This window comes from Triturus cristatus, chromosome 6, assembly GCF_964204655.1.
Source record: "Triturus cristatus chromosome 6, aTriCri1.1, whole genome shotgun sequence".
Lineage (NCBI taxonomy): Eukaryota > Metazoa > Chordata > Amphibia > Caudata > Salamandridae > Triturus > Triturus cristatus.
Window position 1 is genome coordinate 1,521,486,742 of NC_140589.1, and position 288,358 is coordinate 1,521,775,099.

Below are 288,358 nucleotides of genomic sequence, written 5' to 3' on the forward strand. Positions count from 1 at the left end.
AAATTTATTCATAATTTTTAGAAGTTATTCATTTTCTTTCAATTAAATTTTGTGTTTTAGTTCTGCAGCGTGTTGTGGGTTTATAGGGAAATAGGGTGGGAAGTAATTTAATTATAATTAGTTAATATGTTTTAATAATTATTATTTATGTATTTAATATTTTTCATTGTTAATTGTAATAATTCATTTATTATTAATCATTTATTAATTGGTTGTTAATTATTATTGATTAATTGGTAATTATGTTAACTGTGTAATATTTTTAGGAGCGGGTTGTGGGTTGATAGGGGAGTAGGGTGGGAAGTAGTTTAATTTTAATATATTTTTTAATATTTTTAATATAATATTTATGTAATGTTATTTCATAGTGTTAATTGTGTGAATTAATTTATTATTAATTGTTTTTATTTTGCTTGTTAATTGTTATCAATGAATTAATTAATTATTAATTAATTTTGTTAATTTTGTCATGTTTTACAACATTGGTGGTGTCATTTATTGGGGAATATGGTGGGAGGTAAATTATTTAAAATTAATTAATTCTTTGTTAATTAATAATAATTTATTAATTAAATATTACATATGCTAATTTTGGAATAATTTAATTTTAATGTGTGAGTTGTGGGGTTTATAGTTGTAAATGTTAGGAAGATTTTTTTTTACAATTATTTAATGATTTGCTGTTATTTGTTATTAATTTATTAATGTAGAATTAGTTATGGGAATTGTGTACGCATTTTTAGGTGTGTGTTTTGGTGTTTATTTGGGTAGTGGGTGGAAAGTAATTTAATTTAAATAAATTAATCACTAGTTGATCATTATTATTCATTTATTAATTGAAAAATATTTTTGGTAATTGTTTTGTTTTTATTTAGTTTGGGGATTTAGGTTCTATAGTGGTAATCTTTAGTTTTATAACCTTATAATTTTATAAGCCTTAAACAGCAGTATACTTGCACAACCTTGATACTAAAATGTATATATTTTCTTACAAGTTCATATTTTCCACCTCAGTGTGTATATATCAGTAAAACCTATCAGGCGTGCAGGCGCGAGTGCACATTAACTGGTTAAATAAATGCAGAAATATACACATTTCAGCTTCATTTTTTCACAAAACTTAAAAATAAATATGGATAAATAGAGGTAAAGTTTGCAAAAAATAAATATGGATGAATACAGACGGAAATAACAAAAAATATAAATACCATAAAACCGGGAGCCCTAATTATAATCAATCTTGTTAAAAAGTACATTAGTTAAAACAATAGGTAAAACAAGATTAGAACCTCATATTTGAGGACTCCATAAAGCTCCATATGAGCCTAAACTTATGAGAGGAAAATGGGTAAATGGACCAGCTGTGTTGGTCATTTGATAGCCTTACATCTGATACCGTACAGGCAACTGCCTGGAGAGACTCTGTGCAGAGGAGCTGTATGGCAACCTCAATCTTTCAATAGCCCAGTTGCCTGCATGTAGGTATGATACAATTTTTCCTAGGACGGATATAATCTGGACAGAAAAAGGTAAAGTGCACTAGTAAGTCATAAGCTTGTTGACAAACTGGGCATACACTATTTGTTACATTTGGATGATTCCATTTTCCAGTAAGGGCATTAGAGGTAAAGTGCCAAAGTGAAATTTAAGAAAGAGGGTCTATTCAGGTAATGGGGTAATAAAGTCCAAAAGAGGCTGTTGGGTTTAAAATCTAAGAAAAGTGAAGAAAGTGAACCCTCAGTTATTTTCCGTTACTTGTGCTTCCCACCCTGAAGTGCTTCTGCTTGAAGTGCTTTGTACTCCTTCCTTTTCAGTCTGATTAAAGATGGTTCCCCTGGCATAAGGGCCAAATGAAGTTCATTCTTGGTATAACAAGTTGTTACACAACTTGTTATACCAAGAGTGCTTAGGATTGTTATGGGCCCTTAAAGTCTGATTGGCACATGTAGAGCACATGCCCAAGTTTCAAATGAGCCCTCATTTATTCTCGTTATAGTTGAGGTTCAAAGATTGTCCCATGGATAAAGGAAACAACCTACCTATTTCTTACAATGCTTCCCTAAGGGTCCCATTCATGCAGTCTCTAGTGAGTCGGTTATGAGTTAGTTGGCCCCATTTAATCCTGCACCTATCATCAGATGGCAATAGATTGGAAGCAAGAGATAGAGGGGCATTTAGGAGAGGATAGAAAAGATCATACAAAGTACAATGGAGGGCTTTATGATCACTATGGTCCCTGGTAAGAATCTTAAAACCTGTCACATATTGCCAAAGCTGGACTGGAATTAAAATATAGTTGATTCTAGTAGAACGTCCTGAAAGATTAAACGTATGCCTAGCATTTGGGTCGGAAGGGATGCGGCCATTACATGCCCTCAAACCTCACGTCAAAGTAAATGAGAGGAGTTGATGTGCAGCACCAGTTCATCGCTTTACTGGGGCAACGTTGAGAGCTAGTATCTCCCCTCCATCATCTTCTTTACTTACGGGTGAAAGAGCACCCATATCACAGGGTTCATAGGTAGTATTGAAATCACCTGCAAAAATCACGTTATCATGGGAATCAAAGGAGGCCCTGTGGGGGGCGAGGTCCCGAATTGTCTCAGTCCCCCCCCACCCCTGTCATCCTGTTGTAAAAATTGTACAAATAATAAGTACCGGAGTAATTACCGGAAATAGATATCCCCATGATATCATCTTAAATAGCAGTGAGGAACTGTATTTTAGCATTAATATTTGTTTTGGCCCAGATAAGGAGCCCACCTGATGATCGAGCATTTCCAATGCTACGAGCATGCTACAGAATAGGTTATGTATCCTGATCTGTAAACAGGTTCCATGGCCCAAGTTTCTTGAAAAAAACAAAGATCAAATTGATCAATGAAGGTCCCCCAAGACAAATCCTCCAGCTTATCCCTGATTCCTGCTACATTCCATGAAAGCATATTAAAAATGAATATGTGATGTTACAACGTGTGGTGTTACCACGCAGTAGGTAACAACACGGTCGTTATATCGTCCGCGTTGTTACCACGCATGGCTTACATCGCAAGTCGTTTCAACGACTTGATCTAGATGGCGCTCTGGACGTAGGAATAGTATAAATTACTATTCCTACTCCAGTTAGCACAACAGCAGGGAAGGTGTTGCATTTAAAATTCAACACATTCCCTGGTGTTGCACGCCACCTAGCGCAAGTCGTTGAAATGACTTGCGATGTAATGCCATGCGTGGTAACAACGTGTACGATGTAACGTCCGCATTGTTTTCAACCCACGTGGTATTACCAGCGTTGTGAACGCTGTCTCCCATTAAAAATAGTACAAGTACCAAGGGGGAGGCTAGAGAAAATAGTAGTTGTACAGATAGACGTATTAGAGATAGAATTAGAGGAAACAAAAGCTTTGCGAGTAAATCTATCCTGATAGAAAACATCACAATGTAGGCAAAATGGGTCTGGGGCACGTACCTCCTTTAGTCAGCCTGCCATTGAGATGCCCAAAGACTCAGCTTGATCATGGTGATTACATTTTGATGGAGGTAATAGATCATAGTGAACAGGAGGATTACATTTAAACGTAATCATTGGTGCCTCAACCAAACGATGTCGTAACTCCATGTTCACTAGGCCCTCAACTAAAAATCTTGACTTCAACTCAAGCCTGATGTAATCATAAGAACTTGACGGGACTGAAAAATCATGGAGTCAATATTCTTCCGTGAAAGCACATAACTTCCTGCAAATAAAAATCAGTACTCAAGTGAATACATTCTGGCCCCTATCTCAGTGTTGGTTCTTAAAGTTCCTTTTCAGTGGCTCACATTAGGTCATTGAGGAGACAGAAACTGTGAGGAAGGAATAAGGGTAGAACCAAAAAGCAAAAAAAGCAATGAAAGGAAAAGAGAAAGGGTGAAAGGAAAAAAGAAAGAGTGAAAAGTGGAGGGAATGATGGATAAAAAAGAAATGGAGGGTGAATGAATGGATAGGTGAAGGCTAGATAGCTCCAAGAGTCGATGGGTAAATTGACGATACAAGGGTGAAAGAAACACTTCTAGGAAGGTCGAGGCTCTATCACACCTCGCCGCCATTAGTGATGGGTTATAAGTAAAGGGGTGTTTTAATTTTCTGGCTATTCACTCGCAACTGCAGAGTATCAAATTCAAATTATTATTATTATGACATGGGTGTGGCCATCTGAAAAGATATGATGGGTTAAACTTGGTATATTAATAAGCACTGACAAGAGATTATGTAGCACACTTTACAACGTCAAGCCAATGACTCATCTGTCAAGCTACAACCACCAACTACAAGAAAACAAAAATAACGTACATCTATGGCAGACAATTAAAACACTATAACCATGTACTGCAAACTGCCCTCGTCAAACAGTATAAAAACATGGCAAGAAAAAAACAAGCCACTTCCCTTTTAGCAGTGGAGAAATGTCTTAAATCTTTACACTGTTCAGTTTCAAACCCGTACTATATCGCCGAATTATTAAGTTCTGTTAACAAAATTCCAAGGTCTCTCTTAAGAATATCTTACTTGAGATTGTTAATGCTGGAAACATGGAATATTGAGTGGCAAAAGTGTCAGACTAAGTAAACAGATTGGATTGTCCTGGAGATCTATGACTTTGACAGATGTTGGGCGTGTGATACAAAGCGTGTTATTGGCATTGTAAATTACCAGAGACACAGCTTCAGCACTGCCTACAGGACTTAGAATGGGGGAGTTACTGTGAAACAAAAACAGACATCACAACAAAACATTCCCAGGGGACGGGCAGCAACCCCTCCAGGATGCGCCAAAGCTACAGAGGATTAGTGGTTAGTTTGTGGCTTCCAAACAGCTCTCCCCACAGCCCCATGAACCCATAATCCAAGCACCCACCTTGCCACTGCCCTGCTGGAATACACCTACATTTTGGGCCAGAGATCCTCCAGCCCAGCAATTGCCATTCAATTCATGGCTGGCTAGGCATTGCTGCTGCTAATCCCTGCTACCGACTCCTCCAGACACTGAAGCAGCAGCCACGCAGCACCAATAAGCAACCACCGCTGGAGTGGGCTGGGAGAGCCACCTCCTTCAGCCTGGGCCCCGCAGCTGTCTCTGGCCACTGAAAAAGGCTGCGGTGCTGCTACCTGTAGAGCCTTATCCTTGATACAGGAGAAAAGAAAAATACAAAAAGACAACAGTGGACACCATACTAAAACCTATAGCGCTGAGCCAGTGCCTATTAAAGTTATGCGCATAGCGGTCCATGAAGGACGCCATGCAGATAAAACAAAACATTAACAGAGGAAAAGCTTTAGCCTCAATATGGGTGGATAAAAAATAAACAACAAAGACAAAAGCAGTCGTCATGCTAAAACATATAGCGTGGCGCCCATGCCTATTAAAATTATGTGCATGGTGGCCCATGAAGGGCTCCATGCTGATAAAAAAGAAAAAACATTAACGTAGGAAACGAAATAGACAAGAAAGACAAAAGCGAGCACCATGCTAAAACATATAGCGCGGCACCTGCGCTTGTTAAACTTATGGCATGGGGCCCATGAAGGTCGCCATGGTGGCAGTATGCCAGAAACAGCAAAAAAGAGTACTCCAGAAACACAGAATAACAATGCAAGCTAAAGGTAACTGTAGGTGGTCGGTGCTGCTCTTGGAAAAACAGAAGTGAGGTAGCGCAGCGTGAACCATTTAGAAAGCTGCAAAGAAGAGCGACGATGTAGTCAAGCAATGGGAAAGCATCAGGCGGGACATAAGTCCTTTCTAGGTCAAGACTAGCGGCAGCGTGCATGCGCTACTCGCTCTGTGAGACTGTTGTAATAGAGTATGGGAGAGAAGCCGAGCCCACTCTCCGCCCATATTTTTCATTGGCTTGTGTCAATGTCTTTCGCAAATGTTGCCTTTGGATTCGTTAATAGGGTGTTAGTCCCTTTTTAGTACGGCCTTGTCTTCATTTGTAACCTCCCATGGCTACTGGCCCCTTTGCTTCGGTTGTTACATGGTACCTGTTATTTAGTCTGTAAGCACTATTTACTTTATTGAGTTTCTGCTACTACAGGCCAGACATGCACTGCTTCAGCTGAAACGCTTGTGTGTTTTTTAAGCAACACGGCCGCCCCGGTAACACGGGTGCCCGCTTTCAATCACTTTAACCCAGCATTATCTCGTGTCTGTTTCAACCCCCCAAGTAAAATGGATTTAGAAATGATTAGCAAATTAAGTCATGTGAATTGCAGGTAGCGCATTATCGTGTGCTAATGGGCTGAAGTTGACAACAGCACATCTGTGTTACATGTCATCCGCACTAAAGCCACCTGAGGGGTTGTTTTCAAAAGCCTGATTTATTAACAACAACAACACCACCACCAATACCACCACCACCAATATCACCACCACCACCAATATCACCACCACCACCAATATCACCACCACTACCAATACCACCACCACCAACACCTCCACCACTAACACCACCAATACCATCATCTCCACCACCACCAATACCACCGCCACCAATACCACCACCAATACCACCACCACCAATGCCACCACCACCAATACCACCACCAATACCCCCACCACCAATACCACCAATACCACCACCACCAATACTACCAATACCACCACCAATACCACTACCACCACCAATACCACCACCACTAATACCACCACCAATACCATCACCACCAATACAACCACCAATACCACCACTAATGCCACAACCACCAATACCACCACCTCCACCACCAATACCATCACCACCAATACCGCCACCACCAATACCGCCACCACCAATATCACCACCACAATTACCACCTCCACTACCTATACCACCACCACCAATACACCACCAATAACACCACCAATACCACTACCAATTCCACTAATACCACCACCAATACCACCACCAATACCATGAGCACCAATACCACCACCAATACCATGACCACCAATACCACCACCATCAATGCCACCAATACCAATACTCCTACCACCACCAATACCACCACCACCAATACCAATAAGACCACCACTAATACCACCACCACAACCAATACCACCACTAACACCACCCCCACCACCACCACCAATACCACCACCACCAATGCCACCAATACCACTAGCACCAATGCCACCAATACCAATACCACCAATGCCACCAATACCATTACCACCACCAATACCACTACCACCACCACCAATGCCACCAATACCAATACCACCAATGCCACCAATACCAATACCACCACCAATACCACTGCCACCACCACTTATACCACCACCACCACCAATACCACCACTAACATCACCACCAACAACAATACCACCACCACCAATATCACCACTAATACCACCACCGCCACCAATACCACCGCTAACATCACCACCACCAACAATACCACCACCACCAATATCACCACCACCAACACCACCACCACCAATACCACCACCAATACCACCACTACCAATACCAATACCACCACCAATACTAATACCACAACCAATTCCACCACCAATACCACCACAACCACCAATACCACCACCACCAATACCACCACCATCACCAATACCACCACTAATACCACCAATACTATCACCAATTCCTCCACCACTAATACCACCACCACCAATACCACCAATACCACCATCACCAATACCACCACTGCAATTACCACCACAACCACCAATACCACCACCAATACCACCACCAATACCACCACCACCAATACCACCACCACCAGTACCACCACCGCCACCACCAATACAATACCACCACCAATACCAATGCCACCACCAATATCAATACCACCACCAATACCACCACCAATACCAATACCACCACCAATACCAACACCAATACACCAATACCACCACCAATACCACCACCAAAACCATGGAAATGTGTAATATATTACATAGCATAAGCGACAGTCATTTTGGCTGTGGTATCCATTTCATTTTCTTCATAATTCTCCCATCCTCTGTTGCTCGTCTTTTCACTCTGCTTGTGTTATCTATTTTAGTTGACGTCCTGACTCAGCTAAAAGCAATGTACGTGCTGAGGGTTTGTAGCTGCAAGTGCACCTTGTCTCAATGTTAACTATTGACCATTTACTGCTGCCATATGCATTCCTGCTCCCCCTCCCACTTTGCCGACCATTTAGTTATTCATCTGCCCTTGTTTGCTGATAACTATTTCTAAAACTTGTTCTTCCTATTTCTGTTCACATGCTTACATTGTAGAAAACCGGTATAAAAGGGACACGGTTTATGAATTCAGTGTACTACCTCCTGCAGCACTTGAGAGTGTTGTGTGGATGTGGTCTCACTCATGAGTGATTAATAAACTTGTTATTTATTCCAACTCCAGTGCTGATCTCCAATTTGTTGGTTTCTGGACCCGTGGACAAGAGGGTGACCCTGCACCAGTGTGCCCACTTTTAGTCACATTTCCACAGTTGGTGCCCGACATGTCCACCACCAATACCACCATCACCAATACCGCCACCACCAATATCACCACCACCATTACCACCACCACTACCAATATCACCACCAATACGACCACCACCAATATCACCACCAATACCACCACCACCAATACCACCACCACCAATACCACCAATACCACCAATACCACCACCAATACCACTACCACCACCAATACTACCACTACCGATACCAATACCACCACCACTAATACCACCACCAGAACCAATACCACCACTAACACCACCACCACCACTACCACCACCACCAATACCACCATGACCAATACCACCACTAATACCACCACCACCAATACCACCAATACCAACACCACCAATGCCACCAATAACAATGCCACCAATACCACTACCACCACCAATACCACTACAACCACCAATACCACCAATACCAGCACCACCACCAATGCCACCAATACCACCAATGCCACCAATACCAATAACGCCACCAATACCAATACCACCACCAATACAACTACCACCACCACTACCACCACCACTAATACCACCACCACCAATACCACCACTAACATCACCATCACCAACAATACCACCACCACCACCACCAATACCACCACTAACACCACCACCACCAATACCACCACCACCAATACCACCAATACCACCACCACCAATATCACGACCACCAATACCACCACCACCAATACCAATACCACCACCACCAATGCCACCACTACCAATACCAATACCACCACCAATACCAATACCACCACCAATACCACCACAACCACCAATATCACCACTACCAATACCACCACCACCAATGCCACCACCACCAATTGCACCACTAAAAACCACCACCACCAATACCACCACCACCAATACCAATACCACCACCACCAATATCACCACCACCACCAATACCACCACTAAAACCACCACCACCAATACCACCACCATCAATACCACCACCACCAATACCACCAATACCACCACCACCAATACCACCACCAATACCACCACCACCAATATCACCACCACCAATACCACCACCACCAATACCACAACCAATACCAATCCCACCACCATCAATACCACCACTACCAATACCAACACCACCACCAATACCACCACCAATATCACCACAACCACCAATACCACCACCAACACCAAATACCACCACCAATACTATCACCAATACCTCCACCACCAATACCACCACCACCAATACCACCACCAATACCACCATCCCCAATACCACCACTAGAATTACCACCACCACCACCAATACCACCACCAATACCACCACCAATACCATCACCACCAATACCACCACCACCACCACCACCACCAATACCAATACCACCACCAATACCAATGCCACCACCAATACCACCACCAATACCATCACCAATACCACCAATACCACCACAACCACCAATACCACCACCAAAACCATGGAAATGTGTAATATTTTACATAGCATATGTGACAGTCTTTTTGGCTGTGGTGTCCATTTCATTTTCTTCATAATTCTCCCATCCTCTGTTGCTCGTCTTTTCACTCTGCTTGTGCTATCTATTTTAGTTGACTTCCTGACTCAGCTAAAAGCAATATACGTGTTGAGAGTTTGTAGCTGCAAGTGCACCTGGTCTCAGATGTTAACTATCGACCATTTACTGCTGCCGTAAACATTCCTGCTCCCCCTCCCACTTTGCTGACCATGTAGTTATTCACCTGCCCTTGTTTGCTGATAACTATTTCTAAAAGGTGTTCCTCCTATTTCTGTTCACATGCGTACATTGTAGAAAACCGGTATAAAAGGGACACGGTTTATGAATTCAGTGTACTACCTCCTGCATCACTTGAGAGTGTTGTGTGGATGTGGTCTCACTCATGAGTGATTAATAAACTTGTTATTTATTCCAACTCTAGTGCTGATCTCCAATTTGTTGGTTTCTGGACCCGTGGACAAGAGGGTGACCCTGCACCAGTGTGCCCACTTTTAGTCACATTTCCACAGTTGGTGCCCGACATGTCCACCACCAATACCACCACCACCAATACCACCACGACCAATATCACCACCACCATTACCACCACCACTACCAATATAACCACCAATACGACCACCACCAATATCACCACCAATACCACCACCAATACCACCACCACCAATACTACCACCACCAATGCCCCAATACCACCAATGCCACCAATACCACCAATACCACCACCAATACCACTACCACCACCAATACCACCACTACCAATACCACCACCACTAATACCACCACCAGAACCAATACCACCACTAACACCACCACCACCACTACCACTACCACCACCACCAATACCACCATGACCAATACCACCACTAATACCACCACCACCAATACCACCACCACCAATGCCACCAATAACAATGCCACCAATACCACTACCACCACCAATACCACTACCACCACCAATACCACCAATACCAGCACCACCACCAATGTCACCAATGCCACCAAAACCACCACCACCAATACCACCCCCACCAATATCACCACCACCAATACCGCCACCACCAATACCACCACTAGAACCACCACCACCAATACCAATACCACCACCACCAATACCACCAATACCACCACCTCCAATACCACCACCACCAATATCACCACCACCAATAACACCACCACCAATACCATCACCAATACAATACCACCACCACCAATACCACCACTACCAATACCAACACCACCACCAATATCACCATCAATACCACCACCAATACCACCACCAATATCACCACAACCACCAATACCACCACCAACACCAAATACCACCACTAATACCACAAATACTATCACCAATACCTCCACCACCAATACCACCACCACCAATACCACCACCAATGCCACCATCACCAATACCACCACTACAATTCCACCACCACCAGTACCACCACCACCACCACCACCAATACCCATACCACCACCAATACCAATGCCACCACCAAAACCAATACCACCACCAATACCATCACCGATACCACCAATACCACCACCACCACCAATACCAACACCAATACCACCACCAAAACCGTGGAAATGTGTAATATTTTACATAGCATATGCGACAGCCATTTTGGCTGTGGTGTCCATTTCATTTTCTTCATAATTCTCCCATCCTCTGTTGCTCGTCTTTTCACTCTGCTTGTGTTATCTATTTTAGTTGACTGCCTGACTCAGCTAAAAGCAATATACGTGTTGAGAGTTTGTAGCTGCAAATGCACCTGGTCTCAGATGTTAACTATCGACCATTTACTGCTGCCATAAGCATTCCTGCTCCCCCTCCCACTTTGCTGACCATGTAGTTATTCATCTGCCCTTGTTTGCTGATAACTATTTCTAAAACGTGTTCCTCCTATTTCCGTTCACATGCGTACATTGTAGAAAACCGGTATAAAAGGGACACGGTTTATGAATTCAGTGTACTACCTCCTGCAGCACTTGAGAGTGTTGTGTGGATGTGGTCTCACTCATGAGTGATTAATAAACTTGTTATTTATTCCAACTCCAGTGCTGATCTCCAATTTGTTGGTTTCTGGACCCGTGGACAAGAGGGTGACCCTGCACCAGTGTGCCCACTTTAAGTCACATTTCCACAGTTGGTGCCCGACATGTCCACCACCAATACCACCACCACCAATACCGCCACCACCAATAGCACCACCACCATTACCACCACCACTACCAATATCATCACCAATACGACCACCGCCAATATCACCACCAATAACACCACCAATAACACCACCACCAATACCACCACCACCAATACCACCAATACCACCAATACCACCACCAATACCACTACCACCACCAATACCACCACTACCAATACCAAGACCACCACCACTAATACCACCACCAGAACCAATACCACCACTAACACCACCACCACCACCACTACCTCCACCACCAATACCACCATGACCAATACAACCACTAATACCACCACCACCAATACCACCACCACCAATGCCACCAATAACAATGCCACCAATACCACTACCACCACCAATACCACTACCACCACAAATACCACCAATACCAGCACCACCACCAATGCCACCAATGCCACCAATACCACCAATGCCATGAATACCAATAACGCCACGAATACCAATACCTTCACCAATACAACTACCACCACCACTACCACCACCACTAATACCACCACCACCAATACCACCACTAACATCACCACCACCAACAATACCACCACCACCACTACCAATACCACCACCACCAATACCACCTCCACCAATACCACCACCACCCATATCACCACCACCAATACAACCACCACCAATACCAATACCACCACCACCAATACCACCACTACCAATACCACCGCCAATACCACCACCAATACCACCACAACCACCAATACCACCACCACCACCAATAGCACCACTAAAAACCACCACCACCAATACCACCACCACCAATACCACCACTATAACCACCACCGCCAATACCACCACCACCAATACCACCACCACCAATACCACCACCACCAATATCACCACCACCAATACCACCACCACCAATACCACCACTACCAATACCAACACCACCACCAATACCACCACCAATACCACCACCAATATCACCACAACCACCAATACCAACACCAACACCAAATACCACCAATACTATCACCAATACCTCCATCACCAATACCACCACCACCAATATCACCACCACCAATACCACCACCACCAATACCACCACTAAAACCACCACCGCCAATACCACCACCACCAATACCACCACCACCAATATCACCACCACCAATACCACCACCACCAATACCACCACTACCAATACCAACACCACCACCAATACCACCACCAATACCACCACCAATATCACCACAACCACCGATACCAACACCAACATCAAATACCACCAATACTATCACCAATACCTCCATCACCAATACCACCACCACCAATACCACCACCACCAATACCACCATCACCAATACCACCACTACAATTACCACCACCACCACCAATACCACCACCAATACCACCACCACCAAAACCACCACCACCAATACCAATACCACCACCAATACCAATGCCACCACCAATACCACCACCAATACCACCACCAATACCATCACCGATACCACCAATACCACCACCACCACCAATACCACCACCAATACCACCACCACCAATACCACCACCAAAACCGTGGAAATGTGTAATATTTTACATAGCATATGCGACAGCCATTTTGGCTGTGGTGTCCATTTCATTTTCTTCATAATTCTCCCATCCTCTGTTGCTCGTCTTTTCGCTCTGCTTGTGTTATCTATTTTAGTTGACTTCCTGACTCAGCTAAAAGCAATATACCTGTTGAGAGTTTGTAGCTGCAAGTGCACCTGGTCTCAGATGTTAACTATCGACCATTTACTGCTGCCATAAGCATTCCTGCTCCCCCTCCCACTTTGCTGACCATGTAGTTATTCATCTGCCCTTGTTTGCTGATAACTATTTCTAAAACGTGTTCCTCCTATTTCTGTTCACATGCATACATTGTAGAAAACCGGTGTAAAAGGTACACAGTTTATGAATTCAGTGTACTACCTCCTGCAGCACTTGAGAGTGTTGTGTGGATATGGTCTCACCCATGAGTGATTAATAAACTTGTTATTTATTCCAACTCCAGTGCTGATCTCTAATTTGCTGGTTTCTATACCTGAGGACAAGAGGGTGACCCTGCACCAGGGTGCCCACTTTTAGCCACATTTCCACAGTTGGCGCCTGACATGTGGGGCCCCATCGGAGATGCGCCCGTCCAAAGGAGTGGTCTTGACGGAGGATCGAAATATTACTGAGGAAGCGCACTGCACGAGGAGATCTTTGTCTTTGCAGGCCAACATGACTTTTCCAGTTTTCACGATTTGACCCTCCAGGTGGTAGACGGTCTTGACTGGGGTTTTCTTTGGCGCAATTTTGAATTGTCCATTAGGTCGACCAAGAGTTTGGCAGGTGGGAGTTGGAGACTTCTGTTTGGTAAGGTCGCTGAACGGCACTCTTGATTTGTTTGGCCTGGGCTTTTTGTTTAGATTTGTTATTCTTCCTTTGTAAAGTTTGAAGCCAGGTAATGTGGAGATGTTTCTCCTTTTGAAATATTTGTTTGGAGTAGTAATATTTTACATATATTTATGAAACATGCCTGCTCTCAGCACACTCCGTAAGTAGTGTTGCTGCTCTTGTGGTACCAAAGTTAACTTGGAACAAAGTCAGACGGCTCCCCCAGAGGGGACAGCTAATAGAGACATGTATGTCAAATATGGTATTTCTCCAATAATGTACGGTACACTGTGGAACAAATACACAAAGAAAGATTGTGATCTGCAATGGCCAGTGAATGGGTCATTCGATTTTTAAAAGGTTCAATATGTAGAGCAGTGTTTATTTAAAAGAAAAAGTAGACAGAATATTTTTGATTGTGTGTGTATGTGGGAGAAAGAAGTACGAGAGAGAGCGAAGAGAGCAGAAGCAAAAGCAGAAAAAGAACAACAAAAAACGATATATCAAAAAGCGCTAGAATTAAAAAATGAATAAAAGAAGGAACAAATAGAAAAAGAATATAGGGAACGTCGATTAGAGGTAAATGGCCAGTACCCTATTAGGCGCCCTATTTAGCCCATACTTAATGAACCTCAGGATGACTGCATCCTATTAGAACGCCCCCCACCCCTGTATAAATTTCCCACTCCAAGTGCCCCTGACGAGGTTTCTGACGACGAGCATTTGTCTTCAGACAACAAAGAACAAGATAAGCAAGATGGGCGACAGACTCGCTTTACTTTGACTAAAGCAGAAAAAGATAAATTAAAAACCGCTGCTAGAGAGGAGGCTCGTCGGCCTCAAACTGCATCTGTCATTGTAGCTATGGTTTAACAATGGCAAAATATGGAGCAATTTTATTTTGTAGAAAAATTTGCTTTGGAGGTAATATTTGATTATAGACAAATTTCTCAGGAACTAGAGCCAGCTGATATAAATACTGATTATAAACGATTAACAGAGGGGACTTTCCCTTTTTCGGCCTTATCTGATATGATTTGACGAGTGGTTAAAATACGAGATGCAACATTACGTTTACGAAAGGAGCAAGAATTTGGTAGAAAACTGAGAGGTATAGAAGCAGTTCAAACTCAAGCACAGGACGCAGATGCTCCGGTGGAAGAGGTTGCACCCAGTAGTACTACAGTTGCTATAAAACCTATGCGAGAAGCTGCACCCCTGTATGTTTCTCCAAAGGCTGCGGGAAAAAATGATGATAAAACTTCGGATGATGCAAAGGGATAGTTTATATATAATTGGGTTTACACTCCTTGGTGTAGAGCTGACGTGATGGCTCTTGAAGCTGCTTTGCCCAACCCCCGGAAAAATCCTGCCGCCTTCTATGAGGATGTGGAAGGAGCCATTAGCTCCTGCACTATGAACTTGCCAGATATTGATATGTTCTTCTGGCTTATTTTTCCTCCTGATATATGGAGAACGATACGTAAAATAGATGAAAATGTAGCATATGGTGATACCGGGGAACATTTAGAACAAATAGATGCGAAAAGAGAGCCTGCACAGAAACCTCAGAAGGAGATATTAGATCTTCCTAAAGCTATTGGGGCAGATTTACAAGCCCCTTGCGACACATTTATGCCGCTGTTGCGTCACTTCTGTGACGCAGCGGCGGCGTAAATCATGCGCCATGTTGCGCCGTATTTACAGCGTGACGCATCTAGGGATGCGTCACGTTGTAAACCCCTGCGCCACATGAAACCTGCGTCAGGTTTCATGTGGGCGTTCCAGCGCAGGGTGGGCGCTCCCTCGCAGGTACGCCTACTAAAAGTGACGCAGTGAAATATACAAGATTTCACTGAGTCACTTTTATGGCCATGCTGCGTCAAAACCCTGCGCCTGCTTGAAGCAGGCGTAAGGATTGATGCAGCATGTTAGACATAGGGCACCCCCGAGCCTTGCTGGAGCCGCGTCACGCTTGCGATGCAACTCCAGCAATGCGCCGCATTTCCACCGGGGGATGCGACACGCATCTGCCCATCCATGCGCCACAGCGCACCGCATTGTAAATGCGGCGCATCAGTTGTGGCGCACGGGTGGTTTTGCGGGTCGCAAGTGTTCTGACGCATCCCTGCTGATTTGCAGAGATGCGCCAGACCTTGTAAATCTGCCCCATTGTGACTAAGTTAAAGACTCACATACCCCTTATGAAAATAGATTGGACTACGTTAGTGTCCTGTAAACAGAAAACAAATACGTCAGTGTCTGATTTCTTTTCAAGGTTTGAGGAAACATTCCATGATTTTAGTGGTCAGTCATTGGCCAATGATACGGGTAAGCATTTGTTTGTCAATACATTTACATTTATCGCTAATATGTTACCAGAAATAGCTAGTCGCTTAAAGGCCAGCGAGAGTTCTTGGACCACGTCTTCTCCAGTTTCCCTTTTGACTATGACCTAATATTGTGAGTGGCAGGAACAGGAAGCGAAAGGCAGGGAGGATAAGAAGGTTAAAGAATTAAAGACAAAAGTTATGTTGCCTCAAGTATATGGTCCACCATTTGGGGGGGTGGAAGATGCGGACGTGCTTCTGGTTCTGGTTCATACAGGCGCAACCCATAGTGCTCTGTCTAAAAAATTGGTTCCTAGGGCTCCCATGTCCGGCACAATGATAACATCGCTAGGATTCGATGGGACATCTACACCTATCCCACTTTCACAGCCACTTGAATTCAGACTTGATAAATTAACTGCAGGATGTCCATTTTTGCTTTCCCTACCACACTGGACAACATTTTGGGTATCGATATGCCTAAATATTTTCGTGCCACAATATGTTGTTCTCCGGAATGTGTGCGTGTTATTTTGAATGACAATTATCTAATGGTTGAGAGATCTTGTCTTATCAATGAGGATGTCGCTCTGGCATCCTTACCCAGTACTTTGTGGGCTAAAGCAGATACTGATGTGGGTCAAATGGTTATTACACCTGTAGATATTCAAGTAAAGGAGGGTGTTTAGTTGCCTCGACTGCCCCAATACAAAATATCCCAAGAAGCTGAAGAAGCATTAGCACATATTGTTCAGGATTTTATTAAAATAGGGGTAGTGGAGGAAGTCCCCTATACCACTTGCAATATCCCTATCCTTCCTATTTTGAAAAAAGATACTGACACTAAAATCTACAGATTCATTATTGATTTGCGAGAAGTTAATAAAATTGTAGTGCCCCGATATCTGGTAGTTTCTGATATCACTATTCTTCTCACTATGGTCCCTCCTACTGCCACTGCATTTTCGGTGATCAATTTGAAGAATGCTTTCTTCTCGATACCCATTCACCCTGAAAGTCAATATTTTTCGGATTTACGTTGAAAAATAGATCTTTCTGGTTCTGTAGAGCTCCACAGGGCTATACAGAAAGTCCTAGTATTTACAGTCAGGCATTAAAAAGACAGCTAGATTCCTTTCATGTACCATCAGGGGTGGCTCTTATCCAGTACATCGACGGCATCTTGTTGGCTGCAGATACCCCTGAGCAGTGTGAAGAAGGAACACTGTTATTGTTATCATTTCTTGCCTCTCATAATCACAAAGTCTCGCGAAAGAAATTGTAATTTTGTAGACAGCAGGTTACCTATTTAGGTCACCTCCTGTATAAGAAGGGATTTGCACTTACACCAGACCGCATTCAGACTATTTTAGATACTTCGTGCCCCGTACTCAGAAGGATGTCCGTGCACTGATTGGCCTCACTTCTTTTTGTAGGCAGTGGAACCCTAGTTTTTCACACATTATTAAACCTTTGTTGGCCCTTTTGACTAAAGACACTCCGATGTCCCTCCCATGGACTACTGAATGTCAGAATGCCTTCCAACAGTTACGCCAAGCTCTTTGCTCTGCACCAGTATTAGGAACTCCAGATTACACTAAGACTTTCACCCTCTTTGTCCACTAGAGGTAAGGTTGTGCCCTCTCAGTTTTAACACAGACAAACGGTGATAAGCAACGTCCTTGTGCATATTTCTCAGCTGTCCTACCTTGACCCAGTCGCCCGTGCGCTGCCTGGATGTTTCCGAGCAGTGGCAGCAACGGCTGTATCAATACGTTAGACTGAAGGAATAGTTTTGTCACATAAACTGCTTGTGTTAGTAGCCCATTCTGTTGATGCTTTGCTAAATCAAACGGAAACACAGCATTTGAATAGTGCTCGCTTGACAGGATATGAATTGACACTTTTGGCCCCTCATATTACACTAAAAAGATGTCTGACCCTAAACATTGCTACACTATTGCAATTTCCAGCTACTCAGTCTCAGTCGCAAGAGTTACATGACTGTATATTCCTTACTGAAGAGCAAACAAAAGGCCGTGTTGACCTACAAGATACACCTCTCCCTAGTGTTGATGGGGAGCTATGGGTTGACGGCTTGTGTCTAAAATTGCCTGATGGCACTACATCTGCTGCCTATGCGATTACAACATTTCAGACAGTAGTTGAAACAGCTCGCATCCCACAGAAGTTGGCCTAAGCGGCCGAGCTGATTGCACTGCCAAGAGCATGTGGGCTTAGTACAGACTTACTTTTTAACATTTTTACCGACTGCCAGTATGCTTCCGGGGTGGCACTCAATTTTGGTCGTTTGTGGAATGAAAAGGGCTTTCTCACCTCACATGGGACACAGATAGTGCATGGAGAATTAGTACATAATCTTCTTACTGCCCTAACCTATCATAAGAAAGTGGCAATTGTTAAGTGTAGTGCACGCAAGAAAGAGACTGATAAAATAGGAGCAGGTAATGCCTTTGCAGATCACACAGCACGTGAAACCGCAATGCAGTGAAGTACCACATCTATGTATGTAGTGAAGTCACAAGCTGAAAGTTGGCATGATGCCAGGCAAGAGGTGCTGGACATGCAAAAATCTGCCTCCACTGACGAACTAGACCAATGGTCTAAGGAGGGAACACTAGATGATGAGGGCTGCTGGAGGAATAAAGACATGCCTAAATGGAAGTTACCCACAGCCTACTATTTGTCCCAGTTAACTGACAGCTTGTCTTCTATTTATCAGCAGATACGGGAAGCCCTTCCAGACAGGGCGCAGGGTGATGGCCATGAATTTGTCTTGACAAAGTCGTTTCAATAGACCAGTTCCCTGGCACCTCGTTGGTGCGGACCAGAACAAGTCCTCCTGGCTACCAGAACTGCAGTGCGAGTGACCAACCGGAAGAATTGGGTGCATGCCACCCATTGTTGAAAAGTCCTGCATTCCCTTGTGAGCCCAGCTGCTTTGACAGACCATCGCGACATCCTGGTCACCCAGAAAGGACGAGCTGTGTCACCTGAAAGACCTGAGGAAGTCTTCCCAGGCCACATGATCCCTGGTACATCTAGATATCTGCTTTGATCCAGGAAGAAAGATATTTCATTGCAGAAAGAGACTGTTTGAGCCGCTGTCCTGGGTGGTTAAAGACTGACTACAAAGTGGGGTAGCCTATTAGTGACTTCTCGTCCCAACGTTAGTGAAGAAACCAACACCTGCCCACGACCTTAGGGCACCATCTGTTTTGTTGTTTACTGACAAAATTAACATGCCGAAGAAGAAGAATTCGAATGCTGCAAAAGTCTGTAGTAAAAATATGATGTTCGCTATTGGACTAACTTTGACTGTTGTCATCATTGCTCTAATAATGTGGGTTGTAGAGGAAGTAGCTCTGGCTCGAAGCTTTTTGACTGTTACTACTCCTATCCCCACCAAACATTATTATTTTACTCTTCCCTATCATGAAAAGAAGCACCGAATGTTGTATCTCAATAACACTTTCATACAAATGTTGCATCATACTCATAATGCTATGAACATTACCAACTGCTGGGTATGTGGAATGATGCCAGCTCATCAGAAGAAGGTAGGAGCGCCTTTCATTCCCTTGCCATTCTCACATAATGGCTCCTGTAGAGCCTGGTTCACACTGTTGTGGGCCTCTGAAATTGCTAATATTACTCTAGCTGATGTAGGAGGACTTAAGGCAAAACTTAATAAAGTTTGACAGATGAGGAAGGGGACCCACAAGCCAAAGGAACTGTATGGGAAATGGAGGAGTATCGCAAAGGAAATTCCTCCACACGTTATGTTTTCCCCAACACTCGAACGGCCAAGGGTAACGGGCCTTTTGTTATTGCTGTTACTAGAGCCCGAGTAAATCTTTGTGTGAGCAGTTTTGGTAGTAACCCAGTGGGAAAAAGTGACTGTTCCACAGTATTGAACATTACTGGAACGAACAATAGCAGTTTTCTTTCCTCACACAACACTTATTTCATTTGTGGGAGTAAAGGCTACTATTATCTACCAATTGGATGGTCTGGAACATGGTATGTGTCCTTCTTGCTTCCTTCTGTGTTCCTAGCACCTGCATCTTATCATAAAGATCAAAAACTGTTTAATAACATTTCCTTGAACCGATTCAAAAGAACTATCAATAATGATGAAGTGGATCAAACTGACACTGCATTACAGCAATATGTTGACTTTAATTTGGGACTCCTTTTCTTTGTTGGTGCAGCTTTGAATAGCAGGAAAATCAGAAGCTTAATCTGTGTAGTAGAGGCTGTGACTAATCAGACAGCAATGGCGCTTGGAAATATTACAGAAGAACTCCAAATTACGAGAATTGTGACTTTACAAAACCGGATGGTGCTAGACGTAATTCTAGCTGATCGTGGCGGAGCATGTCGCATTATCGGTAGTAGTTGTGTATTTTATCCCTGACCACGCCCCTTCTGTTTATGATGCCATTTCCAAAATGCATAAAATAGCCACTGAGATACATCAAGATTCAGGAACATGGACTTGGGCTGGATGATTCTGGAGCGTATTTTCTGTATTGGGTTTAAAAATATTATCGGCCTTTTTCATAATTTTTGCAATTCTCTTCTCTTGTTGTTTATGTATCCAATGTGGGTCAATGCTTTGTTCCCTCTGTATTTCCACTTGCACTACTTGTCTACCATCTAAGACGAATGTCCAAAATGTAAATGCCCGTTTAGCAATAGCCCAAGAAGTCATCGATATTATGCTAACTGATATACATGATGTTTATCGTACCCCTTTCAAAGCATAAGAAAATGTCTTTGCTTATGCTAAAAGGGTCATCTGTGGAAATGTGCAATATTTTACATTAGCATAAGTGACAGCCATTTGGCTGTGGTGTCCATTTCACTTCCTTCCTAATTCTCCTGTCCTCTGCTGCTCATCTTTTCACTCTGCTTGTGTTATCTATTTTAGTTGACTTCCTGACTGAGCTAAAAGCAATGTACTTGCTGAGAGTTTGTAGCTGCCAGTGCACCTGGTCTCAGATGTTAACTGTCAACCATTTACTGCTGCTATAAGCATTCCTGCTCCCCCTCCCACTTTGCAGACCATGTAGTTATTCATCTGCCCTTGTTTGCTGACAACTATTTCTAAAACGTGTTCTTCCTATTTCTGTTCACATGCTTACATTGCAGAAAACCGGTATAAAAGGGACACGGTTTGTGAATTTAGTGTACTACTTCCTGCAGCACTTGAGAGTGTTGTGTGGATGTGGTTCCACTCATGAGTGATTAATAAACTTGTTATTTATTCCAACTCTAGTGCTGATCTCTATTTTGTTGGTTTCTGGACCCATGGACAAGAGGGTGTCCCTGCACCAGTGTGCACACTTTTAGGCACATTTCCACAAAACCACCACCAATACCACCACCAGTTCCACCAATACCACCACCAGTTCCACCAATACCACCACCACCAAAAGTGCCACCAATACCACCACCACCAATGCCACCACCACCACCAATACCACCAATACCACCAGCACCACCACCAATGCCATCATCACCAATACCTATACCACCACCACCACCAATACCAATACCACCACCTCAGTGCCTTTCGCTCACTAGTAAAAGCAGAGGCACTGTATGAGGCCATCCCTCCATCCATGCCTGCCATAAAGCACAGACTGCCCTGTACCAGGAGGTGAAGTGAGGGCCCTACTACATCTAGAGTGTTTTTTATTAGGCCAAAAATATCAATGACAAACTGCACACTCAAATCACGGAGAGGGCAGGAAATAGCTCCCCCTCCCGATCTTCCTCCTGAGCCGTAAAAGTGTTGGAAAGCTTTGTTAGTGTTTATAGCTCAGATCATATGTAACTCTCACGTCACACTTTGTGCCTGTGTAATTTACAACACTTACACATCTTCTTCAGAGCACTATTTATCACTGCTTTGAAGACGTCGCCGGCCGGTCTCTTTTTCTGATATTTATAATCTAACAAGCGGTCGAAAAGGCCCTTTATTGCAATGCAATAGGTCTCACATTTGCAAGAGTTTAAGCTATTAGTATTGTAAATGACAATTCCTTTTTATTTATGTTTTGAAACCCAAAACATAAATAAAAGGCATTGTCATTTACAATGAAATAGCTCAAACTCGCGTGAATGCGAGACCTATTGCATTGCAAATGGATGTTGATTACAGCAGGTCTTCCAGACAGCGCATGCGCTGTCAATGCTCAACATAACACAGCATCAGGCTGATGGGAGGTTATACAATCAAGTAAGTCCAAGTAGTTTTTGGGGTAAAGAAAGACATTTATAAGAAAACAGTTAGGAGACTACTGAGTAGAATGAGTGATAGACTTTAAAGACACAGGCAGAGCCTTAATAAATAGGCATGGGCGGTAAATTCCGTTCCGCTCGCGGAATTTGGGTAGTTTTGAGCTCCACGGAGAACGCAGAATTGCCAAAAATTCCACGATCCTCGGCTTCGCGGAATTTTTTGCTTGTTCGCGCTTTCAAAATGCGTGTTTGCAAGATATTTCCCCCGAGCACGCAAACAGCGTTCGCGAACAGGAAAAAAGCATTGCGAACGGGCGGAACAAGCAATTCCGCATGTTCGCTGACATTTTTTACCGTTTCGCTGAGCTTTGCATAGTGCGACTACGCAAATTCCGCCCACCCCTATTGATAAACCACTAAACAGTCACACGAAAACGTAGGGGTGCGTAAGTAAGCCCTGAGCAAAATACTCAAGGGACTGTTAGGAGGTGGTGAAGAAATGCCCTCTCATAAGAAGCAATTTATATAACCCCCAAAGAGTATGTGACCGCCAAGGGAAAATTTGGTGCATAAAAGAGGAACGAGTAAAGAAGGAGCAGGTCGGACAATGCTGAAGTCTAGAAATATGGTGAACAGACGCAACTGTGCTCGCCATTGATGCACTGCTAGGTACTCATTAGCACTCACTAAAGAGGACTCGGTGAAGGTAGGAGGCATGGCCTGGGAGAACAGAACGCTCACCTCGAGTGTGACGATCACAAAATAGAGGTAAGAACTGCAATCCTGACTGAAGCCAGCCGGTCCTGGCCCGGCCACTAGGCTCCCCTAGTGACAATGCAATGCCGGGAAAATAAAATGAATTAAGATGATGAGAAAAGCAAAAAACATAAATAAAGGCGGCCTCTGACTGCTAGCCACTGTAAGACAGCTGAGCGAAATGCAGGGTGGAGCAAGTCACTACCACAAGACGGTACAAGCAAAGAAAAGTGAGTGGAGACTGCAAGGCCTACAATTCCGTCATGGTAAGGAGAAGGACCGAAAGCAGATGCTAGATGCAGTACAGACGCGCATCATCGCCTGCTAAATAGGCCGCCATTTAGGCAGAGCATGGCCTGTAAGACTAGAACGCTCACCTTAAAACAGAGGTCACAAAATGGAGGGGAGAACGAACATCCTGACTGTAGCCCAGCGACTCCGGACACGGCGGCTAGGCTCCCCTAGCAGCGGTGACGGACTGGAAAATGAAAAATAATGCCAATGATAAAACTAAAAACACATCAAATTAAATGAGTGGGACCGGTGCACTATTTGCATGTGTGAATAGGGCAGTGGCTTTCCTATTCCTCGTTCACCCTTCAAAAATTCAGGTGAAAGGGGGCAAATTTAAGGCCATAATAATTGGCTAATCCTTATGCATATAGTAATTGGTATGTAAAGCATGGATCACAACATGCTAAATCATTAGATTAGTTAATTTCACATTTCCCAATTGTTTTTGAATCCGTAAATGGTCGGAAATATAGTATCTGTGAATCATGATATGTAAATTACAGACACTATATTAAGGAGTGATTCTGTAAGTTAATGCCTCCACGAAGTGTTGTGGAATAAGCATCGTTAATTCATAAGGTAACACATGGCCCGCGCGGTTTTGTAAATGCTGTTTTGTAGTTTTACGAGACCATTATTTACCGATACCTGTTATGTTTTGCACCCGTAAAATACCTTTATATCTAAGTAAATATGTAGTACATACATTAGAAGAGAGAGATATACGGCCCGTAAAAGGCAAACACTCTCTCTCCCAGAATACAAGATGCTGACTTGCCCCTCGCCTCTAAAGCATTCCGTTGCCTGCCATCTACCTAAGCGCTATATAAAGTCCAAAACGCTTTGTGGGGTATTGTGATTGCCTTCATTTGTGACCTTCATGTGCGACCATCTGGTATATCAAAAGCATACATGACACACATTGCCATTCTTGGGGCACAATGTTTATCTGTATTTTGTTAAGAGCATTGCTCCTCGTTTGGGGCGTCTTGGCACTGAAGATTAGAAGTCTATGGTTACCAAAGTCAACGGTGGTCAGTTGATAGAACTTAGAAAGATGAAACTCAAGGTTGGCCCACGGAGATTCCAAATTGGAACCATTTGGTCAAACGAAGATTCCTGGCTTGAACGCCTCCGTGCACTGAACCACCTGACCCGGCTACGTTCATTGTCGCATTCATCGTAAATGCTTTAATTAATGCTATAAGATCAGAATATGTGTTGAAGGGTTCGAACATTGTTCTCGTTTACAGTGATCGTGCTTTAATGCGACGGGGTAAGGTGAAATAAGCGCTTTTTATTGGCTGCACGACTTTCCCATGCAGCTTTCGTGTGGGATGATTGTGGGGGAGGGAGGCGTAACTACAACTTCGCATGGTTCAGCTCACTGAAGGCATCATCAGTACCGGAGTGGAGCGCTCGCCCAGCAAACATCCGCAGAGATTTCCCAGATGCCTTTGGCTAAACTGCTGTGGAATCTGTAGTCGTGCATTCGCAACGCTGCTTCTGGGACCCGGCGTCTAATGGGGAGGACGCTCTTTCCAGAATTGCAGTGCTGAGCCCCGCAAAAATACTTTTAGGATCCGGTATTATTTTTACGTTTGATTGAGAATATGCAGATCATGTTGAAGTAACCGCGCGGATCTATCATACTGCACACGAATACCTCCGCACAGTATATGTTGCAGAGCCGGCTTTGCGCACACGCCTTTAGGTTTTCCTTACAATGGATGCAGTAGCCCCTCGGGCAGCTGACGGTGTCGCCCCCTCTCTTAAGTAGGCGAGGGCACGGTACTGCCGAGGCGTCGCGCGCGCCTTCCTTACTAGAGGCGCAGCCTGCACGTTGGACAGCTCCTAGCGCACGCTCCGTCTTGTCTGCGCCCGAGAGGTTTCAGCACTTCGGACAGCGCTCGGCGCCGGTAGAGGAGCCGAGTTCACCACCCACATAAGAGTGATCTCTCTGGGCATTCCCGCGCTTCCTGCTTTCCTGACTCGGAGGACGGTGGAGCAGAGATTTAAGCGGATGTTTGCAAGAGAAGACGGTCCTCATTGTCACCTCACAGACGAGCCTGGTCCTAGCTCCTTTGGAATTACCTGCTGGCGCTGCTGCTTCCTGAAAAGGGTTCAGTATTTCATTGTTAACTTATTCAGCCAGAATTAAAGTATGGGAGAAAGCGCGGAATGCAGAAAGAGAGCGATGCTTGGCGTCCTGGGGCTCAGCGCATTGTTGTATCTTTTCAGTGAGTATCCGCTGCTCTTTTACACATGTTTTTTAAAGTCAAAAGGTCAAGATGCATATATATTGCAGATACTGCCGCTTGTATGCATGATTATACCTCAGTCTCAAAAACGCATTCACGAGAAGTAATGTTTTTTTTTTTTTTATATCTAATTAAACGTTTTCTTTCTTCTGTTAATGAGACCGCGGCAGCCCTCCCCACCCAAGTCCCTCCCAGAAAATAACTAATTGTCTGGAGATAATGTAGCTGAACGTCGTGAGTACAACTTTCGATGTGTAACAGTCCTGCTGTTTCTGTTGTGCAGATGCGACTCAGATCTTGGCAGAACAAGAGGTCGAAAATCTCTCCGGGCTCTCGCGGGATCCCGAAAAGGACATATTTGTCGTTCGTGAAAATGGGACAACCTGTCTCCTGGCAGAGTTTGCAGCAAAGTTTATTGTGCCCTATGACGTGTCGGCCAGCAATTACGTTGATGTAAGCAATCCTTTCAACATCAGTTACTACTTGATATACTTGTTGGTATTCCAATGTTAACTAATTTAGCTGTAGGGCCAGGTTTCAGATCTAAAGGGATGTAACAAAGGCAGTCAAGGCATCGAATGCCGCAGAGCGCTGGCGCCGCGGACCCTCAGATCAGACTGCAGTCATTAGATGTGTGCAGCGCCGTATGCATGAGAAGACATTGATGGTCACATATCCTTATTCTGACATCTAAAGAACACACTTTGTAATTTACCAACGATTTTGAAAAAAAAGTTGTAATTTAAGACACCATTGGAAAGCAATCTTCAAAACCTGTCAAGTAACAGTTGCATGTAGATCATTCTTTGCCTATGGGTGTACCCCGGTATAAAATGAGTGTACACATTCATATGTGTGCTGGTGTGTGTGTGAGGGAGAGAGTGAGTTTACAGATTAATATTTTATACTTTTATTTACCATATTGCTATACATTACCCAAGTAAAAGCTCTTACTTTAACATTACATTTAACTTGGACTACATACTCTACACAAAGAGTCCTTTCAACTTCCAATATGTAACATATCAGTGGAGTAAGGCGTGTGTGTACCACTAGTTGTTCTATGCTGCATGCATCAGAACAAACTCACTGCATAATATTATGCCTGGTATACACCTACCCTGATTGGCTATATTTTATAAATAATTAAAAGCATATGTATATAAATATACCAACACACTCTTGCTCTCCAGCATACATGAGCATACAGACATCTCCATCTATTTGTGACATGTATGAATAAATACGTATGCATTCATATATTATTACAGAGATAATCACGTCTATCAGTTTTTTTTTTTCAAGTACCTGTGAGTGTGTGTGTGGCGACAATGAAAATATATATATATATATATATTTTTATCAATCTTGTTATTTGAAACACTAATGCACCTGCAGCTACACATTTTCTGTGCAGACAAAAGGTCACATTGAATGTCATTACAGTAGGGCAGGCTAACTAAGGCCATCCTAGAAAACATTTGGTCCCATCCTCGGAATGCCTTTTTGATGAGGTTCTCTCTCACTGCATGGGTTTAGCTTCTTGTGCTTGGTTAAATGCCTAGCTTTATAACTTTTACACATCAAAAGACAGTGTGGGATAAACCATAGATGCAAATCAGTTGGAAGCAATGTGCTATTGACTGCCATTTTTGGAGGAAGGGCAACAGAGCCCACAGGAGGCTCTGCATCTTGACAGTAATAGTAGGCGCTTACAATTAGGGAAGTCTGCACAGTCTCTCCTACTTGGTCATCACTGATGATACATTGCACTAACATAGACCTGAAAATAAGGTATGGAAGGAAATAAATTCACAAAGCAAGATTGTTTAAAGAGATCTACGAGATTTCATCAAACTCTATTGTGTATATGTGTGTTGTAAACAATTGGTGTGACATACAAAATTAAAAAAAGGAAGCTAATTTTGGACAAGAAAGAAATACAAGAGTCGCATCATCATAATATGTGTAATGTATCATTCGATTGTAACCCATAGTTCTTCACCTCTGTGCAACCCAACCCAACACTTAAGCAGTTGGGTTTGTGAAACCTAGTTTGATATTTCTTTGTTGAACGATGATGTGTTTTCTTATCTTGTGTGAAACATAGGTTTTTATGCTATAGGTTGAATTTTTCTGTCATGCTTGTGTGGGCTTCATTGATGAAGATGGGCCTTATTCATCAAAAATTCATACAATACAATGGAGCAAGCCGCCGTGCTGCCTGAAAGGGCAGCAATGTGAAGTATTTACCATCATATAGCGCATTTCAGTCCTTTCTTAGCGCTGGTACACTTTTTGCTGCCTAGCCCCAAAGCAGGCAATCTTGCGTCATGTTGCAAGGGTGCCTGCATTGCAGGCAGGAAGGTTTTTGTGTGGGAAGGGCACTTTTCTCCTCAAAAACAATCCTCAGAGGCATTTTCCTCTTTCTAAATGTGTTGCAGAATGCAGCAGACTTAGTGGAAACAACAAGGAGAAATAAAGATATTTCTCCCCGTTGTGCCTCTGGTGGGGAGGCGTATAATTCTGATGCAGTCCAAGGTCTACCAATGTTGGTAGATCTGGGATGTGTCAGAATCCATGGGCGAATGCGTGGGAATACTCACACTCCACCCATGGCACGCCGCCCTGCAGTATAGTTACGCATCCCAGCAATTGGTGCTACCTTGCTTTACTCTACATTTATCAAGCCACACGAGATGGCCTTACATGTCTTGATAAATCTCATTTAGGTTTTGCGTCACCCTTACATCCCCTTGCGTAGCACCATGGCGATGGAAAACCTTGAAAAATATGTCCCTTAGAGGACATAAATCCGTCAAACTTTTTAAAATCCAAACAATGTACTGCGTGTTCATATGGAAACTCGCCCTGCCGGAGAAGCATTCTGTTATATTTTCACTGCATTATAGTCTAACTAGGTACAGAAGTTCAACTCGACAGTGGATAAGTGGTCCTTTAGTATAAAATGGTTCCTTTGAGAATTGTAGTGGTAATACTGAAAATTCCAATAAAAACCCCCCAGTGGTACCATCACTCAAAACAAATACTAATTTTAACATTCTGTGCGAGACGAAACCCAAAATGTAAGTTAAATTCTAATATGCCAGTATTCCCTTGAGTACCAGCTTTAGTGCATGCCCAGTGTTGCTCTCATTACAAAGTGGGCAATTCCACTTCCTTTTGCCTACAATAAATTAATAATATTGTCTCTGAAGCCATTATCGCTGTTCACATGGTGTACATCTCGTATGCAGTAAGTACCTTACACCAGATAAAGCATTCCTCCCTTCCGCTTTGCCCTACAGAAAGCAACACACATTCAATACCAAACCAGGAATTAACCTAAAGTATACGTGTGTGATTACACTGCGTTCATGTATTTATTATATTTTTATCTGGCTCTTTTATAATGTCCTAGTATTGGGCTTTCTTTTATAAATCGAATTAGTTTTTATCAGTATTGCATATTGTAAAGGTTTTAATTAACCATATACAGTAAAGATTTTCGACCTAAATTAAGGACATGTGTTGGCTGGACTTGTGAAAGGGCCCGTAAATACCATGTCATGCTTGGGGAACTGGGTTGCAAATCTACATGGTGTTCTTAGCCATGCGGCTCACCCGAGGCCATGTGTTTCTAAAGCAGTGTGCACCCTGCTCGCGGTCCCAGCCCCACAGACGCCGCTCCAGCCGCAGTTCATACTCCTCACCCTGCTACTTACCTCTCTCCTGGTCTTCTGTTCACATCTTGACGGCGCTTGTATGAGTCCCCATCGGACATAGCTTAGCCGCCATTGAGGCCAGGCGCAATAGGGCTCCTCCACACGCGTTGCGGCTGAAAGAGAATGGTTCTCAGATCTACCGCCACTGAATTCCTACAAATACTTCCTCCGTAATTGCTGCTCACTTCCTCCCAGAGTTCTGTCAGCAACCTTGCAAGGTTCACTATCTGGGGCCCAGTTCTATCCCTAGAGCCCTGGTGATGATGATGCGAGATCGGTTTGGGGATTCAGACGTGGACTTTAAATGCAGACCCCCTCTACATTGGTTGTAATAGACAGAGGGGCCCTGCTATTCTTGTTTTGAGATACGCACTTTGAAGAGCATTGTCACATTTGTGAATCACTTCTGAGAGCACCCAGCGCGGTTTTCACCCACACCCGCTACACCATCTTCTTGCTTATTGTATAAAAAATAGTTTTTTCATCTCTCTATAAATATATCTATTATTTGATTACATTATATATGTTTCGGGGCCACTGTTATACGATATACAATTTGTGTAACCAGGCACAGTTTTGTGGACCTACAACACAGCCTGATTAGTTAAGATCGCCCCAAGGTAATTTGTCTTTTGAATGTGTATGTGTGTGTGTGTGGGTGGGTGTGCGTGTATGCGAGTGTGTGGGTGTGTGTGTGTGTGTTTGTGTGTATGTGTGTGTGTTTGGGTGTGCGTGTATGCGAGTGTGTGGGTGTGTGTGTGTTTGTGTGTATGTGTGTGTGTGTGTGGGTGGGTGTGCGAGTATGCGAGTGTGTGCGTGTGTGTGTGTGTTTGGGTGTGCGTGTATGCGAGTGTGTGGGTGTGTGTGTGTTTGTGTGTATGTGTGTGTGTGTGGGTGGGTGTGCGAGTATGCGAGTGTGTGCGTGTGTGTGTGTGTTTGTGTGTGTGTGTGTGTGTCTTTAGTTATTTCATCATATAAACAAGTGTTTCTGACTCATTGACATTTTAGTCGCACGACGTTCTATAAATTTGGCCAGATATACACACAGTATAGGTACTGGATTGTGTAATGTACTTCTCATGTACCAACAGCACATGCGTTGCGGTCAGTCTCTCCAACAGCATCGTGCATACGAGCAATGTTCTGCCAGTGGAAATCCTAAAGTGTACCGCCATCCTCGTAGGTAAAAAAACGGAGGGGGTGTTGAAACATCGCATAACATGAGCGTTTCAAAACTATAACCTTGCTAAGTTAAGCTATATACATTTTCGCTACAAGTTCTTGATGCATATCAATTCTTGTGTTTTTAAAGTGGCAAACGACTCGGGCTGTGTCTGGCCCACCATCCTGCAGAATTGTACACGGTGCAGCGGTAGCACAAAGCGTTTCAGCATCTACCGTTGTGCGGTGAGACAATGAGAGTCCAATTGTTCTTTTAATACCTGGGCCTTGAAGTGGTGACAGGTCCAGTGGGCCGTATATGTCCATTCACACGATGCCCGTAGTCGATATGAAAGAAACCACTGCCCTTCAGTACCCCTTTTCTTTTACAGATGACTTTGGACCATAGTACATACTATACAGCTTTGTAAAAAAATCAAGATGTTTCAGAAAGATGTATTAAAGAATGTAACTAAGAAAGCACAATGCGAGTAGATTGATGAAGAGCACACAATGCCTCGCATAGCAGCTCGGAATGGATTGTTCCCATGAGAAGCAGAGTCAGTACTAATTTGCATAATTCAGGTCTCTGTCTCGAGTGGCACAGTGGATGAAAAACGATGGGGTTGGAATGCTATCTAGAGTGATTGTCAGTGGTTAAGACTATTTGCAGGAATTCCTCCTTCTTTGGTGTGTTTGATGCATTCAGTGTACCGGTATAGATAGATTATATACCCCTGAGGAAATTGGAGCCCGGTAATAGGAGTTTGACCTGAAATAAACATGAAGCCCATTGGATTTTTACTCTTGTAGGTGTCACATTGGGGTATATTTACAAAAAAGGGCGCAGCACCTCAAGCAAATCGGCTGCGCCAAGCTGCGTCAATTAAAAAATGCAGAGATGCACCAAATTAACAAGAATATGGTGCATCCATGTGCTCACCCTGCGTCGATGCTGAAAAAGCTGCCTGGCACTACTGCAAGCACCCTAGTGCCATGGGCAAGGGTACCTGCATTACAGGGATGATTGTTTATGTGCAGGAAAGCACACCTTAATGTACATAAACAATCATTAGTGGCAATTTGCTCCTTCATGTGTGCTACAGAATGCAGCATACATAGATAGAGCAAAAACACGAGGAGAAATACAAGTATTTCTCCTCGTTGAACCACTCAAACGCCTCATTTTGAATGGTGTTAGTTTTTGGCGCTGCCTCAGATTTACACATCCTTGTAAATTCGAGGCAGTGTCAAAAAGCCATGGGTGTTGCGGTAGAATGCCCACAGGAACACCCATTGCACGCTCCTTCAACGCAGAAAATGGTGTCAAAGGTTATGATATTTACAATGTGATGTTCAGCTACGCAAAGTGGCTTGGTGCTGCATGTATATATGGAGCAGGGCATTGCGCCATTGGGGCGTCATAAAGAGCAACGATCCAGTGGCTCAATGCCCATGTAAATATGCCCCACAATGTCTTAATATTGCAGACGGCTTACAGATGTTTTTAGATTCCATTCCATTTGGGAAGGCTTTGACTTATTTTTACTGTAGATTGTTCAATTTATTTCTGTCATTATGTTTGGGTTTTTCATTTGATCTATGGCAATACTAGAGATAACATGTGTTTCCTTGATCTTTTTTGTTGTAGTTTGTCATCTCTGTGGTTAAATATGTGAAAAAGAAAACCGAGTTGAGTTCACCAGGGGCACCTTCCCTGTTTGCACCCGACGCACCGTAAAACAGGTGCAATGAGCACAAACAGGGAAAGTACATCCTATTACATAGAATGCAGTGCTCACAGGTCAGTCTCGAACTCATGCTGCCCTGGGGGCAGTGCATTCAAGTGAAATACGGAGTCGATTTGAAGCAGATGCTCTGTGTTTCACTGTGCAGGCGGCAACCTGCCTGCACTTTTAAAGGAATATGACTCGTTATTTCGCATACCATTACTTCGCAGCTTTTTACTACAAAGTTTTTACTTAGCAAATACCATTACTACGCACGTTTTTAGTTCGCATACCTTTACATTACAAATGTTAATGTATGCGAACTAAAAACTTGCCTAGGAATAAAAACAGACATTTACCCCAACAGTACATTAAATACTAAATACACATACACTACCCTACACATAACAAACTCTAAAACACTACCCAAACCCCCAAACACTACACTACCCTACACTACTCAGACACCACTACACTACCCTAAACCCTAAATCACTACCCCCTGGACGACCCTCCCCTTCCCCCAGCCTGCTCCCTACACTCAAACACTACCCTGCACGACACCCCAACTCTACCCTAAACCCTAAAACACTACCCTACACTACACAACACCACAACACTACCCTAAACCCTAAAACACTACCCCCTGCAAACTCTTCCTGACCCCAGTCCTATCCCTACACCCAAACACTACCCGGCACGACACCCCGAAACTACCCTAAACCCTAAATCACTACCCCCTGGATGACCCTCACCCTTCCCCCAGCCTGCTCCCTACACTCAAACACTACACTACACAACACCACAACACAACCCTAAACCCTAAAACACTACCCCCTGCACAACCCTCTCTGACCCCCAGTCCTGTCCCTACACCCAAACACTAATCTGCACGACACCCGACACTACCCTAAACCCTAAAACACTACCTTACACTAAACTAACACCACAGCACTACCCTAAAACACTATCCCCAGCACAACCCTGCCCCTACCCCCAATCCGTTCCCTACACTGAAACACTACCCTGCACGACCCCCAACACTACCCTAAACCCTAAAACACTACCCTACACTACACAAACACCACATCACTACCATAAACCCTAAAACACTACCCTACACTACACTAACACCACAACACTACCCTAAACCCTAACACACTACCCTCAGCACGACCCTGCCCCTACCCCCAGTCCTGTCCCCACTCCCAAACACTACCCTTCACGACCCCTAAAGCCTAAAACACTACCCCCTGCACAACCCTCCCTGACCCCCAGTCTTGTCCCTACACCCAAACACTAATCTGCACGACACCCAACACTACCCTAATCCCTAAAACACTACCTTACACTAAACTAACACCACAACACTACCCTAAAACACTATCCCCAGCACAACCCTGCCCCTACCCCCAATCCGTTCCCTACACTGAAACAGTACCCTGCACGACCCCCAACACTACCCTAAACCCTAAAACACTACCCTACACTACACAAACACCACATCACTACCCTAAAACCTAAAACACTACCCCCAGCATGACCCTACCCCCAGTCCATTACCTACACTGAAACACTACCCTGCATGACCCCCAACACTACCCTAAACCCTAAAACACTACCCTACACTACACAAACACCTCATCACTACCATAAACCCTAAAACACTACCCTACACTACACTAACACCACAACACTACCCTAAACCCTAACACACTACCCCCAGCACGACCCTGCCCCTACCCCCAGTCCTGTCCCCACTCCCAAACACTACCCTTCACGACCCCCAACACTGCCCTAAACTCAAATACACTACTCTACACTACCTAAACACAAACACAACTACACTACCCTAAAACCTAAAAAAACTACCCCCTGCACGACCCTCCCCCTAGTGTAGAGGTGGGCCTTACCAAGGCCTACCGGTGCAGGGGTTCGCCCTTCTTTGCGCACTAGTCCTTGGACCAACAAATGGAGATTGGCACAGAAGCTGTAATATCAAAACAATAGTTTATTAAAACCTCATGAGTGGAACTACATCTATACAGACCCCTCAGGCAATGTATGAGGTAGTACAAGGAGTACAGAATCCATGGGCCTTTTATACCCACTTTGTAGCTGGGTAAGCATGAGAGCTCAAAAGGAGGCGGTACAAGTATACACAAGAATAGCTGTTCACATATATGGAGTAACAGAAAATACATAGTCAACAAAGTGGGAGAGGTGATGAAGTTGCTGACATCAGTTGAAACAGCCTGACAGTTACACACTAGGACAGGTGCATTCAGCTACAGGTCTTTCTGAGCATGTGCAAGGCTCTGACTCAGTGCTGAAGGAGTTAACTGGAACAGATGACACAAGCAGAATACAAGGGTAGGCAATAGTGAAGAGGGAGAAAGCACATGGCGAGCACATGGCTAACTAAAATGGCTGCCAAAAACAAAATGGCTTCAGCTCATGCTAACAGTGATCTCTGCCAACTTCCACACAAGGACAACGCCCCCGGCTTACCTCTCCTGAAGTCCTCCTCCATGATGACGGGGGCCGCTCTCCCTATCCCTGAGCTGCCGCCCCTGTCACCTCCCCCTGCCTGGGATGCTGCTCGCTCCGCTTCCTTCTCACCCTGCCAACGCCTCCATAATGAGGCAGTTGTCATCGCGCACATCAGGGTCAGCCTAGCAGTGTCGCTTCCTGGGAGGAGTTCTGCCTGAGGTCACGTTCTTCTTGCCTCGCTGAAAAAACCCTGGTGTATCCCTTACAGTACTAAATCGAAAATTACTTGCTGTCATTTCTACCCTATAATAGGACCACAGTGATGTTTTGTTTTTATTCAATTTTGAAGCCTTTTCATTGTTTTAAACATATAAAGAAACATTCAATGGGATTTTTTAATAGGACTTTACTTTTTTCAATTCAACGTGACATTTGAAGCATTACTGGTCATTGCTGAAAGTTCTTAAACAAACTTTTGATCCCAATGAATCATTATTTTTAATGCCCACATGCCAATTTGAGACTTTTATTTCTACTGTGCAGCACTCTACACTTCAAAATGGGTGAGTGACTAGCGCCATTGTTTACCCATTACAACACATGTGTTGTTACAATGCATGCAATGTAACAACTTGCTTAGTAAAGGCTACGCGTTGTTGCATCGCATGCGTTGTAACGCATGCGAAGTAATGGTATGCGGAGTAAAGCCTCCGTAGTAATGGGTAATTACCTTTTAAAGGGGTTTAGAGATCCTCTTGCAGGAGTGTGCAGTGAGTGACTGCACCTACCGGGAAGGGGATGTCAGGGGGGTCCATATGACCTAATTTCCTCTCTCCAGTGGGCTGCTATCAGGGGGCACACTGCCAGTGCGCCCCTTGACAGCTTCTTTACCTCTGCGCCTGTGTCTATAATACTGCGTGGGCGCAGAGACAAAGGGATTCCCTCATTTGCATAGGGCCAAGCCCTCATGCAAATCAGGCAACGCTCTCTTGAGAAAGCGATCTTGCTGTATGTGCACCAGTGCTTTCAGTATTACAGAAGGGGCTGCACAAGCATCTGCTGCACCTTCTGTAATACCAAAGTGCCCCGGGGCATGCAAAGCAGGCTCAAACACCTGTTCGCCCCCAGGGCACTTCCATAATCCGACCCCAGTTAGGCAATGGTTCGACCTATAGAGGAGTGTGGGTATATCTTCAAGAGAAGATTCTGTTATTGTTTGATAAGGCATGTCACCATTGTGAATTTTCCTGCAAATAAACCACATTCTATATGCTCTCTGTGCTCTATTTTAGCTTTCATGATATCTTAGTGTTGACTAGAAATGGAAATTATTTTTAAAAGCAACAGATCAAATCTTATATTTTAGCCCTTTGCTTCTTTTATTTAAAGCCTCGACGCAACATCACATAAAACACAAAATACGTGCTGACTGGATGCAGTTAGAGAGGGGTGTACATTTTACTTGATTGCTTTAAGTAATTCAATTCAGAGAATTTGGAATACAATAATCACTGGTTATGCCTTCTGAACCTTTCCAGATTCAGCTGTTTTGAACCCATGGTCTACGGGTCTGCACAACAGCTTAGAGGAATTTGCGTATTGGAACTGCTGTTTGAGTTAGAGAGCTAGTCATGCAACCTCCAGTTTTCTAGGTTTAGTATTTAGCAAATGTGAAATGTTGGTGCAATTAGGATTATCAAATATTGGAGTAAGTATGGATAGGAATGAAGATATCAGAATACGCTGTAGGTTGTATCCCTTTCTGTTAGTGTGTAGCAAATTATTGGATCCTGGAGTGCATCTTTGGGTCTGACATTTCTTTTCAAACAAATTAGAATGCCTGATTTTCCCAGTCATTGTCCTCTCAACTTCTTCACATTGTTTGAGGTATTCTCCAGAAGATGCAACCTGACCCTGTTATGACAGGTGTTTGATGGCAGCTGGTGGAGCAGAGTTACAGATATGGCCATCTAATTATAAATGGCAGATGGCAAGCAGAACCTTGATGGTTCAAGGCGATCACGTCCTTCCACAAAGGTGCAAATAGAGGACTTGAATCATTATGTTCAAGCCTTTGTGAATTCACTCACAGGTAGTACAAAAAGTCAAACCTAAACCATTTTTTACTTTAGTTTCAGTTGCTTTTTAGGTTAGTCTTTAAGTTGGTTTTAGCTTTAGCTAATAGTTGCAACTGCAATTAGGTTACATCATTATGCCAAGAGATCCAAGACAAAATCACTGGTGTTAGACCTGTCATCCTTAGAGTGGTCTTTTCCTCTCATTTCTGCTGACTCTTTTTGTTGGCCTTAGGACTATGAGCACTTTAACACTGCTAACCAATGTTAATGTGCATGTACTTCTCCTCTAAACATGTTGACATTGGTTTTTACCTGATTGGCATATTTGTTGCGCTGGGAAGTCCCTTGTAAAGTGGTATACCATAATACTCAGGGTCTGTACTTCAAAAGCTGCTAGTGGGCTGCAGCACTAAATGTGCCACCCACAGAAGTAGCCTTTCAAATCTGTCTCAGGCCTGCCAGTGCAGGATTTGTGTGTGCAGTTTACTGCCACTTTGACTTGGCATTTAAAACCGCTTGCCAAGCCTTAAACTCCCCTTTTATTACATATAAGTCACCCCTAACGTAGGCTGTATGTAACCCTAAGTGCAGGGTGTTATGTAAGTTAAAGGTAAGTCTTTAACTTTTATGTTTTGAATGTCCTGGTAGTGGAAAACAGCCTATTAAAAATTTTTCAACTACTGAGAGGCCTGCTCCTCTCATAGGCTAGCATTGGGAATTCCTTAATACACTTTTAAGCTGTAATTCCTGATCAGAGGGGAGTAGCTTTTTCATGTTTCACATCATTGGAATGGTAATGATAAATCCTGCGTACTGGTAACGCTGGATTTAACATTACTGTTTTAGAAACACCACTTTTAGAAAGTGGACATTTCTCTGCACTTATTGCTCTTTGTGCATTAGAGCTTGTCTCCAACACACGTCTGGGTTGGGTGACAGTTGCACTTTTTGCATTCCCTTTAGACATCCACAAACACAAGAAGGTGAGGGTGATCTGCAATCTGAGCACTCATCTGCATTCTGATGGGTCTTCTTGGGCAGGGAGGAATGGGAGGGGCTAACACTTACACTTCATTAGAGAGTGTCCTGTCCACACACAAAGCACTGATTTGTCTCCTGCAGATAGCCAGGCAGACAGAACTCGGTTGAAAGGGATCCTTGTGCACTTCATAGAGCTCCTTTGAAGTCACCTCCTACATCAAAGGAGCTTTTAGGTACAAGTACTGGGTCCCTGACCCTCTAAAATTAGACACTTCTGGATTTTCAATCAATCAATCAATCAATCAATCAGGGAATTGTGAAGTGAGCTACTCACCCGTGAGGGTCTCAAGGCACTGGGGGGGGGGGGAGGGCGGGAGTAGCACCGGTCAGTCAAAGAGCCAGGTCTTTAGGGTCTTCTTGAAAATGTGCAGAGTGGGGGCACGTCTGATGTTGATCGGGAGCTTGTTCCAGGTCTTAGCCGCGATGTAGGAGAAGGCTCTTCCACCCGTTCTTGCCCTGCAGATGCGCGGGGCCTCGGTGAGGGTGAGGGCGGGCGGATTGGAGCTTTCTCTTGGATACATGGAAGGAGATTCTTTCATTGCGATATTGGGGTCCTGTGTTGTGGAGGCATTTGTAGGCATGGGTGAGTAACTTGAAAGTCACTCTCTTCTCGACGGGGAACCGGTGGGTGTCTTGCAGGTGTTGGGTGATGTGTTTGTGTTAAGGGATGCCGAGGATGAGTCTGGCTGCGGTGTTCTGTATGGTCTGGAGTTTGTGGAGCAGAGATTTGTTGATCCTGGCGTAGAGGGCGTTTCCGTAGTCCAGTCTGCTGGTTATGAGTGCATGGGTAATGATTTGGGGGGGATCCATTTGAAGATCTTGCGAAGGATGCGGAGGATGTTGAAGCAGGTGGAGGTGACGGCATTGATCTGTCTGGTCATTGAGTGGGAGGAGTCGCGTATGATGCCGAGGTTCCAGGCGTGGTCCATGGGGTGGGGGTGCTGCCGAGGTTGGTGGGCCTCTAGGTGTTGTCCCATGCAGAGGGGGAGGGTCCAAGGACGAGGACTTCTGTCTTCTCCGAGTTGAGCTTCAGGCATCTGCTACTTATCCAGGATGCGATGTCCTTCATTCCTTCCTGGAAGCTGAGTCTGGTGGTGGTGGGGTCCTTGGTGAAGGAGAGTATGAGCTGGGTGTCTTCAGCATAGGATACTATGCTGAGTCTGTGCTGTCATACGAGGGGGCAAGGGGGGCCATGTAGATGTTGAAGAGCATTAGGGCTGAGCAATGATCCTTGGGGTACTCTGCAGTTGATCTCTGTGGGTTCGGAGAGGAATGGTGGAAGTCTGATTCTTTGGGTTCTGCCAGTGAGGATGAGCGGAGCCAGTCCAGGGCGGGTCCCTGTATGCCGACATTGTGGAGTCTGGCGGTGAGTTTGCAGTGGGAGACGGTGTTGAAAGCTGAACCTCTGTCAGAAGGACTGCTGTGCTGCTTAAAGTACTCACCTGGACTGTTTATCTAGAAGGACTGCTGTTCTGCTTGTTGCCCTGCGCCTGCTGCTCCCTCACTCGGCTAAAAAGACTCTGTCTTCCCTCCAAGTAATCTCCAACGGCTTGCTTGCTTGCCTCGTGTTTTCTGAAGTCCCAGGGACACAAAAAACTTCCTGCAAATCTGCTGGTGCTGCTGGACTCTGCCTTCTGTGAACCTACCTTTGCCTGAGGTGCCCTCTCCTAGTTCTGGGCAGCAGAAGTGCTTTCTGCTGCTGTTATGCTGCAAAGTTGATGCATCCTCACCTTTGCGCTGATCGGAACCAATGTATCGCCCTTTGACGCTGACGCAGAGGCTGTTCAATGACTTTGGTTGTACAGCCCTCGCAGTCCGACGACAAAGCTCTGTGTGGCTCAACGATGACACATTGCCTTCACCTCAAAGAAGCTGGACGATGATGCAGTGGCCTGACTGTGTGGAAAAGATCGATGCATCGTGCCCTCAGCATTGAAGTTTGCTCCATCCAAAGTACTTTCTCAGAATGTTCTGCTTGGGTCTTGTAGCCGACCTGCCTTCCATCATGGTTGACCTTAACCTTGGATTTGTACCAGTTCCTTGCACCCTCAAGGAACCTTTTGACTGCAGGTGACTTCTTAGCACTGTTTTTGCATCTAATCTTTAAATTTTATTATCGTGAATTCTACTGATTCGATTTTTGTCATTTTGATCTTGTTTTACTCAGATAAATATTTTCTATTTTGCTAAAACTGTGTTGAGTCTTTTTGTGGTGTAGTCATTGTGTTACTGTGTTTGTGTTTGTTTTGCACAAATACTTTACTCATTGCCTTGTTATATGAGCAGGGCCTTTCATGCCAAGCTACCATAGGGTGAGCACAGGTTATCTTTTAGTGTGTATCTAGTTTACCCTGACTGGAGTAGTGGTTTGTGCCTGGCCTGGGTGTACTCCTCAGCCAACCAGAAATACCTTTTCTAATGCCAGGCTCCACTCAAAATGACTTTTTTTCAAACAAAGATAGGATCCTTGCTTCAGATACTCAGTTAAAACTCCATTTCTAGTTGAAGGTTACTGCTGTGTATTATTGTGACCTTGCAGTTGACTAAAGTATGACCTTCCAGACTCTTTTGCTGATCCAACCCTGGAAACTGGAACTGAGTTATGAATTAAGGTCACGCTCTATGGGTTGAAAAAGACGCTTTAGACTTTTACTAGTCCAAAATATGGAACACACGCACACACAGTGATCCAGTTGTTCTATGGGCATAGTGGTCAAACAGCAATGGTTAAAATCCTACCTGGCCTTCACAATCTACCTGTGGGATGTCTAGTCAGACCAAGTAATGCCATTTTTAAATCAGTACCATTTGACTCTAAGGAGTTCACCAAATCTTCTGGGATATGATGGTTCTCCTGTTGCTGATTTCTGTCGAAGTAAACAACGTAGGCTTAGTTGATGGCAGACCTAGTGATGCCATTTTACATCAGTACCCTTTGTTTATAGGGAGTTTATCTAATCACTAAGCGTTCACCTGTTCATTCCTTCAGAAGCAAACCACCCAGGCTCAATTGCCTTCAGCAAAGAATATGAAATCTTATTAGAAGCATGAGGAGGGCTTCAGAGAGGATTTTAAATAAATGCTACCCGGGGATCTTTTTCACATGCGGGCCTCTTCAGAACAGCTGATAGGATTACTGGGGGCAATACCCCTGCTCCACCATTAGGTACATTTCAAATGCTTCCCAAAGAGCGTGGTAACTGTAAAATTACAAGCAGTTGTCCCTTAAGCCAATTTCACATCACAGTGCAGCTCCAAAGAGAAATGGCCACGCATTGCAGCACCCCCAAATGAAAAGCTCTCCCATTGAACAACCTAAAAAGAAATTATGTGAAAAATCAAAACCCAAACAAGGATAACTGAAAGCTACTTAAAGCAGCTTAGCACCCAAATTACGGAAACAAGTTCTAGTACAGAGACTATGTTAAAAAAGATTTCCAGGTTTATACATACAGGACTATAACACATACAGTGAGCACCTCAGGTGCTAATTATAGGTACGATGTCTGCCACTTTTTTTTGTCTGGCTGGTGCCTTAAATAGTTGAAGAGCAGGAGCTGGACTGGCACTGTTTTATAACCTTAGACAGTGGGAAATGCTTGCTTGTCACCGGAACTTTAACGCTGTGTACTGCTGTTGGCCGGAAATGTAGCAGCATTTGTTCACATATCTAAAGTATACACTAGAACATAACACCATAACATTTCACATATCTGCTGCCTGATGATAATAATGTAAAGTAAACACAGCCTTCCCTTAACTTTAACCCCTTCGGTGCTCATGACGGAATGGTTCCGTCATGACCCACGGTTGAGCTGTGCTCATGACGGAACCATTCCGTCATGACCCCGCCCGCGCAAGATTCCGCCAGCACAGCGGCGGAATCTGCGCAGCATCGAAGGGGTTAAAAGACAAATATGACCGTATGCTTATTTAAAAATGAACTCAAGACTGCAGCTACTCTAAAGGTTTCTGGGAGCTACTGGTAGCTCGTTATCGAATGGTTGGAGACATGTGATCTAAGGACTGCTGACTTATCAGTGGCAACCAGATATTGGGAGTGCACTCCAAGCATCAAGTGGTTGACCTCGTGTTGGAGCTATAGTGATACAAAAGGCAGAAGGACTCTTGACTCTCAGAAGACTCAGTTGACCATAGGTGAACAAGACAACCGCGTAGAAGCGCAGTCTGGAGAGAGCTGGTGCCTGTAGTCTAATACAATAAGGACCTGAGGACTGCATGAGTTTTCTCCAGAATGACGTGTCTAATGTAATGTGACCAGCACTGCCCTCTTCACAGGCTTGAGGAACCCCATCCTCAAACACATAGCTTTGGTTCCTCTCCAGCATTGCAGAGTGGAGACAGTAGTGAGTGCAAGCACGAGCATAATTTAATCCCCCAAAATCAGAGATCCTTTATGCACAAAGCATGTGGCACAACATTCTAGTATTGTCTTGATTTGCTTATCCATATGTACTTGACAGAACATGGTGCCATCAGGAGGAACCATTAGACAACATGTCTTAGAATACTGACACTTCTGACTTTCCGTGATAGGTTATTCAAGTAATCATTATGCTGCAATGCCATGATCCTCCCTCAGCTTTTTTGAGTTAGAACCATTGGTTTAGTAGGTGGATATTGTGCCATGCATGACGGAGCATGCTAATTTGGCAATAGATGTATGAGGCAAGTTAACATCCTTCTGGTTTTACAACTGGGAACAGACTTACCAGAATTGAGGTTGTTTTGTCACGTCAGAGGTTGCTGTTTTGTGCATAAGCTCTAGATTATGCTTGTGGCTTGATGTGTGTGGTGGACCACTCACCAAGTGTTTGAACCAAGATCCTGCATATTGTTAAGGAAAGCAATTGCTGCTCTTGAATCAGGTCTCTAGGTTCTCAGCTTGAAAGTTGTCCTTTGTCAGGTACTCCATCTCAGTTTTTTTGTATTTTGTATTATGAACATTTGATCAATCCCTGTAGCTGAGCTGAACAGCCACACGTTCTCCCTGCTGAAAAGGAAAAAGAAAATTGGTAAAAAAAAATTCTTGAAAACACTTTTCATTTTGAGTACTCAAGAGAGTTGGATCGTGATCTAAAGGAGCACAGGAAATATTTTTCCAGCTTGTACCTGTAAACAAAGCTGATTCCTAAAAAGCCCTAATTTTTAAATACAAGGCACCCTGCCCTAAAGAATGTTTGGGTCCTACAATAGGGGTAGCTTACATGTATTAAAAAATGGATGTTTAGGACTGGCAGAAGGTGTATTTGGCCAGGTGGAATTGGCAGTTTAAAACTGCACACAGGCTACAATGGCAGGCCTCAGACGTGGTTTTAAAGGGCTACTTAAGTGCATGGCACAAAAGTGCTGCAGGACCACCAGTAGCATTACATTTACAGGACCTGGGAACATGTAATGCCAATTTACTATGGACTTTTAAGTAAATTAAATGTACCAGTCGTGTGTAAGACAATTTTACCTTGTTTAAAAAAGAGCCCTTTAGCAATGTTTAGCAGTGGTAATATGCACAGACTCCTAATGTCAACAAAAATACGCATTTCCGCAAACAGAAGGGAGAAGGCAACATGTTTGGAGAAAGAGCTACACCGTGGCTGTCTGACAGGTCTAACAGAAATGTTTAGACAAAGTCTGGAAACCATCGGACAATGAGAAAAAAACGTACATAACTTTTTATAAAAGTTTAATCTCTGGCGTACTGGGCCACAGTGTCAAGTGTCCTGGGAAAAAAAGCAGCATTCTCAGCTACATTTTAGAGGTTTGTTCGGCTCAGAGTTATTAGCAATGAAATTTAGGTGACACTGATCCTGAAAAAAGGAGAATCCAGCCTGATGGAGCCCTTTCATGCTACCTCTTCCAGTCTTTGAGGAAAAGTAGGTCGCACACCGCTTGTCACACCAGCAAGTTGCCCCAAAGGACTGTGGGAAATGTAGTGGCGACGGCGGGTACGCCTATGCCACAAAATGTAAATAGAACAGTATGTGTATGCGTTAGCCATCCCTGGACACGTGTTTCGAGGTAGTTGCCTCTCGTCAGCAGGGAGCAGGTCAATGTAAAGGGGTGCCGCGTGGACTGCCAAATGTAATTAAAAGCAGGTCAAGTACCTCTCCTGGCGCGCAGGTGCAGACTCAAGGCTCGTCAGCCCGTTAGCTTAAGGAAGCCGTTTAAATTGAGGAAAAGTAGGTCGCACACCGCTTGTCACACCAGCAAGTTGCCCCAAAGGACTGTGGGAAATGTAGTGGCGACGGCGGGTACGCCTATGCCACAAAATGTAAATAGAACAGTATGTGTATGCGTTAGCCATCCCTGGACACGTGTTTCGAGGTAGTTGCCTCTCGTCAGCAGGGAGCAGGTCAATGTAAAGGGGTGCCGCGTGGACTGCCAAATGTAATTAAAAGCAGGTTAAGTACCTCTCCTGGCGCGCAGGTGCAGACTCAAGGCTCGTCAGCCCGTTAGCTTAAGGAAGCCGTTTAAATTGAGGAAAAGTAGGTCGCACACCGCTTGTCACACCAGCAAGTTGCCCCAAAGGACTGTGGGAAATGTAGTGGCGACGGCGGGTACGCCTATGCCACAAAATGTAAATAGAACAGTATGTGTATGCGTTAGCCATCCCTGGACACGTGTTTCGAGGTAGTTGCCTCTCGTCAGCAGGGAGCAGGTCAATGTAAAGGGGTGCCGCGTGGACTGCCAAATGTAATTAAAAGCAGGTCAAGTACCTCTCCTGGCGCGCTGGCGCGCAGGTGCAGACTCAAGGCTCGTCAGCCCGTTAGCTTAAGGAAGCCGTTTAAATTGAGGAAAAGTAGGTCGCACACCGCTTGTCACACCAGCAAGTTGTCATATTTTTTGGCAGTCTACGGCACCCCCCACACAGTCCTGCTCCCTGCTGACGAGAGGCAACTACCTCGAAACACGTGTCCAGGGATGGCATTTATTATTACACTTTGTAGCATAGGTGTACTCGCCGCTGCTACTCTATCATCCAGAATTCTATGGGGCTACTTGCTAAAGACCAGCGGAGTGCGACCCACGTGAAAAGAATGTTTGAAGCTCCCTGAGCGATTGGCTGACGAGCCTGGAGTCTGCACCCGCGCGCCGCCACGAAAGGTACTTAAACCTCATATTTTTTGGCAGTCTACGGCACCCCCCACACAGTCCTGCTCCCTGCTGACGAGAGGCAACTACCTCGAAACACGTGTCCAGGGATGGCATTTATTATTACACTTTGTAGCATAGGTGTACTCGCCGCTGCTACTCTATCATCCAGAATTCTATGGGGCTACTTGCTAAAGACCAGCGGAGTGCGACCCACGTGAAAAGAATGTTTGAAGCTCCCTGAGCGATTGGCTGATGAGCCTGGAGTCTGCACCCGCGCGCCGCCACGAAAGGTACTTAAACCTCATATTTTTTGGCAGTCTACGGCACCCCCCACACAGTCCTGCTCCCTGCTGACGAGAGGCAACTACCTCGAAACACGTGTCCAGGGATGGCATTTATTATTACACTTTGTAGCATAGGTGTACTCGCCGCTGCTACTCTATCATCCAGAATTCTATGGGGCTACTTGCTAAAGACCAGCGGAGTGCGACCCACGTGAAAAGACTCTTCCAGTCTTTGCCTTCTAAAATGTTGGACATCCAGAAATCTTCTAAGCCCAACAGTAAACTTTTTGAGCAGGACAAACCACCAACGTTTACCTCAGTGTGGTCCATGACGGGTCAGCTGTGGACGGTGTCTGGCTCTTGCCACGTCCCATAAACATAGTTTAAGCAAAACAGTGGTTTTGTCATTGTGAACTCTATAATGCACAGATGGATCTGGGCCTATTAACTGTAGTGCATAAGCTAGGTAATTAATGAGTGCTATGCTCAGTTGATTCCCATGACCTTAATCATCCATTACTGTACATGCACACTTTTATTCAACATCACCAACTTTTTAACTGTGTCATCATTTGGGACACTGTACACCTTTCCTGGATTATAATGCAAATGATCATAATCTTTTGCATGAAAAATAAGTATATTTGTAGAATGGACTCTAGTCCTTATAATATCACATTGATTCTGTCGAGCAATTTATTTGCTTAAAATGCTCTATGCATGTCTTTGAAAAAGGAGACCATAGTGCACCTCTGTTTTGCATGAATAATATTCATCATGTTCCTAGTTGCCCTTTTCCTTATCACTACATCCCATATGCAACACACTGATATTTGACTTTCTATTAATTCCAATGAATTTGTTTTTCAAACACCCCTGATCCCTTCATCTGATCTGCCTTTTTTGGGTCATTGGAAGCTTACTTCTGAGAGAAAGGAGGAGCCATAGGGCCTGGAGCAGTGTTGTGCTTCCCCCTGCTGTATGAAGGTGGACCCAGGGCTTGAACTGTGGAGCTCTGGCATCTGGCACTTCAGTGCAGCAATCACCAGGCTTGGTCATGAAGCATCTGGAGTGAAGATGTTGAGAAGATTCCCACTAAGTTTGCCTGCATCGAAGGATACTCAAGGAAGGGGAACTGAGTCATTTGGACCTGTGGGGCATTCCTCTCCCAGGCATAATGATGGAAACACTCAGAGAGCTGCAGGGCACCATACAACATCTAGAGGTGGAGATGTCATCAACTGAGGGGGCCTTTAGGAATTCAGGGGCAGGATGGATACATTTGAGAGAGACATGGTCTCTTGAAGAATATATTAACATCTACTGAAAGTCATTGTTGGCCTACGAAGAGAGGGACAAGAAAGAGCACAGGTTGGATAGTTGAGGCTATGCCACAGTAGCATCCCTAGTCACCAGATAGAGCACCCGGTTGATGGGAAGCCAATAGCTTCCAGTATGGACACTACTTACAAAGGAACAACATTTTATTGATCCTGGGATTTTGGAGGGTGCTTTCAAGCCAGGCGTGGATGTTTTACAACTGATGCGACTTTTTACAAAGAGCGATGAAAACTCCAGTGGTGGGTCCAGTATCCTTCTAGTCAAACAGGCCTCCTCTAAACAGCTGAGCTATGGGACTCTACGAAGCTGGGATAATTGACACGGCAGCAGGGCTTCGACAAATGGGATCTGATTGGACTCTTGAGGGTGGGCAGCCAGTGGGTGGAGGGAGAAGCGAAATCATCTGCAATCCTGCAAAAGGAATACCAGCTGACACAATCGAAGCCTTTTGTTATCTCCAGGTCAGCCATGCAGTGAGAGTAGTGCTACCGAAAGGAGAGGAACTTCCTGATTCTTCTCCGTTGGAATACATACTGCTAGACGAACGTGTGGAAAAGAAGGCAATCTCCATAGTATACCATAAGATCATGAATAATTCTCCAGATCCCCTAACAGGCCTCCAAGATCGCTGGGAAAGAGATATGGAAGATCTATATGACGACAAATGGCAGGAGGCCATGTCCACTCCCCGGGCAGTAGCCATTTGTTCGCGCTTTCGGTTGGTACAGCTAAAGATCCTACATAGAACATACTTTGCCTGCACTACATTATTAAATATGGAAAGATCTGGCTCTCCGATATGCTTGAGGGCATGTGGGCAGGAAGGCACCGTGTTCCACATGATATGGGAGTGCCCTGTGCTGCAGGAATACTGGGGGTATTGCTGTCCTGAATGCATGAGGTTTATAACATAGACACAACTAAGTCGCCAAAGTGGTGCCTTCTGAATATATGGGGTGAGAAGACTTTCACAAGCAAAGAATGTCTCTGGGTGACGCTGGTGTTCATGGTGGCCAAACACAATATTGCCAAGTTATGGAGAGCTGCAGCGGCTCCCAACGCTGAGTGAATGGAGGAGGGATATGGATTGTTGCATACTGGCAGAGAGGGCGGTATATGAGAGAAGGGGCTGTGTCAACAAATGGACTAAAATCTGGGGGGAAATGGAATGAATACAGGTGAATGATCTGCACGCCAGTGCCCCGATGGGGGCAAAGGGAACTGTTGGATGACACCTGATGGGCTGTATAGAAACTTGGGGTGATGGGGGAAGAACTGAGAGATATGTATTGGAAAACAATAGACATTACCTCCCCACTGTCAGACTGTATAGCAATATGTTGTGTAGTAAATGCCAATATCATTGTACTGCAATGTTTATTTTTTGTAATAAAAAGGTTTATAAAGGTCTGAATTTGACCAGTCTGTTGAGGACACAGACACTGAAGAATGTGAAGTACAAATAATCCCCTTGGACCTGGAAGGGTCCCTGTAGTACTCTTCAGTCCGAGAGCAGCGCATGACTTTTTGGACTCACTGAAGAATGACTGTGGACTTGGAAAAGGCAGTGGTCTGAACTGTAGTGTGCTTCTGAGGTGGGCTGCAGAAGAGTGGCTCTGGGTCTGAGCTGCATGTGAGGGCCCACCATATAGGGTGGAGCGGGATTATTGTGAGCAGTTTCTGTTGCCTCCAGGGCTTTAAGTGGAATGAAAAAACTGGGGGGTCTCTCAAAGGGGTGTTGCCAGTGTAATTAAGGGTGTGGCTTAACAACACATAAGCTAAAAATCTGTTCTTAGCATAGTGTACCGCCCGACTTGTATTTTGCTGTTGCTGTCATTGCATCCAGATATATGATACAAGTAACATCATACCTACAAGTCAGGACTATTGACTTTGTCATTGGTTGTTAGTTGCATAAGATAAATGAATGTATGACTTTATAACACATTCCGTTGTAACGCATGCCTTTACCACGCATGCGTTACAATGCAAATGCCATCACCACGAATATCCTTTACCATGAAAATGCCTTTAACACGCATACTTTTACAACGATTTTCGTTGTTAAATTATGCATGTTAATGGCATTTTCTTGTTAAAGGATATCGCACTTATTATCTACTCTTTAAATTTTTCCCTTGCGGGACCCCACCCCCTCATTCCCCCTTACCTCTCCTCTCCTCGATCTTCCTTGGTGACGTTCCACGTCGTTAAGAGGAAGCGGAAGTGTCCTTCGTTTCTTCTAACGACGTGGATTGCCTCCATATCTCTCTTTAATTGACGGAATCAGGTGCGGTTTTTTTTATATTCTATTTTTGGGGTGCCCCCCCCCAAGCCCTCTTTTTTAATTCCACGTTTTTTTTCTTTTAACTTTAGCACACATGCCTTTACTACGAATTTCATAGTAAAGGTCTGCGTGGTAAAGGCTTTTCGTTGTAACCACGCATGCGTTGCAATGCATGCGTGGCTATGGTTATGCGTGGAAACGGCAGCGTTTAGTGGCCGTTTCCCAAGGTAAATAAGCAGTAACTATGTCTTGTATATACTATTGAAAAGGCTTCCAACTTAAAACCCTGGTGACACCACGACAATGTTGCTGCTCCTGAGTTTCAAAAAGAAGGGCAATTCAGAGAGAAAATCACTCTATTTAAAGGATTTCCCTTCCCCTACAACGCTCATGCCGTAACTTCTCCTCTAGGGAGAAGTGAGCAGTGTGAGCATGCCACATCGATGTGCCTGCAGTCACTACAGTCCGGAAAAAAACGGACCGCCTGTGCCAGGGCACAAAACAGAGCCCGATAGAGACCCGTTTCGAGGCCCCATTGAAAAAACTGCCGGTGCTCAGCACCGGTGAGACCCGGCCCACTTAAAGTCCTGGTTGCCTCTGAAGTCAACCTTTGCTTCGTCGAATGCACGCTTTAATCAACCAACCTAGTGGCCGATCGTGTACATAAACATTCCTGTGGTTGTTTATCTGCACGAGCCATAGAGACCCCTGGCTCTCAGTAGCCAGCTTCGCGTTGGAGCACGTGTCCACCAGAGATGAGACCACTCCTATCACTGACGCAGTTTCAAAGTGTACTGAAAGCCTTTCGCTTTGCCTCATCTGTGTTCCCTTGGTGTGGTGATTCTGTGATTGATTCACTGTCTCTACATCTGAACTGGTGCTTGCCCATTGCACAGGAATGAATATATATTCACAGGATAATTACAAATTCAGATCCATTGTTAGACGCATGAAAATAGAAATACAATGTATAAATCCATGCATCTTCACAGCTAGAATTTTCAACCTTCCCGATTCATTATACAAGATGTGGCGCAATAGTAAAAATATCCTCCCCCCCTTTACTTTTTGAAAAAAGGTGAAAAATCAGTCGAAAACAGCATGCCAATACGTGCTCATGTATCACTTCTTCTCCTAGTGAGCTAAATGTGAGATCTTGAACTCCCGCATCATGGTAGAAACGTGTGTGTGATCACGTGACATAAGTAATTGGAAGTTCCTAACTCTGTACATTTTAACTACTTTATTGAAGTCAGAGGGAAGGGAGAACGTATTCATGGAGAGATTATCCGAACTACGGGGCATATTATCAAGCCAGGCGATACAATTATCGCCGCTTTGGCGGCAGAAAACTGCCGCCAAAGCGGCGATAATGGGCTTGATAATATGCTCTATGGAATTCCAATTGAAACCCATGTTAAATGTGAAGGACGTCTAACATGGGCTTCAATTTGAAATCCATAGAGCATATTATCAAGCCCATTATCGCCGCTTTGGCGATAATTTTATCGCCTGGCTTGTTAATATGCCCCTACATATCTTAAAATTAGCAGTAATATTGTTTATTAATGCTACAGAATAGTGATCCAATTCCTGGGGTGGCCCACTGAGAATGCCGGGAAAGTGAAAGACACGGAAAAAATATTCCTCATCATCAGTGAACAGAACTAGTGTCAGTGTTGACATGTTTGACTGATTAGGAGATGTCTTTGTGTGGGATTTTTATTTTTTCCACCATTTAAATAAAAATGTTGAAATCATGAGTTTCAAATGGCATGGTGATATCAGTCATGCATCTAATTTGTTTCAAGTGGTTCTGGTGCGTCTTAAATGCAGGTTTGGATGGGCCTAGTGCTGTCAAATTGTAATTAATGTATTTTATAGGCACTAAGTTGAGTTTGCTAACGTCTGTGCTGACACATTTCCATTGTCACTAATGCATAGTAAATACACAGGGGCAGATTTACAAGGTCTGGCGCATCTCTGCAAATCATCAGGGATGCGCCAGAACATTTGCGACCCTCAACACCACCCGTGCACCACCACTGATGCGCCGCATTTAAAATGCGGTGCGCCGTGGTGCATGGATGGGCAGATGCGTGTCGCATCCCCCTGTGGAAATGCGGCGCATTGCTGGAGTCGTGTCGCAAGCGTGACGCGGCTCCAGCAAGGCTCGGGGTGCCCTATGGCTTACATGCTGCGTCAATCCTTACGCCTGCTTCAAGCAGGCGCAGGGTTTTGACGCAGCATGGCCGTAAAAGTGACTCTGTGAAACCTTGTAGGTTTCACTGTGTCACTTTTACGAGCCGTACCTGTGAGGGAGCGCCCACCCTGCGCTGGAACGCCCACATGAAACCTGACGCAGGTTTCATGTGGCGCAGGGGTTGACAACGTGACGCATCCCTAGATGCGTCACACTGTAAATACGGCGCAACATGGCGCATGATTTACGCCGCCACTGCGTCACAGAAGTGACGCAACGGCGGCGTAAAAGTGTCGCAAGGGGCTTGTGTAAAGCTGCCAAGTGAAAAGACGGCGGATTACAAAGGCGCGAAAGCGTGCCTCACAGAGAAGTTCGACCCCCAACGCAACATCGATTTTGAAAGGTACACGTTCCACACAGCATGCCAGCAACCAGAAGAAAGCATGGATGACTTCGCGACAAGGTTGCGGAAGTTGGTGACATACTGCGAATTCGATAAATTCGACAACGAAGAAGCAATACGAACGCGCCTCATCGTAGGGTGTTTATCAGTAGAGTTCAGAGCACGCATCCTAAAAGAACCAACAACACTTGAGAAAATACTGACGATGGCCCGCACAGAAGCACGGGCCACGCAGCATGCCAAACAAATACAAATTGGAAAAGAAAAGGGAGAAGCGATGGCACATCGGATGACGGAACATTTCAAAAAGAACGACAACAGGGAGCAACAACATCACAGGAAACAAGCGGTCCCATGCTACAGATGCGGCTTTGACTTCCCACACGTTGGCACCTGCCCAGCAATGGGCCAGAAATGCAGAAAATGCAATAGGGACAATCACTTCGCAAGCACCTGCATGAGCAGGCAATTTAGGAACGAGAGGGGACGAACAGCAAGACAAGGGACAACAGGCACCAGACACGCCAGACATATGGAGACAGCAGAGAGAGGCTCGTCGGAAGAGTCGGATGAACAGACGACGGCTGGGAGAGAAGCACGGCTATACCTCATGTCCGACACACCCAAAGAAGGAAGACAGCAGGAACACATCCAGCTGGTGGAGAAACAGCAAATAAAAAAGACGGCAACAGTAGACATCGACGTCGGGCACCACAGAACAAAGTTTGTGCTAGACAGTGGTGCCACATGCAACATAATGTGCATGTCCGAGTACATGAAAATGAGAACAAGGCCAACGCTATCGCCATCAACAGTAGATGTGTTCACGTGGGGATCAAAGACACCAGTAGAAAACATGGGCAAGTTCACTGAGACGCTAACATATCAGGACGTGACGCGTCAGGAAGAAATACATGTGCTGAAAGGGGACATCCCAGCGCCCTGCCTGCTGAGTAACGTCACGGCACAAGTCATGGGGCTGTTGGCGATGACGTACCACATGACAGAAAAAGAAAACATACTGCAAGAATATCAAGAAATACTGCAGGGACTGGGGAAGCTAAAAGACAAACAGGTCACCCTACACATAAATGAAGCGGTGAGACCAGTGGCACAGCATCACAGGAGAGTGCCGATCCACCTACAACCGCAAGTGGAGGAAGAAATAAATAACCTACTGCAGCAAGACATAATTGAGCCTGCAGACGGGCCAACACCGTGGGTATCACCGATTGTGGCAGTCCCGAAGAAAAATACGTCCAAAATAAGGATCTGTGTGGACATGAGACTACCGAACACTGCAATATCGAGGGAACGTCATCCAGGACCTCATCAGATCGACATGATCAGCAGGCTGACAGGGGCATGCCGATTCTCAAAGCTAGATCTATACAAAGGGTATCACCAACTAGAGCTGGACCCACAGTCGAGGTACATAACAACATTTTCCACACACCTAGGACTATTCAGATACAAACGGCTCAGTTTTGGTATCTCGTCAGCGGCCGAAATATTTCAGGAGACAATAAGACAGGTGATACGACCAGTACACAACAGCTTCAATTACAGTGACGACATCCTAGTGTTTGGGAAATCAGACGGAGAACATGACAGCGCCTTAAGGCAAGTGTGCAAACATCTAAAGCAGGCTGGACTAACACTAAATGGAGAGAAGTGCGAGCTAGGGAGAACAGAACTGATTTTCTTCGGACACATATTCTCGGAAAAAGGGATGAGGCCTGATCCCAGCAAAGTGGAAACGCTAAAGAAGACAAAGCCACCGTCAGATGTGGCAGAAATAAGGTCATTCCTAGGCCTGGCAAGCTACTGTGCCCGATACATACAAGACTTTGCCACAGTGAGCACGCCGCTGAGAGAGCTAACAAAACAGGGCCAGAAATTTGTCTGGTCTCAAGAGTGCAATGAGTCGTTCGAAGAGATCAGGAAGGCTGTGATGACGGTGGAGCACCTCGCATACTTCGACCCTCGGCTCTGCACCGAGCTGACGGTTGACGCCAGCCCAGTGGGGTTGGGTGCAATATTAGCACAACACCTGCCGGGAAAGGAGTCACCAAGGAAGATTGTCTCATATGCCAGCAAAAGCTTGACAGACATTGAGAAGGCGTACTCCCAGCCGGAGAAAGAAAGCTCGGCGGTGGTATGGGCATGCGAGCATTACCACATGTTTGTGTACGGAAAGCCGTTCACCATCATCACGGACCACCAAGCACTAGTAACAATTTACGGCAACCCAGCAGCAAAGATGCCGCCCCGCATTGAGCGCTGGGGCATCAGACTAATGGACTACGACTTCAAAATTGTCCACAAACCTGGGAAAGAGCATAATCCAGCCGACTACATGTCACGGCATCCGCTGCCACATGCAAAAAAAAGGCCTCAATGGCCGAAGAATACTTAAACTTCGTGCTAAAGCAAAGCACGCCGGCACCAGTAACTCTAACAGAGATAGAGAGAGAAACGGAAAAAGATGACACACTGCGAGCGGCCAGAGAAACGACGAGACAGCAAAGATGGAGACATATAAACAACAACTGCACATGGAAGGGAGGAGTACAAAAGGAGGAGATGCTGACTCTACAAAAAATAAGTGGGGAACTCTCGGAGACAAACAGCGGAATCGTAATGAGGGGCACCAGGATAGTCATTCCACGTTCACTACGACGCCAAGTGGTCAGCATTGCACACGAGTCACACAGGGGCATTGTGGCGACAAAAAAACTGCTGAGAGAAAAGGTTTGGTTCTAGATCGTCTAGTCGAAGATACGATAGCGGCCTGTCACCTCTGTCAAACGACGGGTCCGCCTGCAAGACAAGAACCACTGCAAATGTCGGAACTACCAAGAGTTGGTTTTTAGTTGTGTGTGCAATAAATGAGATTGATTTATTGTGTTATTTTGTGTGTTGCTCAGCTCAGTGTTTACAGCCTTAAGCACCTCACTGAGGCAGGCTTGTACTGCTATACCACAATACCCCGAGAGTCATGTTTTACATTGTGATCTCTTTGACAAATGCACTATCAAAGCTTTTGCATTCTTGAATCTTGTGATCAATACAAGAAGAAAGGGTTTTATATTGAAAACTCTGTGAACGACATATATAAAGAATCAACTATTACAGTGGTAGCAGTGTGATGAAAGTTGCATATTCAAAGAACTTATGACTCAATTATTTTCATAAATAAGGAAATATTTGAAATGAATGGTCGGCCTAGTCTGTCAATCAAGAGCACACAACAATGGATAGAAGAGCTTTGGTATCATAATATGGAATAGTTCCTCAACGTCCATAAATCAATTTCTTTTTTTGTTTCTTTTATTTGTTATTAGTTTCAATAGGTCAGCACTAAACAGTCTTAATTATAAATGAAAAACAGCTATTTGAGAATATTAGTCATTTCAAAGAACAGTTGTTCATATCGAGTAGCATCTGACACATGGTTTATCTTAATGAGAAAATGTCTCCAGGCTATGGAATATTATTATTATTAAATACATTATATATCTGTTGGACTTGGCCCTTTTTGCAGGGTCATCCCTGAACTTTTTGCCTTCCTCCTGTATTGTTTCTGACCTGTTTTTGTTGGTTTTAGGACTCTGGGCACTTTACTACTGCTGATCAGTGCTAAAGTGCATATGCTCTCTGTGTAAAGTGTTATGGTAATGAGTTGTCCATAATTGGTATGCTTGCCTTACTAGTAAAGTGCACTATGTGTGCCAGGGCTGGTAATGTAAATACTTTCTCGTGGGCCTGCAGCACTAATTGTACCACACACACAAGTAGCCCTAAAGAGAGACCTCAGGCCTGCCACTGCAGTCCCTGCGCGCAGTTTGTTAAACTGCCTTGTTGTCCTGACAAGTGCACCCACTTGCCAGGCTTTACCCATCCCTTTTTATGCACATCAGACACCCCTATGGTAGGTACAGAGTACCCCCCTGGGCAGGGCGCAGTGTGTGTGAAAGGTAGGACTGTACTGAGGTGTGTACCATGTCCTCACAGTGAAATACTCTCCATTTCGTTTTTCACTGTTGCAAGGCCAGCTTGCCCATCGGGCAGAATGGGGAAGGCTGTGTAATATGTTTCCAGCCTATCTTCCCATAGGCTTAAGATGGAGAGGTGACGTTTAGTGGGCCTGAACTCACAATTTAATAACACATGTTTTTTGTGAAGGTGGTTTTTGCATTGTGTGTTTAGAAACCGCGCATTTAGACGTGGCATGTTTTTTTTGTTCTAACAATTCTGTCTCTGCCTGGTTGTGGATTGACTGTCTGGATTTGAATGGGATAGGATCTGGGAAATTTTTTGACCCAGGGGAGGAGGTGAGACAGCAACAGGCTGACCTGCATCTGTGGTGGAGAGGGGAGGAGTAGCCCCTGGAGGTGAAGGGGCCTGGGCTGCTGCCAAAAAACAATGGCTCCATCTCCTGCTGAGTAATTGAGGATCCAGACCCCCACTATCAAAGGAAGAAGGTGTCACTTGCAGGGAGACACCCAGAACTGGTTTGGATAGGGGTCAGTCCTCCCCGGGAACACAAAGACTTCAAAGACATTTAGGGGTATAACTATGAGAGATGAAACCCGTGGACTTTGGACTGATCAAGACTGAAAAGGATTGAAACTACTTTGTGGTCAAGTGGAACATCTGCCAGGGAAGAAACAGCTGAAGAGACTGAAGGAAAGGTCTGACCCATGCTGTGTGTTCTAGGGCTGGCCTGCAGTTTGCTGATTTAACCAAGGAGAGGCTAAGGGACTTTGCTGTGTGCTGTGTCCCACCCGCTTGAAAGGACATTGCTGTGTGCTGTGTCCTGAAGTAACTTATTCCCAAGGGCCCGAGGAGAGCTGGCTCCCTGTTGTGGAAACTCAGGAACATAAAAGTTTCCAAGTGTGTCTCAGCGACGCTGTGTGCGTGTGCTTTTTGCAGCCTGAGACCTTCATGAGGATTGTCCAGTGATCGTGTGCACCCTTAGTCCAAGTGAGTCTCACCGACGCTGTGTGCGTGTGCTTCGTGCAGCCTGAGACCTTCATGAGGATTGCCCTGTGATTGTGTGCACCCTGAGTCCAAGTGAGTCTCAACGGGGCTGTGTGCGTGTTCTTCATGCAGCCTGAGACCTTAGTGAGAAAATGCCCCGTGACTGTGTGTCCCGGAGCAGTCGTGTTCTCTGCTTCGATCAACAGCGTGACCAGAAGTGCTGCAATCATTATTGCCATCGGCCTAGACCGGCATCCCCAGAGGAGATATGGGAATTCACCACCACAGGCCCGTGCCTGCCTTGGCCAAGGAGAGACCTCGACCCATCACCGTCGGGGGCCCGTGTTCCACTGCCGAAGATCAACGAAGTCGTGTCGGCGGCCCAGCCGCGAGGAGAGGAGAGTGAGATTGTACCCCCCAGGTAACGCTCAGTGAGCGTGCGTGTGTCGCTGCCCGGGGTGGGGTGTGGCTATGGGAGAAATGCTCTCGGCCTTTCCCATCTTTGCGGCGCGAGCCCCCGCTCAAGTCCATATTGCGGCCCGTACTTACCGAGGAGTGGCAGTACCAGGGCCGGAGTGAGGAGCTTCACTTTATTTTACACCATACCCGTGTTGGGGGCATATTTTGGCAGAAGCTGACCGCGAGTCAGTAAGAGTGGCATAGAGACCGTCCAGAGCACCGCGATCGGTGCCGGAGTACATTATTTTTGCATAACAAACTGCCTGATTGTTGCATTACGAACTGCATTATTTTTACATTACGAAGTGCCTGATTCTTGCATAACGTACTGCATAGCATTGCATTAGGACTGCATTGGATCACTGAGAATTTCTCATTAATACTGCAAGAACCTACAAGGGTTTGCTGGCCTAATAACCGGCAAGGTGAAATATTACAAATACGCAAATGTTGGATCTTTATTGTGTGGTCTCATCGTATATCTTTTTTATAAACATAATTGTTTCTTTATGAAACTCGTGTGGAGTTCATTTGTGGTGTCATCATTGGGTTGCTGAGAGCGTTGTTGCAAATACTTTACACATTTTCCTTGAAGATAAGCCTGGCTGCTCGTGCCAAACTACCGAAGGGGTGAGCGGGGGCTATCTGAGAAGGTGTCCTTCCTTTCCCTGACTTACAAGGGTCCCTATTTGGACTAAGGTACCTACCTCAGCCAACTAGAGACCCCCAGTTCTAACAATATCAATATGTTACACCAGCAGTAAAACAGCTTAAACAAGCAACAGGTTTTATATGTATAGAAAAGCTAGGACATCAAGAGTGAAAAAGGCAATAAGTGGGGTAGTTGGAGCATCCACTGTAAATGCTATCGAACAGTGTATCTTGTCATAATGACCCCAGAATCAGCACTGTAAAAATATCCATATAGCAGATTTCGTGCAATAAGTCAAAAGAGAGGACAACCTACTCCTTTTATTCTACAGTGCCCGATTCCTGTTATACCTAAACTATTGGCTGAGATCCAAAGTTTTCTCCACATGGACTTCAGACTTCTCATATTTGCCCTGTAGCTTTTCCAATAACGCTACATTTTCTTGTTCACAATTTAATGTTAGTTCTAGTGCTTGATTTGATATCAGCCTTGTATTAAAGTAATCAGCTTTTATTCTGCCTAATTACCCTATCTGAATGTTAGACCTGGTCGTTTTTGAAGCTTTATCCCCAACCTTTTTGCCAGTTGCCTCCTATTTTTCTGACCTGTTTTTGTTGGCTTTAGGACTCTGGGCACTTTACCACTCCTGATCAGTGTTAAAGTGCATATGCTCTCTGTGTGAATTGTGATTATGATTGGTTATCCATGATTGGCATATTTGATTTACTAGTAAGTCCCTAGTAAAGTGCACTGAGTGTGCCAGGGCTGTAAATCAAATACTATTCGTGGGTCTGCAGCACTGATTGTGCCACCCACACATGTAGCCTTTCAAATGTGACTCAGACCTGTAACTGCAGTGTCTGCATACACAGTTTTTAACTGCCTGTCACCCAGACAAGTGCACCCACTTGCCAGGCCCAAACCTTCCCTTTTCCTAGATGTAATACACCCCTATGGTAGGCCAAAGCTAACCCCCATGGGCAGGGTGCAGTGTATGTGAAAGGTAGGCTATATACTGGTGTGTGTTAAATGTCCTAAAATACTGTGCATTTAGATTTTTACTATTGAAAGGCTATCTGTCCCATTGGTTACCATGGGAGGTGTCTTGTAAAATCTGGCAAAATGAAGTTTAGGCTCTGTGAACTCAGAATTTAATAACACGCCTTTTAATAAAGGTGGTTCTTAAACTGTGTGTTTGAAAATGCCACTTTTAGAAAGTGGGCATTTTCTTGCTTTACCATTCTTCGTGCCTCTGCCTGTTTGTGTATTCACTGTCTGGTTGTGGAGTGACAGGAGCTGGGGATGTGCATTCACTCTAGACCGCCACAAGGGGGGTTGAGGTGTGTCCTGGCTTTCTTTGGTGACTCATAGCCAGGCTGAATAATAGAGCTGTCTGCATCTAAAGTGGTGGGACGAGTTGTCACTTGCACCTGAATGGACTGTGGCTGACTTTCACACAACTGTTTCCACCTCCTGTAGTGAACCTGGCCTGAGCAAGGCAGAACTACTTATTGTGTGCTGCATAGACTTTTCTTTGTGCTGCCTTCAAAGAGAAACCTGGTATAAATATTGGGGCTCTGACCACAGAACTTTAAATCACCTCTTGAAACAAGAAGACCCTGCCAAGAAGAACAGCTGAAGAGCTGTGTGTGGAGTGCTGCTCTTTTATTTGTGAAGGGTGGGCTGTCCTGCAGTTGCTGCTTCTATCTGTGGGCAGAAGAAAAGGCCTGACACTTTTTGCCCCGCTGTGGTATCCTGCTTGGGGTGATCTGCAAGGGCTTGATGCCGAGCTTGCCTCCTGTTGGAAGTATCAGGGAAATCAAAAACTTCACAAGATCAGTGCTGGATCAAAAGGAACCTGCCCAGAAGAAGAGTTGAGAGACCTTTGTGAAGAGCACTGCCCCTTGATTTGTGTGAGGTGGGATGGCCTGCAGTGGCTGCTTCTGCCGGAAGCAGGAGAAGAACTGGACGATTCTTCATTTTGACAAGGAGCGGGTGGTGAACACTCTTCACTGCCCTTGTCTGAGTTCCGGGCACTGGTTTCCCCACATCCATCAGTCAAGCGCCTGGGGAGCACTGTATATCAGGCACAGGGGAAGCCCTTTTTCAGGTGCTGGAGAACGCGTGTGCCCGTGCTCCAGCCTACTGCCTGTACCAATGTGGAGAAGAGAGTTTCCTTTCCCCGCAGCTGGGGCATCGCGGTGAACATGGTCCCCCTTCTGACAAAGAAGACTGAGATGTATGCTGCTGAAGGGAGAAGGGCCATCCCGTGGCCCTACCTCCCTGTCTGGGACCCTGCTGCTGGCAGGCGAGAACCCCTCAGCGTGGCCCTCCCCTCTCTTCTGAGCCGGTCGCCTGGAAGCCACAGGAGAGACCGCCATTACACGCCTCCTTTGCGGGCGGCCATCCCGTTTCAGTGAGGCAGCCTTCCTTGTGGGATCAGCGCCACTGAGTTGCGGGCAGCCGCCTTGTACTGCTCGAGGTTGGGAGACCTAGAGGGGTCTCTCCATTGCATTGGGCATTCCTGGGTGAAGCAGCAGCCCCATGCAATCGAGGGCTGCTGCACTCTACACACGGGGGACCCAGCGAGATCTCCCCATTGATCTCTATCTTTGGGGGCACGAAACCTTCAGTTTCAATGATGGGGTGAGCCCAAGACGGGGCCCCGACTGGGAACTTGCTTCCTGGAAAGAACCATTCCTGGAACTATAGTAACTTCGGAGGTAGGTGGGAAGATATCCCTGCAACCTACACATTCTGCCAGTTACCGGATACTAGGTAATAGGAGCCCAGGAGTGCCGGGCCCTACATTTTATTGTAATTCCTATGTCTGTATTCTCTTCACTACTGCCTGCATTTTATGCCCTGATGTTCTGATGTATGTCATTTTTATGCCTTGCAGTGACAGGATAATGAGTATCCTGCAGGATCTGCAGATATTTACAGTGGTGATGTTCTAATGACGTGTGTAACATATGAGTATTTACTTTATTGCCCTAACTGGTGTTATGACCATTGCCTAGTGGTCAAAGTACTATTGTGATATATGTATGTTGGATTTTTGTTGCTTTGGTCTTGTTTGGTTTAGATAAAGATCCTTTATTTTTCTAAATTGTTGTGGTGTACATTTCTGGTGTTTTCACTGGGTTACTGTGTGTTTGGGTACACATGCTTTACACATTGCCTCTGAGATAAGCCTGTATGCTTGTGCCAAGCTGCCAAAGGGGTGAGAGGGGTTATCTAAAGTGTGTAATCTCCTTACCCTGACTAGAAGGAAGTGTCTGTTCTTGGACAAGGTGTATACCTCAGCCAACTAGAGACCCCCATTTCTAACATTGGTGGTCAGTGGTGAGGATTTGAACTTGTATTTGTACGTGACCCACAGTAATTGGTGTACATCACTAGTCTATTGCAGACCATTATGCAACTGTATACTGCTTTTTGAATTTCCTCTTGTGATAACCCCCAGTCATGTCTCAGGTGGGTTACGCAGCAATTGCTAGTGCAGAAACTGTGTTTGAGATTGGGAAGTTGTATTCTTACTCACTGGTTCAATTGAAGCAAATCAGCAAAGATCTTGGTAGCCCGGTGAAGAGCTCCTGGAGGAAGAGGGAGCTGCGAAAGGTGTTAATGGCCCTTTGGGCTACAAGAGAATTGGGATGAGATGAGAATGAGCTTGTGAAATATGAGGAAAGCTGTGTAGCTTATGAACTGAGCTTTGCTGAGCTGGAGGTGACAGCCATGAGGGTGGAGTCCAGCTCAGATGGTGGAATCAAAAACATGTGACGTCTAGTGCAATGAATATCTACCATTGCCCATAATAGCTAAAATGGATCTTATTTTGAGTCACAATTTCTCCAAGTTTGTCATTTTGCCATGTCTGCTGTACTTACTTGTAGGCCTCTATGGTTGAGCGTCTGGTGCAGTTTTTTCCATATATCAATATATTCAGAATGCCTATCTTCAAAATAATGCAGCATATCACTCAATTCACTATACAATTAATATTTTTCACTGACATATTGTTCTTTATATGTAGAGCTTTCCTTTGTTATGCGATGTCGTTCTTCTGGTTTAAATCGCAGCAGTAATTCACAAAAATTGTTTCTGACTCTTGTGTTTCATTATACTTTACATAAATTAGATTTTTATTATGATATGTAGAGAAGACAAAACCTGATAAAAGGCATCACCCCCCAAAAACGTATGCCTCTCAACAGTGGCACGATCACGCTAGCAGGTGATACAAACAGATTTGCATCAGGGAGAGCACATGGTCTGAAGAAACCCAGAAACCAATCTTCTTAACAGAAATCCTTAGAAGTCACATAGGGTTGGGCTTGGAAGAGGTATTCAGACACATTACTAGCAGCCAAACATTTTCCAAACATAGAATTCATATAGGCAAACATAATAGGAAGAAGAGGGCTTAAGGAAATGGCAAGACATTTTCAAGAAATCATATCTATACTTAAGGCCATAACAAGAGAGGGGTCGGGAGCAAACTACTAGGAAGTCACCTGACCAGTCTTATTTCCAGTAGTACTGGGGACTAGGAGGAACGAAGGTGCAAATAGAGTGGCCATCTTGTAATGGAGCGCTAATAGGAAAAGGTGCTAAGACCAGATTTAGGGAAGAAATAAGATAAAAGACAGAAAAATATTCACAAGAATTGAAAAAAAAACATTTGCAAAATAATCAGGCACTGGACCTGTTAAAATTGCGAAACATTGAGAGATTTTCAGGAGAGGAGTAAATTGGATGCACATATTTCCAAAGAAAGAAGAAAATATTTAAAGCTAATGAAGGATGTAAAAAAGGTGGAAGAAGGAGATGAAACGTACAACACTCTATGAGATCTCTATTGCCACAATGGAAATTTATGTCATCATGGCAAGAGTTGGGTACTACATAATTAATTATATAGACAGTGATCAAAAATAGCCAAAGATATTCTAAAACTCATAATGAATAACTACCTGTGACCCTTGTTGCAGACTTGAACAATGGCAAAAGAATAAGCATAAAAATTCTTCTGTTCTTCATAGCGGATCAATGAGTATGGGAAGAAGCTGAAAAATATGTCTTGGGCGAGCAAAACCCGTGATTGTGCAAAATAGACGCAACATGAAAAACCTTTGACCATATAACAAAATTAGAATAAATAATTACAACAGCAGTTTAGGTATGGTTTAAGCAAGTAGATTCAAGATTTTTTATTGATTCAGCTTTGCAATAAACCCTATATAATAATTATACATAAAATGTACACATTGCAATACACCTAGATGTATGAGCTGCATTAAAACAATACATATCCCATGTAATACATTTTTAAAAAACATTCCCATTTACATATTCCCTTATTACTATCATAACCTCCCTCCTTGGATATGAATTACAGCTTACATAGGATGTTCACCTCAGTGGGCTTACAGTTAATGCACATAGCTTCCCTTGATGACATAGGGCTGGCCCAAGAGATAAGTATATCTTTCATCATCCACTTCAGCACAAATAAAGTGTGGGATTGCTAGATAGGGGCACGCAATACCAAACAGTAGCTTAAATAAACTAGATTAAAGGTGCATCTCCAGTGCAGAGAGGAACAAGGATAAAAGAAGCACATCTAATAATATTAGGACAATAAAACTATTGTACAATGATTCATGAAGATAAAAGGACATGGCCAGGAAATGGTATTCCAACCGTGCAACGAGCAGGTAAAGTGCTTTGTATGGTTGTCATCTGAGATGGCTGGTGATTTAAAAATGATTATGTCGCCTCAAAAGCCTTATCTGTGCAAAAACAGCTAAAGTGCATTCGTGCAGGGCAAAGCCCTAAATAGGAGATATTAAACCAGAGATGGACCTATGCAACCATAGACTGCCCTGCGAGACCGCTATACATGCTACTGTACTGCTCACATATGAGGTGGCACCTATATACACTCAGATCGAATGAAAAGTGCAAGCGCATTATGGACCAATAACAGCCAATTTTTCCAAGCAAGCACAAGAGATAAGCTCTTATTGTGCACAAGTAAAAAATAATAAAAACGGATGGGCAATGGTGTTATAACAGTGCACAGAGCAGGCAGAGTGCTATTTGTAGTTATCATTTGAGGCAGCCATTGAAAAAGTATTTGTCTGTCTCTAAGGTTTTACCTTTTCAAAAGCAGGTAAAAAGAATTGATATGAGGCAGAACCTAGAATGAGATATTACAATGCCCTATCTTGCTTTGATTGCCTCTGTCATAGCCCTGCGTTCTGACCGGTCATATTTCCTTCTAAGCAGCGAATCTGTAGGATGCCACATCCTGATATATTTCCGTCTGGATCTGATCTATAGTAGAGTGTAAGGGCATCCTTGCAGCTCCTCGTACAGTATTTTAGAAACGGGGTGGAGATAGAACCTCCAGGGGCTAGTGTTGGAACACAGAGCAGCATAAAGTGCCTTAGAGATTCTTGGCCACCCAAAGCACAGTCACACATACCAGCGCTTGGATGGGTCTCTGGCCAGTGGGGAATCTATTGATGTGCGTGTGTATCTTACACAGTTTGTCACATGACAAGCTGAAGTAGATGGAGGGTGGATGCCGTAGTGATGGTTTAGTAAGCTGCAAGAACTGCGGGCCATTTGATAGAGTTCCCAGTTCATCGACCGCGTTTCCCCTCCAAAGCATCAGAAGAAGGAATCAGTATAGGATGCAGTACATTTGAAGGTGATTCAGGCGATCCATGGGCCTCGATGATCTCCCCACTAGCCTTTTCCCTGTTTTTTTACATTTGGTGAATTTGTGGCTTGGTCTCGTTGGAAGCAAGAATTCTTGATCCGCCCATCTTTGGATTTAAGTACCCTGGGAGCAGTACTTTTGTTAGGTCCCAACATATTCTTGCCATAGTTCTGTTTACATCCATCAATACCGGTGTTGTTCTGTGGGAAAAATGTGTCCACTGGCTCATTTATGGCACCTCCCTTGCCTTCCTTGAAAGCTGGATCTAACAGTCTTTGATGATTGAGGCTAAGGGGTGTGGATCCTCAAGAAACATTTTCCAAATGGGGGGACAGAGGTGCACATCCCCTGGTGCAACTGGCTGGACGAGCTTGCTCTTCACAGCATCTTAATTACCAGCCATTCTTTGGTCAATCCTGTTTACCGCGTTCACAACACTTAGGGTTTCTCTTAGTACTTGAATTTGCTCATCAATTTTTAAAGACTGCGAAATCAGTGCAGTAGCTATTGAGCCTAGTGTTCTGCACATAGCTTTCAAAAGACTTAGAATAGGTTGGGCAGGTGGTGTCTCGTTTTTCTTTGGTCTCCCTTCACTGGTAAGATCAAGGTCCACAAGGAGGTAATCTCCTACATGGCTATTTGTCTGTTGACTTCCTTTTAGCTCTGCATCTGCATCATCATTACATCTCATATTGATCAGACCCTTGTCACTTACAGGAAATTAGTTCAATGAGGATCTGGAATCCAATGTGTTCCTAGAATTATGCTTGCGCCCTCGTACTCTTCATGGGCCAGGCTACAAGAGACCTGGACTAATTCATCAACATTAGCTGACCAGTTCATTGGGCTGACAGGCATACATTGAATCTTTGTGGGAGCAAAGGAAAATCATTGGGGTCTGGTGCACTTCTGCCTTCACCATGTGGCTGTTAGAATTTGGGGGTTTGTAACTATTACACCCTGCATGTCAACAGGCATGTGCCTTCCAATGCATCTTGTAGCATCTCGTGCCACATCACCTACTTGAGGGAGCTTAGGAGCTACTGTTATTAGATCCTGCTCTGTGCCATTGGAAACCAGTAGTTTAGGATGCATACATACAGGAGACAAAGCAGACAGACCAGAAAAATGAGCAGGCTGCTGTTGCCCAGGTGGAGACTTAAAGGTAAAAGGAAAAGTGTCAGCCGGGGCTTTCTCTGTGGGGCACCCAAGGTAATTTATAATAGGCGTTAGCCACTGGTTGCTTATGCTTGATGTTTTTTGGGAATTCTAGACCCTCACAGCAGTTTCTTTCCTTCTCTGTTGCACTTGGCTCTACCTGGCGTAATGCATGTTGTAGTACTGGCACATAATTATTCTGTTGCGGCTTTGCCTGAATATACTATATAAAAGCTTGTTGGGGGGACCCCTCCCCGAGTGGATCATCCATTAATGTTTCTGCATCATATTTGCTTCCCAAATTCATCCTTGATTTGGCTCAGGCAGAATAAAGTCACTTGCTGTGCTCTGCTGTGGGGTGAATTTTCAGAAAGTCTCTTTTGTGAGCACTGCCTCACCTTCCCTGCACTGACAAATGATTCTAGGTAAGGGGCACAAGCACACTAGGAAGCCCAACACAAGACTTTTGAAGAGATTACAGCTCAAAATGTGGTGAGATGAACATTCTTTGGGTAGCTGCTGGTGGCCTTAGCAAGGCCTTTATAAGTGACTGATGTGAGATGTGGGATGGAACGTTGTAGGGCTGGCTAAGGGGTGTGGATCCTCAAGAAACATTTTCCAAATGGGGGGACAGAGGTGCACATCCCCTGGTGGAACTGGCTGGATGAGCTTGCTCTTCACAGCATCTTAATTACCAACCCTTCTTTGGTCAATCCTGTTTACCGCGTTCACACCACTTAGGGTTTCTCTTAGTACTTGAGTTTGCTCGTCAATTTTTAAAGACTGCGAAATCAGTGCAGTAGCTATTGAGCCTAGTGTTCTGCACATAGCTTTCAAAAGACTTAGAATAGGTTGGGCAGGTGGTGTCTCGTATTTCTTTGGTCTCCCTTCACTGGTAAGATCAAGGTCCACAAGGAGGTAATCTCCTACATGGCTATTTGTCTGTTGACTTCCTTTTAGCTCTGCATCTGCATCATCATTACATCTCATATTGATCAGACCCTTGTCACTTACAGGAAACTAGTTCAATGAGGATCTGGAATCCAATGTGTCCCTAGAATTATGCTTGCGCCCTCGTACTCTTCATGGGCCAGGCTACAAGAGACCTGGACTAATTCATCAACATTAGCTGACCAGTTCATTGGGCTGCCAGAGGCATACATTGAATCTTTGTGGGAGCAAAGGAAAATCATTGGGGTCTGGTGCACTTCTGCCTTCACCAAGTGGCTGTTAGAATTTGGGGGTTTGTAACTATTACACCCTGCATGTCAACAGGCATGTGCCTTCCAATGCACCTTGTAGCATCTCGTGCCACATCACCTACTTGAGGGAGCTAAGGAGCTACTGTTATTAGATCCTGCTCTGTGCCATTGGGAACCAGTAGTTTAGGCTGCATACATACAGGAGACAAAGCAGACATACCAGAAAAATGAGCAGGCTGCTGTTGCCCAGGTGGAGACTTAAAGGTAAAAGGAAAAGTGTCAGCCGGGGCTTTCTCTGTGGGGCACCCAAGGTAATTTATAATAGTGTTAGCCACTGGTTGCTTATGCTTGATGTTTTTGGGGAATTCTAGACCCTCACAGCAGTTTCTTTCCATCTCCGTTGCACTTGGCTCTACCTGGCGTAATGCATGTTGTAGTACTGGCACATACTTATTCTGTTGCGGCTTTGCCTGAATATACTATATAAAAGCTTGTTGGGGGACCCCTCCCCCGAGTGGATCATCCATTAATGTTTCTGCATCATATTTGCTTCCCAAATTCATCCTTGATTTGGCTCAGGCATAATAAAGTCACTTGCTGTGCTCTGCTGTGGGGTGAATTTTCAGGGAGTCTCTTTTGTGAGCACTGCCTCACCTTCCCTGCACTGACAAATGATTCTAGGTAAGGGGCACAAGCACACTAGGAAGCCCAACACAAGACTTTTGAAGAGATTACAGCTCAAAATGTGGTAAGATGAACACTCTTTGGGTAGCTGCTGGTGGCCTTAGCAAGGCCTTTATAAGTGACTGATGTGAGATGTGGGATGGAACGTTGTAGGGCTGGCGCTGGCTCAGATGTGACCGCCAGCACACACAAAAAGAGGCATAGAAGCCAACACCAGCACCAGATAGCACAAAGATAAGCCCACACGAGAGCTGGCAGAGGGCAGACTGGCAAGCAAGCAGGGGGGTGGGCGGGTGACCAAGCAGTAAGGAGCTTTAGGGGCAACGTAGAGGCAGTGTAGGCGGCCCCCGTGGACAAGCCGCACCGACCTAACCTCGGCCGCCTCCGCTCACCATGGCTGCCCCCTAGTGCTTACACACTTACCACCTCAGCTCATCGCTCCTATGACCATGTTAGCCTTATCCGCCTTGGACCCTGCAGCCCGACGCTCGCATCGAATGATTTCTCTCCTTACAGAAACAGGATGCAGGATGCAGGTCATGGCTGTGCCGGGCACCTGCGCCATTTGCTGGTTGCGGTGGCCCGGTCCTCCATGACAGCCCAATGCTTCATCCTCCCGTGCATAGGTTCAGCCACACCTTAGCTCCTCTACGTCCACTCAGTCTGGTACGTCAGCACATTTAGGCAGTAACGAAACTTAAATTCAGTTGAGGAACTCTACAAAAGACATAAATGTGGCCTACCTTTTTTAGTTATCCAGTTTGCTAAGGAGTGCCCGGGTTATTTTCATGTCTCTGCCCGACCCTGAGCAGTTACAACAGTTGATTCAAGGGTGTCAGAGGCCATCAACTGTATATACTGGCTGTGGTAAAGGACTGGGAGGGGCCTCAGCATGCACCCACAGCTTATGTTGGAGTGCAAGGCTGTGAAACAGAAGGTCTTGTGAGCTGGGTGAAAGGCTTCAGACTGTGCACCCTGTGTATGGTGTAGGACATTTGTAGGGCTCTGAGAGGCCATAGAATGCACAAAGAGTTGGGATACAAGGCTGTGATTGACCTTACAGACTGTAGAGATACCATCACAAAGTAACTTTCAGCATTTTATGCAGGTAAGTATTTCCAACCCAAATATCTCAGGATTTTGTGTCCTTAGGCTCATTGACTTCTCTTCATTAAATCATTATCATTATTATATGAATTCATTGGTGTTGGAAAAGGCCCTCTCCGAAGGAACACCCCAAACATTTTGCCTTCCTCCTGTTTTTCTGACCTTGTTTTTGTTTTCTTTAGGACTCTGAGCACTTTACCACTACTAACCAGTGCTAAATTCATGTGATCTCTCCTTCAAACATGGTAACATCGGCTCATACACAGTTGGTATATTTAATTTACTTATAAGTCTCTAGTAAAGTGTGTAAAGTGCACTACATGTGCCAAGGGAATATGCCACCTTATTTCGCATGCGTTTACAACGCATGGCGTTAAAACACAACACGGGTGTCAGTTCGCATACCGTTACAATGCATTTCGGAACAACGACTTGCGTTGTAAGGGGCGCTGGATGTTGGAATAGTATAATTTACTATTCCTACTCCCATCTGTGCGGACAGTAGGGAAGGTGTTGGATTTTAAATCCAAAAGTCCCTGCCCCTTACAACGCAAGTCGTTGTTCCGACTTGCGTTGTAACGGTATGCGAACTAACAATGCGGTCATTGTAACAACCGCGTTGTAACGCCATGCATTGTTTTGCATGCGTTGTTAACTCTGTTTACCGTGCCCAGGGCCTGTAAATGTAATGCTGATTGTGCCACCCTAAATAGCCCCTTAACCATGTCTCAGGTCTGCCACTGCAGAGCCTGTGTGTGCAGTTTTAAACTGCCATGTCGACCTGGCAAGTCAAACCTCTTGCTAGGTCTAAACCTTCATTTTAAATACATATTAGCCACCCCATAAGGTAGGCCGTGGGCAACCCATGGGCAAGGTGCAGTGTATTCAAAAAGTAGAACATGTACTCTTAAGGTTTACATGTCCTGGTAGTGAAAAACTCTTAAATGTGTTTTTCACTACTGCAAGGCCTATCTCCCCATAGCATAACCTTGGAATTACCTTATTGTATGTTATAATTGTAATTCCCAGTTGGGAAGAGATAAGACCTCCAAGTCTGATGTCTCTGGAATCACAATTTAAAATCACAACTTATGGTAAAATGGATTTTAAATTGCAATTCTGAAAATGCCACTTTTAAGAAAGTTGACATTTTCTTACTTTAGCCAGTTGGTGCCTGCTGCCTGTCTCTGCTCAGTCTAGGTTGGGTGACAGCTGAACTTTGTGTAGTCCCTCTAGACAGCCACACACAAAGGGAGTTTAGGTGTGACTTAATGGGCCATCCTGGGAGAAGAGAGGGAGGAGCTGGGACCAGCCTAACACTTACACATGTATAGGCTGTGTCCTGTCTACGCACAAAGGCTGCATATCCCCTTGTAGTGAGTCTGGATCCTGGCAAGGAAGGGAGGACCTCAGTGCACTTCAAAGTCCTTCATTGAAGTCTTGCCCAGTTCACAGGTATCACTGGGTATAAGGACTGGACGTCTGACACCATAAATTTAGTACTTCTGAACCTGTGACCATTCTGCCTGGAAGAAGAACTGCTGTGCTGCTGAAAGGACTGCCACTCTGCTGATTTTCTAGACTCCTGCCTTGCTGTGCTTCCCTGCTGCATGCTATTCCCCTGCCTGGGTAAGAAGGACTGGATCTGCATCCCAGAGTGACTCCAAGGGCTTGCTGGTTTGCCTCCTAATCTGAAGTCTCAGGGACATAAAAGACTTGCAACTCTTCAACTGCTGCACCTGGACTCTGCCATCTGTGAGTTAGCCTTGCCAAGTGGTACCAGTCCAGTTCTGGACCCTTGGAATTGAGGCCAAGATGCTTGCTTCCATGAAAGCCATACATTCTCTCCAGAACCAATGCATCAGCACCGTTGCATCAGCCGGAATCGACGCATCGTGCCTGTAGCGTGACCAGAACCGGCGCATCGCCTCTGCTGCGAGGACTGACGACGATGCATTGTCTTTGGAACCAGCACTGCACAATTGTACCCATTCTGAAGGTCTTCACGTCGACGAGAACTCTGCATTGCAGCCCCTGTGATCATCACCGTTGTTGTGTGGACCAGGACCAGCTCATCACTTCAGCTGCACCCTGCATCTTCCTTGACGTCAACACAGCCTGGATCAAGCTACTTTTGTCCAGTGGGACAAACTGGGTCCCAGTTTGGTCCTGTGCTCTGTTGCTTTTAGCTTGAACTTTTGATTTTGTCCTGGTCAGCGCAGCCAGATATCCCTAATAAGTGCTTATTGCTTCTAAGAGTGATTTTACAGTTTATTTTTTTTAATTCATATTCATTTTGATCTTACTTTGTACATAACAGTATTCTTTATTTTTCTAACCTGGTGTGGAATCTTTTTGTGGTGTTTTCGCTGTGTTACTGCTTGAAGTGTTGCACAAAATACTTTACGCACTGCCTCTTGAATCAATCCTAACTGCTCTGTGCCACACTACTGGAGGGTGAGCACAGGATAATTTAGGATTATGGTTCCTGCTTCGACAGTGTGAATACCTCTGCCAACCAGAAATTCGATTTCTAACAATTGGTTTCATCATTATTAATAATGATGTTGTTGACTTCTGTTTGCTTCCATCTATCAATCTGGGAGAACACAAATTCATAAGCCTAGCCCAGCAAATGTAAATTTTAGATTTGAAGCATTCTGCAATGAACTATTTCTGTTTATTGGTGATGCTGCCCACCTCTTGCTGCTTAGGGTGCTCTGAAAGACAGCTCAGTATGATATAAGATAACCTACAAGTCAAGGAAATACTGCCTCCAAAAACAGTCTGTGGGCTAGTCCAAGGAACATTCTGTGGGCTAGTTCAAGGAACATTCTGTGGGCTAGTCCAAGGAACATTCTGTGGGCTAGTTCAAGGAACATTCTGTGGGCTAGTCCAAGGAACATTCAGTGGGCTAGTTCAAGGAACATTCTGTGGGCTAGTCCAAGGAACATTCAGTGGGCTAGTTCAAGGAACATTCTGTGGGCTAGTCCAAGGAACATGCACAATACAGAGTGAAATGAAAGAGATCTTTTGGAGTTTGTTTCCTATGAAGAATGTGAATATTGAGTGCTTGGAAGGTAGCCGCACATTGGAATGATCCCTTCACATCACAGAGATGTCGGACAGGTCAGTGGGATCTCTAAATAGGGGAGAAGGTCCTCCGTCAGAGTGGCCGAGACCATGGCTCTGACCCCCCCGCCCCCAAGCAGACCATAGGAATATTCACTAGGATATATATATAACCCCCAATGTACTTTGGAAAAGTAATATTGCCATTCAATCTATAACAATGCTACTGGTCAGTGGTTTCGGATTACATGCTCAATGTTTGGGAACATCTGCATTAACCTTCGGTGCAGAAACGTCCCGCTATACACACCTTTGTCTCTATATATTCTATGTATATGTGGTATGTATTATATTGAGGTGGGCATTAGGCTGTCTGCCTAAACTGTCATGGTGCGCTCTACTTTATATGGTAAAGCGCCATTTTCATATCTGGTCCCATGGATTCAATAGTCAAGTTCAATATTATCAGTGGATATTTAGATTAAAGGCCAGCGGTGATGCTTTGCAGCCGTCTACATAAAACTCAGGCCTATCCTGATTGTTCATTGTTTGTAGAGTCATAAACTGTGTTTAGCATAGACATGGACTCCCGGGGCACTCATGAGCAAGTCGTAAGCAGGACAACTTGCATAGCCGCTGGCTTTGGACTCAAAAAGATGCCAGGACCTTGCCGTATAAATCTGCACAAAGCACACATAGCAGTGCAGATCCCAAAATGCACATATTTTGCATGCATATTGTAAGTAAAAAAATAACGGGTATTTTTAATAGATCTTTGCTATAAAGATGCTGTTTCTTTATGCAGAAATGAGTTGTTGCTTTTGAATCAACTCAGTTTCCATCCAGTTTTTTTTGTTAGGCATACTGAAACAGAGGGTGCGGTTCTTTGCTCACCTTCCATGGGTATAGCTACCTAGTCATGTCCTGCTGACAGTGTTATTAATAGAGGGCAGCTTACCTGTATCAGCTATCCTGCTAATCCATGGATTCCTGCCTTATGAGTTCCAGCACCTTGGTGATCATGGTCAGGTTTTGCCCCATCGTCAGAGATGTCCTCATCATCTGGGCTTGGAAGCTCGGTAATCAGCAGCACCGCACGTGCCACTGGTGCTCTTAAAGAAATTTACTTCAACAGTGTTATGACAGAACACAAACTGGTAGTGTCTGAACTGCAAAACCAGCCATGCCGGCGGCTGCTCAGTGCCCAGATGGCAATTGACCAGTATGGGAAACAGACTTTACCACGAAGGGCCTCATTTACAATGATTTGGAGTAGGACAGCTCCGCAGGTCTTTTTGCTCTACGCAAAATTGAAAGGGCAGGAATGCACCTTATTTACGAGATATGGTGCATTCCTGTCCTTTCAGTCAGCACGGGTGCACAATATGGTGCCTAGAGCAGGCACATGTGCACCATGGTGCAAGGGTGTCTGCGTTGATGGCAGGATTGTTTTTGTGCAGGAAGGGACACCTTCATGCACAAAAACAATTCATGGCGGTGTGTTCCACTTTCTATGTGCGCTGCAGAATGCTGTACACATAGAAAGAGGAAAGAATTAGGAGAAATAAACATATTTCTCCTCATTACGCATGCCCTGGGGAGGCGTACAGCTTTGATGAATTCACAGATTTACAGATCCCTGTAAATATGGGAATGTGTAGAAACCCATGGGTGTTGCATGGGAACACCCACCTCAACGTCCATGGAACGCTTCCCTGATGCAGTGGAAGGCAATGCAGTGACTTGAGCTGCGTTGCCTTATGTCTTATCTACGAGGCAATGAAAAGCCATGCAAATTGACTTTGCTTCGCCTCATAGATATGGGTTAGCAATCTATGTGGATACAGGGACCAGGTTAGGCCTGCTGAACAAAGTAGCTTAAATCCTGGTTTGTGGAGGGTTCTAAGATCCGTGCATCAAGGATGTGTTGAGCAGTGACAGTTCCGAGGAAGCTGCATGGTGTCAATGTGAGGTCTTGTGTCGTCGTTGAGGATGCCATCGATCAGGGGCTTATGATGTGAAATCCTGCTTCAAGAATGCATTAGGCAGTCTCGAGGAAGCTGCGGTGCTGAGATGTGATATTCTGCATCATTGTCAAGGATGCTGCCGACGAGGGGCTTGTGATGTGAAGTCCTACACTGAGGATGTGTTGCACAGTGTTTTTTCAGAGAAAGCTGTGGAGCTGATTTGCGAGGTCCTGTGTCAGGGGCACCATTTGAGGGTTAGGACTCATAGCAGACAGATTACAGGTGCTGGGTTGCGGTTGATGGATCCTTTTCTGTCCCTGAGGGTCTATTATTTAAATCTGTTGCCCACTTTGAAGTGGGAGATGTTTCTAGAGGCTTCCAATCCCAAAGATGCTTGGAATTTTCTGCCTTCCTGTCCTGGGTCCAGCTTGTCTGGGGTTACAAAAGACTAGTGTAAAACCCTTTGTGAGTGTGCTCAGGCAGGGCCTTTGTGATGTGCAAGTGTGGTAGGTGACAGCTCCACCCTCTCATCAAGTCAGAGATGGCCCATCCTTCCAACACCTACTTCCCCTTTGTTTAACTATCTGGGAGCAATACACAAAGACCAACTGCCAGCTACACCTCATCATGTGACCCATGATACAGGTTGCAGACAACAAATGGTTTGAATAAGAACATGCCAACTTTCTAAAAGTGGCATTTTCAGTTCTGTGTTAACATTAAATAGGGTTTAACTTACAATTCTTTAGACACCCAACTCATCATAGCCATCTGCTCCTAATTGAAAGTTAGCATGTATTAAATGTAATAATGTAACCCAATCTTATCATATAGGGGTGGGGGGGGGTAGGCCTTACAGTAGTGAAAAACAAATGTAGGAGTTTTTCATTACTAAGACATGTAAAAGTTAAAAGTACATTCCAGCTTTTTAAATGCACTGCACCTTACCCTGTGTGCTGTTATGGCCTAGCCTAGTTGTGATTTATATATATATATATTGAAAAATAAGCTTTAGGTCTGCCAATGTTTTATTTTGCCAGGTTGAGATGATATCACACACAGGCTGCAATGGCAGGCCTGAAACATGATTAAAAGGCTCCTTAAGTGGGTGGCACAATTAGTCGTGCGGACACACTAGTAGCATTTAATTTACATGCCCTGAGTACATATGGTACCACTTTACAAAGGACTTACAAGAAAATTAAATGTGCCAATTAGGGGTAAACCAATTTGACCATGTTTAGAGGAGAAAGAGCACATGCACTTTAGCATTGGGTAAGCGGTGGTAAAGTGCATAGAGTCCTAAGGCCAACAAAAACAAGATCAGCAAAATAGAAGAGTAAGGCAAAAAAGTTAGGGGGAGACCACCCTAAGACTGGCAGGGTTTAACATGTTGTAATCTCATACACTCTTCAGCAGGGCTATGTTAAATAAGCCTTTCATCTGATGCCCTTCTGCCTCATAATGATGGAGCATGCCACCTCAGCTGGCCTGTAGTGCTTGTGTTATACACATGGTGTGATACTCTGCATGGATTCTACCAGAGATCGCAAGATTCAGGAAAAAAAGCTGTACTACTACAGTCCATTGGTTGTGACCCTAGCATTTGGATACCCTCTTCCAGTAACTGTATGCCTTGTTAAAATGGGCCCACTTGAGTTGCAAAAGTTCAAAATATTGCGGAGGTTCCTGAATGCCTGAAGCCTGCATAGAATATTGTGTGTGCACAAATAAGTCATGAGAATGTTTTAGTCTTCCTCAATTCTGATGCCTATTTGCTCAATGACTATAACAAAATCATACTGCAATAGTATAATATACAGAAAAATTGAATCTTTGTCATCTATAGCACTTCATGCTACATTTTAAACCATCTAAGCATTGTAAGTAACAGATAATACGGTTTTCATTTATATAGTACTCAATGTATCTACCATATAAGGATTAAGGACTTAGGGCCTAGTTTAGAGTTTGGCGGACAAGTTTCTCCATCACAAATGGGGTGGATATCTCATCTGCCATATTACAAGTGCCATAAGACATAAACCACTTGTAATAAGGCAAACTGTATATCCCCCACATGTATGACAATCCCATATCACAAGTGGGCTTCAAAATTTGTATCCCTGTGCAAACTCTTGTTTAGACTGTGATCACAACTGTACAGGCAACAGAACTGCACAGGGATCAGAATTACAAGAGATGTGAAGTTTAAATACAAAGATAAACTCTGCATCGCCCATAATACTCCTAAGGTATATTTTTTTCAAAATACTCAAGGGGAAAAAGTTTAGAACATGCCAGTACATGTCATTCTTTATGCAGAAAGCACTAAAATCATCATGGAGGGCCTCTTGGACAAAACGTTTGCAATTGGAAAGTCAGTGAATTGCAAAAACATAGACTTTCAACCACAAAATAGTATTTTGTTATACCAAAACCCCATTTATAAGTTGTAAAAGTCTTCCTGAATTGTAAAATGGGCTATGCAAACCATTATCAATTAATAAATATGTGGTACAGTTTCTCCTTCGGGAAGAGTGTTAGGTAGCTTCGATGGGACCCCTGCATGCTCCTCCTGATATGTTTCCAAATAGGACACTTGTATTTTGAAAAGCAGCACCTGTCCCTTATTGGACACTAAGGGCCATTTGCACATAGAAATGTGTTTGCGATTACCTAATATTGAATTTGTTTACTTTGCTAATATGTAAACGCAAACAGCGTAAATATAACCACCTCATTAATATTCAGGAGGTAGGTCGCAATTTGTGAACCATTGAAAATCACTAACATCACAGGGATGGTGACCTGCTGGGGTCAGAAGGTCACCATATAAGTGCAGCTCGTTTTGCTAAAAGGAAAACTGGTTGTGTCTCAAAAACATAAATGAAAAGTTTTCTTTTCATTTTTAAGAGTAGGCATTGGTCCCTGGGATCACTGCCTGCTCTTAAAAAACATTTTTAAAAGCATTCACAAAGGTGAAGAGGTCCCTTGGGGACCCATTCCAGTTTGCGAATGGGTTACAACCAGTTGGCAGTTAAATGTGAATGCTTTGCAAGCGCATTTCGGTTGCAAACCATTAACACATACCACTGGGAGTCGATATTAGGAAAAGACGGTCTTAACATTCCCCTTCCTAATACTGAATCACAAACCCATTTTGCGATTCAGTAATAGGTTACTAAATTGCAAAATAGGGTTTGGCGGATAGAAAAAATATTTTTTCCAGTCGCAAATGGCCCGAGTCTGCAAATTGGGACACTTGCAACCTAAAAAAATCATCATACATCTGGCCATAGATGCTTTAAAAAAAAATTCCAGTTTGGAGAAGCATAAGCAAGGATGGTGTCTTTGGTCCGTTGTAGGTCTCCTTTGCATTCACAGCTATTCACATAGAATTGCACTGTGTAAGATTTCTAATCAATATTCATTATTAAGGTTATTTAGCGATTCCCTGTGAATGTACACTTTACTACACACCAAATTGAATTGTAGATGATTTCCTGCAATATCCCACCTCAAGCATTGCCTCTACAACAGAGGAGGATACTCAGGGGCATATTTACCGGAATTGTACTGTAGGGCAATGCAGCAAGTTATCATGCTTTGCTGCTATGATTCACAGGTAAGGGGCAGGAATGCACCGTATTTATCCAATGTGGTGCATTCCTGTCCTTTCACACTGCTCCGGTGCTTTTCGTCAGCCTTGCGCCAAGGCAGGTACCCTTACACCATGGTGCAAGGGTGCCTCTGTTGTAGGCAGGATTGTTTTTGTGCAGGAAGGGGCACCTTCGTGCACAAAAGCAATCCATAGAGGCATTTTCTTTTTTCTATGTGTGCTGTAGAATGCAGCACACAAAGAAAGAGGAAGAACGGGGAGAAAAAAGATATTTCTCCTTGTTCCGTGTCACCTGGGGACGCATATCTTTTTGACGCATTCCCAGGTTTACCACGTTTGGTAAATCTGGCAATGCATCAAAAACCATGAGATTTGCTTGGGTACACCCACCGCAATGCCCATGGAACACCTACCTTGCACAGAGTAATGCAACACAGCGATTTGTGCTGCATTGTATTACTCCATATTTCTGAAGCCATTCAACGCTATGCAAAGTGTCTTTGCTTGGCTTCATAAATATGACTTAGGGCTTTCCGCTGTGCATGTACCATGTTGCATGGTGCAAGGATGATGCAAGGCCCTCGTGAATACACCAGTCAGTATTTAAAATGTCAAGGAAAAGGCCACTGAGCGCAAATCATTAATTTTCGTGTCGTTTTGCAATAAATCCTAATAAATTAACACAAAACTCCTTGTTGGCTGCAAAAATATAATGCCCTTTTCTATGTATTTTATGTGAAAAATAATAAAGCAAACGAGAGTGATGTCAATCACTCACGAGTCACGACAACATTTCTCTGACCTCTGTTGGCTTTCTCAAGGTCAATTAAACTGTGATTATAGACAGTATACTCAGCATTTCTATAGAATTTAAACATTATATACAGAAGATGAATATCCTAGTGTGATGTATTACATCTACACTTCTTACTGCATTGCATATATAGAGTCCTAAATTGATAGCACTATGCATTGAATAGATTTTCCGACACAATATCAGCATAAATTGTGTCTACGAACAATATATATCTTACCTAATGTCAAAATATGCAAATTATCGATGATTATCTACAGCCCAGCTGTGAGAGAGTGGATTATTAACTGGGGTGGATGTTCGTACACCACAAACAATAGATTCACTGTATTGGCAAGTCCTGTTAAAGGTTTCAATCATTTAAACCTGAGCTCAATTTCTAGTAGCTACGGCTAAGTGTGTAAAGCATTTAAGATGACCAAAATAGTTAAAAAGTCAAAAAGACAACAAAATAAAAATCCAACATCAATTTAGAAAACTAGACAATAATTGAATGATCAAACTGGGACCAAAACGATAAGAGGAACAAAAGGTGAGAATTTTTAGTTTTAAATAAAAATGGTGGCAAAAAGCACAAAGTGACAATGGTAGTCATGGTCAAGGTAGACAGGGGCCTAGGCGCAATTTCCGGCTGACTGCGATGGAGCTAGGTTTGGGTGCAAAATCCAGATTTGACCCAGTTGGAGTTTTACCTTGAGACTTAGGCCCATATTTACAAAAACATTTCATTAGAGTTGCCTCCCTTTTTTGACGCAGCCCCAACACAAAATCCTTTTTGGTTCTTACAAAACATTTGCATGGCTTTGTAAGAAAAAGTAACGCAAGGCAGCAAATTACTCTGCCGTGCAGTACTTTGCATTGGGTAGGCATTCCATGGGTAGTGCATGGTCATTCCTGTGCATCCACCCAGGGATTTTGACGCAAACCTATAGTTGGACTTAGCCCTCTCTGAAGGCTCAACTCCATCCTTTTTGTCTTCACCCCTTCTGTTTATTGAATTCGTTTTTGTTGGCATTAGAACTCTGTGCACTTTACCACTGCTAATCAGTGCTAACGTTGTTGTGCTCTCCCCTGTAAACATGATAACATTGGCCTACACCCAATTGGCATATTAAATTTAATTGTAATACACAAGTAAAGGGGTACTGCACTTACTCAGGGCCTGTAAATTAAAAGCTGCCAGTTGACCTACAGCACTCATTGTGCCACCCACTAAAGTAGCACTTTAAAACTTGCCTCAGGTCTGCCACTGCAGTCTTTAGTGCGGTTTCAACTGGCAGTTCGAACAGTCAAAATAAATCTTTTACTCGGCCTAAACCTTCCATTTTATTACATATAAGTCAACCAGAAGTTAGTCCCTAAATAACTATACGCCAGAGCGCATAGTATTTCAAAGTGAAACTCGTGGGTTTAAGTTTGACATGTCCTGGGAGGGAAAAACTCCTACATTTGTTTTGCACTACTGTAAGGCCTATCTCTTGTAGTGTAGTTCCTATTTCCATAATAGGCTCTGCGCATTGGAATAATATACTCTATAGATTTGGCATAGGACTGAGGTCAGTATGCCCCTATCAAGTATATTAAACATAATTAATTTGTACCAGCTAACTCAGGGGCCACTAGAAACTCCTTGTAAACAAGAAGGGATTCGTTTCTGGCAACCTCATAAACATGACAACTTTGTTTCCCTTTAGAATCTGAACACTCTCTGAATCGTGGAAACAACAGATAACAGTTTCACTCAGCTAATCGTGCATGCTTAGTTTCTTCAGAGTTACATAGAAAGAATAGACGGGCGTTTCAATAAAAGGATTTATTGAACAGTCTTGTTTTTTATTAAAGATTTATGAGCTGTTACAATCACAAGACAGTATGCGAGATACATTATGTACAGCGTAAGCAGTAGGAAGAAATAATACTGCGCTAGCATTATCTTTTAGCTATGACACATATATTCATATACATAAATATCATAAGCTAAAAATGCGAGTACTCATGAGATGCTTCTCTAACTAGTTCTACCCCAGTGTACCTAACCTAAGTGTAGTACCAGATAAGAAGTAGGTGCAGTATGCTATAGTGTGGTATACCATAATATGATATGCTAAGTCTGATATGCCAAGTGTGGTATGCCAAGAGTCCCTCTAGGTTCTAGTCAGCTCCATACCTTGAGAATGAGAGAGGTGGGAATCTCTTTCCGGGTCTCGAACTCTAACACCCCGCAAAGCGAGTCAGAACACTGGAAGCTGGATTCTCTGCGAGCAGGGATGACATCGGCTCTTGTCAGGGCGTCAGGCCGAGACACGGGCTCCTCTAAAGTCGAGGTCTCCTCCTACTTGCTTGGGCAAGGAAAGGTATATTTATACCTGGTAGGTGCCTTGGAATGTTAGCATTGTCGTAAGGTCGGCAAGAGGAAGACGTCATGAATGAACCCTTAAGGAATAGCGGTTCATGCATAATAAATGAGTTCTTGGAGAAATCAATAATCCTGTGGTAGGGGAACTCCCAAGAGCTTAAGGGTCTGGTTTCTAAGAACTCGTTGTGACGTTGGGGTGGACGGATGTAGGTGACCATGCCTTTATTGGATAGCATGGCTAATGCCTAAATAAGGACTGGGATCTTATGCCTATATAAGGGCAATGCGAATTGTGCCTATATAAGGACATGTATCAGGAAAACCTGTATACGGACACCTAAAGCAGAATACAACACTCTCCCATTGGGTAACATTGGGCTACCTTATTACATTTAATAAGTGCTTACATTGATTGGGAGCAGGTAGCAATGTCATATTTGGACTCACATAATTTGTAATTTAAAATCCTCTTTAAAGTTAAAGTTGTATTTTAAGTCACAATTCTGAAAATGCCACTTTAAGAAACTTGGCAATTTCTTGCCCTAACCATTTGGTGCCTGCTGCCAGTATCTTGGGTCACATGACTGTGAATGGTTCTGCTGATGGGGTTTGTGTATTCCTGTCAAACAGTAAGACAAAGGGGCTCGGTTGTAGGCAGGATGGGACATCCATCCTGCCAGAATGGTTGGGTGTGGAGCTGTTCCTTGCCTCACTTACACTTCAAAGGTCTTGCCAGCAGCACACACAAAGGAACTTGACGCCAGACTTTTGGCATCCCAGAATTCTTGGAGCCTTGGCAAGGGAAGGGAAGAACTTTCCAGAACCAGATGTGGGGGTAGTATAGGGAGTTTCCTCAATTCAAACGATTTCACTAGGAATGAACATTGAATCTCCGACACCAGTCTTCAGTATACTCCTGGACCTGTGCTCATGTAAGAAAAAGGACTGCCTCATTCCCCAGAGGACTGCCCTGCTGCTATCAGAGGGCTGCTCTGCAGCTTGAGGACTGTCTTGTTCCCAAGAGAACTGCTCTGCTGCTTGGGGTCTGCCCTACTCTCTCAGAAGGGAGACTGGACCTGCTCCCTTCATCCCAGTCTAAACTGAGTGATTTCAAAGGTCAGTTAGCTGACCTCCTGTCTGAGCTAGACGGACACTACAAGCAATCTCCAGTGGCCTTCTTGTAACTGCTCAGCTGACCTGCAGTACTGGTCCTGCTTGGACCTGCACCTGGACCTGCCTGAGCTTTACTGGCCCCTACTGGAGTGAGTTCTGGATCCTGGTGTCTCCCCAGGTCAGGGACCCTTGGCTGGTATCAGTTGAGCTCCTCCTGTGAAGAAGGGTGAAATTCTGAAGCTTTAGGCTCTTTGTGACTGTGAATGGGCCCATTCGCGCTAAGACTCTGTCAATCATCACGACCACCAACGCGAAGCACCAGTAACCCGATTCTTCTCTCTATAGCAACCACCAGCAACGACTGGCCACTCGAGATTTGCACTTCACGCTGCAGTAACAACAGCCAGTGGTGACTGCCAATGCAAATCTGCAGCAATGACAGTCCACAACACCCGACCAGCTCTTCGCCCTACAGCGACAGCAGCCTGCGCGCCACCCAGCCTGCTCTTTTTTGCACTGTGATGTCCCTGCTCCTCATGGCCTCCTCCACCACGAATGGAACTCTTCACGCCAGACTTTGAGAACATAACTTCTCACGGGTTGGCCTGCACTTGTACCTTTCCCTTGGTATAGTACTGCTGGATGACCATGAGTGGTGCTTTATGATTTTAGGAGCTATTGCTATCTAAAATGTTGAAATTGCATATCTCTGGTTCAATTGATTGGATTATTGTTGTTAGGTATCATTTTTTTTTTTTCTTGTGTTGTATTTGTACTTTATTACTGTTTGTGTGCTGCATAAATATTTTACACTTTGCCTCTAACTTAAGCCTGGTTAGTTTGTGTCAAGCTGCCAAAGTGTTAAGCACAAGTTAATTTAGTGGCCTTTTTTGGTTCACCCTGATAAGGATTGTGGATTGTGGTTATTGCCTGAGTGAGGCTGCCACCTGTCCCAACAAATAACCTGATTTCTTACACTCATATTTTGAAACAGATATAAACATGGTCTTGTGCCAAAATAGTTTGGCTGCCTGAGGCTGGAGTAACGAGGAGAAATATCGTTATTTCTTCTTGTTATTTCCTCTTTGCATGTATGCTGCAATCTGCAGAACACATACAACTGCCAATCACATATGTAGTTCACATACAGTACTTTGTAACCCATACTATTCACAACATTTCCCCCAGATCTTTTTGTGTTTGTAAGGGCACCCTTGTGTGGCATAGACTGGTTCCTCCAGTTGTATGCACCAGTCCATAGCTGTGCACCACATCTCTACCACAAGTGAGGTTGCAGAGTCCCACAGTTGGGCTATGTCCCTCTTGGCAGCCAGAGTCCCTAGACACACAAGCAAAGCATGCTGTAACTCCTGCTGCCTCCCAGATCTTCCTTCAAGTCAAGGGGCCCGATTCACAGAACTAACTTAAGACAAGATCCTAAACTTACTACCATTTTGGTATTCACAGAAGGCACTTACTCATTTTGGTATTCACAGAAGTTAGGAGTCCTAACTTTAGGACTCCTAAATGCCTTCTGTGAATACCGAAAGTCTTAAAATTAGGATTTTTCTCAGTTTAGGAGTCCTAAAGTTAGTCCTCCTAACTTTACTACTACTAAACTGAGAAAAATCCAAATTTTAAGGCTTTTGGTATTCACAGAAGACATTTAGGAGTCGTAAAGTTAGGAGTCCTAACTTTACTACTGCTAAATTGAGAAAAATCCTAATTTTAAGACTTTCGGTATTCACAGAAGGCATTTAGGAGTCCTAAAGTTAGGAGTCCTAACTATACTACTACTAAACTGAGAAAAATCCTAATTTTCCTCATTTTAAGGCTTTCGGTATTCACAGAACGCATTTAGGAGTCCTAAAGTTAGGAGTCCTAACTTTACTACTACTAAATTGAGAAAAATCCTAATTTTAAGACTTTCGGTATTAACAGAAGACATTTATGAGTCCTAAAGTTAGGAGTCCTAACTATACTACTACTAAACTGAGAAAAATCCTAATTTTCCTCATTTTAAGGCTTTCGGTATTCACAGAAGGCATTTAGGAGTCCTAAAGTTAGGAGTCCTAACTTTACTACTACTAAATTGAGAAAAATCCTAATTTTAAGACTTTCGGTATTCACAGAAGACATTTATGAGTCCTAAAGTTAGGAGTCCTAACTATACTACTACTAAACTTAGAAAAATCCTAACTTTAAGACTTTCGGTATTCACAGAAGGCATTTAGGAGTCCTAAAGTTAGGACTCCTAACTTCTGTGAATACCGAAATGAGTAAGTGCCTTCTGTGAATACCAAAATGGTAGGAAGTTTAGGATTTTGTCTTAAGTTAGTTCTGTGAATCGGGCCCATGGAGAACAATGCGGGGAGATAAGTCAATAGGCTAACTCAGCACTCAGGCCATTGCTTGAAAAATGGCAGTCCAGTATCTCATGGAAGTCGGCTGCCTCTGCAGCACACTGAGAGAATGAGGACCACAGGCCGCCTTCCAAAGCTTCAGCAGTGTCAGGTATTTGGTATGGAGGAAACTCAACTCAATCAGGCAGAACCTAGGTAATATCCCCAACTTGGTAGGCGCCATAAGAGCTTCCCTCCTTCACTATCCTCAAAGGGTCCAACTTATGACTTCCAACTGGCCCTCAAAGGGGTGAATAAGTCTGGTGAGTTAATGACGAGAGAATGGTAAACACAGGAAATTCCATCCTGCCCCAGGGACCCATGAGAAACTTGCCCTCCAGGGGGCTGACCTCGGTGGCATCGCCAATAGACTTTCGGTGGGAAGCAAGGGCATGAAGGAGTTGCAAGAACCTAGAAATTGGTGCTGGGGTAGGTTGAAGTCTGCCTGTAGGTCCTCAAAGGTCCATATATGTGCCCCCTGCCAAATGTCTCCTAATTTGGAGATTTAACCAAATTAGCTACTTGTTCCAGCCTGTTACCCCTCCAAAGGCGGGTCTGCAGCATAATCCTGCCTGCCCATCAGGTCAGGCGCAAAGCCGATCTCCACACCAGAGACTCAATTCCAGTGAATGCAGGAAGAAAATGAGGCACAGGAGTTCCTTTAAAACCTCTCCACTGTGGTATCCCTGCCCAAAGACAATAATTCAGCCTTGTAGGCTGGGTCATCCTCACCTCCATGAAGTCAGTCATGAGGACCACCATTTGAGAGGCCCATTAATGGAAATCTGCTGCTGCTAGGCCCCCATCAATGTTAGACTGTATGTATTTCCCAAAGGCAATGCGAGGCACCCAGTCGGTCCACACATAAGAGCATACTCTGGACTGTATCCCCATAAAAAGGCTTTATTTTGACAGGTTGAGATGCAGGGCAGGCTTGGGGTGATGTTTGCCTGGTCACACTAGTGGCTGGCAGAATAGTCAGTGGCGACTGGTGATATTTTAAAGCGGTGGGTGTAAAAGTTCGGGGTGAGTGCCCGGTGGCGAGCAATCATAGGGAGCGAGCTCAATCACCATAAGGGAGGGCTCACTCCCCAAGAAAATATTGAAAAAAGTGTAAAGAACGGCCCTCTCACCTACTCCATCTTACTTTCTCAAGTCCCTGCCTTCCCTCTTATGTTTGTTGCTGTGCTTTGAAGCAGATTGGGAGCTATAGAATCGGTCAGCATGACATAAAACGAACAGATGTGCAGCACAATTTAACAGAAGACAGTGTTGCTTTTTAACTCCAAGTTTTGTGTTGTGCTCGAGTGCCTCTTTTGGTTTGCTTGTTCATCGGCCCACAAAATACATCACCCACAACATTACTAATACACCTACTCACACTCCCATAGAACCTTCCATACACCCAGTCCCACACAACCATTCACAAAGCCATCCCCCGGAGCACGACCCTTTTATTGTATTTAAACATTTCTTTTAAAAGGGGAGGAGGTTCCACGTGGCCCCCATCCTGGTCCATTTTTGGACCCGGGGACCCCAGCCCCAGGGCCTAACTATTTAAAGAGGGCACCCTCTGATCAATGGGAACACGGGGGGAGCCTGAAGGCCCCGCTGTCCTGGCCGGCTCCCCGCCTCCTGCGGGAGCCAGCATTACTTTTTACACACAACGAGCTGCTGACTTGCAGCTCTCTGTGTGTAAAAAGCAAAGCTCTGCTTTTAGCTTTCTGAAACCGGAGCACTTGTTTGCTATAAAAACAATGATCAGTCCTGAGCACAATTTAGTAGTTTACTTTAAATTAAAAAAAAGGTAGAGTCTTAATATGGGGTTCCAATGTCCTTATTCTTTATTCAAAATTAGACTGGTAGTAAATCCACAGCTTGATGAAGTAAGATTTTCACAAAAAACAGCCAACACGTGTTTTGTCGTGCGCTTTAACACACAATTGACTTCTTCAGGGTTGAATGTTTCTTTCACTATTCTTCTTTTTTTAACAGAATTTTATATAGCGCAAACTTGACTCGAATCGGGAATCAGAGCCCTTACATAGCCCCAGTTGCATTACATGAGGACACATTCATTTTTGTTAGGCACAGGTAGATTAAGTGATTTGCCCAGAATCACAGGATGTTCAGCGTCATTGCTGAGACTCAAACCCAGTTCCCCAGATTCGAGGTCGACTGCCCTAGCCGTTAGGCCAACTCCTCCCCCCACTATTCAAACGAACGAGTCCCCATATGATGCAAAAAGTATAATGAGCACCTTCTAACTTTCTACATCCAATCCTTGCAAGTGAGATTTAAGTAAATAGTCCGAATGACCAAATCTCGATATCAAAAATTCCAAGGCACTTGTATATATGGTGCAGCCCCAAGTAATTCCTAGAGTGCGTTCACCATACTCCAGTAGAATAAAAGTACTGACAGTCATTGAGTCGATCACGTGTTAATGACCGTATCTCTCGAGGTTCCTGTTCCTAAAATAGTATCCTTTGGCGTGCACCTTGTTTGCTATGACATGGTAGGAGTGGTGTGCCCGCCATAGCAAACTGCAATGTCCCGGGTGTAGGCACCCCGGGACATTGCTGGAGCCGTCCCTGGGGGTAGTGGTCCCCAGGGCAATCTACAGATCCAGGACAGTAGGTGTGCACAGCCCCTCTCCTTCCTTGAGTAAGGACCTGCCCCGGGGAGGTGGCGGTTCCCGGGGCCTAGAACACCCAGAAAGGGGTGGGGTCAGGCTACCCTTCTCCCATTTCTTAAATATAGAGTTTGGCCCCGGGGCAGTGGTGGTCCCTGGGGCAGGGGTGGTCCGTGAGGCCCCCCACATTTAGATGCTAAATGCCCTTGGAGGTGGTGGTCCCTGGGGCCAGTAGGGTCTGTGAGGCCCCCTATATTTAAATGTTAAAGCCCCAGGGAGGTGATGGTCCCTGGGGCCAGGGTGGGGGTCCGTGAGGCCCCCTCAACCTTAAAATATTAAATCCCCAGGAAGGTGGTTGTCACCCGGGCCATGGGGTCTCCATTAGGCCCCCCATATTAAAATTTTAAAGTCCCGGGGAGATGGCAGCCCCAGGGCTGTGGGGGAGGCCATAGGACCACCCCTTCGCCCTTTTTTTTTTTAACAATTAGCCCCAGGGAGGTGGAGGTCCCAAGAGCTGCGGGGGGGCATGCAGGCCCTCCGCACCTCTTCAATTATGTTTGCCCGTGCACGTGGCCCTCCCGGGGGCCTATATTTAATGAAGCGTAGGAGACCACACTTCGTTTAAAAAAAATGTTTGGCAGGAGTCATGGATCCAGTGCGACTCCTGCCGAAATGTTTTAAAAAATGCTTTTATAGGCCCAGGGGGACAGGGTGTTTTCACCCTGTCCCCTTTCCTTTTAAACTTTTTCTTGTGACTCAGTTCAGCCAGTCACAAAATGGCTGCTAACACTTGCTGGTTTGAAGTGTTGGCAGCCAATCAGATCTCAGACATGAGATGGGAAGGGGTCGCGGATCCATCGTGGCCACATTTGCATAGCTGAGAAATCTTTCAGTTTCTCAGGAACTACTGAACGGATTTACACCATTTAACAAAAAGGGCGCTTTCTGGACCAAGAGCTACCTTTTTGCCACATTTGGTGTAATTCCATTCAGCAGTTTGGGCTGTAGCCATGTCTAAAGTTTCCTATGGAAATTGACATGGGGAAAAAGCATTTTGGGACCCCCCTTTTTCCTCAACCCCCGCTTGACAAATCACCCCGAAATTTCCAAGACAGCAGCTGGAGTGAGTGTCAAACTAGTTTTAAGAATTTCATGAAGATTTGTCAAACAATACCAAAGATATAGGCAACTGAAAAACAGCTTTTTAATAGAAATCAGGTCCTAACTATAACTACCTGCCGGTGAACGCCAGTAGATAATTTTATATATATATATATAGATAGATAGATAGATAGATAGATAGAGAGAGAGAGAGAGAGAGAGAGAGAGAGAGGGAGAGAGAGAGGGAGAGAGAGATAGAGAGAGAGAGAGAGAGAGAGAGAGAGAGAGAGAGAGAGACATTGGTGGTTGTCGCTGTACAGCTGTGGTTCAGACTGTTTCAGTTGGAAAGGTTTTATAATTTGCTTATAATGTTTGTCCCTGTGGGTGCATTTGCACAAAAGTTGCCAGTCAACTTAGTCAGCTACGCTTTGGCATGCTAATGGTTGTGTTTTGTGAAGATCTGTCCATGGAAAAAAAACACAAGTTAAGAGGTGGTAAAAAACAAGGAATTTGCCATTTTATCCCCCGTAGAAAATCATGCTCACATGTACAGCCCGAAAGTCTGAACATAGTTACACCAACCTGAAGGCGATTATTTTTTGGTAGCGGGCCTCAGAAGCAGCCAGTTGTTGGAACAGTTACATATAGTAGGTGGTTGGTAATTGCATGAGCACTACTATAGTGAGATCATGGGACAATATTGCAGCGATGAAGAATGCCGCAGATATATCACACAGACATGTTAGGAGACTAGAACAGGGATGGAGATGGGTGTACGTTTACAGCATTAATTTATGTTTTAAATTCAGGATTTCTTTTCATATTATTCTTTAGATGTTTAGGACTACAGAGAGGGCTGACGGGGTGGGCAATACATATACGGTGTTCTGTAGTTTTAGCTCCCTTCCCAACTTTCTTCCATGGTTATTGACAGTTTCAACAACATAGATCACTCTGCAGACTAAATAGAGTACTAAAATGCCTGTACCATGTAACGTGACAGAATGGAATATAATTAACTATATTATCATGCCTTGCAACCCTTCAAATTACCGCCCTTCTGCATGCTGATGTTTATTATAGAGTCACTGATGTGTAGCACTTGTATAAACCGTTCCCCTGGGGAACTAATTGCAGTGATCAGTAAAATAATCTGCATCAATGTTATATTGCGAATAATGTGCTATTTTGAGGGTATTTGTGCATTTTCCAGCTAATCACAGAACAAACCAGCATCCAAATCTCTAGAGGAGTCGAAATTAAAGGGAAATGTGGGAATTACGATGCAGAGCTTCAGATCTCCTGGATTAGTGCCTCTTACACCTTAAAGCTGTTCTTCGTCAAGGTAATTTAATGGGCATGTTTGGCTATTTTACACAGTCTTTGCAAGAAATGCAATATATGTCAATCAATCAATATCTTTATTGTTCAGCGAATTAAAACCGTAACAATGTTACATATGTACATTCATTAATTGAATATGTCGATTTTCCAATCGAACAGCATCATTTGTACATATTGGGCCCGATTCACAGAACTACCTTAAGACAAAATCCTAAACTTACTACCATTTACTCATTTTGGTATTCACAGAAGGCACTTACTCATTTTGGTATTCACAGAAGGCACTTACTCATTGATGAGTAAGTGCCTTCTTTGACTACCAAAATGGTAGTAAGTTTAGGATTTTGTCTTAAGTTAGTTCTGTGAATTGGGCCTATTGTTTACAAGAAAACACACCCCATTTCTGTTTCTATCCTTTAGTACCCGCTGCACCGCTTCCACTTTGGAAACAGCAGTATGACTATGCTAGTAAATGGTACTGAAGAAGACCCCCCCACCTGAAAATGACAGAAATATTTAACTCGATTGAATAATCCATATTTATAATGCGCAAAAATATCACCCCCTAAGGTTTCAAGGCGCTGGGGGCCAACGGGGAGATTAAGTGAGCTATTGCCCAGAGTCACATGGTGCTGAGCTGAGTTGCCACCAGTGCCGGGGATCGAACCTTGGGTCCTGCCCTCCGGAGTCAGCCGCTCTGGCCTATACACCACACCTCTACTCATAAACAATCTGTTCTGCTCCATTTCCACACTAAGAATCATTATAAAGGAAAGGGTTGATGTCCATGTACTCTCCATGGCTTACAGTAGCAAAGTAAAGGCTTCCAACAATCTAGACAAGACTTGCTTATCAGCAAGTAAGGATACAAACCGTATTTTACTGCCCTCAATGCTTATTGCAGTCTATGAATTTTAACTCTTGCAAGGATCACTAATACCTTTATCCTAACTACTCCCCTCTCTGGACAAAAACGTTCAGGTTACAGAGGAAAAGGAGTGATAGTTTAAAATACTCTTTAAAGCTAAACCAAAGCAAACGTCCTTCACTGGAAAACTGTCACTGTGGAAGCCTTAAAGTTCTACGCTGTGCACACTGAAGTCAGTATTCATGTATGGACGGTTATTATTTGCTATGGCTGCCTCCCATATCGCTGCCTTCCTTTAAACCTGTCACCTGTGTTTCAAACGCTGGAATCCTTTACGTTATAGGCAAAGCTTACTCCAAAGAGAACCATTTAGAGCCTGCCTGTATGTCTATCTTGTTATGGTGATGAAGTTGAAGGAAGACCTCATTGACAGTGTGGTGCACAGTCATGGGGATTAGGCCATTTCACAGAATTAGTTGTAACATGAAATAAAATTCACAGCTGAGATCACCAAGATCTCCTGTATCAACCGTTCCTCATGCCGAACATGCCCTAGAGAGCGCTGGCATGAGCGAGTGCAGAGAGGTGAGTACCCAATGTAAGCTTTCTTGGGTACCAAAATCGTGGGACATGAACTAAGATATCATTACCTTTTTACTGTTGAGGAACTGTGTGATAAAACATCACAATACCAGCCACAGCATGTGCAAATACATTGTTAGAGCATTAGCTCCTCATAGCTGATAAAGTAACTGAAATTACTTCTCTCATAGTAGAGGCAGACTTGAAAGTGAAAGATTCTATCCAGCTAACATAACCTCATTCAACGAACTTTAACTATGGTCAGGAATACTATCCTTGAGCCGGGGCGGAAGTTACTTCACCATTCTTATAAATTAATTTGCTACCTTCAAATGGATAACTTGTTCAGGTAGACTGATTTATGTAGGTGTTCACCATGTCAACACCACAAAATAAAACCACTCAAAACCTCTTATTCCACTTCACGAAAGTGTGAGATTGCGTGGGAGTTGACCACATTTCTTCCCATATACACCTTCTTGTTCAACATTTACATTTGGCCCATCCTTACTCAAAACAGTAGGCACTCATAGACTTATTTGTTAATGACATGCACACCCATCTCTAAATACCAGGCCTTCAAAAGTATTCATAAAATTTCAGACTGCTTGACTGTACTAAGATATGCATGGCCACAGGCCTCCTAAAGTTCTTTGGGTCCAAAAATGAACCAATACATTTGGAATCCAAAAACCTAAATTTAAAGATAGTTGATCTTTACCACTCTTGTGCCACTATTTCATCCTGTCTCATCGTTGACAACTATGAATATTTCTGTGCATTGTTACACTTACATTTTTCAGCACAATGGAAGTCAAAAGAGACTACACAAAATATCAATGCTTGATAATACACCTTTCAAATCCATCCTAAGGAATTTCCACTTGGTGTCATTTGAATTTAAGTCATTGAAGCATTCACGATGTTGAAGTGCAGATAAATTCAAGGACTTCTCACTTCCTAGGAAACAAACTTCCGTTTTTGCCGACAAAGTCCTATGCATGGGTCATCTTTATGTCTTATTTTAGTAGAAAAACCTGCTTACTTCCAAAAGTTGTCGTAGATTTTCAGTTGCGTATCTTTTATCTAAGAACACATTGTTTCACATATTAGGAACCTGACGAAAACCTCATGTCATTGAGAGGAACTCTTAAGACCCTGTTCTCAAAGCGCCTTCATGTATTGCCCCAATGTATTTGGTCGTGAGGGGCACACACCTTAAGGGCTTCCATATGAAACAGCTCACAACCAGTATTCTTGTTTTAAACTCACAAAGCTATTGTTGCATAATTATCGAAGTATTTTCAAAGTGTCGCTACTCATTCTATTTGTCCTTCCTGAGCACCCTCTCCTGCAGTTTTATGTTTACAATGTTTGCACATTTGTATCTGCAGGACGGTCATAACTCAACTAAGGGGCGCGAAGCATTTTGGAAAATGAACAAAGTACAATTTATGTATGATTCATCCGAATCTACTTACTTCAAGGACGCAGTAAATCGTAAGTGTTTTTTTTTAAAGTGCAGTAGTTCACAAAAATATCATATACCTTGTAAATATAACCACGAACTTCCCCCCCTGAGGCAGAAAAATGGAGAACAAACAAAGCCAATGGCTAGAAAATGGGGAAGAACCGACACGCACAACTAATGGACAACACAACTATCTAAAATCTAAGAGCAGGAGATGAAAAAGTGTAGAAGAATGCCTGGCAATATTGATTACTAATGTCCATTTGCAGAAAACTAAGGCGGTACGGGCTACAGCCAATGGAGTGCTGTCGTGTGTGTGCACAAAGAAGGCACGCAAGGAAAAGCCTTTAATTAGACGCATTCTCGGAGTGGAAATCGCCTAATTAGATAAGTAGCATCAGACGAGAGAGCGGCATCCAAACGGCCACATTCTAGCTGCAATCGCGAAGCCATTTTCTTCAGTTCACTGATGACATGCAATTACCAGATGTTCGTCTAGAGCTGCGCGGAAAAACTCGGCCCCATCTGCAGCGAGGCGTTCTCTTCCCTTCCAATGCTCTAGGGGTGCAGTGGGCCAGGCAGGATGGGGGAAGGGAATGGCATGTCTGCAGGTCAAAGTTCTCTAATGATGTGGGGGAGGTTCGGGTGGAATACTCCCCGTTATGACGTAGAGCTGGTTGGTACTGTTTAACCCCCAATGTGTGGTACCAGAATACCACTGTCAGAGCATCGTCAGACATAATTATCATGCACTAACTATCGTCCAATGACAGATAATAATAGAAAATCTACACCCAATTGGACGATTTTTTTGTAAAAAAAAAAAAATAAGTATGATGCAATATTTATGCTACATGATATTTTTGTATACAATATTCTGACATACTACATGCAATCAGTCCCAACTCGAAAGCTTTAACGTATACTTCTACACCTTTGTATGCATCTTACTGTGTGTACATTTTGAATGACTCTGTTTGGAAAGGTTTAGGAGAAATACATGCAGAATTTTAAGCTTTTCCAGGGAGATAAGCTTTCGTTTTACATTCGATCTGCTATCTGTAGCACGCTGTGGCTAACCAGGAACTTCTGCACGCTGAATTAAACAATAACGAAGACAATGTTTGCTTTCGATTCACTAAATATTATGTTGATTGTAGTATTCCTTGAATGTTTTTACTAAATAAAAATCATGTTGAACATTATTTTGCCGCACTCATTAAGGATGGAATCGTTTGTGATTTTACACATAAACATATATACGATCTCCCCAGGGACGTGCCTGCGTTTGAATGCTTGTGACAAACAATAGTTATTATATGTGTTTTCACCAGTTCCTTAATCCATGTAAGATGTGACTTTTACCACAGTTATGAAATGCATAATGTTATCAAAGATGTACAAAGCTTAGTTGTAAGTTGCTTACATTATTTGCTTTATACATTTATTTTGGTTGCATTTTTTCCCATCTTTAATATTACAATTCCTAATGATTTTGTGATGGGAATGCAATTTTGAGAGCCAACCCGATGTTTCTTCGCTTCTTGAAGTGAGAGTAACTTTTCAAACTTACATTAACTTCTAAATCTCTTCTAATAATGAATCATGGACTTTCTTATCTCTCGTATATTCCCATTTATTTTCTATATAATACTTATTTATAATTATTTGATGTATTAATGCAAATCAAACACAAGGAGATGATGGACGAAGCGCTGAAACCAGTAGCAGCAGGCTCGGTTCGCAGATAGTGGGGCGGGCGCGCAAGTGGGGGGGTCGCAAAGGTGGGTGGGGGGTTTAAGGGTAAAAAAAATAAAAGAAACACTTACCTTGCCACGCCGGTTCCGTGTCTCTGCTCTCCGACGCACGGGAAGCACAGAAAAGGCTCCCCTGACCAATCACAACATTGCAATGCAGCATTGTGATTGGTAAGCACACAGGCTTTCCTGACCGATCACAACACTGCAATGCAGCGTTGTGATTGGTTTTGAGCATCCTGGTTCGATGCTCAACCAGGGACTGGGGGCCTGGGCTTGTTCTCCAAGCAGGCTGTCATACAGCCTGCGTGGAGAACGGGGAAAGTGTGCATGACTGGTTTGGGCAGCCAGAGAGGGCCGACCAATTAGTAATTGCGCACTTAGAAGTGGTCAAACCACTCCTCCACTGCCCTGCTCCAAGAGCAGAGCGGCCCCGCCCACCGGCCCGCGCACAAAGCAACAGGAAACATAAAATGACAATTACTCAAAGTTATTATCATTTTATGTTTCATTTACTTTGCAGTGCACTGCGTAAAAGCAGTGGGGCGACGCTCCTCTGCCATATCAGAGGAGCCGCCCCTGGCTGAAACTTTTCAGACACTCACCCTCAGTCACAGATCTGGGTTGAAGCCATCATGGTTCTTTAGCTCACTTCACCACCCCAGTTCAGACTCACCGATATGCAAATCAGTCTTATGTTCCTCATAGGAACAGTCCAGCCTGAACTACCAAGCCACGTCTTCCCTGGACCAGTAACAAGCATCCTGGGACTGGTTTCAGGGTAACACCCCTCATAAGTAAGGCTAGCTTGAATCCAGTGGCAAAGTGAGCAAGGGGACCCACATCTGGGCATACCCTGCCAACTTATGGCGAACAAAACAAGCATAAGGAGATGGTGGATGGAGCACTAAAACTTTTCAGACACTCACCCCCATTCACAGATCTGGGTTGAATCCATCATCATTCTTTAGCTCACTTCGCCACCCCAGTTCAGACCCAGCCTTACGCAAATCAGTCTTGACCCTGTTCCTCATGGGAACAGTCCAGCTCAAACTGCCAAGCCAAGTCTTCCCTGAACCGGAAACAAGCATCCTGGGACTGGTTTTCCAAGGATCAGTGATCTCAATCCTACTTCAATTGAAATCTCTGTCAGGAGTAACAAATATCAACATATTGCACATTCAACATTAGATGAGGCTCCTCCTCTCGTATGAAATGTTGCTATTTAAATCACACTGAACTGGCCACCCTGCTTTAGCAAGTAACTACCCCTATTAACAAAAGTGGGAAACCCAGTGGGCTCTTTCATGCCAGACTATAGTTTCAAGCTGAGATCAACACATCCTTTAAAGTAACACATACCTATTTCTCTGGATGACTACAGCTTTTGTCTCCAGAACAATACCAGTGTTTTAGCACCACTCATACAGAGTGTGGCCAATATTGATGAAGCCAATAGGTTTTGCTTGTTGTGTAATGAAGGTATACAGGCACACAACATTCATACACACACTGATTCAGATCACAAATATTATGAAAATATAACAACCCACTTGTAGACATATATACTCACACAGACCAGCACATTTATTGACATCCATGCCTAAACAGACCAACACAGAGGCACTGACATGCACAGATTACTAGCCATACAGATATCCATCCATGCAGTCCTTCTGGCTACTTGGCACACAGATCACCAGACAAGCGCATAGGCCACAAGGCAAGCATTAACCTATGCACACACATTAACAGACATAGGCGAACCCATGCATACAGACCAACACACAAAGGGTCATAGGCACAGAACAGACATACAGACTTACACATGTGCAGTCATACACCTCCCAAACAGGCTTAAATCGATGGACGGATGGACAAACAGAGGGTCAGAAAGATAGATGAATGAAGGCTTAATATACAGTTAGACTCTCATTGCTTATGCCCTCATTTAAAGTTGAACACATAAAGGTCAGGTATCCACCACATCTGGTAAATACAATTACAGCAAGGTGAGGTGTTTACTGGGTGCAGTAAATACCTCCTAGCCCAAGTTTCCAGCCTTTAAATGAGGCATAAATTGCATTTAACACCACACATTCCAGATGTTGTGCCTTCTTTGTGTATTGGTGCAGGAATGAATTCAGAAAAAAAGAAACAAGCCTAATCAGGGAGAATTTAAAACTCAAATTGGTTTTAGATATGGGATGGTAGTGTACACCAAATCACTGTATGGCACTGCACAATAAACAAGTCCTATTCTCATAGCTGATCAACAGTGTTAGAAATGTGGTTAGTGGTTGACTGGGGTGTGAGCTTGGACAAGTAGCAACCACAATTATAGTCAGGGTAAAGCACAAACAAACCCCAAATTAACTTGTGCTCAACCCCTTGGTAGCATAGCACAGATTAGTCAGGCAATGTGTAAAGTGTTTGTGCAACACATCAAACAGTAGAACAGTGAAAACACCACACAAAAAGGTCCCACACAGGTTAGAAACATAGGAATAATTTAATACAGAAAACAAGATGATAATGGCAAAAATCCAATCAGTAGAAATGGGGTAATGAATCTTTAAAGAATAAAGTGAAAAACAGCACATAAAGGTGTAAAATGTCAACTGGGGATATCTGGTCATGGGAAACCGGCTCAAAAGTTCAGGCTGACCGCGTTAGAGTGCATGTTGAATACAGTTCCAGACCCACTTACACATGAATAGCTTGTGCTATGCCTCCACACAAAGGACTTAACAACCCTGTATTGTCGCTGCAGCCAGTTTGGAGGCAGGGGAGGCAGGAAATTTCATGCACTTCAAAGAGCCTTTCCAAAAGCTTCTTACACCTTCCAGAAGAAGGGTATCAGGGTATAAATATAGGACCTTCAGACCAACTCTTCAGTTCACTACTAGACCTGTGGAAGGACTCCTAGTGGACTGGCTGTTGCTGTGAACTGTTGTGCACTCTGCCAGACTGCTGCTGTACCTGGAAGGACTGCTTGCAGCCTGGAGCCTGCCTTGAGCCCTCAGAGGCCAGCCTTGCTGTTGAGCCATGCATCTCCAACTGCACCCAGGACTAACAGAAGTAAGTCCAGGTGCTGGTTTGCTCTCGTCCTGTTCAGAGCCACAGGGACATAAAAGCACCCCACCATCTTGAACCAGCCCTTGGACCAATCCTGATTGACTCCTGAATCCCCAATAGGTGTCCCTCTAGTCCTGGACCCTTGGTTGTGGTGTTAAAGATGCCCAGATGGTCAATTTGCAAAACTGAGGACTTGGAAAAAATTTGGCCAAAAAGTGCTCTGAGAACCAAAATGCGATCATGACCAACCTGCTGATCTATCTGCCAGAGGTGCATCGCCAGTCGGATTGACTTCACAGCTTCTGCTGCTACATTCTTCTCTGCAGCAAATCCATTTCAGCAGTCCTTCGCCAATGGGGGATCCGACCTTGTGGAACTGTCTTCGGCCACAGCCCTATGCTTCGTCCCCCTGGAGTTTTTCGACTTCCATTTCAGCGACTAAGCCTGAATGTAGAAATCTTCACCACGGCTTTGACCCAAGGCCATCTGATGAAGAAGCTCCCTATTTGGACAGCTCGTGCAGCCTTGACTGCGCTGAACTTTACCTTCTTAGACATTTTTTTCAAGACTTTTTACAAGTTTGAATGTAAGCATTGCCCAGGCCCAATCTACTTCATGTATCCGAACCTTGCTCCATTGTGGTTGGCCATAAATTTCGAATTTTACCCAGTCTTGCGCGACTAGATGGCCTTGGTTGGATCTTTTAGGCGCTAAATTTCACCTGAAACTCTGAAAACTCATAACTCTGGTTCTAGTGATTGGATTTTTGTCATTTTGGTGTCAAATAGTTTATTAACATGTACCCTATGTTTCTAAATTGGTTTGAGATCTTTTTTGTATAGTGTATTCACTTTATTACTGTTTTGCATAAATACTTTACTCATTGACTGCCTTTTGTGCCAAGCTACACAGGTTAAACACAGGTTCATTTAGTGACTTTTTTGTGGTTCACTCTGCAATGGCTTGTGGCTGTTGCCAGGGCCGGACTGGCTACCGGACGTTTTGGTATGCTGCCAAGCTAGGGGCTGATTTTGTTGCTGGGGACCAGCATGTGCTTAAAACCATTCATTTTGCTTTGTTTATTTAGAAGCACACGCAGGTCCCCATCAACGAAATCAGCCCCCACCGCAGTGAAATCAGCCCCCAGCTTGGCAGCACACTAAAACGCCCGGTAGACAGTCCGGGCCTGGCTGTTGCTTGACCAGAGCTCACACCTCAGTCAGCCAGCAACCCAATTTCTAACAGTGCTCTTCTGGATTTTTGCTGTGTGCGCTGGGACTCTGATAACCAGACCCTAGTGCATGTTCTCAGACCCCTAAAACATTTAAATAGGGTCTATACTTCTAATTGGCATAGTTAACTTACCTGTAAGTCCCTAGTATGTGGTATAAACTGTACCCACGGCCTGGTAATATCACTAGCGGACCTCAGCACACATTGTGCCACCACAAAAGTGACTGTGCAAAACATCACTGCAGGCCTACTACTAGCCTGTCAGTGCAGTTTAAAAAAAGTAATGTCAACCTGTTTAACAGGCCTAAACCCTCATTTTAAATATTAGTATGTCACCCCGAAGTAGTGCTTAAAGTCCAATAAGACAGGGTATAAGGTATTTAAAAGACCAGAACATGTAAAGGTTTAATGTGAAACATGTCCTGGCAGTGCCAAAAAGCTATTTTCACTGTAGTAGGGTTAGCAGCTCCATAGGAAAGCCGTGGTATATTATATATGAATTAAATTAATTTATGTCCATGTAGGAGATGGCTGCAAAGTTAATTCTTGGACTTTTAAAAATATTTATTACAAGCCCAATTCACTGGTAAAGTCGGATCTGTACTGAACATTTTACTAAATGTACTTGTAGAAAGTTGCTTTATACCTGCCTAAAGACCTTAAAAGCCCATTTGTGTGACCTCCCAGCTTTCATCTAGGAGTTCAATAGCACCTTAATGAGATGTGAACATGCTCCCGGAACCTTGGATGTGGGGAGATGCTTTGTTCCTCTGACAGGATGACCATCTGGGCAGTGCCCAGGAACTTATTTAACTTCAAAGGGACGTACTCTGTCTTAGGAAGATGTAGCTAACACCTGGTCTTGCCCCTTCTTTTGTTGCTCTAGTCAGCAAGGCACCAATCCCATTGAGAGAGAAGGAGCTCTCAAAACAGTTTTGAGTGACCACAGAGGGGGGGTTGCTCTTTTCCCTGGACACACCTCAGGGGTGTGCAGAGGAGCTCTGCATAGTCAAGGAAAGTTTCTGCCATGTTGGATTTAGGTAGGGAGGGGCACTGTGGAATTGTGTACAGTAGGGCACACAGGAACTGCTGCAAAAATGGGTAAGGTTACCCCAGGGAACATTTTCCTTGTTGGTTAGGGAGCGCTAGAAGTCACCCGCACACACGGGCTAGTGCTAGGCATAAATGTTGTACCCTGTGCACTCTCTTTAGAATACTACTGGACTTGTGTAAAACAGAAAAAGGATTGCACCTGCTCTGGAGACTTGTGACAAGACCTGAAAGACCAGTCCTGCCCCACTTGTACCCAGCACAAAGAAGTGGACTACATTGGTCGGTTGGCTGACCTTCTGCTGAGCTATGGGGACACAAAAGCTGTACAGAAGCCCACTTTCCTAGAATAGCCCAGCTATCCAGTTTCAAGTGGACCTGCCCGGAACCCTGCTGGAGGTTTCTGTTAGAGTGAGTCCTGACCCTCAAGGCTGTTTGTGAGGTCCTGGAACCCTTGGCTGGTGTCAGTGTGTACTCCTCCTGCCTACCCCTTAAACTCTGGACTTATACATTTTCTATAAACATTTTACCTGGAGAACCATTGGTAGACAGTGTCAAACCTGCCCAGCCGATCAAAGGAGTGTGCAATGCTGCTGGTCCTGATTTCGCTATAGCTCCCACTGTGTTCTTCTCTCAGCACTAGAAACTATCACAGTCAAGCACTCATATGTCCCCCAAAACAGCTACATTGGCGCCACCTTCGAAGGAGACCTGAACAATTTTGCGACCCTCATAGGTGCAAGCACTTGAACTTCTCCTGCCAAAGCTTTTCCCGCCTAAACCAACAATTTTCCTGTGGTTCCATCTCGATGCCGTAATCCATTGACGTTGAGCTTCTTCTCTCAATGCCAGCCCACTGCTTTCTTTCAAAGCAGGCCGGCGACATCAGTAGATAACTTTTCCACCAGGTCGAACCTGGTCCTTGTATCCAATGTGCACTCTAACGCAGTTGGCTTGAAAACTTACCCTTGACCTGGTCAAGCGCAACCGGATGACCTCGGTTGGTGCTTAATGCTTTTTGGTGCTATTTTCATTCATGATTTTTAAAATGTATTTCTCCTGTTCCACTTATTGTATTTTTGTTGTTTCAGAGTCATTCTAGTGTCATCTATTGTGTGGTGGTTTTGACTTTTTAATTTTTTGGTACTTCTTAATGCTTTACACATTTTCCTAAATTAAGGCTGTCTGCTCCGTGCCTTGGGCTGAGCTCAGGTTTGAATTACTGAAACTAACAAGAATAGTTACATTATTACTTTTGATGGACTCCCATCCACCCCAACAAATAATCCACTATCTTACACAGCTTTATTCTTTCCATCAGCCCTGGCTAGAGTGACATCGTGCTCAGCATTAACTTCACTCAGACTCTCTGAATTTATTTGCAGTATCTTGTTTCAAATGCCAGAGGGCTTCCTCCCTGAGTAACAGCTCTCTCAAAAACAAATCCAATTAGTATTTCCTCCACAGCTACAGACGTTCTTTCCATGCTAGTGGCAGGCTAGGCTTCCTTCACAATTCTACAGCAGATAATCTAGGAAGACTTTATAAATGAAATAAAAAGAAACAGCACTAGTCAATCACATCCTTTAGGCAGAGAAGAATCAATTCCTAACCAAACCTTCCACATATTTCAATGTGTCCTGCTAAGTCCTTAGACTGGAAGCTTGTAGCAGACACACAAATGGCAGTTAGAATCGGTCAATTGGAGCTATTTTTTTGCTCAGGGGAACTATTTAATCCTTTGACTGGAAATATTAAAAGTTACCTCACTCAGATCTTTTTAATGAAATAAACAATTTATCTGCTGATTTGTGCATTTTGTGTAAAACTACCCTTGCTCGTTAAAAATCATATCATTCACCACCTCTACACAAGTAGTAATAGTGAACAGCAATTTTGTATTGCTTATAGTATAAATGGGGCTGCACTATTACTACTTAGACACTGGCAATCATAGTTTCACAGTTTGTAACCTCAGTCTTGAGTTGGGTAGCCTTGGTATTTATTTGAAAAAAGCTTTGGAGTCACAATTCACTTTTTAAAAGAAATGTAAGGGTGGGCCATTAAGGGGGCACAACAGTATTTCATGTTATGTGCAGCACTTTTACATAACTGGTGAGTGTAAATACTGTCATGGCACACGTTCTTTTTATCTATATCAATAGTATGCAGTTGATATTTTGTATGGACCACAGGCTTGCTACTAATATGTAGATCAGTCTAACTGTGCATGTATATTGCTGGGTACCTACCGGCTTCTAATGCATGTTTCCTATTATATTGAGCTATCTAACTTGCACTTAGAAAGATAAAGACCCAAAGTAAAAAGGTTTCAAACATGAACAAGCATTGGCAAAACCAATACGTCTGGTGTTGATTGTAAACTTTTGGCTTTGCCAAAGTTTGTGATTTGTTTTTGTAAAACTTTTCAAAAGGACCTCTTTTTATTTGTATGTGTACATTGTGCAAGAGGAGAATGCCATCACTCACAGAGATGTAAACGAAAGGCTGAAGTGGGCTCACTGGGTGTCATCAAGAAAACAGGATGGGCATCATCGTGACAAATGTTTGTCAAGATGGCAGAAATCTGTGAACTAGGCTTGGTTGCTGCACCAAACCTCATTTGGCCCATTTTATTCTTTATTTTCTAATTAAAACACTTGTTTATCTGTCATCCAGTGTTTGGTACCAAGTATATGGATAGTGTTAACACACACACACATCCTAAATAGGGCCGGCATCAGTGGCATCGGGAAGGTGGATATGTATATGCATATATATTTATGCATCTGGATACTCCACGCTTCCCCTTCACAATCACCTCCACCATGCGAAAGGGCACAGGAAGACAACACCATACCATGAGAAAGCAACCCAGAGTTTGATGCTTATTTTTTATTTGTTTTAAATTATTTTCTCATTGCATTTTCTGAATCAGCAAAGTGCACGTGCATTTGGGAAAATAGACTTACGCGTTTCGGCCATCTCTATCTATCTATCTATCTATCTATCTATCTATCTATCTATCTATCTATCTATCTATCTATCTATCTATCTATCTATCTATCTATCTATCTATCTATCTATCTATCTATCTATCTATCTATCTATCTATCTATCTATCTATCTATCTATCTATCTATCTATCTATCTATCTATCTATCGAAAAAACAAAGATTACATGGACGTGATAGTTAGGCTCAGATTTCACTTGTACAAAACCAGTGAAATTCAGCAGTTATAGTTACCTGACCTAACTATAACTTGCGCACCCACAATGCACTGCTATGATCTCAAATATAACATCACTTATGACATGGTCAGTGACATCACTCACGACATCCCAAATTACATACTTGATGACATCGTCCAGTGAGTGTAACATTTTCTAAGAGTTTATGGGTGTTTCACATCTATATTAACATACTACAAAAGTTACATCAGTATAGTAGGTGCACTTCAACTGAGGGATATTACTTCTAACATATATTATGTGATTGGATGTGTGACTGTTTTTATCCTTGTGTGTATGGATGTGTGAATGGATGTATGGGTGTATAAGTGGGTGTGTGAGTAGCTGTGTGGGTGAATGGGTTGCTGTGTGAGTGGCCGTATTGGTGAGTGAATAGGTTTGTCAATTGCTGTAAGGGTGAGTTGAGTGGTAGTTTGAGTGGCTCTATGGGTGGGTAAGTGGGTGTGTAGTGACTGTACGGGTGAGTGATGGCATGCATGAGTGACTGCATGGGTGAGTGAGCGGTTTTCTGAGTAGGTCTGTTGGTGTGTGAGTGGTTGTGTCAGTGGTGGTTTGGGTAATTGAATGGTGGTGTGAGTGGTTTTATGGGTGGGTAAGTGGGTGTGTAGTGATTGTATGGGTGAGTGAGTAGGTGTCTGAATGGCTGTATGAGTGAGTGACTTGGTGTGTAAGTGGCTGTAAGAGTGAGTGAGTGGCTGTTTGAGTTACTGTTGTTTGGTTCAGTGAGTTGGTGTGTGATTTGCTGTATTGGAGAGTGAGTGTTTGTGTGAATGGCTGTATGGGTGAGTGAGCGGATGTGTGAGTGCTTGTATGGATGTGTGAATGGTATGTAAGTGATTGTGTGGGTATGTAACTGAGTGTGTGAGAAACTGAGAGGCTGTGTTGAGAAGCAGTATGGGTGAATGAGTGGGTGTGTGTGACTGTGTAGGTGAATAAGTGGGTGTGTGAGTATTCACTAGGATCCAGCCTTTTTTTAAAACATTTTTTTATAAACTATAAGGGAGGGGGCCCTAAAAAATAATGGGATAGAGGCCATGCCCCCCCCAACCCGGACCGATTTGATCCCGGGGACCCCGGCCCCCCTCTTTTTTAAAATTAAAAAAAAAATAAATAAATAATGAGAGGAGGACCACGTGGCCCTCCTCCAGGTACGATTTCTGCCCCGGGGACCCCATCCCCGGGACATGGTCTCAATTGTGGGGACAGCTCAACCAATCATTCATTCAAGCAATATTCAGGGTTCCATATATTTTTAACAGATGGGTCCTTTATATTTAAGCGTATGACCAGTTCAACAGCTATGCAGAAGGGGAGCTACTGGGTTCATGAGGGACCAGCAAGTTACCACTCTCGAATGATGTTTATCCATACGGTACAGTCTGTAAGTGTAGTTCCTCAGTAGAAGCAGTGTCACCCTCCCCCTCCACCATGACCAGATCCACTCTGTCTCCCAACTCCTCCCTGGGTTCCCCCAGTGTGTGTCCAGCATGCTGTACCAGAATTCAAGATCCCTTTCTGCATGTTCATCAGTGTGTATCCTCCATAGTCTGCATTCCTCCGCTGCCGCCCACCCCAAGAAATCAGTCCTCCACTTAGTGAGAGCCGGCGGGACAGGACTACCCCAATGTATGGCTATACGGCATCTCGTCAGTAGCAGGCCCAGTTGGGAAAATTTATATTTCATCTTTCCCCACTTCCTGGGAAGAGGTAACATCCCCAAAATGCAGTGGGGCATTGAGAGTTGCATAGCTGCCCTTGTCACCATGCTTAACTATTTGAGCACATTACTCCAATATGTGTGTAGTTGCATACAGGTCCATGCAACAGGACAAAAATCTTCAAGTGTTACCCCACTCTAGCGCATCTCGCTGATCTTGTTGGGTACACCCTATGGAAATGACTTGGTATGCTTGATGAAGGAAATATTATTGCACCAGCTTAAAGAAGGCATTACTAGTGATTTAGCACACTTGTGCATGAGCTCTACTCCATTCTCTCTCTGAAAGAGGAGACTCTAGTTCTCCATCCCAGACTGCTATCTACAGGGCAATATCCGTCCATCTATCGGATTTTAGGGCTATGTTTAACCAAGATATAATGCCCTTAAAGGAGACTGGGTCCAATATTACCTGTAGGACCTGCGACCACTCCAGTTCCTTAGAGAAAGTGGTCCAGATTTCAAAGGCTGTATGCAATATGCTAAAATATTGCAAAAACTGTTTGTTATCTACCCCATAGTGCATCTCCACGTTCTGCATGGTCAGAAAGTTGCAGTTCAGAAACAGATCTAACCATTCCAACAGCCCCCCTCTATCCAACCTATAACATCCTGGCAATCACGGATATGCAAGAAAGGGCTCAATCACCAAATCAGGAGAAGGGGAGAGTATGGTGCCCTCTTTGTAACTTTTGTGATGACCCTTTCCCATGCTTGTGCCACTTGAATAAAACTGAATGGAGTTTCCGGTGGGAGCCTATTTCCCCTCATCAGTAATATGGGGAGCTCATAAGTCCCAGTGGATCCAGAAAGCAAACTCTTATCCCAGTTAGGGCCATCACCACACCACATCACTGCATACTGTAAGAGGCCAGCTATACATCGGGGATTCCGAGACCACTACCACAGAGGGCCAATTCAGGGATCTCTAGCGGAACCCTACTAGTAACTCATCTATCTGGCGAAACATCTCAGATGGCAGGACACAAAATGAATTTTGTATCAGATAGAGGAAGTGGGGTAGGAAGACCATTTTACTCAAAGCTACAATGCCCTTGGGGCAATGTACTCCAGATTCGGATAGAGGTCCCAAGTCCATCCGGTAGCCTGCCCTAATTTAACTCATATTGGAGAAGTTGGTCATGAGTGATCTGCAGACCAAGATACGGACAGCTTTGAGTCACCCATGGCAAACCCACCGCTGGGAGGTTGGCTTTATCCCTATCCACCAGGATTGCCATGAAATAGAGTATCATCTTGTGGTGGTTGACGCAGAGTCCCAACACCATGCCAAAATGCCCCAGCAGCTGCTTGATATATATCAACATGTCGTCCGCATACATGGACACAACTTGATTATTGTCCCCTCTGAAGCACCCCAGTCCCGCAGCTGGTCCCTGAGATATATTGCCAGTGGTTCCATTGCCAGCACAATCAGGAGAGGCAACAATGGGTGGCACTGTCACATACCCCTTTCGACGCAATAGGTCTCAGACACCTCCGTACCTAATCGCACTCTTGCAGTGGGCGATTTATACAACAGCTGTACCCATGACAAGAATTTGGCCCCCAGTCCCATGCGACGCAGGACTTTTCAAAGGTACGACCAGGACAGGGTGTTGAACACCTTCTCTATATCCAGGTCCACCAGAGATGCTCCAAAGTTAGAAGCCTGGGTTTCATGCATCACGTGTGACAGTCACTGTAAATTCATGTGGGTGCCCCTCTCCGGTATGAAGCTGCACTGATCCTCCCGTACTAAGTGTATAATAACCTGACCCAGCTGGAGTGCTAAGACCTTAGTGCGCAGTTTAACATCCACGTTCAACATGTAAAGAGGTCTGTATGATCCCCGTTCCACAGGTTCCTTGACCAGCTTTGGAAGCATAATTAAAACCGCTTCCTGCATATGCATCAAGAGTTTGTTGAGCTCATGTGCTTCCAGAACGGTCTCCAGAAGGGCTGGGAGTAGATTGGCAGAGGGATCCTGTTACAACTCAACCGGGAGTCCATCGGGACCTGGACATTCCCCCCTTGCCATGGCACGAAGAGCTTCCCCCAGCTCCTCCAAGATTATGGCCTCCCCAAATCCTTCAGCCTGGCCTGCTGTCAACTGGGGGACAGTAACCTGATTCAGGAACCTCTCCACCCCAGAAGTCTCTGCTGGTGCCAGAGCAGTGTAGAACCCCGCGAGATGATCACGAAGTAGTGGGGTAATAGCCATCTGACCCATAACCAACAAACCACTTGGTCCGTGAAGGGCAAGAATTATTGGTGGTGAGCGATCCCTCTTCAGTAACCAAGACAGCATTCATCCTGCTGTATCACCTTCTCTATGGAGGCATTGTCTGTAATTTTTCAAGATGAGACATGCCAGCCTATCTGGGTCGGTAGCCACCATCCTATGTGCCTCTGTCAGTGATGCCTCTCCCAGCTCCCGCCCACCTCTGACATTGCAGTCCCACAAGTTGTTTTTCCTTTTCTTCCAGCTACTGCTCTAGCTTCCTCTTGATGTCATATGTCTTACCAAGACTCGCACCCCTGATAACTACCTTCAATAACCTCCACTATGCACTGCATGAGTTTGCGGTGTGCCAATTCATGTTGAAAAAACCCTAGAGTGTATCCTGCATGTCAATAGCATATTCCGGGTCCCCCAGTGCCTCTAGTTTAAATCTCCACGGGGATACGGGCCGATGCCTCTTCACCCCGCATTCCAGTATAAGGGTAGCATGGTCAGAGAGAAACAGTACCTGGTAGGCCACCTTTATGGCATAGAGGAATGTTTCATTGGGAAGGAGGAAACAACCCAATCTACTATGGGTTCCATGAGCAGTGGAATAACAAGAGTAATCTAGTGCCGCAGGATAAAACTCAAGCCACATATCTACAAATTGAAGACTATCCATGACTTCACGCAGCTCAGCCACCATGCAGGGTTTCGTGCCCATTCTGGACAGGGGGCAGTCCAATTGTCAGTCCAGATTACAATTAAAATCTCTCACCCAAATAATTGGTAATTCAGCATAAAGGAGTAACTTGGTTTCCAGAATTCAGAAGATTTCTCCATCATCAGTGTTAGGAGCATAAGCATACATAACTCTTGGCTGTCTAATATACCTTGCAACAGTATATACTGTCCTTCCACCTCTGCTAACTGCCCTCTCAACTAGAATAGAACCTCCCATACAGACACTCCACAGGCATAGGAGGAAACGGTTGAGGAGTACAACTGCCATCGCCACTTTTTATGAAGTTTCTGTGCTTCAGTCTCCAGGAGATGTGTCTCCTGGAGGAATGCAATATGTACACTGTCTAAGATCGGTGTAGGTTCTATATCATTTTATAAAACAATTTAGTCCCCTCACGTTCCATGATAACATCCGTACTGCATCAACCATTCTGAGTCAATGCTAGTTACACTCACTGCCCACATCCATCTGCGCACTGGGCCCCCAGCCTCCACACAATGTAATGTACAATTGTGCCACAAAGAATAGAACCTGAATATCAGCTCCCAAAAGTTGGTTTTTGAACTACCAAGGATAAACGCCCCAAAACTCAACTAGTGCCTGCCCATAAATTGCAACTAACACTACCATTCAACTCAATATTTGATTTTTTAAATTTATTTAGAAGGTTTTATATAGCGCGAATAAGACCCTTGCGGGTATCAGAGCGCTTTACAGGGGTAGAAATCAGAAACAAAAACAAAAGACTTAAAAAAGAGTTAAAAATTGAGTCTTGATAAACAAAACATCTGTAGTGGGAATTAGATAAAATGATCATGTGGATTTCCTTAGGAGTAGAGACTTAACTTCTTTCTTGAAGGAGGTAGAAGATGGATTCTGTCTGGTTTCAGGGGACAGTGCGTTCCAAATCCTTGGAGCGATTCCAGAGAAGGCACGTTTGTATGATTTCTTTTTGGCAAAATGTTGTGGTTTTAGAAGAAGGTTGAAGGAACTTCTAGAAGATCTGTTGCCGCAAGAGAGCACAAATTTATGGGCTACATAGCTCGGAGTATTGTGATGTAAGGCTTTGTGGGTCATGCAGGCTATTTTTAGTTGAATTGTAGCTTCGAAAGGAAGCCAGTTAGGAGCTCTAAGGTCGGGGTTAATGTGACAATTTCTTTTTGAGCCCGTAATAAACCTAGCCGCTGAATTGAGTGAGGCTCTTAGAGGGGCCGTTGTCGATCTGGGAAGACCGCAGAGCGTTGCACTTCCACAGTCAAGCCTTGTGATTACTAGTACTTGAACTGCCAGTTTGAAGTCACTTGCGAGGAGGAAGGGTTTTAATTTTCTCAGAGTGTTCATCTGAATGTTTGCTCGTTTTGTTGTGGCACTGATATGATTCTGCATGTTTAGATTTCTGTCAAGTGTTAATCCCAGTGACTTCTCTGAGTCAATGATATGGGGTTGGCAGTTGAGCGCTGTTAGTTGTTGAAGCCATTCTTCGATGATGGATGTTTGGTTGGGTGGAGCGATTAGGATGAATTCTGTCTTGAGGGTATTTAGTTTCAGATGATTTTCCACCAGCCAAGTCTGGGTTTTTTGTAGAGTTGAGTTGAGAGATTTTATGTCCTCCAGAGAGGTGATTTTTAAGTATAGGTGTGTATCGTCTGCGTACATGTGATGTTGGATGTTTGAGGAGCTGTGAATAACGGTGAGTGGTTTCATGAACTGATTGAAGAGTGTAGGTGAGAGGGATGAGCCCTGTGGTACACCTAATGTGACTGGAACGGCCATAGATAGGGGTTGATTGACCTTGAATCTTTAGGATCTATTTTGGAGGAAAGAAGTGAACCAGTTTAAAACTGATCCTGATAATCTCATCTATATTTCAAAAGGTCCAGAAGATTGTCATATTTGACGGTGTAGAATGCCGAAGATAGATCAAGCAGTATTAGCAGACAGGCTTCGTTTTGGTCTATGATTTTTAGTGCGTCGTCTACTATTTGGGTCATGGCCTACTATGTGCTGTGTTTTGCGCAAAAGCCGGATCGGTATTGGTTGAGCAGGTTGAAATGGTTGATGTGGTTTCCTAGCTATATCTGTATGCATTTTTCTAGGAGTTTAGCCAGAGTTGGGATGTTAGAGATTTTGTTATTGAGTTATAGTGCATTGATTAAAACACTAGCGACCAAGACGGATAGACTAACATTCCTATGTAAGCTGTGTGTCCCAGGGTCCCACTACTTCCACTTACAATTACATTCTCACCATTAATGCAAAAAACAAAAAAGATAAGCATAAAGACCACAACAGTTAAAAGAAGAATGAGCACAAGATTATCAGAAAGTTTGGGAACAAAACTAAAAGAGGGGGAGGGCGGTCTGGCAATCTAGATCCATGACCCATGTGAGTAGCCGCCCCCATAATCTTCCTAGTTGCTGCCAGTTTTGTATGATGGCAGTCCAATGTCTCCGCAAAAGAAGAACTGCAATATGTCGGGTGTCCATCCTTGCATTGTTAGAGTTTGTGCCTCCAAAAGATACACTGTGCCTCCGTAAGTGTCCACTCCCATCCATGGATGCCCCTTATCTCTTCAGTACAACAAAGAGGGACCCTGAAGCAATGAATGGGAGGGGAAGGTAGTCAGGGAATAATCAATACAAAAAACAGGAACACGTTCCCCCACTGACACAATATATATAGGCAATAAGTCCATAAATTAAACTGTGTCCACAGACCAAACCAAAAAAAAAAATTTTTATTATTTTTTTCACATTTTAATTTATTTTTCTAAAATGATGCTGTACATACTACTGTAACTGTGGTAGCAAAATTGCTACTGATGTTCAATTATTACATATACATCAAATACATTATAAAATAGACTTTGACACAATGGATTTTATAGAAAGAAAACAATCATATGCACAAACCCAACTGTAATGAAACAGCCAAACAATATTTTAAGTTGATTCAAACATATCAAAACGACAGCAAAAAGTAAAGAATTATTGAGAGAATACAATATAACCAAGACAGTAAAGCGCCGACGCGCGTTTTGGAGATCCCAAGCTTGTAAATGAGCTCCTTCTTCAGGGCGCAAATACCTTTGACAGTCTCAGTAAGTTAAACCAAGTAATTTCTTTCAAAACTGAATAAGAATTTACATGTCGGGTATGAAGCACAAAGTACGTTGACGGTTTAGAAACGGAGGGTCTTCCCATCCAGGAATATAAGTCCAAAATGTAAGCGAGGCTTAAAAATCTGGCATATCCATCACGCCAGAAGGTTGTAACCGGAAGGCCAATTCTTAGCTGAAAAGCACACCAAGTGCGGCATCAGATGGAAATAATGTATGAGTCGTAAGATAAATAATCGGGATAATATAAAGTTCCTCGAAAGTCTCTATGTTCCAAAGGGTAATGTGATTATAACCTCAAATATAAGACAAGCACGCACTAGTGGTAGATCCACAATGATGAAAGATACAGGATAATATAATGCATCCTCTCGTGTCCCTAAAGATCAAGTATAATTTCAAATATAAATCATGTGTGGCGATACAATTAATGCCAGGGTACCTTGTGAATCTCCAAGACCGCATGTAAAAGGTTTTTACACCGCCGGGGCTTGATTGAGGGACCCCACTCTTTGACAATTGGATGGCGATACATGCGGTCTTGGAGATTCACGAGGTACCCTGGCATTACTTGTATCGCCACGCATGATTTATATTTGAAATTATACTTGATCTTTAGGGACACGAGAGGATGCATTATATTATCCTGTATCTTTCATCATTGTGGATCTACCACTAGTGCGTGCTTGTCTTATATTTGAGGTTATAATCACATTACCCTTTGGAACATAGAGACTTTCGAGGAACTTTATATTATCCCGATTATTTATCTTACGACTCATACATTATTACCATCTGATGCCGCACTTGGTGTGCTTTTCAGCTAAGAATTGGCCTTCCGGTTACAACCTTCTGGCGTGATGGATATGCCAGATTTTTAAGCCTCGCTTACATTTTGGACTTATATTCCTGGATGGGAAGACCCTCTGTTTCTAAACCTTCAACGTACTTTGTGCTTCATACCCGACATGTAAATTCTTATTCAGTTTTGAAAGAAATTACTTGGTTTAGCTTACTGTGACTGTCAAAGGTATTTGTGCCCTGAAGAAGGAGCTCATTTACAAGCTTGGGATCTCCGAAACGCGCGTCGGCGCTTTACTGTCTTGGTTATATTGTATTCTCTCAATAATTCTTTACTTTTTGCTGTCATTTTGATATGTTTGAATCAACTTTAAATATTGTTTGGCTGTTTCATTACAGTTGGGTTTGTGCATATGATTGTTTTCTTTCTATAAAATCCATTGTGTCAAAGTCTATTTTATAATGTATTTGATGTATATGTAATAGTTGAACATCAGTAGCAATTTTGCTACCACAGTTACAGTAGTATGTACAGCATCATTTTAGAAAAATAAATTAAAATGTGAAAAAAATAATTAAATTATTTTTTTTTTGTTTGGTCTGTGGACACAGTTTAATTTATGGACTTATTGCCTATATATATTGTGTCAGTGGGGGGAACGTGTTCCTGTTTTTTGTATTGCCCCTTATCTCTTACCATGGTATGTGGTGCAGGCCCCCACTCACATGCCTCAAGTACCACAGCTCTGCACATCACAGACCACTTCAGTGTCCAGTGCTGAACTGCCAGGCTCATCCAGAAGCTCTGAGTCGGCACCACAGTAAGCTGCCAATGTGACTGTCTTGACTAGCGCCCTGGCCTCTGCTCTCTCCTTTTGCTGTGATTCCAAAGTGATGGTGCTGTTTGTCCTCACCACCCGAGCATGCACACCATCTGCGCCTGCCTCTTTTCTGTGGTGGAACCCCCAACTCCGCCTGTATCTGAGATCCATCCCATCTCCACACCAAAGGTGTATCCTGCATACGATCTCCACTCCAGATCTCCAGCCAATCCCATTTTCCTCCGGTGTCATGAAAAAATTGGTTCAACCATCCAGGATCGCTTTCAACTTGGCGGGATACAAAAACTTTTACTGTAATCCCACGGCAGACAGTTTTTTCTTGACACCTCGAAAAGATTGTCGCTGTAACTGGACGGCTCCGGTGTAATCTGGAAAGATGCATATGGCATTATCAAACCTCGGGTCTCCCTGTTTTTGAACCACTTGTAGGATTTTGTCTCGATCTCTATGTTTCAGGGACATAGCCATAACTGTCCTGGGGGGGAGTTACCGTTGTGGCGGCGGGGCCAACGACCTGTGTACCCTCTCCACTGCAAAGAAGTTGGATAGCTGTGCGGCCAGGAGCATTGACTTAATCCAGTCCTCCAGGAAGGCCTCTTGTTTACCCTTCTCAAAGTCCTCTGGGAACCCCACGAACCAGAGATCACACCTAGGGGAGCGACCTTCAGCATCTTCCAACCTAGCTTTCATTTTACTAGAGAGAGATTCAAGTGCAGTCCCCATTTTCTTTAGTTGAGAAACTTCTTCTCTCAGGTCAATAATCTGGTTCTCCATTTCTACCGATCTTTCTGCCACTTTCCATGGGTCAGCTCTTAATAAAGTCACATTGATCACTATAGCCTCAATTTTTGCCTGCACCGTCAATCCAGAAGGCTCAATGGCTGCCAAAATCTGAGCTTCAGATGGTTCAGCTGCACCCTGAGGCACATCTCTCCCTGTCGACTGTGGGCCACTACTTGTGATCTGAGCAGTATATTAGTCCACAGCTGTGCCGGTGCACAATTCCGTTCCGGGGGGGATCAGCACTGTCTGCCTTCCACACCAGGCTCGCCGCCTTAGACTCTCTGCAGTGCACTGGATACTGCTCAGGCCTCTGCATGTCTTGGGTCCAACAGTGGGTGGAGACAGCCAGCCTACTCTCCACTGTCTCAGAAAAGCGTGCAGTCCCCAGCTGACATAGGGGATCATCACTACTGCCTCCCAGTGTGTACCCCCATTGACAGACACCATCTCAGGTGGTTCAGGGGCTTGGGGACGGCAGGATGATGTCAGATCTCAATTTTGGTGCCAGAGCATGCGTTTAGTGATGCCTCTAGGCCATCTTGTTGGCCATGCGCCATATGTGGCAAACAAAAGCAAGCACAGTCTCCCGCATTTGTTTCCACTTTAGCCCCTGGGTGGGCCAGGATAAAGGGGCATGCTGATATTTAACTTTAAAAAGGAAGGGGCACATAGGTTCCCCTTCCTAGGGCTCTTTTTATACACGAGAATGACCACCTCCCTCTGGCTTTATTTAAAAATGGCAGGGGGCATGTGGACCCTCTCCAATGGGCTCATTGAGCCCTGGTGACCACAACCTCCCCAGGGCTTTACACGAGTAGTGGAAGGGGGCCACACAGTACCCCTTCCTGGGGCTTTAATATGCCCTGGGGACCACCATCTCCCTGGATCTAAATAAATAATGATGCAGGCCAAGCGGACCCTCTGGGCCCTCAGGAGCACCCTCTCCCCAGGGCCAATTACATATTTAAAACTGAGAGGTGGCCATGTATGGCCCTGGGGACCACCACCTCAATGGGTCTGGCCCATGCTAATTAAAGGCGGCCCCCATCCTGGAGCCATAATGGCCCTGGGGACTGCCACCTCCCAGGGCTGGCTGCTGCTGTCTCCTGAGGTGCCAACCCTTTGGAGATAGCAGTTTGCTTTCGTGTAGCTGGAGCTGTGACAGCTCCCGCCAAGCGTGAGCAAACACTAACTCAGCCCCAAGCAAGCAGGAGCTGTCAAACTGCTCCCGCGTGCTGGGAGCAGAGTTTTCATCTGTTTCCCAGCCCGCTGACATGCGGGCAGGGAAACAGATACAATAATTGCTCCCTCATGCAGGAAGCAGCATTTCTTGCTGCTCCGTGTGTGTGGGAGCAATGCCGGCTCCCACTGCAGGCGGAGAGCTGGAAGGGACCAAAGGGGCACCCCACGGTCCCAAACAGTGGACACTCAGGACTCCATGGCACCCAGAAACAAGAAGCCGGCCCTGGGAGGGGCCCCAGGGCTGAAATCAGCCCTGGGAGGGGGCCAAGTGCCCTCCTCTGCTTCCAATAATTGGCCGGGCCCGGGGAATAGGGTCCCCATTGCCCAAAGTGGCCCATGGAAGGGGTTGCATGGCCCCTGTCCCCATGAATGTTTGGCCGGGCCCTGGGGAAGGGATCCCCAGGGTAGAAATCATCACTGGGGGGCCACGTGGCCCACCCCAAAAACTTTTGGCAGGGTCGTTCTGGCACTGATAGCCTTTTCACAGAAATTAAACTTCAACTGGAAGCACTTATATATATAAACATAGCAGGTGCCCCATTTGAAGCTCCACTTCTGTAAAGGACAAATGATTTTGACCTCCTGGGCTTGATGAGTGAAAGCAAGTGTGTTTTCTCTGCAATTCCACAAGATCTGAAATGCTTTGTGGAGTTAAATGCATTGTTGATCTATTGGAGCGCAATCTGTAGTGACTGTGACAAGTGGGTTCTTTCTTGTCCTTACTTAGTGACAGAAGAGTTCATGGTTCTCCTTTTAAATTACTAGGAGTATTTAAATGTGCAAAATCACATGGACGATTACCCTGTTCGGCTCCTCCCACCTTAGTAGTATGCAAAGGTCTTCCAACCTTTTGCCAGGATGATGAACAGCTTAAGAAGAAGCTCCCAGCTCATTTCTCGCAGATTTTAGTAACGCGTTCTTGATGCCAAGGAATATGAGGACATCTCCACTAATAAAGAAGATATTACTTCATATAGTTAAGAAGGACCCTTGTTTGGGGGAGATTTCCATCTTTGTGCTCTTGTCGTCTTCTCTATGGAAAGATTCATTATGTCACAAATTTCTGGATAAAGATGTACAAGGAACAATAACATTGCCAAAACACATACAAGGTCACATTTCCTTGTGCTCCATTATGCAGCTGTAGAATAGAATACATACTGGACATTTATCCAAGAAGGTAGCACTCAGTAATTAACCATTAGGAAGTACTCCACTTGTGTAATGTCCACTGGAACTCCTCAGTATCTGGGCGATGCACAAAGGGGTCCACCTCTTGATATTCTCAACTCTGACCCAGAGCGCCCAGAGTATTGAAGCGATCAAGCGAGGGAAAGGAATTAGTGTAGGAACAGTGGGGAAGGGCATACCTGCAAACAGAGAACACAACGTTAATACAGTTCCTGATCAATGACTACCCTCCAAGAGTCTCACTAAGATGAGTATTACCTGAAAACAACATTTAAGTGGCCCTATGTTTCTCTCTATAACTAGTAAAGATACCGCTCTCAAACTGTTAACGTATATACCTACTCCTCCTTCCTTCTCACCCATTCCTCCTTTGATAAGAACCCAAACATACTGATATGTACCCTCCTTTTGCATTCCCAAACAGAAAGAAGAAAAAAGGAAAAAATGGGGTGCTTACGTAGATCTGACGTCCAAAGAATAGTCAATAAAGAACTTTAAATCCTTTTCTAAAGATGAAATGCCCTTTAGCACAAAAATCCTGCAGCAGTTAGCAAGAGAGATCACCCCCACAGCGCCAATGTCTAGTCTTGACTTAAGTTCCGTTCCCCAATAACCTGCTTGGTGATTAAGGGAAACACATAAATGATCAAAAATAACTGCAACAGAGTTAATGATATGTTTGAATCCAATAACAAACAACAGTCCTTGACTCGGTACCTGTATATCAACAACAACAAGAATTGCCGGTTCTCAGAAGCAAACCTGTCGACAGTGTTGCTCGAGCCCGAGCAACACAAGGATCAAAGCCGCCGCTGGATCCTTTCTCTGTGACGTACTATTTGATTAGGTCCACGGTAGTGAATTACTCTCATGACGAGAGCTGACCCCTGCAGAAAGTCAAAGAGGAAAAAGCTGTTGACTCCGGGACGGGCACCACCCTGAACAACGCGGCTTCCAGCCCAGCGTCTCACCAGCGATAGAACTTGCAGACCACCGTCTGCTGACAAAAACGCCTAGGAAGGCAAACAACACTCAAGGGGTGAATCCGGAATTACTGTGCAGTCGCAGAGTCTCACGTCTTCCGGAATTACTAGAATTGAGCACAATCCTCAGCATGTGTCACCGATTCAAATACTCAATGGCTCCTCCCACTTTGTAGGGTTCCTGGGAGTTGTAGTCTATCACTGCGCTCTCCCATTTGGGCATAATGTAGGTGCAATCTGTCAGCGCCTGACAACTTGGGTATATATTTTGTGCAAAACTGTGGACTCTATTTGGATAAAGGGGCAGGTGTGGTTTCATTGTGGCCCATTCACTGACACAGCTACTGACACACCCACACAGACACTTAGACACCCACGCACACAATCAGGTAGTCACACACCCACTGACAGACCCACTCAGATACTGACACACCCACTCACAGACCCGCTCACACACCCAATCACATACTTACTCAGACACTCTCACACACTCATACACCCACTTAGACACTCATGCACCCACCCAAAGATGCACTCAGACACTCTCACATCTACTCACAAACCCACTCAGGCACTGATGCACCCACTCACAGAACCACTCAGGCACTCTCACAGCCACTCACAGATCAATTCAGACACTCGTGCACCCACTCAGACACTCATGCACCCACTTAGAGAACCATTCATACTCTTTTACACCCACTCACAGACCTACTCAGAGACACATGCAATGGCTCACAGACCCACTCAGAGACTCACACACCCACTCTCAGACTCACTCAGAGACTCAGGCACCCACTCATAGACCCACTAAGACACTCATGCGCTTACTCACACACCCACTGAGACACTCATGCACTCACTTCCACATTCACACTCAAAGGTTACAGATTAAAAAACCTTAGAAATTTGGTAAAAAAACAAAGGTTACAGGGATGTTCTAATTAGGAACAGACATATAAAGATCATAGAAAATGCACTAAAACAAATGTCACAAGAACGTTTTAGTTAGCAAATAAAAAGGATTTTGAACTTAGAAGTTCACTTAAAAAAATCAAAGGTTACAGGGATGTTATAGTTAGGCTCTGATTTCACTCACACAAAACCATAGAAATTCAGAAGTTATGGTTACCTGAACTAACTATAACTTATGGCCCGCAATGAACTGCTTATGACCGCATAAAATACATCACTCATGACATGGTCAGTAATCTCACTGATGACATTTCAAATAACATTACTGATGACATCATCCACACAACCACTCATACACCCCAATAGAACCTCTCATAAACTCACTCCAACTCCCACACATCACTCACTTAGCCATTCAGAGACCCATACAAGTATTCACAAGACCACTCACTCATCCATAGAGCCATTCACATGCCCACTCACTCACTCATACTGCCACTCACACAACTCACTTACCCATACAGCTACTCTTACAACTAGTCACTCACCAATACAGTCACTCACACAACCACACATTCACCCATACAGCTACTAACGTACCCACTTATTCACCTACACAGCCACTCACGCAGCCACTCACTCACCCATACAGCCTCTCATCATAGCCACTCACTCACCCATACAAGTATTCACGCACTCACTCACACACCTACACAACCACTTACATACCCATTCTCACATCCATACAAGCACACACAAACTACTCACTCACCCATGCAGCCATTCACACAGACACTCACTCTCTAATACATCCACTCACACACCAACTCACTTAACAAAACAGCCACTCAAATAGCTACTCACTCACCCATACAACCACTTACACACAGTCATTCACTCATACAGTCATTCAGACACCCACTCACTCACCCATACAGTCACCCACTCACCCTCATATACAGCCACTCACATCACTCACTCACCCATACAGCCACAGACTCACTCACCAATACAGCCACTTACACAGCCTTTCAGTCACCAACACAGCTACTCACACACCCACTCACATACCCATACAGCCCCTCACACAGCCATTCACACACCCATGCAGCCACACCACCCACTTACACACGAATGCACACAGTCGCTCACATAATATATGTTAGAAGTAGTATCACTTCTTAGTAGCACACCTATTATACTAATTTAACTTTTGCAGTAGCTTAGTGTATATGCTTAACAGTCATAAGCTCGTAGAAAACACACTCACTGGATGGTGTCATCAGTGATGCCATCAGCGAGGTAATATGAGATGTCATCAGTGATGTCACTGACTATGTCATGAATAATGTAATATGTGAGCTCATAAGCAGTGCATTGTAGGGGTGTAAGGTATACTTAGATCAGGTAACTATAACTGCTGAATTTCACTGGTTTTGTATGAGTGATATCTGAGCCAAATATATATGTATATATATATATATATATATATATATATATATATATATATATATATATATATATATATATATATATATATTTATATATATAAAAATGATCTACTGGCACCCGCCAGTAGATAGTTATAGTTAGGATCACGTTTCCATAGGAAAAGCGCTTTTTGATTTGCTTATAACTTTGGCGTCATTTGAGGAATGTTTACGAAATTTTCCAATAAACTTCTCTTTTCAGATCAGCTTGTATGGTGAAAGTTTTGGGGTGATTCGTCAAGGGGGGGCTAAGAAAAAAGGGGGTCACGAAACTTGTTTTCTCCATGCAATTTCCATAGGAAACTTTAGAGAAGGCTACAGGTCAAACTGCTGAACGGAATTACGCCAAATTTGGCAGGGAGAAAAGTCTTGGTCCAGAAAGTACACTTTTAAATGGGGTAAGTCCATTAAGTAGTTTTAGAGAATTATCAAAATTTACAGATATCGATATTTGAGAATTCTGACATCTGATTGCCTGATGCGTTATGAGCGTGCGGCTCATTGGCTGCGAACTGTTGAAACTAGGAAGTGTTGGCAGTCATTTCGCAACTGAGTTGAAAGGCGTAGGGGGAAAAAGAGAATAATTGTATTAGAGGGCATAGTAGGAACACTGTGGTCTTAGTTTAAGCAGTCTGTACGGTGCAGAGGCAGGGAGTTTGAATGTTGCGTAGGCCGTAGAAATCATTTCCGCAGAACTACTGTGTGGGGTATTGCAGCAAGGTTGCGTAGGCTCTGGAAATCCCGTCGGGAAAACAATGCACCGTATTGCAGCAAGCAGTGAGGAAGGTGCACACACAGGTAGTGTGAATGTTGCGTAGGCTATGGAAATCACGTCCGCAAAACAACGGTGGGCAGTATTGCGGCAATGTTCAGTAGGCTGTGGAAATCATATCGGGAAAATAACAATGCGCCGTATTGCAGCCTTCCTTTAATATAATGCACAGTAATGTTTACTTATAATGCGGTGTTCATTTTTATCACGGACAGTGTCACTTTGTTAGAAAAAATGTAATATTATGTGGGCGGGTGTGTTCTGATCCTGTGCACGGAACAAAATTAACGTTTAATTGGCTGAGGTGTTCCAACAACGAGCTCAATGTTCATTGGCTGCCAACTATTAAAAGTGTTGCCAGCCATTCCCTCCCCCTGAGTGGAGTAGCAAGGACATCTGATTGGCTGATGTGTTCCAAGCAGGACCTTCCCAAGCTTAATGTTCATTGGCTGTAAACCATTGAAAGTAGAAGTGTTGGCAGCCATTCCCTTCCCCTCTGCGGAACACCATGGACATTTTATTGGCTAAAGTGTTCCAAGTACACGTTTGCTCCTTATTGGCTTGGAACGGTTCACTGTTGTCAGCCATTTTGTGACGTACTTCAAAGGAGTATGGGAAAAAAAGTAGGGGAGGGTAGGACCACTATTATCTCTGTACAGTGGTCACAAGGTGGTGGACAGGGACTGGGAATGTAAAATTTGATTTTTATGTATTTTAAGGGCCATTTATATAATTTGCGGAGGCCTTACAAATCACGGCGGGAAAATAACAGAGTGTTTTGCGGTCTTCTTTTTATTAAGTCCGTGGGTGGGATACTTCCCAGGGGCACTATTTACTTAAAATCTGGTGTTTACTTTTCTGACAGGGAGGTGTGGTTGCGCTTCAAAATTTTCAGTCTAGGTTTGAAACAGTTTTTTTTAAGCAATCACAAATATACTTTTTTAGGAAAGTGAAGTTGTATATTTCAGAGGGGTGACAAATAAAAACGCAATTCATAAAATATCCCTTAATCGTGGCCACACCCTCCCTTTTTTTGTCGCCTATAGTTTGTAAAAGTGTTGCCCCATATTCTTGTTAATATAAAAGGGCATCAGTTACTTTTACATAAAGTAGAGAAGAAGTGCTACAAGAAACACTCCCGCACTCCATCATCTCAGGTCACAACAACAATAACCAGTCAAAAACAGGTAAACACAAATGACGTCATATTACATAGAAATGTACGCTCCATCAAAACACTATGTATACAATTTTTTTTTAGCAAAGACTATTTTATGAAACATTAGCCGTGTTACAAACTGTGAGGTACTAAGTTATCAACGGAAATAACTGTAGTATATGTTGTAAATTTGTCGCACAGATAGATCTCCAACCCCTTTGAAGTACTCTAAACTCACAGAATTAAAATATACAGGGTGAGTTTATAGTATTCCACAGGCGAAGAAGAATAAGGATCACAACAAAAAAAAACATTTTTACAATTTCTATTCTGTAGCAATAAGGAAAAGTTCTGTCGTAGTGCTTAGAGGTCACTCACTGCTCCGCTGATAGATCACCTACTCCTTTAAGAACATATAGGATAGTGGTATAATATACACTCCTATTCCAATATATTCTAAAAGGAGAAGGAGAATAGGAACAACAACAGAGAAAAAGAGAAATATGAAAATATCATTCAGAAATGTAAGGTTTATCAAAGGCATTCATTAAGAAAGTATCTATGGAAACAATCTTTTTTAAAACTGCAATTTTGAAAAATATTTTCACTGTAAAAATATCTGAGCAAGTAAGTTACAAAGGTCAGTAAGCTGTATTTCAGATGGTTTACTCCTGGCAGCGACAAATCTCCAACTCCTGTTGTCTGAAAATATGACTGTACTAGAATATACACAGTGTCACTGATGCCTGACAAAAGGAAAAGGAAAATAAAGTCATGAACACAAAACAAGATCAATAACAAAATATTTTCCAGCGGTGAATATGTTCACAGCTTCTTTTCTTCGGGACTTCGAAATATTTCGTCTTCACGCCGACTGGTCATGAAGTCCTCTGAGATCATAATGACTGTGAATATTACAATATACATACTCGCACTATATGATCCCAGGGGGGGAACCAAAGTTAGGACCAGAAGCTGTTGACGTTACATATAAATCTTTAGACTTCGCGCCCACGGGTCACCAACACCTCTGGGGTCAAGTATAGTGTCAAAATTATAATGTACAAAGTCACACTAAATGAGCTCAAAGGAGCCAGAAAAAGAACGGTGTTTTCTCTATTTGTCTGTTTCTGAATACAAGCTGCTGACGTTACATATAAATGGCAAAAACAACCACTTTTTTCTAAATACAAATCTTTAAATATTCACAAATAGCTACGTATTATAAGTATCTACTATGCAATAATCAAACAACTTACAACTTCGTAATATCTTTTGTTGTCGCAAAAGAAGAGTCCGACGCTAGAAAACGGAACCTTCGTCACAGAATGGACACGCGTAAATAACTCGCAAAAACAAAACTAATCGATCAATGGGTGTGGTTTATATACTTTTTGGTTATTGAGTAGTCTATGGAAGGAAGATGCATCTCCACCCATTTAGATGTCACGTTTTACTGTTGACACGTGCTCACGTTTTCACTGTTTAACCTTGTGCACGTGTTGGGAAAAGTCACAAATTGTGAAGAAGTAAAGGTTTCGATTTCGATCTTCACACTTATGTGTACATACGTTGGAGAGCTTAAAAACTGTTACCCGGCAAACCGTTTCATTTCCTTTCTCGTGACTAAAAACATCTACTAATTACTGTAATTCTAAATAGAAGACATGAAAAAAATAATGTTCACAATAGAATAAAAATAAAACACTTGCTAATATTTGTCATCTTTATGGTTTTAAATTAAAAAACTGCCAGCATTTGTAAAGCGTACAGCTACCTCCAGAGAGGTGTACCGGCACTCGGGGGCGTCTGGAAGATTAAGTAAGGTCTTGCCCACAGTGACATAGTGGTGGGCTAACGTACCACCGGAGCTGGGAATCGAACTGTGAACGCTGTTGTTTGAAGTCAAGTATCATAGCTGCTGCATCACACTTTTTCTACACTTAGTTGTTAATTAGTGCTAATTAAGTTTTAAACATTGTTAAATTATAACTTATAACAGACTACTGTTACAGTTAGTTTTTCACTACAAAAAGTATGCACGTCTTTTTAAAATTTACTAAAAAACAATATAGGTTTCAGTGACATTGTAGTTAGAAATTAGCATTTATAAAACCTTTGAAATTCACTTAAAAAACCTTAGGTTTTAAAAACATTATAGCTAGAAATTAGTATTTAAAAAACCTTTGAAATTCACTGAAAAAACCATGGGTTTTACAGACGTTATAGTTCGAAATTAGCATTTAAAAAACCTTAGAAATTCACTGAAAAAAACATAGGTTTCAGGGACGTTATAGTTAGCTGGACATTTCCCTCATACAAAACCAGAGAAATTCCACCGTTATAGTTAGTTCAGCTAACTATAACTCGCGCCCCCGCAAAGCACTGCTCATGACATCACATATTACATCATTCATGGTCAGTGACATCACTGATGACATCACTGATGACATCTCAAATAACAGCACTGATGACATCACTGATGACATCATCCAGTGACTGTGTGTTTCTTTAAAGTTAAAATATGTTTTATATATATGCCAAGGTGTATTGAAGAATGAGTGGGTGTATAAGTGTCTGGATGGAGGATTTAGCAGGTGTGTGACTGATTGTATAAGTGAGTGATTAAACGTGTTTTAATGAATACATGGGTTAGTGACTAAACTGTGAGAATGTCTGTATCAGTCTGTCTGTTGTTGTGTAAGCTGCAACATGGGTCTATATGGGTTATTGATTGTTTGCCTGAGTATTTGTATGGGAGACTGAGTGTGTGTGTGGGTGGGATGGAGGTGTGTGACTCTGTGCATAGATTTGTGAGTGGTTGATTCACTGGGTGTATGGGTTCATGAGGGCATGTGGAAACAGCTGTATGGGTGTGTTGATGAGTGAATGGATGTCTCAGTGGTACATGTGTGAGTAACTACATGTGTAAAAGGCAGTATATGTAAGTGATGGTGTATAAAAATAACTATATGTGAGTGATTCTGAGAATGGCTGTATGGATGAGTGTGTACTTGTATCAGTGATTATATAAGAGAGTAAGTATGTGTTAGTATCTGTATGAATAAGTGAGGTGGTGTGTGTATAACTGTATAGGTGAGTAAATGGGAGTGTGATTGATTCTTTGCATGACTGACTAGGTGTGTGAGTAACTCCATAGATGAGTGGGGGTGTGTGAGTGTCTTTATAGGTGTATGAGTGCATATGATAGTGTTGTATTGATGAGTGACTGTATGTATAAGTGATTGTATGGGTGAATGAGTGGATGTGTGTGTAGACCTTGGAATCAGTGAGTGCGTATGTAGTAACTGGTATTGGTGTGTTGATGGTTTCGAGAATGGTAGTCTGTATTTTACAGTGGGTGTATCAAAGGTTATATTTTTGAGGAGGTGCATCATAGTTTCATGTGAATGATGTCATCAGTGATGTCATTTGAGATGTCATCAGTGATGTCACTGACCATGCTATGAATGATGTAATATGTGACATCACGAGCAGTGCATTGCGGGGGCGTGAGTTATAGTTAGCTGAACTAACTATAACGGTGGGATTTCTCTGGTTTTGTATGAGTGACATGTCCAGCTAACTATAACGTCTCTGAAACCGATGTTTTTTTCAGTGAAAAAAATATATATAAATATATATATTTTCTCCATGTTGGTTCCTCTAAGTGGATGGCGCTCTTCATTAGCGGGCGGTGCGTTACTCCTCCGGCCGAACCGTGGGAGTTTCAAATTTCCAATCTGTGCAGCAGGACAAAAACGAGCGCACTCCTAGGAAGTTGGCTTTGCAGAGTTTATTAGCAGCACAAATGTTTGGTTTGTGCTGCTATTAAACTCGTTATTTGTGCTGCTGCACGTAAAAAAAAAAAAATATATATATATATATATATATATATATATTTTTGTGCGGTATTTCCAAGGGTTTGGTGTTACCTCTGACCGCCTCAAGAACCGACCCAGCAAGTAGTTTTTGCCAGGAGCAACCCGGATCTGACGGGGGAACGCAGACACTGCACTGCTGTTTCGTGACCCGGCTGGTGGCAGAAACGGGGGCAGAGCGTTGGGGACCTGAGGAAGACCGATGTACCATCATTTCGGATCAAATTTGGGGAAACAGCACCCACCTCTATGAGGCATGAACAGTACCAACACGAAGTAATCTGGGCCCCATTGAAGTCAGTTACCAACCCATGGACTTCTGGGAGTTGCAGTCCCTCACATCGGACTACAAAGGAGAGACTATGTTTTCTCAATTGGGGCCAGCTGTACTCCAACTAATGGGAGGAGCCAAGGAGGTATAAAGAAAGGTGAAGCCCAATTCCGATTTTAAAGGCATCTGAAGAAGACGGAACGTCGAAATGCATCATGCCGTTTTTACTCATAGTAAACGATCTCCCTCTGAATCCCCGTTGTGTCCTTTTGGTTTCGTGAAAAGAAGTTTCCTTTTGGTTATATATATATATATATATATATATATATATATATATATATATATATATATCATCACAGGCTTCCAAAGGAATTATTCTACTCGCACACACGGGTTGAAATTGTCTTTCATTTATTGAGACCATAACGTTTTAACAGCTCAACAGCCCCAACGTTTCGGTCTAACCTCAGACCTTGATCACGGGTACATATATATCGAGGCTTCGAGCAAACCGGCGACCCGAAAGCGACCAAAAAAAGAACCGGCAACGGAAACGCGGAGCCCACTGCTGATGCGAGATTCTATCCGGGAAAGAGGTGACGAGCGTGGAGTCGAGCTTTTCGAATTGAGTATACTCGGAGGAGTGGTGCTCAACGAGGAGGCGGCAGCATACTGATCGCCTCACATACCCGGTGAAAAATCAAAAGCAAACAAAGCAGCAGGAGGGGAGGTGTGCATCCGAGGAGCCTGCCACGAAGATCATTGTACTATCTGGTAAGGCGTTCTAACGGAACTTATTTGGACATTATTGTTTTCCTTGAAAATGTTCGCCGCAGCGTTACGAAATCGAGAAACAGCTGCTGAGGAGATGTTTTCTGACTCTCCAACAACAACGCAGCTTATTGACAAAGGTGCCAATAAGGAATTAAGTGGAGGGGAACAAGGTCTAAAGGAGAAATATCGCATTTTAGAGAAATTAATGCGTCAAGAACAGGCTAAGTGGTGGGAGTCGAAATCTTTACAGCGGTATCTAGATGTGGAGAGGATACCTAGGGGGCTGAGAATAATGATTGCCCCAAGTTACGACACCCCAAACCCCCAAATGATGGCTGAGTGGGCAGATACCAATCTTGACTCATCACGTAAATTGGTCCAGATATTAGTGAAATATGCGGATATCGATCGTGGTGAACTGCAAACAAAAATAGATGCCCTTGACGCCGAAATAAGAGTAATGGGTGATTCCCAACAGAAGATTAAGTTACATGAGGATATGGTGACAAGACTCAGCAAAGAGGAAGAAAAAATTAAGCAAAGAAAGACTTTTAAATTTCGAAGGGATAAGGATGATTATGCAAGCGGCCAAATTTTTACATTTGCACGTAAATTTGATGCCTACAGGTCAGCAACAGTAAATAAACAAGGGCAAAGTTTAACCAGTAATCTAATGGCAGATAAAACCCCCTCAATGTCAGACTTGAGTTCCGCAGTAGAGAGTGAATCAGATACAGAGGGCAGAGCGGACTGTGCAATCAAACCTACATTAGGGGAAGAATTGGATTATCTAAGGAGAAGTAGAAGAGAAACGTTGCGCCCCCGAAATCGACCGGCAAAAAACGAAGAACAGAGAGCAGAAAACAACGGAGGAAAGCAGCCCGAGAACGCCGCCAACAGGCGCCAAACTCGAGGACGAGGTCGGGGTGGATGGAGGAAGAAATAGAAATAAAAAGTACAATGCAGACTCCATCCGAGGCACCTCAAGCTATGACTATAATCAATTTGGCACAGGTGGATTTGACACGTGCAGAAAAACAACTGCTCTCTTTAGGTCTCTCATACTGTCCCGAGTCCAACTTTGACTACCCTCAGACTCGGGCTGACATCTATAAATTCATCCGCAAATTAAAATTAAAGAAGTTCCATGCATTACGCCCTCAAACATCCGGAACAGGAATTGGGGTTTTCCCCAGTAATGACAACAACAACATTTCCGATTTAATGGTTGCTGACCTGGATACGCTAAGAACTATACAAGAATTGGCACAGGAGGCTGACAGAAACATGGACAGATCTGATGAGAGTCCTGTTGAAATGCACAATGAAACCAGGCAATCACCAGGAATGGACATTAGTTCTAAACAAGACACACCATTTAAAAGTCAATCGAAATTTACTCCTATTATGCCAAGAGACTCTGTGGATGTTTTTAACGAACAAGTTGTGGCACAGGTGAAAAAACTGTATTTGAATATTAATAAGACCAAAAGGAAAATAACAAATCATGAAAGAAAGTATAATCAACTTATTGAGAAATTGAAAAAGGAGAACAATGTGGTGATTAGAAATTCGGACAAAGGAGGGAATATTGTGTTATGGCCATTAAAGCAATATTTGGAGGAAGCGTATTCCCAGTTAAATGACACTGATTGTTACCGCAGGAGCTCTCCATCCAAATACACAACCGTGCAGAATCTTTTCTTTTCCAAATTATTGGCATGGAAGAGCATGGGCCTATTGAACATGGAGGAGTATAAATATTTGAAGAAAGAACATCCCATAACGCCATCATTGTATTTGATTCCAAAAATACATAAGAACATCAATAAACCACCAGGCAGGCCCATAATATCGGCCTGCAATGGATTATTGGAAAATGTGCCACGGTATATTGATTACTTTTTACAAGATCACGTCAAAAGTCTAAAGTCATTTGTACAGGATACCAGTGATTTCATCAGAAAAGTTGCTGATATAAAATGGCAAAAGGGATGGTACTTAATAGCTCTTGACGTTTCCTCCCTATACACGTGCATAAAAAACTTAGATGGTCTTAAAGCTGTGGAATATTTTTTTAGCCAATAGACCACTCAAATATGCACGACACAATACAATGTTGATGGACATGCTGGTATTTTGTTTAGAAAATAACCTATTCATGTTTAAAAATCAAATGTTTCAACAAATACAGGGTGTTGCCATGGGGGCCAGCTTTTCCCCCAGCTACGCCTGTTTGTTTATGGGGTGGTGGGAAGAGCTGGTCCTCATGAGGAAGCATGAACACATGTTTAGGAACAATGTTGTTTGCTGGCTTAGATTCATTGATGATTTGTTTGTCATATGGAGTGGATCAGAGAATGAGGCACATGAATTTGTGGCATCTTTAAACAACAATGATGTCAATTTGCATTTTACCTCCAATGTCAGTAATACAAATATAACCTTCTTAGATGTACAAATTAACATAGTAAATGACAATATGACTACATCTCTGTACCAAAAAGATACGGCAGGAAATACTATGTTGCATGCGTCTAGTGCGCACCCTCCGCACTTAATACAGAGTATTCCATATGGAGAGATGTTGCGCATTCGTAGGGTTTGCAGTGAGGACTTTGATTTAAAAGAGAAACAACTGGAAAGTAAAAAGCGATTCCTAGAAAGAGGATACAATAGTGCATCTATTGATGCTGCTATAGTTAAATCGAGGAAACGCACCAGGCAAGATCTATTACAGGTTAACAGCAAACCCCAGAAAGCCCGTACTGATAAAGGTGAAGCGGGTAAGGAACCAACCAGATTGATACTAACTTACTCTAGACAGGAACAACAGTTGCGAGCCATTATTAGACGAAATTGGCCTATAGTCCAGGATGACCCAGTAATTGGAGCATTGCTCCCTAAACATCCGGCTATAACTTATAGGAAATCATCCTCAATGGCAAATGCACTAGTTCGAAAAAACCCTGAAGAGCAACAGCAAATAGGATGGTTGGTGGCCAGAAATGGTTTCTTTAAATGTTCCAGCTGTAAAGCATGTCAGTATGGCATAAACAAAAGTTCATATCACACTGCTTTTTGTGATAAAGCTTTCGATATAAAACAACACCTGACATGTCGGACAGAATATGCTATTTATGTTCTACAGTGTAGTTGCAATCTATCATACATAGGCAGCACTAAGCTATCTGTCCATAAACGCATTTTACAACATACAAGGGCCATCGTCAACAATGACCCTAGTTACCCTGTGGCTAGGCACTTTAAATTGCATCATGACAGTAATTTACAATTCCTGAAATATTTTGTCATCAATGCCATCCCAGCCCTAAGAAGGGGAGGGGATCGTGAACAAAAATTAAGGCGCCTTGAAACAAAATATATTTTAGAGATGGATACTAAACATCCAGGTGGTCTCAATACTAGTGAAGATTTGCATACTTACCTTGACTAAGAACAAGTATAATAGTATATAAGCTGTAACAAATAGTCCTACTGTAACCCAATGCATTACTTTCAATCAAACAGATATGCTGAGCACTACGATCTTTTATCCTCCTTTTATCTTCTTTTTATTCTGTTTATATGCTTTAATGTTTAAATGGTTTTATAGGGTAGATTTTAGTAATTGGATTGTATTTATTAACATTTTATGTATTTAATATTTATATACATATTTATATTGATTTTAAGTACAATAGTGGGAATCAATTCCTCTGAAATATAACCTATTCAACATATAAATAATATTATTGCTATATTCTCCTGGACCCTAGTCTCAACACTTATACAATAAAAACCCTTCATTGCCTCTAAATTCAATTTGGAAATGAAATTAGTCAGAAATAAACGAGGCAAAGGGAACATGATATCATTTTATTAATTATAGCACGAGCACTTTATACACGAAAAAGAAGGGTAAAAAAAAAGCTTTTTGGATTTTGAGGGATTTTTCAAAATTCAATATTTTTCTCACAGTTTAGGCACTTGAAAATTGGGTCCAATCAATACAATAGACATTAGATAATGCCGGTCTCTTTTTGCATTGAAGCAAATTATTTCTGAAGATTATCAATATAATTGTGATATGCCCGGTACTAATTTATTAAGACATAATTTAAGAACAAAGCGAGTTATGATTTATTCAAATTACTAGGTTCTGATTATGTTATTGTATATATATGCATTTTACAATAAGGTGCTGCTGACTGAGTTTTATTTGTATTTATATGTTTATACTCTAAAATTGTTAGCTTGATCATTTTTTATGTATTTATGCAATCAATGTTCAATATTTGAAACATCTTGCAAACTATTCATTGTTTGATGTTTTCTATGTCTATGGATTATATGATTGGATGCCGTCACTTTAAATAGACTAAGCACACGAAGTAACGCTGTCATGTGATCAAGGCAGGGAGCTGTCGAAACGCGTCATGGCGATATTTCTAAAGGAATAAAATAGAAAACGAGCACTTATCTTGGGTCCACTCTCGTTTGTTTGTCTGAGTGATAAAACTTTGTGGAACGAGACTTCTTCATATATATATATATATATATATATATATATATATATATATATATATATATATATATATATATATATATATATATATATATATATATATCTCCTTAGGTCACTTCCAAAGAACAAGAGAACAGTAAATGGAAATTAAAGTTCAGTATCTATAACAGGGGCTTAGTTATCAATTGTGCAGCAGGTGCAGTGACACTGTGACACAGGAACCTGAAGAGTCCAGTGAACTTTCATTATTACTCTATTTTGCTACCTAAATAGAAGTCATGATTCATCTTCCTTTCTTGCACAAAGGCCCAATGATACTCTTGCTACTCCATTGAACATAACACTGTTCACTGGTTCTAACGGTGCTAGCCAGTGAATAATATGAAAATAGATCTCAAAATCCATTAACAACATCAAACAAACAAACATTTTAGAATGCCTATTGTAGCTTATTGAGATCCAGGAATATGTAAGACAATCATTTTTTTCTCTAAACTGCAAAATGTAGCTATTATTTTTTAAATAAATCAGAAATCAATAGATATTGGACTTTTATTATATATATATATGCCTGAACTATTTTTATTCATGTTCCTCTAGTGCTACTACTCTACAATGATTTTATTGTATTTAGCAGCTTGCTTTTATTAATGATTGTTTTGTCTTTAGCGGGAAAGTATACAGCTACAACCCACCATCTCTCTGCCTTGGTTACTTCTGTTGGCCGGTCCTATGAATGTAAAGCTCAGCAAACTCTCTCACTGATCTCCACTGACCACCAGAAGGCCGTGACACTGCTGTTATCAGAGGTTCGCATCCAGCCCTTTGACATTAAGAATGATTTTGTCTTCAGTGAAGGTAAGAACATTAAGCTACTTTTGTTATATCAGATTGACTATGCTTATGCACGTGTGTGAATATATATTCCCTGAAAAATCAAGGTTAATGTACAATTACGGATAGCTATGGTTGGAACAACTTTATGTCTCTGAATAAAAACAGATAAATTCACTTAAAAATGCACAGTTAAATTACAGTTATAGTTTCAAATTGAAGCTGAAATTCCACTGAAATTCATAAATTATGGTTAGCTCCAAACTCCATAACTCACACCACAGTCCTGTAATCCATAATTTGCACATCAAATGAAATGCTGATAACGTCACCCTTCATGTGACAGATGCAATTACACATATTGTAAATAATCCTTCAGATAAGTTTACATACCCATTACCCTTAACACAACGAAAGAGATGGCTATGAATATAATAATATTTAGCGTTTTAAGCATGTGTTGTTTTGTCATTACATTATGCATTTAGTGGTTGTTACTTATTGGTATAAATATGGTTAGGTCATAAACATTGCATTTGGTGGGCAAGTTTTGATTACGGCTCATGCCAGTGAAAGTGATGTGGCATTTACTGCTATTACGGTTGAGCATGAGGAGGGCAGGTGGATGCTGGGTGCAGCTGCCCACACACACTGCACAAAGCTCTAGGTCCAGTATTGCTAGCCCCAGGCCCAGTAAGTAATACCTTGTGTGACATTTTTGAGATCTCTTAGCACAGGCAACCTATTTCTTAATTCAAAACAAGATGGATCCGCATGGCAGTTGCTTAGCCATTTCTCCTCAATGGTGATTCTTAGAGTCTAGATTTTTGAGTGACAGCTGGTTGCAGCCAGAGTCAAGGATGCATCAATTTTTCCAAATCGACTTTAGTGGACCACTCAGTAAATAACTTGAAATAAAAGTCTTCTGGAATCCTGCACTCCCCTCATTCATTTCATAGGCCCCCACCAGGTGTTAAATGAAACCTCCTACTTTGGCTGTGGGCAAAGGGATGGTGATAGCAGCAGTGGGATACAATAATCTTTCTGCAAATCTGACAAAGATATCCTCAGAGCTGAAATGGAGACCTAATAATGTCCTCTCTGATTACAACATACTACAGAAAACACACACTATTGTCAAGGCCTTCATGCCCTGAGGCTCACAAAGCAGGCAGCCCCATAGCTCCAACAATAAGAAGTCTCCACCATTTCTGGCAGGCACACCATCAATGGAAGTATTATCCAGTCCTGCATGTACACTTGGCAAGTAGGTAGGCCGGGAGAAATCACATCATTTTGTTCTCGCAAAGTTTCCCTAAATTCCATGAAAATTTCACAAATTAGCTAGATCTGATTTTCCAGTATCTTGTGTCACTTTTTTGTTTTATACCCATGCATACCTTGTGTTGAAAAGTCATGCAAATTACTGGATGGAGACTGGTTTGAGTAGAAAATGTCTCTCAGTGAGACGTTCACTGTGTGAGCCAATCGCAAGTCACAACTCTTTTCAATTGGCGATGTGAGCTAAAAATATTTGCAAAGTGATGCAATGCATGATTTTGACATTTTTTATGAATATCATGTAATATGAATTTCAATACTTTTGTGAGTTTTGCTGCCATAATTAAAATTTCACCAGGGTCTAGTATCTCTTCTGCTGTCAAAACGGGTAGATGTGCTACAAAAGTTTCAAGGAAATAAGACAGTTTAATATAGAAAAATATAAGCTGTTATTGGTAGAATTAGAATGCCTATTAACTAACCCATTGTAAACTTCCCTGTTTGAGACACATACCCATCTATAACATCAGAATGGGCTTTGGGAGTCCTCACATGATTCAGTGTTTTGCATGTTGTCACATGCAATACACCAGCTTAAGGCAAGTGAGGTACAAAGAAACTTTATGGTAAAAGTGCTCTATGCTCCCACAGCCCTTCCTGTTGCCTTATGCAAAGAAGTTAATACCTGAGTACCAAAGAATCATCTCAAAGCTCTTTTTTGTCTAATTCCTCAGGGTGAAAACGTACAACTCAAAGTGTTTCCTATTTCATGTTGCTCTAGTAGACAATTACACCCATATGAGGTAACAAGTCCATACTCTTGTAAATTCTAAAGAAAAGAGGAGATAACTGTACTGCTTTATTTCTGGACAGGCAACCCGTCCACTTGTTCTAATCCTCCAACTCGTGGGAATAGTTCATATGAATCCCAATGCAGAGTTACGCGTTCACCAATAGTTACTTCTGGGTCCTAAAGATTGCCGAATAGGAGGCTGTCAACTCTTAATTACACAGTTACAGGTTTAAGTATAGGGAAAGAGTATTTTAAAATGGCATGAAAGCATCCATGTTACGTCTAATCAATCAGCACTCTGCAGGGGCACATGCTACAGAATTGTGAAATGTTCAAGTAACTGTGGTGCATCTTTCAAAGTAACATAGCAGTTTGACAGATGCTGTGGTGATAGCATCTCTCCTTTTTTGGTTTAGCTTACAGATTTTGCTCTTTGGGTCCTCATGTTATCAATACTTTCAAGATGTACAATAAAATTACATATAGAGGGAGTTGGATTTGGATCGCCCATGCATATATTTTTCATTCTTTGCCATTGTTTAGGTGGCCGTTCCATTGAGCCTGTAGTATTTCAAAGATGGTAACATTGTTCCATTAGGTTTTGGTGATGGGATATCATTTCGTCCTTTTGATTAACTACAGATGTGCCCTGAGAACCAGGGCGTTATTTGATGCTTGTATTTTGCTGACATGCTTACATTTTAATTTCTGATTTATGTATTTTTTTGTTTGCCATGTGGACACCATGCCATTCACTATTTGCACTTGCACATTTATTTGCCTAACTTTGCTGTCATAATTATACTTTTTATAATTTATGGCATCTTTTGTTTACAGAGTAAAAACATTCACATGCGTTTTCTTAAATTTACAACAAAAGTACTAGCCCCATGTCAGGCGTATCTACTGTACAGCATTTTTTTGTTTATTCCTATTACTTTCACCACCTAGAAAGAATACTTCATCTTCTAGCTTCTTTTAATAATGGACTTTTTTGAGAGTACCTCTCAATTTTGCTCATGCAGGCTTTTCAGCAAAGAGGGCCTAAATACAGTGAGCTTCAGAGGAGTAAACATCTTTCACTGCAAGCTATTGGCTGCTTGGTCTATCATCCCACCTCCTACGTGGTGTGTCCTTTGCAATGGATGTGATCCATTGTTTACATTAAGTGGAAGGGACTATTTGATGAATGCAGAAGCCATCTTGAAAACAAGGTTTCCTCCTCTAAACGCAACACGTTCTGCATTATACGAAACTGCTTACTTTAAGTATGATATGAAAAGTAAGTATGTAAAAGCTCTATATTATGTGTTTTGCTATTTTTAAAGAAAATATTTTTTATTATGGGATAGAAAAAAGCTACATAAAAAAAAAGTTTCTTAAAAAAAATAGCATTTGACAAATATAATCCAGCATTTATAAACTTTTTCTTGATTAGCTGTTTCATTACTTTACTCAGGCTCCCACTTCATTCCTGAGGACAGATTGGACGGTTTCTTTTCATTGTGAGTGTGCCCCACAAAAAGATTGCTTATGCAATCGTGGTCCTTCTTATATGTTGCTGATTGTATGTGCCATTGTGGGTCTTCTTTGATGTTGCTGGTTGAATTTGCCACTGTACTTGTTCTTCTGTATTGGTGGATGTATCTGCTCTTGCAGTACTTATTCAATGTTGCTAAATGTATGTGCCACTGTAGTTCTTCCTCTGTATTGCTGTTTTTATGCTATTGTGACTATTTTTGTATGTCACTGGTTAGAGGTGCCATTGTGGTCTTTTGTACGTTTGTTTGCTTGTATGTGCCACTGTAGTCTATGTTCAATGTCATTGGTATGTGTGTCATTGTGGTTCGTCTTAAATACGGTACCTTTATAAAAACTATGGATACACTCTTGCTAATAAGAAATACATTAGCAAGAGAAGGTACAGCGGCTGGCAAACGGGTCTGATCCTAGGTGAATTTGCAGACACATCCATCTTGACGATTGTGTGACTACAGGGGAGTGTCTCCCTGATCGGCCGGTAGACTTTCAGAAACACCCTAAAGTTAGTATTTCTTCTTCAAGAGGAGACTACACATAGGTGAGAGCATTATGCCTCCAATTTGCTGCCTGCCATGATTGAGTACCTAGGCAGGGATGCAAAAAGCCATGACGATGGCCTCAGACCCGTATGAGCTTTTGAAGAAAGGCCAAATCATGTTGGTACTATTGTAAGGGTGAATTATTCATTTTAACCCACCAGACACTCTTGATGTTTTGTTTTTAGCCATATCTAGGGTATTCGATAATTAAAAGAGAAGGGAAATTCCTCGATTATACACTAAGATATTTGTATTCATCAGGATTGCTGCTATCATCCAGTTGTTATTTATATAAGAACTCCAGTACTGGTTGAGTTCACCACAGTGGTATTCACTTCTGTGGTGTGGATATTCACCTATGATGAAGCACGTCACGACAAGTTGTGGGTGAGCCATCTACTCCAAAATTTCTTTTGATTTTACTTATGGTAACCACCACATTATAAAAATAAATCTTACCTGGTCCTCTTTGTGTGTTTACAATTTATTACAGGGAGGATACAACCAGGTTCTTTTGTCCTCTCTCTACCCTTGTGTATGACGCCTTATGCTGGACTGCAAGATTTCCCTATCAGTCCTGAACAGACAAAATGTTTGTTGGAAGGACTGCCTTAAATAGGATGGTCCTTCTAATATACGTTGAACCATTGGCCCTGTGGCAGACAGGCTGTAGGTCAACTGTTTCTGTGATGATGCCAGAGGAGCTCTGCTACCAGAACCCTGACCACCGACCTCTAAATGAGGCATATAAACCAAGAGTTTGTCTTGACTGGAGTTCCACCAATTTATGACGAGGCACCCACTGCCAAAATCTACATGACGCCATAAATCTGTGAGATTCATTTGTTAACACACTCTATTATTTATTGACACAGTGTATTCGCCACCTGCTATAATTTCAACCACGTTTGTAATAGCAAAATACATAAACACTCAAACAAGAATAATATTAAACTGAGCAAGAGTTAAGATAAACACACAGTTTTAAAATCCATAAGACTGATATTAGACTCCAAGATGGTTTGAACCATATCTTCGTTCTTATACAGCACTTTGTAGCTTGCTGCATTCAAACACATTTCCATTTATGAGATAATCATTTTAAAGTCTTCAAAACCAGGCATGTTTCAGTACATGTATTAGTTTCTTACTCAGCAATTGTTTTTTTCTATCTAGATATAAGTTAGACAACAGCTACATATGAGGTCTAATTGTGACGTGTTTTAGGAAAAGGTTTTTCACAATTCTTTGAGCAGGCTGAGCTTACCATGGACAGAGTCAAAGTATAAGCAATTTTATATTTATAGAGTATCTAAGTGGCATTCACATGTCTGTCTCTCCCACCTTCTATGCTCATTCAGGCCTCCTTAAACTGACCACTATAGAATGGGCTGTACCCTAATTCATTTTGTCCCTGTTCATGTTTTCATTTAAAGCATTTCAGAAGTAATACCTTGTCAGTTTCTACCTAAAAATGTGATGAGCAACTGAAGGCATTTGTGAACCACATAGGATCAGAAACCTTCCAGGCATTTGAAACAATCATTTTCCTCTTCATAAATAGACTAAATTCATGTTCAGTTGGTTCTTGAAAGAATTTAGGTTACTGCACAGCCACAAGTCCAAATCCTCACCGCTGAATACCTGTGTAAGTGATTGGGTTACTGCTGGAGGTGGGTGAAACCCTACTCATGCAGGAACCACAATGCTTGTCAGGGTGAAGTTAAAAGAAAACCCCAAATTAACCTGTGCTCAAGCTTCTGGTAGCTTGGCACAGAGTAGTCAGGCTTAACTTAGAGGCAATGTGTAAAGTATTTATTCAGCCCTTCAAACAGTAATAAAGTAAAACACAACAACAAAAAACCCCACTCCAATTTAGAAAAATAGAGTAAAATTAAATAAATTATTTGAACCCAAAACCAAAAATATCCAATTCGTAGGACTGGAGATCTGCAATTTTAAAGGTTTAATTGAAAAAGAGCCAAAAAAACACAAAGTGACAACTGCGGCTACCTGGTTGTGCAAGACCGGACAAAAAGTCTGGTTCCTGATCCTGCTCTTCATATCAACCTCATCACCATGCTCCTCTGCTGCTGTTAGCGACTGGTGAACCTTCCATTAGACCCTCAGAATTTCCTGCAGCTCCAACATCTTGGTACCCTTCTTGGCTGGAAGTTCTCTCTCCTTGTAGAACTGTTTGGGCTCAACCACTATGTCATTTTCCAAGTTGGCAAGCTTGAGTTTCATTGCTTCAGGTATGGTCACAGACAGTCAGGTAGTAGTAATAAGATTAAATTTGTGAAAAGCAAAAGAAGCCAATCAAGAATAATTAAAAAACAAAATTGGAAATGGTCTCAAATTATTTATAGGGGATGGTAGTGTAAGACAAAATTAGAGGGTCCATGTTAGTCCCACTGAAAGAGTTACCTTCAAGTCCAGCCCAATGAGTTATATTCGCGGTGGAAGGTGCCGCAAGGAGAAGGAAGAGCGTCACAGATGTCTGTCGAAGTATCGTGAAGAGCAGGTTTGGCGTTGTGGACAGTTTTTGCTGTAGCAAAAAGTTTCTGTCGGTGTTGCAGACAGTCCTTGCTCGTGGTTCACATTGGCGGTCCCTGTGAGCAATTGATGCTGTCCCGTGAAGATTTGGTTCACCTGAACTTCGAATTGGTGATGGGTGCAAACAGCAAGGTTTTGGCACCAATGGGTCCATTCGCAGATGTGAAGAGCCCAAAAACTTCAGGGGAGCTCAACTGAGGCCGCACCAAGGGTCCAAGACCTGAGGGACACCACTTGGGGGTCAGGAACTCAATCCAGCAGAGGCCAGCAGGGCTCAGGCAGGTCTAGTTGCAGGCCCAGGCAGCAGGTCAGCTGGGCAATAGCAGGGAGCCTCTGGAGCTTGTTATTGTTCTTGCAGCTCAGAACAGGAGTTCAGCTGGCGGACAGTTGGAGTCACCACAGCCAGGGTGCAGGTCCAATCTTCCTTCTCCGCAAGCAGAGCAGCAGAGCAGCTGAGTAGCTGAGTAGCAGGGCAGCAGAGTAGCAGTCCTTCTTACAGCAAAGCAGCACAGCAGTCCTTCTTCTGCATGATTCACAGGTTCAGCAGTGTACTGAAGAGTTGGTGTCAGAGGTCAAATGATTATACCTGGTGCCTCCTTTGAAGTTGGAGAAGCTTCTAGAGGTTTACCTATGAGGTGCACAGGTTTCTTGAAACCCCTGTTTTGGTTCCAAACTAACTACAGGGGGTATGCAATCCTTTGTGTGAAGGTAAGACAGCCTATTCAGGTGTTAGTGGGGCTGTGCCTAACTTTGCCCTCCCCTCCTGCCAGTGATTGCCCATCCAGGCACACCCAATCTCTCTATTGTGTGTGGCTAATTGAGAGGAACACTCAAAGTCCAACTGCCAATTATACCCAGTCATGTGACCCAGAGACATGCTGCAGGCACTAAATGGTTGCAGTAGCAAAATGCTTCTTTCTAAAACTGGTAATTTCAAAACTGCAATAAAAAATCTGACTTCACCCACCAAAGAGGGCTTTATTCATTACAATTCCAAAGCCACCAAATATGAACTGTTTACCTGTTCCCATTTCGAAGTTACAGCTTATTAAATGTAACAAGGTAACTCCATGTTTAGGCGAGGTAGGGCTTGCCCTAGTGAAAATCGAATTTAGGGTTTTTCATTATAAAGACATGTAAACCTTAAAAGTACATATCCTACTTTTTAAAGACACTGCACCCTGCCCTTTGGGCTGTCCAGGGCCTACCCTAATGGGGACTTATATGTATTAAAAAGGGCGGTTTGGGCTTTCAAAAGATTTAGTTTGTGAGATCAAAATCGTAGTTTAAAACTGCACACACAGGCTGCAATAGCAGGCCTAAAACAAAGGCTACTTAAGTGGATGGCACAATCAGTGCTGCTGGCCCACTAGTAGCATTTAAATTACAGGCCCTGGGCACATGTAGTACCACTTTACTAGGGACTTATAGGTAAATTAAATATGCCAATTGGGGACAAGCCAAAGGTTATAATGCTTAAAGAAGGGAACAAACACACACTTTAGCACTGATTAGTGGTGGTAAAGTGTGCAGAGTCCTATGGCCAGCAAAAAAGTCAGCAAACACAGGAGGTCTGAAGGCAAAAAGGTAGGGGGAGTTTAGAAAAATATGGAAGGGTAAGGCAAACTGTTCTATACAGTCATGAGCTGGGCACATGTTTTCCAGATGTGTTTCATCCCCCTCTTGTAAGCATTTTAAATTGTCAATATGTTCCTATTCCAGTTGTAGAACACTATATCTATACAAGTCAATTTGAGAATGCTTGTGGTCTCCAAAACATTTAGACAAGAATTCCCTAACTCTGTTCCTAACAAATACATTAATGTGACTCGAAGCAGGCTTAACATATGTCCCTTGCAAAGGCCTTCCATTATTTAAAATACTACTTCTCATCACTAGCCAAAATATGAGTACCATGCATTACTATGGGTAAGATTTAAAGATTAAACACCAGAATATAAGGAAATACAGAGTAGTTATCTTAGAAAATACACCCACCATACAGGATGCATTCGTAACATGATTGTTTCAAGTACTCCATTTAAGCATTTGGAAGAATGTACCTCCAAGATAATTGTTAGAAGAGGGTTTCTTTATCATCTCACATTGGAAGCACTAATGTAATGCTATCATCCTTTTCCCAACGACTATGACTTTGTTATGGTTAGTCTTTCCACTTGGCTGTAATATACAGGAGCATAAATCAGTCTCTGTAGGCTATTCAATCTTTGGCCAGTTGAAATTGAGTTATAAGGTTACAGTAAAGGGCTGCCTACACTTCCATTAAACCTTATAGAAATGCCTATTGCAACCAGAACATCCATATGATGGAAAACTAAATAGCGGCTACTATATAACCCTTGTGTAAGCTATTAGCTAACTGTATTCTTACCAATTGTTATCCTCTATCTCTCATGTAACCCTGCAGTCTAGTGCCAATAACTAAAGGAATTAACAACTACAGGAAGTCCTAGTCCAGTCCTAAACATGGTATCTTCACCCTCAGTATTGAATGCTTCACCCAATCAAATTCTTCGTGTGGGTTGTCAAAACAGCAGAATACCTTTCCCTTTAGAGACGGTATGGACCTCTGGACCATCAATTCAATGCACAACAATGATGCATGGTACAACTAACTTCCTAAATCTTAGTTTATTGATCAAGATAATCCATTAATTTCTTAATTTTCAAGTTTTCCAATGGACCAGCATCACTGTGAGGAAAGTCTTTTTTGAGACATTCAACAAAGGAATCAATCTATACATGCTGGGTTCTTTAGTGAATACTTTAGTGAATACTGAATATATTTTTAAAAACCCTACTTGTGGTGGGGGTAACTACAGTTTTTACTAACAATCCTAAATATTACATTTAAGATCTTCATGTACCTTTTAGGTATGTCAAAGTCTGTTAGAAGTGCTGTTTGAATATTAAAATCATCCTCAAGTCGTATACAAACTACATTACAAAACAATTAAGATAAATAAACTCCAGTAACATAATTTACATTGATTGAGAAATTCATTAAATCAAAATACATTATTAAGTATACATCTACAATTTCATTCATAACAAAAATATGCAATGATGATAATTCAATTAAAATATGCACAAATAATACAAATCTGACTATGCATCCCACCCTTAAAATACCATATTAAAAAATCTGCTAACTATATTTAAGTTATGGTCAGCCTTGATCAGATATGTGATTTAATCTAACAACCAGAAATATGAATCAGGAAATCCTATTTGGGTTTGTTTGTAATATTTTTCTATTTGATATTATCCTCAGTTTATTGCCAAGATGGCAAATAAAATAAAGAATGTGTTGATAAGTCACAAAGAATGAAATAACCATTAATGCAGGATTTTCTCATTGTGTTCTATTCATAGATTAAAGAAATCACATTTACAACATATATACATTTGTATCACAGAGAATATACCACCCAGGTCCTTCTAAGCATTTTGTAGATGCATGCATAATTACCTGTGAATATGATAGCTCGGCTGTTGACCTAGCTGTGACTTCTTTGTAACTATTTTATCAGTTTTACAGCATTACAAAGTAAGGATTGCTTTCTTTAGAATAGCTTTAGATGAGGCCACATAGTCCTTGGCCCAAATAGGGGCCCAGGAAAATAATAGATTCAGATTCATACTAATAATAATGCATGGCAAGGATAACGCCTAGCAGAAATGAAAGTTGCAGTCGATTGGAGAAGTCGCAACAGCCTTCTAACAAATCTATCTTCTTCCAGTTGTAAAGGACGTAAATTCTACCAGTGGAGCTAGCTGGGGCTCCACCAGTGTAAACAAGGATGTTTTGCCCAACCCTAAAAAGAGCGAATTAATCCTCAGTTTGGTGGACAGAATGCTCTTCCAAATGCGTGGCAGAGTACCTAGTCCACCAAATGTTAAATACCCACCTTAGTTCGTTTATAAGACCTGCAATGTAGTTTTGCTCTCCAAGTGAAAGCAGTTTGATTTCAGCTACCAAAGGCTTAACATTTAGACCAAGTATGGTCAAGTTTAAGCGGATCTTCACAGCTAAGTACTTACACACAGCACACGCTGCTAATGTATGTACAGTGTGATTGGACTAAGAGTGGATAATCTGTGTCTTATTGGAGTTAGTTTTGTATCCAGAGTGTGAATCAGATTCTATTCTATTCACTTGATCAGTGGGAAGGCACACTCAGAACTTACCCTAACCATAGCAATATATTAACTGAGTTCCAAAGGCAGCAGGAAGGGCTTCCATAACTAGCCTGCTTAGTAGCAACAGTAAAGCAAGTGCATGAAAACTGGTGTTCATGGCAGGTGGTGTGGTCGATAGAGAACTTAATAGGCAAGGATTGTTTGAGATATGGAGCAGTTACCCGAGAATAGTAGAGCATTGTGACAGCTCCAAGAACCTATGTGTGTATGCCATCTACTTGCATTAGTAAAAGATATATGGATACATTTTGGTCTGAAAACAAATCCTAACAGAAGTGGTGTCCTTTTTTTCTTAGAGACAGGCTCAAGAAAAACTGAGGTTTAGTCTTTTTACGACCAGCACAAAGAGACAGGATTAGGGCAATGAGCATTTTGAAAATGTATTTATTCAGTCAGTGAAAATTTGCAAACTCCAAGAGTCCTTAAAGTTATTATGTGCAGCCCTCTGACAGATTATAGTTGCGCTGTCCTATCCATGAATTCCTTCCTGACATTACCATATTAGGAAATTGAAGTAATAGGAAGTGCTTTAAATGGGCCGGTACTCACCGGTACTGAGTACCGGCACTTCCGAATTTTTTTGCCGTCAGTACCGGCACTTCTCTGTAGCCAGGGAGAGTACCGGTACCCCGATCCACGGCACAGCAGGCGCAGGTTAGGTTTCTCCTCTAGGACACATTCCGCTCTGCTTATGAGGCGTATGTAATTATGTGAGCTTGGTTTCTGTTTTATTGCCATAAACGCACTTCTTGTGTGTTTTGACATGTGCTGCAACTGGTACATAAGTCATTAGGTACGATGGTTTATTGCTCTTTGCCCCACCCCTAGCCCCGCCCACTTGCCACGTCTCTATTCTAATGAGTACCTGCACTTATTTTTTCCCATTGAAAGCACTGGTAATAGGCATCTCACTTATTTCTTAGTAAATTGAGTGGAACAGCAATAGTATGTTCAATTTTGCTTCCCATTAAAGTTGATATGTCTGCCAATCGAAATGCTAATGGCCTGTAATGAAGGTGAACAATGGTTAGATATGGCAAAAGAAGTACCAGTACCTGTAAAATGCAATGGGTGCGAAGTACTTGTTTGCTCCACGGCTCACCTTTAAACAGGTGCACAGGGTGCAATCAGGGACAGTGCATCCTATTACAATCAATACGCTGCCCCAAGCACAGCTGCAAACTTGCATCTACTGGGGCAGTGTGTTGAGCAAAATACAGAGCAACTTCTTCCAAGCGGCACAGTGTTTCACAGTGCAGGTGGCAGCCGACTGCACTTCTTAAAGAGGACACACATGCACTCATGCAGGTAGATGGAATGACTGACTGAACCTGCCTACAGTGGGATGTCTGGAAGTTCCATGGGACCCCCTTTGCGCTCCCCAGAGGGCTGTCCTCAGGAGGCCCACTGACAGTGGGCCACTTTTTCGTGGCACATTATCAGCGTGTCTTCTAAGGGCCTGTTTTCCTCTGTTCACACCTCTGTAATATGGTGTGCAGTGGCACTAGTGGATTTTAAAACTGGTGTGGCAGGGAAATATAGATGCATATCAGCAAGGGCCGGCGACTATTATCGCTAAGCACACTTAGCGCTGGGATAATTATCGCCGGCTATCGCTGCTTTCTATCGCGGAGATAGCATGCTATCAGCAACGCTTATCTCCAAAGCGATAGAAATGCAAGCATTAGCTGGAAAACAGTGTGATTATCACTGGAAATCCAGTGTTAATCGCACTGTGACCGGCGATACCTTGCTGATAGGGCAGGGTGGTCTTAGCCATGTAATCCACCTCCCATTGGATTAAATGGCTAAGTCAGAACTAAAGCAGGTGTAAGGAAAGTAGCGATAACCATGGTTAGCGCTACTTTTCTTATCGCTATGCTTGTTAGCGATTCCCTTGATAATTGGAGAAATGACGGTTAGCGACATTTCTCCAGTTATTTCGGGAAGGAACGCCCACTTTACATCTCATTAGAGATGCAAAGCTGAGCGTTCAGTAAACAGGCGCTAAGGCAAGGATTCACGTGATAGCGTGACCTTGCTGATATAGCGATAAAATTATCGCCGCTTTTCGGCCGGGCTTGTAGATATGCCCCATAGACTCTAGTAGAATGCACGGGCGAGCACAGAGATGAAGCCTGAACTGAAAGAGGAATGCCATTGTTCTCCCCCTGCAAGAACATTTTGAAAACGAAATGAATTACAATGGTGGATTTTGCAGCATAAATATTATCAAACATTTTGAAAAGAAGGTATGCAAATTAGGTATTTTACACACACACATGTCAAGAAAATATTAAAAGCACACCAAAAAGAACCCCAAGCATAATACTAAACTGGCCTGCTTATTTTGATAAGTGCATTTACCTGATTGCACAAAAGAGAAACCCAGTCCAAAGGGTTCACATAAAGTGAGCCCAGTGAGCCAACTGCAACTGCCTAAAAGCATTGCCTGAGATAACCCCTTGTTTCTGTAAAGAGATAGTGTGTCCCCACCATCAGAGACCAGTCAAGGTCAGAAGGATAGCTCATTGAGTTAATGTGCTTACTGCAGAGGAGTAGAAGACAATGAAATACTACCGCCTGCCACACAGAAGAAAAGCGGACAATGCCAGGGCAGGCAAGGGACCTCAGGCCAGTCAAGTTACAAGACTAGAAAGCGGTGCAGCACACAGGAGTGATGACCAGGCAACTTAAGTGCAGTTTAAGCATATGCGGGTGCCTGCAGCTCTGCACCTTCTGAGGTTCTGCTCTTCAATGTCTCTGCCCATAACTAGCCTGTTTCACTTGCGAAGTTATTTCTACTGCTTCCTACACCATAACTCCACAGAAGGCTGTCTCCCAAAGGCCCATCCCACGCCAGGTCAAGATGCCAAGCACAGCAGGAATATCTCCCCGGGACACAGACAGACGAGCTAACGACACTCAGTGCTACCTCGTGTCTCTGGAATCTGGCCTCACCGCTTCCTCACTTGTCATGTGGCCTCTTCCTTCACCAAGATTGCAGTAAGAGCACAGGCAGCTATTTTCATCTGCAATGCATCCTGGATTTTTTCTTGACCATGCATTCTCCCCAAATGTGCCACTACTCCTCTTTTCTCAGAGCCTGAAATGCTGTACTCAGGCACATCCGACCTCTTCTAGCACAGGAGGATAAGGGAAGGGCTTCCACTCACCCCTATATCAATGGAACAATCTGGTGCAGCCATGAACGTCCAGACACCAGGGACACCAAAGAGCACCATCAGAGTGCAGTGGAGGAGAGCTGGGCACTTTTCACTCACTCAAACCAAACACTCTGCACGTGAGTCACTGGTACACGTAGAGTTCAACGCTGGTAAGTGTTAGGTCACCAAGAGCGGCTGGTGTGGCCTGTGCACTCAGAATGGCAGGCCTGTCTGTGTCACCTGTCAACGTCTCATGTCACCAGCGGCCAATGGGTAGTGCCAACCTGAGGCCACCCACCATGCTGCTAAAGGAGGCGGGGGAGTATAAATACAAACTCTGCATGCAGCCTGCACTGTTAGATCTCTGGTGTAAGCTGAGGCTCAGGATAGGCCCTGGGTAAATAAAGGGGGCGTGTCTTCAATAGGATACACACAGTCAGTGGCAGGCCCAGGACTACATTAATTGAGACTGAGGCTGAGGCCTGTCCACGGTCCTGGACGTCATTGGCAAGTGCACTGCATACACTTGAACAAAATGTGGACAGAGTAGGGGAACATTTCCTCGTCATAAATTTATTTTTGCAGTGTTTGTCAGTGCAAACTTGACCTGAAGGTTTTGCAGCACTTTACATGAGCACCAGTTACATTACACAAGGGCGGATTCATTTTTTATAGGCACCAGGAGATGAAGTTCTTTGCCCAGGATCACAGGGTGCGGATCTGACGCAGAGACCAGAACCTTAGCAGTTCCGGCCATAGCACCTCCTCCTCTCCCCCATGTATCTGCGCCACACCAAGAGCTCATGACTGAAGAGCCGAACCTGCGTACAGGACGTGTGCAGGTCACTGTCCACCACTTCTCCTCCCCGTCAGAGGCCTGTCTCACTCTCTGGCCTCACATCCACCCACACAGGAGGGCAGCCAAGCCCTGGGTATTTCTAAAAGAAATAGATATCTGAACAGAGGACAGTCCCTTAAGTGGAGCCAGGAAACGCAAGCTGGTTCCCCTCTGTCTCTTGGACCCTGTGCCTTTGCACTGGCTGCACAGCGGATAACAGCGTCCCTACCCTTCTTGTCCCAGCACATTGCTTTTTTCTTTCATGGGTGTGATATTTTCCTGACTATTATGTGTGGAGAAAGAGGAGAAAGTCTAATGCTGCGGTCCACTCAAAGAGAGCGGAAGCAGCTTGTTCTCCGTAACAACACACTCCAAATGTAGCATAAAATAAAGACACACACATGTGCTTCTGTCCCAGGCTCCAGCCTGCCTCCAAACTCATGATGCCCTACAATTGTTGCCTCCCCTCTGACCTTGTCTCCATCGGTATGCCCTTCCCACTGCCATATAAATGAATGGAGCTCAGTTAGTTCAGTGCCTTCAGAAAACTTCTCAAGACCTGGCTCTTCGATCAGTAGCAGCCAACCCCCCCCCCCCCCTCCCTCCCCCCAGCGCCTTGAGACCCTCACGGGTATGTAGCGCGCTTTACAAATGTTATGATTGTTATGATTGATTGATTAGTTCAATCCTGAGCCTTAGAATTAAACACCCCAAATGAAACCCTGTGCATCCCAATGCAACCTAACATGTCCCCCCGGTGTGATGTCAATGCTGTAACTTGTGCCTTCAGGGCGAAGAAGACCTCGTCCGCTCAGCACATGCCTATCAGGCCACAATCAAAATCGAACTCCTCCCCCCCCCAGAAGACAGCACAGATTCTGGCAACTTTATCACTGAGCAGCAAGTATCAATGACTTTCTAGCTACTCAGTGTTTCATCTCCTCTTTTCGCCTCGCCCCTCAGGATGGCTGTCACGCCCATTAATGTCAGTCGCCGCTGATGGTGTGGGCGCAGAGGCAAAGTGATTCCCTCCTCATAAACATGGAGCCACACCCCCATCCAAGTGTTGGAACACCCTCTCAACATAGCGCTGGTGCTACATGTGTGCCTGCGCTATTAGGATTATAGAAGGGGCCGCACCCAAGTCTACAGCCCCTTTAATAATACAATAGTGACCGACGGCTGCACAAAGCTTGTTGTGCCCAGGACACTATGTATAATATAGGCCTAGGAGTGAATACCATTTGGAGATTTCGTAACCTCCCCAATGGATTTCGCTTGCCCATTCTTGTAGAATATGAAGTAAGATTGGCATCAGATGGTACTATATTTGTACTGAAAATATAACCCATTGACGGAGGAGTACAGCAGTAGAATGGCATCTATGTTCCTGCTGAGCATAATTCCATAAACTTTATTTTCGGGCTAAGACCTACCAACAGGGAGCCAGTTTGAATGCAACCTTTCTTAGTAGCTCCCAGTCTGCTATCTAAACGTGGACACTGATTCCAAAACTTGAAGGTCTCTCTCAAGAGGAAGACCAAGTAAAGTAGGTTCCACAGTGTTTACAACCCAGGCAAGAGATCTTATGTGTGCTGCATGACAAACTTGGCTTTGGGACACAATTACCTTGCTTGTCTTGTTAGTAGTAAACAACTAAAAACGGAGATAAAAAAAGTAAGCATGACATGGGCACTGTACACCTTATTGTAAGCATAGCAAATTTTATCAAAGCTTTCTCCATGTCTTGTCACAATTGCTTCAGATATTTTCTTTATACAGAACAGTTTTGAATCTCTTTTTCTTATTACCATATCTATTTCTTCTCAGCATATTTTAGAATATTCACACCTTATTCTAAATATTTCTAAATGAGCTGCCCATACTCACAATTTCCTTTAGCTCAGTTTTCGAGAGCAGCATATTGCGGCATTGATTTTTAGATTGTGAGGCATTAAATTAGAATCTTTGAGGCAAACTGTAGTGTTTATTGCAGCATTTTTGTGGCCAATACAGTATTAGTTTGTAACTGCTTTTAATCTTTTTATTCTCTTGGAATAGCTCAGTGAGCTAATCCCGCCCAAAAGACCATTCCAGACATACGGCTGCCACACAGCCATCTCGAAAAACCAATTTTCCCGGCATCCTGCCTCTCCACCCCCCATCCCCTTAAAAGATGTGTCAATTTTAAAAATAAAGGCTCTAGGATGAAAGTTTATAGTACATCTTAGAAAATGTGTTCATTCCTTATTTGGGTCTAGTGGCTCAGTGGACTAATGCATCCACTGCAGGGGCCTGTGTTTGACCTGATGGTCACCGGTTCAAATCTGTTCTGTTCAAATAACTTTATTCGATTCATTAGAATCATAAAGGTTTACACAATAAAACAATTACAAAATTCACACATATTCCCTTCCATAGATCTTAATAAACCAGCAAAATTAATCAATTTTAAAATCACCATAGCTATCCCCACTTCAGTTTGTACAATTGACTAAAAAGAAAAGTCTTACTAAAATGAATAAAATTAGATTCATTTTCACACTTCATAACGTTTCCTGATTCTAAATGCAGTTCTAATGAAACTAAGTACTGCACTAGAGATTACAGCCGTAGGTAGTGCCCTTAAATAGGCATAGCCCTCTTGATAAGAGCAGGGCCTAATAACGTTCAATATAGGTTTAATAAAACGTGCTCTAGGATATTTATACTGGGAGCAGAACAACATAAAATGCAATGTACTCTGTTTGGCCAGATTATTACAAGGACAGGGGGCTAGTCTCTCACACCAACCAGCCTGTTTAGGATAGGCCACTAAAAAATGCAGTGTTCCCAATCGAAATCTGGTCAACAGAAAACACGATTGTACATGCGAATTAAAAGACAAATAAAATTGCTGGGGACCTAATGCCCCATCATCTAACGTTCCCCTGTCCTGGTCAGACATCCTTAATTCGGTGCGGTATGCACTTTTTATAATAATTTTCATATTAGACTCAATAGTATCTGGGTTATTATAACATTCCTCTAGGCCAATCTTATAAAAGGTATCCCTAACATAACGCAGCCAAGGGAGTGACATTGTATAATCCAGATTCATACAATCTTTAAGGATACTCCTAGTGAATGTCAAAGTCTCTGAAGACCAGATTTTCGCCCATAGGATAAGGGGTGCAATGTTTAACCTATCTTTCACATATTCCAGGCCCACCTCTGAATGAAAAAATGAGGTTGAAGTACTACTCAGAACCATTAAAACCCTTTTAAAAAATGTGTTCTCTAAAACCTGAATCTGATAACTCTTATGATAACCCCATACTCCAGCCCCAAAAGTAGCTACAGATAAACATTTGGATTTATATACAATTATCATTTCTGTAACCGTTTTATGTCCCAATTTACAGGCAAAACGAAACAGCCCCTCTGTTATTCTACTGGTCTGTTGGGCCCTTGTTATAATTAGTTTATCCCAACTCAATTTGTTGTTAAAAACATTACCTAAATAAGTAAAATTGGGCACCTTCTCAATGATTTTTCCATTCACAATGAACTTCCTAGTCTTAGTTTTTTCTGGACCACAAACCATAATAAATGATTTACCAAAATTTACTTTGAGGTCCAGTGCTATCATAAAATAAGGGAAGGCGGTCAGGGCCTTTTGTAAACTATTTGCCGTCAGGGTCATTAATGCCGTAGCATTGGCATAGGACATCAGAGGGACCGATCTACCTCCTACTCCTGGAAAATCCTGTTGCTGTTTAGTCAAGAATGACTCTAGACCATTAGTATATACAAGAAATAGGAAGGGGGCCAGGATACAACCCTGGTGCACCCCTTCCGTGGAGGGAATGGGCCTGGTCTTCTCGCCTCCTGTTCCAAAGCGCACAGCCACAGTGGTGGATTCATGTAGCCTGCGTAATAGGGTAATAAGGGGCTCTTCAAAGCCCATTTCCCCCATCATTGTCCATAGCTTTCCCTTACAACCAGTGTCAAATGCGCTGGACAGGTCCATGAAGGCCAGGTGAATCGAGACCCCCCTGGCCTTCCTGTACTTGCCCATAATCAGGGACAGGTTCAGACACTGTTCATTTGTGCCCATCTCCTTTCTAAAACCATATTGGGTATCGGCTATTAATCCGGAAGCATTAGTCCATGACTCCAAACGTGCTAGAATCCCCCTCCCCATAACCTTACATGTGGCATCTATTAAGGAAATTGGCCGGAAACATGGGGGGTCATTCCTATTTCCTTTTTTAAAAATAGGTACCACAATTGCTTCCTTCCATGAAGATGGGATTTGACCGAGTATTGCCGCCTTAAAAACATTCGACAGCATGGGTGCCCACAGGTTCAAATCCTGGTGGGTCCACTCAGCCTTTCATCCGTCTGAGTTCAATAAAATTAGTACCATTGAGTTGGGTAACAATAAACATCTGCTATTCAGCGCCAAGATACCCTGTCAGGGGTGAACATGCGCTTTACAAATACACATGTTATGTTATTCCTGCTGTGTCCAGTTTTATTCTCTAACTAGTCCTTGTTTTCTCTAGTGAACTTAACAATCAAGTACACCCAATAGAAGAGCACCATCTTTTCATTGCTATTTGCCATCCATGTGGTCTTTGGGTGGCCAGAGTTGCTTTGTGTGTACTCCCCCATCCAGTGGAGCATGGTTATAGCCTCTTCAACCTAGACTATGTCAAGGCTAGAGGTAGTGGCAATGGTTTCACAGTTGTGAGGCATATGCCTTTGATTCTATACCTGTGAGTGGAGGAAGGCCCCCTAATTTGCTTGCCTTCATCCTGTGTGGGTGTATGTAAAGGTTAAGTGCTGATGTGTAAGTGGTTTACCCATGAAAGAGTACATCGTGGTTCTATTTCGACTCGGCGCGGTGGTGACTCATTTGGGAATGTAGGTTTTTTCCAACCTGACACATTTCCTTCCTAGGCCAACATTCTCTAAACCTGCTCTTCCTTCTGAATTGTGGTAGGTCACTAGCCCAGTGTTTCTCAAACTGTGAGTCGCCAGCCGATTTCTGGGGGAGGGTCATGAAAAGCAATAAATAAGGATGACTTTACATTTTGTATTATTCTTGTCATATTTACTGTGCTTCTAATATGGAACTTAAAAGTCAGGCTATCTCTTCTGACAAATTGCTGCCTATTCATTTAACAAGTGGATTGTTGTTTACTTTTCTTGACCACACTGCAAAGTGAGAAGCGTTTGTAAAGTGTTCTATGTGACAATTTTGCTGGGGATCAAAATAAATCAAGCCACTTTGCTCAGTGATGCACACATGAGAAATATTCACTGAAGCCCACTTTCTATACATTATCATTTGTGAGCTACATACATTTATCAGTAAAACAGTATTCCTGTGCAAATGTAGTGGCCCTTACAATGAAAAATGTGCTGTCTGTAAATGACAATACGTTACTGCACAAAGCTTTAGTAATATATTTGCAACAGTTTGCTCCAAAATGCACCACCAGCTACATACTACACCTTTACCACTATCCTGTCTATCTCTATATCCCACTATCTCCATATGTGATCATACACAAACATCCAATTAGTGTATGACTTTCACATGTAAATTGAGAAATATGGGTTCGCACTGGACAAATCATAAATTTGCTTGAAAACAAAATGAATCAGACCTTATGTAATGCAATCTGGTGGTCATGTAAAGCACTTCAGCGCCCTTCACCACATCACTGTTTGAAATATAAACACCAAACACTCCTTCACCGCCAATATCACAGAGGCAAAGGTCCTCCTTTCATGTACAAGCATAAAACGCAGGCAGCAGCACAGTCCAGCATTCTTCAAGTACTTTATTTTGTATTTTATCTCAATCATCAATCTAACAAAGTGCAATTTTGTGGCAATGGCCTCATATTATTATAGATTAATACTTTCCACAGCAAAAGCGTTTTTTGCTTTGCTAATAAATTTGGCACCCTCTTCATGAAATTTTCAATACTAGTTTGCCACTCTCTACAGCTGCTCTCTGGGTTGTTTTAGGGTCAAGTGGAGGCTGAGAAAAGGGGGGGGGTCTAAAAACAATGTTTTTCCTTCAATTTCCAACAGGGGTTTTAGATACGACTACAGCACAAACGGCTGAACAGAATTACACCTAATTTTGTAGAAGACGAGATCTGGGTCCAGAAAGAGTGCTTTTTGCAATTTGGTGTAGATCTGTTCAGTAGTTTTAGAATTAATAAAGAAAAAGATGTATGTATATCTAGTGAAACGGATCCACCGCACTGGATCTATGGATCCTCGTGTTAACAGCAGTGCCATGATTGGCTGGCATCAACCCGAGAGAAAAGTTGCAGCCGCCATTATGTGAATCGAGATACGGTTGCGGGGAGGTGGGGAGATAAAGAGTAAATTGGATATAAGGGATCAAGAGAGGTATCCTGACCCAATAAGCCTGATGTAGGAGCTTTTGAGGGACCCCTCATGGGCAAGAAATTGCTCAAAAACATTTTTTGGGGTCGTGCTAGGATCGCGGATCCTCTGCAGTGCTCAGCGTTGCCCTTGTATGAATCCGCGATGGGCAAATGGATCCAGATCCTAATTTAAAAACATTTATCCCACTCTCGGACCAACTCACACACCCACTTACACACCCACACAACCACTCACACACCCACCCACTCACACATCCAGAAAGACACTCACACACTCACACAGAGACCCAAAACACCACATTGGCGCTCTCGCTTGAGTCTCTAGAGACTCTTACGGACCCAGCTTTTCAGATATACATTTATTTTTTTAACCTTAATGTCTCAAATACTACTGAATAGATTTAAAGCACAGTCTGCAGACCAAGATCTAGCTTCCTGCCAAATGTGGTTTCATTTGGTTCATCATTTTTTGCTCTAGCCCGCTTGATGGATCACCTTGAAACTTTCCATGCATAAACTAGTTGAAGAGTAGCACCTTTTAGAAACATTTTGTGGAGATTTGTCAAATGGTGCCAAAGTTACTAGCAGCACAAATTGTTTTTCCTATGGAACAGCTTACCTAACTATAACTACCTAGTGGTGACAGCCAAAGGTAATATAGTCCAAAATGTAGTCCTGGGCCTTGTTTTAACACACAAATGGATATAAGTTTTTACTGCATACTCTGCCGCAGAAGAGATTTTTCAAATTTGTTAAAATCACTGGCATCAAGACCAAAATTTCTAGCCTTGTGATTTCAGTCAGTGATTTTAGTGGTCCGGCAGCCCACTCTGAAAAGTGTTCCAGCTCCAGTGCAGTTCACCATCTGCCACTTTTATGGGCGGATTTTGGCCACAAACCAATAAAGACATATCGAAGGCATGGTCAAGGTTGTGCCATGTACAAACAATTGCTGTTAGAGAGGAATACAAAACAATTTAAAGAGTATGGTATGTTAGTAATACACAGCATTTTGAAAGCGTGTCTACTATTACACAAAAAATCGCCCCCTAATCATGATCAGTACAGCTAGGTGGGTCTTACAAGCTTGTCTTTCTAAAAGTCGGGTCATGCATCTAAAAAGCTTGGGAAGCACTGCACTAGCTTTTTGCTTTGCTCTAAGTAGTACATCAGAAAATTAGTATTGAAAATATTATCAGAGACAATATTGTGTCTTAAATACGGTTTACAAAAATGTTGCCATTGGGTGTAGATTGTCTATTTTTAACTCCACTCTGACGATATTTTGGTAAATTATATTTAGGATTCAATATTTCTGTCTGACAATATGTTGGTTATGATATTCTGGATGCGATGGCTGTATAAATGGGTGGAAGCTAACAGTGTGACACTGCGTAGGGAACAAGCTTGAGCACTCATAGCAAGCTAGCTTATTGGCACAAGCTGAAGCAATTAAGATATGTCCAGCTATAGGTGCACAATATGGGAGGGGACAATCAAACAAATACTCTCAATTAACCTCCATAAGGCACACAGAATAACCTAAAGGTATGAATAGTGAAGGTAAAAGGCTGAATCTAGGGCCCCTCTATTCTGCACACTGGAAACCCTGCAGTTGATGTCCGAATCATGCTCCCACATTAGCACTTCCCGACCATGCCTGTGCACAAACTGTAGAAGACGGCAAATTTAAACAGGTAAAGTGCACATCCCAATCACCATGTACACCATAAAGGACATACACAATGCCAACGCAGAATGACCTAACAGTTCTTAAAGTTGAAATGTTGCAACATTTGAATGGCTATGAGCTCCAACCCCCATTCCTACCATATAATCATAGCGTTCTTGTTTCCTCAATTCAAATAAAGGCACTGGTGAAACAATACATGGAAACTTGGAGTGCCAAATGTATCAACACTTTGAAATAGGTTTGTGTCACTTTTGCGATGCAACCCCAATGCCAACTGTTGATTTTGGGATTTACTTTCCAGTGAAAAACATGTTTTGCACTGGAAGAGTAGCCCTTAAGCAACACAAAGTAGCACTTTGCACTACTTAGCGCTACTGTGCATCAAGGGGCATACGATGGATGGTTCATGGCACTTCCCATGCAACTACCTATGGGTTTCGAATCAGCGCAGATCTCTATTTACTGACCTTGGTATAAAGGGATTTGTGCCACAAACTTATGCCTCCTCGAAGCAGGTGTAAAGTAAGAGAATTTTTTTCTTTTCTCAACACATTTCTAAAGTTTCATGCATGCTGTACTGTATAGCGCACATACAAAGTTATGAAAGTGTTAAAATCTCTCAAAGCATAGCATTTTGTACAGGAAGGATCCCATTCCAATACAATACTTATGCTTGATGTCACACACACCCTTGTACTATGGTATAAGGTGTGGGCATTGGTGGAAGCCAGTCTATTGTGCGCCTGCACGTGGAATGAAAAACATAGTGCTATGCTTGTGTAGATTTGGCTCCGGGTTTTTTACTGGTGCACTGAGTTGCAGCAATTCTTAGTAAATTCTGCCTGTAGAGTATAGAAATTATGCAGCAGGCATGAGAACGAATTATTATAACAAATATGGGTTTCTCAAAAACAGTAATAGGTCAAAGTTTCACTATAAAAATGGCAAAAAGATACAAATACTATGTTAAACAATTTTCATTGTTAGGCATAAATATGACTTGAAAATTGCAATAAGGGGCTGTACTTTGTCAAAAAAGTGGATTTAAAAATTATGTTTACATTTTATGCAACATTTTATCTGCTATATATAGGATGGATACAACAAATTAAAATACTTACATACAGAAAGATATAATGAATTGACAGAAATGTCAACCGTTGCCCTTGTTATTAGTTTAAGTAACAAGTGGAGTTCCATGCAAGTCTTTTCTTGTTTATAGCACACTTCATTAACCTTTGCCCTTTGTCGACAGACTGAGACTGCAACAGTGTATTGAACTTAAAAACCCGGATGTTACCACAATAACTTTCTCATTTTTTGTTTAGCTCTTCGATAGAGTAAATCAAATCAGATGTGCACTTTAATGATTTGAAATTTTTATTTTGTCCCTTATCAAATATTTGCTTTATTATAGCCACTACACAATGCTGACAAAATTTCATATAAACATTAGAATATATTAGCTGCACATGTTGGATAGAGCATGTGTTTATTCCATCTCTCTTGCTATAAAATGAGAATACCTATGGTCACCTATTACTCGCTTTCTAGACTTATCTGTAAATATAGCATGCACCCACAATCCTCGACTTGAAGAAATTCTTGGACCTCCATGAATTCATTTTTGTTGTTCGTTGTTGCATATTTTTTCTCACAATTTTCTATGTTCCTTTTAATATGCATTTTAGTAGTTATTAATAGTTATATAAGTGGTTATGCTAAAATAATTAATGTCCTATAAATGTCCTTTTCTTCCCTTCTCCTTTCCACTCTTTATCTCTTTCCCTCCCTTCCCATATTACCTAACAGATTACACTGTTAAGATTGTATTCTCTATTTCTCAGCGGCGTAACGAAACTTGAGGGGGCCCACCTGCACTGTACATGAAGGGGGCCCCCTCCAACCACACTCAGGAGCTCTGTTGACTGGGTTCTGGGCTGAAGGGACCCCCTGAGCTCGGGCCTCCCTGCACCACGGGGGCTGCGGGGGCCTTTGTTACGCCCCTGCTATTTCTGTACTTATTGAATTGTTTTATATTACATCAATACACTTTCTTTTCAACTAAGAATATATTAGCTGGTATTCTAGGTTTTCTCGTGTAGGGGTCAGACAGAAAAAATATGTTTTTGTTTGGCTGGATACCATCTTTCCTAATAAGACCCAATACAGTAATTAACTTAAACTGAATCATAAAAAAGTTAAAATCATTAAATGTTGTAACAAATTGTGTGGGGAAAATATTGAGCAAAAGTTTCAAATCTACTACAAACAATAAATCTTAAGGTACAGGTCTCTTGGTGTGTTCTTGGCCCATATTAATCTTTGCAACTTGCATAAAGGATATCACATGTAATCAACATGATAAACATGAAAATAAAAAAGCCATTGAAATATTACTACCATTTTGTGTAAATGAATTTCTTCCGCAATAGTCAAGAGAACATTCTGTAAATGCCAAGATTGTTTATTTATTTTTGCAATAAATCAGGCATGTGTCAATTCATACATTTAGAGCCTCATTAGGATGTCGGTGGGACCGACGGCACATCGGTGTTGGTCCCACCGATCTGAAACAGTGGTCATGCCACTGCATTAGTGAGGGACCGACTGCTCAGCTCCGAATGTAATCCCTACAATGAGGGCGGTGCCTGCACAGGCACCACCGTCGGGATTACAATGGCCCTTTAGGACAGCCTTTCAATGGCAGTCTGACCGCCGTTGAAAGGCTATCGGAAATGGACTTTGGGGGCTCCTAGCAGGGCCTCGTCCCTCTGCCGACTCCGCTATGAGGCCACGGGGGCACCATAGTTACCCCACAAATATCCATGCCCCATGCGGCAGAGAACAAATATAAAAAATGCATCAGAGAAACAATATTTTCCCAAAATGTCAGCATGACAGTACAGACTGTTTCCTTTTAAAGAATCATTTATATGGATTTGCTGTGTTTGCAAAGCTTAAAGTCAGTTACCGCAAATTATACCAGAGTGTATGTGCATCATGACTTATCAGAAATGATCACCTGGATCATAACTATTACTCCTTTGCCTTGCAAATGAATTATTTTCAAGTGCTACTTAACTCTACGTTCCCTGAAGCAGAAGTCCAAACCTTATCCTCTTAAAAGGAGACATTCTCGGGACAAGATAAACATGGCACAATGGTCCGCTTACAGTTATCCTGCGTTCTTACCCAAACACAGATATCTTCACTCTGCTTTAAAGCTGGTAATTTAATGAGTTTTTTTCTTCACTTTCAGAATATAAATGTCCAGTGGACCAGCGGGAACAGCTTGAAGAAACCCTGCCTTTGATTTTGGGTCTGATCCTTGGATTTGCCATTGTGATAACTCTGGCCATCTACCATGTTCACCACAAACTAACGGCCAACCAAGTGCACATCCCTCAAGACAGATCCGACTACAAGCACATGGGATAGAGTTGTATTTTCTAGCTGTGCGACTTGATTCTAAACATTTGCCAGGAAGTTCACTCCAAAAGCACTTTTTTCTTGTATTTAATAGCCATTTTGATCCCATGTATCTGCTATGACTGTTAGGTATGGGTACTTGCTAATGATCCTCGAGGGGTAAAACAAGTCAAGACATTTCACATGTTGAGTGCACTATAAAAAGATACTAAATCAATCAACCATAAGTTTACAAACATTAAACGGATATATTTATATTTAGTGCGACAAATAGAAGGTCATTTTATCTGGAGAAACTTTACATGGACCTCCCCTCGAGGACTGTCAGCAAATATCCCCTCTGTAGAAGAATGATTCCCTTCAGAAGAGGATAGCATTTTATCCAGTGTTTAATTTGTACAGTATTAAGTGCCAGGGCCCTCATCAGGAGGTCACTGCAGCCTACACCATCCATTGCCCCTACCAGGGCTACCAATGACCGTACCAAAGCAGATACTAACCCTCACACTCCTACAGGTGTGACAATTCAGATTATTCCAGTCCCCCAAAGCTATAAGATTAGCATGGGCGGCAGGTAATAGTCAGTTTTTATCGTTTATTGAATTACTAAACAACTGATGTTATGCTCACTCTAAATCATACAAACAGCCTACCCTGTGGCAGACTGTTATAAGTGCCAGTGTTGCCACTTAAGTGCCAGGGCCGAGCACCGGAAACCACCAGCTCAAATTAAGCACTGATTTTATTGATTTAAATGTCATAAAATTATGGCAGTAGGCCATTTCTAAGAATACCCCTGAGTTATTGAAGAACTCTGAAGTTGCATGGCGTAGTATTACCATGCTAATGCAATGTTGTACTTTAATATTATGCTTAATTGTTTTGTTGACTTTTATCCCCCTGTTTGAGCATGTTTTGGTTTCTCTTTTGAGTTAAAATTGTAACCGTTTCATTTAATGTGGCTACACCAGAGAACTTCCATTTGGCCAGGTACAAGTGGTGTCTTTCAGCATTATTGTATTTGGACAGTGGACTCCATATGTCCAGGAGTAAAACAATGTACATTTTAATGGAAAATAGAAATACAGATTGAAACCAATGGTCACAATCAGACATCTCTTGTAACCTTATAATGTAAATAGATAAAACTGAAATTTTCTCCATGGCAGTTTCAAAACATATTGGAAGACCCAGTGGCCAGCCATTGGATCCGGTTGAAACCTATTGCAACTGGTCCAGTCAAAGTGATACAAAGGTGATGTAAACCAAGCAAGGACACCAAGTTTGAGATTCATGTATATAAATAGGAGAACATAGAAATATTTAAAGAACTTTAATGTGAATAATATCATTTATGAACACAGGAAAGCTCTGTTTAAAGCAGAGTATGGAAAGATATTGTAGTATTTCATAATCAAAGAAAAGCTCAATGCAAGCACAAAGCAGAATGCATGTGAATCAATAACTTATGCTTTCAGCTCATGCTATGTGTGCTTTCATATGTACACAAAGGACAAAGAAAGTTAGAAAAGATCTGCACTAGAATATGCTACTTGAATGGGTAGCTAGAGACACGTTAACTTGGAGGTCTAGTAATATACAATGCAACTTGAACTATGCACCCAGCCTCATTGAAAGTCTTCACTAGATAAACAGCCGCGTTCATGGCGGTCGCCATCTTTAGCTATATCTGTGTGTCATTTAAAGTAAAGCTTTGTTTGCGGACGCTCTCTGTTTCACAGCAAAGGTAATTTCCTTTTTTCGGCCTTTAAAGGTACAGTAAGAAATTAACCAAGGACGGATCAGCACAGAATTATTGTTTGTAAAAGTAGAAACTCTCTTTCATGAATGTTTATTTTCAGGATCTGCCTCAAATAAACTCTACACATTTTTGCGCATGTAGAATCTCTGAATTCTGTCTCTCTGCTATTCTTTAAAAAAAAAAAAATAGGTCACTCTCCAGATTTAATGCCATCTGGATGCCAAAAGTATACTGGGCGAGTGTCAGTCTGTGTTCGTGTATGCCCTAGCCTGGACGCGGCGCTATAAATAGTTTAGTAAATGAAAAGGAGCATGTGGATGTGGTATGCTAGGCTGCTTGTCTCAAACACCAAAGTGATGGCCACAATTGAGTGCATGTTCTTTTTACTTCTTTATTATTTTTTGCACACCACTACTACATTGTGCGAGTACACACTTGCCCTGCTTTGAACTTGGCAGCAAATACAGATGTTTGTGCAAATTCACATTTGAGGCCAAATCTAGATCATAACCAGTGCTTTAAATGGGCCGGTACTCGCCGGTACTGAGGGGCATATCAACAACAACCGGCGATAATTATCTCTAAGCGCACTTAGCGCTAGGATAATTATCGCCGGCTAGCGTGAATTTTTATCGCTGAGATAGCGTGCTATTAGCAACGCTTATCTCAATAGCGATAAAAATCCTCACGCTAACAGGCTAACGTGAGATTATCGCTGGAAACCCAGTGATAATCTCACGTTACCTTGTTGATAGGGACAGGCAAACTTAGCCATGATATCCTCCTTCCATAGGATATCATGGCTAAGCCAGATAAATACCAGACGTAAAAAAGCAGCGTTAACCGCGGTTAGCGCTGCTTTTTTTGTCTCTAACAGGGTTAGCGACATTCTTGATAATAGGAGAAATGTCGCTTAGCGACATTTCTCCTATTATTTTACTCTGGAACGCCCCCTTTGCATCTCATTAGAGATGCAAGGGGAAGCGTAGAGTAAAAGGGTGCTAACATGCAAATTTGCATGTTAGCACCCTGTTGTTGATAGGGCGCTAGTTTTATCTCTCCTTTTTTGGCTTTTAAAGCCAAAAAAGCAGAGATAAAGCCCTTGTTGATATGCCCCCATGTACCGTCACTTTTCATTTTTAACCTCCTGAGTACCGGCACTTTTTATTTTTACTCTCCTGAGTACCGGCACTTTTTCATTGCCACGGAGCGTACCGGTACTCTTTACTGGTAGGCTCAGTGGTACTTGTGCTGCTGAGGATGGGGCTGTCTGAACGCCACTCTCAGCCAAAGCGCCACCGTAGCCCTGTGCCGAGCCGCTGCTGAATCATTCAGCAGCAGCTCATTACATTTTGTTAGTGTGGCAGGGGAGCAAGCTCAGTATAACGCTATGTGTGACAGGGTCCGATCAGACCCTGCACTGTAAATAACAGGTGTGAAATTGCGCAGGCACTGAATGTCCAGACAACTGGCTGAGAGTCTGCAAGAAGAAAGCCGTAGGAGGTAGGAATTGCAAACAACGTTTTTAATTCTGTTGTGAGCCTTTTGTGCCAGTGAATGTCTGCTTTTGTGTGCGAGTGCGGAAGCGACAGAGAGAGCATCGGGACATTATGTGAAGGTATTTTAAAGAAAATGTGAGGAATGTTTTGTGTGCATGTCTGCTTGTTCTAGTGCCTGTGTGTGAGCGCGTGCTGGGCAAGAGAATGTATGAATGCTGTACCTAATAAAACAAATAAGAACTGAAGCTGCAAATGTATATATAAAAACACAGAAACTAAAGCATAACACATTGTTTAGCCTTTATTTAATTTTTTTGTGAGGAGTTAACCACTTTATGTTCATACATTTATCATGTGTTTTGGTGTGTGCTGAAACTGCTGTAGCTAACATGTCCCTTTAAATACAATGGGCGGCTTACACAGTTGAAAGGGGCATAGTAGGAGGCAGGTTATTAATTGTCATATGCCATGCCCACATGTGCAGAGGGAATTTGCACATGCAGGAAATTTGAGACTATTGATAAGTGTAATTCAAGGGCAAACTGATTACTTGACAGATGGCAGTAGTATCTTTATATAATCGTGCCTCGCCCTCAGCTCTGCCCCTTGCCCTGCCCCCTTGCTCAATTTGATGAGTACCTGCACTTATTTTTTCCCATTTAAAGCACTGATCATAACCAGTAACCAAATAGCGTTTACCGCAAGTTTTTCCCGTGGGATATCTACAATGAAAACAACTGGTGCTAATGGTGCACACAAAACACTGTTCAATCAACATTTGAAGCTCACCTGGGAAAACACGTATATGTTTGCATTATTGCTCATTCGAGGTCCGAAACTTGAAATGGGGCAGTAATTGCAAACGAGGTAACATATCTGTCAGTATCAGCATAGTGGATAGGTGAAACCACTCTGGCTAATTAATTCTATATATTCATGATTGAAAATAATAGGATTATTTTTTGTTACATGATGGTACAGCATAAGGAACCATCACCTCTTACACCATTGCCAAAGCTAATTACAAGGTTGTTTACCTACTGACTTAATGAAAAGATTGTAGATATTAAGGGAACTTATAAAGTATGGTCATAGGTATAGAGTATTGCAGCAGAGGACATGAGGAAGAAGGGGGTGCAAAATATGACCCAGTTTACAGGGTTGCTCTTCAGATGGCTTGCAATGCTGATTGGCCAAAATTAAATATAGTCTCTCCCATTTACAGTTTACTGAATAAAACATGGAGATAATCCTGTCTTTGAGATTCTATACAGGTTTGCGGATGGGTAGATATCACTAACAGCTTTTTTATCTAGTGTTTCCAAGGGACATCACTGATAACTAAGGCAAAGCCCAAATTGTCTCTGAAGTCACTTGGAACCCAAAGGAGGAAACTATCCATAATTGATAATTAGTCATGCACAAATATTGGGTTGTAGATAACATCTCCGCCCCAGTGACAGCACAGGAATTATACACAAAGCTAACTTTGTAACCCCATCCCAACTCTCTCAGAGCTAACCAAATTAAAAAACATAAATGCCTTTCATCATACTGCCGGCCCACATCTTGCTATTTATTACGTCATCCCATAAAACACCAAAAAATACATGTGCCTTGCCACAGTCCCTCACCTCACTTGGTAAATCGCTCCCCTCCAAAACATTAAAAAGAAATACCTGGCCTGCTGTGACTTTCCTCTACCACCAATTGGGCCTTCCCTTCCCCCCTGGAAGTGAATAGTTAGAGACATTCTATTAGGAACCCTATTACAATTGAACTCAGGATCGATAGAAATTCCCTTTTCGTGGCAGATTTTGACAGGGGATACATCAGTTCACTACACCAGACTGTCATCCATGTTCCCACGTCACCAACTCACTCTGATCTATTGAGACCCGAAAGAAGAAAGGGAATGCATCCCATCATCTATTATTTCACCACTGTCTTTGCTTATCCTTAATCCAGGCGAAGTTGGCAGAATACTGCATACCCTTTCACTGCTTTGCTTGGTTCTCGAAAGATCCAAAAGCAGCAAGGGGAGACTGTAGTGGTAGCCACCCCCCCATGTGACATCACCAATGCAGATAACGTCAATCAATCAGGTTTCTTGGAAAGTGAGACTACTCACCCATTAGGGTCTCAAGGCGCTGGGGGGGTGTGGTATCTGCAGTATAGTCGAAGAGCCAGGTCTTGAGGTCCTTTCTGAATTGACTCAGCGACCGTGATTGCCTGAGATGTAGAGGCTGGGAGTTCCAGGTCTTTGCAGCGAGGTAGCAGAAGGATCTTCCTCCATAACAAGGTAATGTTTTCAATTGTTCTGAGTTAATAGCAGGAAATAGCCAGATTTAAACCAGATATTCACGCTACTGGTCTCTATGTATTTCAAAATAGTTTTATTTTCAGGATGAACTTTTGAAGTTATACACAAATGGCATCGTGTGCAGTAAATTCTTATAGAAGTGGGCAGACACAGAGCATTATGTTGAAGATGTCAAGTTACAGAATTTTTTTTATGTAGAATTTTATAGAAAAGATCTGAAACCCTTGACCGAAAGTGTAATTAATTATCTTTTTAAAATGGACTTGTAGAAAATAGATATTGAGGGTGAAAACGTCCTATCCATATAATTTTAAACGAAGTTAAGCAAGCTACACAATCACTTCCAAACAATAAAGCACCGGCACAAGGTTCAGCGGCTTTATAGCATAGAATGTAAAGTTGTTAAAGTGATTAATATGCACCTCATTAGGGGAGTTGTCTCATGAATCTTTACATAAAGGCTTACTTTTATTATTTTTGAAGCCAACAAAGTACATCTCGTGAGCCTTGCTGAGCAATTCCATTGCTCACCACTAACTCTAAAATACTTATTGACCCATTACATTGCTAAAGACTAACTTTATTTTTTTTAATGAATATACTTCTCAACAGAATTTTGATTGATATTGTAACAATCAAACATTGAAGCATGTAATATATAGCCTTGTTTTTGATTAGTGCAATTTAACATTTTGTAAAGGATTTTTATACACGTGTTGAGGTACTGAACTTTAGAAAGGTCCAACTCAATTGCTTTGTCAGGGGCTGCAGCTAGGTTGGCTTATTAGTAATATGTTACCAATATTAGTTAATTGTGTTCCAAGGTAAGACTGTTCTGGAATGTTGTGAAAAATGTTTTCACCAGGATGATAGAGTTGACCATAGAAAGTGATGCCAAAATTATGATATAGTATATTTGAAAAGAACAGGATGGGTGGGTGATGCTGTTCTGCTGCTCTGCTCTTGGAGCAAAGGAGGAGTGGTTTTCCCACTCCTAAGTGCGCAATGACTGTTTGGTCCGCCCTCTGGGGCCGCCCCAACCAGTCATGCGCACTTTCCCCGTTCTCCATGTAGGCTGCATTACAGCCTGCGTGGATAACATGCCCAGGTCCCCATTTCCTGGTTGAGCATCAAACCAGGAAACTCAAAACCAATCACAACGTTGCATTGCAGCGTTGTGATTTGTCAGGGGAGCCTGGGTGCCTACCAATCACCACACTGTATTGTAGCTTTTTGATTGGTCAGTGGGGCCTGGCTGTGCTTCCGGATTCTTGAGGAGAGCATGGGGCAGAGACATGGGACCCGGCAGGAAGGTAAGTAAATAAATTCTTTTGTTTTGCGCATCCTGGCATGACCCCTGTCCCCCCTGCGCCTGCGACACCCTGCTTCCTCCCCCGTTACGCCACCCATGAGCCATGCCAGCCGCCACTGATTTTATATGAGACTGACAGTGGTGTGTTGTGGTATGACCAGTGTTAGATTTGGGGGTCTCTAGTTGGCATAGGTAGGTACCTGTGACAAATAGGGACCCTTGCGTCTAGTCAGGGTAAGGGGGTACACTCCTAAAATAACCCCTGCTCACCCCCTTGGTAGCTTAGCACGAGCAGACAGGCTTATCTCAGAGGCAGTGTGTAAAGCATTTGTGAACACATACAGTAATCAAGTGACAACACTACAGATGGACACCACACAGTTATATATTAAAAATAACTATTCTTTATATAGCTTTAACACAAGACCACAAACGACAAAGATCCACACTACTGTACTTAAAAGGGTAGAATTGACTTAGTTCTCGTTAGATCTTAAATGCGACACTTTGAGTCAATGTACCTTAAGATGCAACACGCAGGGCAATGAAAGTGTTGCAGGGAAGGTAATGCGGTAGGTCCTTACATGCAAAGACGGTGATGCGTTGAAGACCTGGTGCAAAGAAACAAAGATGGCGTCTTCTTGTTGATGCGACACGCTTCGCCGATGTTGCGAGATGTCTCGGCTCGATGCATCAGCTGCAGCGGCGACACCCTTGTCCAGTGATGCGACAACAGCGGCTTTGGCGGCGACGCTCTTCTCCAATGATGCGAGACGCTTCCGCTCGATGCAACAGTTGCAGCGGTGACACTCTTGTTCAGTGATGCGACGACAGCGGCTGCGACGGCGGCACGCTTCTCCGTGGATGCAAGGTGCTTCTTGTGATGCGGTGCAATGCGACAGCCCCAGTGATGACACCCTTGTTCAGTGATGCGACGGCAGCAGCTGCGATGGCGACACGCTTCTTCGGAGTTGAGAGACGCTTCTCGTGATGCGGTGCAATGTGACAGCTACAGCGGCGACACCCTTGTTCAGTGATGCAATTGCATCGGCTGCGACAGCGACACGCTTCTTCGGTGTTGTGAGACGCTTCTCGTGATGCGGTGCAATGCGACAGCTACAGCGGCGACACCCTTGTTCAGTGATGCAGCGGCTGCGACAGCGACACGCTTCTTCTTGAGTCGCACTTCCAGCTCCTTGTGACACACAGTCCCTCAGAAGGCCCAAATACAGCTACAGGCACTTCCAAAGAACTCTTGGGGAGCTGGTGGTTGAAGTCTGTTGTCCCTGAGACTTCAGCAGGAGGCAAGCTCTTCTCTCAAGCACTTGGAGATCCTTTACAAGTTGAATAAAGTGCACACAAAGTCCTTTCTCCTTTCTTTGGCAGTCAGGCAACCACTGCAGGCCAATCCCTCAGGTTCAGGGATAGTCTCTCCTCAGTCTCTCTGGTTCCACTCCTCAGCAAAGGTTTCTTCTTGTTCCCAAAGTGATCTAAAATTCTTGGGTTGGGGTCCCAATATTTATACTAAGTTTTCCTTTGTTCTCTGAAGGCAGAGAGGCCTTTGCCTAGTCCAAACCAGTTCTGGTCAGTCCTGGAGCACTTTGTTGACATGACTCCTTCTTTCCTTTCAGAGTGCAGGGCAGAGACATCAGACGCACCACAGGAGGTGGAGCCAGCATTGTGGAGGGAAGGCACAGCCCTATTCAGGTCCCAGGTGCAACTCCTCCCTCCCATCTAGATGCAGATCTCTCTATTCACCACTGGGCTACTTCACCCTGTCTCCTGGAATTCCCCAGCCCTGTCACTCAAACTCCAGACAAGGAATACACAGCCTAGCAGAGGCAGGTTTGAATGGTTAGACAAGAAAATACCTACTTTCTAAAAGTGGTATTTTCAAACACAGAATGTTAAAACCAACTTCACTAAAAGATGTATTTTATCATTCTGAGTTCAGGCATACTAAATTTGAATATCTACCATGTTCCCTGAGTCAGTTAGGATTCTAAGATGCAATAAATCAAACTGCCCATTCTGGCCTATAGAGAACAGGTAGCCTTGCAATAGTGAAACACGAAAATGGCTGTAATTCACTATTAGAACATGCCACACACACCAGAGCATGTCCTACCTTATCCTTGCAATGCACCCTACCCTTGGGCCTACCATAGGGGTGTCTGATATGAAGAAAAGGGATGGTTTAGGGACTGGCAAGTGGGTGCACTTGCCCAGTCAGCATGACAGTACCAGACTACACGCAGGCTCTGCAATGGCAGGCCTGAGACACACTTTTACAGGCTGCTTCTGTGGGTGGCACAACCAGTGCTGCAAGCCCACCAGCAGCATTTGGATTTACAAGCCCTGGGCACTCCTGGTGCACTGTACTAGGGTCTGACAGGTAAACCAAACCAACCAATCATGGAATCACTAATTCATACATCAATTTACAGTAGGGAGCACTTGCACTGTGGCACTGGACAGCAGTGGCACAGTGCCCAAAGCATCTAACACCAGCAAAAACACATGAGGCAACAGCAAAAAATGGAAGGGAGACCCACGCCAAGGTGCCAGGTCTAACAACCATATTGTGGGTAACAGTGGTGGAAGCAGCTAATATAGATCAAGACTTTGCCAGCATGGACTGGTGTATGCTGACCAAAAGGTATGTATTTATATGAGGGCAAGAGCTGCAGGAGGAAGATCGAATAAGTATGCTCCCATGGATGATGTTCTTCAGTTTTGTACAAATGTCAGCTCCGAGACAGGCACCAAATCTGTTGAGGAGACCCTTAGTATGAATACTGTGGGGATATGGACAGTACTTTGCCTTTGTGGGCACTCTTGTGTGGTAAGAGAAATAATGGTGACTAAACCGGTTGGCATGTTCAGAATTTACTACTGAAGTCACCTACGGTTGCAACTTTTTGCTGACATGTTACTTGTTAATTGATTTATAACTGTGTTGTTTTTCAAAGATATTGTTACAACATTAAGTTCAAATGAAAGAGTCTTTTTATAGATAACAGCCTGCTTCTAATAAACATTCTATTTTGGAACACAGTAATTATGCAGAAGTTAATCAAGTACCACAGGTAAAAACCTGCATTGATGCAGAGAAGGTTTTTTGACCCAGTGAATTTGAAAGGCATGTGGTCTGTATTTTATTAAAATACTTTTTTTCAAGCTCATAGGGTAATTCCTTGCACTAGGCCATAATTAATATATTTCCATGCAATGCAATGCAGCAAGACACCTTACTGTACTGTGTGAAAGTGAGAGGGCATGAAATGTGCCATTTCTATCAAGATATGATGCATTCCTGCTCTCTCCTTGTGCCGACACACTTATGGCTTCCTAGTGCCAATGCAGACACCCTTACACCAAGGGTGCCTGCATTGCAGGCAGGATTGTTTTTGTGCAGCAAGGGACTCCTTGTGTTGCTTTGCGTTACTCCACATTTACTATGCACTGTAGGGCAATGCAAGGAGGCTTTGCGTGGCTTGGTAAATCTCATCTAGGTTTTGCTGAGGGGCAAAGCAAAACATTGATAAATATACGCCCCCTTGTATTTAGGTGCTTCTGCGAGTTTAATTGTAAGAGTGCACCCAGGTAATTATGGACCAGGGTGGAATATGTCCTTCAGCTTCACCTCTGGCCCTCTGACACTACTATCTGGGAGAGCCCTTTCAGTTAGATAATAATTCTTAAATAGGAACTCTGTTGGGATAATTGCAATTGAATGAGGGATAAGATAGGATGTCCCGTTTCCACTTTTCTTTTTGGCACACAGATTGGGGTGAATGAAGAATCTGAGAAGTGCTGCATTCATGTAAAGGCTGCACAGATCCACCTGTATCTTAAATTTAGCTCCATTTTCCGAAATACTGATTATACTAACTTAATAATGGTACATTGTAAGAAGCTGGGTTACTGGTTAAGGGGATGAAACACTACTCAAGCAGGAACCACAATCCCTGTCAGGGGGAAGTCACAAGCAAACCCTAGATTGCTAAACCCTTGGATAGTTTTCCACAGAGAAGTCAGTTAACTTCTAGGAAATGTGTAGAGTATGTGTGCAACACTTCAAGCAGAAACACAGTGAAAACACACCACAAAAGGATCCCACACCAGATTAGAAGCACTGAGTATTTTTTTATAAATAAACAAGACCAAAACAACAAAAATCCAATTGGTAGAGTAAAGAAATGCGGGTTTAAAGATTTTAGTGAAAATAACGCCAAAAAGCAAAGCACCAACTGCGGATATTTGGTCGCGCTGGACCGGGATAAAGTCACAAGTTTAGGCCAACCACAATGGAACATGGGCCGGCTATCTGGACCTAGTTAGGTTTGCTGAACAAAGTACCTTATGTCCTGGTTGCAGAGCATTGCGAGGTCCTGTGCCGAGATTTTGTCACACAGCTGGGGAGATGTGTCCATTCTGAGGAAGTGCGATGCAAGGTCCTGCATCATCATCGAGGTTCCTGTTTAAGGTTGCTTTGTGAATTCCGGTGTTGGGGATGTATCACACAGTCGAGGTGATGCATCGGATCCGAGGACCTGTGAGGCTGCAATGTGAGAACCTGCATCATCAGGCTGTCATTGACAGGAGCTTAGCGGTTCAAGGGCCTGCATCAGGAAAGCTTTGCACAGGCAGTGGTTCTGATGTGGGCTGTGAGGTCAATGTGGAGACCTTTGCATCAGGAGAACCCTCGCAGCAGAGGCGATGTGTCGGTTCTGCTTGGGTTTTTGCCGCACAGCAGAGGATATGCATCTGTTCTGCTAGGTCCACAGATGGGCTGGCAGAGCACATTTAGGCCCATTTCCAAGGGTCCAGGACTGGGCTGGAACCACTTGGGAGGTTAGGACTCACAGATGGCAGAGTCCAGGTGCTGGGTTCAAGGTTGTTGGAGGATTCTGTTCCTGAGGCTCTAGTCAGGAGGCCAACCTGGACTTGGAGTCACTTTGGGGTTCTGGGTTCAAGAGATGTAGGTCCAGTCCTTCTCACCCGGGCAACAGGGCAACAGGTCAGCACAGCAAGGCAGCAATTCCTCCAGAGCAGCAGTCCAGCAGTCCATTAAGCAGCACAGCACTCCTTCTTCCTGGAAGAGTATCCACAGGTCCAGAAGTGTACTAATAGTTCTGTTTTTTTTCCAAACAAAGGAACTCATTGTTATCAAATTTTATTTAGGGTGGATAGGGGTACCATATCAGCAAGATGGACTACAGGGAATTGGATTATTCCAGATATAGTTCATTGCCACTAGTCACGGTCATACAGTAACTGCAAGACGTATCCTTTGGAACATGATTTCTAACATCTCCAATGTCTTATTAATGAAAACCAAGATGCTTGTGGACTGCTATCATTTTTTATAATGTTAGTTGGCACATGAGGCTTTGGCCAGCCTAAATCTACACCATTTAGGCATACTTCATAACTAACTGTCCTCAGTCATCAACCAAAAATGTATTTGTGTAATGGAAGCCTGCAGGAATAAGGGATATAGAGTAGGTTGAGAACATGAAAAAGGATGTGGGATTTTTCAGGTCAATGGGAAACAAATTGATGTCTATCCTTACCTACAGATGCATTAAATGTCTTAATGTTTGCCATTAAGGGTGGTTTTATTGATAACTTATACAGAGGGAGAGCTGCCTGCTGCCCAGCATACACCTAGAACAAATGCTAGTCAGTCAGTCAAAAAACTTTATTTTGGTTACTGAAGTAACCATAAAAGTGCATCAAAATCATATTATTGATATACGCATGACAATCCATTGTGCAAAATATGACATGTAAAAACAATGGGAGCAAATACATTGGCTCAGTAACAGACAGAATATAAAAAAAACGCTTGGGTCCACCCTCATAACTGGCTGAAACCAAGGCCAATCCTTATTGAATCCTTTCTCCTTCCAAATAGTGTAATAACAAAAAATTGCAAGTAATAACAAGTAGCAAATGTTCAAATTTCATAGCTTTATTCGACAGCATGTCATAAAAGCAAGTATACATCCTAACACAACACTATAAATACTACAAAATGGAATTCAATTTTTTTTTTTTTTAAACTCATTAAACCATGGTGCTGTCGATTACAAAATTAAAAAAATTTAAGCAACAGTAGATTAAAACAATTCAGAAAAAAACATATTTTTAAAAGTTAATCATACATTATTCGATGTCATAATGTCATAAAGTTCATTGGCTAGCTTCTGGAGGCTATAAAGTGCGGGTGCGTATAATCCAGGCCCACCCTAAAAATTTTGTGACAGCAGTTGCCATACGGAGTGTGCAGTCTGATTTAAGTATTCTTAAAGCCTCTGTGTACCTACGTGTCCCCAGATTTAAACACACTGGTTTTAGCCACTTGCGACGAGGGCTAGTGTACAGGGGACATACGAACAGCAGATGGCCTATATCCTCAGTCAGATCTTTACAACTGTGACACTTGATATCCCCAGTAGATGACCATTTATGAGTGAACGCTTTTACAGGAAGAGTCCCAATTCTGAACTGGAAATACAGTTTTCTATCATGGGGCCTTTCTATGATATCCCAATAAGCCTCACAAGTTGGTAGGGGTTTAATGTCAAGAAAGCGATCCGTTAGCTTAGCATTTGAACCAAACCTATGGGCAGACATCAAGATCATATCCCAGTACATTTTTTTCAAAGATAACTTTGATGGGAAGCTTGAACCATTTGGGTCAACCCCTAGGTGGTCTAGTTCCAACTTTGTTACCAAACCCCTAATTTCATTAAGCCATAGAATGGAATGGAAACGATCTGCCCTGATGATATCCTTCAGGGCAGTAGCATAGTGGGCTAGTTCGGGAGTTGTCATAATCCGTCTCCAGTAAAGTAGGGGACGTAACCGTGCTAAATCCTCTATTTTTTTCCTGCCAAGATCGTATGCAAGCGGAACGGTGGGGGTACTTTGGGGAACCCCAACTAAACAGCGTATAAACTTGTTCCCTGCCAATGTTAATTGTTTCAAGTTAGTAAAACCCCACAGTTCCGAACCGTACAAAGAGGCACTTATGACCTTCATATTGTAGATTTGTAGGGCAGGAGTAATAGGCTTGGTTAAAGAAGATTTGTGCTTAGAGGCAATTACACCCGCCAACTGGTGAAATTTTAAAACAGCCAAATCAATGTGACTTTTCCAGCTCATGTTACTCTGGAGAGATATTCCTAAGTACGTGAATGCCTCAACCTGTTCCAATGGGGTACCATTAAAATTAATTACACCTTTGAATGTTTTCCGCTGATTCAGGGACATGATCTTGGTTTTGGAGGTGTTTATCTCAAGTCCACGCGTTTGACAGAAATCTCCAAACGCGTTTATTGCCTTCTGGAGCCCACTCGGAGTCCGGGAAACTATCAGCGTGTCGTCCGCAAACATGAGGACTGGCACGCGAGCCCCTGCTAATACCGGGGCATCCGTGGGGGAACAATTAAGGTGATCTACTATGCTGTTGATGTATAAAGAAAACTACGTGGGTGCCAAAACACACCCCTGTCGGACACCACGCTCGACAGGAAATGAGTCGGTCACCTCACCCTGTGCCCCCCACCTGATTCTTGCGTAGTTGTTCTCATGCAAGCGGACAAGAAGCGTTAACAGTTCCGGCGCCATCCCTGCTTCAACGAGAACCCTCCAAACTTTGGAACGGGGGACTAAATCAAAGGCTGATTTCAGGTCTACAAAGACCGCATAGAGTGTCCCATTGGTCAAGGTCACGATCCTTCAATAAAGTGCTAAAAAATAAAAAACCTGATCAACAGAACTAGTACAGGGTCGAAAACCAGCTTGATATGGGGACAAAATATCATTTTCTCCTACCCAAGATTGCAGTTTATTTTGTACTAGTCGACCTATAAGTTTTTGGGCTGAGTCTATGTAAATGTAAATGTAGTTGAGCTTATATAGCGCACAGCTACCCGCAGTGGGTTTCCCGGCGCTTGCTTAGGGAACCCGTCCTGGTATTCCCCTGTGAGATAGCAGGGTATCCACAAGGTGAAAGTCAGGCATCCCGCCACGAGGGGCCGTTGTGGAGATTAAGCAAGCTATTGCCCAGAGTCGCAGAGTGTGAACCCGTGAGTCGAGGAGGCACCGGGGTGAGAATTATCGAGTCCGTGGAATTTTTTTTTAGCCCAAGACCCGCCGAGGCGGGGAATTGAACCCTGGTCCAGGACCGATCTCAGCTTCCGGGTCTTCCGCCTCTAACCCCTGAGCCCCTTCTTCTTCTTCTATAAGACTGATAGGTCTATAATTACTGGGTAGTGATTTGTCACCCTTTTTAAAAACCGGGATTATTTCCGCACCTTTCCATGAGGTGGGGATAGGCGCACCCTTAGCCACAGAATTAGCTAACCATTCAAAATACTGACACCAAGATAATCTATCACTTAAAAACACATCGGCTGGAATGCCATCCATTCCTGGGGCTCTACCCCCAGTCATGCAGTCTAGTAAATAGCTGACTCTGATAGAAGATAGTGGGGGGAAGTGAACACTCTCCTTCAGATGGATTACAGGCGTATTGTGGTCTAAAAAAATCAACCCACTGGTGTTTGGCAACATTATTTTGGGGCGGTTGAGCTGTCCCTCCTCTGTCCCACTTGACTATGGCCCAAAATTGCTTTTGATCTTTAGCTACACAAGCAGATTTCAGATCACGCCACTGTTCCTCATCCCACTGTTTCTTGGCCACTTTCTGTGTGGGCCTGTATATCTCTCTAGCCTTTCTCACACCTGGAATATTTCTAGTTCTAAGTTCAGCACTAAGGTTCTGGCGGGCTACTTTGCAAGCTTTATTGTACCATCCCGCCTCAGATGTTTTTATTTTATTGGCCTTATCTGCTTTTATGGTCTTCATAAAGGACCCTTGAAGTTTAATAAAGAAGTGGGTATGAGCCTCAAGCATAGCTTGGGGGAAGTTTTGATTGGCAGATTGAATGTTTATGTTAGCCACTTCATCTATCACCACTTTTTTAAGATCCTCCAACTTCTCTGGGTTCTCAATAAATCTGCCCCATTTAACGTCGCGCATATTATTCGAGGCTACAATATCTAAGGTGATTTCCCCCCCCCCCCAATTCAGGTTCTCGAAACCCCTTAAGTGCTTGGAATTCCATGCAGAGAGGGTTATGGTCACTTTCCACCCTGGATTTTATGGTCATATCAATCAACCTATGCCATTCTCTAATATCCACCAGGAAATAATCTATGCGACTGGAGGACCTACCATTATCGAATGTTTTTGCTCCCTGGCGATCAGACGGGGTACACCCATTGGCTGCTCTGAGCCCTCTCTCTAAACATAAAGCTTTAAGTTGAATAGCTACTGCTGACCATCTTTTAACTACGGGAAGTTCCAACTGAGGGACACCCCATTTACTATCTTCCTCAGCTGCAAGAAATTGGTCCTCATGTCCAAGTGGCTCAAATGTAGTATTAACATCACCTCCCACAATAATAGACAGCTGGGTTGGAAGTGCTTCAAGCTGGAGGTCAAGAGCAGTGATTACATCGGATGTTTGTCCCCCAACCATCCCTCTAGCGTAAATGTTGAAAATTGCCACTCCATGGCCAGAGGCCCATGTGATATTCACTGACAAAATGCCAATTAGTAGAGAGCTATGTTGCTTAATTTTGCAGCATAGTGATTGGCGGATCCAAATTATCAAGCCCCCAGATGGCCGACCTTTGGTTTTTTTGATAGCAGGTACCTGAAAATTAAGGAACCCCAAACGATGTACTGGAACCAATGACCAGGATTCCTGAAAAAGGATGATGTCGAACTGGTCAACAAAACTACCCCATTCGGGAGACGTTAACTTATTACCGATTCCAGCAAGGTTCCAGGAAAGAAAAGTCAACCCTGCCTCAACTGCTGGGAAACAAGAGGGGTCTTGTATTGTTAACAAACTTTCAATCTCGCCCTCCGTCTCAGACTCATGCTCAACATTAGTAAATGAGCTGCCGAGTGGCTCTATTGTTAATACCTCAGATCCTAGACTATCACATTTATCCAAAGGGTTAGAGCAAATCGGTTGAACTAGGTCAGTTGTCTCAGGCTGTCTCTCTAGGTAGTTGGATACTCCCATCATTTCTGGTCGGGGGATGAGATCAACATTAAATGTAATTAATCTCTGCACTATAGGAGCACACAGTCTATCAAACTTGGCTTGGTTCTTTTTCTCCAGTCTACCTTCCCTTTCAAGTCAATCACAGTCATTCAGATCAGACAAGACCCCAAACCTATTTTCCAAGCTGATTCCCCAATCCCTATTTAAGTCACTCCTACCCCATTTGTTAGAGACAGGAATCCGCTTTGATCTAAATCTCATCGGATTCACTTCACTTCCTCCCTTACGATAGAAATATTCTAGCGTTAGTGGGATTATAGCGGTACCCCTTCGTTGTGGGGGAATAGATTTGCCAGGACGTTAGGGAGTACACCTGAACTTGAGAAATTGAGAACTATGCAGTCTCCCGCAAATCTTTTCGGGTTATTCCCTAACCATGCTACTCTTCTTGCCATGATAATTTCCCCTGCTAATTGTTGTTTACCCCAAGGAGACATCTTCATATTATTTAACATCCAATGCAACGATTTACTAATCAAAGAGGATGTAGATTCCACTTTGCCAGGCGACAGGGTGGGTGCGTTAGCAAGGACTAATACGAGGGGGGAAGCCTCGACGATACATTGGAATGGATCTCTCTCTTGATGCGATGCAATAGGTCTTAATGGGGGATCTTCTTTAACTACGTTCTGACCATCCTTACCTACTATGGGTTGAATGAGGGGAGGGTTCAATGTCACATTTTCTTCAGCCCCTGCCCCACACCTAGGGTGCTCCACATTTAGTGCGGTTCTACTTAACACCAGGGTTGATATACTACCCCCCTCCTCCACTGTCTTATTTAAAAGAACACTCAGTCTTGTTACCTCTGCCATGAGCTGATCAATTTTGGCCACCAACGGTTTAATAATACACTTAACCTTTGACTCAATCATGCTAGCTATTTTTTTGATTTGCTCATCCTCGTTCTCCTTGTCACCATGTAACCCATTTGCCTCAACCTTTTCCATGCTTTTGGGTACAGAGGTTGTCTTTTTTCTACCAGAACGTGACCCACCACTTTTGCACTGGGCTTTTCTACACACTCTGACTGCTCTAGTTACAGGCACGGGGACGGGAGGCGGGGATTTCTCTACTTCAATGTCTGGATCTACGTCTATTTCGAGATTAATTTGCAGGTTGATGACAGAGGACGCACTTTGTTCGAAGATGTCACTAGCTAGAACCTCAACGTCAGGAACGACACTACTATTAACCTGTAATGAAGATTCTAGCGAGGTTTCTGACAAAGATCTCATCGTAGGGGAAATAGAAGAACAACTCAACCCCAATGACGCCCTTCTCTCATTATTAATTTTGCTTACAACCTGCACCAGATAATTGTCCATGGTGTTAGACACAAAGGAAACCTTTTGTTTAGACATATCCCACAGAATTAACTAGCTAATGCCACACTATTACTCTATGCTGTTTGTACCAACCAGTATGTGACAAATTTGGTTAAAAAAAAAATTAAAAAAAGAGTCTCAATGGGCGGAAATGCCACAATACAAGTCTCCCTATTTGGAACACACAAAAGTACAACATTTACAATGATCAGGGTTACTGGCCCAGCACAGTCCCAACCTGCCCCGGACTGTCACAGACTGTCCGCCCTTTGTCCGGTCTTCGTCCGGCGCAGTCCGCGCGCGGTCCCGCGACGCGGGTAGGATGCGGGATTTAAAGCGCCTTCGGCCTCAGCTGATCACGTGGGCGGCTCCTGCCGCTGGATACCCTGGGAGATGTAGTCCTCCACACAGCGACCGCATCCTGATGAAACTGCGGCGGCGGGTGGACTACGGGAGTTTCAGCCCAGGTCCCGAGGAAGTGCCCAAGTAATACAGCCAGCAAATGAAGAATGGAATGGAATGGAAAAACCTCGATGCTCCAGGACAGGCGCCGGACATACGCTCTCCTCCAATCAAACTGCTCCGCCTCTAAACACGCCGCAGTTGCCACAGCCGCACACAGCCGCACCTGCCAACCGAACCCCCAACCGCTAATGAGAGGGGGCCGAGGCTAAAGCAACCCCCGAAGTGGTGTCAACGGTGGAAACAATGGTGGACAAAGGCGGGAGCAGCAGAAACAGCGTTTTCTCCGACCTCACCGTCAACTTGGTCGTGGGTAAAGAGTCATGAGTCAGTAAAAAGGTATGAAAATAATTTAAATTGGAATCAGGACCATGCACCAAACACTTATCTGACTTTTGTTGAGGTGCTCAGGCATTAACAAAAAAGCGGATGCGAAGTCTAGATGGCAATGGCACACGATGGAATCACATACATCAATCCACGACTGAAGAAGAATAGACCAGAGACAATGGTGCAGATAGGCGGCGAGGCTGGGTAACTCCCGCTGTGACCCAGGGCAGCCGGCCGTGCCCCTGACCTCTGAAGCCTCTGAAGCGGGAACGGTAGAAACGCCGTAGACGGCCACCACACAACTGTGGGGGAGCTACAAAGCAAACATGCCAGGAGCACCACGGGGATTACACGAGGATTTTTCACGGAAACCGGAGTTCGGTGACACGACTGCTCAGCAGGTATGGTGGATAAAGTGGGTCTCAGTGGAAGGGTATTCCCGCCCGTCCACTCGTCCGTTCATTCACTGCACGCTGCTCAGGGGATGCCGCTCGCGACTTGGCCCACTTCAAAGCCCCTCAGAGATTAGAGACCGGTAACTGAAACACCCGGTCGGCATCTTCAAAACAGTCCAAACCGCTCGTGGCCGCTGCTGCCGCACTCACGGCTCACACCTCTCTACTGCTGTGGCGACTCACTGGAGCTCTGCTGCTCTCTGCTGGCCAAACAAGTATCACTGAGTTTCACAAGGCCCAATGTGCACTTATAAATATATATAAAACAAAGACATACATTCATAAAACCTATACAAAAACATTTAACAGGTAATAACCAGCCACAAAATGTCCATAAAATGTCGATAAAGTCCATAAGATGGTGCCCACTTCACAGAAAAATCCCCACTAATTAGAACAACATAGTTTTTCTTCTGTTGATGGCACATTTTAAAAAGACCAGATATTTACACAGTTAAATGGGGAATTAAGTTGTAGCACAAAAATCAGGGCTGCACCACAACTTCTAATTCCCCATTCTCTAATGATTGGAATTAAAAACCTTTTAGTAAAAACAGAATATAATTAACAGAAGAAGATAAAATTAAGCAGACTCTGTGGTGAGGATTCATCACATGGGCATATTAATATTTTGGTTGGATTGAAGTGGGAAACCAACATGCCATCTCACAATGCCTTGCCTGAATCAGGTTTATAGCAATCTATTCGAGGTACTATCTACCCACTTTAGATACGGCTCCAACGCTGGTCGAACTTGGAGCGCAGTGTACTCCATTAAAGTCATTTTTGGGGTTTCAATTTCTTCCCTTTGACAACATTTCATCACCTTAAATTTTTTTTCATCCAAACCATATCAGATGTTGTCATAGCAGTAGGATTAGAAAAGAGGGTTGGCCTCCCCAGGTTCGTCAGTTCCATCTTGATATATTTGAGCCCAGATCGAGCACCACAAGACCAGGGGGGCCATTTTAATAATATCATCCACATATTGAACCCCAAACTCCTGGTTCGAGAGAAAGTTTGAACATGCTGGTGGAACAACCAGGAGCTGCCTGAGTACCCTGTTTTGTTCTCCCTGGAGGGAGTTGATATTGGAATAACACAATATACCCAACCCATAGCTGAGAATCGGGAGACACTTTCTTCTGCACACCTCCAGCCGTGGAGCCTCTGCTTTTTTCTCGATGCGGGAGGCTAAATTAAAAATATATCCAACTGAACTCACAAATGTCTGGCACACTTTTGCAGTACAGGGTCCCCAGTTACCCCTCGCATCAAAAGCAATACCCAAATAAGAAAATTCCTGAGTAGAAGCGACAAGGTGACCTTGTAAATGTACTCCTTGCATCTTGCAATGCCTAAGACTGCAATCCATAATAAAAGTTTTGTTTGGTTGGTAACAAGACTGAGTGACCCCATAAAGATGATAAACTCCTGGAACAAGATATTTAGTCCATTAGAGATTCTGGAAAGTAAAACAGCATTGTCCTCATAATGTAAGACAGGAACCTTTTCATTGCCTATTAAGGGGCATCCAAAACTGGGCTGTGCCTAAACCATTGATATACATAAGAAACAGTATCGGGGACAGGACACAGTCCTGGTGCACCCCTCTCCCCAGTTTAAAATGATCAAAACACTCACCTTACTGAGGCTGATAAATCACAGTGGAGTGTCCACTAAGCCTCCATCCACCCCTAGGTTAATCAGGATCTCCCACAATTTAGATCTTGCCACACTTTCGAAGGTGCAGGACAGGTCCATAAAGGCCAGGTAGAGGGAACTCTGCTTTGTGACATTATACTAGCTAATCAGCAAAGGCAAATTGAGGCATTGCTCCACCATGTCAAGCCCCTTGCGATACCCCTCCTGCACCTCCGGCAGTGTGCCCGTCTCACTGACCCAAATTAAGAGGCACTCCAAAACAGCTCTCTCTGCAAACTTTACTTCTGAATCCAGCAGGGATATCAGCCGATAACAACCTACTGATTGAGAGTAGACCTTTTTGAAGATTGGCACAATTATGGTATTGTGCCAAGACTCTGGGAGTCCCAATTTGGAGACTGCATTAAAACAAATAGAAAAACATTGGTGCACACAGTTCCGGGAGGGATTTATACAGGTCCCTGGGCACCCGATCTGGTCCTGGTGTCTTGTTGATGGGCTCTTAATGATAGCCTCTGTGATTTTATCAAGGGTGAATTCCATGTCTAGGGGAAATGCCACCTCCTCCTTATCGTGCTGATTGGGTGTGTCAGACCTATCTAATTCTTTGAAATGATTGATCCAGTTCTCAGGGCTGATGGTGGTGATCACAGAATTGTTTTTTACAATTATGGATTTTATATTATTAGCCAGAACCCAGAAAGCCCTACCGCCTTCCATTCTACATGCCATTACCAGCTTCCCCCCAAGATTAATTTTGTGTCTCTTTACCCCTATTACGCTGGGCTGCTTTATACTCCATTCTGCAACATTGGATTTTGCAAATATACCTAGGTTTTTCCTTCAGGGCCTGATGTAGGTTCGCAGAGGCCTTCCTGCAGGGTTGATCTAACCATTTAACCTCATGATTCTTGGCAGTAAAGGGTTTCATGAACAAACTACTCACTTTAAAGCCCAACCGAGCATAGTAGTTGGCCACAGCCAAATGGCCATCTGTAGGAGTAAGGCAATTAAACACCATGGAGAGATGGTTCAAACACAGTTCTGAAACAGGACTTTTGGGTCAGCGTTTTTCCATGTCAGGCAGAGACCTTGAGTCTTAACAATTAAAGATTGTGTGTCACTCTCTTGTTGCTTCCCCCCTCCTGGAGACACATAAGCCAACACTTAAAGGGCTTTGGTCACTGTATACACTTTCCAGAATTTCCCTTTGGAAGCTCTAACCAACAGATGATCTCGGGTAGCTAAAATGTAATCCATGACTGAGCAGCACTCTCTGCTTTCAAAGGTGCCCTTTGCTGAATAGACTGGGTCCAAGAGTTCACTGACATAGTGACATCAAACGATTAAATAAGTTGAAAAGTAGCATGGCCCCTCTGGTCCCTAGGCTGGCTTTCGTAGCCTATACGAATGCTATCAAAGATAGTGCATTCACTTTCCTCCTGTGTTAAGCAAAGTTTAGCATTAAATTCCCCACCTAAAATAATTTGGTACCCTTTGTGCAAGGAAGCAAGTTTGACTTCAAGGCCTAGGATAAAGTTAGATAACATATTAAAATTAACATTAAAATCGGACTCATAACACCCGTTGTAGAAATTGATTAGTGCAATGTTCAGGCCATTCGCCCACATAGATGAAAAGGCTTGGAATAGATCACTACTGGTAGGGATTGGGCTTATTTCACACTCCAAGGTTACTTTGAACCAGGCCACTAGTCTTGCCATTGCCCTGCAAGACAGCGATGGAACCGCTGGGACTATAGGGAAAATATAACCATCCAAGCTGATTGGTAGCCCAAGTAACTTGGAAAAAGATGATATCGTATTCGAGAAATAAAATTGCCCCAGTTCTCGCTACCCACTTTACTAGCATACCAGCGATATTCCTAAGTGTGTGTCAATTGGATTGGCTAAATTCACAGCACCTGTTTCTAAGGTACATGCTTTAGATTTAGCAGCTGTAAGGCACCCTCTGTTTGCTGAATCATGAGGTGCACTGGGCCAGACAACATGGTAGCCTACTCCACAACTGGCATCCTGGACATGGGCCACCTCAGTTGCCTGGAAACACTATGGGGCAGATTTATATCAAACTTGCGCCACTTTTACACCGCCGTTGCGTCACTTTTGTGATGCAGCGGCGGCGTAAACCCTGCGCCATGTTGCGCCCCATTTACATCGTGACGCATCTATGGAGATGCGTCACGGTGTAAAGCCCTGCGCCACATGAAACCTGCGTCAGGTTACATGTGGGCGTTTCTACTCAGGGGGGGCGTTCCGTCGCAGGAACGCCCCTGAAAAGTGACTCCATGAAATCTATGAGATTTCACTGAGTCACTTTCCCAACGCTGATGCGTCAAAACCCTGCGCCTGCTTGAAGCAGGCGTAAGGCTTGACGCACCATGTTAGGGATAGGGTAGGTTGGAACAGTGCTGGAGTTGCGTCGCGCTTGCGACGCAACTTCAGCACTGCGCCAACCTTACGCCGGCAGATGCATCACGTATCTGATTGTCTTTGTGCCACGATGCACCGCATTGTAAATGCGGCGCATCTGCGGTGGCGTAAGGGCAAACTTGCGTGACGCATCTTCCCTGGCGCATCCATGCTGATTTGCAGGGATGCGCCAGGGAATATAAATATGCCCCATAGTCAGTCATTATCTGGCAGGTAACCCAGAGGAATAAAGCGATTCTGAGTGGGAATGTGGTGAGTGACTGGGCTGACATAGAACAATGAAGGCCCTCTCCTACTTGAAGATTATTAAGAAAATCTCTATGGAAATAAACAAGGGGCAGTATCTTTCTGTTGCTGAGCTTGTTCTGACCTTGGTAGGAGTCTCAAATAAGGTCGCCTGAAATCCTGGGGCTTCTCAAGTTGACAATAACACAATCCTCCGTATATTATTTTGCCTAGAGGCATGCCTGATAACTGATCCCACCAGCTTAGGGGATATTTGGGTGTTTCCCTGGGTCCGAGGGCATCCAGCTTGTAATCCAGGCTCCTTAGAGTCCCTCAGGAAGTGGAACTGACTGCAAGGGTTCCACCTAGCACACGAACAGGCAGCTGCCTCCTTTCTACAGGCAGGAGTTGTGACTCCTGGGTGAGACTTGTCAGTATCTGCCCTGTTATAGGGCCTCTACTCCCTACTATTCCTTGAGTCAGCCTTAAATCCAGCTCACTTAATTTTTCCTCAATACACCTCAAACGTTCATACAACCCCGTAACTTGGAATCCAGGAGATCTGCAACATCCTCGCTAAACTGAGCAAGCGTAACCCCATTGGCCTCTTTATTAGGACAGTGAGTTTAAGACGTTAGGTTCCCCGGGGGTCTGGTTTTGCTTAAATTGGCTGTTTGTTGATGGTTTGGCCCCCATTTCCATTTAGTGCCAGGCGACAACTGACTTAACAGCCTGCAAATTAGGGGGAGATACGTATTTGTCAGGGGTGGCCTCGCCCTCACATTCCTGACCTAGCGTATATTGACTCAAGGTTCCCCCACCCAAATCGGGATTGGGTACAGGTTTTGAAATAAATTAAGCCCCACTGTCATTGGGCAAAGTGATGACTGATCACTTTTCTGCAATAAGAATTTATTTATTGATGACACCCACAGCCTTTTCAATATACCCATTTTGCATACTTCTTTTTTTTTGCAGCTACCCCTCCATATTAGGGCCTTGCTTACACTTAACCATCTTACTATACTTGTAGGGAAACAACAGGGAGGTCAGTGGTATGCAACAAAATGGGTTTAGATAGTTTTGGCAGTCAGTTACAGTCACAGATCATGCTTAAAAATAGCTCACAGGAGGAGGAGCCTAGCGCTTGACCAAGATGGCCGCGTGAGCTCTGAGCTCCCGAGACCCTCGCGCCCTCCGTCGACTATCCTGTCTCTAATCCTGTCTGCATGCATGGCATCGTGTAGATGACTTGTCAGGGAGGCGATTGATGCTACCCGAGGTCGGATCGCCCACCGGGAACCGGAGTTATGCATGGCGGAAGATTGCGGCCTATTTCCGAGGGATGCCAGGGGCTGGAGTTGGCAGGATGCCCGACCTCTTGTTGAACAACAGCGGACAGGCGAGGTGTGAACTGTCGGATGGAGGTCCCCGTCCTTTCACTTTCTCTCCCTTTGTCTGCCCTGCCCCTGGAGAGCCCTTGGTGGCTTTATTTTCCTTTGGACGCTCTACATGCTACTCTGGCGGCCCACTGCAGACCTGATCACTCCTGATTCCTCTTGCTGAGAGAGGGCCGTCTTATCGGAACCGAACTGCTTGGTGCCAACCATGTCGGGCAAAGCAGAGGTGGATCGGCTGAAGCCTAAGTCAACCAGGCGGGGAGCCTATTCTCAAGCTAATAATATGGACCGCTATGCTCTGCAGAAGGGGTCACCGAGTGGGTCGAGCCAGTCGCCGGATACCCAGAAGGAGGTCTCGCCCCTGGCCCCGGAGCTCTCGCTGCAGGATGTCATGGGGGCGCTCGAGGGGATGCAGACCTCGATTGGGAGACAATTTGATGCCCTGGCGCATAAAGTGGATACCATCTTGGTGGACGTTAACCTGATCCGTGCAGATTTGGGCAAAACCAACGAACGGGTTAAAACCCTGGACCTCAAGACCACGGGCCTCGCCGATGAGGTTTCGGAACTGCAGACCGAGGTTCGCAAGCTGAGGACCGAGAGTGATCTCGCCGCCCGTTGGAGGACTTTGAGAGCCGGGCCAGGCGCAACAACGTGCGCGTTATCGGGGTCCCGGAGTCCTCGGATGAGGCTTCGGTTGACCTGCTCGTGGAGGATTTGGTGCTTAACCACCTGCAGCCTAAGGGTCTTGGGAAGTTCTTCGCGGTTGAAAGGGCCCACAGAGTGCCGGGTGGGAAGCCCAGGGTGGGAGCCCCGCCGAGGCCGATCGTCACCCGGCTCTTTCATTTTCGAGATCGGGACGCTATCCTGCAAGCATCGAGGGTAACGGGCCCGGTCCCCTTCCAGAACGCGTCGGTGAATTTCTATCCTGATTTCATCCAGCAGGTGCAGAGGCAGAGACAGGGCTTTCTGGGGGTGAAGAGGCGCCTTCGGGAGAGGGATCTGAAGTATGCCATGCTCTTCCCTGCCAGATTACGTGTGGTGTACGAAGACCGGACATTCTTTTTTGAGTCTCCCGCCATGGCCGATGAATGGCTGGACTCTTTGCCCCGACGACGGACGGGAGAGGACACTGCCGCGGATGGGGACAGTGGCCGGGATGGGCAAGGGTGATGTTTTCAGAGCTGGTCTGACTCGATTTGACTTTATCTAATGACTTGAATAGAGTGCAGTAAATGCGGAGGGTTGCGGGAGGACGAGGGGAGCTCTTTCCTCCCTTAGGGTACTTTTTGTAGATTTGGGTTTGGTAGGGCGACAGGCACACTGCAAGTTGGGGGGGCTTTGTAAGCTGCAGCAGGGGTGCAGGGTGGGGGGGATGGTTGGGACTTTGGGTTTGTTGTTGGGGGGTTTGTTTCTGCAAGGCGTAATGATCATTCTCGGGATTGTTCCATGGTGGCTCTTCGGGTGGGGGGTGGGCCTCTTTGTGTTTCGGGATGGGGGGTAGAGGTTTAAGTGTTATTAGCTGGAATGTTAATGGTTTGGGAGATCGCATTAAGCGCGGGATAGTTTTGCAACACTTGAAACGGTCAATGCCAGATGTTGCCCTACAACAGGAGACACACCTCATAGGTAATACGTGTTATGCTCTTAATAGGAAGGGTTATAAATTCATAGCTCATTCGGGATTTTCCTCCGGGTCCAGGGGTGTGGGCATCCTAGTCAGGGCCTCGCTACCATTTGAGGTGGACTCCACAATTGTTGACGATAGGGGGAGGTTTGTGGCGGTGGCGGGGAGGTGGGAAGGTAGAACTTTGGTTTTGGTTTCGGTTTATGTCCCTCCAGCCCTGCAGGCCTCCACGTTTACAGATCTGGGTAGGGCCTTGCTGGATCTCCCGGGAGGTATGCTAGTGGTGGGGGGGGATTTCAATGCTGTCGGCTCTGGGCTGCTGGATAGGTACCCGCCCAGAGACACTGGGGGGGCTCAGAAGTGGCTCCCAGACTTACTAGACACACTCGGCCTGATAGATTGCTGGAGGCTCCGGCACCCCACACAGCGTCAATACACCTTCCACTCCGGGGCGCATGGTAGCCTCTCTAGTATTGACTACCTGCTCACTTTGGCTGCGCACGCCCCACTGGTGTTTGAGGTCAGGCACATGGTGCGTGGCATATCGGACCATTCGCAGGTGTGGGTCAGGCTGGACATAAGCCGCGAGGGAGGGGGAAGGGTGGCTCCTATTAACCCCTGGTACTTTCGAGATTCTAAGATGCGCAGCGCACTGGTGAAGACAGTGGATAATTTCTTCAAGGACAATCATGGGTCCGTGGACTCGGCTGTGTCGTTGTGGGAAGCATTTAAGACCGTGCTGCGAGGGGAGACCCTCTCACTTGTAGTGGCGGCCAAGCGGCGGAGAGATGGCGAGGTTATGCAAGTGGAGGAGGAGATCGGGGCTTTGGAGGGAGCGTTAGAGGAGGAGGTAACAGCGGCCTCACTGCATGAGCTGAGCTTGAAGCAAGTCGAGTATAAGGACCTTGTGACAAATGCCGCTAAGACCCTCAGTAGGGAACAGCAGGGCCGCCTGTATGATGTTGGTGACAAGGCCGGGAGGCTCCTAGCTTGGCTGGATAAAAAAGAAAGGGTTAATAGAGTAGTGCTGGAGTTGACGGGAGAGGGGGGAGAGGTGATTGTGGAACCTGAGGGGATTGTACAGTCTTTCTCGGACTATTTCTGTAAGGTTTATGCCTCAGTGTCGGATAGGCCGCCCGAGGACTCGCGTGACCTCTTGAGGGATATCGCTCTGCCCTGTCTCTCTGATGTAGATAGAGATGATCTTGATGGAGACATAACGGTCGATGAGGTGGCGGGAGCTATTCGCGCGCTGAACCCGGGCAAGGCCTCGGGCCCGAATGGCTTGCCGATTGACCTGTATAAGCTGTTCCCGGATAGGGTAGCCCCTAACCTGCGCGCCATGTTCGTGGAGGCGCGGGGGAGTGGGACCCTCCCGTTGGACCAGAGGCTGGCGACAATTGTTGTGATACACAAAGATGGTAAACCCCGAGATAAGTGTGCCTCATATAGGCCCATCTCACTCCTCAATGCTGAGCTGAAGATTCTGGCTAAAATCCTGGCGGGCCGATTGGTCAGGGTACTTGGAGACTTGATTCACCCGGATCAATCCGGTTTTATTCCGCATCGCAACACCGCGTTAAACCTTCGGCGCCTTCATGGTGTGATCGCCAGGGCTGGCACGCTGCGAGAACCGGCTATTGTGGCGTCTCTTGATGTCACGATGGCCTTTGATACGGTGGAATGGGAGTATTTGTGGGCTGTGCTAGCCAAGTTCGGCTTTGGCCCTGGTTTTGTGAGTTGGGTGAGGTTGCTGTATGAGGGACCCCTTGCGAGTGTGGTGGTAAATGGCCGAGCATCGACTCCGTTCCGGCTTGGGAGGGGGACTCGGCAGGGCTGCCCCCTGTCGCCTCTGCTGTTCGCCCTTGCCCTTGAACCGCTGGCGGCGTGGATACGATGGCATCCGGACATACGTGGCCTTCGCTGGTCGCCCGAACACGAGGATCGCATTTCGCTATATGCTGACGACATCCTGTTGTATCTTGCCTCGCCCAAGAATTCATTCATAGTGGTTTGTGACGTTCTTACATCTTTCGGTAGGAACTCGGGTCTCGTCATCAACTGGAGTAAATCGTATTTATACGTCCTTAGTGGTGAGGTTCCACCGGTCCCGCGAACTTGTTCGATCCAGATTGCTCAGCAGGGCTTCATGTATCTGGGGATCTTTATCTCCATGGACCCCGCTTTGCGGTATGAGAGAAACCTGCTCCCCCCCCTGGCGCGCCTGCGGCGGGATGTTGAGGGCTGGCGGAGGTTGCCGCTCTCCCTCGTCGGGCGCGCTGCCTTGTTCAAAATGATGTCCCTTCCTCGGTTCCTCTACGCATTGCAGAATACTCTGGATTGGGTGCCGGCCAGGTACTTTCGGGAGGTCGAAAGCCTCCAACGAACGTTGTTGTGGGATGGGCGGCCGCGGATAGCGATTGCTAAATTGACGCTTCCATGGTATGACGGGGGTATCGCTCTTCCAGACATCCGACGCTATTACTGGGCCACCCAGTTGTCCGCGATTAACCATGGTCTTTATGGCCCGGCTCTCAGCCCTGGTTATGCCATGGACAGATGGTTGCTGCGTGGTGGGAACTATCTTAGGGCATTGTATTCGCGGTCCCTCGACTCGTCCCTTACGGGGCCCACTGGGGTGGCGGTGCGTGTATGGAAGATGGCGACTGACTCTCTGGGCTGGAAGGATAGGCTCACCCTAGCTACCCCGTTGTTTGAATCTGAAAGGTTGGGTAGGCTTTGGCATACAAAAGGGTTTGATAAATGGGACTTGATCGGCATCTCCAGGGTTGGAGATGTGCTGATTAAGGGGAGGGTGAAGTCCTTTGAAGAGTTGCAGAAAGAGTATGAGTTGGGGGCATCCGAGTTTTTCCGATATGCTCAGGTGCGTCATGCCCTGCGGTCAGTCCTTGTGGAGGGTGAGAGGGTGCCTGAGTCCTCTCCTTTGGAGGACCGGATCCTTGATGGCCATATGCCAGAGAGCACGATCTCGCTCATCTACAAGAAACTGATAAATGTTCGGGCTGATATGCTTCTGGGGCTGCGGGACCAGTGGACCAGGGACGGACTCGAGTTGGATGATGAGGACTGGCAGTCTGCTGTTTCCTCTCCTAAGGAGGTTGCGATCCCGTCGCGTCTGAGGCTGGTGCAGCTCAAGATATTGCATCGAGTGTATGTGACGGGGCCGCGACTGGTTCATATGGGATTCTCTGAGGAAGGCCTATGCAGGAGGGGATGTGGTATGGTGGGTACTTTCCTCCATATCATTTGGGAATGTGGGGTCATCACGGAATTTTGGAGGCGAGTCCATGCGGTGATGGGGGAGGTGACGGGCATTGCTATGCAGCCGGAAGCGCGGTGTTGTCTCCTGAATGTCTGGGGGCCCACTGATCATGATGAGGCGCAAACCCAGTGGGTGACTCTGGGTAACATGGTTGCTAAGAGGGACATCGCGCGCTTGTGGGGTTCCGCGGGGCCCCCCACGTTAACCGCGTGGAAAGAAAATATGGACTGGAGCATGCTCAGGGAGAAGACAGTCTATTGCGCTAGAGGTCGCCCTCGGAAGTGGCATGCCATCTGGGGGAGGTGGAATCAATACAGGGGGGGAATATGTCTTGCCCCTGTTCTGGATCCCCCCGAGGAACAGCTTTCTTCTTGATCTTCTTTCCAGCTTAGTATGCAGATGTGATGGTTAATTGACTTCTTGGGCCTCTGCGTTCCCCCCGTTTTCCTCTTTTCACAGTACTGTAACTGTTAGACGATTGGGGTCCGGCTCCCCCCTGAGGGGCTAACACCGTGGGTATTCAGTGTTGTTGCCTTGCTGGGGTTTGTTGTGTGTTTGTAATTATTTAAAAATGGAACCTTTTCACTGCTCCTTCAATGCACCGTGGACGCTTCTTTGTCCTCTCCTACCGAAGCTGCCGAACCTCCGGGTTGTCGGCTGAATAGCTGTGTCCAGATTCTTGAAGAAATAAAGGTTTTATAAAAAAAAAAAAAAAAAAAAAAAAAAATAGCTCACAGTTGAAGTTAACAGTCCCTTTAGGAGCAAAACCAAGGGGGTGGTCCAGCTCGACCTCCTCTGGGCATGGACGGGCCTGCCTTTGGCGCTGTGGGAGTATGAGGCTTGCTTTAAAGTGTGAGGTGGTGGGGGGTGTTCGCAAGCTCCAAAGTCCCCTGGAGCTTGGAGTGCTCCTAAATACTTTGCCAGTTGCTGCCAAGATGCCAGTGAGTACGGCGCTACTGGAGTATAAGGCACACTTTAAAGCATGATGCGGTGGGGGCGTGTCCTGGAGTTCCGAAGTCCCCTGGGGCTTGGGGCGCTCCTGAATACACTTTCAGCTGCTGCCAAGATGCCAGTGAGTCCCGGAAGGTACTCAGATACTCGTCATTTCTTTGAATTGCTCAAAAGAAAGTGTGGCTCAAGGTGGCGCACATCTGACAGCTGAATGTCACTCATACGCCAACCGGGTGGGTTGTCCCTCATTCCGTGGCAGTGGGGATCCCCTCAACTTCATCGATAAGTGCTTTCACTAGGACCAATGCAAATTCTACCTGATGATATGTCCTATTTTTCTGATGTGAGGCCCTCATGTTTCTGGATGTTTTTGTGAGTTGGTAACAATGGGACGAGAGGAGAGAAGAGTCAGTAGTAACTTCAATATATACTTTTAAATCGTGAAGACCAGTTCCTGTCTCTGTACATACAGAAAGGCATGGAGACATCCTACTTATATTGTAGGGATTTCAGACAACAAAACCTTAACTCAGGATTCCATCAGGTAGGACTTCCTAACATTGGTAAGTAATACATTCTCACTACAGAAGGCAGAACAATTCTAGCTTCCATTGGAGGTCTAGGAGTACGGTCCTGCTTCGTCCAAGGTAGATGCAATCTCACCTTTCTTCTCCCCAACCACCCCATACCTGGATCTTTTCCACCATTCAATAACTTTTGGTCTTAGAGATCCTATAAGCTGACTAGAAGGCCCTGAATAGCTGCTTGCTTACTTTGCCCAATGTGGTGTTCCGGCACATAGGCTTGACCCTCAAGGAACAGTTTATGCCACAGAATCAAGATCAGTGGATATTTCCGTGCGAAGTTCAATTTTCCAAATTTAGACCATCTTCTAGTCTGGCAGATTGTCTGCAGTTGGGCAGCACAATAGGCATTCCAGGGATGGACTGGTCATGCAAAAACACATAAATAAAACGAATTCACTATTAAACAGCTTTCATGTTGTTCCAAAAGCTTGAAAGGTACACAGATTAGTTTCTGTAAAGATTTCCGAATAAGTGCTAGGTTAATTGCATTTAAAGTATAGCAAACCAAAGGGTATCTCCACCCCAATATTTCATAGGGGCATTAGAGAAGGAATATCTCTTATAGAACAAAAACATTATTTAAAGGATAAATGTGCTTTAAAATGCAATAGGAGTAGCCATGCAAATTATGTATAGCATAGAATTCTAAGCATTCTTCCTGCCCAACATGCAAACATCAAGAGTTGTTAGCATGGCCACAGAGTGTTTTATGAAAATGTGCAAAAGCACATTTATCCTTTAAACAATCGAGCCTCTGGCCTGACTGTTATACAAAGAACTGGAGCTGTGGTGAATTCCAGTGGGTGGCTCCACGCATGTCATCTCATTATTTGCGGATGATGCGCTGATTTATGTTCACTCCCCTGGCAGGTCGGTACCGATATTGACGAGGTTACTGGATGACTTTGGTGAGGTTTCCGGTGTCAGGGTCAATGTCCGAAAGTCACTGTTATTTCCCCATAGGAGGTTAGTAGGGACACCTGCTGACCAACGCCGCGATCCGGGACTTCACTGGGAGACAGAGGGAATCCGGTATCTTGGCATACAGGTTACTCATACAGAGGCGCTTGAACATGGACAGGGTTATAGAGAGTCTGGAAGGCTTGATAGGGTTTTGAAATAGGCTCACCCTGTCGGAGAAGGGCAGGGCAGCAGTGGGAGGATGGTTTTCCACCCACGCTGCCTCTACGTAGTCCAGAATTCGTTATTCCCGCTCGGGCCACAGTTGTTTTGAAAATTGGATAGTTTTATTAATTTCGTTAGTCATGGGCGGCCAGTGTGACAGGGTAGCTCTGTCAGAGAGATATGGAGGATGGAGGACTAGCTCTCCTAGACATGCATTTTCATTATTTTGCGGTGTATTCACAGGATGCTGTGCGGTGGCTAGTGTGCAGTTGGAAAAAAGGTTGTTCACGGATATACTTGGGAGGACACTTTGTTGCGCCTACTGATGCGAGGGGGTAGGTTGGAGTGCCCTTTCCTATACTTGGTGAGACATACAGCTGTGCTCTGGGAAACAGTGGTTGGAAAGGTACTTTGCCGGGCTTCCTTTAATAGGGAGATGCGGCTCTGGGATCTTGCACCGTTCCAGGCAATTAATGAAGATATGTCTATGAAACTATGGATGGCGGGACTGTCAGGTGGTGGACGACCTATACATCAGTGACATTTTCCGTACCTTTGAAGATGCGCAAGAGGCATCTGGCTTAGGACCGGGTCACTTCTTTCATCGCGCCTGGATGGAAAGCACAGCAAGGGAGGTGTGGAGTGACTTTGCAGCTGTGCCGCAGCCCTCCCAGATGCTTGGTGGTGTGCTCCAGTGGGGGGGGGGGGGAAGACACCTGATTACCTTATTTTACAAAGCACTCAGGGGGATATACTGAAGTAACCCTATGTAGTACAACGGGCCTGGGAGAGGGAGCTGGAAGAGCACATTATGGATGCAAACTGGGCGCGTGCATGCAACTTGGTAAGAACAGTGTTTTGTAACAATAGATTCAAGTTACTACATTTTAATTTCCCCCACACACCTATGTGACTCCTTGTCAATTGAACAGAATGGACCCCTCTAGGGCAGGATGATGTATGCGATGCGGGGAGATCAGTGCCACCTTTTCGCATTTGGCCTGCCTGGGGTTTAGGGTTTCTGGAGAGAGGTGGTGCCCAGGATTGAGGGGGCTGCTGGCATTGTGGTCTCCATGACGCCAGTTGCCTGTGTCTTAGGAGTAGTGGCAAGATCCGGGGGGCGGAAGTTTTCTTATAAACTCATCCAGCTTGCTCTCCTTCTGGCTAAACCGCGAGTAGCCATCGGGTGGTTGGAAACCAGAGTACCGCTGGCATCCTTATGGCTGAGGGATCTGCTTGGGTGGGGGGCTTAAGAGAGCCGCATACACTTTTCTCGCACTGAATGAGAGGGGTACCGAGGAAATTTTGATGTGGGGACTTCTACTCAACAAATGTAGTGATGAGGGGGATTTAGGTTCGGACAAAAGCTTGGATAGTGGGGTATGACCTGTGTAATGTGTGCAATATTATACAGTTGATGTGGCAGCCAAGTGTGACATTGATGGGCTTCTTTCTATGAAACTAGCTTGAAGACTTGGATAATGTTATATTACATTCTCAATAACGTATTCTTTTGTCACTCAACTTGTCATGCATGATGCTGCTCATCATCGAGACATAATGCAATACTGATGTGGTGAGTCTTCTTTCCTGCACTTGGGACATTTGCACTGCCCGTTTTGCTGTTTCTTATGTGAAAATCAATAAAACAAAGTAAAAAAAAAATGGTGTCAAGATAAATGTCATCTTATCTTTGCAGCAACAAGCCCATACCAAATCTACAATGTGCTTCTGACACCGACCTGATACTGTGAGGAAAATGAAAGGGGAGTATGATGCAAACATAACTATATGACATCTTACAACTCCTTACAGTGGCAATTTGTGGGGTGCAAGAGGTGAAAGGCATCCCCACCACTGTGGGAGAGGTCAAAGCCTTCATCTTGTCCTATGACTGTGCCTCAACAATAGCTGCAGTGATGTCCATCACTGAGGATTTCTCTCGGTTATCGGGTTATAAAAGCAACTGGTTGAAGTGCAAGGCGTTCCCTATGTCCCAATCTACTACAGCTGCATGCATTCACGGCTATATTATGAGATGGGTCTCTGCGCGGCTCCGCTATCTGGCTGTCAGAATCAATGTAGGTCTCTCACGCATGGTAGAGGACAACCCCCTCCCATTGAAAGAGTGTATAAAGTAGGATTTTATGTGATGATCACACCTCAACCTTTCCCTTTGGGGTAGGGTGCAGCCTATTGAAATAACGCTAGCTCCTCTTTTGTATGATTCCTCTACAAATCCCTGGCAATCTCCTGTCAGGCATTGAGGTGACTACTCCCTATGAAATCATGCAGCCTAGGCTTTTATTTATTGCAACTGGTAGCAAACCTGGAACCTTTGCGGCAAGCCCCCCTATAGGCACGACTCAAACAACATCTTCTCAATAGCTGACTAATCCAAGTGAAAGGTGGCCTCCAATATTGTCCTTGGTGCAACAGCGGCACCTAGGAAAGAGGCTCATAAACTTGTAGGAACCCTACTGTTGTGTTGCAGCACCATAAGGCACAATGCAGTCCTCTGTATTGGAGGGAAACCATTCTTTTGGGCGTTCTGGTTTTCTAAGATCCCCAAGTTGGTGTTTTAAATGCATGAGAGTGGCCTTACATTATTTCATGCCTTGCAGACAGAATTCAGACTTTGGCCCGCAGACCAGTGGCAATATCATCAAATAAACCACTGCCTGCAAGCCGTTTATAGAACTCAGCCTTTAGAGATTCTCATCTCACCTATTCTTCAATACCTCCACTTTTGGGAAATTATCGGGATGTATTCTCCCGATTGTATGGAGCAATCATTAAAATCCTTAAACTCTGGCTAATCCAGCCACACAACTAGGTTAGAATGATTACTACTATTGGGTGAAAACTACTCACTGTAAGAGTGGATGGCCCTAATGGCAAACCATGACAGGGCTCCCAGGAAATCCAGAATGAAGTTCCTCTACTTTAAAGTATTTCCTGACTGTTCTTTGTACCCATGAGACTTAAATGGGCCAACTGTTACCCCATTACTGTTGCTGGAATTGTAATGCAGAACATTGTAACCACTATCACATCCTTTGGTCACTCTAATGATTGCCGGCTACTGGGCAGCTGTCTGGTCTCATCTCCACCTTCACAGCACCTTCCTTGTCTCTCCAACCAACTAGCCCTCCTACATGATATCACAGGTCTACCAGTTTTGACAACCAATGAGCAACAATGGTTAGCAGTCTTTTGACAAAGAGGCTAGCTAGTAGATGTGGGAAAAGCAATGGTCTTGCCTCTCATCTAGACAGGGGCAGACTGGGACAGAAAATAGGCCCAGGCACCAAATAAATGTGGCACCCTTAGTGAAACAGATAGCTAAAAAAGTGGCCCACCTTTGAAAGTCGCTACAATTTTCAGCATTTAAAGACATACTGTGTAGGTGGTTTTTGAGGATATGAGAGACTGCATTAATGTGATCTTGCTGCAGTCAACGTGTGTGGCAATATCAGGGAAATCAATGAAAACAAACAACCAATCAGACCATATTACAGACCCACAGACAGACAAAAAAATGTACCCACACACCAAGCTCTCAGTCTAGCCTTTCGGGTACTGCCTGATTGCCCTAAAGGGCAGTCCAACCCTGCATCTAGAATCTAGACTAGAATCATCTGTCATTCAGGCCTGTAGAGATTAATATTTTTTGGTCAGACCTTCATGTCCTTGAGTCAGATGTGTTTTCTTTGTTCTAGCACATGAGGGTTGTATGTCAGAATATTATACAGAGAAATATTGTCTTACTTATATATACTGTTCTAAATATTGTTTAGAAAAATATCCACCCTTTGTTTTTATATTTCCTATCATTTACTCCAATGTAGTGAGACTTTTATAGACAACATTTAGATCATAGTTTTATGTCAGACCATATTCTGACAATGATATTTTGGCACTACACCTAATATGAGTCTGCCTTGATAGTTTCTACAATTTACATATAATCACTGGCATTTGCAAATGTTTGTGCTAATGTATATATTCTGTAGTGATGTTGGTGCTAATACTTGATGATAGTTTCTATTTGCACATTCTGATGAATTTAGTTAGGTGATGTTTGCACTGGGCTAAGGTCCCAAGGATCTTCAAGCTCAACCCGGTAGAGCACTGTATGAGTTAGTTGCTTCAAAGTGGCAACAAACAATTAATGGCATCAATAGCATTGGTCAAGAAATGAAGGAAATTGTTTTCCAATTTAAAACTGCCAACAATAACTCTTACAAAGGGTATCATAAATGCAGAATATGCTTATATGGCAATGCTGAATATGTTTAGATGGCAATGCTGTTATACTGTTTGCAGACTCATGTTCATCAAATACATTGCTCAGTAGTGGTGATTTCATACAAATTCCAATGTCATATGAGCTATTATAAACACCTGACATTTCCCCTACTGGGTTCAAAAGGAACCCATTTATCTTGAAGGTATGGTTAGATTACACAATACTTTCAAAGTTCTACTTATTACAAAGTATCTGTTGTTAAAGAAGGTTTCAAATTGTTGGGATAACAACATCAAAAGGAATTAGGCTTAGCTCTAGACCTTATTAATAATGAGCAAGTCCTTCTTGTTGACAGATCAGTTGGTGATAAACAAATTCAATTTGTGATGACTTTCCAAGACTATTTTCTAATAAACTTGGTCCACTATGCAATTTTCACCATAAAGAAAGTTAACAGCTAGAATGAAGGCCATTGTACACAAACCACATCTTTTACCGCACTTAATGAAAGAACCGTTGGAACAAGAACTAAATAAGCAAACTAATCTGGGAATCATCCAGCCCAAAGATTGTACTGCATGTGTAGCCTCTAGAGTTCTTCCAACTAAAGTCCATGGGGAGGGTCTATGTATTTGTGTTGACCTGCATGATCTTAATAACAACATATGGATTAGGAGACACCAATTGCCCCATAATAATGAAATGTTGAATACAATGAGAGAGACACATTTTTCAGTATGATCTATCCCTCCAGGGCATACCATTAGGTATTGCTTCATCCTGACTATATGGCTTTAAAGGTATTTATTACACCCATCAGAACTACATGTTCCTCTGAATCAACATAATTGCAATACCGAAAAGTCATTGGGGAGGGGGTATGGAGAAAGATACACCACACAATCAAATCAAAATGTACATTCCATATGGCTGACCTTCAGAATGTGGTGATCTAAAAGAAGAACTAAGAGATTTCTGGGAGTCAGAGGCAAATCTAATATTCATAATGATATGTTTCTCCACAATGACATGATCATACCTCCTCTTGGCTTAAGAAACAAAATAGCTGACCTTGCACACAGGGTCATCTAGGTAGGAGTATTCCCATGAATAGATCCAGGTGTAGATATTGGTTCACCAGAATGAAATTGTACATTGTTGAACAGAAGGTGAAGTATTGGACAAGTTGTGTGCTGAGTGATTAGAACAAATGTACATGTAGGTTTCCCTTGTCCCTGATAAATATATGGATAAACGTGTCCTTGATATCATAGGTCCTATAAACCATGCAGGTGTATATAAAATATTTATGTTTATTTAATTAATTATAATTCACACTGGATTGTCACCAAAATGGGGAGCCACACTACAATTCAAGCATTAATAATTTCTCCAGTGACAGTTTTTGTGTGGAAGGAATGCCATGCCATCTACTTTAGCAACAGATAATGAAGTTCAATTTACTTGTCATGAAATAAGGGAACTTTTAATGAAATTGCCCATTAAACATTTGAGAACAGCCTTATACTGCCCTAAATCCAACAGTCTAGTTGAGAGAGCAAACCACATGTTAAAGGAATGTATCAAAATAACATGTGCCAACAAACTTTCTGTAAAAAAACTCAGTGCACGAGTTACTATGGTCAAATCTCACCACATTCAACCTTGTCACCGGGATATTCCCATTTACTTTTGTCAGGGGCATGAAAACCTGCACAAAATGATGGCCTAAATGGCTTGATGGAGGAGAGCCAACTCCAATAACAAAAGGTTCAGCACAGCACAAAGCATGGGCACCTAAATGTTCACAGCATCATCATTGCATTGCTTAAAATAAAAAATGACTGTAAAATGGTGCAAACTGGACTGGAAATATTTATCCCAATACAGAGAGAACAATTAAAGTTAAAAAAGCATCCTCTTGAACAAGAGCAAAGGGCATGTGCCTGATGCAGGCACATGGCAAATGGGCAGCAATGCTTGATGAATAAAGCTTATACCAACCACAACTCATCGGAGTGGCATGATGCATATCACCACCCACACATTTGTAATAGATGCATACAAGAACCATGGATCATAAGAACACTGTGACATACCATGCCACACACAGGTACAAATATCCACTGTATAACAAGAGTCAGCACCTAGATCAGATATCAGAGGGTGCATGACTATCAGGGCCCAGCATTGGATAAAGTTTCCATAATGAAAGCAGTAGGCATTGTCGGACCAACTTGTGTCTAGACCGTTTCTAGTGGCACACTATTTATATGTGTATTCCCACATCATGAGCAACATCGATGCAGGCACATAGATGTCCTCAGGTTTACGAGCCTGCATCTGTAATAAACATAGGGGCATATTAACAAGGGCTTTATTTCCGCTTTTTTGTCTTTAAAAGCCAAAGAAGCGGAGATAAAAATATCGCCCTATCAACAACAGGGTGCTAACATGCAACATCGCATGTTAGCACCATTTTTCACTACGCTTCCCTTTGCATCTCTAATGAGATGCAAAGTGGGCGTTCCAGAGCAAAATAATAGCGACATTTCTCCTATTATCAAGCTTCACGCTAACCCTGTTAGAGACAAAAAAAGCAGCGCTAACCACGGTTAACGCTGCATTTTTACGTCTGTTAATTTTCAGACTTAGCCATGTAATCCAATGGGAGGTGGATTACATGGCTAAATCCACCATGGGCTATCAACAAGGATATCCCTATCCTTGTAGTTTTATCGCTGCATTACCAGCGATAACCTCCCAAAATGCCGCTATCACTGGATTTTTTGACGCCTAAGCGGTTAGCGTTGTTAATAACGCGATAACCAGGCGATATTATCCAGCGACAGTGGGCAGTCTCAGCTCTCTATTCCCAGCACGTGGGTCAAGTACTACATGATATATACCATAAAATTGAAAGGATTTGTAATGGCCCTGAGCTGTACAATTATACACATGCTCAGCAATGGGATATCTCATATCACAATTCTTGATGGCTCGCATGTGCTCACTAACCCGATCTTTTAGGGCTCTAATTGTACTGCCCACATAGATTTATTTACATTTACAGACAATCATATAAATAACATATTTAGTGCCACAATTAATGTTGAACTGAATATTGAATATGCGACCATATTTATCTTGAAGCTGTTAAGTTTTGTCTTTGGCATGTTTGCACATGCCACAGTGCCCACATTTAAAGAAACCCCTCGATAATTGCGTTAACCAAGTTTCTTGTTTCTTATCACAAGTGTAACTGGGACTCAACAAAGATCCTAAGGTACTACCTGTGATCTGTGGTTTGTCTGTTAAGAATTCTTTCAAAGTACTGTCTGCTTGCAGGATATGCCAGTGTCTTACCAACCTTTTACATAATATGGCACTAATTGGAGTATAGTCAGTGATCATTCTTATCATTGTTGTATTTGAATTGATAAGTGCTTTGGATTTCAATGTGGATGGCTGTTTTATCTTCATGACTCTCTGTTTCGCTGATGTAATATCCTTTTTGGAATAGCCTCTCTGTAAAAATCTTTTCTCCATATGTCTACACATTTCGTGAATTCCATATTATCGCTACAGTTACGACGAGCTCTAACCATCTCGCCAAATGGAATTGCTTTAATCTGGTGTCTAGGGTGTGCACTGCCTGCGTGAAGTATAGCATTACATGATGTGAATCATGTTACCAACAACATATAATTCTACATCCAGAAATACCACTTTGGATGCACTCACAGTTGTTGTAAATCTAATATTCAAATCATTATTGTTAAGGTATTCAATAAACTCCAGTAGTATTTGTTCCGTACCTGTCCAAATCATAAGACAATCGTCTATATAACATCTCCAAAATAGAACATGGTCAATCCATTTAGTAGCCGATGGGCCCCACACCACCTTTTCTTCCAGCCAACCCATATATAGATCAGCATAGGCTGGTGATACTTTTGAGCCCATGGCTACTCCTTGGGTTTGTTTGTACCAATCTTGCTTAAAAAGAAAAAAATTATTATTTAATATCAGATCTATCATGGTCAGTAACATCTGTGTGAATGCACCCATTGACTTGCTGGTCTTTTGGATAAAAAGAACTCAATTGCTTGTAAACCCAGATCATTTGGTATGCTAGTGTAGAGAGATACTACATCAAGTGTCACTAGTAGCATACCAGTCTCCCAATTGACATCACCGATAATATTTAGAATGTGCCTAGTATCCTTTATATATGAAGGCAAATTAATAACCAATGGCTGCAAGAACAAATCAACATATTGAGAGAATCGTTCCGTTGCTCCTCCAATTCCCGAAACAATTGGCCGCCCTGGTGGAAAAGGGAGGTCCTTATGGATTTTCGGTAATGTGTATAGACATGGATAGCGTGGATGGTTAACCCTCAGATACCAAAACTCATCTTTATACAATAAATGATTATCATGCCATTGTTTTAAAAATCCAGTGATCTTGGTAACAAGAGAAAATATAGGATTCTGTGAAATTTTCAAATAACATTGTACATTGCTTAATTGAGAAATTATTTCTTGTTCATAATCTGATGTGTTCATTACTACCAGATTGCCACCTTTATCAGCTCTTTTAATAGTCAGATTAGAGTCATGAATTAGACTTTTTAATGCTTGTGAAGTACTGGGTATTTTAGTCCCAGCGGTGCAGGGGCACACACCCTATGACTTCTGGGTTCACCCTGTTCCAGACCTACAGAAACACAGAGTCTTCTAGGTGAAGTCAAAGATCATTTATTGGCTGCAGACCAATTACAGGCGTCCTAGAAGTACAACAGCGTGTATGTTCTCAGGAGACTGCTGAAAATCATAGAAACGGACTTCATCTTAAATACAGTTTTCCCTGCCTCAGGCATACATTCCTAGGTTTTATGATACGGCAATATACAAGTGTACATTACAAAGAAAAGAGCAGAGTCATGATGACCATCCCACATTCCAGTTCGGCCAGCCCACAATGATTTACACAGTAAGGTTCAGATCCCACATTGGATAATCGATAGGCCCCAATAAACATGAGCATCTCCTGTTTTGGGAAACAAGTCATAAGGCAGGAACAAGCAGGTGCGAAAGTGATTAGCCAGAGGCTTGTGTGTGATGAAAGGACTTTATGGTGCGCTGAGCCCTGATGCTAATCACAGGTGGCCGGAGGAAGGGGAGCTCGTGAGACCAGTTTGACCTGGGGCAGCAGAGCCAAGCTGCCCAGGTCACAGAAGAGTCAAGGAAAGGCACATGCATTGCAAGGCCTGTAGTTGCTTCATTATAGCCTATGTGAGGGCAAGGACAAGATGGCCACCGCTTCCAAAATGGAACCCGCGTAGTGAAGCAGAATAACGTGTACACAGTGCATTCAGAGATAGAACGATATATAAAGCACTCGTACATACCGCATTAACCATTTGCGGTTTGCTAATACCAGGATAGACAGGGGTAGGGCCCTGTCCCCTACGCGGTCGCAGAGATTAAAGTACGACAGACCCTCCTTTTGCCCTTACATAGGCAATCACTATACTCATCTTAATCCGAGTCTAGGTCAATGTTCACAAAGTCATGGAGATGTTGCTGTAGCATCATCCTATTACTTAGCTCGTCCCTCGATACAGGTTTCCTTACACATAAGGTAGCACAGAGGCCACATATCGCAGGAGCACACTGTATGCACAGACAGAACAGGAAACGAATGGCTAAGATCATTCCAATGACCATTAGAACTTTCCAACCCCAGGCAGATATCAGTTCCCAGAACCACCCCACCAGTGACCAGTCTCCCTTATCCACGTGTATGGTTTCAGATATTTTATGGAGTTTGGAGATGGCTTGATAGACTGTTGGAGCGTTATCTGGTATAAAAATGCAACAACTGGATTGGATAACCTTACATACCCCACCGCGGTCTGCAAGAATAACGTCTAGAACCATGTGGTTCTGCAAAGTCATAAGGCGATCCGCTTGGAGCTCAGCGGTCAGATTACCAAGGGCACCAGCCGTCACATTGACAGTGGATTCAACCACACGAGTCAGTTGTCTCAGGTTCCTACTATTTACCATAGGTCCCCAAAACGGCAGGAAACCTAAGAAGAAGTCTCCTGCTTCCTGACCGGCAGTATCCTCCTTACTAATCACGCCCCTCACAACTCTGGTCTTGTGATAGTCAGCGGCAGCAGTAAATGTTGGCGGTAGCAAGTTCGCAATATAACATGTGCCCGAGAAATCAGGGGGCAACCATGTATATGCTCGGTCATTGCAGATGAAATATGTACCCTTGGCAGCCAAAAACGCAGGGGAAAACTGTGACGGGAAAGTGTACGTTTCAGTACAGTCACTTCTCCCCAGTTGAGCTCTAGGATTCTGACCATTACCCTGTAAGCAGAACCGACCTATGTGGGGTACGACCCAGATTGGAGATGAGATTTTTCGCTGTCTTTCACCCAGACTAATACTATACCCCGTCGCGTTCCACCCTACATAAGCTCTCAGCTCTTCTTTGGGAATGGATGAGTATGCATCAATATCCCTACTCATATCGGCAATTCCTCTCACTAAGGCTTTATTATTTGTACTAGGTCTGATGGAACGCGGTTGTCGCGGGGAGTAGGCATCTAGAGCATAGAGGAACATGGTCTGGAATGCCCATGACGATCCATTGTAACTAAAGGGCAGCACCAAATAGGGAATACCCTTGTTAATGGTATGTGGCATTAACCCACACACCCAGCAATTGGTCGTATTCATTACTAGTTGGTGTTGGTGCAAGAGCTGAATAAACGAGTTATTTACAAACTCTGATCGTCTGGTTTGTTCGTGCTCAGGCAGAGGGTGAAAAGAGTGAGAGGAGGCAGTAGAAAGAGGTATAGGCTGTACAGTGGGTGCAATGGTCTTTTGAGAGGAGAAAAACACAAATCCTACGATGAACATTACTATACTACACAGTGTAAATAGGCACAAAAATACAAAACATTTACTTTTTACAATTCTACACATTCTTGCTTTAAAGTTCATTTCCTCAACGGGTCTCTCCATCTTAAAAAACTCCATCCTCTAATCGGGCCGCTCGCGGCGGATGAGTTTCTTCTGCTAAGGAGTACGCCTGTCAGTCCAGGGAAACGCCCTAGACCAACCAGAGCCGTTGACCTAACGTCTTCGGCCTGTACCCCAAAGTCTTGGCACCGCGACCCTGCGGCTGAACCCGGATGGTGGTTCGAAAAACAAAAATCAAGAAAGTCCTTCAGATGGGAGAGCCTATAATGTCAAAAAGGAAACAGTAAGGAAATCTTTATTTGTCCATAGGCCTTGGTCTCAAATTATAGCGGAGACGGCCAGGTGCTGTTTGGTCTTGGAACAAAAGTTCAGGCTCTGTGGTGTCCAATCGATTTGACAGTGGCACAGCCTCTTGCAGAATATTGTCACTCTCTTGGTCTGAAGCTGTGTCTCTTATGCGTGCGTCACTGAATGGTACAAAACGAGGTACAGTGTCTGTCTCAGAGTCGGCGATACCCTCCTGGACCCACCGGTCATATGGCAGGGGCAAGGGAACTACCTTGCAGTGGGTGCCGTGGATCCAGTGTTTCTTCCCCTTCACTTGCACCGCCGATCTTGTTGATAAAAGCACAAGGTGAGGGCCGATCCAGCGAGGCTCGTCGTTGCTCTTGCGCTGGAAGTTTCGGATCAGCACCCACGTACCAGGGTTGATAGGGTGTCCAGGAGTTTCAGAAGCTTGGGGAAGAGTATCATGTACCTGTTGGTGCAAAACACGCAGTTTAACAGTCAAATCATACAGGTAATCGAGTAGTACTGGATGCTCAATCTCACTAAATTTCGTAGGCCTCGGTACACCCCATACGTTGGCCGGGCGGCCAAAAACCACTTCGTAAGGACTAAGTCCCACTCGTGAGTGTATGGTCATTCTGGTGGACAGGAGTGCTAAAGGCAGAGCATCAGGCCATTTAAGACCGGTGCTCGCCTGGATTTTGGCCAGCTTAAGTTTTAGAGCACCGTTGTAGCGCTCTACTAATCCAGCTGATTGGGGGTGATTTGCAGCGTGGAACTTTTGCTTTATACCTAGCCCTTCACACACATTCTTCATCACTTTACCCACAAACTCACTTCCATTATCACACCACACCATCCTTGGCATCCCAAACCTAGGGAAGAATTCTTTCACAAGGGCTTTGGCTGTGGATAGGGCAGTGTTATCTTTCAGAGGATAGGCCTCTATCCATTTGGAGAAAGCACAAACAACCACCAACACATATTTCAGGTTGTTGCACCTTTCCATGTGGATAAAGTCCAGCTGCAAAACTTCAAATGGGTATGATGGGGGTGCAAAGTGACCAGCTGGAGTTGGGGTTCCCCTACCAGGGTTGTATTTTAAGCATACCATGCAATTCTTGACCACATTCTCTGCACACTTGGGAATCCCAGCATTCTGCCATACTGGAGCCAACAACTTACAAATTCCTTTCGTACTGATATGTGCCATCCCATGTGCCATTGTAACTACTGGAAGCACATATGCATCGGGCAACAACCATCGCCTATGTTCTGTCAGATCAATCCAACAACCATTCTCATCTAACTTACCCATACTTTCTCTCCACTTGCTTAATTCTTTCTCTGTAGCTTCAGCTTGAAGCGACTTCACACTCTCTATTGTGTTTTCACACATCCCAACATCATCAAGCCATCTTGCAGGGCCTGCAACATACATTCTAGTCTTTACATTCTGTGCTGTTTCTTTCGCGATCTCATCAGCAAACGCATTCCCACGTCCAACATCATCGGTGACTTTCCTGTGCGCACTGCATTTCATGATCGCAACTTGCAACGGTAGGGTCAGTGATTCAAGGAGATCATTCACCAACTTGCCATTCTGAATTTTAGCTCCATGCGACGTCAGGAACCCACGTTCTTTCCACAGTCGTCCAAAATTGTGAGCCACGCCAAAGGCGTACTGGCTATCTGTGTAGATATTCACTCTCATTCCTTCAGACAACACGCACGCTCTCGTGAGGGCGATTAATTCCACTGCTTGGGCCGAATTATGTGGCACTCGTGCAGTTTCCACGACCGTGTGTAACGTCGTGATAGCATATGCAGCAGTCGTATCACCATTAGGGAGCTTGAAACACGAGCCATCCACCCATAAAGTACCATCACACTCAGTCAGGGGAGTATCTTTTAGATCTACTCTCCCTTTCGTCTCTTCTTCTGTTCTGAACAGACAGTCATGTTGCTCATTCTCATCTAGGTCTGCTGGATTTGGCAATAACGTAGCTGGATTCAGCGTGTTGCATCTCTTTATGTGTATGTGATTTGCTAACAGTGTGAGCTCATAGCCTGATAATCGCGCACTAGTCAAGTGTTGTGTCTTGGTTCTGTTTAATAATGTGTCTACAGCATGTGGAACCATAACGATCAATGTGTTGTCCATTACCAAACCAGCAGATTGTCGGATAGACATAGCTGCAGCAGCTGTCGCTCTCAGACAGCTTGGCAATGCCCTCGCTACAAGGTCCAAGGTTGATGAAAAATATGCGCATGGGCGCGGTCTGTCACCAAAAGGCTGTGTTAACACTGATAATGCGCAACCATCTTTCTCGTGAACATACAATGTAAAAGGCTTGCTGTAGTCAGGAGTACCCAACACAGGTGCTGAACACAATGCATTGCGCAATTCCACAAAACTTTTCTGGCACTCTTCAGACCATGGGATAGGATTCGGTGTGTCTTTGCATGTTAAGGCTAACAAAGGTTTTGCCAACAAGGAAAAATTTGGGATCCAGTGCCTACAGTATGAGGTAATGCCCAAGAAAGCACGCACTTCTCTCTGTGTTCTTGGCACACTCAACTGTGCAATGGCTTGAATTCTTTCTGGGGTCAGTTTCCTTCCCTCCTTCGATAAGAGATGACCTAAGTAGGTCACTTCTTGTCGACAATATTGCAGCTTGGAGAGAGACACTTTGTGATGGAAAGCGGACAAATGACGCAACAGTGACAATGTGGCTTCTTTGCAGATCTTTTCAGTATCCGCGGCGATTAGTAAATCGTCCACGTACTGAATCAGAATAACGCCACTAGGTAAAACAAGTGCATCAAGCTGCGCTTTCAAAGCTTGACTGTATATGGATGGACTCTCACAGTAGCCCTGGGGAGCGCGTTTGAAGCGGAAGCTTCGGCCTCCCAGACTAAAGCCAAAAATGTCTCTGCTCTCTTCTGCAATTGGGATGCTAAAGAAAGCATTCTTTAAATCGATCACTGAAAACCATGCAGCGGAGGCTGGAATCATCGTTAACAAGGCAGTTATATCAGGGACAACTGGAAACTGTGGCACAACAATCTTATTAACCTCTCTAAGATCAATCACAAATCTGTAAACAGGTGGCTGTGAAGGGTCCGTTCGTTTTAAGACAGGTAAAATCGGGCTGTTGCAAACGTTGCCTCTTGTCTCTTCAATTACACCCTTATTAATCAAATCGCTGACAATGTCTAACAATGCTTTCTGGCCTTCATTAGAGATCTTGTACTGGGGAATACGTGGCAGTCTGACATTAGCCTTTAAAGTTACCACGTATGGCGGTATCTCCAAGAGGCCCACATCATTGGGACCAGTAGCCCAAAGGACATCCGGAAGGGATGACAATTCAGGTGGCATTGTATTTTTAGACAAGTACATCGGGGAAATCACTTTCCTGCCTAATGTAAGTTGTACCCCTGACGGTGAACAATACAGTGTAGCATGTAATCTTTTCAACAAATCTAACCCTAACAAATTCTCACCACAACCTGTTGTTAGAATCAGGGGTGCTTTCAGCTCGCAAGGTCCAATAGAAAGTGACATGGGACTAGAAATCGGGTTCCTAACTGGGGCGCCAGAAAAACCTACTGAAACATTTATATCGCCAGACAAAGGTGCGCCAGGGAGTTTTGAATGCATAATTGAACTCTTTGCAGCACCAGTGTCTAGCAGAAAGGGCTCCGTTACATTTGCTGTAGTCACCTCAACATACGGTCCGCTCTGATCCACTGGCACTGAAACAACTCCCTCTCTCTGTCTACGGCTGTCCTAGTAATCATTATTTTCTGCATTGCCGTCCTCTGCATAATAATCATTATTGTAATACTGAGCTGTATTACTAGTCGCGTTAGCTTGCTGGTCAAAACTATTGATGGTATTTTGAGGCGGCAGAGGACGCGCGTTCTGGGGAGCATTTCCACGCCCTCTGCCTCTAGGAGCTTGCTGACCACCCCTACCTCTTGTGCCATAAGCATTACCGTTTCGCTGCATTAATTTAGGGCAACTATATTTAAAATGACCTTCCTCTTTGCAGTATGAACATTGGTTGGGACCTACAGGGACACGTGGTTGATAATACCCATTCATTTGCTGATTGTTCTGAAATTGTTGGGGTTGGTGATAGACACCTTGGGGTTGCCTATAATTATTCTGACCTCCACGTGGTGGATAGGCCTGCTGCAAAAGGACCTTCGTTTTTAACTCTTTCGTTTTCTTTTCTGTTCTATCTTTCTCGTCTTTATCTCTGTTTTCATAATACTGTGCAGTAGCCAGTATTTGCGCTGAAGAGGAAACAGCCCAAGAACTTTCTGAATCTTTTAACTTTTTACACAGGTCAGGAAGTAAATTCTGCACAAATTTATCCACAAATAACCGTTGGCCACCCTCAGTACTCATATCTTGCCCACTGTGATCAATAAACGTTTCTTCAAACCTGGTAAAGAAGTCTGACACTGTCTCATCTTTCTTCTGCTTACATGCAGATAGCTTGTCCCAATTTACGCGCATCGCGGGCATTATTGTCTTCATATACGTGATGATTCTACCCGGGAGTTCTGCTATTAAAGGCTCTGGTTTCGCGCCACCAATCTGTCTAGCGTCAGCAGCGATGATGTTAGCCCATGTGTCCCCTAGTTCTGCAGCATGATCCATAATACGAATGGATCCCCACAAAGGCTGTGGAACCACATTCCCAAACAGCATATCTATATCAGCCAGATTCATTACACAGGATTCTGCAGTTTGTGACAACTCCTTATAATAACCGGTAGGGTTTTTACGGGGATCAGGCAATGTCTGCTTGAGTGCTAACACCTCAGATCTTTTCCATCGAACATGTACCCAAATACGCTGAAAATGTGCTACGACAGGTGGATTAGCATTTGGTTCAGCAGGTCTCCAAACTGGGGGAACCTCACGCATCGGATATTGGCGTGCTTTTACCCTTTTTCCCACATGGACATCAGGTTCAAACAACGACTGTTGACAATCATCATTCCTGAAGGATAATACAACCGCAACTGCTTTATCTACCTCGCGGTCCACAATTGTACCAGTTCCAAAATCAAACCTCACTCTACACAACTCCTGCGGGCTCGGGTCTTTACCACTATCCTCCAATTCTTCACAGAGAATTTCGCACATTTTCTCAAACACATATCTCTGTTTTGGGGCATCCCATTGATGGAAAACGTTGACAACTGATTCCACATCATACAGTGAAGGGAAAACAATCCATCTACGCGCCATGCGATCTATTACCTTTTTCTCATCGGGGTTAGGCAATTGACTGCGCAATTGCTTACGCTGTAAACCAGGAGTCGCACCAGATGACTCAAAGAGAGGAAACATTAATGTAGTAACCACATTAGCTAAGCGCTGTCGCGCTGAAGGAGAAGCTGAGGCGAAAACAGGGGGATAAACAGAGGGGAGAAAAGAGGATGCAGGAACAGGTACTGGAGTGGTGCAAGGAAGAGTGTCAGGGGAGGCAGCTGTTGAACTAGACAAAGTCGCAGGAAGTGCGGGGGCAGTTGGAAACACAACTGGCGGCCCTTGAGAAGGCTGCGCTATAGGGATAGGAGCCGGCTGCGCAGCAGCTGCGGTAGCGGCAAGGCTTGCAGTATATTGACTGGAGGTGGCATATTCACAAGCTGGGGAGGCGCCGTGGCATTTTGAGCATACGGGGGTGGCGAACTCAACAAATGCGACATCAGGGGATCTTTCTCCTTTTCTTCTAACTCATTCTGCTTAGAGTGTGGTAAAGCTGGGTAACATTTGTCGATCCCTAACTTACGCTGCCTGTGCAATTGCTCATTCATCTGCTCCTCCTCATTGTCTTTAAATTGTACAGCTGCTTGCATTACTGTCATACCTTTCTCTCTCTTATTCTTTTTCGCTAGCTTAATTTCCTTCTGTTTGGCTTCCTTTCGCCATAAGCGGAAAGAATCAAACATCGCCGGCCGGGCTTTCTTTTTAAACAATTTAATCTCCAAATTATCTAAAATATCGGTATCGAAACTACCATTTTGGGGCCATTTTAAAACACCGTCTTTTCTGGTGTAGTGGATCCACACTTCGTTATATGCAATAGGGCCTACGCCATGTTTTACATAGAGCTCATAAGTTGGAGTTCCAACCGGAGGAACCGGACATGATTCCTCCAGCTGGAAATCTCTTCCACAATCCAAACAAAATATTCTACCAAATATTCTAGAACCAGGCATCTTCGCTCACTAGTCTAGATCTAAACGTCAGAGGATTATCGATTACGATAGTCTCGTGAATACACGAGTCCTCTGGCTTTGGCGTTTGCAAACTCCAAATTGCCAAATCAAAACGATCCCGAGGGATACCAAACAAATGGGAGACGCTCCACTTATACTTAACTGAATATTGCTGATCAATGGCGTCACCAGAAGACTCTCTCGATTGTTTCGCTCTCAAAACTTGTCAAGGGTCCAAAACAGGTCGATTAATCAGGGCAGCAGTCCTTCATAGCCATCGGGACGCGTAGAACCTCGCAGAAAAGACTTTCGGACCACGTCGACATGCAGGGGTCGATGAAGTGGCGGCCTTCCTCCAGAATTTCCACACGAAGCTCCTCACGAACCTCTGGCTTGGACCGGTACCGCTGAAATCGTCCAGAGTTGGGCGCCAAACTGAAGTACTGGGTATTTTAGTCCCAGCGGTGCAGGGGCACACACCCTATGACTTCTGGGTTCACCCTGTTCCAGACCTACAGAAACACAGAGTCTTCTAGGTGAAGTCAAAGATCATTTATTGGCTGCAGACCAATTACAGGCGTCCTAGAAGTACAACAGCGTATATGTTCTCAGGAGACTGCTGAAAATCATAGAAACGGACTTCATCTTAAATACAGTTTTCCCTGCCTCAGGCATACATTCCTAGGTTTTATGATACGGCAATATACAAGTGTACATTACAAAGAAAAGAGCAGAGTCATGATGACCATCCCACATTCCAGTTCGGCCAGCCCACAGTGATTTACACAGTAAGGTTCAGATCCCACATTGGATAATCGATAGGCCCCAATAAACATGAGCATCTCCTGTTTTGGGAAACAAGTCATAAAGCAGGAACAAGCAGGTGCGAAAGTGATTAGCCAGAGGCTTGTGTGTGATGAAAGGACTTTATGGTGCGCTGAGCCCTGATGCTAATCACAGGTGGCCGGAGGAAGGGGAGCTCATGAGACCAGTTTGACCTGGGGCAGCAGAGCCAAGCTGCCCAGGTCACAGAAGAGTCAAGGAAAGGCACATGCATTGCAAGGCCCGTAGTTGCTTCATTATAGCCTATGTGAGGGCAAGGACAAGATGGCCACCGCTTCCAAAATGGAACCCGCGTAGTGAAGCAGAATAACGTGTACACAGTGCATTCATAGCTAGAACGATATATAAAGCACTCGTACATACCGCATTAACCATTTGCGGTTTGCTAATACCAGGATAGACAGGGGTAGGGCCCTGTCCCCTACGCGGTCGCAGAGATTAAAGTACGACACTTGTCTCTCTGGTATTGTTAGATTATCTTGATTACATTTGTGAACAGGGATGGTGTTTCTCATGCCCTTGTCTAGATCATTGGTAACTAAAGTATGAAATATTTCAATATTGTTACCACTGTACAAATTCGGAGACCAACGAGATTTCTCTTTCAGGCCACTAGAAATCAAGTAATCCGGTCTAATGTCTAGATCTGAAAGTACTTTCCCTATTGTGACCGGATCCCTCTCCAATTCGGTGATTGAAAGTAACGTCATAGTGTCTTGTACATCTTTAATGGAAATGATATTAGATAGAGGACTACTTGGTGACACATTATCTTTATTAGGTATAGGGGGGGTGATGCTGCTATTGGTTGAAGAGCCAGGTCTTGAGTTGTCTCCTGAAGGTCAGCAGGTCTTCGGTTTGTCATGGGTAGAGGGGGAGGGTGTTCCAGGTCCTGGCGGCGCGATGGGTGAAGGATCTGCCTCTGGAAGTAGTTCTCCGGATGCGTGGGACCGTGGCCAGGGCGTGGTCAGTGGAGCGGAGTTTCCTGTTGGGTACGTAGAAGGAGAGTCGACTGTTGAGATAGGCTGGGCCGGTTTTGTGGAGTGCCTTGTGTGCGTGGATCAGGAGTTTGAAGGAGATTCTTTTGTCGACGGGGAGCCAGTGCAGGTTCCTCAGGTGGGGGGTGATGTGGTCGTGGCGTGGGACGTCGAGGATCAGGCGTGCAGAGGCATTCTGGATTCTCTGTAGCCTGTTGATGAGCTTGGACGAGGCTCCGGCATAGAGGGCGTTTCCGTAGTCGAGTCTGCTTCTGACAAAGGCCTGGGTGACTGTTTTTCTCGTGTTTGTCGGGATCCATCTGTAGTTCTTGCGGAGCATGCGGAGGGTGTTGAAGCAGGTGGAGGAGACTGCGTTGACTTGTTTGGTCATGAAGAGTTTCGAGTCGAGGATGACTCCCAGGTTGCATGCGTGGTCGGTGGGGGCCGGGGGGGACCCCAGTGACGTTGGCCACCAGGAGTCGTCCCATGTGGAGGGGTTGGATCTGAGGATGAGGATTTCCGTCTTGTCTGTGTTCAGTTTGAGGCGACTGTCCTCCATCCAGTCTGCGACGGCCTTCATTCCCTGGTGGAGGTTGGATTTGGCGGTGAGGGGGTCCTTGGTGAGGGAGAGGAACAGCTGAGTGTCGTCTGCGTAGGAGATTATGTTGAGGTCGTGCTGTCGGGCGATGCATGCTAGTGGTGCCATGTAGATGTTGAACAGCATCGGGCAGAGGGAAGATCCTTGAGGGACGCCACAGATGATCTCGGAGGCATCGGATCGGAATGGAGGGAGGCAGACTCTCTGAGTTCTGCCGGACAGGAAGGAGGTGGTCCAGTCCAGGGCCTTGTCTTGGATCCCTGTGTTGTGGAGGCGTGTGCGTAGTGTGCAGTGGCAGACGGTGTCGAAGGCGGCGGAGAGGTCCAGGAGGATGAGGGCCGCCGTCTCGCCATTGTCTAGGAGGATCCTGATGTCGTCTGTGGCGGCGATGAGGGCGGTCTCGGTGCTGTGGTTGCTGCGGAATCCTGACTGGGAGGGGTCCAGGATGTTGTTGTCTTCAAGGTGACGGGCGAGCTGGGTGTTAACTATCTTCTCGATGACCTTTGCTGGGAAGCAGGGAGATGGGTCGGAAGTTCTTGAGGTCGCTCGGATCCGCCTTGGGTTTCTTTAATAGGGCGTTGATCTCTGCGTGCTTCCAGTTCACAGGGAAGGTGGTGGTCTCGAAGGAGAGGTTGATGATTTTGTGCAGGTGGGGTGCGATGAAGTTGCTGGCTTTGTTGAAGATGTGGTGCGGGAGAGGGTCGGACGGGGATCCGGAGTGGATTGTTCCCATGGTCTTGATTGTGTCCTCGATGCTCACGTTGGCCTAGGTTGTCAGGGCGTCGTGGGCGGTGGGGTGCGGTGGGTTTGGTGCGGCGCGGTCGGCATGGGTCGTCCGGGGTCTGAAACTGTTTTGGATGTCGGTGATTTTCCGGTGAAAGAAGGTGGCGAGGGAGTCTCACAGGGCCGCCTCTTCATGACCGAGGGAGTACGATTGCAGTTTTTCACTGCCTTTTCGTGCCGGTCTTTCCGGCATGAAAAGGCAGTAGGAAACTGTCTTTGGGGGCCCCCAGTACGGCCCCCATGGGTGCGAGGCTGCAGAATGGCGGCCTGGTGGCACCTATGGTGCCCCTCTGTTGATCCCTGCACCCGGTGGCGGGCACCTTGGGGTGCCGGCCACAGGGTGCAGGGAGGAATTGCACCCCTGCTTTTCACAATGCAAGCATGCATTCCGCTCGGAATGCATGCTCCCGTTGTGAAGCATAAGAGTACTTGCAGGGCCGTAACCGACGACAGCAGGTCGGTCGGTTACGGCTCCTGACTCTGGTCCGTCCGACATCGGAATCGGCCCCTAAGTGTTAATCATCTGATCACTGTGCATGTTCATTGTCGGGTTAGAAGTATCTTGTGGTATGAGCATGTTGCTTGCAATGTACAACGCACACCTCTAGAAACTGCACAAGCTGAATGACAGATTAAGCTAAGAGAGCAGTCACTTCAGACTCATGACTTTTCATAGTGCATCAGGGCATGTTTACATTTTCAGAGAGGGTGGGGTAAATTCAGCTAGGCCAGACCTTCACAGCAGTGACAAAAAAAGATTCAGACCCACATGGGCTGCCATTTTCTGTCCCCTCGGCCAGATCTTCTGCGGGGCAATCAGCTTTGTAAACAAACTCATGTAGGGCACCTCTGTGTTCGCACCCATGGCACCTCCAGCAGGTATTGTAAAAAAGTCAAACAAAATAAAAACTCAGCTGAAGGGGTGAGGCAGTGGAAGAGCCTCATGCGACTTGGCACCTATTTATGTTGCGGTTCGAACTGGGTGAGACCAATGGCGGCCGCCACATACAAAAGGTAGTTGGGCGGGAGTAGGGGGACATGTCCGAGGGGAAGCGTGAAGGGAGAACAAAAAATAAATAAATAAAACTTAACTTAAGTTGACGGCCACGTCCCGCGTTGCGCCGGGTGCTTCTTCTTCCGTGTCCAAGCAGGCAATGGGGCTGCGTCAGACTCTCTGTCCAATCAACATGGGCATTGGCCTGAGCAGGCTAGAAAGATGCCCTGCTCAGACCACGGAGTCTGTGGGGGTTCTCCAGCCCGGCTGCCTAATGCAGCCAACCTGGAGAAACCTAAGTGTGCATGTGTGGTTGGCCAGCCTGAGACGCTGGCCAAACACACATGTGCACTTAGAAGTGCACATAGCACTCCTCCTATCCCCTCTCATGCCCCTTCCCCGCCCCTCTCTGCACACGCTGGCTGAGCCAGCTGCTTAAGAATAAAACGCTAATCAAATATCGTTTTATTTTTTAGCTGCTGGCTCTGCCAGTGGGGTGAAGCTCCTCCGCCATTGCGGAGGAACCGCCCCTGGGTGAGACACTGGGTTATTGGACAGCAGGGGCCACGTCTGGGTGCAATTCACTCTACCATTCTGCATCCCAGCAGGAACATCTGTGTGCTGCGTCGTTCGCAGACCAGCACAGTGCACCGTGACACAGCAAATATGCTGTTCCCAGTGCAGCTGCGAATGAGCACGTGCACGTTAGCGCATTAGTAAGTGGCAAACTGGCTGTTTCAAGCTGCAAGTTCGGTTTTCAGTGGAGGCAGCAAGCTACTTCCTTTTCAAAGGGGACAGAGATATTCATGCAGGCGACTGCAGTTAGTGCTGCAGAAGGATCCTTGAGAGGTCCCTGAGATCCCCTTTCCTCCCTATGAAGGGGCATCCTGGTGGGGGCGGGGGGGCTGTGCACAATCTCTATGTGGCCCGCAGTAAGTGTGCCTGCTGATGATCTCTTCGCCTCTGTACCTACATATGTAAGACAGTGCAAAGCCATGCAAATGAGGGACCGCCCCCCTTCAGATTGCCCTGGCACTTAGAGTGCGCAAGTGGCAAGCGTCTTCTGTCCATTCAGTGATACCAAAGTACCCCAGGGGCGCATAAAGCAGGCTTACATTCTCATGGTGCCCCTGGGGCACTTTCTGTAATGTGACCCTTAGAATCCATAGAGAAGCTGCCCGCTAGTTAGAGCATGAAAGAGCAAGTGGGGCATATTTACAAGGGCTTTATCTCCGCTTTTTTGGCTTTTAAAGCCAAAAAAGCGGAGATAAAACTATCACCCTATTAACAAGAGGGTGCTAACATGCATTAGCGCATGTTAGCACCCTTTTACCCAACGCCTCCCTTTGCATCTCTAATGAGATGCAAAGTGGGCGTCACTGGGCAGGACAACCTTGTAAATATCGCTGATGTTCACATCGCGATATTTACAAGGCTGCCCCAGCATTTTAGCACACGTTAGTTTTTGGAGAAAACCGCTGTTTTCCCCAAAAACTAACGTCTGCTAAAAAGCAGACTTACCTATCCCTAATATTGGGGTGGATGATGCTGATACGACCCTATGGGTCGTATCAGCAAGGTTATCGCCCTTTTGCAGGGAACATTTCTGGAAAACCAGCGATGTTCTCTCCAAAACAGCGATTTCCCCGCTATCTCTGGAATTTCTATCGCCCTGGAGTAACGCGTTGTTAATAACACGTTACCAGGGCGAGAAATTGCAGAGATAGATGGCGATAAATAACAAAGCGCTAAGCGCGCTTTGCGTTTATTTATCGCCGTCATTGTAGATATGCCCCAAGTATTCTTTCGACATGTGGGGTGACCAAAGCAAAGCATGCAGCATCAATTTTCCAAAGTGGATCAGGAGGTGGGGAGTGGCAGCTGGTCCATTGGGATGTAAGGGGTCCTTTGTGACCAGTCTCCACTGGTGCACTCTTCAGATCAGATTCGTGCACTTTGCTGCCAAACCATCACGACCATTATAAAGTAGCTGGCAAAAAAAAAATATATTTCATATGTAATGCTTTTCTTACACGTTTTGTCACCTTTAAATTGAAATATGGTATGGAATTCACGAGAAAAATGAGGACTGAGAGTCAAGGTTTTATGATGTACTTTTGCTTCGACATATAGCCGTGCTTCTTGCATCCACTCAATGTACTTTAGAAAAATTAGAATCTCGTTATTTCCAAAGAGTGAGGCCCATGTGTTTTGAAATGCGTGCACTGCAGATGGCTAGTCAGTGTTTGATGAGCCATAAACAGCTCGGGTCAGCCAAGCAGAACAGTGCCAAACCACTAATGTAACAACTGTTCTACTTTTATTAGCATACATGCTCTTATTAACAGGAATCCACTATAAATGTACCAGGCATTTTTTATGAATCACAAACGAGATCACATTATATTTCGTTTGTGTACCTCCAAAATCAAGCAACCAGTTTTTAAATACAACCTTTTGGAAAATATCTTTAAAAAAAAAGAAAATAATTTTTTTAAAGGTCCATCAATTCTGCATTGGATTCGATTGAAGTATTTCAAATGTTGTACTGCAGGGAGAGCTGATTTTGTACACGAACAGATAATACATTTTTAAAGGGATCTGGAAAAGCAAACCTTGAGTTATTCGAATGCACTGTGTATATCCAGGAAGTCATTAGGACTGGATCTCAGGTTGATAAAAGTTCCTTTTAAGTTCACAGACCACCTCATCCTTTGTACATATGACTACATACATGTAGAAATGTCAGATAGCGGTAAGCATGGAAGGGAGGGCAAGAGGGGGATCTGTAACTGCTTGTTGTCAAACAATACCCAGATTAAGTCGTTGTTCTAATTGCATTGATAGCTAAAGATTAGTCTGCAGCATTGCAGCCACTGTTGTTCATGATCGAGGTCGAAGTAAATGTTAAGCGGCTAAAACAATGAAAATTAGACCTGAAGCCGCACTGACTGCTGGCTGTACACACCCTTGGGCTCAGATTTACAAAGACTGCGTTTCGGGGTTGTGTTACATTTTTTAAAGAAAATCCAATGCAAAGTGCCGTGTTGGTATTTACAACCCAACAAAAAACGGCAATTTGTGTTGGATTGTAACCCAAAGTAATGCAAAGCTGAACAATGCACTGCCTTGCATAACTTTGCATCAAGGGGGCATTCCATGTGTGGTGCTTAGGCAATCCCATGAAACCAATGAAACAGGAAACAAAAGAAAAACACCCTGCCGCTGAGGGCTTGAAGCGGAATGTCTCACTCTTAACTGGGACAAACGTTCCCTCAGAAAGACCAAACCACCCAAGTAAATAAGCTGATATACATAAGTTTATACATCAAGTTATGCCTATTGAATGCAAAATGTTGTCAATAAATTATAATTCCTTTCAATAAATACAGCATGGTACAAAAACAAATATTAATTCATAATATGAAGAAGAAACAATGTACGTCCCCCCACTCCGACAAACATTCACGCCTCCACATCCCATGAAATCACCCATAGACTTTGGCGCAAATCTCTATCTACAAAAAATTGTAGACAGGTTACAATCCTGCGCTTTCTTGAGGCAGTCATAACAAGGAGATATGTTTTCATTTCGCCTTATTTTTTATCTTTGCATGTGTGCTGCATTCTACGGCCCACATACAAAGAGAGGAATGTCTTAAAGCAAATGTTTTATACAAGAAGCTGTTCCTTCTTTTGCAAAAAACATGCTTACCTCTTTGCGGACACTTTTGCTCTATGGATGAAGGGTGCATGCGTTAGAGCATGGCTGCATAAATTGCACCAGCAGAGAGAGAGAGCAGATATAGCACTTTCCTGCTATCTCTCATTCAAGCAACGCAGCACTGCAACTTTACTTGCTTCCATGCGTTGCACGATTTCTTAGTAAATATGACGCTGGCCTAGAAAAAGTATCCAGCTGATAGAGATCAGGGTATCTAAAATATGCCCACTACCACGGATAGAGTAATCACACAGTTGCACGCACATACATTCATCATACGCTAGGGCCCATTTCACTAACATACGCTCAAATACTCTACCAGCAATAAACCTGTGGAAAGAAAACACCTAAACACCCTGCATCAATATCAGGTCGATCAGATCTGGTTTAGTGACTGTCCTAATCAATAACATAATCTACACAACATATACAATAATGATCAAAAATATAAACCCAATAATTGACAAGAAAGTATATTGCTTTATCTAAAATTAGTCAAAGTTAAAATCAATCAGAATAAATCATTTCTCATAGTTACCTATTCTAACTAAGTGTCAGAACGGGTCAGGACAAGTCTCTCGGTAAAGTCTCTCAAGACGAAGTCCTCAGCACGATCCTCAGCAACGCAGCTTCACGCAGCAAAGGTAAAATGGCAAGTGGCAAAAGGGTGGCAAGATCCCTCCCTAAGCTAACAGTTTTTATAATGAAAATTACAATGGAAAGACTCATCAAGTTTGCAAGAATACGCTGAATCACTGAGCAGAGCGAGAAGGAAAGGATGCAACATTGCAACATTTGTGAACCTCCGCTCAGGAAAAATACACATAGCGAAGACTACGGAACAGGAACCAAGAAAATAAAACATGTATCACATTTAATCCGGTTTCTCCTCGGCCATTGAGCCACAGTTCAGAGTTTCCTCTACGGCTCCTTTGTCTTTCGAGATTGCCAAGGACACTTTCACTTTTCTTGGAGAACACCCAAAGCTGCTGCTGTCCTCATGGAAAGTTTCATAGAAGGACCATGGTCAGTCACCCTCAAGACCATTTCCAGCAGGGGTCTCCTTCGTCACGTCTTTCACATATTCACTCGAGGCCAGGCTCTCAAAATTAGCCATCATGGATTAGGCCTCCATAGGCCACAATAGACCATCTCAATTAAAAGAAATAAAAACAACATTACTACAGCATAATGATTAAACAGTGTTAACCCCACTAATACCCTTATGTGTATGCATTTATCTAGCTTTTGCAACATAGGAAAGCATTAATTCAGACAGCGTTTTGTGCTTAAAATAAACAGCACACAGCAACGTTTAAACATGAAAACTTGCACGTTATTTTTTAGAAAACAAAAACAGCACACACATGCTAACCCTTGTGTAACTTTCTCTTATGTTAAGACAAACAAATTGATTAATAAATACACACTTGCACAAGACAAATAATTAATTTGTTATTTATTAATATTTAATAAAACGCATAGACATACCAGAGCTTCAAAAACCCCTGAATTTTCTAAATGAAAACTCTGCTCCAGCAATCCCCCCTTTGGTGATTTTATCACCAAATAAACCCAAAAAAAAAATTAGTGAAAATTTAGTCCCATTTTAGGAGAAATCAGAAATGTCTTTTCCCCTTACACAACATTAAACACTAGTCACTCTTTCATCATCTCTCTTTGTCTCTAAGTAAACACTCTCCCTCAATTCTTCTAGTTCAATTTCTTGAGGTTCTCTTTTCAACTTCTTATTTTTCTTTTCCTTATTCAATTTCTTTTTCCCTCCCCTGTTTTTACAACACACACACACCAATCTTATTATTAATAAAGCCACAATTATACAAGACAAGGGAAACAATATTCTACCTATAATTGTACTACCTATTTTTGCAATAAAATCCTTAACAGCTATCATTTTATTAGCTATTCTAGTCCACAAACTCTCAGCTTCAAGTGGTACTAATTCTTCATGCAAATCAGTAATATTTTTGATATAGACCTTCAGGTCTTCACTTTCGTCAGGAATGTAAGTACAACAATGTTGAACTTTCAATATTCCACAGACTCCACCCTCCTTGGCCAATAGAATATCAAGGGCAAGTCGATTTTGCATAGACATGGCACGTACGGCACTTAATTCCGTATTCACCAAAAGAAACCCTCCTGCGGTATTTGTCGATAAGCGATCAACCACTGTGGACAGTTTCCGAATTCCATAAGCATTTAAAGAAATTCCCACTGCTGGAATCAAAACCCCAAAAATATCACCCACTATTTCAGACCAAGTTTCTCTCTTAAAACGCATTAGTAAGTTAATATCTTCTACATCTGTTACTTTATCTATATGAAAAATCTTTGGAAAAACTAGGCCCACATAACACGTGCCATACCAATGGTCAGGCAACTTGTAATAAGCCTTATTCCCACAAACATAATATACTCCTGGAAAAATCGTATCTTCTCCACCTCTGAAACCCCAACCTGTTGCAATGAAGTATGTATCATGGCACTCACTAGTCCCGACAAAATACGTATCATATTGGGATTTCCTTCTTGTAATACAAAGTTTACCCTTCTGTGGTGCATCTAGAGCTAAAGTTGGACTAGCCCCATTCTTCAACTCTTTTCCCATTTCAATGTCCCAAATTGTCTCACTCACTTTATATTTCCCTGCTTTCTCATGCATGTTCAATCTCCTTTCTTCTACCATATCCAGGAAAGCTTTCTCCTCTCCTTTCAAACTGCAAGTTAAATTATTCTTAAAAATGTAATCTAATGTTAATCCTTTTTCTTCAATAAAAATCTCACCAAAAGTGTTAGCTTCTTTAGCTGGATTCAGCTCTTTGTTCATTGGCAAGTGCCCAAAAATACTATCTCTGTTAGACATCTTATAATCTACTTTCCCTAACAAATAAAAAACACTACTTAAAATACTACAGGAAATACCATATGTAGCTGGTAAATGATGATAAGTAACACCCTCTGAGACGGATGCAGGTAATTGCATACAGACGTAGCAATCCCTTACTTCCATTGTCTTCACATATTCATATAACAGTTTCGAAAAAACATTACTAGAAAAGTTATTAATTGACCTATCTTTGTGTGTGTAAGCATTACTAATTCTAATTTGAACTACTTTTTGTGAATTCTTTTCTACATTTGTCACATTTTCTAAATTCATTCCTAATTCTACTCTAAAAGTAACTAATAAAATTAAAACACCCCATAGAAGCATTAATAATCCAGTACAACAGCAGCACATTCTACACCACCTCTTAAAGAAGGCACATCTATTTCTATTATCCTCTATATTAGCCATTTTAGTTTAGCCTCTACTACTCCACTACTGATTGAATTTCTTCAATTCTTCAGCAATTCTTCAGCTTTCAGTTTATCCAAATGATCTCTTTGTTCACTTGATCCAAGTGAATCCTTCTTTCACTCAGTTTGGATATTTGTCATTCTTCACTTCAATTTCTTCAACATCAAATTGTATCAGATCTCCAACATCAAGATCCTCAGTACTCGACTCTTCTCCAATGTCAGTCAAGAGTACTTTCAGAATTTCACCAGTATCTTCCTCAACTACTTCTCTCAAGATCTCTTCCGGATTATCTCGAGTCACTGTTTCTTCTTCTCCTCCTTCAGACAGTGTCACATAAGACCATTCCGGTGATCTGTACTTTTGGTTGGGTCTTCTTACTCTTTTTATTTCCACTGGTTTGTTTGACTCCTTTGATTCTTCTCCTTCAGCTTTTGAACTTTGACTTGAAACTTCATTCACTTGTTCAGCTTTCGATGAATTTGCTCTTATTACTTTGTATCTCAGCCTCTTAACTCTGTTGTTAGGCCAACGGTCTCCTCTTAACACCTTTTTCGGCTTTATTTCTTTATTACTTCTTTCTCCAATCCAAGTTCTCTTTCTCAGAACTCGACCCTCTGTTTGTTCATCCTCATCATCTGTTTCAAGTGCCTCTTGTTTCCGTTTTCCAGCAGCTCTCTTCTTCTCCACAGATTTTTTCACCACTGTTTGAGACTTCCCTACTCCTGTCCCTCCTCGGGTCTCCGACACGCAATCTTCTTGCTGTCTACTTGTCCCTTCACCTGACTCATCAAGAATGTTCCCTACACCTCCTCGGGGGTCTTCCGCAATCTGTCCCTCTCTATCTTTTTCTGACCCTACTTCTTCAAGTATAATCTCAAGTGGTTCTTCAATCTCCTCCTCTTCTGATTCAGGAGTAATCTCTGTGTGATTTCTCTTTTCTTTTCCCTTCGCTGCTGTTTGAAACCTCAGGCTCTCTTACAGAATTTGATCTCCTCTCTGATACTCGCAGTGGTTCATTCGAAGCTCTTCCTACTTCTTTCCCCACTGATTCTGTATCTTCATCATCGCTGGAATCTGACTCTTCAAAATACTCTTTACCAGTCCCTTCTTTTGGGTTTGGAACTCTCAGAGTATGACTTGCATGTACCCAGTGCTTCACTCCAGCACACTTTACTGCAGTCGTCGTAGTCAGAATAACTTGTCTTGGCCTTCCCCACCTTGGAATCAAGCAATTTCTTCTCCTGTGAACTTTTATCCTCACCCAGTCTCCTGGACTCAGATCATGGGCTTGCTTCTTCTCAAGTGTGGTAGCTTCTTCTCCAACCTGGTGAAACACAGAATGAACTGCGTCAGCCAGGCCTTTACAGTAATCCAAAATCATGTCATCAGTTATTGTCACCAACTTATTGACAGGCACGAATGAATGGCGCATAGCACGTCCCATGATTATCTCGTGCGGACTCAAACCAGTAGTTCTATCTGGAGTAGATCTCATTGTCATCAGAACTAGAGGCAAAACATCTGGCCATTTCATGCCAGTGGCTAAGCACATTTTTCCAATCCTATTCTTGATTGTGCCATTAATCTGCTCAACCACACCAGAAGCCTCTGGTCGGTATGCACAATGTAGCTTCTGCTGTATTTTCAATGCTTCACAAATCAAACCCATGAGCTCATTCTGAAAGTGTCTACCTCTATCAGACTCAACTGTAACTGGAAACCCGTACCTAGGAATCAACTCCCTCAACAATAACTTTGCCACTGTTAATCCATCATTTCTTCTAGTCGGGTAAGCTTCCACCCACCTTGAAAACAAACAGACTACCACTAGAACATACCTCAGTCTGTTTACTTGGGGCATTTCAATGAAATCGATCTGCATTCTTGTAAAAGGACCTCCTTCTCTGCCTATTGTTCTCAGACTCACCACTGTCTTTTTCCCAGTGTTAAATTGCTGACAAACTAAACACCTCTGACAGATGCTTTCTGCAATTGTCCTGAACTTTGCATTGTACCAGGTCTGCTTGAACGACCTAACCATCGCGTCCCTCCCCAAATGTCCCTGGCCATGATACATCCTTCTTAAGAAACAATTTTTTCTTCTTTTGCTCCTCATACCAATACTCTATAGACAGCTCTCTGTCGTTTGTGAGTACTCCCTCATCTTGTTTGATATTATGTAATTAGGGGAATGGGAGTATCCCCCCTTCAATGGTTTCCATTGATAAAATCCCTTTCTCTCCATTTTTGTTTTTCAATTAATGGCAGCGCACAGCTGTGAGAGCTCTCCACGTGTAGTGTTTTCTGAGTCGTAACTATGGGGGAAAATCAAGGGCTTTCCTATTCCTCTGAGGAGGTAGAAGCTATACTAGGAGACCCTTCTCTATTCGCTGACGCGAGCATCGCACAAACTATCTCTCAGACCACTGACTGGGAAAAACTGTCAGAAATGAAAAGAGATCGTATACGAACAATATTACATGGAACAATATTGAAAGAATACCTGAGAAACAATATGGCACCTAAAGGCCTCCTGGTCACTAATGCTCCACGTATCTTTCTCGATGATGCAACGTTTAGGAAGGATTGGGCTCAGATCGCGTGGCACTGTACACGCGATTGGATTGTATTGATCATCAAGACAGCTCTACGCCTTTCTGATGCAATCATGATTGACATACAATTAACAGAAGGCCAGATAAGAACTACAATATCAGGATATAAGAAACGATTGGATGAACTCAATAAGGAAATCAATGAGTACAGAGATCATCTAACACAACAGAAAGTACAAAAATTCCAAAAAGACCTTAAACGTTTCTCATACACAAAGGTTTATCCATATTCAGACCCAGATTACATCCCTTCCACTAAAAATGAACAGGATTTGGATACCTCGAGCACTGATTCTACAGGCAGTAGCAACTCAAGTACAGGAAGCGGGAGACAACGACAAAGGGGAAGAAATAAAAGCCAGAACAACTGGCAAGGATTCAACCCACATGCCCCTTTTATCCCACCTGGATTTCAGGGTGCATTCAATCCTCATCAACATCAACCATACCCGGTTTATGGTTGGCAACCACCTTTTCCGCAACCTCTATTCCCCCCTAACACCTATAGGCCGCCTTTTTTAGGCAGAGGCAGGAGGGGAAGGGGAAAAAGAAGAGGTATGAATCAAGTGCATTGGGAGGAAGACGACCCGGTAGGGAACAACACCAGGAGCAAGACGCAAGCACCACAGCCAGGACCGAGCACCAGCAGAGTCTAGTGACGAATTTATCAACTAGACCTCTCACTTCAGTGGAAGAAAGGATTTTGTGTAAGGGACTTGGTTTTGTTCCAACTTCACGTTTTGATAAATTTCACCTTCATTGTGAACTAGCCGCCTTCTTCAGGAAGTTGAGATTAAAAGCTTTCTTCGAAAAAAACGACATATCAACCAATACAGAGGAGTACAATGAAACAGGACTACGGATGAAGTCCACTTTTATCCCTCCTCCACATGCCACTCCTGTTGAGTTGGCAGCATTTGAGCAAGCTGTTTACAAAGATATTGAACAACTCACTGTGAAGCAACCTTTTTCCAATATGAGTAACGAAGAAGATCAAGCACTAAGAAATTTAAAATCCTGTGACACCATAGTGATTAAGCAGGCAGATAAAGGAGGTGGAGTTGTTATTCAAGATAAAGAGGCTTATCAAGCTGAATGCTTAAGACTATTGTCTGACAATAGGAACTACCTGCCTATTCGACTAGACCCTACCAATGACTTGAGACAAGAAATCACCCTCTTGGTTGAACATGCAGAAAGTATGGGTCACATCTCAAGACAAGAAGCCACTTTTTTGACCAATAGTGAAGGCAAGATCCCATACTTTTATACCCTCCCTAAGATGCATAAAAACAAAATTCCACCACCTGGGAGACCGATCGTTTCAGGTATCGGATCACTTTTGGAACCTCTTTCACGCTTTTGTGATTTCTTCTTCAAAGAACTGGTACAGGAGACTTCAACCTATCTCCAGGATACCAAGAGCCTATTGAGATTACTCGAGGGTCTAACAGTGGATGAAGACACAATTCTGGTTAGCCTTGACATAGAGAGTCTCTATACGAGCATCCCTCAAGATGACACCTTGGAAGTTCTGAAAAAATCCCTTGACATGGCAACATGGACATATAGAACCCCCAAAGGTTTCATACTGGAATGTGCCAAACTAGCCCTTAAGAAGAACTTCTTTGAATTTGAAGGGAATCTGTTTTTACAGATAGGGGGCACTTCGATGGGGAGCACCTTTGCTCCTAGTGTAGCGGGGCTCTATGTGTTCGATTTTGAGACCAAATTCATACTAACCGATCAAAATCCTTTCCAGTCACATATCATCTTTTGGAAGAGATATATAGACGATGTCCTTGCCATTTGGCAAGGACCTATCGAAACCTTGAATGACTTCCTATCTTGGATTAACATTTGTGATAACAACCTCAGGTTCACACATAATGTGGACCCCAAGACAATGATCTTCCTGGATGTAGTCATTATGAAAGAGAATGGCCGTCTGGAAACGAAAACTCACCACAAACCAAGTGCGAAGAACAATCTGTTGAGATTTGAGAGCTTCCACCCCAGAGCTCTGAGGGAGAATCTACCTTTTGGTCAGTTTCTAAGACTACGCAGGAACTGCAGCAAAATTGAAGATTATCGAAGCCAGGCCAAAGATCTGACTATAAAACTTACCGATAGAGGCTATCCGAAAAGAATCATCCAAAACTGTAAAAAACGAGCAAGGAACCAACCGAGAGAAGTTCTCTTGGAACAAAAGAATCACCCAGAAAGTGAACCACCTTTGACTTGTGTAACAACCTACAACTCAGCATCTAATTTGATGACCAAATCTATCAATAAACATTGGTCAATCATCAATACTGGCAACCTACACTGGGAGAAACCCCTCTTTTCTTTCAAGAAAGCAAGGAGCTTAAAAGACACCTTGGTGAACACCCGCCCAATAACCACTGAGAAGGCTAATCCATCAACTGTATTGAATGCCTGGGGTTTACCTAACATTGTAGGCCACTACCCATGTGGTAATTGTAGTGTCTGCCATCTGACCAGTAACACAAAAACTCTTGATCTTGAACCAGGTAAGACTTGGACTCAAAGGACACACACAAATTGTAATAGTACCAACGTGGTCTACCTGATTAAATGCCCGTGCAATCTTAGATATGTTGGCATGACGACACGGAAGATTAAACAGAGAATATGCGAGCATCGTAGTAACATCAGATGCAAAAGGATTACGACTAAGCTAACAGAACATTTCCTTGCCAAAAACCATACCACAAACGACATGCGGTGGACAATCATTGAACAAATAAAATCTGGTGACAAGGTACAACAGAGGCTGTTCGAAAAGGAACAAAGATGGGTTTATAGGCTATCTACCCATACCACTGGCCTCAATGAGAACATTCCTTGGAATACCGTGTTGCCGAGATAAGTATTTGCTTATTACTGGATTACAATGTCTCATCATACTTACCTTTTAAACTGTCATTTGAAGTACAGTATTTTATCACATTATTGTACACTGTATAGCTTATGTTCTCACAGAATACCAAAACACCTATTACTGGCCAGTATGAATATACTACACTATTAATGAGCCATTCGAATGAGATTTATGGTTATGTCAGACATTATTATGGTCAGGAGCAAATTATAGGCCCCCTTCACACTTTCTTTGAGGCCCGTGGGATTACTTCTAAAGGGATTATTTTCCAACTGTTGGCTCAATTCCCCCTTTTTATGTCACTGTAACCCCTACTATATCTTAGTACAGAAAATGTGTTGTGTGTGATCGTGATTTGATCAGGGGCACGATTCTCGATTTAACCTGCCTTATCATGCAGTGGTCCATTTTCAATTATGAAAGTAAAGTTTACTTTCTTATTTTTTGGCGAGTTGAAATCGTACTCCTATATAAAATAAGTCTAGCTGTAACTGTGGCATTAATTCTCAAAGTTCATGGCGAATTGTTGTTGAATTGCATATCTTGTTGTTTCAAAAAAAGAAGCCTTACTTGTAACTTTATTGTTTATTGAATTCTGTCCTGTACATCGATTTCATTATGTCTGCACGTCATTACGTGCCACGCACGCCAGCGTCTCCCCACGTGACCCGGAACTAGCTTCCTATCTGGGAGGCTCTGACCGGAGTCCCTATCATTCGACCGGGAGATCGGGCATTTCACGATTAGGCGCAATAGCAGACTGATTTGTGGTTCTGAGTGAGTACCTGTGGTAACGCGGTCTTTTCCATAACCCGCTTAACAACATTGATAGTTAAGACGTGATTAATGTTACTTTGTCTTTATTTAGATTTAGAAGCTACGAATCGCGTGTTCCCGTTCCCCAGGAGATGCGATAACATTGCTCTCTAAGTAAGCTTGTTTTCTCCCCCTAGCTCGACGTTCGGTTCACTTCACTTTTAACAATAATTTCGTAACTAGCATGCCCACCACATCGAGTGAGGCTGCTTGTTGTTTGTTTTCACCCACCACTATATTTTAGTTACATGTGGGTTTATTTTAACCAGGGTTATCGGGATATCTCCCGTTTACCCCTTGGTTACACTGGTGCACTAGTATGGTTGTACTCGGAGTTGAGTACTTAGACGCCCACTCTTTTGAGACCTGCATGAGTGGCGATGGATCAGATGTGTGTGGTCTATGCTCACTGCAGATTGAGATATATGACTATAGATCAGCATTATCAAGTATGTTTGTGATTGTGTGAGCACACACCCTCACTTAAGTGTTTTTCCGACCGTGTGATGTACACTACTCTTATTGGCATTAAGTAGGAGCACTGACCTTACGAATAGAATGACGACTATATGTATTACATGTTTGTCTTGTGTTCGTTTGTTTTCCTCCACAGATTTTTCCTTTCAAAGACTTGAAGAAAGGTTCCCTAACCGTGAGTAACGGGTTAGGTTTTTACTCTTGACCGAGGACAGGGCACACCTTAGCGAGTGTGTACCTCCCGAGTCATGTTTTATTGGTCCTGATGAAAACCTTAGCAATCGCAACAATATGGTTGAAACATGTAGACCCTAATTATCTTTTTTCACTAAATCCTTAGATACCAGGGGTCAATTTAACCCTTCTTGGTGTCTTCACTATTTTTAATCATTGTCCCGATTACCCCAGAATAAAGTTTTTCAATTGGGTTAAATTCGGCCAATTTTTATCAAAAAAATTCACTATTCACCTTCAAAAAAAACCAGCTCCACTGTAGTCAGGTGTCGCAGCACACCCGGATGGCACTCGGCTATCTGGGTGGGACCTCGATGATGAAGCATGTCACCAACCAGGTTGGTGAGTGAGAGGTCTTCTTAAGAAACAATTTTTTCTTCTTTTGCTCCTCATACCAATACTCTATAGACAGCTCTCTGTCGTTTGTGAGTACTCCCTCATCTTGTTTGATATCATGATACATCCTTGCCATTGACGACAAGATGGAGTTGGGCATCACTGGTCTGCCATCTCTGTAGACCCAAACATGGTCTGTTTCTCTTGGAGCACATCCTGCCTTAATCCAATCTTTTTTCTCTTCCTCTCCTGCCTCATCTTGCAACTGTTTCACTTCATCCCAGGTCTCTAGGACATTAGTAAACATCACAGATAGAAAAGACATTTCCCCTTCTCTGTCCCTGTTGATGGACTGATTCGTTTTGGCACAGTATTGCGCAACATCGTTGGCATATCTGTTTCCAACCGTTATAAAATCCTCCCCTGGACCATGGGCAGCACATTTTACAACTGCTAACTCCTTAGGCAGCTGTATCGCCTCAAGCAATTTACCAATCATTTCAGCATTCTTTATTGGAGTGCCACTCGATGTCAAGAAACCTCTTTGTAGCCAAAGTTGGCCAAAATCATGCACCACTCCAAATCCATACTGACTATCAGTCAACACAGTCGTCCTCAAATCTTTCCCAATTTCGCAAGCTTTTGTCAATGCTATCAATTCAGCAACTTGCGCAGATTTCACCCCTTTCAATGGTGATGCTTCCATGACCTCTGAAACTTTGCATACCGCATATGATGCACATAGCACACCATCATCATTTCTCAAACATGATCCATCCACAAACAACACATGATCACTCTCATTCAAGGGTAAATCCCTTATGTCTGATCTCGGTTTTGTACAGTACTCAAGCACATCCAAACAATCATGATCATCTTCCATTTTCACACCCACATTTTCAATGTCTGGCAAAAGCGTCGCTGGATTCACATTCACACATCTCTCAAGAGTCACATTTGATGCTCCCAGAATCACTTTTTCATATTTAGTCAATCGACTATGTGACATGTACTGAGTTCTGCTTCTTGTCAAAAGAATTGCCACATTGTGAGGTACGAATACCCTTACAGGATATCCCATTATGATTCCCTCACTTTGTTCCAGACTTCTACATGTTGCAGCCACAGATTTCAGACAACCTGGTAAACCCACAGCTACAGGGTCAAGTGTTGATGAAAAGTACGCAATAGGCCTTCTCAATTGTCCATGTTTCTGGATTAACACTGAAAGTGCACATCCATTTCTCTCACTGCAGTACAGCTCAAATTCTTTCTCATAGTCAGGCATACCCAAAGCTGGAGCCTCACACATTTTACTTTTGAGCTCTTCAAATGCTGCCAATTGTTCTGCATCCAGATCCAATGGATCCGTCATTTCACTTTTTGTCAGTTTAATCAGTGGCTTTGCTATCAGAGAAAAATTAATTATCCACTGACGACAATAACCCACAATACCCAGGAACATTCTCACTTCTCTCTGGGTTTTTGGAGCTTTCATTTCTCTGATTATTCTGATCCTGTCAGTAGTCACTTTTCTCAGACCCTTTTCAATATTGTGTCCAAGATAATGAACCTCTTTTTTGCAAAATTGCAATTTGGCTGGAGATACCTTTAACCCTCCATCTGCCAGATGATTCAGTAAAGCTATGGTATCTACTTCACAAGCTTCACGCGTCTTTGATGCCACCAGTAGGTCATCAATGTACTGCACTAACACTGAGTTTTCGGGCATAATCAAACTCTCCAACGATTTCTTCAATAACTGATTGAATATCGAAGGACTTTCTGTATACCCCTGTGGGATTCGACACCATGCTAAAATACGCTGGCCAAACCTAAATGCAAAAATCGGCTGGCTGTCATGATGCAATGGAATTGAAAAGAACGCATGACACAAATCAATCACTGTATACCACTCAGCATCATGTGGAATTTGATACAGAATCACTGATGGATTTGGCACAATAGGACAACATGCCACCACAATTTGATTAACTTTTCTCAGATCTTGCACGATCCTAAATTTGCCATTGGGCTTTTTCAGTCCCATTATCGGTGAATTACACGGACTACTCAGTAGTTCTCTTAGAACTCCCTGCTGAATCATTTTCTCAATTATAGGAGTTATCCCTTCAATTATTTCTGGTGTCATTTTGTACTGAGGAATGTTAGGATATGTAATTCCCTCTTTCACTGCAATTTTCACTGGATCTACATTATTCATCAATCCCACATCCTCTCCTGTAAAATCCCAAACTGCTCTTTTCACTGTGTCTCTCAGCTCTTAAGGCAAATCCTCTGGATTAAACACAGCAAATGCACCAATTAACTCACTTTCTCTATTTTCTAGAGTCATTCGGTAGAAAACATCATCATCTGGTGTCTCAAAAGCTATTCCATCTGGTGTACAAAAAACTGTGCAATTCATCTTACACAATAAGTCCCTACCTAACAGGTTCACTGGACTCGTGTCACAGACAATAAATCTGTGCATATCTGAAAATTTCCCTATCTGTACTCTTACTGGTTCAGTAAGACGTGTTCTGATTTGTGTATTGGCTACACCAACTACTTGGATTGCTTCATCCGAGAGAGGAAGATTTCTAACATCTGTTGACCTGACAGTTGATCTTGTCGCACCTGTGTCTACCAAAAAAGTAACACTCTCCTCATTTATTTTCCCATCCACAAATGGTCCTGCCTGGTCTATTTCTAGAGTTGCACCAAGTATGCACTCTTCTTCCTCTCCTCGGCACCGTCAATAATCACCCTCAGACTCACTCCCTTCACTCTTTAACAAGTACTGTTGTACTTTGTTAGAACGTCTTGGTTTGTTTACCTGCTCATCATTGTAGAATCCCGAATCCTGATTATACTTTTGTAACCCTCTATTCTGCGGCAAGGGCGGTTTTGGCTCTTGACTCTGCTGTCTCACAACTTTCTGTTGTTGCTGTTGATTATTCCCTTCATTCTGGTTCTGCACCTGTTGATTTAAAGGTTTATTCTCATTACTCACTAATGGTGGATTAGGACATTCAGATCTCCAATGTCCCAGTTGGCCACAGTTGTGACAAGGGAACTTTTTCTTCGCTTCCTCAAGACTTCCTTTCCCCTTTCCTGCATATCTGGGTCTATTTCCTGCATTATTTCCTGGATTATTCGCCTGTTCCACTAACTGTGCTTCCTGTCTTTCTGCAACTTTCACTTGTGCCCACATTGCTTTCTCTTTCAGCTTTCTTTGTTTTGCTTCAATTCCATCACTGAAGTATTTTGCATGTCTCAGAATCTCATCTACTTTTTTACTCTGCCAATCCACTGTGTGTTCACGAATTCTTTCACCAATTTCAGGTCTTAAACCATATACAAATCTGTATACAAAGTGACTCAAATCTTTGTCACCCAGGTGTTCATCTCCACTGAATTGTTTAAAAGCCAGTATCAGCCTCTCGTAAAAAGCATGAACTGATTCTTTTGCTTCCTGTTGTGTTCGATCTATCTTAACCCAGTCTGTCTCTTTTGGAGGAACTTTACTCTTCAGGTATACCATCACCTGATCATACTTCCTCATTACTTCTGGATCTGGTGCCCCTGTTCTTGGATCTCTTGGATATTCCTCAGTAGGCCAACTCACAACTATTTTACACTCAGTCCACAAGTCTGCTGGAACTATTATATCAAACAGACTATTCAGGTCAACCCACAGTACTTTTGACAATTTCACAAACCTATCTACCTGCCTATACCACTCGACGGGCTTTTCTCTCAATCGAGGGAAATCATTCGTAAATGATAAAATATCCTGTCTGGTCCATGGAACATGTACATATCCTCCTCCAGGTATTTCTCTCATAGGATAATTATCCACCGGTTTCTCTTTTTCTCTCACTGGAAATGCTGAATAAGTTGTTCTATCTACAGATTCCTCTCTTTTTTTATACCACCTATCCTTCCACTTTTCAACATCACCCCATCTTCGCAATAATGCCACCATTTCTTTAATCTGTCCTGTTCTACCAGAAACATTCAAATTCTCAATGTCCTTTTCTGTAAAATCCATCCTGTAAGTTCTCTGTAAAGCTTTCACTTTATCAATATCAACTCCTTGCTCATTTGCTATTGCTCTTAGCCTGTCATGTGTATTCCTTGCTCTCCAGGTAATACTTTTGCACATAAACAACAGCTCACCATCATGATGACTCTTCAGTATTTCTACTGGAACTGTTCCTGTCACAAGCTCTTCTAATTCTATACGTAACCTAGCCACATCAATAACTTGTGAATCCTTATCCTTTTTCTGAAGAACCTTCATCCAATCATTTAAATCATCAACTGTTATTTCAGCAGTTTTTCTCACTGGAACCACTTTTTTCTGCGGTTCTAAAATTGGCATCCCTGAACAACTAGGTTCACTAGTATCCAATAGTTCACTACATGTGTCATGTCTTGTTTGTCTCAGGTCACTTCTTTCTGCTCTTTTATCTGAATCTCCTGAAGGACCAACTGAATTTATCAAATTATTCCCAACATATGGAATCACTAGTTCATTCTCACCTGCTCTCTGTTTGTCAAACACAGGCATAACTGGACCTATTGTTACAGGCACCGTAACAGCTTCCAGATTCTTCGTTAACTCCCTAATTTTCTCAGTCAGTTCTGTTGTCGTTTTTGCTAATTTTCTGGCATTTTCCTCACTACTTCGATTCTCTTTCTCCCTGAAACAACTACTATTTCTTGATTCAGGTGTCACTTTTTCTTTCTCAATAATACAGACTGTATCTCTTATCGGAGAAACAAATGGTGTACTCTCATCTGGTTCTGGTCTATATGGAGGTGGTCTCTTGTAAATCATGTCATTTAAGACCTCATCATCATACTCATTAACTCCAACTGCTCCCTCTTCAATTGTTCTCATAGGATATAATCCCTCTGACATATTAACATCTCGCCACCTTTTCATTCGATCATGATGAGTTTCACGATCATGTCTCCTCCCAAACATGTACCTATAGTACCCTCCTGATCTTTGTTTCTCTCTCTCATGTACTTCTTCTTCCCATTCCACTAAAGCCTCGAACTGTGTAGGTCTCGGCTTCGGGTCAAGACATAGCATCTTTTCCCGTAAATTTCTCAACACGGCCAGATTAAATGAACCATGTTCTGGAAATGCTAAAACACCATCTTCTTTAGTATACCTAACCCAATTCTCCAACCATATACAAGTATGAAACCCATGTCTCGCAGCCATGAAGGATGCAGGTGTTTTCGGTGGAGGTAACAACTCACCCTCTCTTGTTTTAACATCTTTATCCTTGCTAAACCACTTTTTAACTCTACCAAAAAATGTTTTTTTCTTCTTCTCTTCTTGATAATACATTTTATCGTTTACAAAGAACTCTCTACTCTTTCCGTATTATAAATATACAATACGAATTTTCAACCAATTGTTATGTTATGTTATGTTACAGCGTTCTTTTATAGCGCACGGCTACTCGAAAAGAGTGTCCCGGCGCTTTCCACCTGCATCTCAGAATAAAAATAACACAACACAGCAAAAGAATGAGAAAAAGAACTGAAACTGAAGCAATAAGAACAGCCTAAAGATTAAAAAGCCAGGTCTTCAGGCTCTTCCTGAACTGGAACAAATTGACAGTGCTGCGCAGCGAAAGAGGAAGCGAGTTCCACAGCTGTGGGGCTTTGCAGCTGAAAGAGCGCCCTCCCGTGCGGGCCTTCCTCACCCGAGGGACCACCGCTTTGTAAAGGGATTCCGAGCGCAAGGAGCGGACTGGTCGATAGAAGGCTAGTCTCCGCCGCAGGTATCCAGCCCCTGATCCAAACAGGGCTTTGTGCATCAGAGTCAGGGATTTAAACTGGATCCGCTTCCGGACAGGCAGCCAATGTAGCGCCTGAAGCAGCCCGGAAGCTCGGGCTCGTCTACGCAGGCCAAAGATAGCCCGGGCGGCAGAGTTCTGTACCACCTGTAGGCGCTGAACTAGGTAATCAGGGAGGCCAAGGAAGAGGGCATTAGCATAATCAAGCCTCGAACCGACGAGAGCCTGCACAGTAATACGCCTGTGCTCCTCAGACAGCAGGGGCAGGAATTTACGGAGCATTTTCAAAATTCCATAACAGGTGCCAGCCAGACCCAGAATGTGTGTTCGCAGCGATAGCTGGTTGTCCAGCTTGACACCCAGGTTTTTAGCCACCAAGGAAGACTGTGCAGGAGGGCTCATGTCGGACGGCCACCAATGCTGCCACTCCGGATCGACACCGCAACCAAAAAACAGAACCTCGGACTTGCTCGAGTTGGCCCTTAGACTGTTCCGTTGGAACCAGTCAAAGACCAATGTAAGACAGTCCCGAATTCTCCCTCCATCAAACTCCTGGTCTTTCCCGCATGAGAAGAGGAGTTGCGTGTCGTCGGCGTAAGAGATGATCTGGGCCCCATATGCTTCCACCAAGGCCGCCAAAGGGGACATAAAGATGTTAAACAACGTGGGGCTCAACACAGATCCCTGTGGAACCCCAACTCCCAATGGCGGCATCTCGGCAGAGCTCTGGGAAACCCAGACCGTCTGGCGGCGGCCTTCAAGGAAGGATGTAAACCACCTGAGCGCCGTCCCCCTAAGGCCGATGTCATAAAGCCTCGCTAAGAGCGCCCTGTGGGGGACGGTGTCGAAGGCCGCCGATAGATCTGCAGCGCGACTCACACTAACGCACCAATCCTGGAACGTCTACGTCACTAAATAGCTCTTCCAATCCTTGCGTGGCTCACACTAACGCACCAATCCCAGCGCGAGCACTATTCTGATCTACCATCCAATCAGAGCGCGGTCTTTCTGACGTCAACAGTCGCTGCAGTTTGTCTCTGTCTTCTGTCACTCGTCTACCCCTCCTTTACAAAATCTTTTCAGTAGACTTCGTATCAAAATTTCTACAAAATCTATTAGTTACAACATAAAAACATCTCCATTGTCTGCTTCGCTAACCACAGAATAGTAAAAGAGTGTCTATTTCATAAGAAACCTTTCATTGACACAGTAGCACTTCTTCTACTCTGTCCTACTAACATACATTCATTAACTGTTTCCTCTAGGACTTGTCCAAAGAGTCTTACAATCAACTAAATGTACAAACATTCACGCACATTCGTACAAGAAAAATATAGTACATGCACACAGAATCCTGTTTCCCGAGAACAGACAATCTGCTCCACTACAGAATTATAACACACATTAACTAAGCAACTTCGCCCAGTTCCTCAAACAAGCTCAGAGAATACCTATTACTCCTCCCGCGATAAGCTTTAACGGAAATCCTTACGGATCCCTGGGACTTAAGACCAGAGTTTCAAAGATAACCTTCACTACGATACACACTCCTTACATACCAGAAATATCTAATAGTAACATACGACGATGTCACTGATTCCGAACCCAGACAATGTGAACGCGCAACTTCAATTGTCACACGTTATTCCTTACAATCCCGTCTTTCCCGAGAGCAGCATATACTTCCCTCTGCCCTACTACGGAACTGCTACAACAGCTTCCAAGTTCCAGAAGCACTACATTTAACTCAACATGACGACTTCAACATATAGTATTAGTACATATACCAATATCAACAAAATAAAATCAATAATCAATAAGCCAATATACAAGCAAACTTATCAAATCAAGACAACCATCTAAACCATCCTATCTCTGCTACCAGGAAATTGATAGAGATCAGGGTATCTAAAATATGCCCACTACCACGGATAGAGTAATCACACAGTTGCACGCACATACATTCATCATACGCTAGGGCCCATTTCACTAACATACGCTCAAATACTCTACCAGCAATAAACCTGTGGAAAGAAAACACCTAAACACCCTGCATCAATATCAGGTCGATCAGATCTGGTTTAGTGACTGTCCTAATCAATAACATAATCTACACAACATATACAATAATGATCAAAAATATAAACCCAATAATTGACAAGAAAGAAAATTCAACACCATGTTTAAAATTATATTGCTTTATCTAAAATTAGTCAAAGTTAAAATCAATCAGAATAAATCATTTCTCATAGTTACCTATTCTAACTAAGTGTCAGAACGGGTCAGGACAAGTCTCTCGGTAAAGTCTCTCAAGACGAAGTCCTCAGCACGATCCTCAGCAACGCAGCTTCACGCAGCAAAGGTAAAATGGCAAGTGGCAAAAGGGTGGCAAGATCCCTCCCTAAGCTAACAGTTTTTATAATGAAAATTACAATGGAAAGACTCATCAAGTTTGCAAGAATACGCTGAATCACTGAGCAGAGCGAGAAGGAAAGGATGCAACATTGCAACATTTGTGAACCTCCGCTCAGGAAAAATACACATAGCGAAGACAACGGAACAGGAACCAAGAAAATAAAACATCTATCACATTTAATCCGGTTTCTCCTCGGCCATTGAGCCACAGTTCAGAGTTTCCTCTACGGCTCCTTTGTCTTTCGAGATTGCCAAGGACACTTTCACTTTTCTTAGAGAACACCCAAAGCTGCTGCTGTCCTCATGGAAAGTTTCATAGAAGGACCATGGTCAGTCACCCTCAAGACCATTTCCAGCAGGGGTCTCCCTCGTCACGTCTTTCACATATTCACTCGAGGCCAGGCTCTCAAAATTAGCCATCATGGATTAGGCCTCCATAGGCCACAATAGACCATCTCAATTAAAAGAAATAAAAACAACGTTACTACAGCATAATGATTAAACAGTGTTAACCCCACTAAAACCCTTATGTGTATGCATTTATCTAGCTTTTGCAACATAGGAAAGCATTAATTCAGACAGCGTTTTGTGCTTAAAATAAACAGCACACAGCAACGTTTAAACATGAAAACTTGCACGTTATTTTTTAGAAAACAAAAACAGCACACACATGCTAACCCTTGTGTAACTTTCTCTTATGTTAAGACAAACGAATTGATTAATAAATACACACTTGCACAAGACAAATAATTAATTTGTTATTTATTAATATTTAATAAAACGCATAGACATACCAGAGCTTCAAAAACCCCTGAATTTTCTAAATGAAAACTCTGCTCCAGCACAGCCTTAACCCGCTGCGTGGGCGCGTCGGCCAACGCGGCCCCACTCAATAAAACTCCTGCACCGTGGCGGTATTTGCGCAGCGGTTAAGGAGTTAAAGCTATATGCCAGCTCTTCAAAAAATACACACTATCATCTAGAGGAGACAACTTCCATATTTAAATAGGCAGGCAGTGGAAAGAGGGTGGGGGGACGGAAGTAAAAGGTACAAGTTTTCACCCATACAACATCACCCAAACTAAAGAACATGGAAATAGAAATTGGTTAGTGATTAAACTGCCAACTTTGCAATCATTGAATCCTTTCCTTGATACGCCAAAAATCAGGTGGTTACGCTCAAATACTTTAAGCATTATTTAGAAACTAGCAGAGAGTCCTCCAGAAGGCCAAGGGGTCAGAGGTCATGACTTCCACCACCCTGTCAGTGGACCAACAGCCATGTTTAGAGATCCTCCCCTGCCTGGAGGGGACGTCTTTCCTGTGAAGAGAGCTGCTGCCACAGTAGCCCCCTTGACAGCATTAATGATTCGCTGAGGAGGGGGCAATGTTTAAAGCACCCAATCTTCAAACGTTTTTGTTCAGAGAAAACAAATTCCTTTGCTAAACAAACTCCTTTGCTTTCACTGAATAAAACGTAAATATCCTTCATTCAAAGGGAGATTTTTCACTGTGTTTGGGGGCATCTCATATTCTCCTAGCCAATTTTACAGCAAGGAAAAATGAGTGATGGTCCTCCCACCATCAAGAGGATGGGACTACCACCACTGTGACCCAGTGGTCCTGTGGGTCAGGGGTTGCTGTGTGCAGGGCCAGAAGAAGCTCTGCTGACGGTAAACCTTTCGTTTCTTTGACTGTAAATTGAGCTGTGGAATTGCGGGCTTTCTGAGACAGTATGACCGACAATCTACAGTGTTCCTCCCATTTTCCAAAACCTACATAAGACTGCTAATCTTTCTGTGCTTAAAATGTAAATATGCAAAGTGCAATTGTATATATATGAAATGTGACTAAATAATTCAAAGATGTAAATCCCTGCTTGAAGTACATGATTGCATTCCAACTCCCCCATGATGTACATTCTGCCTTGTTACTCCCCAGTTGGGTGTGTGCTATGTAAGTAGGGCTCAAACTTCAAATGTGGTGTGGGTAGTGGGGCCACTGTAAGAGAGCAGGGCTGGGGCAACTATAAGAGAGAGCAATGTTAGAGGAGGCGCTGCCAGGGAATGGATTGTTGGAGCAGAGAACTGTAAGAGAGAATATGTTTAGGAGCTCATAAATGGCAGCTGGTGATCTTTCAAAGTGGTCCCAAATTGTAGCAAACTATCTCCACTGTCTAACGGAAGGTTTGTGGAGGTTGGTTAATGCACATTTTTCTCAGAAAGTTGCTGTAAATCCAAAGGTTTCGAAATCATGCTAAAGAAAGACTAAACGTTCAGGGTGTGCCAACTAACTGTAACCATCCCTATGAGACATGCAGGGTTGCTTAGCCTAGGTTAATTTTGAGAAAAAGGTGCTTTATTTCATATCCCGGGATAACTTGGAAAAAGTTTTTTTTCCAGACCATTCCTCAAAAATATTTCTAAAACGCCATAGGTCATAAAAGGCAGCTCAGAAATTGACATTTCACATGGCAGTAGTCGTAGTAGTAATAGAAGTTTCTTCGATCAATGAATAATCCTTTAAACTGAATTGCAACAATACATATAATGAAAACACCTAAAAATAAAATATAAAAGATATTGCATTTTAAAAACACAAAGACCATGAGCGATATACAACAATTTCACATTCCTATAAAATTGTTACACAGAATAAAAATCATAACAGAATAAAATTGATCCTAACAATTTTTGAGGAACATATATAAACTCTTTAACAGTATCTAGAAATTCCTCATGTCCAACAATAAAAACCCACATAAATCAGCAAACATCCTTACATCATAATGTTGCTGCAGGTGGACTATTTGTCGGACATTTATTTCAATAATTTGTGTGCCGCAGCGGCTGCTTCTGGGGCTTCGATTGCTGGTAGACATCATATCTGGATGCCTTCTTGGAAGGCTGAGTCCTCTCAGAAGTCGGTTCTGCTTAAGTTGCCTTTTGAGGGGTCCAAGGTGTTCGGGCCCCAGCTGGAGGATTTGGTCAAGCAGTTGGCGGAGAATCGTAAGTTTGTGGCTCCTGTTCACCCTCCTTCTTGGGGGCGGGGGTTTGGATACCACCGTGCCTTTGGCTTTCCTTCCACCAAGGGTGCTCCACAGCCCTTTTGTGGCAGGTCTCGTGGCCGGGGGACCCCTGGTGGTGCCAAGTCTCGAGCCCAGACCGGTGGTTCTGCCTCCACTCCTTCTCCAAAACAATGACTGTCTGCCTTTTCCGGTTGGGGGTCGCCTTTGCTTTTTTGTACATCAATGGTTGACTCTTCCGGATGCCTGGGCCGTGCAGACGGTGTCCGCAGGATCTCGGATCGAGTTTTCCTTTTCCCCCTCCGGTCTTCCAGGGGACTCCTCTGCCTCATCATCCTCTGAGGCGGGCGGCTTTGCTGGAGGGTGTGCAGCTTCTGTTGGAGAAGGTGGCTATCATGGAGGTTCCTCTTCTGGAGCGGGGCCAGGGTTGTTATTCCATCCTCTTCCTGGTCTCCAAAAAGGATACAGCGGACCTGCACCCTGTTTTGAATCTGAAGAGGGGCAATCTCTACATTCCCTGGGGTACTTTCAAAATGGTGACTTTGCTGTCTATCCTGCACCTGGTGCTGCTGGGGTGTTTCCTTGCTTCGCTGGACCTGATGGATGCCTAGCTGCACGTCCCTATCCATCCTGCGGATCAGCGGTTTTTCAGTTTTTCTGTCAACTCCTGGAACTTTCAGTTCCGGGTGCTTCCTTTCGGCCTTTCATTGGCGCCCAGAGTTTTCATGACGCTTTTGGCCCCTCTGCTGGGTATTCTCCGTTCCAGGGGTCTTCAGGTTTTTACCTACCTTGATGATTGGTTGATTGTTTCTCCTTCTTTCTCTCAGGCTCTGTTGGATGTGGACCAGGTCTGTCATCTTCGGGAATCCTATGGGTCCCTCATCAATCACAGGAAGTCCTCCCTGCTGCCCTCCCAGACTCTAATGTTCCTGGGGGCTCTCTTTCGTATGGATCTGGGGATGGTTTTCCTCTCCCAGGAAAGACAGTTGACTTTGTTCCGACACCTTTCGTGGGTTCTGTCCCAGTCCCAGGTGTCTGCCCGGCCCTGGTTGCGGAGTCAAGGGGAGATGGCTTCCACTCTGCATCTCCTCCGTTGGGCCCGTCTGCATTTGTATCCCATCCTGCATCACGTTCTGGCCCACTGGGATCCTGCCTCTCAGGACCACGATGCTCTTATTCCTGTCATGCCGGGGATTCGGGCTGCTCTCCAATGGTGGTTGTCCCCTCAGTCTCTTTCCTGTGGCTTCGACCTTCTTTCTCCTCCGGCTGTGGTGGTGTTGTCATCCGATGCCAGTGCCGTGGGTTGGGGTGCGGTCCTGGGTGCTTCGAAGGCTCAGGGTCGGTGGTCCCGGTTCAAGTCTCTCCAGTCCTCCAACTGGAAGGAGTTGCGGGCGGTTTGATTTGCTCTACTGTGGTTTTCTCCTCTCCGTCTGGGTCGTGCTGTTTCTGTTCAGACCATCAACCAAGTTGTTCAGGCTGATGTGAATCGTCAAGGGGGCATGGGCAGGTCTCTGTTTCTTCTTTCCAGGAAGAACGGTCTTTGGGTAGAGCAGAATCTCTTGTCTCTGACGGCTGTCTATCTTCCAGGGAAGGAGAATGGGCCTACGGACTCACTGAGCAGGGTGTTCCCTTCCTCTGTGACCATGTGTCTGTCCCCTCTTCTGTTCGATCAGATCGTCCTCCGGTTCGACCTTCCCTGGCTGGATCTGTTTGCCTTAGAGGAGTCAGCCCTTTGTCTCAGCTGGCCTGGGCGATCGAGGCTTTCACCATTCATTGGTCTCTGGGTCTCCTGTTTGCCTTCCCGCCTTTTGCATTGATCCCCCGGGTCCTTTGGAAGGTTCGGTTGGGTCGGGAGAAGATTCTTCTGGTGGTACCGGAGTGGTCCTATCGGCCTTGGTTCCCCCTTCTTCTGGCCGTGTCGGTGTGCCCCCATTGGCAGTTTCCCCTGTGTCCCTCCCCTCTGCTGGCTCCTCTTCTCCGCGAGACCTCCCTGAGTTTGTTGGACCAGGGTTGTTCTGTCGAGGTGGCCAAGAACATTCAATTGTCTAGACGCGCTTCCACCTTGAAGTCTTATGACCGTCATTGGAAGAACTTCTCCTCCTGGTGCCTTGGGAAAGGTCTGTCTTCCTCCTCCTGTGCGGCTGTGCGGGTACTGGACTTCTTGCGGGATGGGTTTGTCCTGGGGCTTGCTGTCTCCACTCTCTGTGCGCAATGGGCTGCCATTCTTGCTTTTATCGGTTCTTCTGTGTCTTCTGTACCCTCTTTGGTGGCTCACCTTTTGCGGAGTTTTTGATTCAGCATCCTGTCTCTCTCTCTCCTGTCCCGGCCTGGGGTCTCCCCCTGGTTCTGCAGGTCTTGGCGGGCCCCCTTTTGAGCCTTTGCTCTCTGTGGACCTTAAGTTCCTTACGGCTAAGGTTCTTTTTTTGGTAGCCATTTCTTCTGGGCGGCGGGTTGGTGAGCTTGGTGCTTTAATGGCTTCCCCCCTTTTTTTGCGTTTTTGCTCTGACAAAGTGATTCTTCGTCCTAGTCAGTTTTTTCTGCCCAAGGTTTTGTCTTCTTTTCACTGTCAGGAAGATATTTTCCTCCCTGTCTTTTTTTCGGACCCTTCCTCCCCGGAGGAAGTGGTTCTGCATTCTTTGGATGTGTTTAGGGCTCTCTGCATCTATTTGGATCGGACCAGTGCCTTTCGGAAGGTTGATTTCTTGTTTGTTACCTACAGGATCTCTGGGAAGGCGCTTCGTACTTACTTATCCACCTTGACCCGTAGGGTAAAGTGTGCTATGGTTTCGGCTTATGAGACCGCTCACTGTCCTCTCCCTTCTTCAGTCTGGGGTAGGTCCACCCGTGGTGTCTCCTCCTCCTGGGTCATGTTCAAAGGTGCCTCCTTGTGTGACATTTGTAATGCTGCCACATGGGCCCCTCCCCATACCTTTATTTCCCATTACCGTCTTCAGTTGGGGATGTGGCCTCGTCTGCCTTTGGCTGCTGTACATGGTTTATGATTTGTACTGCTTTCTTTTTGATTAAGTTGACCTGTTTAATGCAATCTCTGGTCTTTTTTGTTACAATCCCCGTGTGCTTGGGTATGGGCTCACTGATAAGGAATGAGACGGGAAGATGGACGAGGAGGTAATGCCCAGTTACTCACCAGTAATCTTCATTACTCCGAGTCCTGATCTTCCCGTCCCATTCCTGAGCCCTTCCCTCCCTCCCTGGGGCTACTTTGTGGTGATTGTTTTTGTTTCAGGGTTTCTTTGGTATTCTCAGGCTGTTGTGTGACGCACTTCCCCCTATATTCTCACCTGATTGGTGGCGCCATATTGGGGGAAGTGCTGAAAACTCTGCTAGGTATAAGGTTTTTGGGAAGCAGATAAGGAATGGGACGGGAAGACCAGGACTCGAAGTAATGAAGATTACCGGTGAGTAACCAGGCATGAGTGGTTGCATGGGAACACCATGACCCTCCCACCCGCCATGGTTCGTCACCTTTATGCAAAGCAGCACAAAATAGCGTATAACACTTCTTTGCATTATTTTAGAGATTAAATAAATCCCAATTCAACACTATTCTGGTTTGTCTCACGTTTGTGAGGCAAACGCAGCACAAAGTATTAGTGAACAAACAAATAAGGAGCTTATTTAAAAGCCCCTTGCGCCATTGGTAGGTCACTTTTTCCATATTAAAAGTGACACACTGGTGGCGCAAGAGGCTTGTAAATAAGCCCCTAAATCCTTTATTGTTACCTGTCAGTCAGTCTATACACAATGTGCACCTGGCACCCATGATTACACAGTGAGAAAATACAAATAGTGTGTGGTGTGTGTATCTGCAGGCATTACAAATGACTATTGTATATTAGGAAAAAGTTGTGTTCCACTTTCGTTTTAAGGAAATTCATAACAATATATATCCTAATACTTCAGTCCATAGTATAAATGCAGTGATGTCAATAGAACTTCAACCAATGGAGGTATTTCTAGGGTCATCAAACAAGTGAGAACCTAAAGGCACAAATCAAATCCTTCAGTAAAGCTATCTTCTGACTCGGGGACAAAGGTCTATAAAAAGTGAAAAGAAGCACAAAAAAATACCTAAAAAGCACATGAAGAGCCATGCATGTATATTCAACTAATTACAAAATATTGTAGATGGTTGCTGTAGAAAAACATGCTCATTAGTTGCATTATTGACAAGACTGACGTACAGCATAATAAGCTAGTTTCTAATTTACGCTTACCGTTATGGAAGTAGAAATGGGCCTTCAAGATCTCCAGGGTCTGCAACCAAAGATGGGGCTGCTAGAGCTAATCAGGGACCTTGGCAGTGCAACTATAATTTTCTGAGGCGAAAGTGAATTGGCAAGAGCAAGGCTGATCAGGAAAACATGGGTCAATGAATTATACTACGCCCCGTGCAAAACAAACCCAAATAGAATTTGTAGGTTCATGAAACAATTAATTCAGAGAAATTTCAGAAAAAATGAAAAACATTTTTAAAATTTGAAAACATGGATCAGAAGTCTGTTTCAACATAAACTTGAGAGTACTATGGACCACACAATGCAACTGTGGGGGGGAATGTATAGAACAAAATGTGGAACTGAAGCATCATACTTAATAACAACATAGTTAAAGGTTTGGAGGAATTCATCATTAAAACAATAACAATATTGTTAGCATATTTGCCTTTTCTGCGTTATCATCCTGGAGTTTTAGCTTTTTTTCGAACCCTGTATTTTTTCTGGTATTGCGACTCCTCTGTGCTCTCTGAAATTGTTTTTCAGTGCATATCACGTGTTTACCGTTACTGCGAGATCCAGCTGAGCTTGATGATAGATGGAAAGATGTTCCCTAGGTTCTCCCTCAGAGTGTCTCACAGCTCCCACAGAGGGCCTCAGAAATAACAGCAAAAACCCAGGACGTTTTGCAATAAGTGTCTCACAGCCATGATGAGCCGCAAAACTTTTCGGGTTCCAAGCAAAAACTTGGGGGCATATTATCAAGGACGGCGTTAAAATTATCGCCGCTTTAGCAGCAGAAAACTGCTGCTAAAGCGGCGATAATGGCCTGATAATATGCTGCAGAGAATTCCAATAGAAGTTCATGTTCACACCAGAACATGGGCTTCTATTAGAATTCTCTGCGGCATATTATCAAGCCCATTATCGCCGCTTTTAGTGGCAGTTTTCTGCCACTAAAGCGGCGATAATTTTAACGCCGTCCTTGATAATATGCTCCTAAGAGAGTGATCCTGTAAGTTTTTCAGACCATGAGTTATGCCAGGCATAGGCTTGCAATTCTCCAGAGATGTGTCCTTTCCAGGGCATACTGATGAAAATTTCTCTACAGATATCCTGTAAGGTATTTGGGGGCATACAATCAAGGCAAGGCGATAGAATTATCGTCGCTTTAGCGTCCGTTTTTGGACGAAAAACGGTGATAATTTTATCGCTTTATCAGCATGATCACGCTATCGCGTGAATCCTTGCCTTAGCGCCCTTTCCCGTAACGCCCACCATTGCATCTCTAATGAGATTCAAAGTGGGTGATCCTTCCCAAAATAACTGGAGAAATGTCGCTAACCGACATTTCTCCAATTATCAATGGGCACGCTAACAAGCATAGCGATATGAAAAGTAGCGCTAACCTTGGTTATCGCTACTTTCCTAACGCCTGCTTTTAGTTTGACTTAGCCATGATATCCAATGGATGGTGGATATCATGGTTACGTATGCCCTGCCCTATCAACAAGCTATCGCCAAACGTTGTGCGATTATCGCTGGATTTCCAGCAATAATTGCCCATTTGGCAGCTTGCGCCTGGAATTTTATCGCTTTTGAGATAAGCGTTGCTGATAGCACGCTATCTCAGCGATAAAATTCGGCGATAGCCGGTGATGATTATCCTAGCGCTAAGTGCGCTTAGTTATATTTATCGCCGGTTGTTGCTGATATGCCCCTTGGATATTTGATTCAACGCTTATCTGAGACCACCACTCTCTTGCTGAACTTGCTGTATGCTTGGTGAGAAGAACTCTCAAATGTAATGTCAAATGAGACAACATTTCTATTCCCAGAATCCGGCCTTCGGAAAGGATCTTGTCTAGAGGAAATGCTGTCTATATTGAGCTACTGAGTGTCAGTCTCATATATGTTTATCATTGTGTAAAAATCACACTGCGACCAAAATGAGGATTTTAGAAAGGAGATTTATTCTTCACAGCACAGTACCCTTTAACTCCATCAACTCCTTTCTACTGGTCACATTACCCAGCAGCCCTTCATTCAATTACAGAATCCAGTTACATCACGCTACCAGTTGACATGATGTAGATACCATCGCCACATCTGTATTACTGATATTAATCCCAAGACATTGCACCAAGGGACTTTGGAGACAAGGGGGTAATAATCCTCAGAGGGAGGGGCCCCATCACTTGCCAAAATGGTATCCCCCAACTAATGGTTCCCGCCACTATCTAAACAAAGGGGATGATTTAGAGTTTTGCAGATAGGATAGGGTGCTCCTTGGCAAAGCCTGCCCAAAAAACACAATCCCCTTGCCTCATTTAGAGGTTTCTATTGATGGTGTCCCCATTGGCTCTGCTGTTAGAAAACTTACTCTGATCGGGTATGGGACATCGCAGTAAAGGCATCACATTAACTACTCTCTTTAGAACAGACACTGTGATGGAATTTATTTTGTCTGTTACTAGCAGAAAAAGCCTTCTGGTGAGGGAGAGAAAAAAAAACAATATTTACCACCACACCCTGGGAAAAACATCCAGGGAGTGAGAGTCATTAGTTTGTTATTTTTCAGAAACAAACTCCCGCATTGGAAGTTTGTTTTTGAAGAACAAAAAAAGTTAAAAGTTTGGTGGGCAGTCATCAAAACTAATGCCAGGCATTCGCCAAACATTTTGCACCCTTAAGGGAACCGCCTTGATGGCATTTCCTTTCAATGAACAGAGACAACCGCTGGCCCAGAGGTCATCTCTAAATTTGACAGACAGGAGTACTGTTGGGATGGGGACTTACTGTCCTCTGCCACCCCGACGGGCGATATGTTTGTCAACGTCTAAATCAGCTTCGGAAAGTAGTAGAGGGCAATGATTGCTGTGGCTCAAATACTATGAAACATCCTACACACATCTCTAATAAAGATATTTAAGCTACACTATTGTTAAAAAGAGATTATACATCTGAGCTGGGTCTGGTGGTTCAGTGGACTAATTCAGCCTGTGTTTGACCTCATTGTCACAGGTTTAAATCCCGGCGGGTTCACTCAGCCTTCCATCCATCGGAGGTCAATAAAATGGATACCATTGAGTTGGGTAACAATAAACATCTGTTATTCAGCGCCAAGATACCTCCGGGTGAACGCTTTACAAATACACAAGTTATGTGAAATCGTATGCAGAATAATTACTGTGGAATTGAAAGGTGTATGACTCTTACAAGCCCCTATATCATGTCTACATTTTAAGGATTACACAGCAGTGTTTTTACTTTTCAGTTGGAAATGATAACTCACTCTAAAGCATGGTCCAGCTGTGGGGAAAGGTACTCACCATGCCTCAGGCTTGTAAATATAAAGGTCTCGTCTGGATTTTTTTTTAATTCAGAGTGGAATGTGGGGAATGTTAATCGTTTATTGCAAGTTTTTGTACCCTTCAATGCATTTTCGCGTCGAAGTGAGCTGAGATAACGTTTTAACCTGATTGATATTGCTTATTTAAAGAAATGTTTTACACAATATTTCATGTCCAGTTTATTCCTAAAATCAATATTGTTTTCTGTCGGCATCAATATAATTATTTTCAAGGACACACTGCTGTGCTGCGGTTATTTAATAATTGGTTATTACTGGATGTTTAATTAAATGAAGCACACGTATTTGATATTATACCTTAATACTTTTTGCACTATTTTTTTCCTACAGTTCTCCATCACAGTGTGTGTGACAGGGAAATCTCAAGCGTGTGTGGGGTAGTTTGTGGTATTCCTAGATGCAATCAACTGTAATTTACAGTGATATCGCAATAAATGAAATGAAATCGTGTCTTCACAGTGGCAAGGGGTGTACGTGTTTTTGAACTTGGAAAAAAGCTTAGCTTGCTAATGATTCCCCTGCTTAAAAAGTAATATGCGTCCTAGTTCAAATAGAAAAATATTATTGAATTCATTTTCACCATGTGGTGCCGGGAACTTTTTCAGGAAGATATGCTGGGCCAGTCTGCATTACCGTGATAAGGTTATTTTAAAGCAAGAAATATCACTGTGCCACATTTTGTTTCTCTCGTATATCAACCATATACACATATAAATATTTTTAGCCTTTCTACTCCTTCTTCCTTTCACTGGTGCTTACAAATCACTAGCCCAAATTCACAGCTAGAGAAATCTTTGCAATGAGTGTACCGTGCAAATCTGCTCAGAAGATAGATGCATGGGCTAAATTATCCGTGGGATATAAGGGCAAAGTATTCTGTGACCAAGGGGCATATCAACAAGGCGGCGATCAAAAATTATCGCCGCTTTTGCGTCCGTTTTCGGACGAAAAGTGGCGATAATGTTATTGCTTTATCAGCAAGGTCACGCTATCGTGTGAATCCTTGCCTTAGCGCCCTTTCCCGTAACGCCCACCTTTGCATCTCTAATGTGATGCAAAGTGGGCGTCCCGTCCCAAAATAACTGGAGAAATGTCGCTAACCGATATTTCTCCAATTATCAATGGGCACGCTAACAAGCATAGCGATAAGAAAAGTAGCGCTAACCTTGGTTATCGCTACTTTTCTTACGCCTGCTTTTCCTTTGACTAAACAATGTTAGTCAATGGGTGGTGGATTATAGGGGGATATCAACAAAGATATCGCCGTTTTCCATGGAACATCGCTGGAAATCCAGCGATGTTCCATGGAAAACATCGCTATTACAGGAATAATTATCGCCATTGCGCTATGCGTTGGTAATACAGCGCTAGCATGGCGATAATTACCTGCGATAGCATTCCTCACGCTAAGTGCAGCCAGCGATGATTATCGCTGCCGCTTGTTGATATGCCCCTTACTTCGCATTGTGGAACAGGACTTAAACAGGCGTAACGGTGAAAGACCTGCAATATGTTTGTGGATAGTCACAAACAATGAGTTTGTGGGTGTAAACGTTTGAGGAACAACCTGTGGCATTCTTAAATGAGTATGTAATTTTCCTCAAGTGGAATGCTCACCACGTGGGACCCTCTAGGAATTCCGCTCTTGACAATTGGAGCAGTTAGGTCCTCTCTAGGGGTGGTAGTTTGCAGAGTTCTGCCCATCCTGCACTCCGTGCGGAGTGTGTAGTTCCGAAAAACTCCATGGTGCAGAGTTTTTCTCTCTCGAGTGGCTTGGCAACGTTAAGTGGGCGAGCGCTCTGTAAAAAAGTCATGCTAGCCCTCCTACCGGCGAGATTTCTCAATGCGGGCAGTCACGGCAGGTCGCAACTGCTCTCATTGAGAAATCTGCCGCTCTTGTTGGGGAAGTTGCCGCTCAAGTAGAATGTCTACTCGAGCGTCAGAAAGCAGCAGCACCCTCTGGCACGACGCATAGGGTTGTTCACGCTGATTTTACAATGCGGGACAAACTCCCGGTGCTAAAAATCAGTGCGAGCAGTGTGACTTAACAGAGTCTGCCACTGGCAGAACTGTGCAGAGCGCTGCATAGATATCCCGGCACTTTGCGGAGTTCTGCAGAGTAAAACTCCAAGAACTGCGCCCAGGCCTAGTCCTCTCTTCTGTGGTAGTATCGTTTTTGGCTGTAATACAACTTTGCTAACATACAAGGTACCTTGTTCTTTTGTGCTACTGCATTTCATTGGTGAAAAAGGACCTGTACAGGACCCTAGTTAAAGGCATCTATAGAGAAGGCAGAATTCAAGAACGATTATGGGTTTCTGCTTTTAGGGATGTGGCATGAAGATCAAGATCTGCGTCCCATGCCCTCGACAAGCCCAGCATTCAGTGCAGAAACTGCATGTTTGCAGTAGATTTATAGTTGCGATAAGGGAGTGGCCTATTGTGTATGTGATGGAGCAGGTAGAGCAAAATTTTGTATACCTCCTCTATTTTGCATGAAAAGACTAACTATATAACTTACTGATTATAATTTTACTAACGGTGTGGTGTGTTATTTTAATTCAACCTTTTGCATACACAAATTGCTATTGGCATGGCAAAATAACTTTAATGATTAAAATACGTACGCATATTAATAGTAGTATATGTGGTAATTAGAGATCGCATGATTTATGTTGCTTATGTGATGTTCGCATTCCTGATTGGATCCTAAAGGTGAATATTATCGCTTTAAATGCTAGGAAAATACTAATAAATAAAGGGATTAGTGACGGTATAACATTAGAATTATCATTTCTTTGTATTAATTATTCTTTTGTGTTTGTTTTGCTTAAGTTAGCATTTGGGCCTATCACAAAATGGAGTTGAAAATCGAGTTCAGAAGTGGCCACCGTCTCATGAGTGCGATGTCTACTGCGCAGACTCAAATGGCTCCGTGAACTTCCTGACAACCCCTGTGCACCATGTCCTCAGTCAAGGATAGGATCTTGGTAGACTGCCAAAACCCAGTCGGTAAAAACTGGTTAAAATGAACAATTGGATCATACAAGCAAACCTAAAAACATTGTAACATAAGGACTATGTCATCTATGGAAGTGAACCAGCAAAATCCATGAGAACTTAAATAAGTAAAATCGGACGTTTTCGATCAGCCAATCACAGCAGACTTTATCCGCCTAAAAATGTTTCATGTTATCCCAAAATTTATTATAAAAAGTGTAATAGAATAGGGAGGGGCGTTCATACGTTCTTGTTCCGTCATTTCCCTGGCTTGTTCCGATTTCCTGACGTCTATGCTGGCGATGACAGAGGCTTGCACGATTTCTGGTCCTATGGAGATCTTTGGGACTGTAACGTGCCGAGCAAAGAACTTTCGGATTTTGAGCTTTGGCCTGCTTTATTTGGACAATTTAACGGCTAATTCGATTATGCAGAGCCAATGAATTAGAGAAAATCCAGATAGCAAGAATAGGTAAATATAATTACCTGCGATTTGAATTAATTGATCCAGAAATTCTAAAATTCTTGATGAAGAAAATGCAAATATTGATTAACAGAAATTATGAGTTTGTGGTTTTTCGCTAAAGTGAATAAAGGATTCTGAGTCTTAAAATGTGTTTTAGCTGGTTCTAAATCACTATCGACCAATCCAACTAATTGGTTCGTCGACCAAGTGGGTGGAGTGCCTTGATGTTTGAGATTAGGAATCTATAGGTGGCAAATGTTAATGTATATTCTGTAAAATAACTTTTTCTTCCCTATAGGATATAAGGTACCCCCCCCACATGTCCAGCGTGATATCATCATTACCTCCTGTGTGCAGACTCGTGAGTGGAGACGTGTGGGTGTTGGTGTTATGGGCCCCACCAATGACTGCATGTATGAATGAGCTAGTGTGACGTTGGGTCTGCGACGCTGGGAGGATAGTTGTGTATATATAAAATTCCTCTTTTTCTCCGGTCTCGCGCTGGATCATATGCATGGATCAGCATCACATATGTCAGTCTGCCACTTGGTGGTGCTGTTTTTCAAATTTAGAGATGAGCATAACAACAGTTGTTTATTAATTCAATATAGATTAATAATGACTAATACCTGCTGTAGGCAGCACACCTTGCACCAGCAATAGGAGGCAGTAAAAATGCACCATATCTTAGTTGAAAGTTATATAGGTAACTTGACTCCTGCCTTAAAGTAACTATAATTTGCGCCCCGCCATACACAGTGCTGTTGTCAATGATGTCAGTTCAGTTGTTTCAGTGATGTTATCAATGATGTCATTGTACACGTCATGAGTAATATAATATGTGAGGTCATTAGCAGTGCGTGACGAGGCTGCGAGTTATAGTTACTTTAGGGCATGAGTTATACTTACTTAAGATACCTATAACTAGTGAATTTAATTGATTTTTTTGAGTTTAAACTTTAACTTGTCACTGAAATTTTCACCTAACTCTAACATAACTTTACCCTTTGGTTTTGCAGTGAATTTCTAAGATTCTTTTGAAAATGTAAAGTAAGATATAATTATAATTTCTAACTATAACGTTACTATAATGTGGGCATGGTATGCCCACACTCTCTCAAGCAGGGAACCACCGTGTCCCGGAGGTTGGCTCACTGGAAAACTGTTAGTATCCACCCCGGGGAATGTGCTCCCCGGGGTCAATACCTGCTCGCTCTCTCCCCTTTTTAAATAAATCTGGCCAGAGTTTCCCAGGGCCTCAACAGGCTCAGGAGGCGGGCAGCACATCCCATCCCCAAAATATATTGATGCGCCTAGGCCCAGACCCTGGCCTGCCCATGAAGTAATTTTTTTAAGCACTTTTTTCATAATTGTGCCACAGATTCACGGGCCCACCACCAATTTGTGGCAGTTGTTAAAAAATATATATGTTTTTGGCCCTTGGAGGGGTTCCCTCTAGGACCCCTCCATCAGGTCAAGGGGAGCAGGGTATCCCTCCCCCGTTATATCTTTTTTAAAGCTTTTTCCTATGACTCGGAACGGAGTTCTAAGTGCTAAGATGGCTGCCGCCACATGGTTATTAATGTGGTGGCAGCCAATCATATTTTATCATGTGATCTGTCGGCTCTGCAGATCCTCCTTAGTGTGAAATATACAAAGTTTTTGATCCTGAATTGCTCAAAGTGTACTAGCCCTTAAAAGGTTCCCAACCCATCATGGATTCACCTTTAAACCATATGCAAACTATGTTCCCAATGCAGACTAAGAAGCTAGATATATTTTGCAATGAATGGCACGCACATACTAAGATGCATGCGTTCCCCAGGCCAGAGGGGGAACCTTCGACACCAACATCATAGAACACAAGAGGACACACATTCAGAACAAATATGTAGGGCAGAAAAAGGCAAAAAGAGAGGCACTGTTAGAACTGTGGGCCATCTTCGAGTTGGCCTGACCTACAATTCTGCCACAGAATCCACAAGCAAGACATCTGCACCTCCCCCACCATACACATGCCGAGAGGTGCTCTTGAGGGAGCTGAAGGGCCCTCCACAGGGAAGAAAACCACTAGATCTAGGTCAGGGAGGTTGCCAGAGGGGCATACCCAGACAAATCCAGCCTCATGCAGTTCAATGTCAGGATTCCCTGAAGTTTGATTCCCCCATCCGCCGCATTTAACCTACCAAGCCCCAGCAGCATGGGGAGTCCGCCCCCCAACACATCCAGAAGAGTGCTCTCCGGTAACTGGGAGGTTCATAGCAATTCTTGATAGTGACACCGCCAGTGGGGGGGAGCAAAGAGGTCCTAGCCCTCCAGGGTCCAACATTGAGGGGGGTGTTGAAGGATAAACTCCCCCAGGGCACGCCCAGGCAGTGGAAGAGACAACATGAAGTGAGCTGGAGGACAAGTTCCTACTGAGGAGAACCATGTGCAGCACAGAGCCAAGGAGGCTGCCTAGGTGGGAGTTAGAGGAGAGGCACAGGTTGAGAATGGAGATAGAGAGAGAGAGCTCTCTCCTGGGAGGCGCAAAGGGAAAATAGAGCAACACACCCACCCATTGCAGGTTAAATGAGCTAGGCCCTGGGCCCCAGATGGAGAGGAGCCCGAGGTAGACCCTGAAGGGAGGCCCCTACTGGGAACACGAACACCATCAGATCAGCAGCATAGGAGAAGGGCCGACCAAGAAATAAGTGATCAGGGTAGCCTCGCCCAAACTCAATTACGACAGAGGAGAAGCAGAATAGGCCATCTTCGCACACAGTAGGATAGCAGCGACAAGGACATCTGCTGCTCCCCCCCCCCCCCCGAATGTGCCAGTCAAACAAACTGACCCCTAGAAAGATAGTGTCGATACAAGGTCATTGCATGATCATTTTGCCACCTGCTAGCTCACTGGACTGAAAGGGAGGGCCAGTATGATAGACCCTGACCAGACGAGGGATCCTTCGAACTGGAGTGCATGACCATCTTGGAAGACTGCATCCGGCATGCAGGGGGAGATCCCAGATGGAACTTTCCTTACATGCAGGAATGACTAAGAAGATGGGAGCGATACTTTGAAGAAAAGCCAGTGGAGGGGTTCCAAGCCAAAATATGCGAGTTGTTACAGAAAGGCATGTCAGGGACCATCTATCTGCCATAGGCTCAGATGGACAAAGGACTATCCTGCCCTCATTGATGGATGGGAAGGGAAAAGGGATCTCCTGTTTTGAGAAAAACACTGTGGGGATAAACCTAGCAATAGGCAATGTCAGGATTCTGCTCAGCAGCTTCATTGGAGAGCAGACCAACACAGTGTTTTCCCAAGCCAGCATCTCAGCCATCACGCTGACCAACACTGAGCATGACGGGGCTGCATTGAATTCATTTAGACACTAGATCTGGAAGGCCCTAAGGGAAATGTTCCCTGACCACCCAGACGTAGGTAGATTGATGGCAGAAAGCATGAATCTGGGGAAACCGTGACCGACTTTCTAAACAGAACGAGGGAACGGTGGGGTCAAGAGACAGGACAGCCATGGACCAACCCGGGCCCCCAGGTTGCATTCTTCTACAACATCCTCAAGAAGGGACTACCCGCCGAAATACAGAGTGGTCTAGATAGTGTAGCATGATTAGATACCAAACCTTGGTGGGAGATGCAGGCCCACATATTACATTACTACAGGAAGAAACAGGCAAAGGACAGAGAAAAACAGGGCAAACCCTAAGAGACACTAATAAGCTGGTCCAACAGAAGTTAAAAAAGACTACCCTCGAGGGGACCGCGTTAGCTGCAAGCATGAAAGAAGCACCAGTCTTTTAAGGGAGCTCTGACACCAAACCCCACAGGGTTTCCACCCAGTCCTAGGGCAGAGGTCAGGGAGGCTGGCTGCAGCCAGACCTCAGAGAGTGCTACTACTGTCATCAAATGGGCCACATGGCGAACCGATGCCACCTGTAAGCTTATCATGAGCAAAGATCGATAGGTCTGGGCTAGTCCTCACAGAATCCCCATCCACAAAACCAAGTCAAGGGCAGCCCCAACCAGTACACAAAAACAGGCACCCAGGTCCCTTCGTCCAAGTTCAGTTGGGATGGGTACTATTACAAGGTCGAACTGACTCCATTCCTCAACATTTAAGCCTCCAGCAAATGGCCCCTTTTTAGTTCCAAAACTAGGAGATGGTCCAAGTGCCAGAAGCCAGGTTGCACTTGGGATAATGGTGTCCCAGAGGGAACTCCAAATTCCACACGCAATTATGGCGCCAAGTCAGTAGGGAAATTTACCAGGGCAATCAGCGATCTTAGTTTGTTGCTGGAAGCACAACAGGTCCCAGCAACGCACCTGACTCCCGTCATAAGCAGAACATTCTGCCTCCTCCTCTCCCCTAATGCTGCCAAACATCCAAAGTCTGCTCATCAGATCATGTCCCTCCAAAACAGCAGAAGTAGCTTGTCACTTGGTAGGAAGTCCCTGATTCCTGCTGAAGGCAGCAGACGCATAGCATCCTGGACCTGAGGGAGAGGGGGGTGATGGGAGGGAAAGGGGGTTCCATAGATGACCATCTAAGCCCCCACACAAGGTGCACGAATATGGTCACCACCACACCCAGCTTGTTGAATAAGATACTAAGGGCCTTATGAACATCATCCGAAGGAGCAATAGGCCCGATCCATGAGACCTTAGGAAGGTGACCAATGACCTGCAAGAAGCCGCCCGATAGTAGCCTAAAAATGAACCTTCCAGACAAATGGGTGTAGTCAAAACACTCAACTCCATTAGAGAAAACCTCATTGTGTGCCACATACAGGATCCAGAGGGGCATACACGTGTCCTCAGGACATGTTGCAATTACCCACAACCTCCAAATTGCTACATGCCCCATTCCTTTCATGGCACATCGCCCATGTGCAGGTCAAAAGGTACCTTCCACATTGAAGAAGCTACACGCATACACACACACATAGGTTAGGGAAAGTAGGGTATTAAAGGGTCGACAACACCCATAAAACAATAGTTAGGTAAAAAGAATAATCCACACACCACGAAGATCACCCCACTAAAACACTCTCCTCTGTCATGGAGAGGGGAAAGGACCAAAATTACCCACACTCCGGTGCTCTATGACTAATTGTTCACCTTTTCCTAAAATGACTCCCTAACCGGGGCCACTTTTCTGTACCCCACTAAAAAGTTGCACAAGATGGATGTACCGAATATTTCCCAAAAAAGACAGGCACAGGAATTTCTGAGAACGAATAATGATGTATGTTTTTTTTAAAAGCTAACTTACAACCCACAGTACTTATCCAACAGGTCTGCAGTCAAGCCATTCGTGCACCATCTTTATGGCAGCACACCACCTTTTTAGTAACAGCCTCCAAAGTCCGAGGCAAAAGGGTGCAAGCCAAAAAGACCACAGACTAGTTTTTTAACTGAATCATTTTTGACAACAGACTCTTTACATTGTGCCAAGCAAAGACACCTCCGGGTGCCAGAAAGCTGCAGACAATCCCTCCTGACACCATACCAAGACCTGCAATGTTCCAAAAGTTTTGCATTATTGCACCTTTGTATACCATCTGCTTAGCATTGGTATGTCCGCATCCATCTGCAGCATGCCTGGTGACATGGACCCTACCTTGACATTTCTACAGCGCTGCGTAGGGACCTCTTCCACCTCACTTAACATACACTGAACAAAACGCTAGTATTCCACATGCACTACATAGCACACTCTTGCACAGCACATGGTACCAACACTTGACCGCCATGGGCGCCCAGACATCAGCTAGGTCATGCTGTGTCTTCTCGTTGATTCTCCACGCCGTGGGCGCAGACAAACTTTACCTATCACAAGAAATACCTCCAGCAAAAGCAAAATATCTCATCCACCTGTACCTATGTAGGATTAGGGCCAACATACAACCCAGTAGAGTAGAGTGGAACCCCAGAAAGTAGTGGTAAACACCTCCCAGTATGAAACCAACCCTACAGCGTTACACCTTTTCAGTGAGCCTAGTGATATTCAAACTGAGCTAGACAGAATGCGACGGCAGGACACCATAGAGGAGGACACTATTTGGCCTGAGATTTTCCAGAGAAGAGGTTCTTGGGGGTAGCAAGACCACCGAACCAGCGAACAAACATATCCGCTCCCACCTATGTCTATGGTCCCAGGGTTGCCTTTCACATATCTGGGTCAGCATTCTTTAAAAACAAGTGGACCCCAGGCCTGGAGTTCCAGTGCAAGGTCATTCACCTCGATGATACAAGGGAAAATGAGTCTTGAAGGGAAGGGTTGAATGCCAGCATAGATAATCCATGTCAGGAATTCGGGGACACTGAGATAGATAGGTACACAAAGCTAGAAGGGAAGGGGCAACCCCTAATTGTACAGAAGCTTACACTGTAATCGTTGTGTTTCAGAGGCAAAGGGACTATCCCACTAGGTACAAAGGAGAATTGTGAAGCAATACTGCATGTACCAGATACACAATGGGCAATGGGGCACCTCCATGTTGATAGATACTTACTGGCAGGTTGGCTAGTTTGCCTACTCCTAGCTTGTCCCTGGATGACTGGGCCTTTGCACCCTCATAACTCATACAACCCCCAAACCTGGTCATCCATGGAGAAGATCTATCAGAGATGTCCCAACATCTGCTACAGAAGAAAACAACTCTATTGCAGCAGGCTCAAGATAAAAAGAACTGCGGATTGCTTTGGCTGGGCTCAGTACAAGGACATTCTGGAAGAATTCAGATGTTTTTTTCTGACATGCAAGTAAACACAGGAGGGTCCATACCCTTCTTCACCGTGCAAACAAAGGTGAACTCCTGCTGGTCACAAATAACCAGGTGGGAAATGCTGAAGATCATCAACGAGACTGAGCACAGCCTAAATGCTATCAAGGAAGAACTAAGAGCCATCCGCTTTATGGTGATGCAAAATCAGTATGTGTTGGACTTGATGACCGCAATGGAGGGTGGGGTGTGTGCCAAGATCAGTGCGTCCTTCTGTACTTTTATCCCTGTGAACAATATGGATAACAGGACATTGGCTCTTGCCATCCAAGCATTGCATCATCTACAAGCTGACATGAAGAAGGAGGGAGATCCCCCTGAGCAAAACTGGTTTACAGACTTAGTTTCCTGGTTCCCCCAATGGGTGACCAAACTGTGTCTGTTGTTGATTACCACTTGTCTTTTCGTGCTGTTTTTGTGTGGTTTCCGACAAGTGGGGGTTTCCTGCTGTAAAAACGCAGTCCTCAAGTTCGGTAGAATGCAAGTAACTAGTGAATTGCTAATAGACACAACAGATACACAGCAAACATCAAATAATGTGACCGTCATGAAGTATGTGGTAAATTATGTAGTTGAAAATTCAGTTGAGGGGGAATGTTAATATTGATAAATACGATGTAGATTTACACCATTTTATATGTATGTATATTAACAAACTTGCATCTCCGTTGTTGAATTCACCCGATATGACCTCTCCCACTGAAAAATTAAATTGGTCCACCATGGTGAGGAACAGGCTACTCTTGATGTCCAAAAGTATAGCGGGTATTTGGAAGTTCACAGCAAACATAGGGAATAAACCAGTAAAAGAAATGTACTATGCAAAGACAAGATCTATAGCTATATATGGTGCAGCTGTTTGGCGAATTACAGATATTAACTCTTTACAAGCTATAGAAGATACATTTTTAAAGAGACTATTAGCCACCCCTACATCGTGCCCAAACATTTTAATCCGCAAGAAACTAGATTTCCCGTTCATTTCTGATACCTTGGAAATTGCTCCTCTTCTAGCCTGGCTCTCAATTTGGAAAAGGGAATCAAGTCCCTTTGAACCATCTAGTGCTAAGGGACATTTTATTCACTGGCTAGCTTACGTAAAACAGTCTTTTAAAGAACTAGACTTGGAGCATTTGTTCAACTCGCCGTCCAGGTGGACATCCTTTTCTAAATCGCGCCTAAATTAATTATTTTTCAACAAATGTAATTCATATAGAATGCAACAAAATCAAAATATAATTATCGTGACCTCATACTTTGCATCACCTATTCCAAGCAGCGGTCATTTATCCTTCATTTCATTTGTCACGAACATCAGTCACCGTTTTGTATAGACTAGATTTAGGCTGAATTACGTAGCATTAATGGTCGCTTATCCGGCACAGGTATTTTCATTAAACCAGTTTGCCCCTGTGATGGTCTTTCCCCCCAATTTATCACACATCTTTTATTTTTTTGTTCATTTTACATGGCAGAGAGGAAAACTTTCATCATCCCACTTTTGAATTTTTTTTGTATCCGATCACGCAAACAAGCCCTTGAAACCTTACGACTATTGGAAACCCCATACTTATGTTTTATGCTTCCTAACATTCTGCTCGGCGTTCTTAAAATCAGGAGGATGCACTTCAACCCATTTGGGGCACATTTATTGAATCTGTACTATTACTTATCAGAGGTGGAAGCCGTTTTATGCACATGGTTTTATGATCTTTTTAAATCGATTTTATAGTTGCTTTATGAATTTAACATCACCTTTTTTAGTAGTCACTAAAGCTGTTTTAAATAATGTATATTACACCACAATGATTTTATGTACTTTTTTACGCATTTATTTAAATGCGAAATAAAGATGTGATTGACTGATTGATTGACCTCCCCCTCAAACCTAAGTCAGAAATACGTGGGGAGGCAGGTCCTGCAACCTAGGCCTGAAGCAACTGATTGACAGATCACAGGTGGTGGGACACTCACCCATACAGCACTCAAGACAGCCACTCACTAAACCATACAAGCACTCATGCACTCACTCACACACACACAAGTACTTACGTACCCATTCACGCATCCATACAAAAACTCCCATATCCGCTCACTCACCCATTCAGTCATTCATACAAATACTCACTTTCCAATACAGCCACTCATATACCAACTCACTTAACCAAACACCCACTCAAACTGCTACTCACTTACCCATACACCCATTTATACACCCAGTTACTCACTCATACAGTCATTCAGACACCTACTCACTCACCGTACAGTCCCTCACATACTCACTCACTGATCCCCACAGCCACTCACACAGCCCCTCACCCATGCAGTCACTGACACACCCACTCATACACCCATATAGCCACTCACACAGCCACTCACAGACCCATGCAGTCACTGACACACCCACTCATACACCCATACAGCCACTGATACACCCAGTCACACACCCATATAACCACTCAGACACCCACTCACACACCCATACAACCACTCAAACACCACTCACACACCCACAGAGCTAGTCAGAAACCCACTCACTTACCCATACAGTCACTCATGCATGTACTCACACCTATACAGCCACTCAGATACCCACTCACACATTGATACAGACATTCACACAGCCACTCAGATAACATATGTTAGAAATAGAATCACTCATTAGTAGTACAACTAGTATACTAATCTAACTTTTGTAATAGGTTAGTATATATGTTTAACACTCATAAACTCTTAGAAAACACTTACACTCACTTGATGATGTTATCAGTGATGTCATTTGAGATGTCATCAGTGATGTCACTGACCATGTAATGAGTGATGTAATATGTGAGGTCCTAAGCAGTGCAGTGTGGGGTGTAAGTTATAATCTTCGGTAACTATAACTGTTGAATTTCACTGGTTTTGTACGAGTGAAATGTGAGCCAATCTATAACGTTTTTGTAACCTTTCTTTTTTTCAGTGAATTTCTAAGGTTTTTTAAATTCTATTTCCTAACTATAACATCCCTGTAACCTTTGTTTTTTTCAGTGAATTTCTATGGTCTTTTAAATTCTATTTCCTAATTAAACATTCCTGTAACCTTTGTTTTTTTAAGTGAGTCTAAGGTTTTTTAAATTTTATTTCTTACTGTAATCAGTAACCTTTGAAAATGAGTGTGCGAGTGAGTGCAGGAGTGACTCAGTGGGTGTGTGACTGAGAGCTTGAGTGTCTCAATGCATGTGTGATTGGGTGTGTGAGTGTCTGAGTATGTGTGTCTGAGTGGGGCAAAATTGTCTGAGTGAGTGTCTCGGTGGGTCTGTGAGTGGGTGCATGAGAATATGAGTGGGTCTGTGACTGGGTGCATGAGTCTCTGAGTGGGTTTCTGAGTGGATGCATCAGTCTCAGAGTGAGTCTGTGAGTGGATGTGTGAGTCTCTGAGTGGCTGAGTGAGTGGGTGCATAAGTCTCAGAGTGGGTCTGTATGTGGGAGTGTGACTGTCTAAATGAGACTGAGGGTGGGTGTTTAAACATATTTTTTTTCAAACATTTTCCATGATATTGTTGAATTCTTCGCAATGTATATCTGAGAATTCATCCTGATGTTAAACGGGAGGCCACACTGAAGGTTGCTGTGAATTTTGTGAATATCACGAGTGGGAAAAAAACTGTTCTTCAACTTATATCACTCATAAGGGGTTCCTCAAATACCCCAATATTCCTCTCATGGGGCCAGGGCACATCCAACCTGACCCCTTATGCCACTTTTTGGCATTTGGTTTGAGCCCCGGGGACTTTTCCGATGAGGTAAAATGGTGGCCGCAACACTCTGCTCAAGTTGCGGCCAGCCAATCATGGTATTCATGTTGACACACGCATTTGTGACTAATCGCAAAATCATCACAAATTACCCACAATCGCAGATAAACAAATTTGTATTTCCTTACATTTCTCAGCAACTACTGATCAGATTTACACTGGACAGCTGAAAGCGTGATCTATAAACCAAAATCTACCTTCCTGCCAAATTTCATGTAATTGCGGCCAGGGGTTCGGGCTTTTGTCATGTTTAAAGCTCCTATGGAATTGACATAGGAAACACACTTTATTTGACCACCTCTTTTTCTTGGACTACCTTGACGGAACACCCCAAAACTTTCCATGTGCAACAAGAATAACTGACACACTTTTTTGGGACAATTTCATGAAGATTAGTCAAACTACAACAAAGATATAGGCAAGTCAAAAAATGTTTTTCCTATGGAAAAGATACTAACTAAAACTGGCTATTGGCGACCTCCAGTAGGTAATATATCTATTTATATTACCTGCTGTAGGTAGCCAGCAGGCAGTTATAGTTAGGAAATTTCGTGAAAATTCCTCAAGCCTCGCCAAAGTTATTGCCAAAACAAAAAACTTTGTTTCTGTAGAAACTTTGGTCCTAACTATAACTACCTACTGACGACGTGTAGTTAGGACCAACATTTTTTGTTTTGACAATAACTTTGGTGCTGCTTGACAAATCTTCACAACATTTTCAAAAAACTTCTTTTTTTGGTTCAGCTGCTGTGTTGAAAGTTTTGGGGTGATCTGTCAAGTGGCAGCTGAGAAAAAAAGGGGGGGTCCCAAAACACGTTTCCCCATGTTATGTCTATGGGGGTTTTTCATTTTTTTAACACAACTACAGCCCAAACCGCTGAATGGAACTACACCAACTTTTTCAGAAAGCTGATGTTGGTCCAGAAAGAGTGCTTTTTGTGATTTGGTGTAAATCCGATGAGTAGTTTCAGAGATATTTAAGTTAAAAAATATAGGTATCTGGGAGCCCAAAATCCTACTAAAACCCTACTAAAATTTGATTGGCTGCCATCACTTCAACCAGGAAGTGTTGGCAGCCATCTTGGGACTTGGTTGAACCGAGACCCAGAAAAATCTTTTAAAAAAAGAAACGGGGCAGGATAGAAACATCCTGAACTCCCAGGCCTCTGGAGGGTTCCTAAAAAAGCATATTAAAAACAAAATTTGGTAGGATCCACGGATCCAGCTGAAAATGTTTTAAAAAACGAACTAAAGGCTCCTTTACTTCATTCATTATTCGCCCCCGGGTGAGCCATTTGTAATTTTAAGGAGGGGGGCCAATGGTCTGCCACCTACCCAGGGCTTTTTTTAGATTGAGTGTGGGGGGGCTGTGCTGCTCCCCACAGCCCTGGGTACCCACCTCCCCAGGGAAATTACAAACAAAGGAGGAAACCGTGCGGTCCCCCTCCTAGATCCCTAGATGGCCTGGGGGACCTCTACCCCCCAGGGCCAGCTCCAGCAATGCCAGAGGGTGCACACCCAGGGACAATGCACTTTGCTGTCCGTGCTCTCGCCAAGCCACAGCAAACACTGCTCCACTTCTTACAAGCAAGAGCATGTAAATTGCTCTCGCACAAAGCGGGGCAGAATTGCTTTTGGACAGAGAGAGCTGTGTGTCCCACAGAACGCGGAGAGCCAGCAGAGACTACGGGGGCCTTCAGACTCCCCCTGCAGGCCGCAACAGAGAGACCAGACCCAGGGGGAGGGGCCAAAATAGGCCCAGGGAGGGTGACTGCGCAGTCCCCTCCCTTCTTGTTTAAAAAGAGGGGCAGGCCCCCAGGGAAGGGGTCTCTGGGGCAGCAATAGGCCCGGGAGTGGAGCTGCATGGCCCCCTCCCATGATTTGAAAACATATATATTAAAAAAGGCCAGGCTCCAGGGGATTGGGTTCCCGGGGCTGAAATCAGCATAGTAGGGGGACCTCTCGGCCACCTTCCCTATAAATTATAAAGAAAAAGTAAAGGCCGGGACCCAGGGAATGTGGCTCCTGGGGCCGAAATCAACCTAGGGAGGGCAGCCGCACAGCCCTCCTCACCCAAAAAAAGAAAAGGCCAGGCCCCGGGACACGTGGTCCCCGTGGCCAAACATTCTTCAGGGAAGGGGGGCCATGTAGTCCCCTTCTCTTAAAACATTTTTTTTTTTAAATCCTTCGGCAAGTTGCTGAAAGTCATGCCCCTTCCTGTTACCTTCAGAATGTCCCACTCTGTGGGATTGCTGAGAGGTCTTTGTTACCCACCCCCTTCCTCTAACACTCTGCAAACATGCCTCCTGGCACACTACTAGTTGGGGGATGAAGTCCCCTTGGCTGCTTAGGGTCCTTGGGGGTGCTCAACCCCTCCTGTTACCTTAAGTTCCACACAGCAGGATTGCTAAGAGGTCTTCAGAGGCCACGCCCCCTTTCTACACAATTCTGCAAACGTATCTCCTGGTGCACTACTGGTTGAGGAATGAAGTCGTCTTGGATGCTGAGGGACATTGGGTTCCAAGAAGCCCTCCTGGCACTTTCTGTAAGTTCTACACAGTGGGATTCTTAGGAGCTGGTCAGAAGAACCACCCCCTTTCTCCACCACTCTGCAAAGACCATTACTTCTTAAAAAAAATAGACATTTACTGCTTTCCACAAAAAACGATAGACAGGGGGCAGGATCACAGGGGAAGAAAGGAAAGATGCAGGTGGCAGGACACAAGACAGTACAGACCAAGTGCAGCGAGCGAGTCTTGAACTCGCGATCGGTGGTAGTAACGAGCTGGGGGGTGCTCACACCAGGAGGAGCTGTTGTGGAGGTGAGGTGAGCGACCTGCCTGCGAGCAGGGTCAAAGGTCGCTCCTTTCACCACGCAGCGGCCGGCATATATGGGGAGGTGGGAGGGAGGAGCAGCTGGGAGGCGGGAGCGGGGCGGCAAATGGGCGGGCGGGCGGGGGGGCAGGGACGCAGCGGCAGCAAAAATGGGCGAGGAGCGGCGGGGGAAGCAGAGGGCAGAGGGGCACAGAATCACAGGGGGCAAAAGACAATACAGACAAAGCAAAAAACAGGGCACAAAAAACGATAGACAGGGGCTAGAATCACAGGAGAAGAAAGGAAAAATACAGTTGGCAGGACACAAGACAGTACAGACCAAGTGCAGCGAGCGAGCCTCGAACTTGCGATCGGCGGTAGTAACGAGCTGGGTGGGTGCTCATACCAGGAGGAGCTGTTGTGGAGGTGAGGGAGTGACCTGCCTGCGAGCAGGGTCAAAGGTGAAAAGGGTGAAAGGGTCTCTCCAAGGTGAAATCTCCTCTTGACCCCATCTCACCGACCATGCGTGTACCGAGCACTCTCTGCTCCTGACCTGCGGTGCCCGTAAGTAATAGTGGGCCCGCCATTAGGAAGTCAGCGTGCTAGTTATTTTGCACGGAGGGAGACATAAAAAACGTGCGGTTGTGCTGCCGGTGCACCAAAAGGCAAGCCTGTCTGCTACCCGTCAATGCCTGGAATGTGCCATGGGACAGGATCCCATGTAATTTCCTCCACCACGTCTATTTAAGGGAGCAGCTACTTGTACTCAACAATGGTAAGTGCTGTAATTCCCCGTTATGGGATGGGGAGAAGGACAACACTCCTTACCGCTGTAACCTATGCATCTTCTCCTCCACGGGTAACCCCATAGCAGCTAACCCCATAGCAGAGCACTTGATAAAAATCACGCCAAGAGATAGCAACTCTCCCAATGCTACAAATCACTCACTAACTTGTCTCTTGTTGAACACCAGATCACTGATCAAGCACAAATATGATTTCGAGAGATTGATGCAGACTTCTAATCCTGATCTGATGTTCTTAACTGAAACTTGGGCCAATGAAACTTCGGAGCCCGACTGGATTGCAGAGGTACCAGCAGGATAAGAATTGGCAAGTGAAAACAGGGAAAGGAAAAGGGAAGGAGTTAAAGCAATTATTTACTGCTCTAGCCTTAATGCCACATTTGACCCTACCCAGCACCTTTGGGTAGAAGCAACAACATTCAATTTCAAATTTAGTAATACTCTTGGGCATATTTACAAGCCCCTATTGCCACCACAATGTCACTTTCAGTGATGTTATGATGGTGAGACGACATATCCCTATTTACAAGGAAAAAGTGAGCCACTTAATGTGGCTTAACGCTGCCTTGTAAATAAGGCACCCTTCTACACTGTATTTAGCGTGACAGGGAAGGCCAAAGGGTGTTATGGTGGGCGTTCCACCTCAACACCCATTCATTTTGACGTGCCTCCTGTTTACAAGGGCAGCGTAAATAGGAGGCAGCGCCAAAACTAGGACCAGGGAAAACCTGGTCTTAAACAGGCGAAACGAGGAGAAATGCTTTCTTTCTCCTCGTTTTTGCTGTTTCCATGTGTGCTGCCTTGTGCAGCACACATAGAAACAGCAAATTGCCTATGATTGTTTATGTGCACATAAACAATCATTTAAACTTCTATGTATGCTGCATTAAGACTATCACAGAGCCCACACACAAGGCCTGTCACACATTAGATGGAATCTTCACTAATAACCCTGACATTTTTGGGGAACAATTCTGCCGCTAACTTGGACCGATCACAGGGCTATTTTTTTCAAACTCCTTCTTCTGGAGAAAATAGTGCCCTTTCACAATAGATTGCTTCTGACGAAGACCTGACTGTGGCACAAAATTAACAAAACTGACCTAGAAGAGGACCTTGATAGACACCTTCCCTTGTTAGTCCCAGATAACAATAAGGCTGCTGCTAATGTTGCCTGCTGGATCAGATCAGCAATCGCTCTCCTGGCCCCAGAGAAATCTACTAAACAACGCCAGAACCAAGCTCCAGCCCCATGGTACAATGCAGAACTCAAAAACATAAAATCTAAGTGCAGACATTTAGAACGTACCTGGAGGTTAGATTACAGTGAGCAGGGCAAATGTAACTACAGACTAGCTCTAGTAGAATATAAAGAAGCAATAAGAAATGCCAAAATGAACTACTTTACCTCTAAAATAGAGGCTGCAAAAAATTCTACTAGAGAGCTTTTCAAAACTGTCACTTCTCTGTCCAAACGTCAGTAGGACAATCAATTCACTCCCGATCAAGCTTTCTGCAATGAAGTGGACACTTCTTTCCAGACTTAAGTACAAACATTCTACAAGGAGCTCGCAGGGAATGCCCCAGACACTGTCAGTAAGGTGTCATTAGAGGATATTGTCTCCGGAACTCCAAATACTTGTCAACTGCTAAGTTTTTCCACTTTAACCTCTGAGAAAGTAAATGATATACTACTATCCATCAAATCTGGCTCCTCGTCCGATCCCTGTGCTCCCTCAATACTTCAAATGGCTTCGGATAGTGTTAGTACTCGTTTGGCCTAGCTTCGGGACAACATTCTCATGTCAGGTCATTTCCCCATTTCCTGGAAGAAAACTTGTATACGGCCCATTCTAAAAAAAACCTCAGTAGATCCCTCTGAAGCTAAAAATTACTGGCCTATATCTTGCCTGCCTCTCATGGGCAAAATCCTAGAAAAATCCATTAATCATGAGCTGGTGTGCAACTTAGAATCCAATGACCTCCTAGACACCAACCAACATGGCTTCAGACCATACCACTCAACAGATTCAGCCTTAGTCATGGCCACCAAGGAGATACATAAACAGCTTGACAGTGGGGGGATGGCCGTCCTCATCCTACTTGATCTCTTAGCTGCATTTGATACTGTGAACGATCTGGGACTAACGCAGAGGCTGAAGGCCGTCGGAATTAAGGAGATGGCTCTAACCCTGCTCACCGCTTTACTTGCTTCGAGGGAACAGAGACTGTGCTGGGGGTAATCTTACATCCAATGCCTTTTCACTCCCTTGTGGAGTTCCTCAAGGCTCAGCACTATCACCTACCCACTTTAACATCTACTTCACTCCTCTAGCTAAGCTGATTAAGGCACATGGGTTTGATTTGGTCTCTTATGCCCACGACACTCAGATTATCATATCTATATCCTCTGGGGCAGAAATAGTAACTGAGAGGTTCCACAACTGTCTGAAGCACATCATTGGGTGGATGCATCTGAATCATCTTAAACTTAACACAGATAAAACTGAGGTAGCTGAGTTTGGAAAGGGACCATTACTCTGGAATCACCTGTGGTGGCCAGCAAAGTCAGGATGATGTATAAGGTCATAAACTTAGGAGTCATGTTTGACGATCAGCTCAATTTTGCAGGCCAGATCAATCTTCTAAACTCCTCATGCCTGTTGCTTTTAAAAATCCTGCGAAAAAGTCTTCTGTTCATTCCACAAGAACGGAGAGAAACCGTAATGGTCACCTTAATTCTCTCTAGAATTGACAACTGCAATGATCTTTTTCTGGGCATTGACAAACGCCAATTATTAAAACGCTAGTCCTTGCAGAATGCATTAGCGGGTGATGCTAAACATCCCCAAATTCCATCCCATTTCCAACAGCATTAGGGACCTCCATTGGCTTCCGGTCCAGAAAGAGTTGAATTCAAGGCTCTTTGTCTGGTTCATAAAACACTATATGGTGGAGGGCCTCTGGACCTATAGAAACTTGTTTCCTGGCATATCCCGTGGCAGGACTTAAGATCAGCCAGCAAAGGGCTTGTTCAGGTCCCTAAAATTCAAAGGGCAAGATGGGGGTAGAAGTCTCTCCCATCGGGCAGCCAAACTCTGGAATACGGTCCTGGTTGTAACTAGGCTACACTCGATAGACTCTTGTTCAGAAAGATACTAAAGACCTGTTTATTCCCATTCAAGTAAGAAGCAATATCTCCCCTCTTTGGTGAAGCATACGGTACACATCACTTTCTATGCCAAGACGCCTCGGCATTTGTGCGCTTTATAAATGTCTTACTTACTTACTAGGGGAAGAAGCCATTGCCCCCAAGCTCTGCAATCTATTGAACCTTTTTTTTTCCTCTAGCAGTGTCCCCCTAGCCTGGAAAAATGTGATGGTGGTGCCTTTACTGAAAAACCTTCCTTAGACCCTTGTCTACTGGAGAATTTGAGACCAGTCTCACTACTTCCATTCTTTGCCAAGGTTGCTGAAAAATATTTAAACTCTCGTAAGACGAAATTTATTGAAGAAAACAATCTTCTTCATGAGACCCAATCAGGGTTCAGATCTATGTTCACCACTGAATCTGCTCTTCTTATAGCCTCCGAATCGCTTAGATTATCTGCTGAAAAGGGCAAGACCGCGGCCCTGATTATGCTAGACCTGAGTGCTGCCTTCAATACCGTATCCCAGGGCCTCCTACTGAACAACTCTGGGGGGGAAACATCGTTTACATCGCATTCAGTACACCGCGATGCTGTTACATCGCGGTTGTTACAACGAATGCGATGTAACCACGCGATGCCATTACAACGCAAGTCTTTACATCGACCTGCGCTAGATGGCGTGCTAACATTACAAATAGTGTAGTTTACTATCCCAACACCTTCCCTACTGTTAAGTGGACTGGAGTTGGAATAGTAAATTACGCTTTTCTAATGTTAGCACGCCATCTAGCGCAAGTCGATGTAAAGACTTGCGTTGTAATGGCATAGCGTAGTAGCATCGCAGTCGTTGTAACGACCGCAATGTAACTGCACGCGTTGTAATGACTTGCGTTGTTACGTCATACATCCCTCTGGGGTCTCGGGGTGGGGCTGCACACTTGGTTGGATTATGGATTTTCGCCAGGACCGCCACCTTTCAGGTCTTTCAGTAGTCCTACACCTCAGAGATCTGCCCCCTGCCGCAAGGGGTGCCTCTGGGATTGGCTTTGAGTCCGACCCTATTTAATGTCTACATGTGCTCTCTGGCAGATATAGTTGAGTTTCACGGGGTGAAGATGGTATCCTATGCTGATGACACTCAGCTGTTTATCACCTTGGCACAGGATGCAGGTGATGCTGTCTCCAATTTTAAATTATGCCTGGTCGATCTTGCAAAATGGATGGACTCCAGCTGGCTTAGGCTCAATGCTGGAAAGACTGAGGTCCTCGTGGTTGGCAAGCAACTGTCTATTTGGTCCTCTTTATGGTGGCCATCTGTATTAGGGTCGTTTCCTGCTCCAAAACCTAAGATAAAAAATCTTGGGATCTGGTTTGACTTATCACTGACCTTTGATTACCAGATCTCTACTCTTGCTGGCACCTGCTTCGGTATCTTGAAGATGCTTCATAAGATCTTAGAGCTTCTGGCTGATCCCGCAAAGAAAACAGTCATTTAGGCGCTTGTAGTGTCATGCCTGGATTACTGTAATGTTCTTTATCTTGGCATTTCCAAAAGCAGAATAAGTATGTTGCAGAGGTTTCAGAATATTGTAGCTAGAATGCTTCTGAATATCGTTAGACGTTCCTCTTTGGGTCCTGCCCTTGCAAAACTCCATTAGCTTCCTATTCAGGCCAGAGTAGCTTTTAAAGGTCTATATTTCTATTACAGAATTGTAAATCTAAGGGGTCCTCGATATCTGTTTCCTTTGATCAAACCCCACCTGCCATTACCTGAGATCCTCTGGAATGACCAGACTTCTGATACCCAAAATGTACAGACTTCATTTGGGTGGTAGCTCTTTGAGTCTCCTGGTGGCAAACATGTGGACTCTCCTTCCTGTGGACCTTAGAACGCAACCTTTAGAAATGTTGTTTCATAGAAGGTTAAAGACCTGGTTCTTCAGGCAACCGATGGTAATCTAATTGCTATTGGTGGCTCTCTGATTGCTATTAGGAGAAAGCCTAGTGCAGGGACACTTTGCATTGGAGTAACCAGATGCTTTACACATTTCTAACATAACATAACACTCCACATTGCACAATGAGGGTTCATCTCTCTCCTGCTCTGTTATACACAGGCACTGGAAGCAGTGGTGCAGGGGTACCGCAGCACCCCCAAACTAATTGTCCTGGAGTTCAGAAGGTGAATGAGCAATAAAAATGTATTTACAGTAAAAACAAAGAAATTCACAGTAAAAAAACAAATGTTACAGGGGCGTTTTAGTTAGGAATTATGATTTAAAAAACCTTAAAAATTCACTGAAAAAACCAAAAGTTACAGGGACATTATACTTCGGAAATGGAATTTAAAAATACTTAGAAAGTCACTGAAAAAAACAAAGGTTACAGGGATGTTATAGTTAGGCTCAGGTTTCAGTCGTACAAAACCAGTACAAAACCAGTGAAATACAGCAGTTATAGTTAGCTGAGCTAAGTATAACTTGCTCCCCACAATGCATTGCTTATGACCTCACATGTTACATCATTCGTGACATCTCATATGACATCACTGATGGCATCATCCACAAAATCACTACACCCACTCACACCCCCATGGAACCTTTCATACACTCACTCCCATACAACCATTCACATAACTGTTCACAGACCCATACCAGTACTTACATACCCACTCACTGACTTATACATCTACACACACATCCACTCATTCACCCATACAGCCACTCATACACCCACCTACTCACTAATACAGCCACTGACATATCCACTCATATACCCATACAGCCACTCACACACTGAGTCAGTCACCCATAGAGCTACTCACATACCTACTCACTCACCCATACAGTCAATCACACAGCCGTTTACTCACCCATACAGTTGTGCATACACCCACTTATTTACTCATACATATACTAACACGCACTCACTCACCTATACAGTCACTGACACAAGCACACGCTCGCCAATATAGTCACTCTTACATTCACTCGCCCATACAGTTACTCATATACCCCCTCACTGACCTATACTGCCTTTCATATACCCAGTTACTCGCCCATATACCACTGACACATCCACTCATTCATCCGCACAGCCATACACACACTCACTCACCCATACAGCCCCACACACACATACTCACTAACCCATACAGCCACTGACTCACCCACTACCTAACCCATACAGCCACTGGCTCAGCCACTCACTCATCCATACAGGCAGTCACACACCCCCACCCACCCACACAGACACTCAGATACCCATACAGGTACTCGGACAACCAATCACCCATATAGCCACTCACTTATCTGCTCACACAACCACACAGCCACCAACTAACAGACTGATACAAACATTCACACAACCAGTCACTTACCCATACATTCACTGAGACACTTAATCACTCACTTATACAGTCAGTCACGCACCCACTGAATTATGCATACAGGCACTCATACACCCACTGATTTACCAAAACACCTTGGTATGTATATTTAAAACTCATAAACATTTTAAAAACACTCATAGCCACTGGATGATGTCGTCAGTGATGTCATTTGAGATGTCACTGACCATGTCATGAGTGATGTAATATGTGAGGTCATAAGCAGTGCATTGCAGGGCATGAGTTATAGTTAGCTCAGCTAACTATAACTGCTGAAGTTCACTGGTTGTGTATGAGTGCAACCTGAGCCTAACTATAACGTCCCCGTAACCTTTGATTTTTTTCCAGTGAATATATATATATATATATGTATATATATATATATATATATATATATATATATATATATATATATATATATATATATATATATATATAGAGAGAGAGAGAGAGAGAGAGATTTATCTCCCCAGCATCATCGATCCTCATGGCCGGGACCCTTTCAGTGGCAGTGTACATCCGATTGAGGAGCCCATTCCAGCAGAGATTCTCTTCCAATCACCAGTACGTTCAGAGACACACACTCTGGTGCCCCTATAATATCAATAAATGTTAGTAGTGAAAACCCAGTTAATTGTAATGCGGACCTGCCAAAATACACACCCAACGTGTTTCGGCCTCACCACACCTTGATCATTGGTGAGTACATTTTGTTACTAGCATCTTTTAAAGTGAAAAATCCATCAACTTAGAAAACAATGTAATGCATTCCTCTTGACATGTAAGCTGACTGGCAATCTTGGAACATGTAGCAATAATACATATTTGCTAAAAATACAATGATGTATTCATCAATACATGAATGCGAACACTAGGATTCCTGCCAGAATATAGACAAACTTGTAAAGAAGACACAGGAGAGTGCAATAGCAGTTATAAAATTCATAATTTCCTGCAGAATTCAGCAGTAAGTTCCTGCCACAAACTATGTCTAAGTTGACCTAATGCGTGACTGCCATCTTAGACCACCTAGTAATGCACAAAATTGTAATGCAAATACATTATAAAATGGCACAGTTAACGAATCAAATGTATGTTACAAATACAAATGTCTTATCATAAGTGAGAATGCTGAAACTCGTGTTAAAATTGTAAAAATTTGTGGCAAACTTGTAAAAGGGTATAATGCTCGATTTGTAAGACAAAGTGTCATGCCGTATTCCCCAGAGATTTCCTGTCACAGATTATGTTTGAGTTGGCCTCCCACGCAACAACTGTCTGTGACCAAATAAATAATGCACAGTAGCAGAATACGGATGTAAATATAAATGGCACAGTTTGCGAGTCAAACCTCCTTAGCGAGCGATAATATTCCACCTACAAAGAAAAATCAAACCCCTTATATCAAGGCAATGCATCAATCTAGAGTGCATATACTGTGGGTAACGAGCCAATTCATCTAACCCAATAGAGCACCAGTGGGCAATCATAGCTCAATAATACTGTGGTGAAGATGACCTATCTACATATTATATGCATAGTGTAATGTGGGAGAAGAGATTTTTTTTAACCAAAGGCAATAATAAAATTGCAATGACTAATCCGACATTGATAGCCCAATAGTAAATAATGCTGTATGTTATATACCCGACAGACCCTGACATAGTCACAAATTCTAGTGCATGAAGATATCTACGAGCCAACTGGATCCATGTTACGACCACATTTAAGCCCTAATGGGCATACGTCCACCCGAAGACAATACCAAGTGTGTATCATATAACTCAATACCCGGTGGGTGCTGGTAAACAGAAAATAAGTGTTATGTAGCACAATACTACCATGTATGCGATCTCCAACTAGGATCCACTTAACATCCCCTATAATCACATCCAAGAAATAGGAAGGAGAAAGCCAGTAGAATAGAAGAAAATGGAGAAAATGGAAAAATACAATTAAAAAAAGATATCTCAGCTCTTTGTTGCAATTCGTCCCCTCAGAGAAAGAGTCCAGCCCAGTGGGCAATCAGCTACAGCTCAGACGCAACTGGCCAAACAGCTTCAGGAGATAGGCCCACCCGTGTGAACAAAAACATAAAAGTAACATTTATATTTTAAAATCAAATAACATTTATGATTGTTGATATACATCCTAAGAGACACAAAGAACCCTAGAGTTAAAAGCCTTATTCCAAACTAGCTCTGAATACATCCTGATAAATCTAGTGAAAACACAAGGGGAGAAAAATAGTTACTCGCCTAGATGGATATGTAATTCCTCGTCAAAGTTCAGCCCATTGGGATCCCTGGTGTCACGATCCAATATATATTTGTATTCAAGTTGTCTAACCTTGTGTGTTCTGTTACCATCCCTTACAGATTTGGAAATTCTGACCATAGCAAAGAAATGCAATACATTTGTGGTACCCTTGAGTTCCAACTCAAAATGGCATGCTACTGTATACTGCTTATCCCTGTTTTGGATAACCCTGATGTGCTCCAGCATGCAATTCTTTACTTGATGTGTCGTGCTCCCTATGTACATTTTTCCACAAGGACACACCAAGGCATATACACAAAAGTCAGAAAGACAGGTAATATGTTTGTCAATTTTTTTGTCAGAGTTTGTCACAGAGGAAAAATATTCTTTCAGATTGGAGCTGTGTTTGAATGCCTTGCAATTAATACACGTTAAAAGCATACCAACGTGGTGTCTGTCTTAGTAGGAGTGACTGTGATTTTATTTTTGCGGGGAGACGATCCCTTTCTGAACGTTATATTGGGATGATCACCAGGTAGATCAGATAGATTAATCTCTGTCTTCAAGAAGTCCCAATATTTGTTCAACATTTTTCTGACCTCTTTGACTTTATTGTTGTAAGTGGTAATATACCTTACCACTGTTAGAGTATGAGGGATCGGGCAGTTTTGAGAGCTAGAAGGTCATCTCTGAAAATATTCTGGGCTTTTCTTAGGGCATCTTTTTCAATGGATTCGCAATATCCTCCTTCCCTAAATCTTTTGGTCATTACCCAGAATTCTTTTTGAAAAGTAGCACTGAAGCTGCAACTCCTGTTAGCCCATATGAATTTCCCATGAGAGAAGCTGTTTATGATGCTCCTTGGATGGCTGCTTTGTGTGTGTAGCAGTGTGTTGCCTGCCGTTCTCTTCCTGTGGAGTTTAGATGTCAGGTTATTCGCCTAACCATTACTTTGAAATGTAGAACTTCTACACTAACATCACTGATGATGCCCTAAAATTTTGGTATATGCTGGTCACTAGTTAAAGTGGCCACCTTGCACCAGTACAATTCGACTCTTATGGTAGATAGGTTTAAGACAACCTTTCAAGAAAGCTATCCTAGTGGTAGCTGTGGAGAGCAGCCTTCAGGCTAAGTCTTTAGAGGAATGTAAAGCAGCTTGTTTTACCTTATAATCTTTTGAATTACTAAATGAAAGGACACCCCACAGGTATATATATCAAATATATATGTATTTATTACTAACAACTCTCTGCTAATCTCTTTATGAGATTAGAAGTCAGGAACATATGCATAAATCAACATTTCACAATCAGTTAAGCACAAATATGGCTGGGGCCCTAGAGGCGTACCAGACCATATACTAAAAAAGAGACTTAGGAATAACGACTTGCGAGGGGACAAGGCCTAGGGCCTTCAGAAGCGCTGGGGACTCACTAAACCACCCAAGGTAGGTAAGTAAAGGACCCACGGGAGACGCATGCAGTGTGAGAACACAGCCGCAGAACCCAATTGACTTCAATGGAGCAAGTCGCGATTGGAAATTTAGAGTTTAAGGATACTTCGGGAGAGTCTACAAACAAGTCACTTACAGGGTAAGTAGTTCTAGAGCCAACACCCACAGGAGCACTGTAGTGCTGGAGTTACCTCACCCAGGGAAGCCAGGTGCATAGGTGTCTTTTGGTGTCGGGTCACGGCGTCGTTTTCAATGGGAGCCAAAGAAGTCTTGCTGCTTGTGAAGACAGGAGAAGTGTCCGGTGGAATCCAAGGCTGGATTCAGAAGAAGGAAGACCTGAAAGCAGAGGGGACAGTGTTCAAAGTAACTTGGCAGTGACCTGGGGCAAGGAAGATGGATGCCCACAGCCGTCTGGTGATTTCAGGTGATCCACGGGTGTCTTGACTCTTCAGCCACGAGGTCCAGGAGGCATTGATGACAACCAGGAACTGGATTCGGCATATCCCCCAGAGTCTTCAGCTTACTACGGTATCAGAGACCAGATTGGAGCCAACAAGCCTAGGTAACAGCAAGTCTCGTGGAAAGGATAAAAAATCAGCGGTGCAGACCAGCAAGGTCTGAGGGACTCACCCTGTAAAGGTAAGTCAGGGCAGGCCTGGAGCAACCAGGGGAGCCCTTTGGAACTGTAGAAAAGTCTTCAGGGGACTCACAAGCCAACCGGCAAGGGATCGCAAAGATGCCTCGGGAGGATTCACTCAACAGGGGCCCACGGTCACTCAGGATGAGGTAGGCCTCTGATCTTTGGAGGGAATCCTGCTGGAGGCTTGGACCACACGTGGCCTAATGCACAAGTTCATAGAACGTCGTGAAGGGGTTGTACTCGAAAATAGTGCACGGTACCCAGGTATTGTGGTTCCTCATCACTCGTGGGGTCCACTTGCTTCAGCCTCACTGTGGACTCACGATGGCCTTGGACAAGTCAGGAAATCCTCTTTCTGGGCTGCAGGGACTTCGGACTCCGGCGGGAGCAGGAAGGTTTGTGACCGTTGATTGCAAGATTTGGTGCCTGCCAAGCATGGGAGTCACTCTTTGGCTCCAAGGGAGATTCTTCCATCTTCCAGAGGTAATGGAACAGCGAAGGTCCAGGATTCTTCTTCAGAGCGTCGTCCAGGGATATCTAGTTTGCAATGTCAAGGGTTCCCTAACTTATACTAGAAGGAAGGGAGGGACTAGCTCTATGACCCCACCCATGGGAGGGTCAGGGAAGTGGGTGGCTACACCCACTTCCCTTTGTCCAGTTTCATGCCAGAGCAGGAGCAGGTAGCCCCTGAGCCGGTTTGAACTGGTGTATGCACAGAGGAGCCTACTGCTCCCCCGGTGCAGGATTTCAAAGCACTCTAGGAGTGCATCCACCCAGCCCCAATACACTAAACCCTGACTGGGAGGTGGTCACACCTCCCTGTGACAGGATGCCTATTGTTGGGCCTCCTCCACTGTGATTTTCGGTCAGCAGCAGGAGGGCAGCCCAGTGTCTGTGACTGGTGGCATCCATTTTGTGATGCCAGGGCACTTCAGGATTCTACCGTGCTTCCACAGTGGGTACATGTCTATCCCTCTAGAAGGGTGGGATCATACTCCCACACCAGTATCCCAAACTGGTGTGGGGGTATGATTCCAAAGCGTTTGACACCAAACACGACATGTTTTGATGCAGCCATCCCAAAGTTAGCATTTACCGCGAGGTTATAATGGACATAAGAGTATATGGGTTGACCGCATTCACAAACAGCCCCAGAGAATGGACTCTGAGAGGCCCCCCCTCACATGGAAACCAAGCACCCTGCCCTCAGGATTGATAGGGCCTGCCTTAGGGGGTGACTGATAGGTTTATATGTGTGTGCAGGGAGAGATATAGTGAACCTATATCTCAGTGAGGAGTGCCAACACTACCTCACCCAGGGTGCAGTAGCAGGCCTGTGGTGTCAGATTTAGTCTGCTTCCCAGGGGTGGCATAATACATGCTTCAACCCCTGGTAGGCCTGTGAAGTACCTATGCCCTTGGTACCTAAGGTACCATATACTAGGGGCTCACAAGGGACCACAGTATCCAATCACTAGTGCACCTAATATACACTCCAGGTTGTTAAGAGAGAACAGAGAGGCTGGGGCCCTGATTAGCAGGGTCCCAGCCACACAATAGCCAGAAACCAGTGTTAACATCAGAAGAAAAGTGGGGGCAACATAAGAGGCAGATCCTACTCTCTTACACAACCCCCCCAAACGCAGGGACACTAAACTAACCATGACCAGTTGAGTATTCGTGTTCTAAGTGGAAATACCTTGAGAGTCCATCTGCATTGGCATGTTGGGTCCCAGGTCTATGTTCCACTGTATAGTCCATCCCCTGTAGGGAAATGGACCACCTTAAAAGTTCTGGGTTTTCACCTTTCATCTGTTTGAGCCATAGGAGGGGCTTGTGGTCAGTCTGAACTATGAAGTGAGTGCTAAACAAGTATGGCCTCAGCTTCTTCAGGGCCCACTCCACAGCAAAGGCCTCCCTCTCTATAGCTGACCAACGTTTCTCTCTAGGGGTCAGCCTTCTGCTAATGAAAGCTACTGGCTGGTCTTGACCTTCATCATTCAGTTGAGACAGTACAGCTCCCACACCCAGCTCAGAAGCATCTGTTTGGACAATGAACGTTTTGGTGTAGTCTGGACTGTAAGATGGGAGCAGTGCACATGGCCTGTTATTGGTCTTCAAATGCCTTCTGACAGCTAGCTGTCCACTGAACCTTTTTTGGCATTTTCTTTGAGATAAGACCATTCAAGGGGGTCCCTATAGATCCATATCCCTTCACAAACCTCCTATAATACCCAGTCAGGCCTAAAAAGGCTCTACCTGTGTCTGGGTGGTTGGAGCAACCCATTCCATGATGGTTTGGACTTTGCTCTGTAAAGGCTGAACCTGGCCCCCACCTACAAGGTGGCCCAGGTACACAACCTGACTCTGCCCTATCTGCCACTTAGTGGCCTTGATAGTGAGGCCTGCTTTTTGCAGGGCCTCCAAAACATTTCTGAGGTGGACCAGGTGATCCTGCTAGGAGGAACTAAAGACAGCAATATCATCTAGATAAGCTGAGCAATAAGTTTCCATCCCTGACAGAACTTTGTTCACCAACCTCTGAAAAGTGGCAGGTGCATTTTTCAATCCAAAGGGCATCACCACAAAGTGGTAGTGCCCACTAGGGGTCAAAAATGCTGTTTTGGCTTTTGCATCATCAGCTAACCTGATCTGCCAGTAGCCAGCTGTTAGGTCAAATGTACTCAGATACGTGGCTGAGGCCAAAGTACCAATCAGCTCATCTGCCCTGGGAATTGGATAGGCATCAGTCCTGGTGACTGCATTGAGGCCTCTGTAGTCTACACAAAACCTCATTTCTTTCTTACCACCCTGGGTATGAGGTTTGGGCACTAGGACTACTGGGCTAGCCCAAGGGCTATCTGAAGGCTCAATTACACCTAATCCCAACATTTTCTGGACTTCAGTCCTGATACAGTCCCTGACATGGTCAGGTTGCCTGTAGATTTTACTCTTGACAGGCAGACTGTCCCCAGTGTCCACCTCATGGGTGCACCAGGTAGTCTGACTAGGGGTCAGGCTAAACATATGTCTGTACTGTTGAAGAACTTGTCTGCATTCAGTTTGTTGATGGTCAGTGAGGCTGCTTGCCAAAGCAACACCATCTACTGACCCATCATCAGGGTTCTGTGAGAGCAGGTCAGGGAGAGGGTCACTCTCCTCCTCCTGTTCCTCATAAGTTGCCATGAGCAAGCCCATGTCAGCCCTGTCAACATATGGTTTCAATCTGTTGACATGGACCACCCTCAGGCGGCTCCTGGGAGTTCCTAGATTCACCAGATAGGTGACTTCTCCCTTTTTCTCAACAATGGTATGGGGGCTACTCCATTTGTCCTGGAGGGCTGCTGGGGCCACAGGCTCCAACACACACACTTTCTGTCCTGGCCGGTATACAATCAGCACAGTCTTTTGGTCATGCCAAGTTTTTTGCAATTCTTGGCTGGCCTCCAGGTTTTTGGTTGCCTTCTTCATGTATTCGGCCAACCTGGAGCGGAGACCAAGTACATAGTCCATCACATCCTGTTTGGGGGGTTTGAGAGGTAACTCCCAGCCCTCTTTTACCAACCATAATGGACCTCTTACAGGATGCCCAAACAGAAGCTCAAATGGGCTGTAACCAACCCCCTTCTGTGGAACCTCTCCGTCTGCAAACAAAAGGCAGGGAAGAAGAAGGTCCCATTTTCACCTAAGCTTTTCTGGGAGTCCTTTAATCATTTCCTTAAGGGTTTTGATAGGGAGTAGTGAATTTATAAGTTACACCACACTCCTTCCACATTGCTTTTAGATATCCTGACATGAAGTTTGTACCTCTGTCAGAGATGGCCTCCTTTAGGAAACCCACTCTGGAGAAAACTCCAATGAGGGCTCTTGCCACCACAGGGGCTGTGGTGGTCCTCAGGAGAATTGCCTCTGGGTACCTGGTGGCATGATCCACTACCACCAGGATAAATCTGTGCCCAGATGCAGTTGGAGGGTCAAGGGGACAAACAATGTCAATCTCTACCCTTTCAATGGGTACCCCCACCACAGGTAGTGGTATCAGGGGGCCTTTGTTGTGTCACCTGACTTGCCACTGGCTTGGCAAGTGACACAGGAGCGACAAAACTCCTTGGTGTCCTCTGACATATGTGGCCAATGAAAATGTGGGACAAGCCTGTCCCAGGTCTTGTTTTGGCCCAAGTGACCTGCTAAAGGGATATCATGTGCTATGGTCAAGAGGAACCCCCTAAACTTCTGAGGTATTACCAACCTCCAGTTGGCTCCAGGGGTTGGGTCTCTACCCTCAGAATATAGGAGTCCCTCATCCCAATAAACTTTATGGGACCCACTAGCACTCCCAGCAGCCTCAGCAGCAGCCTGCTGTCTGAGGGGTTCAAGAGAAGGGCAGCACTGTTGCTCCTTACTCAGATCTTCCCTAGAAGGGCCCCCTGCCCCCAAGAACTCAACCTGATCAGGCTCAAGTCCCTCTGGGGCAGTTTCTTCTTCAGGATCTGCTTCTCCTCCCTCAAGAGGTGAATCTGTGATCTGAGACAGAGGGGAAGGCACTGCCTTAACCCTACTGCTTCTCTTCTTGGAAAGCACCTGGTCCATGTTTTCAGGATCCAGAGCTGGTTCAGTGTTATGCATTTTGGCCTGTGACCTGGTCACAGCAAATACCTCTGCAGGGATGCCCAACATCGCAGCATGAGTCCATAACTCTACTTCAGACCAGGCTGAAGTCTTATAGATCATTGCCCAATAGACATTCGACAGGGAGGTCTGCAGTGACTACAACCTTCTTAAGGCCAGTTACCCCTCCCAAGGAGAAATTCACAACTGCCAAACTATGGTTGCTCCTGACATTGCTTGCATTGGTAACCTGGTACATTTCGCCCAGGATGATCTGTCCAGGGTCCACAAGATCCTCTGCCACCATGGTGACACTAGCACCTGTGACCCTAAATGCCAAAGCCTGTTTGCCACTTATTACAGGCTGCTGTTTGTATTTTTCCAGATTACTGGGGCTCACTAGGAAGGACATATCAATGTCTCCATCACAAATCAGCAATGCCTGAGTGGGTACTCTGACTAGGCCAGAGTCCACTTCAGAACCCAGGGTCAACCCTACTACACCCTTATTCTGAGTACCACCTCCACCAGTAGCTGAACTAGGGGGAACAGTTGCCTTAGGGGCAGGAGTGGTGGTGGTTTGGTCTTTGGACTTGTTACAGTCAGAAGTCCAGTGCCCTTTCTGTTTACAGAATTTTCACCAGGGCTTCTTTTGGCCTTTTCCCTTGTTGTATTGTGAATCCCCACCAGATGCAGATTTTTGGGGCCCTTTTGAAGACTTCTGGTCTTTTGACTTATCCCCACCTTTCTCAGAGCCGTTAGAATCCTGCTTCTTGGTGTCACCCCCTTGGTTCTGGGTTTTCTGCCTCACCCTGGTTCTGACCCATTTGTCTGCCTTCTTTCCCAATTCTTGAGGAGAGGTCAGATCAGAGTCCACAAAGTATTGATGCAACAACTGGTTCTGGCAATTATTAAGGATCTGTTCTCTCATCATTAGATTATACAATCCCTTGAAATCAGTAACCCTACTGCCAACCAGCCAACCCCCCAGAACCTTGATTGCACAATCTACAAAGTCAGTCCAGTCCTGAGTCTGTGCTTTTTGGGTGTCTCTGAACTTCAACCTGTACTGCTCAGTGGTTAAACCAAACCCATCTATCAGTGTACTCTTCAGGACTTCATAGTCATCAGCATCCTCTTCTCTAACAGTGAGGAGCTTGTCTCTACCTTTATCTGAAAAGGAGAGCCACAAGATTGCTGCCCACTGCTTTTGGGGGACCTGTTGTACTCTACAGGCCCTTTCCATAGCAGTTATCCACTTATGGATATCATCCCCACTCTGGTAGGGAGGAACAACCTTGCTTATGTTCCTATGGTCTGGAATATATTCTCTACAACTAGGGACACTGTTGCTGCCACTAGGGGGTTCTAACCCCTCTCTTCTAGAAGCTCTCTGGAGCTCAAAGGCTTCTCTATCTAATGCCAACTGCTTGGTTTTGAGGGCAAATCTTACTTCCTCATAATGCAGCAGTTTGTACATTCTGTCGGAGGAGGTCTCCCTTCTAGGAAAGTAGGAGCTCCTCTGGTGGACAGATTCTCTCCAAGAGTGATAGGAGTGGTCAGACTCCCTAGAAAGGGACCTAGGCCTTTCCTCCACTCTGTCAGTTCTCTTAGGGAGAATTCCTCTGTCCTTTTCAGACCCTTGTGGATCTGGCCCTTCAACCACAGAGTCCAGGTCATCTTGATTTTCATCATCAGACCCAGACACTATAATTGACCCACTCACTGATTCAGACCCATTAGCTCCTAGAGCTAATCCAAGATCATCTGCTGTCAGCAGATCTATCAGGTGTAGTGTGGAGGGACTCTGTCCTAGCTTCAGGTGCCTTGCAGCACAAATGGCTTTCAAGTCAGTGAAAATAATGTCCTTATTCTGAGGCTGGGTGGGCCACTGGTTCCAACCCTTAAGGACATTCTAGTGTTGTGCAGTGTTGTACTACCTACACTAGTTTGTGGCCTACTGATACTAGCTTGAGCAGTAGAAAGGGTGTGCTATCCCTTGGCACACAGCTCTAAGTCAAGTAGAACTTATTGATACTAAGCTTGACTTTATATGTACCTTGAGTACCTATAGTGGTTTTCAGTTAGTAATTCAAATAGAGATTTTCTGGTAAAACAATGGCAAGCTGGAATCCCACACGCTGCTCACCAATGTGAGAAGTTGGCCTGGTATATGCTGGTCACTAGTTAAAGTGGCCACCTTGCACCAGTACAATTCAACTCTTATGGTAGATAGGTTTAAGACAACCTTTCAAGACAGCTATCCTAGTGGTAGCTGTGGAGAGCAGCCTTCAGGCTAAGTCTTTAGAGGAATGTAAAGCAGCTTGTTTTACCTTATAATCTCTTGAATTACTAAATGAAAGGACACCCCACAGGTATATATATCAAATATATATGTATTTATTACTAACAACTCTCTGCTAATCTCTTTATGAGATTAGAAGTCAGGAACATATGCATAAATCAACGTTTCACAATCAGTTAAGCACAAATATGGCTGGGGCCCTAGGGGCGTACCAGTTTGTGGAGTTTGAGTTTCCTCACAAAGTTCATAGGACAAAAGGATAGCCCCAGCCTTAACACTCTAATCAACAAGGATGCAAGCAGGCATGTAGATAAATTTGCCATATTGTTGGATACATTCAATGTTGTCCCAGCTTCTTCCCCCTTGTTTCTATTCCTATGGGGGTTGCCACTGCTGTTGCACCATCCTCCTCTCCTGGTCTTTTTGTTGCTTTTCTTTTGTCTGTGCCTTTTCCTCCTCTTCCTCTTCTCCAGCCACAATCTTTCTGACAATATTGTTGATTTTTTCTTTGGTTCAGGAGGTGGAATTCCTAACACAAAATGTTCCAGGTGTTAGCATATAGTTCTCTGCTTGACCTCTCATACCATCTTCAGATACATCACTCTCACTAGGATCACTTGCAGGCTCTTTTTTCAGGACTGTGATTGGTTTGTAGTGATGCCAAATTATTTGAGGTCTTAATATTTCTCCTCAAATCGTTATATTAGTGATTGAAATTTGTATTCTACCTTACTGGTAGTCCTGTTGGTCCCTTGAAAATTTCCTTTTTTTTTTTAGGACAATTTCCTCTTCATGTTTCGGATGTCTTTTCAATATATCCTTCATCTTCTTATCAGAAGCCTCTTTGATCTCATCATTTATCAATTCCTATTTAAGTTGGTCAGTCACTTTCAATAAACGATCATGTTCTTTCCATGCAAATTTGATCCGTATTGCCATCATGCAGTTCGATTATTCCATGAGATTAAATGCCCACTCTTTTATCATTTCTGGGTCGGGTTGCTCATAAAATTCACAGACCCGTTGGTATATGCCCATGTTCAAGACACTTTTCCAGAGTTACAGCTTCTCACCATTTGGTAACCTTTTTTTTAAGAGGTTTCACCAGTTTGTAGTATTTCTGGTTGAGGGACAGGGTTATTCCATCGCTTTCATTAGTACGTGTAAAAGTACCTGTATTCATGAATAGTTTTTTCACCTTTTGTCTCTTTATTGTGTAAATTTTTTTTCCAGTTTTTGGCACAAACGCAATTCAGCATCAATGGCCTAAAAGCTTTTTATTAATTATATGAGTGGAGGCACCGCCTCGACAAACCCTCATACACAGTACAGCAGAGTTAATCAAGGAATACCTGCAGGGTTACCATCCTAACTGAAGGTGAAGAGAAAAGCTTGTCTTACAAAGTAGGCTCCAAGGGGAAACAGAAGTGTGTAATGTGTAGGATACACACAAAAGACTGCAGAGTGCAAAGGGGATGCATACTCACGGTTGGCGTAGCAACAAACAACACGGGTCCTCCAAGTCGCTGTGTGACCACCACAGGTTTCAGCCACCCACCTTGTGCTCTAGGTCCGCTATTCACAAGCAGCCTCTCTCACCTTCCTTCATGTACTGGCTCCCACATGTCCACTGGCTAGTCATAGATCCAGCCTCACCAATCCTCATGGTCATGACCCTTAGAGTGGTGATGCGTGTCTGGGAGATGAGCTCATTCCAACAGAGATTCTCTTTCGATCACCACCACATTCGGAGACACACACTTCGGTGTCGCAATAATATCAATAAACGTTAGAAATGAAAATCCAGTTTATTGTAATGCAGTCATTCCAAAAATCCATACCCAACGCGTTTTGGCACAACTAGATTAATCAGGGTGTATTCAGAGTTAATTTGGAATATGGCTTTTAACTCTAGGGTTCTTTGTGTCTCTTAGGATGTACATCAATTTTCGTAAATGTTAATTGATTTTAAAATGTATGTTTTGTTTTTCTGTTTATGATCACACAGGGTGGGCCTACCTCCTGAAGCTGTCTGGCCATTTGCATTTGAGCTATAGCTGATTGCCCACTGGGCTGGACCCTTTCTCCTGCCTTTTCCACTGAGTCAAAGGAGCCGAATGTACCTAAAAGCTGAGATATCTTTTTTTAATTTAATTTTTCAATTTTCTAGATTTTCTTCTATGCTGCTGGCTTTCTCCTTCCTTCTTCCTGGTTGTGAATTTAGAGGATGTAAAGATGGTCCTAATTGGGGATCGTATACATGGTGGTATTGTTCTACATGACACTTATTTTCTGTTTACCAGCACTAACCAGGTATTGAGTTATGATACACACTTGGTATTGTCTACAGGTGGACGCATGCCCACTTCGGCTTAAGCGTGGCCGTAACATAGATCTAGTTGGCTCACAGACATCTTCATGCACTAGAATTTATGACTATGTCAGGGTCTGTCGGGTATATAAAATTCACCATTTTGGTTTTACTATTGGGCTATCAGTGTCGGATTAGTTAGTACAATTATATTATTACCTTCTGTAAAAAGCATTTCTCTTCCCCTATGTTACACTCTGCATATAAAATGTATGTAGGTCATCTTCACCACAGTTTGATTGAGCTATGATTGCTCACTTGGGTTCTATTGGCTTAGAGGGATCGACTGGTTACCCGCAGTATATGCACTCAAGACTATTGCATTCGGTGTTTCACCCCTCTTCAGCCAGGATAGCTTGATTCCAGTGGCATGGAGAGCACGGGACCCATGTCTGGGCATACCCTTCCCACTCGGGGTGATAAATGCAAAAACAAAAGTTGATGTACAGAATGCAGAACAATGTCATACATTCACCCCAGTACAGAGATCTGGGCCTAAATCCATCGTTTTTTTGCTCACCATGCCGTTCCAGTTTGAACTCAGCCATATGCAAATCAGTCTTGACCCTGTGCCTCATGGGAACAGTCCAGCCCGAACTGCCAAGCCAGGTCCTCCCTGGACTGGAAACAAGCACCCTTGGACTGGTTTCGAGGTTTCACCCCTCTTCAGCCAGGATAGCTTGATTCCAGTGGCATGGAGAGCACGGGACCCACGTCTGGGCATTCCCTTCCCACTCGGGGTGACAAATGCAAAAACAACAGTTGATGGACAGAATGCAGAACAATGTCATACATTCACCCCAGTACAGAGATCTGGGCCTAAATCCATCATTTTTTGCTCACCATGCCGTTCCAGTTAAGATCTGGGTCTAAATCCATTGTTTTTTTTGCTCACCATGCCGTTCCAGTTTGAACCCAGCCATATGCAAATCAGTCTTGACCCTGTGCCTCATGGGAACAGTCCAGCCCGATCTGCCAAGCCAGGTCCTCCCTGGACTGGAAACAAGCACCCTAGGACCGGTTTCGGGGTTTCACCCCTCTTCAGCCGGGATAGCTTGATTCCAGTGGCATGGAGAGCACGGGACCTACGTCTGGGCACACCCTTCCCACTCGGGGTGACAATTGCAAAAACAACAGTTGATGGACAGGATGCAGAACAGTGTCATACATTCACCCCAGTACAGAGATCTGGGCCTAAATCCATCATTTTTTGCTCACCATGCCGTTCCAGTTTGAACCCAACCATATGCAAATCAGTCTTGACCCTGTGTCTCATGGGAACAGTCCAGCCCGAACTGCCAAGCCAGGTCCTCCCTGGACTGGAAACAAGCATCCTAGGACCGGTTTCAGGGTTTCACCCCTCTGCAACCAGGATAGCTTGATTCCAGTGGCATGGAGAGCACGGGACCAATGTCTGGGCATACCCTTCCCACTAGGGGTGACATGGTGAGCAAAAGAATGATGGATTTAACCCAGATCTCTTGACTGGGGGTGAATGTTTTTATTTGTGCTATATTCTGTTCATCAGTTGGGTGTCTTTTTCGTTCTCGCCCTAAGTGCGCCAGGTATGCCCAGACGTGGGTCCTGGGCTCACTGTGCCACTGGAATCAAGCTATTCTGGCTGAAGAGGGGTGAAACCCCGAAACCGGTCCAAGAAGTTTGTTTCCGGTCCAGGGAGGAACTGGCTTGGCAGTTCGGGCTGGACTGTTCCCTTGAGGCACAGGGTCAAGACTGATTTGCATATGGCCAGGTCTAAACTGGGGTGGCATGGTGAGCAAAAGAATGATGGATTTAACCCAGATCTCTTGACTGGGGGTGAATGTTTTGATTTGTTCTGCATTCCGTCCATCAATTGTGTGTCTTTTGCTTTCTAGACATAATCTGCAGTAGGAACTCTCTGGGGAATACAACATGATACTTTGTTTTACAAAAAGAGCATTATACACTTTTATAAGTGTGTCACTATTTTTGCAGGAGTGCCAGCATCCACACTTATGATGAGATAGTTACATTTTCTATTTGTATTTGTAACATATGTTTGATTCGCAAACTGCGCCTTTAACAATATATTTGCATTACGCTATTGTGCATTACTAGGTAGTCTAAGATGGCCGATGCGCATTGGGCCAACTCAGAGACAGTTTGCGGCAGGAACTTACTGTTGAATTTGCAGGAAATTATGAATTCTAGAACTCAGTGCCTTCTTTACAAATTTGTCTATATTCTGGCAGGAATGCTAGTGTTTGCATTCATGTATTGATGGATACATCATTGTATTTGTAGCAAATATGTAATATGGTTACTTGTTCCAACATGGCCAATCAGCTTAAATATACCGCCAGGCATTGCTGGAAGACAGAACTAAGGAAACCGATAACATCATCACATGTGTTACCACCTTCACCCCTCTGTCAAACCAAATCAAGAACATTGTGAACCGGAATTGGAAAATTCTGGATGCGGGGAACCTTACAATGGAGCGCCCCAGATTTGCATTCAAGAGGACCACCAACTTACGTGACCAACTGATTAATACTAGACCCCGCGCAAAGACCAACCGTCAGGAATCCACACTTTGGTCCCTCCCTGCTGTGAAAGGTCATTACCCATGTGGTAGTTGCAGCGCGTGTCCCTTTACCAAACATACCACACACCTGGACTTGGACACAGTCACTTGGGATCAACTGAACCACACGAATTGCAACACGAAAAACTGTGTTTACCTCATTACCTTCCCCTGTGCACTTCGCTACATAGGGATGACCACACGACAGGTCAAATTGAGGATCAGTGAACACAGGAGTACAATCAGACGGGGCAGAACAGCAACGAGACTCACTAATCATTACATTGAGAAAGGGCACTCATGTGATGATATCAGGTGGACAGTCCTGGAAAACAACCAACTCTGGAATACCAACACCTTACTACGTAGAGAACAACGTTGGGTACATCGTCTACGGACCAATGAAGAGGGTCTCAACGATGAGATACCATGGACTGAATTGTAACCCAGCCTGCTCTTATCATTGGGTTGAACAATCAGCAAATTCCCGCCATAACCATAGACAGTATATACTGATCCTCAGCATTTCCACGGTTCGCCTGCCACTTCAGCGGTTTGACATTTTCGACCCCTACTTGGCAGCATACATTGATAAGTACACGCTCCCTTTGTCGTACTTTTGACTTACACATAGTTGTTGAGTTACCCATCCTCCACCACCTCGGGTTCACGCATAGCAAGGAGCACTAAGCACACGTAACTCCTTTACAAATGGAATCTCCATCAAGCATTATGGCCAATCGGGCACCCAGTTACCTTTTGAGACCATTAAGTCCTTGGGCATTTGGGTGTGACTCTTCTTGGGAGACACAACCCACCCCAAACCCCCCCCCCCCTCCTAGGACTCCTCTGCCCCTATGGCTCTCCCATTAAGACTATTTGGGATTATATTAGTTGTTACACGTGACTGACCGGACACATACATGCGCCAACTACGGAACTTCCAAACGTCGAGCCACCTTGGAAATACACGCTTGTGTATATATTGGAATTCTCAAGGTTAAAAAAATGTCTCAGAGGTAGTGTGTGTGAATAGATATAATTAGTTCCCTACACTTAGATTGCACTGTCCGCGTTACAGTTTCATGAAAAAATAGAAAATAGGCCACTGCGCATGCACACCACATTTACGTCTCAAGAACGCTTAGCCGTAGCCTTCATCCCAACACGCAAGCGCGGAGACCGTCTGTCTGTCTCCCGCACATGCGCACCATTCTACACTACGCCCAACACACACCTGTCTCCAACTGCCGACCGGATACGGGGATCGCCCCGATACGCCCACTCCGGGACTACAAATGGAACCCTGAGCAGTCTTCGGTTCCTTTCCAGATAGGAGGACGGCTGGGGTAGGTGTATAAGAGGCCACGCCGGAGCTAAACTGTAAGTAGATGAATTAAGGGGCGCCGAGGAGACTGGTCGTGTACTACACAATGACTCAGACCTGGCTTTCCTCTTTACTAGCCAGGACTTACTAGTAGATTCCTTTTGTTTTCATAGCACATGAAGGTGTTTACGCTCGTCCCCTAATCTATGGAGCATCATTCTCCCCATTTTTAGGTGAGTGTTATGGAGTGTTTGTTGAACTGGCTCAAATATGACTGGCTAATATACCCTACGCCTTGTGATGACTTGTGCATCTGCCACTATTCCTTACACGGCCAGTGTTTGGACTAATGGGTGACTCCGATCGGCAACAGGAGGTCTTCATTCCAGGCTTCTCACCCTGGTCTAAGCACCCGTTGGCTTATCGTTGAGACCTCATAACGCCACCACCCGCGAGTGGAGGTGATACCCTTGGTTTACTTGTAATTATGTACTCTTCTCGAACTTCATGTCCAGTTGTTGGACAGATGAAAAT

At 43.9% G+C, this 288,358-nt stretch overlaps 1 protein-coding gene across 2 annotated transcripts; it reads left to right on the plus strand.

Annotated features, from left to right (window-relative positions):
* The first annotated feature begins 26,173 nt into the window (after positions 1–26,173).
* LAMP5 (lysosome associated membrane protein 5) lies at positions 26,174–159,726 on the plus strand. Of its 2 annotated transcripts, XM_085612658.1 has the most exons (7): positions 26,174–26,486; positions 26,791–26,960; positions 89,649–89,780; positions 92,624–92,729; positions 131,180–131,368; positions 134,878–134,923; positions 157,659–157,729. In XM_085612658.1, exons 1-7 carry the CDS (start codon positions 26,411–26,413, stop codon positions 157,663–157,665), a joined length of 726 nt encoding a protein of 241 aa, XP_085468784.1. In that variant the 5' UTR covers positions 26,174–26,410; the 3' UTR covers positions 157,666–157,729. The 2 variants fall into 2 exon arrangements, with proteins under 2 accessions (XP_085468784.1, XP_085468781.1); XM_085612655.1 differs by lacking the exon at positions 134,878–134,923 and having other exon boundaries at positions 157,659–159,726.
* Positions 159,727–288,358: the final 128,632 nt, after the last annotated feature.

Excerpts from the sequence above, each read along its gene's own strand:
- LAMP5 (XM_085612655.1), top strand. The coding sequence starts at position 26,411 with ATGGGAGAAAGCGCGGAATGCAGAAAGAGAGCGATGCTTGGCGTCCTG. Across the intron at positions 26,487-26,790 it reads CGCATTGTTGTATCTTTTCA|ATGCGACTCAGATCTTGGCA; the intron begins GTGAGTATCCGC and ends TCTGTTGTGCAG. Across the intron at positions 89,781-92,623 it reads TAAAGCTGTTCTTCGTCAAG|GACGGTCATAACTCAACTAA; the intron begins GTAATTTAATGG and ends TTGTATCTGCAG.